The sequence below is a fragment of the Bos grunniens genome, chromosome 3 (genome assembly GCF_055505025.1).
Source record: "Bos grunniens cultivar Pamir isolate PY7600 chromosome 3, Bosgru_T2T1.0, whole genome shotgun sequence".
Classification (NCBI taxonomy): Eukaryota; Metazoa; Chordata; class Mammalia; order Artiodactyla; family Bovidae; genus Bos; species Bos grunniens.
In genome coordinates this window covers 105,735,620-105,938,857 of record NC_141167.1, presented here as the reverse complement: position 1 = coordinate 105,938,857, position 203,238 = coordinate 105,735,620, and the positions used below count along the sequence as shown (strand labels likewise).

The 203,238-nt window shown below is 48.8% G+C and overlaps 1 protein-coding gene and 1 long non-coding RNA gene across 12 annotated transcripts; one reads left to right on the top strand and one right to left on the bottom strand.

The window, feature by feature from the left end:
• Positions 1-18,363: 18,363 nt before the first annotated feature.
• Positions 18,364-193,261, top strand: KCNN3 (potassium calcium-activated channel subfamily N member 3). Of its 11 annotated transcripts, XM_086393030.1 has the most exons (10): positions 18,364-20,764; positions 64,008-64,103; positions 76,517-79,496; positions 119,757-120,175; positions 159,906-160,047; positions 167,719-167,829; positions 177,054-177,181; positions 177,883-177,952; positions 184,621-184,866; positions 185,114-193,261. In XM_086393030.1, exons 4-10 carry the CDS (start codon positions 119,799-119,801, stop codon positions 185,144-185,146), a joined length of 1,107 nt encoding a protein of 368 aa, XP_086249156.1. In that variant the 5' UTR covers positions 18,364-20,764; positions 64,008-64,103; positions 76,517-79,496; positions 119,757-119,798; the 3' UTR covers positions 185,147-193,261. The 11 variants fall into 11 exon arrangements, with proteins under 11 accessions (XP_086249156.1, XP_086249146.1, XP_086249155.1 ...); XM_086393020.1 differs by lacking the exon at positions 76,517-79,496 and having other exon boundaries at positions 18,364-19,596; XM_086393029.1 differs by having other exon boundaries at positions 184,621-193,261.
• Positions 137,350-158,440, bottom strand: LOC147376613 (uncharacterized). The gene is made up of 4 exons (XR_015161082.1): positions 141,098-158,440; positions 139,719-139,882; positions 139,403-139,612; positions 137,350-139,240 (listed from the first exon to the last, which is right to left on the bottom strand). It is a non-coding gene; the product is annotated as an uncharacterized LOC147376613 (long non-coding RNA).
• Positions 193,262-203,238: the final 9,977 nt, after the last annotated feature.

The following is a 203,238-nucleotide window of genomic DNA, read 5'->3' as shown; positions in this document are numbered from 1 at the left end:
AGGATCAGAAGCAGGAACTGAGGACAGCTCCCAGCATCTGGAGGGGCGTGTGGGTGGTGGTGACGGGGCTGTCTCTGCCTGAGATGAGGAATACGGGACAAGGGGATGGTTTTGGGATTGCAAAACAGGAGCCAGTTTGGGACAAAAGGGTGAGTTCCTTAAGGATGGACTCATCTATTGTTCACCTTGAATTCTCGGTATTAGGCTTAGCAGGGGCCCGAAGACTGTACGTGGAGTGAACAGCAGAACAGCCGCTCTCAGGCCTGCTGACCTGCTTTGTCGGTTGAACGGCCAGCAGACAAGTGCTGCTCCTTGGATGACGGGGAAAGCCCTGTTATGTTCTTTCCCACCCAGCAGGTTATCTGCCCAAACAGACTGCTCCGGTGGTTACCCCAGATGAGAGCGGAGAGGCTCACGTGGGTGGGAGCGGGTGGGTGTGTGGGTGTGAGAACACGTGAGGGACACCGGGCGCCGGGGGAGCTTTGTACTCAGCATCTCATCACCATTCGTTCCCTTTGCTGCTCAGCTGGGGGTAGGGTCCGGCTGCCGCAGGGCGGCACTGCGGACCACGGACTTGGAACACTTCCCTGCTGCTAACACGTACCAGTCCCAGATTTCCCCAGAGGCTTGGGGCTCTGTTTTGCAGTCAGGGAGTATAACACACAGGAGGCTGAGATGCTGCCAAGGCATCTAAGCACAGTTCATCCACCCCCACCCCCATCTATGCACCATTCATGCATTCATTCATTTGCCCACTGTGTGCCAGGATCTGGGCTCCAGGTACATCATGGCAACCTGGCCCCAGCCCCCTGAGCTCATACACTTCACCTGCAAGCACACACCAGTGGTGCCACCATCACCACAGCCACCTTTAGGGTCAGTTAGCAGCTTCCAGAGCACATTGTCCTTGCTTCCATCTAAGCTGGCTGACATACAGCACTTCCGGAATCCATCGATGATGCTGTTATTAGAAGCTTTACCTCTAACCACACATACGTGCTTGCTGGAGGTTCAGAGCAGTGATGCTGATAATGGTCAGAAACTGACAAGCACCCCAAAATAGTGAATGACTGAGCAAACTATAGACATAAGATGGGAGAGGAAGACTAACAAAAACACCGAGTAGGTAGGATTACGGAGAAGGCAATGGCAAGCCACTCCAGTACTCTTGCCTAGAAAATCCCATGGACGGAGGAGCCTGGTAGGCTGCATTCCATGGGGTCAGTTGTGACTGAGCGACTTCACTTTCACTTTTCACTTTCATGCATTGGAGAAGGAAATGGCAACCCACTCCAGTGTTCTTGCCTGGAGAATCCCAGGGATGGGGGAGCCTGGTGGGCTGCCGTCTATGGGGTCGCACAGAGTTGGACACGACTGAAGTGACTTAGCAGCAGCAGCAGCAGGTAGGATTATACTTATTTGTAGTACGATGGAATTTAATGTGTTGGTGAGATTTCCTTTTATGAAATAAACAGAACAGAAAGTCAGATACATACTAATTACAACTACTCTAAAACCTATGTACATACACCACGATCTCAATTTTATAAGGAAAACAGTCCATCGCAGAAGACTGGGATATGCCAAACATCAACAATGCCTGATTCAGATAGAGAGTATATACATGATTTTTTTGGCTTCTTTATTGTCTTCTATTCTTTCTAAACCTTTCATGATGAGGAAGCCTTTCCTATGAAAATTCAGAAAAGAAAATAAATGAAAACACTGGAACCTTCCTGTGTCTACACATTTACATAGATTAGTGATCTACTCCCAGGGATGTAAGAAGAGCTTGAATCTTAGGTGATTCCTAGATTCTATTGTTCATGTTTGTGATAAAACTGATATTTGAGAGCTGGACTCGGTGGGTGCTAAGTGCTCTTTGGCTCCAGTGTTCTGGGATTCAGTTTGATTCCACACAAGTTGAGCAGCTCACCATCTAGTCAGGGAAGCAGACTTATTTATTTATTCATTCATTAAGTCAACAAATATTTATGGCATTTCTGCTATGTTTGTGGCATTGCCCAGTTACTGGGGAACATAAATACATAATTACAATGCCATGTGAGAAGTGCCTCAAGAGAATTCCTTTTCAGAGTGTTGGGGGGCACATAGCAGGGGATGCAGCTGACCCTTTGGGGGGTGTGAAGGGTCATGGAAGGAGGCTCATCTGAATAGGGTCTTGAGGGGTGAATAAGAGTTCTTTAGGCAGCAACTAGAGGGAAACAGAGCTTTTGCTAAGTTGACAGTTATTCCTGGAGAGGGTATGTGGGAAGATGGAATACACAGATTGTTTATAGACGCTTGTCCTCATCCCATCCACGGAAACCAGGATAAGAAGTGAGTTCAGATGTCGGAGCTCACAAAGTGAGAGTAACTCTTGTGAGTCCCGGCTGTGTCCTCTTCCACCTTTGAACTAGGAGTCAGGCGTATTCAAGGCCTCTTTGAGTAATGACCCCTTGACCCTTCAGTACAGCCTCGTTCAGGAACTGGAAACATCTGGATCCTGCTGGCTGGAAAAACACTGTGTGACCCCCGGATTTCTGTCCTCGTGCAGAAAGCAAAGCCAGCTATAAGAAGATTACCTAGGGCTGGAAATTCCAACCAGTAAACAAGAATCCTTGAAAAAGTGATCATTGGACATCTCCTGTCTGCCTAGTTCTGTGGCTTGTCTTTCTTCCCTTCTTTTCCCGGTTTCTCATCTCCTTTTCCTCCTTTCTCTCCCCTTTGTCACATCTACTTTCCTCCCTTTCTCTTTTCCATCTCTCTTTAGTCTCTTGTTCTCACTCTCTGCTTCCTGTTTCTCCGAGTGTTTTTGTCTCTCTTGCTTTGCATATTTTCTCTTTCTCTTTTCCCTTATCTCTTGCCTGTCTTCAGGTCAGGGTTTTCTGACCTGAAAGGGGTTTTCTCCATTGAAAGGGGCCCTGGCCTGCCTTTGAGGGGCTTTGGAGAGGGCAGAGTTGATGGGCTACTCTGAGTTTGTTTGGCCTTCTTAGACAAGCATCTCTCTTTAAGGAGTCTGAATTTAGAGCATGACCACATAAAGAGCCCTTTAATTCTGGCTCTCATATATCCCTACTTGAGCTGAGACATTTCCAGACAGATAATCATCAGGCTTCCTACAGGAAATTAAAGACCTTGATGCTGCGTAGCTGCTTGCCTCACCTGTGTGGCCTGTTAAGTTTCACAAAAGGCTTTGCTTCCCTGTTATGTGACAGAACACATCTCTGATAAGATTTCTTTTCCAAATCTCTCTAATGAAGGCGGTTGTGTGTGTCTTCTAGATAAGCAAGCTCACAATAAGGCCAGTGGTTTTCATTTTGGTGCAAGCTGGTGCCTCAACCCTTTTTATCGGCGTTACAGGGATGCTGAGTTGGTGCATGTCCTCAGGTCCACACTCAATGCAAGCATCCTTTTAATGACGTACATTTGGATCTTTGGCTGGCTTGCAGATACAGTACTTGACTCACGTCTTTCATGAATTCCCACTTTGTCCACACCCTCTGGTCAGCACCTTCCTTACAGGACAACAGGTCCCAATCTAGACAGCATGGTAATCCCACTCCCATGGGATTTCTCAGTGATTGGCTTAGGTCTGAGCATGCAACCCATTTTTAACCAGTGAGAAGTGAAGGAAGACCTAGGGACTGCTGGGACAGTTTTTCTCATGATTAAAAAGAGGTCCAAGGGGCTTCCCTGCTGTTCCCCTTTCCTAGTGGTCTCTGCTAAAACTCCTGGCTCCTAATGCAGGGGGCTCAGGTTCGATCCCTGGTCAGGAAACTAGATCCTACATGCTGCAACTGAGAATTCACACGCTGCAACAAAAGTCGAAGATACTGCATGCTGCAACTGAGCCCTGAAGCAGCCAAGGAAATAAATAAATATTAAAAAAAAAAAGAGAGAGAGATCCAAGACAAGAGTGCTTCCTTTACTTGTCTTTGCGCTTTGAAGTGTAATGGTGGGACGCCTGGAGGGGCTGCAGCCATCGTGTGACCATGAGGGAGTGGCCAACATGCAGAAGACAGAGCAGAAAGTCAGAAAGAACATGTTCATGGTGACATGCACCATCAAATTAATGGCCCTTGAAACTGTCCTACCTTTGGAATTAGTGTGTGGGATACTAAATGTCCTTTTTTTTTTTTTTTGCCATGTGGCTTGTAGGACCTTAGTTCCCCAAGGAGGGACTGAATCTGGGCCATAGCAGTGAAACTGCCGAGTCCTAACCCCTCGGACAACCAGGGAACTCCCTAAATGTCTTTGTAAACTCTCTTGAGTTAGGGTTTCTTTACTGGCAACTGAAAGTATCTTAGCAAATACAGACAGGGAGGTCCAAGACGGGCCCACTGTGTCTTGTGAGGGAAGCGTGAGTTCGCTGAGAGAGGGATGGGGTGGGGAAATGAGCCTTGGGGTGAGCCTTGAGGCCCGCTGGCTCTGCGCTAGAGCACCAGCTTTGTTGCTCCTGCTTCTGACAAGTCACGGGCAAATCACTTAACCTCTCTGAGTTGTAGTTTCCTTGGCTCAGAATGAGTATTGAGTCCCACGTGGATGCTCAGTAATTGTCACTTCTCTTCCCACTAGGTATGTTTCTCTTCCAGTTATTTTTAAAGGGACCAGGAGGGGCCAGGCGCAGAGAGTTATTTCATGGCATTTCAGTGCTAGGGGGAGTTCATACAGAGACCATTCTGAGTCCTTTCCCGCAGTTGCTCCAAGTACAAATCACATCTCTAATGCCAGCAAGAACGCTGAGGGGGAGGCAAATACACCCAATTCTCAATTCTCCATGGTGATGAGGGACGTGGATAATTGAAAACAGCAGATAATCCCCGAACCTGCTTTGAGTCACTGACTTCCACCACCTCCCCCACCATCACTTTTTCGGTACAGCTGACAAACTGCCGCAAGGATGCCCGTCTCTGCTCTCCTCTGGTGCATCACTCGGCAAAGCCGCTTCAGTACAGTCAAGGCCAGGGCGATGGGAGAAGCAAGGGGACTGACACCTCCCCCGCCCTCCGCCCCAGCCAAGAACAACTCAGAAGCTGCGTGACTAAGCTCGCCTTGGAGTTGGGCTCTGTCTACACTTGGGCTAGTTTCTCCAAGCTCCTCCAGGTGGAAATGAGCCCCATAGATGCAGGTTCTTCACCTCTGATGGGCCCTGTTCAGGCCAGACAGGGCAAAACTACACGTATGCTCAGAGATCCTCCCCTTACGTCATCATTTCTTAGGGCCAAGGGTGACTTTCCCCCTCCCGAACAATGGCATGAACTAAAATGAATTAGATGCATTGAATTTAGAGCTTTTGGATTTTTCAAGAAAAATTTTGGCTGTGTTGGGTCTTAGCTGTGGCACGTGGGATCTTTCAGTGCAGCACGAGGGCTCTCTAGTTGTGGAGCACAGGCTTAACTGCCCCGAGGTCTTCCCTGGTGGCTCAGATGGTAAAGAATCCGCCTGCAATGCAGAAGACCCCGGGGTCCATCCCTGGGTCGGGAAGATCCCCTGGAGAAGGGAATACTCCCTAGAGAGGAGCCTACAGTTGCAAGGAGTTGGACACAACTGAGCGATAAAGCACACAGATGGGATATGAAACATTAAGTGTAATTGCAAAGTCACTCATTTCCCGTCTTCCACTACATGTAAGATATTCATTCCCTGACTAGGGATCGAACCCACATCTCCGGCATTGGAAGGTGGATTCCTAACCACTGGACCGCCAGGGAAGTTCCCTAGAGCTTTTGGATTCTTTAGCCAGGTGACAGAACCCTTTTATTTACCAAAGCCTCCTTTCTGTCAGTGAAACACCTTCATATGAAAAGGATGAAAAGTGAGGCAAGAAAGATGAACATTTGAGTACCTATCACATGCTATCTCTGTGCTAAGCACTTTGCATCTTTTACTTCATGGGGAGACCAGATCTTTCCAGTGAAAACTTGTCTAGCCTGAAGTAGGAGATACTGGCTGCTTGCTTGTCTCTGGTAACCTATTCTGGAAAATTCCTGCTTTGGTACCAATAACACAAAAATAAATCTTCTCCAGTCCTAGACCTGGGGTTCAGGTCTCTCAGGCTCTCTTGCAATCTTGTTCTTCTTCTCTATTCTAAAAATTTGATCGGACGAGATCTGTGGGTCTAAAAGAACTGGGCAAACTGAAATTTCTTGGTTGGGGGGCGGGTGCTAGCCTTCTTGGCTTTTATTGGGAGATGCAGAAGTGCCCCATTGGCCAGAATCAAGGTTCAGAGCACAGGAAGCAGCTATGATAAGATCTAGGGGGCCTTCAGGGCAGGCTCTCATCCCTCTTTCTCATCTTTCCCTTCTATGGCCCTTCTGGGTGGTTTAGAAGCTCTCTAATGGAAGTAACAAGAAGTAAGTAGGAAGCCACTGGCCTTTCTCACCCTCTGCGGCTCACATCTGCCAGTTCCTGGAGCCACCAGGAGGCTTAATCACTAGGTTTGCAGGAGGAAAAAGCTATTATGCTAAGAAAGACGATTAGTGCTCACCAGGCCTCCCCGGGGCTCCCACCATGGGCAACAGGGATTGCCAGAGATGGTGTTTGTCATAAAATCAGTGCTGGGAACATAGTTTCAGAGCAATCAGAGGAGGCAAGGTTTCCTAAATTGTGGGAAAAACTCCCCAGTTAGAATAATGGATTATTTTTGGCACATACTCTTTCTGAGAGGGCTTCCCCAGAGGCTCAGCAGTAAAGAATCCACCTGCAGTACAGGAGACATAGGAGACAATGGGTTTGATTCCTGGGTCAGGAAGATCCCCTGGAGGAGGAAATGGCAACCTGCTGCAGTATACTTGCCTAGAGAATCCTGTGGACAGAGGAGCCTGGTGGGCTGCAGTCCCTAGGGTCACAAAGAGTCGAACACAACGGAGGGACTGAGCAGCAGCAGCAGCAGCTTTCTGAGACGCACAGCCTCGTCTCATTTCCTTTCTGTGTGTGCCTTTCAAACACCAGATGGGAAAACAGCCAGGATGAGCGTGCCGGGCCTTTAGAGTCTGCAACTCAGTTATTTGATCTTGGGCAGGTCCCCTAGGCCTCTTGTTTCTCTTTGTTTTACAAGTTTTATTTATTTTTGGCTGCACTGGGTCTTCGTTGCTGCTCGTGGACTTTCCCTGGTTGCGGCGAGCAGGGGCCGCTCTCTAGTTGCTGTGCTCGGACCCCTCACGGCGGAGGCTTCTCTTGCAGAGCACAGGCTCTAGATCTGTGGGCTCAGTAGATGTGGTGCACGGGCTTTGTTGCCCCAAGGCATGTGGGATCTTAGTTCCTGGAGGGATCAAAACGGTGTCCCCTGCATTGCCAGGCAGATTCTTAACCACGGGGGCACCGTCTTGTTATCTGTATGATGGGGATGACAGGAACTGCCTAACAGAGGATCACCAGCTCAGTGAGAAGTGGGTTGCACAATGCCTGGGGCTTGGTGAAAGTGAAAGTATTAGTTGCTCAGTCACGTAGGACTCTTTGTGACCCCATGGATTGTAGCCCACCAGGCTCCTCTGCTCATGGAATTCTCCAGGCAAGAATACTGTAGTGGGTAGCCATTTCTTCTCTAGGGGATCTTCCTCATCCAGGTCTCCCGCATTGCAGGCAGAATCTTTACCACCTGAGCTACCAGGCTTGGTAGGTGCCCCCAAACTGTTGTTAGAATTGGTTTCTGAACTATGGCTCAGGCCTGGTATTGTGGCAATGGAAGGAGTATCCTTGTGCAGCCCACATGCCCTTTCTCCCCATCCAAACGATGGGCGGCCTGGAAATTCAGAAATAAATTGTTCTCTCTTCTCTTGACCCTCCTGAGAGTCAACCGAGCCCATTATCAGGAAGAGAAGATTTCCAAGGTGGAGGGCAGAGGCCAGGACTGAAATGACTAGGCTGGCAGCCCACCTGATCTCATGGGGGTGTCCTATATGAGGTCTCCCCCCTTCTTTGGTGTCTTTCCTTTTATTAGAAAAACCTACCAGAGGCTCTGGAGCAGAAAGCGGAGTCCAGGCTGGGTTGTGGTTCCCAGCAGTGGAGACTTTGTCACAGTACCAAGTGTCCAGCCAGCGGTGCTTGGGCCTCCGCCTGTCTGGCACTGTAGACCCTCAGCATTCTAGCTCCAGCGTCTGTGAGAAGGGTTATCTTTGAGTGACCCTTGCTCCAGGATGGGGGGTTATTTGTGGTTCTCCCGAGGTGTCGGATGGAGTTCCACTTGTCATGAAGTCAGCATTGGAGAGAGTCACTGCTGGTATGTGAGCCCAGCTGGTTGTCCTGCATCCATTTTCTGGGGTGACCTCGTGCTCTTGTTTTCAAGGTAAGTCTTGGAATTTCCATTACAGGTCTGGAGGATAAACAGCTTTTCTGTTCTGCTTCATTGTATTTAATGGCTGAAATTGAAAATGAGAGAAATAGTGTAAATGTGGGGATTTGGAAAAGTTTTTGATCCTTCCCTTAATCAATCTTTTTCAACCTTTAAAAAAATATATATGTATAGACACATATGTATGTGTATGTATGTGTGTAGATCTCTATCTGTATCGTCTTTATCTATCTCAAGGATCTTTGGGGGTAGAGATGGGGCTTCCCTGGTTCATTCACAGGCTTCTTCCAGGATATGGGAAGGGTTTTTTTTTAGTGGTGTTCAGGGCACAGCTTCTTCACTCTCCTCTTTCTCCCATTAGAGTGGTATTATTTGCATATCTGAGGTTGCTGATATTTCTCCTGGCAATCTTGATACCACTCTAATGGCAGAAAGCCAAGAGGAACTAAAGAACCTCTTGATGAGGGTGAAAGAGGAGAGTGAAAAAGCTGGCTTAAAACTCAACATTCAGAAACTAAGATCATGGCATCCAGTTCCATCACTTCATGGCAAATAGAAGGGGAAAAAGTGGAAGCAGTGACAGATTTTATTTTCTTGGGTTCCCAAATCACTGTGGACGGTGACTGCAGCCATGACATTAAAAGACACTTGCTCTTTGGGAGGAAAGCTATGACAAATATAGACAATGTATTAAAAAAAGCAGAGGCATCACTTTGCTGAAAAAGGTCCTTATAGTAAAACTATGTTTTTTTTTCCCAGTGGTCAAGTATGGATGTGAGATTTGGATCATAAAGAAGGCTAAGCACCGAAGAATTGATACTTTCAAATTGTGGTGCTGGAGAAGATTCTTGAGAATCCCTTGGAGAGCAACACCAAACCAGTCAACCCTAAAGGAAATCAGTACTGATATTCATCTAAAGGACTGAGGCTGAAGCTGAAGCTCCAATACTTTGGCCACTCAATGAGAAGAAATGACAGATTGGGAAAGACCCTAATACTGGAAAAGCTTGAAGGCAGGAGGAAAAGGGGACGACAGAGGATGATGGCTGGATAGCATCACTGACTCAGTGGACATGAATTTGAGCAAACTCTGGAAAAAAGTGAAGGACAGGGAAGCCTGGTGTGCTGCAGTCCATGGGCTCACAAAGAGTCAGACACAACTTATTGACTGAACAACAATCTTGATTCCAGCTTGTGATTCATTCACCCCAGCATTTTGCATGATGTACTCTGCATGTAAGTTAAATAAGCAAGGTGACAATATACAGCCTTGTCGTACTCCTTTCCCAATCTGGAACCAGTCAGTTGTTCCCTGTCCCCTTCTTTAAAGGTTCCTTGTGGCCACTGGGGGCGCTGGAGGATGAAACTGGCTGTCCTTCCAACCAAAAGCATGTGGCTTTTGGTTGAAAACAGAAAGGATGTTCCACTTTGAACTCTGCTGTTCAGTTGGACCTGAGTCCATAGCTGTATGTAATCTCGCTCATGGTCTTGGTGACCTGGTCTGATGTGTAGATGGGCAGCCGTGGGATGGACACGGGTAGCGGAGACAATGTTCTGATGTCATGGTGGAGAGTCCAACGCCGGAAAAGAGCACTAGTCTCAGGATGGGGACAGTAATAGCAGCGGTGGTATCCTGATCTCTCAGAGGGCATGTTCACAGAGGTGATATGCTCTGGTTCTCACGGCAGGGACAGGATTTGAGGTGACAGTGCTCCTGTCACCTGGTGGGATCCTAATGGGTGGGTGGCAGTGCAAGCTCTGTTCCCATGGTGGGGAAACTAGTATGGTGATGATGCTTTGATCTCTTGGGGAGGATAAATGAAGGGGGTTATGTGGCAGGAGGGAGTTGGGATGCCTCTGCCTACAGGGCAGCAGGGGGCCCAGGAGTTGAGCTCAGAGAAGCTCCTGGACTCATGTTTGTTCTTATGTAAGAGCAAGAAGCCTGTCAAGGTCTTTCCTGCAGACACTGCTCACGCACACAGCTGTGGGGCCTCGCCTCTCCCCCTCTTCCTTTCAGAATCCTGCTTGAGAGACGCTGGCCACAGTGATTAAGTGTCTGATTTGATGGGGATCCTGTTAAGACACTAATGCTTTTCTAATTCTGGCTAAATCGACATTGGTTTTGTCGATCTACCTACAAAGGTTGAGCTTATTGCTTCCAATTTCAAGTGATTTCCATCTTGTCACTGCGTCCTTCCCCCTTAGCCTGTCTAATCCCTGGGTTCTTCCAGCTGCCTGGTACCTCCTGCGAGGCTTCCTCCTGCCTCTGAGGCTTGGCAATTAGAAACAGACTCCAGCAGGGAGGGCGGCTACGGGATTATTATTGAGGAGGGAGAGCCTGAGCGCAGTGTCCATAGCAACCCTCCCGTTTTCACCTTTACGGGGAGAGGAGGAAGGCAAGGGAAGGCAGGGAGGCAGCGAGATGCCTGCCCTTTTGCATTATTCATATCAAAGTGCTGGGTGCAGAAGGCCTTGGCTGTTGACTTTGCCCTGCACAGGTGGTGCGGGGAGAGGGGACTTTTCCCCATCTAGTCACAGCGACTTGGAGTGGAGCTTGGGTATGGGGTGGAGTCAGTAAGAAAGCCGGCTTCCCAGGTGGCGCTAGTGGTAAAGAACCTGCTTTAACAACGCAAAAGATGCAGGTTCAAGCTCTGTGGTTCCTTCCAGCCCTCTCAGTCAGCGATTTTATGCTGGCTTCCTTAGGAAGATAATAGTGGTAATATATTCTTTTCCGATGATGAAACAGCTTGAGGAACCTGCCAAATAGGAGCTACTTCTTCAAAACGTTCACAGAGGTGAATCTTGGCACTGAATGTAGTTCCTGGGTCTCCAAGGAAGGAGGCAGAAGGTTAAGGGCGTGGTTCTGTTTGGGGATCTCCCTCCAGGCTTCCCAAGGGGCCTGGAGTGCAGTGCTATGTGTACATGCCACCAGCAGAGGTCTCCACACTCCTCACAAACCCGCCACTGGTTTCCGTGCCCCAGGTGGGTGACGGGTGAGCATAGGCTGTGGCCTCAATCTCAAAGCCAGAGCTGGGCTGGGAGCCACCACGACCTTCCTGCTTGAGCCACCACTGGTCAACTGGAGTTTGGGGAAGGGCTGATGTCATCGGTTGGCTCAGAAGCCTGGGGTCCAAGTCACTAGCCAGCCTCTGGGGACCTGTTCTCCACTCTCGACCCGAACTGTAGGAGGGCCATTCATCCAAGGCTACAGAGTGCCTGGGGCCCTGGGCTGCTCTGGTTCTTGGCCTTCTCTTTGGCAGCTCAGGTGCCAGTTCTGGGTTTGGGAAACTGTTAGAGGTAATTTTTTTTCTCCTCTGACCTTTTGGGACTGAGACCAGGAAATGGACTTAATCAGTAAATCTTAATTGAGAGCATGCGCTGTGCTAGGTACGGGGGATTCAGCAGTGGATAAAATAGACAGAAATTCCACCCGCAGGAAGCTGAATGTCTAGTCGGGGACAGCGGGGAGGATGCCATCACCTACACTGCAGTGTGGGGCTGGGAGTGGACACACCTACCCCTCCACTGACTTAGCCCTCAGTAGACTGGCCTTTGGACCTGCCCTGACTCTAGGGATGAGGCTCAGATGCTGAACCTTGGCCAAATGGGTCTCCATGGGCTCCACCCCAGCCACCAAAGTCAACCAAGGCCCTTGCACTTTCCCAGTCGACCTATGTATCACTTTACAGTTTGCAAAGTGTGTGCCCTTATCCTAGCTCCCTGTGAGCCTGGCCAGGCAGCATGGTGATGAGACGCTGGTGCCCTGTACCCTTATCTCATGCATTCTTTCCAGAGATCATATCAGCACGTTTTGTTTGACCTCTGTGCATGCCAAGTTGCTTCAGTTGTGTCTGACTCTGACTGTAGCCCGCCAGGTTCCTCTGTCCATGGGATTCTCCAGGCAAGAAGACTGGAGGGGGTTGCCATGCCCTCCTCCAGGGAATCTTCCCAACCCAGGGATCAACCCGTGTCTCTTATGTCTCCTGCATTGGCAGGCGGGTCCTTCACCACTAGCACCTCCTGGGAAGCCCCAGAGACCTTTAACTCCTCTAAAAAATGGACCCATCCAGACTGACTCATCTGGCTGGAACAGCGAGTTCTCACACCAAAGCCATGGAGAAAGGGTCAGGAGAGCATTTAAAAATGCGTCTTGATTTTCACAAGACGACTGTGGAGGGAGGCATGACTGGGTCCAGCTTTATGGGCTCAGAGTGGTGCCGTGTGGTCACCGGCAGGAAGACGGTGGCTCTAAAGCAGACAGATTGGAGTCCCAGCCTGAGGCTCCTCCGGCTCCGCCGCCTGCCTGCTCACTCTGTCTTCTCTTCCCATCCAGAACCAGCCCCGCCGGCCACACGGTTTTTGGAGCAGAATCGTCACCCTTCCTTCACCCTTCTCTGTGAAGCTGCTTTTATGAAACTTCCCCAGGTCCTTTTGGCAGAGGGGGTTTCACGGAGAACCTGGTTAGAAGTGGAGGGCGGGAGGAATTGTCCTCTGGAAGGGGACGAAGCCCGGTGGCGGTGACTGAGTGGAGAGGTGACTTGCAAGTGGATGGTCTAGTTTGGCTCAAGGCATGACCTCTTGCCTTCTTTGACAACAAGCGCAAGCCAGTTGACTTCCCTGGAACTTAACTCAGTTTCCCCATCTGTAGAACGGGGCTACTAATTGAACCCCACTGACTTATGGGGACCACACAAGCACAGAGCAGGCTTTCAGTGAACGCACCAGGGCATGAGATGTTAAGCCGTACATCTCTTTTGTAGCGAGATCCATGCAAAGCACGGAAGTTTCAATTTTTCTTCAGCAAAGCAGGATCCTGGAGGAGATGGTATATGCTGTCGTAGATGGCTAAGAGCGGCTGGTGGGTGCCCTGGAAGCAGGTAGGGTGTGCTGTGGTCTTGCCTCACTCTTTCTGCCATGGCTTGGGGGAGGCTGAGCAGGCTTGAGTTAGGAGAGCCCTTGTCCTGGGTCTGGATGTTCAGGGACTCAGAGAAAAGCACGGATGAGGGATCTACACCTACAGATGGGACCTCACAGTGGCCAGGGGTGCAGGTAAGAGGTAAGCACTGTTTCCAGGGTCACAGTGCCCTGGACTCTCACTCAGGCATCAGTTCACTCACTCACCTCCCAGTTCAACACACAGTCTGGGTGCGAGGTGCAGTGCGGTGTGGTGTTGTGTGTGTGTTTTACAATTCACACTACAGGCTCCTGTCACCGAGCTGCTTGTGGGTGTAAATTAAAAACAGGGGAGGAAAGACATGCATACAGAGGACTCCAATACAAGGCAAGGGGTGAAAAATATCCCCAGAGAGATACAAATAAAGTGCTAAGGGAATTCAGGAGAGGGAGATGGTGTCAAACTGGGGGGGAGAAGCTGAGGAGGGGGTGTCTGGGAAGGCTTTGGGTGGAGGCAGCACTGTGCTTTCCTTAAATTCCAGTGGGATTGGACACTGAGTGGGCTGGAGCGGCCTTCCAGGAAGCACGAATGGGGAGCGTGAAAGAGCATGAGTCTGGGGTCAGAAGGATCCAGGTTCAAATCCATGACTAACTTACGAACTTGAGCGAGTCACTTCAGCCTTTCTGCATTTTAGTTTATGGGGGTGAGAGTGTAAAGGCTGGAGCGATAAACCCTTCCTGGCTTACTTTCCAGGGCTGCCAGGAAGTGCAAATGGAGTACTTTATGTGAAAGCAGTTGGAAAACTATAAAGTGCTATGAAAACGCAGGGGCTGTTTTTATTTTTAAAGCATTAATTGATTCAGCAACAAAACTCCTAGGTAAGAACACAGTAATGACTGAACCTGGATGGGCTAGACAGCAGTTCAGCTCAAAGCTGTCTCTAACCCAATCATCCAGGGTCTGAGGAAGTGTGGTTGATCTTTGTACTTTCATCCCTGGAAGGTTACGGTTAGCCCTTAACCACCACAAACTTTCTCAAAAATCCCACCATTGTCTGTTGTTGTAGATCATCTGAACTCCATCCATCCACCTATTTGTCTGTTCAGCCAGCCAGCCAATTTGCCAATCTATCCATTCACCCATTCACCTATCCATCCATCCATCCATACAACAAACCTATAATGAGGACATCCATGGCCAGATACCCTGCTCAGTGTTGGGGATACAGAAAAAAATTAGACCCCTTCTCTGGGCTCAAGAACTCTACAGCTTAGTGGGAAAGACAGCCATATAAATCGTATATCATTACTCTTTCTAAACCCATTTTCAGTCAGTTCTACATTTTTTGGGGTAACAAATTCCAGAGACCACGGATTATAGGATTTTAAGGCTGAGTGATCTTTGAACTCTCTTTTATCACACTCATTTTACTGATGGGGAAATTGTGATTATTGTTTGTTGTAGAAAGCAATATGACTTCCTCTTATTTGCCTCCAAATGACTTCTCCAAGCTTTCAAGTTCAGTTCAGTTCAGTGAATCTTTATTAAACATCTATTGTGTGCCAGGCTCTGGGCAAGAGCTGCAGGTGTGGCAGTGAAGAAGATGCTGTTCCTGCCCTCAGGGATGCACAGTCTAGGGACAAAGGGACATGCAGAGAGATAATAGCTCTAGGGCTTGACAAAGACAGGGATAGAGGTGGGCACAGGCACTGAACACACAGGAGAAGGGTCCCTGCTCTGAATATGAGGAGCTTGGGAGAGGCTTCTCAGAAAGATGTCCTGTGAGCCATGTCTTGAAGGGCAAAAAGCAATGTGTTAGATGAAGATGTCCTGGAAAGGCATGCTGGGCAGAAGGCACAGCGTGGGCAAAGGCATGGAGGCTTATTGGAGGAGCTCCCCTGGAGTAGGAAATGGCATTCCACTCCGATTTTCTTGCCTACAAAATCCCGTGGACAGAGGAGCCTAGCAGACTAGAGTGCATAGGGGTGCAGAGAGTTGTACACGACTGAGTGACTGACTATAGACTGGAGGAACCATATATGGTGTTGGGACTTAAGGAGGGAAGTGGTGCAGGAGGGAAGTGGTGCAGGATGAATGTGGAGAGGAGGGCAGGGGGAAATGGCAGCACACCCGAGGTGGAGCTGCTATGGCCAAAGGCCACCTCTGCCTTACTGGGTTTGGTGAGCATGCCCTTGTTTACTTTCTCTGTCCTCTCTGGGCTAAGAAACTCCAACACATTCCCTTGGCCTTCCTCTTTACAGTCTTGGTCACTCAGTTGTGCCCAGCTCTTTGTGACCCATTGGACTGTAGACCACCAGGTTCCTCTGTCCATGGGATTTCTCAGGCAAGAATACCAGAGTGGGTTGTCATTTCCTTCTCCAGGGGATCTTCCTGACCCAGGAATGGAACCAGTGTCTCCTGCATTGCAGGTGGATTCTTTACCTGCTAAGCTGTCGGGGAAGCCCCTTTCAGTCTTAAGAGGCCTAATTCGTGTGAAGGACGAGCCTGTCCTTCAAGGTGTGGGTTTGGATGTTCAGGAAAAGTCAGCCTTGATTTGCAAGATTTGCCAATTACTATGGTGTAAACACTTCCAACAGCAAGGATTTCAAGCTATCAATGCAACATCACTGGTCATGGAGTTGGGAAGAGAAATACACTGTTGGGTTTTATAAGCCAGTACCAGCCAGCTGCAGCACAGCTTCTGGGCTGCATGTGTGGTCTGAAGAGGTAGCCTACTCCTACTGACTTGCATGATATAGGGACCCTATCACTCCCATTTTATAGACAGGGATCAGAAGGTGGTTGTCCTGCCTGTGATCACACAGCCACTGGCTGACAGAGAGGGGCAGCCTGGGCAGCCTGACTCCAGAGCCTGAGCTCTAACCATGATATTGTTCTCTTCCCATTCCAACAGGGTGGCTGTATCGAAGTGCGTGAGCTGCATCAGTGGCATTAGCCTTCAAGTTCCGGCCCATTTCCAGATGAATCTCCAGTTGACATTTGGCTCTGTATAGTCAGTTCTCCCATCTGCCAGGTGTTTCTCACCCCCATCCATGCTAGAAGGACATACTCTAACAGTCCCCATTCGATCCACATGGCACAGCCAGGGGACCTGGAAGCAGGAGGGGATCCAGAAAGGTCAACTGAGACAGAAGACAGATCATGGTGGTGGAGTGGGCACAGACATGCCTAGGCCTGGAGTCTGTCCCTAAAAACTGGTTTTTCACAGCCCAGATGCTGTGTCTAGCACTGAGAAGCAATAGTAACAGCACATCTCTGCTACTCACAACTCAGTAATGGTAATTTGTTATGAAATCATTAAGCCTAAGTATATGATCTGGAGCCTTGAACAAAACAGGTGGCTCTGTTTGGGGATGGAAGGAGGGAAACCAAGAAGACAGAGGGAAAGGAGAGGGCAGGCTGGGCATGCTGGAGGGAGGGAGGTGTGGGAGGGGTACTGGTGGGCTGGCATGGTTGTGGGAAAACACATGAGACCCCAGGCTTGTGTCTGAGCCTGTGTTACGACTTGCAGTGGCAGGGGCGGGGCAGTGTTACCATGTCATCAATAATAATAACACTTACCAAGGTATTGTCTGTAGTTGTAATTATTGAGGTTTCAGGGGTTGTGGCTTACAAGTAACGCTTGTCAATTGTTAGGGCTGATAGGGGATTGGAGAGGTGAGAACTGGCATAGGAAGGGTACTCCGGGCTCTTTTGATGGGAGCTCTGCCCCTTCCTGACCTGGCTACTTGCCGCTCACCATTCAGAACTGCTTTAAAACCTCACTGTGTGTGTGCACGTTTATGGACCACTGAGTGCACACCTATGTATATATGTGCACCTGCATATGTGTATCTGTGTGTGTGTATGTGTGCATGGCTCTCCTACTCTTCCCCCTTCCTACCAGGAAAGCAGCTAGACAGAGGCCAAGGGGTGATGGGGAACCAAGAGCCAGGTAGGACGACATCGCCTTCCTAAAACCCCAGGTGTGCCTGGGGAATCCCAGGCCTCCTCTTCACTGATCTCTAAGTCAGTTGCAGTTAGAAATGGAAATGAATTCAGCAGGGTCCCATTTCTTTGGAACTCCCTTTGCACACAGTGGGAGCTTAATAAATACTTGATGATGGTTCTGAACCTGGGAAGCCAGCAGCTGTTCCCAGCTCTGACTCTCAGAGCTCCATGGAACAGATCAGGTGGGGAGCAACCACGGGGGTCTTCAGTCTTCCTGCCAGACCCTCCCGTGACTCCAGGTCCAGCGGCAGCCATCGTCCATTTCACACATCCTGCTTTGGGGAGGCCAGTTCTTCCTCCACAACTTCTATCTGGCTCTTTCCCACTCGTTATTTGAGCCACATTTATGGAGCCACCACTTTGCACTGAGCATCACAGTAGAAAGGCATCCTGGGAGATGGTATAGGGGCTGTGGGTTCAGACTGACCTGGGTTCAGATTCTACTACTCTTAATTACAAACGGGGTAACATCTGGCAAGTTACTTATCTGTGCTTGAGTGGTTTTTTTAAACAACGATTTTCATCTGCAGAAGGAGAATAATGACATCATTTTCATAGGGTTGTTGTGAGGCTTAGAAATAACAGATGCTCCTGCACACATATTGCAGGCAGTTCAGTGTCTACCTGGGGTCAGGAGGATGTGACCTTTGCTTCTGTGACCTTGAAGTTGTTACTCAATGTCTCTGAACATCAGTTTGTGAAATGGAAACTTCCCGCCTCCTTGGTATTTGGAGGCTGTAGCTGGATAATAGGTGTGAAATAAGCTATCGTAGACCCCGACCATTAATAACTTCCTGTTTCTTGCCGCCGCATCAGGGTGCACAGTTGCCCTCCGTACGAGGACCTCTGCTCCTCTTCGCCACCACCCCGCGTGCGCATACATCCCGTATCGCCATGGGCTGACGGGTTTCTGCCATACCTGTCAGAGGAAAAGAGGGCAGCCGCTCAGCTCCCGGGTGGGGAGCCGAAACTACAGTTCCCAGCCCTCGCTGCGCCACCGCCGGGGCTGGGAACGCAGCGCGGCAGGCCCCTCCTCTGGGGAGGAGCCTATGCGGGGGGCGGAGTTAGGAGGTGGTTGGAGAGTTAAGCCAAGCCAATGAGACCAGCTGCTAATAAGTGGGCTTGGCTTACCCTATAACAGTGGCAGGAGGAGGAGAGCAAAGCTATTGAGCCAGCGAGGAGTGAAGCTGAGCCTGGCCTCACACGCTCCTAGAGGACCACCTCCTGAGACAGAGTTCTTTTTCCCCCTTCTTCTTCTTTCTCCAAGCTCCCCTCCTGCCCTCCCTCCCTGCCCAGTACCATGCATTCTTGAGTGGCAGCGTCTGGACTCCAGGCAGCCCCAGAGAACCGGAGCAAGCCAAAGAGAGAGGACTGGAGCCAAGACACTCTGGTGGGGGAGCTTGGATGCCTGGCTTTCTTTGAGGACATCTTTGGAACGAGGGTGGCTTTGGGGTGGGGGGTTGTGCTGCAGGCAATCCAGCCCGGCCCCAAGATGGACACTTCTGGGCACTTCCATGACTCTGGGGTGGGGGACCTGGATGAAGACCCCAAGTGCCCCTGTCCATCCTCCGGGGATGAGCAGCAGCAGCAGCAGCAGCAGCCGCCGCCACCACCGCCAGCACCACCAGCAGCCCCCCAGCAGCCCCCAGGACCCCCGTTGCAGCCTCAGCCTCCGCAGCTTCAGCAGCAGCAGCAGCAGCAGCAGCCACAGCATCCCCTATCTCAGCTCACCCAACTCCAGAGCCAGCCTGTCCATCCCGGCCTGCTACACTCCTCTCCCACTGCTTTCAGGGGCCCCCCTTCATCCAACTCCACCGCCATCCTCCACCCTTCCTCCAGGCAAGGCAGCCAGCTCAATCTCAATGACCACTTGCTTGGCCACTCTCCAAGTTCCACAGCCACAAGTGGGCCTGGTGGAGGCGGCAGGCACCGGCAGGCCAGCCCCCTGGTGCACCGGCGGGACAGCAACCCCTTCACGGAGATCGCCATGAGTTCCTGCAAGTACAGCGGGGGGGTCATGAAGCCCCTTAGCCGCCTCAGCGCCTCCCGGAGGAACCTCATTGAGGCTGAGCCCGAGGGCCAACCCCTCCAGCTCTTCAGCCCCAGCAACCCCCCGGAGATCATCATCTCCTCCCGGGAGGACAACCATGCCCACCAGACCTTGCTCCATCACCCCAATGCCACCCACAACCACCAGCATGCCGGTACCACCGCCAGCAGCGCCACCTTCCCCAAAGCCAACAAGCGGAAAAACCAAAACATTGGCTATAAGCTGGGACACAGGAGGGCCCTGTTTGAAAAGAGGAAGCGACTGAGTGACTATGCTCTGATTTTTGGGATGTTTGGAATTGTTGTTATGGTGATAGAGACCGAGCTCTCTTGGGGTTTGTACTCAAAGGTAGGGGCTGCAGTTTCTCTTTATACCTTTGAACAAAAGGAATATGTAGGTAGCAAAAGAGAGAGAGAGTGGGGGAGAGAGAGAGAGATTGGGGGAGAGAGAGAGAGATGGTGGTGGTGGGGAGAGGCGTTTGCTCAATTATATCGAACACTTAACTTCCCATGGTTTTCCTGCTTAATCCCGGGAGAATTCATTCCTTGCTTCCCTTGGAGGGGGGACATCCCCACACACTGTGTCTAATTTGCAGACTCTGTGTTAGGGAGGATTAAAGAATCCCTTCTGAGAAATCATCTTTCCTCCTGGCTCACTCGTACTAAAGCATAACCCAGCAGCTTAACGCACCAATTAATTACACTCTGCCTTGATGTGCTTGCCAGTTCCTGTGACTTCCCTCCTCTCCTCCCCTCCCTGCTCCACTCCATTTTCCTGAGGATAAAAAAGAAATAAATGTCTGGGTGGGGGGTGGGGATTCCATGCCAGTCCCTTCTCTGTCTTCTCCCTCTCTTCCTAAGTTTCCATTTCCCTCCTCCTCCCTGAGAGACTTAGGGCAAAATAGAAAAGCACCGGTGATTTGGCGTCTCCTGTGTGTGTGTTGGGGAGGGGGGGCATGGGGTAAAAATATAGGGGGAGGAAATCAGCGGTCCTTTCCCTCAGGAAAGAGGACTCAGAATAAACCTGCTGCTGCCTCGTAAACACCCCCTGATAAAAATGGCTACAGGTGTTACCCGGGCAGAGCAGATGGGCGCCGCCTTGGCATCAGCGGCGGCGTTGGGGGGGGGGGGAGTGCCTCTCCTTGGGATGGAATGACAGGGTTTCCCGGGCGTCCCCGAGAGCCCGCGCCCCCGGCTCAGCCCCAGTTCTCCCCTCCCACCCCAACTCCTTCTTCTCGGGGATAAATAAGGATGAGTGTGTGCGCGTGTGAGTGCGCGCCCCGATGGAGAACGGCGGCGGCGGCGGCGGCACGGGCTTTATCGAGGGAGCTGGCCCCGCTGCTCCAGCCTCTGTCCAGTCCCCATGAGGAGGAGGGGGCTTCCCTCCCCTAGCGGGCTTGGAAATCGCGTCCTCCAAGGGAGTGGGGCTTGAGGAAGGTGGATTTCTGTCAAAGCTCTGCTTGCTGGGAGCCCTCCTGCTGCGAGCTTGAAGGCTTGGAGACCTGGGGAGTCATTGGGCAAGTGGATTTTTTTCCCCCACTCTACCTTCACCCGCAGTTTACTTGTTGGTGTGTGTGTGTGTGTGTGTGCGCGCGTGCATGCTTGCTTGTTGCTTGGATTTCTCTACTTATTTGTCATTTTGGGCAGGGGGTGGCTAGGCTGGCCAGCGGGTAGCTGGGAGGGGCTCAGCTGTTGGGGGTTTCAAATAGAGCTTGTTTCAGGCTGGGCACAGCTGCTGCGAGACTGTCACATTCCTTGTTGAAATCCAGCCACAAAAACCTGGGAGGTGCTGATCGGATTTCCCCCATTCCCAGCCTCTCGCTGTCTGAGCAGGGGATGGGCAGATCGGCCTGCTCTAGAAAGGGGTGGGGCAGACCTGTCAGATGGCCTGAAGAGCCAGAATGAAGACTTCCAGGTGGAAGGTCCTGGCTGCTCAGAGGGCATTGCCCCAGCTCTGGGCAGCTCCCGGAAGTCGCCTTCATCTCTGGAGGTCTAGGATTTGAGCCCCTCAGTGAGCTGGAGCGAGCGGGGTTTCCCCTGGAATCGCAGCTTACTTAGTCATTCCCTGTAATGAGCCTCTGAGTCTGCAGGTCTTTCTGCTTGCTGCTTTCTCCCTCTGGGCGCTCCAGGAGAGGGGGCCACTGGCCTCGGCAGGCCTGACAGCCACTCTGGGCACAACCCCGGCCCCCTCCAGGCTCCCCCTGGGGACCAGGAGCCCTTGCTGGGGGAAACTGATGCAGGCCCAAGTGCTGAGGGGTGGGGAGAAGGGGCAAGACCAGTACCCTCTCTTTTAGTGAACCCTTGAGCTCTTAGGGGAATGGCTCTTCCTTGAGACAGCTCCCAGTGTGGGATCTGTCTGTGCACATTTGTCTTGATGGGGTGGGAGGGTTGCTGCTGGAGCAGGTGGCTCCCTGCTAGAGTATTCAGGGAATGGGGCTTTCCCAGAGCCCGAGAAAGCAGACTCTGGAGCAAAGGAAAGTTGAGGGGATCCAAGGGGCTGGGCTTTGCCTAATTTGAAGTTGATGACCCTCTGGCTGATGGATGCATGGAGGGCAGCAGCAACCCAGAAAGTCTTGCTTGCCTCAGCTAATGAAGTGGCCACTTCCTGTGCACCTTGGGGTTGGTCTTGGTGTGCTGAGCAGGGCTCACTTTCACCTGCTTACCAGCCCTCCCATCCTCTATCCACCAGGCACTGAGTCATTATGGAACAAGTATTTTCTGGGTGTCTGTGTCAGGCCTTATGGGCCTAGGACGGGGTTAGGGCAGCTATTGTCTCTCCTCTCCTGGAGGCAAATAGGGTTGTTTCAAAGAAGCAGAGCAGAGTCTGAGTCCCAGCTCTGCCATCTCCAGTGTGTGATCCTGGACAATCCATGTAGCTTCTTCGAGCCTGTCTCCCCAGCTGTCAAGTGGGGAGAGTGGGGTGGTCCAGGTAGGACCTATTGTTATTGTTATTGATGATAGGAGGAAAAAAGATGTCTTTTTCCTCTGTTATCTAGCTCTGGCTTTGGAATTAGTTGGGGCCTTGATAGGCTTGGAACCAAGACTTGTCAGTGGAGTGAGAAGTTGTCTTGAAGGCGAGAACTTCGGAGAATGGGCTGGATCTTCTGATTCACATACATGCATGTTAAGTCGCTTCGGTCGTGTCTGACTCTTGTGGCACTATGAACTGTAGCCCACCTACATCCTCTGTCCATGGGATTCTCCAGGCAAGAATACTGGAGTGGGTTGCAAGAATACTTGTTCTCTTCCAGGGGATCTTCCTGACTGAGGGATCAAACCCTTGTGTCTTATGTCTCCTGCATTGGCAGACAGGTTCTTTACCACTAGTGCAACCGGGGAAGCCTGGAAACCACCTATAACATGGGTCTGTTGCAGGGGAGGTGAACCTTTGTTCCCCAGCCTTGCAGAGAAAACAGATTCTGTTGTGATGAGAGGGTTTAGGTCAGAATGAAGAATCACCAGCTGGGGGAATTCAGAGACAGTCAGTGACCCTAGGGATGGATGGCTGACAGCCTCTTTTGCTGGAGAACTCTGGGTCTGGTTGGTTTGCTGACTGGTGTGGAAGCAGGAGGATGGACAGATTGGATTATTCTGTCCTGATGGTTACAGTTCCCACTCAAAGGCCCTAGGGAGAGGGACACACTTTCTTTTCCCTAAGTGATGAAGATTACTAACCTTGTGTTTGAGCTGCCGCTTTCTGTAGTTTTCTGCTCTTTTTCATGGGGCTGTGGCCTTCCTGTTTGCCTGTCTCTGTCTGCTGTTACTGGGGGAGGAATTCACCACAGAGGCCTGGCTCTCTTAGAAGAAACAGCGTGACCCCGAGCATAGTCAGTTCATGCTAAAGGGTGACAGCCCAAGGAAGTAAAAGAAGTCAGGATGGAATGGTCCTTGGCCTCCTTCTCACAAGCCACAGGTGATGATGGGAAAGGAAGATGGGCTGAGGTAACAGGAGAGCTGTTTGTGATCACACCCAGGCCATGGCTCCTGATGGTTATTCCCGAGCCAAATGAGGGTGAGGTGTTTTCTTTACACGTGGATTCACCCTTGAGGACTTAGCCCACGGCAGGACGAGGTCTAGATATCCTGTTGAGGAAGGAGTCTTAGTATACTGCATTAGTGCTGGTCAGGGTTAAGGAATGAGGATGTGGGGATCCTTCTTGGCATGCGTTATTTTCCTCCAGAGCCAGTCTGAGCCACACCTGCTCCGGCATCATACACTGACTGCTGTGCTCTTTCAGGGAGAGCTGGGGGCTTGGTGGCTGCCCCCTCCCCACCTTGCCATCCTGCTGGTGCCTGAGCTGGTGCTTCCGTCCAGCGGGGGAGTCATCATTGGCCTTGTGTCTCAGGGACCTCCAGTGTTGGGCGGTGGGGTCAGCCCCGGGGAGGCTGGAAAATGCTGGGGCAGCAGAGTGGCTGTTTTGCACAACCTCAAACCACTTCCCCACCCCCGGCCTCACAATCCAAATTTCACCTCACAGGCAGAGCCCATCCCCTATCCTCTCGTGCCCTGCTCCCACCCTCCCCACCAGCTTCCTGCCTCTCTGCTCTTCCTCTCCCCTGGGGGCCTTGTTGCTGGGGTCACCCAGGCCACGGGTGGAGGCGTGGGTATGCTGGGCTTCCCCGGGCTGCCCTATCTACTCTCATGCGTGGCTTCCTTTCTTCAGGCCGCCTTGTGGGAGGCCAGCCTGAGAAAGGCAGGCTTCTCTGCACATCCTGGGGAGCTTGGTCCTTCCAAGAGAGTGGGGTCCTTTAGGGCCCACTGGTAGCTCTTTGGTGACCTCACAGAGGTCTGCCCCCAGCCTCCAGCTGGAATAATTGAGTGGGTTCACTGGTCCCAGCTCTTCTGTTCTCCTGCCCTCCCTGTCATGGAGGGCTTGTTTGCAGACCAGCAGCTGATGCTGGGTTCTGGGTGAATGAATGGTCTACACCTCCTGCCAGACCCAGGAGCCGCTCTGGGATAGGAGGGTGACTGTGGGGCGATGTCCAGTGTTTGGGAGCAGATGCCGCAGGGTACTCATGTCTGTGGTTTCCAGCATGTTGGGAAGGTAGGAAAAGGTCAGATTCCTCTCCCTGGAGCCTCCCTATGGGACAGGGAGCAGAAGGCAGGAGACTTTTTTTTTTTTAATTATTTATTTGGCTGCGCCGGGTCTTAGTTGCAGCATGTGGGATCCAGTTCCCCGACCAGGGATTGAACCTGTGCCCTCTCCATCGGTAGCACAGAGTCTTAGCCACTGGACCACCAGGGAAGTCCCAGGAGACTCTATAAGCGATTGGCTGGAAGCAGGCACCGGGGAGCCAGCCACCGAGGCCTGAGGCATATGTTTTACGATCACAGGTCACACCCAGTGTCTTGGCCCAAGGAGGTCAAGAGAGACTCTGGGAGTGTGAAAGCCAGCCTGTTCTCCCACCCAGGGTGGTGGTGACGCTATTTATAACCTTGGTGGACAGTCTGCAGACGAGTCAAACGTTTGCAACCCACAGAAGGGACAGCTAACTTTTATATATGCTTCTCCTTTGCATGTCATGACACTATTTATAACTGTCCCGGGGGAAAGACTTCATAACACATCCGGACTTCCTTTCCCCACAGGCAGCGCTCCCTGCTGCTCTGGCCCTGGCATCATCGCTGGGGCATTTATCGGCTGCATGGGCTCATTATAAGCCTGGTGCGTGGCCTTGTATTTCCCTTACTGAGCTTGCAGGAAGGGGGATTTGTGGGGCCAGGGTCCACAAAGATCTGCTCTAAAGCATAGAAGGTAAAGAAAAACAAAATGAAAAGAAATTGGAGTAACCTCTGTTGAAGCTGAGGCCCGGATGGAGATGTAAAATCAGAACTGAGAGCTTTGGCTTTGTTGCAGTTATTTGTAAAGCACATTTGGGGGAGAAAATGAGTATGTGAGAGGGAGAGAGAGGGAGCGAGAAGGAGAGAGAGAGAAGGGGTGGTGAGGGGCGGCTGTGTACTGATTAAATACTGCCTTCCTCAGCTCAGTGGCAGGCGGACCAGCACGTTCATTCATTCGTAGCTGTTTTTCTTCTCATTCTTTCAAAACCCCAAAGGGAGAGAGAGAAAGAAGAAAGCCTCCTAGTCTTCTTTAAATAATGAGGGTGGGGAATTCTAAGACTGCACTGTTCTTAGGAGCTTTGGGGAGGAAAATTCTCATGCCTTTTTTTCTGGTGAGGAAAGTCCGGAGGAGGCTGTTGGGTTTTGGGGTGCCCCTCCTCCCCTGTCATTCTACCCCCAGGAGCTCAGCTGGGATCCAAGAGAGCAAGGATGGAAGGGGGAGCTGGGGGCAGGGACCACCCTGCTTCATCTCTGGGGCTGGCCCTGCAGGGGCCATGAGTGCTGGGTGACAGGAGCAGGGAGGCAGGGAGCATCCGTGCCACACTGGGTCACCTTCCACCGGAGAGTCCTGGAGGTAGGGGGTGGTCGCAGCCCCCTTCGTAGGTGACGTCACGGGGCCAAGCTGACGCTGCTGGTGGGTAGCAGCACTGGATTAAGAACCCAGGGCTGTTAGAGTCCCAAGTTGAGGTCTTTCTGCTTGCCTGCCTGCTGCTGGAGAAATTGCTTATCATTCTTAAGAGACAAACCAAGGTTTATGGGCCTGAGAGCTGTGATGCAAAATGTGGGAATGGGAGGTTTTACCAAGGGGCGAGAAGGGGCTTGGTAGAAGGCGGGTACCAGTGCAGGTACCCAGAGGACACAGTGTGGGCAAGGGGGCAGGGACCCACAGGGCAAGGGGGCGGGGCCCTGGAGGCAGCCTCAGTCCAGGGTGACATGTGGACAGGTCCATGGTCTTTCCTCTGCTGCCTCCTCACTCGGAGGCCTGGTAATACTGCTCTGGGGAGATGCTGGCAAAGCTGAGAGGGCAGAGGGTGTGGGGATTACAGGAAGAATAGGAGTGTATCCTGCTGAGGCCTGGACCGGGTGGGCTCCTGCTGCGGCCCTGCAGAGCTCGCCCTCCACCCTCTGAGAGTCAGCAGGACGCTGCCGAGCAGGGCTCCCTGGCCTCCGGGCCCTCCTCTGTGCCCCCCGTCGCCTTCCTTCGCTCTTCTCCAGCTCTGACTTCAGGGCTCCTCGTTGGGGTGACCCGTGCGGGCTCAGCATCTTGCGTCTCACGAGGGATTTCCATGTTCGTTCCTCAGGATCCCCTCCTCAGCCCTGGGAGTCATTACAGTCTGCAGTAGCTCACAGATGAGCAAACTGAGCTGTGGGGGGTTAAGCGGCTAACTCCTGCTGCCCGTTGAGGAGAGAGGGGTCTAGAATGAAAGCTCAGGTCCCCAGTATCCTACTCACCTCTCTGTTCCAAACCCCACCACAGACCTCTTCTGGGGATTTGAGTGAGGGAAACTTCAAGGGCTTCCCCATCCCTGCTTCTAGAACTTTCTTCTGCCTCTGTGAGTCCCAGTTTCCTACTTCTTATTTAGCTCTCGTCAGCAGCAGTTAGTGTTCAAGGAAGGCCTGTCTCTGCTTTAAAGGAGCCCTGTAGAGGTCCCTCTACCTCTTGCTTCTGGTGTGGCCTTTGTCCAGTCCTGTCACCTCTCTGGGTCTCTGATTTTCCAGCTTAAAAATGAGGGCTGAACTCGGATGCTGAGCTCCTTTCCTGCTCCAAAACTTTCCGATTCCACTGAACATACATTTGTCCCGGCATTATCACCAAGATGCCAAGCCATAGTCTTCCAGCTCCTGTCCTCAAGGGGTGCTGGGCCTGCACCCAGCTGTGATCCACCCAGGCTGGGCTGTGGTTTCTGCCAGTGGTGTTGGGAGTGCTGAGGAAAGAGGCAGTCATTCAAGATGTTGGGGGGCTCCCTGTAGGAGGTGGGATGTCCCCTGAAGGGTTAGACAGACCAAGATGGCAGGGTCGCAGACAGCGGGCCTTTCTGAGAGTGAGAACGTTGGCAGCCAGGGTAGAGGGTGCAGAGTGGGGAGGGGGAAGAGCAGGGGCAGCATGGAGTTATCCCCCATGTGCTGTCCACAGGGGCAGGTAGGGAGGAAAGGAAAATCTGGGATTTAGTATCTAGTTGATAACTATAATTGCCAGGGGCTCGAGTGCAGAATACCCGCAGCTCTTCGTAGAGGTGATACTGATTGGCAGAGGCGGCCTGGCATGGCAGTTGTGGCTGTGGGCTCTGGGCTCGCATCTAGACTCAGCAACCCCCTAGTGGTGGGTCCTCAGGGAGTTTCCTGAACCTGGGGCCGGTTTCGCAGACGTTCAGAGAGAACCATGCCTGCCTATAGCATACATGGAACCCAGGTCAGAGCTGGGCATACACTAAGCCCCGACGTCCATCAGTGGTTGCTTTTGTGAGAGCGGTGTTTAGAAGATGCTCCTGTTATCCCAGAGTCCCCACCACCCCGAGAGCCATGGGGGAGATGGGGACGTGGGGGCACATGTCACCCTCCACACAGGTGGCTGTAGAAAGGGGCTCTGGAAGGGGTGAACACATGTGGAAATGCTGCCTTCTCCTGAAGTCAAACGGCTTCACCTTGCGTCCTGTTTCTGACTGGATCCCTGTGGGTAAGTCTGTAGAAGAGGGAAGCAGGCTGTCCCCTGGAAGGTGGGGCTGCGGCTGTGGCCCGGCTTGGGCTTTTGGAGCCTTCTACCCTCATGGGACCTAGTTACTCTACACTCAGCGTCAGCAGTCTGTGGCCTGGGCACAACTCGATGGGTGTGGACCTGCAAACCGGACAGGTGGAGAGAGATCAAAAATAAGCCCAGGGAGCCAGGCCAGAGGCTGAGAGGCCTGGAGGAAGGTCAGGGGGACACACGATGACCAGGCAGAATGAGGCTGAGAGCATGGGGTGACAGGGAGAGGGCCAGCCAGGAAGCCTTCCTGGGATAGAGCTGGGCAAGAAAAGAAAGGCTTGCCTGATGTGTCTTCAAGGGAACATAGCTTTTTTTCCTTCAACACTTGCAATGGGGTACCTTCTTGAATTCAAAAGGTCATAGGGGCTTGTGAATCAATCTCCCTAAAAAAAGTTCTCTCTACCCTTTCTGCTCTGCATGTGTGCTAAATCACTTCAGTCATGTCTGACTCTTTACGACTATGGACTGTAGCCCCCTAGGGTTCTCTGTCCATGGGATTCTCTAGGCAAGAATACTGGAGTGGGTTGCCATGCCTTCCTCCAGAGGATCTTCCCGAACCAGGGATCAAACCTGCGTCTCTTACGTCTCCTGCATTGGGAGGTGGGTTCTTTACCACTAGCGCCACCTGGGAAGCCCCCTTTCTGCTTTGGCAGGTGGTAACTCTCCCACCCAGGCGTCAAGGAGCAGAAAGAGCAGCTGGGTCGGGGAGGGATGTACCAGGGGATTGGGGCTCGCCCCACATGGAAGCCATTTTTTTTTCAATAGGCCTGGTCGCAAGGTAACCAGAGTTGTATTCTGAGCAGAGCCGTGTTAACACTAAATGAACAACATGCAAATGATGTGTGAAATAATATGCAAATTGGCATCTGTTATTTTTGAGGCAGCGTGTTGGGCATTTTTCTTAAAGGACAGGCATTGTGCTCAGTGTCAAGTGAACAGGAAACTGTCTTATGGGACGCTCCCCAAGTAGCTGAATGGGCTGGTACCTGCCCCTCAGGGTTCATGAGCACCAGACCGGTCAGCCAGCATCTTCAGGAATCATTGGTGTTTAGCTTGAGCTGATACATGGAAAAGCCCAGGAAGCTGGCGGTCTTGGCCAGGGCCCCCTGGCAGACAAGGAAGGGGAGGAGGCAGGTGATCTGGCTGATCGTGGGCAGCTGGGGAGAGACTGAACTGGGGGCTAATGCTGGCCCAGTTCCTTGCTGCTCCCAGTTCCTTGTTGGCCATAAGGTCAGTGACTCAAAGTCTCTGAGCCTCAGTTTCCCCATCTGTAAATGGAGAGAGTGGCGTTCGCCAGCCCAGTGAGAACTAAATGTGATAATGGTTGGGTCAGTGGCCAGCCCAGTGGCTGGCACACCCCGAGCTGCCAACAAATGGCAGTTCTTCCTAGCGCCTCTGCCTGAGTTGGCACCTGCCTGCATCCTCGCAAGGTTCCACCAGCAGGGATTTTTGCACAGCCTTTTCTCCCTTTTAAGAAGATTTCCGATTTTAACAAATTGGGGCTTAGCCATTTTCTTTCTCTTCTGGCTTCCATCGGGGAGGATGTTGGCTTGCTCAGCCGGTCCCCAAATAGCTCCCACAAGTGGGGATGCCCAGAGCCATGGACAGAGGTGATGTCACCTTCCTCCAGGACGAGGGCTTCGGCTGGGCCTGTTGCTGTAGGTTGAGTTACTGCCTGTGGAGGGGCTCAGAGCTGGATGGCATTGACGGGTTGACCCGGAGAGGCCTCCTCTGAGGACAGCCGCTGGCGTATCTGAGCTGGTATGGTACCATAGCTCCCTCAAGGGCCAAGCTCCACGGACCCACCAGGTGTGCCAGCCTGCGTGCCATGGCCCCTGTACAGGCCTCCCACCTCTGTGAGGAAAGGGCAGAGACCATCTTCCTCTTTACAGGACCCCAAGGCCCAGAGAAGTCATGTAACTTGTCCGAGGCCACTCAGCATTGTGAGTGGAATCCAGGAGTTCTGCGGTTTAGTCCCACTGAACTCCTGCTGTATGGCAGGTCCTGTTCTAGTTTCCAGGAGAGCAAAGGTCTATGCCCTTAAGGATGCAAATCAGTTACAGGGGTGACTCCTCAATGAAACGTGTTGCTGTCTGCATTCTCTTTCTAGAAGGGTTCAGACTTTCAACACAGACCTGGATTCAAATCCTGGTCATGTGCTATTGAACTGTGTGACCTTGAGCAGTGGTCTCTTTATCTGGAAAGAGGGGTTATAATTCCTTTTGCTGAGGGTGGAGGTGGAGGATTCAACTTGGCACAGACCTGGCTACCGGGGGCTCTTTTGTCCACACTGCTCCATGGCCAGCTTTGCCATGTTGTTTCTTTTGAGAGTTCAGGGGCCATGGGATTGTAGAAACCCTTTAGAGTTGGGCCCATGACTCCCTACCCTTCCTGCTCTGGGCTGGACTGAGCATTCAGCTCTGTCAAGACGCTCTCCCCTGCTCCTGAGGGGCTAATGATGCTGAGCTGGGTGGGAGGACATTTTGGTACAAGACTGTGTGCCAGCGATGGAGAGATCCCTCAAGAGTGAAATGAAATTGATGTGAGTGGAGAGCAAGTCCAGGATGGAGTTTGAGTCATGAGGGTTTCCTCGAGGGTGGAGGGGACCATCTATAATGCATCTGTTCTCAGCAGCTCAGCAGAATGCCCCGCTCTTACAAAATGGAAACTTCTTTCCCCTTTCATAAAAAAGACTCCAAAGCAGCGCTCTTAGTCAGGAGTGTAAAAAGGAGCAGATGGAGGAGGAGAGGACGATGAACATACATCAGGGCCTACTCATCTGATCCTCACAACAATCCCTGTTTTACAGATGACTGACCCAAGGCCCAGAGAGGTTGGTGACTTGCTCAGGATCTTACAGCCAGGAAGTGGTGGTCTTGGAGCTCGAACCCCAAAGCAGCAAAATGCATGCCTTGTGTGGCAGACATGTTTTTGCAGATCACCTCCTGGCCTGGGGCTCCTTCAAGCCAAAAAGCCGTTCTTGTTCTGTCCTCCCTTGCCCACTGTCACTGTCTCTCCAGCCTCCTCGGAGCCTCAGTGGATGATTTGGGCTCTGGAGGAAGGGGTGGAGGGGAGGAGAGAGAAGGGGAGGATGTCAGCTTGGACACAGGGGTCTATTGAACCTTTAAGAGGCCTAGGCACATTGACAGGGAAGACTGGGCTCTGGGGCTGAGGACAGCCTCTGCGGGCTCTGGAGGGGTCAGCCGAGCAGTCAATAGTCGTGCCTTGGTGTTCTTGTAGCAGCTCTGCAGCTTCCTGGCTGTGCGACCTAGGTGACAAAGTTGACCTCTGTGAACCTCAGTCTTCAGATCTGTGAATAGGGATGATGATGTGGGCCATGAGGAGCCAATGAAATGAGACCCAGTGCCGAACTCATGGTAAAGGGCTGAGGCAATGCCAGCTGGTTTTTATCATTAATTTTCTCATTGTACAACCTGAAAACTCCAAACACAGCCTTAGTCTCCAAAACCCAGAGGACTAGATAGAGTCCCCAGCCTTGTGACCCTTCCTGGCTGGACCTTCTGGCCTGGCCTGGCCAGCAGGCATCTCCCTGGGCCCATTCCATGAACAGTCCAGTGACCCCTGCCCCCCACCCCATCTCCCCCACCGTTGGTCCCGCTCCCAGTTTATCCCAGGACCACCCCAGCCCCAGCGTCACAGGCCCTTGGTCTTTTGTGAGTAACTTGACTCATGAGGGTTGACAGGTGCCAGGCTGGCTCTGGGAGTTCAGCACTTAAGACATGGAGCTCCAGGCTAGTGGGGGAAGCAGATGGTGAGCAAGCCATGACAGGTATGGCGGGAGTTTTGTAGGAGACAAGGCCACACACATTTGAGTCCTCGATTTGACCCATAAAGCTGAGACTGAGTCTCCCATTCCTTCTGCCTGTTCCCCTTCCCTCTCTTCCCGCAGGTCCATCTCACCTCACTTCTCCCATCTTCGCTTGTATCTGGCTCCCAGTCACCCCCTGCCTTCTCTCTGTGGCAGCATAGCCTGGTGTTAGGAGAGCAGGCTTTCACATGACAGATCTGCGTTTGAACTTCCTACTGCCTGTGTGGCTTTGGGCAAGTTGATCCAGTGCTTTGATTCTCTCTCCTTGGAGGTTCAGCTTAACCCTATTTCTGGGGGCAGTTGTGAGGATTCAATGAGGCACCACTGTATGTAAAGCATGTGACATGGATTTTGGTCCTTGCTGAGCATCAGTGAAGACTGTGGGTGAAGAGAAAGGTCCTGGACTAGGAGGGAAAAAACTTAAAACTTGGTTTCTGGGCCTCTGTTTTGTCATCTGGAAAATGGGAGAAGTGAGGTTGATGATAATTTTTCATTTGGCCACTTAAGGGAGGAGGATCATGAGGACCAGATGGAATTAAGGAGTGAAGGGGAAGAAAGCTGTGATGCCCTGAGTGGAGTGGTGCTTGGCTGCTCACGGGTGTGTTTTAGGGGTGGGGGAGGTGTGCTGGGGAGGTTTTATCTGCCTACCGAGGAGTGAAAACCTGCGAAGGCATTGTGGCTAAGTGGATTTTCTCACTATCAGGAGACAGCTGAGAGACAGACCCTTCTGGCTAGCCTCCCTGCCTGCTGCCTCCTCCCTGCAGGCCAGCCCTTGGCATGAGGCCTGTTCGGCTCCTGAACCCTCCTAGCAGCAGGGATTTAATTACTATAATGTAAGTAGCCGTGGCTCAAGGCCTTCTGGCGGTGGGGAAACAGATTTGTCTTCTCACTGGGAGAATAAAAATCGATAGGAAGGAAAGGCAGTGTACCTTTCTCTGGAGTGTGGGGCTGATGGGCGGCTTTCTTGGAGGTGTGGGGAGAGCGGCCTGCACAGCAGTGGGCAGGAGACACAAGGTCCAGTTCAAGGATCTTTGCTTCTGGCTTTTGTCTTCAGTGTGTGACTCATCTGAGCTGCCTCTGTTTCCCCAGTCACATGTCAAGCACCTCCTACGTGCCTTGCACCGCCCTTTAGAAATTTCTAGCCGAGTAGGGAGCCCAGGGAGAAAAATAAATAACTTTATTCATTCAGTAAATAGTTATTGAACACTTTAATAATTGTGCCAGGGTTGTTCTAGGTACCACAGCTATAGTAGAAAGAGGCCAAGGAGATAAAAACCCTGGCCTCTGGAACTGACAATACACTATATGTTAATTATACTTTATGTTAGATGGCAATAAATGATGTGAAGAAAAAGAAAGCTGAGATGGTAGGGCTGGGCGTTCTGAACGACTTGTAATCTTAAATACATTGGACGGTCTCACTGAGAAGGTGACAATTGATGGGAGATCTTTAGAAGGTGAGGGAGAGAGCCCTGGGGGAATAGGAAAGAGCAGTTTGAAGGCACTGGGTCAGCAGTCTGCCTGACATGGTCTGAGCAGCTCTGACCAGTACTAATATAGTACAAGCCACATCTGGAGTTTCAGATTGTCCAGTCGCTATATTAGAGCATGGAAAAAGAGAAAGGTGAAATTAATGCTAATGGTATTTTCTGTTTATCCCAATGTAGTAAGAAGTGTTACCATTTCAATGTGTCATCAATGCAAAAGATGACTGAGATAGTTTAGATTCTGTTCTTCCTGCTAAGTCTCTGAAATCTGGAGTGTGGTGTATCTTACAGCACATTTCAACTGGACATGAAATTTTCACTGGAAATACCTGATCTGTATTCAGAGTTCATAAAATTTACAGTTAGAAAAGTAGACTCACAGACTCAGATTGCAGCGAATATATTTAAAAGTTTTCCAATAAATGAATAGAGTGTCATTTTTAAAATATGTTATTGAAAATGAAATACAGTAAATTCTTCTGCACTCACCACACTGCAGGCTTGCAGTGGACACGTGCCCAGTTGCTGCTGTGTTAGACAGTGTGGGTCTTGTGCAGCGAGGCTGAGCTGGGGAGTGATGGGGACGTGGAAGAAGCTTGAAGGGAGTGAGGCCAGAGAGGAGGCGGGTCTGACTGCAGGGCTTTGCAGGCCATGGTGAGGAGTTTGACTTCCACCCTGGGTTAAATGGGGGCAGATGGAGGGCTTTGAGTGGAGAAGTAACGGACTCTGACTTACATTTAATAGGGTGGCTCTGACTGCAGTGATGGGAACAGATGGCGGGGGGCAAAGGTACCCAGTTAAGCTGCAGTCACAGTCCAGATGAGGGGTGGTGGTGCTTCAGAACCAGGCGGTAGCAGTGAGATGGTGAGAAGTGGTTAACTCCTTGGCATTTTTGGAAGGAAGCCTTTCCTGATGAACTGGATGCAGGGGTATGATAGAGGGGGAGGTGGTGGAGAAAGGGAAGGTCAAGGATGAGGCCAAGATTTTGGCCCAAGACTCAACAGACACAAATTTGAGCCAACTCCAGGAGATGGTGGAGGACAGAGCAGACTTTCATGCTGCAGTCCATGGGGTCGCAAAGAGTCGGACATGACTTTTAGCAACTGAACAGCAATACATAAGGATGGAATTTCCATTAATCAGAATGGAGAAGACTGTGAGAGAAGCAGTTTGGGGGAGAAGATGGGAGGTGGGGATTGGACTTGTTAGATTTGAGATGTATCAGTTTCAATATACTGTGGCTAGCATGGGCCCTGAGGTTGTGGGAGGTCGGAGGCCTGGAGCAGGAAAGTCTTCTGCTGCACCATGACAGATGACTCCCCTCCCATTCCCAGGGGCAGTTTGTGGCACAGCTGCATTTTAAAAACATTCAAATAAATTCTCCATGCCTCCAGCACCATCAATGCTAACTTCCTGAAGGTCACTGGAAGTTGCTAGGGTCTTCTGAGTCAGAGTCGTATTTCAAGGTCACATCTCCCTGCTCCTGGCTGATCCCAGAACAGTGTGATGAATAAAAAAGAGTCATACACGGTCAAGAGCTCTCCCAGCATGCTGGGAAGGCCAATTTTATGGGAAGTTACTAAAACAATACAAGACTCTGAAGCCACGCATTCCTAATTTCCCAGCACTTTAACTCTGCAGGAATGTGGGGGAAGGGATCAACCAGGGGTGGAGAGGAATGACACTCCAGGTCTCTCAGCCAGGGAGGAGGAGGAGGGGCCTGGCCTCTGGGGACCCCCAGCCTCGCGTTCACCAGCCGTGCCGCTGAGTGCCAAGGGCTCTTAGGGACCATGCCAGTGCGGTCACACCTGTTGCGTTTCCAGCTGGGAGGAGAGTTGGGAAAGGGGGCGAGAGTGACTTGCAGGGGCTTCTCCCAATCCTTCTGGTGTCCAGCCCTGCACCTGGGCCTGGAGAGTGAGGGTCCTGGGACCTGTGGACAGAGGCCACTCCATTCTGGCAGCCTAGGCCTGCGGGGCCTGGGTCTTATGACTTGGGTCCAAATCCAGAGACTGACCGTTATTCGGTGAAACTTCAGTGACTCGATCTTTGAGTCCATTAGTGCATCTGTTGAATGGGGATGATGATGCCTGCCTGGGCAGTTTTGTGAAGTGGTGTTAATGAATGACTTTAGTGCTGAGATGTGACACTTAGTAAATATTGACACTTAGTAAATGTTGATTCTCCTCTTCCTTCCAGGGATGTAAGAATTGCCTGTGGAGGGGCCAGCTCTGTGCTTGGAATGGAGGGAGGTGGTGCAGAGGGTCGTGGTGCTGGACTGAGGATGCCCAGTTAGCACTGAGAGTGAGTGAAAGAGAAGGAAGCGCCTGTCTGAATGGGAGAGAGTGAGGACGAGGAGCGGGGCGCCTCCTCCCTCCATGAGGTTGGGACCTCACTCTGTGCCTTTGGCTCGAAGCTGCTGAGTGGGGTGGCTTTGCTCCCCAGAGGAATATTTGGCCACGTCTGCAGACGTTTTTGGTCATCATGACAAGGGGAAGGCTGTTACAGACGTCTCATGGGTAGAGGCCAGGGATGCTGGTAAACATCCTACAACACCCAGGGCAGTCCCCGCAAGAATTACCCGGCCCCAGTGTCAGGAGCAACGGGGCGGGGAACCCCTGCTGCAGATGACTCATTCGCACAGGCTTCTTGTGAGGAGGCATGAGCAAATGGATGAGACTGCTTTATCAGCTGGAGCCTGCCACTCCAGCCCCTCCCTCCCCACACCCTTTTCTCAGGGGCAGCCCTGTGTCGTGCAGGACTCTGGACTGGGACTCGGAAGACCTGAGTTCAAGGCCTGACTCGGTGGCGTGTGTCCTTCTGTTTGGTCTCTGTGTCCTTCGCCCTTGCAAGCCTCACGTATAATCAGGACGGCGGGGGGTGGAGGCGGGTGTCTCCACAACGGGGGGCTGTGGGGTGGACCCCGTGGGAGCCTGTATGGGGAAGGCGCTCCATCAGCTGGGCTGTGCTGGCAAACGAGGGCACCGGGATTGGAACCTTTCCCCATTTGCCTTTCCGTGAGTGGGCCTTGAGGAGAGGGGAGTCCAGGAGCGCCTCTCTGCCCCTACAGGGCCACGTGGCTGTTCCCGCAAGGCCCGCTCCATCTTGCTTCTTGATTTGTGTGTTCCCGAACAGGTGGAGGAATTGGGAAGATGGAATCTGCAGGGAGATGCAGGGTTATTGTCTCTGTGCCGTGTGAGTGGGAGACAGAGCCGCTTGAGTGGCAGATTCCCTGGCAGGGGAGAGTCAGCTGAGTGTGCCAGCCTGGGCATGGCTAGAATCCCTTTGGGGTGAGTGGGCCAGGATCCCCTGGTAGCCCCCTTGGAAGACTGTTCTGAGCTCAAGACTGACCGCAGGGGAAGACAGGCCCTGCTGACCGGGAGGGTCCACATTGATGAGTGGACTCTCTGAGGGTGTTCTGACAGACTTTCCCCGAGGCCCGTTCTGTGCCAAGCATAGGCCCCAGAAATGCTGGGGGACAAAGAGATGGACAGAACGTGCTTGCGGCGGGTGGCTGGATGGCCAGGCTGCCACTACTCTGAGGAGCGGCAGACTGTGACAAGGGCTCTGATGAGCTGGGGCTTTACATTGAGGGCACACCAGGAGCCCCTCACATCTGGGGGTGTCTTAGAGGAAGTGGGGGTGCACGCTTCATACGTAGGGAGGGCTTCATGAGGCAAAAGGGAAAGAGCGTTCCGAGCTGGTGTGGGCAGAGGCCCAAAGTGGGAGAGTGCCCGGTGTTCTCAGCGAGGGACAAAGGAGGTTGGTTTTCCTGGAAGTGCTGGGAAGAGAGCACTGGAGAGGGGCGTGGAAGCTGCCGATGGGGCTCACACACCAGGCCGAGCACCAGGCCGAAGAGGCTGCACTTCTCTCTGAAGACACGGGGAGCCATGGAAGGGGTCTGAGCAGAGAGGGGGCATGATCAAGCCCCAGGAGAGGATGGGTTGTTTCTAAAAGGAGGAAGCTTGAAACTGGGAGGCTGGTTAGAAGGTTATTGCAGTAGTTCTACAGAAGAGGAGGTGAGGGCTTGAACCAGGCTGAAGGCAAAGATGGGGAGGAGGCAGGGCTTTATAGAGGCCGAGGGTGTTCACAGAGTATCCTTAATGTCAGTCGCTCAGTCGTGTCCAACTCTCTGGAACCCCCCAGACTGTAGCCCCCCAGGCTCCTCTGTCCATGGGATTCTCCAGGCAAGAATGCTGGAGTGGGTTGCCATTTCTTCTCCAAGGGATCTTCCCAACCCAGGGATTGAACCCAGGTTGCCCTCCTTGCAGGCAGATTCTTACCGTCTGAGCCACCAGGGCAGCTTCGCATTTCTCCACCCTGGATGTTGTGTGTGAGGGTCACGGTACCGCTCTGCTCAAAACCAGTGCCTTCTTGGAGGATGGGAAGCCGTGAGCCTTGAAGCAGAGTGCCAGTCCCAGGGGGCAGGGTGGCACAATGCCCACACCAGCCACCCTGGCTGGGGGGGCTTTCCTTCTGGAACCCGCAGGGCTCAGCCCTGGCCTCCTGCCAAGCCCAAGGGAGATGGAACACACCCTCTTCCTGCTCGTTTTCAAAGACGGGAGGAATCACGGCAGCGGGCTGCGGCCAGCTCTGCTTGGGCTCACATCACAGCGCGGGTGCTGACAGGCTGTGCTCGTGGGCAAGCTGCCCGGTCTCCCTGAACCTCAGCCCGTGCAAGTGTGAAATGGGGGTCACGGTTCTCAGCCCCCGGGGTGTTGTGAGAGAGGATTAATAACGACGCAGGTGTAAAGTTCTTAGTACATGGCCACGATTTCAATTTACAAGACACGATGACAGACTGTGACGGGGCGGGGAGAGCAGGGCCCTGTGGCCTGTGATGGAGATGGAGTCCTGGGAAGTGGTTGACATGGTGAGTTCTGTCTTGAGGGTGTCGCCTTTGGAGGGTTGGTCCGGGGGCATCCCAAGAGGGTATCCTGCAGGAATTGTGTGATGCTGGGGGTCTTCCAACAGGAACCACCCTTACTAGTTGGCTTGGAATCAGCTTTTCAGAACCTCAGTGTCATTGTAGGTGGTCCCAGTAGGAGGCTCAGGAGCTGGGTCAGCCTGGCCTCAGTCCTCAGCGCCTCCCTCCCAGAGACTGGCTCCACCTCTGCCCAGGGTCCTGCTGGGTCTTGGCCCAGCGCAGGCTCCAGAGAGGAGGAGCCCTGCGTTTGGGATCAGTGATCTGATACCTGCCCCGGCTTTGCCCCTTCCCTGTCAGGGTGATCTGGGCAGGAGTGTGGGCTCTCAGCGTGGGGGGTCAGCATCCTCATCCATGATGTGGGGGTGATTGTGGGAGGATCCATGAACTGAGGTCTGGGGAAACCTTCCGAGGTGCCTGGCTCATTGGAGCTCTCAGCAAACATTTGGTGAACGAATGAAGGCAAGCCTGTGCAGGAGGCAGGAAGGGATGTTGAGGGGTGGCCCTGAGGAGAGGCCAGGGAGTAGGGTGGATATCGAGGGGGTGGGCTCGATCCCAGCTCAACTCCTGGCTTTGCCACTTGCTTCCGGGATGTCTTTCTCATTACTGCCATGTGTGGGTGGTAGGGACAGGAGGTTGGGCTTGGGGGCCACCCTCTGCCCACCTCACCACGTGGCGATGGATCTATAGGGATAAATGGCACCAAGGAAGCATGTAGATTACCCAGGAGCGTGCATTCCTCCTTCAGGAAGCATGGTAGGCAGTTAGGGCAAAGTTGCCCCCAAAGCGTGCTCCCCAAATGCCTTTATTTCCCCAGCTGCGGCAGTGCAGAGAGCAGGCGGCCTTCTGAAGGTGAGTGTTCTTGCTGCCCCGGCTGCAGGTCATGGATTCCTCTTCTGAAATGTGAGCCAGCTCTGTAGACACTGGCTGCAGCCACCTTAGGACAGTGGCGGACCACGGCCTGGGAGGGACTGTGGGAGAGCCATCTGCTCCTGTGCCCACGATGAGGGGGTATGCTGTGTGGAGAATGTAAAAAAATAAGAATAAATAAAACCAACTAGAAGTCATTTTATTACCACCGCGCGTGTGCTCTTAATAAGGTTGGTGATCAGCTCCTCCCCCGCTAGGGCCAGAGGCTGTTCCCCGCTTCCCCCCGCCACCCCCCTGGGACGCCCTGCCTAGTGGTCCTCCAGAAAAGAGCCTCAGAGCTGTGAGTGGCAGGAGAGGAGCTCACGGAGCCCTGGCGAGGAAGCAGAGGTGATCTGGGGAGTAAGGCGTTTATGGTGGCAGTGGCAGCGTGGATTTGGGGCCCAGGAGACCTCGCCAGGAAGTGAGAGGAGAAGCGGGTGGGGAGATGTGGGCAGTGGAGGTGCCCACTGTGAGCTCAGGCTGGGGAGGCATTGTCCAGGCCCTTTGGTTGTGGGCACGGAGAGGATGTGTTCCATCTCCCTCGGGCCCAGCAGGAGGCCAGCGCTGAGCCCCGTGGGCTCCAGAAGGAAAGGCTCCCAGCCAGGGCGGCTGGTGCTAGCTGGTGTGGGTGCTGTGCCATCCCGCTCTGTGGGACTGGCGAGCTGCTGCCCGTCCTCCAAGGAGGGACTGGTCCTTTAACTGGGGAGGGGAGGAGTCGGAGCTGCCCTGGGGGCTGGGGGAGCTGGAGGGGTTTGGAGAAGGCAGGAGACACACTGGGATTCATGGTTCTCCACCTGGCAGAACAAGGATGTGCATGAGAGTCAAAAATGAGCACTTCTAGGGTTTAATGACCATGACTGAACAGGTTTCCTTGCAGGGTTGAGGGAGGGGCCCATGGGGAAGGATGGTGGGAGCATCTCTCCAGACTGCGGAGGCTCAGTGGATGTTCAAGGGGGGAAAGCTTGTTCCTGGGGCTGGCTGAGGCACAGGGTGTATGAGATTGAGGTCTGGCAGGGCTTGGCTGCCTTTCTCCCTGAACCCCTTCTGAGAGATCGGCAAGGCCCCGGTCTGTTTTGGAACCAGATACTTCCGGCCCCTGCTGCATCTGAAGCAGATGTGTGTTCCTCCAGATGGGCCTCTGTGGTCCTGAGTTGGTGGGGCCCCTGCAGTGAGGAGAGCAGAGACCTTTGGGACTTGGGGTCATGAGGGTCCCTCTTTTGGATCTGCTTCCCAAAGCAGGTGCCTCTGGTTCCAGCTGGAGCCTGTTTGGAAGCCGTGAGTGGACTGACGTGTGGCTCTCTGGGGCTTGTGGGGCTGAGCAACCAAGCTAAGCCTAGCCCACAGGCATTTCCCAGAAACTCACGGCACCATCACAGTGTTGCCTGGGTGTTGAGGAGTTGGCAGGAGGTAGTGTAGGCACAGCAAACAGGTGTAATCTGGGTGTTGCCTCTGAACAGTTGGTCCCGGATGCCAGAAGGGCTGTGTTGAGGAGGATCCTGAGGTGCAGTCTGAGCTTGGTGGGAAGAGTCCGGTGATTGATTCATGATGTCTATACCGGGCAAGGAAGGATGACAAGGTGGCAAATGGTAAGGTATTTGCCCTCCCTGGTATGGTGGAAAGACAGCCTATGTTTGATTTTAGGTGAGTAACTTTTACCTCTCTGGGTCCTTCGTCTCTGAAATGGGAGTGAAATGTGGCACTTCCAACCTGACACACGTATTGTGGGGACTGAGTGAGAGAGTGGAGTGCGGGTACTGCATGAAATATAAGACAGCGACGCAGGTGCAGAGTGGGGGTTTTGTTGTTATTGAGTCACCCGGGACTCCCAAATGACCTAATAACAGTAGTGTCTGCAGTCACTGGACCAGAGCACGTCATGGTCTGTGCAAGAGCCGTGGCTGATAGGACAGGTGATCTGTACAGCACCTGGCACCCACGCCTTTCATCCCCTCTGGGTCAAAGTGTCAACAACGTGTTTGCTCATGTGTCCAGTTGGGGGTCACTCATTTCTCTCACTGATCCTCTCCCCAGCTTAAGGTTTAGAGACTGTTTTCATGTTTAGTAAGAAAAGGAGAGAAAAATATCTCTCCCCTTGACTCTCACACTCCATTAAAGATGGCAAAATTGCTTTATAAAGTCTGAAAGCCTGACAAGAGCACATACTAATAACGCAGGAATTATGCAAATCTGTGTAGTCACTTGATTTGCATAATGGAGGGGCTGGAGGAGGGGTGGGGAGGCGAGAGGGTGGGGTGAAGGCACCAGCGAGATCTGTGTGTAGCGGGGGACACCATTCTCTCCTCCTTCCCCAGAGGGTGACTGTTCCTCAGCCTTCCCCTGCTGGCCCTGCGTCTGTCGCTCTCCCGCCTGGCTGCACAGCCGTCCCTCCCCTTCGCAGGGGTGTCACCGAGGCAGGGGCACACCGCCCTGTGCTCCCCTCTCATGTGGAACTGGCTTCATTAAATCTCACAGCAGCCCCTCCGTGTACAGACAGCTTTCCCCGGGAAGTCCCCCGGGTCATTATTTCTCCAAACTGTTCTGTCTCTCAGAGGTCATGGACTTCGTTAAGTGCCGTCTGGAATTGTAACCGCTGCCAAGTGCCTTTTTTTCCGGCTCTCTGGGAAGTGAGGGTGAGGAGGCGTCTGGAGAGGAGAGCTCACCTGGCCTCCTTGTTTTCTGATCATTGCTTGGAAGGGTTTGGTCCCCTGGCTGTCAAGCGGGCTCCATCTTCTGCTTTTCCCTCCGCCCGCCCCGAGCCCTTGCTAATCTTTGACTTCAGCTTTGATGAGGGCTGAGGTTGGGGCTGGGGGAACTGGAGGCCTGGCTCCTGTGGGTGCTGCCTTGGGAAGCCTGGGCAGCTGGGGCTGCCCAGACTGAAAGGGTGTAGGCACCAGCTGCGGAGGTGGAAAGGTGGGAGGGGCCGGGCTGTTGGCTTTTCCAGAAAGCACAGACACTTCCTGTTCTGGGTAAGGGGGATGTTCTGCGTGGTGGCTGCAGGGACCAGCCCTGGTTGAGGAAGGGGCAGGTGTATCTAGCTTTTGAAAAGGCTGAGCAGCCTGTGAAGGCTCCCAAAAAGGCTGGTGTTCAGCTCAGTTCAGCATACTTATTAGGTGTCTAGCTCTGTAGGCCAGGACTTGTGTTAAGTACTAGAACCATGGAGATAAAACAAGTACTTGCAGTTCTTACTGAGCAGATGAAGAAGCAGATCAACCCCTTGTTTTCGGGTCTGAGGACTTCCCAGGTCTCCCCTCACCTACTGGCTCCACGGGGCTCCCACCCTTTCCTGGCTGCGCGTGCCCTGCTCAGCATCCGCCGTCCTGTGTGATACACACACACATGTACACCCTTGCCATTTTCCCCTCTCACCTGGCCATCCTCTTGGGATGCTCTTAGGCCAGGGCTTTGTTCTGGAGAGAGTCTAAGTGGAATTGTCAGCTGAAGAAGAAGCAGAACGTGCTAATCACATTACTCCCTGAGAGGTCCCTCACACACACTCAGCCCGCTCTCTCCAGCCCCGCCTGCCCCTGGTATCTTTGCCGAGGGCTGGGGGATACTCTTGAGCAGGAGAGCAGGACATGGTAGGTAGATCTGAAAGACTTGCTGCAGGAAGTCTGGACTCCGTGTTGGATCACAGGGGTGTGAGCTGGAATCCTGACTCCGTCACCTATAAGCTATATGATAAATTTTTTTGAGTGTCAATTTACCTCATTAAGAAGATGGGGGTTTCTGAACCATTTGGTTCAGAAAGGGAATTGATATTTTTGAGTGTCAATTTCCCTTGTTAAGAAATTAGGGGCTTCTGAACCAACAACATTCTGTTCAGCAATTATTCTTCAATTAAAACATTAATTTAAAATTAAAAAAAAGAAAATGGAGGTAATAGTACCTTCATGGTTCCTAAACTTTGCTGCATTTTGGAGTCACCTGGGGATCTTTGTCGTCGTTTAGTGACTACGTCATATCTAACTCTTGCGACCCCATGGATTGTAGCCCGCCAGGCTCCTCTGTCCATGGGATTTCCCAGGCGAGAATACTGTTTCCTTCTCTAGAGGGTCTTCCTGACCCAGGGATCAAACCTGTGTCTCTGGCATCTCAGGTGGATTTTTGCCACTGACCACCAGGGAAACCCTTGGGGATCTTTAAATAATGCTATATGCTTTGCCGCTCAGTCGTGTCTGACTCTTAGTGACCCCATGGACTGTAGCTCACCATATCTGATTTCCAGCTTTTGACCTTCTGATTTTGTTGGTTTGGGGTGTCACCAACTACTGCTTTTGAAAATCAGTAGTTTCAAAAACTCCCCAGTTGATACTGGGCTGCAAAGTTGGAAACCACTCCTCGTAGAGAGGAGGATTAAAAGAGGTGATGAAAACACATGGGAAAGACTTGATAAATGGAGGTGATTATTTTTTAATTCCATCTCCTGCCTCTTACTCCATTTACCGTGGGATCTAAGGGAGAAGGAGGGTTCTCATTTCTACTCCATACTGAGTCTGCCCTGAGCGCTGGCCCTGCATGGCTGGCAGTGGCCCTTGGTTACTAGAAAAGCCCGTCCCTTCCCCCCGTCACTGTCTCTGCAGCCCTGGGGCAGACCCCTGTCTCCCCCACAGTCTCCAGGCAGTTCGTGATCAGACTAGGATGCCTGAGAGGGGATCCAGAAGGAGCTGGGGGTTGATAGTACCTGACCCGGCCTCCATGAACCTCCCTGGTGACTTAGGGGATGGAAAGGCTGGTCCCCACACAGGCCTCTGGGAGACAGAGGCCCAGGAAGCTGGCACGTGGGACACTTAAATCTGAATGTGGTGGTCTGCTGTGGGTGGGGGTGGGCTCAGGGGAGGGTGTCGGTGGGGACAGGGTCGGGGAGAGGCCTCTTCCTCGATCCCCTGACTCTGCCCCTGGGCACATTTGGAGGCTCAGCAGACCTGAGGTGGAGGCTGTGAAGGAAGACACATTTCCCTGGATTCCTCAGCTATTCTGACAGGAAGTTGTGCATCACCGGGGCTGACAGGAAGGAAATGGCTCTGCTATTTGGAGAGAAATAGAGAATTCTGACTGGGGCTGAGGAAAAAGGTGTTTGCTTGTAGAAGCCGTTTTTGTTCCAATATAGGAACTATTTTCTCCCCTCAGGCAATGGCTCCCTGTTTATTTTCCTCTAAATGACAAAGATTGAGTTTAGCTAATGAGAAGCTGAGACAGGGAAGTGAGAAGGGGTCCTGTGAAATTTCAGGAGGTGGCGAGCCTTCGCAGGACGTGCGCCCTTCTGCTTTTAATCAGCGTTTCTTACCCGGCTTCCTGCTTCGGAGCTGCAAGGCAACGAAGCATTTTGTGATCACACACACACCACTCTCTCCTCCATCCACAAACCGTACCTTGGCACACGGCTTTGATTTCTATTTCTTTTTACCACCCACAAAAAACACAGTGAGTCTTTTAATAGCACACGGCCTTTTGGATCGCTAACCAATCGGTCGCCAAATCTGTCCAAAGTGCGCTCAGAATAGACGCTTTTAATAAAAGAGATTCTCTTTAAGCCAGGGTAAACCTGTGAAATTTGTACATTTCTTTGAGAGCATCTCTACAAATTTTACAATATTGAAATTGCCACCCTGCGACCTTTTGGAAAGTACTAGATAAATTACAAGAGACAAATAGACCAGAAGAAGAAGTACAATTTCCAGCGCCTTGCCTACCAGGTTCCCAGGTGGAGTCTTAGAAATCCCTGGCTCCCTGGGCACCCTTCCCTCTGGCTTGTGGTGGCCTCTGCCTGCCCGCCTCTCTCCCTGCCCACCTGGATGTCCTTGGAGACATTTGCAGCTATTAAGGCAGCTCTGGTATGTGGCTCCCGGCACCTTGTCCCATCTGTGTTTGCCTTTGCGCTCCACCATTCAAAATGCTTCCACTGGCGACCAGAGCCCCCTGAGATGCTCTTTGGGGAGACTAGGGGCTGCTTTGAAAGGCTCAGATGTTCTCCTGGCTGGGTGTGCCCCAGCCACGTGGGAGGTGAGAACCGGGCTGCTGTTCAAGCCTGGCCACCCTCCCTGTGGAGCAGTCTCTGTGTCCGGCTCAGCCCTGGGGTCACCTGAGTGTGGACTGTCCACTCTGTGGATTTCCCTGCCCCTGGTCCCAGGTCAGGTCCCCACTGTCATCTCTCCACATTGGGCACCTTCCTTCCCTACCAGTTGGTGGTGCTCAGGAGATGTAAACCAGGTGTAGTATGCCGTTCATGCTCTGGGTAGGGACAATAGAATTTGGGAGGCAAATGGTTTATCAAGCCACATCACTTAGAGCCCCTGAGGGGTCTTCTGGGGACTCACTGCTCCTTTGGGCTCTGGGATCCATTCCACCTGCAGGGCAGGTACCCAGAGATTTGCAGCCAGGATGGGGGCGGTGCCACACAGCTGGGTCCTGCTGCCAGGGGCTGCTAATTGCATAGTCCTTGACGGCAGTGGCCGTGTGTTGACGTGCTCAGTTCATGGATAAGTGAACTCAGCAACCGGGCAGTTGCTTTGCCATTGCTCTTCAGTGACTTTTGTTCGCATCAGCTGGAAGCATCACTTGGGGCCCCTGGATCTCAGCGGCTGTGTTCCCCACAGAGATACAATCTCACATGACTTTTGGTTGTGGTGAGACCCCACCACCCTCCCACATGGGGAGAAAGGGAGATCAGAGAGAAAGCTGGGGGTTAATGAGTATTCTGAGTGCGGCTGGCCCTTCTGGAAGTTAAGTAGCTTCACAAGGAGCATAAACAAGGCGCTGTCAATGCTGCCCAGGGGTTCACTCACGCCTTAATTTGATAGTTAATTCTGCAAACATTAATGGAGCTTTTCTCACATACTGGGCACTATGCTAGGTGCTGGGGGTCGGGGAGAAACTAGAGGATGAAAAAGACTTGGTTCCCACTCACAGCGCTCACAGCCTGGTAAGCAGATACTTAGTGCACTTAGATTGTCTCCCAGAGAGGCCTGATGTCCAGCAGAGAACACAGAAGAGGCGGTGGCTCAGGAGAGTGGGGCAGTGAGTGGGAGTAGTGAGCGCGCCCTTGGGTCTGGGTTGACGAGGAATGAGACAGGCTGAGAGAGGAAGAGTCACTCCTGGTCCAGGAAGCGTGTGCAAAGGCCCAGAGATGTGAGAGTGCAGAACATTTTGAAGTGTAACTCGAGATTCAGTGTGGCTGGTGTCTCTGGTGTGATGGGACGGAGAGGTAGGCAATGATCAGATAGTCCAGGTGCCTTGCTTAAGGGGTTCATCTCTATCCTAGAGCCTGTGGGGAGCCACAGAAGGGATTTAGGCAGACGTGTGATCCAATTTGTGTGTTTTTAAAAAATGTCCTTCTTTTAAAAAAATTTTTATTATTGAAGTATAGTTGATGTATAATGTTATGTAAGTTACAGGTGTGCAATAGAGTGATTCACAATTTTTAAAGGTTATGCCTCAGTTATAGTTATTATAACTATTGGCTATATCCTCCACTTTGTACAATGTATCTTTGTAGCTTATTTTATACATAGCAGCTTGTAACTTAATCCTCTTTCCCCATACTGCCCTTCCCTTTTCCCTCTCTCCACTGGTTACCACTAGTTTGTTCTCTATATTTGTGAATCTGCTTCTTTTATGCTGTATTCACTAGTTGTACTTTTTTAGATTCCACATGTAAGTGATATTATACAGTACTTGTTTTTTTCTGTCTGACTGATTTCACTGAGCATAATATCCTCCAAGTCCATCCATATTGCTGCAGATGGTGAAGTCTCACTTTTTTATGGCTGAGTAGTTGGAGAAGGCAATGGCACCCCACTCCAGTTCTCTTGCCTGGAGAACCCCATAGACGGAGGAGCCTGGTGGGCTGCAGTCCATGGGGTCACTAGGAGTCGGACACAACTGAGTGACTTCACTTTGACTTTTCATTTTCATGCATTGCAGAAGGAAAAGGCAACCCACTCCAGTGTTCTTGCCTGGAGAATCTCAGGGACAAGGGAGCCTGGTGGGCTGCTGTCTATAGGGTCGCACAGAGTCAGACACGACTGAAGCGACTTAGCAGTAGCAGCAGCAGCAGCATTCCATTATATATTTGTACCACATGTTCTTTATCCATTCATCTGATGATGGACACTTAGGTTGCTACCATATCTTGGCTATTGTAAATAATGCTGCTGTGAACATTGGTTGCATGTGTCTTTCTGAATTAGTGTTTTTTTCAGACATACGCTCAGGAGTGGAGTTGCTGGGTCATATAGTAGTTCTATTTTTAGTTTTTTAACAAAACTTCTTCATACTGTTCTTCACAGTGGCTGTACCAATTCACTTTCCTGCCAACAGTGTACAGAGTTTCCCTTTTCTCCACATCCTCACCAACATTTGTTATTTGCAGACCTTCTGCCATTCTGACAAGTATGAGGTGAAAATCTCATTGTGGTTTTGATTTGCTTTTCCCTGATGATTAGGGATGTCGGGCATCTTTTCATGTATCTGTTGGCCATCTGCATTTCCTCTTTGGAAAACCATCTACTCAGTTCTGCCCATTTTTTGATAGAATTGTTTTTTTGATGTTAAGTTGTATGAACTGTTTCTATATGTTGTATTTTAACTCTTTATCAGTCATATCATTTGAAATATTTTCTCCCATTCAGCACAATTTGTGTTTTATATTAACTGCTGTGGAATCTATATGGTGTAGCAAAAGGAGCCCTGGAGTAGGGAGTCTAGGGAGCTAAACTCTAGTTCTCGACCTAGCAGCTGATTGACCTCAGCCAGGTCTGGCCTCAGCGTTCTGGTTTGTAAGATATTGTTGTTGTTCAGTCACTCAGTCGTGTCTGACTCTTTGTGACCCCATGGACTGCAGCACACCAGGCTTCCCTGTCCTTCACTATCTCCCAGAGCTTGCTCAAACTCGTGTCCGTTGAGTTGGTGATGCCATCCAGCCATCTCATCCTCTGTCGCCACCTTCTCCTCCTGCCCTCCATCTTTCCCAACATCAGGGTCTTTTCCAGTGAGTCAGCTCTTCACATCAAGAGAAGACGCCAAGACCTGTCTGAACCCTGACGTTCTCTGCACCCAAGACCTTGTCTCGTTTTGGTGCTCGCACCTTCTGTTCTGGGCTTGTCCATCCAGCTCTGGCCGCCTGACCCATGTCTCCTGGCTGTCCCACCATGCTCAGCAGCTGGTGGCAGCTGGAGGGAGAGGGGCGAGTTCTTCAGGAAGAACATGTCCTCCTGACCCCCAGAGCTCACTGGCCGCCTGGCCTTTTCCACCCCTGCAGGAGCAGCTTCTCTCCCCCCGCCCTAGCCCACCTGGCTCCCCATGGCTCACAGTCCTGGGCCCAGCTGGGTTTCCTCAATGAAGCAATTCATTCCCCTGGGCCTAACCATCCCCCCTCCTCCCTCCTAACCTTCCCCTCCCGCCCCCCACCTCCCGCCGCCCGTCCACCTGGCCCTAAGTGACAAGAGGCAGCTGATTCAGAGTCCCCGCCCGGAAGCCAGGACATCTGCGTGGAGAGATGTCAGTGCCTTTGGCCTGTGTAATCTTTTCCCTTTGCTCTGACGGAGGTTTTAAAAGCTTAGCAAGTCATCAACCTCAGTGGTTGTCTGGGAGCACCAGCATTCGATCTTCCTGGCTAGGGACCCCTGAGCCACTTCTGCGCTGGAAAGACAGGTTTTCCTCACAAGCATCATTTGTTCCACTACGTTTGCAGGGTTATTACTCCTGGTCCTAGAACTTCTCCAGGGTGAGGAGCTGGAAGAGCTTGGCTGGGGCTTCTGTTTTCTTAGGTCTCTGATCACAGCTGTTACATTTAAAGGTTTAAACCATGGGTTCTAAACAAATAAATATCTGTTTAGTTAGTGGAATGAGGAAATTAAAAGTGAGTCAGATTCCACCCCCCCGCCCCCCATTTCTAAGTGCTATTTACTACCTGAATGATCAGACCTGCAATGGCATCATTTTGCTTGATTCTGCTAGGGAATTTGACATGGTCTTTCATTCATTCTAGTCATTCATTCACTCATTTGAGTATTTATTGAGCATCCATTACTATGTGCCAGGCCCTGTGTGAAGTAATGAGGACAGAGAGACAAATAGGACCCAGGCCCTGCCATGAAGCAGCCCAGAGTCTGGAGTGACCATTCAGTGAGAGCCTGGGGGCTCCAGCACAGTGAGTTCCATGCAGACCTAGAACTCTAGCCGACAGTCTTAAACCCTGTTTCTGGAAAACAGGGAAATAGAAATAGTGCAAGAGGAAAGAAATGTGAGTGAGGAGAGTGAGATGAGGGCAGAAGAAATGGAGAGATGGAAGAAAGGAAGCAGCAGACTTTGCCATGAGAGATGCTGCAGACAGCCCTCCAGTTCCTTGAGGCAGCTCATGGCCATGGGCAGCAAGAACCCAGCAAGGGGCAACCGCCCCCACCCCGCCCCCTCTCAGCTCAGCGCTGGCAAGCTGGGTCACAGGCAGGGATTTCCAGCTTGGGGCCTCAGTTCCCCTATCTGTAAAACGGGGCTTTGCACTGGGGTGGGGGGGTCTTAGAGATCATTGAACTAGCATGCTGTAACCAGTGCAGGGCAGAGTAGATTCCGGCAGGAGCCCAAATACACACCCTGGAAGTAGAAGGCAGTGTTTGTCTGGCTTCTCCCATCTCAACACTGAGATGCCCTTAGGTGTCTGAGGCCTGTGGGCGTCCTGCCATTCCCGTACTAGCAAGAGGTATCTTCCAGCAACTCCACCCGCTGCCTAGTGGAAGAAGGAAGGTTCTGGGTCTCCGTGTTTGGATATTTTTCTGATGTGGACATTTTTTTCTTGGCATTTCTTTTTCTTTCTGATGGTAAGGTCACTTGAATTGCTTCAGGTACAGTGTGAGTCTGCAGAGTGGGCCTGCAGCATGTGACTCGTTGGACAGGCTTCTTGGCAGGCCTGCTCCAGCTGCCTGCAGAGGCTGTCCCGAACGCCTCAGCGTGAGGCCAGGTCAGACTACTGAAGCCCAGGGGTCACATTCTGGAGGGCTCCAGTGCAGGTCACGCTCATTGATTGCTAAACAAAACAATGTTTTGGCAACACAAGGTTATTAGTAGGAGAATTGGGCTTCCTAGCTGGGTGACCTTGGGTAATTGCTTAAATACTCTGAGCCTCAGTTTTCCCATCTGTGAGATGGGAGTGACTGTCCGTATCTCCCGGAGATCCAATAGGAAACTGCAAGAACGTGCTTTGTAAATGGAGAAGCCCTAAACTGACACCCATGACACTATGATTCAATAGCAAATATATTCTGATATTCAGCCTTCTCCATGGTTGTAGCCTCTTCTGTGCTGGTAATTCAAGCCACAGAGGGTTAAGGCAGCTAGGCACATGATTGAGATTGGCCATAATTGATAGAATAGACCTGAAAGGAGTGACATATAATTGCAATTAATCCATGCACTGTGACACTGACACTGCCCTGCTGAAAACTATCTACGAATAATTGCTTTTATCTAGAAAAATGATGCCTGTCTATGAGCCTGGGAGCAGGGACCCTGGCCAAGGGTCTGCTAACAGCAGCACTGAGCCCAACCGCTGCCACTGGACAAGGTGGGTGGGGGAGCTGGGAGACATGGAAGCAGGACAGCAGGGAGGGGCCCCCAATTCTCTGAGACCCTGTGGCAGCAAGTGCTACGTATGTAATCGTGCGATTCACTAAATAGGGATGTTTTTGAGAGCAAGACATTAATAATTGCTATTCCTATCCATAACTATTCCAGACAATAGGCATAAACCGGCCTCCCCAGAGAAAACCTGCATATATATATATATATATATGGCCCCTGTGTGTGCAGACAGTTTCAAGCTTCGGGGAACTCTTAGGTGGCAGAGCATTTCCACAATCACGATTTGGTCTTCACAATAACTGTGGAAGGAAGAAAGGATTTTTTACTCATTTGATGGATATCAAAGATAGAATGAACGCACTTGAATATTCTCGCCTGGAAAATCCCACGGACAGAGGTGCCTTGTGGACGGACAGAGGTGCCTGGTTCCTGGGGTCGCAGAGAGTTGGACATGACTGTGAGTGAGCACAAAGATAGTGCTGGAGCTAAAGCAGTCCAGTTGGGATCTTTGGCCTGGCCTGCCCGGTGGCTGAGCGCATGCGGGTAGAGGACAGCTGGCCAGGATCAGGAAGCTTTGGGGCTGGGGAGACACATGGTGCTCAGACGGAGAGACCTTGCAGCTTGGGCTTCAGAAGAGTAGAGTGACCACACCCATGGGGCGTGCAGGGCACTGATGCCAACAGGGACTTTGCTCAGGTCTTCTCCAGTCCTGAGCTCAGAATCAGAAGACTCCGCCCCTCACTAATCACACGATCTCAGATATTTGTGAGATCGCTGTGGACCCCAGTTTCCTCCTTTCTCAAATGGGGACAATAATTCCTTGTCATAAGGATTAAGTGGGACCCTGTATGAAAACGTGTGGCCTCGGAGACTGACATGCCATCGGTACTCAGTGAATCCTTGCGGAGTTAGAATCTGGAGAGAATTCCCAGCAGCAGTACCCTTTACAGCAGCAGTCCCCAACCTTTTCAGCACCAGGGACCAGTTTGACGGAAGACAGTTTCTTCCAGGGACCAGGGGTCGGGGGATGGTTTCAGGATGATTCAAGCACGTTACGTGTACTGTGCACTTGACCTCTATTATTACATCAGCTCCACCTCAGGTCACCAGGCAGTAGATCCTGGAGGTGGGGGACTCCTGCTTTAGGGCACCATCGGGATCCTTCTACCTTGAATCAGTTCTGACTTGGACCAGGTAGAGTGGATGTACTCCAGCCTTGAAATCAGGGCTGCTTCAAGCTTTTGCAGGGAGGAGGTGGATAAGAGAAGTACAGAGGGGAATTGAGAGCTTCCTGACTCCCCTAAGCTCTGACTATCTCCTGTATCCACTGTGTGGGGCGGGGGCTCATCCAGAGAAGCTTCAGGGCCTTGTGGTTCCCTGGAAGTTCTGAACACACAAGCAGCCCATGTTGGCTGGCTGCCTTGGCCATTTAGGCTCAAGGATAAGCTTGCTCGGACATGAGTAGGAGTTACGGCTCCTAGGGTGCCCTGTTGCTGGAATTGATGGCAGCTCAGAGCCAAAGGTAGGCAGGTTGGCAACAGTTTGGTGCCGGTGAGCTAGTGAGTGTGATAAAAATGCCACATCCGGCCTATTAATAGCCCGTGTTTGGTCTCCACCACTTCTATCAACATCGTCCATCACATCCAAACAATTGAAAAGCCTGTGCCAAGCGCCTAGGAGTTAACAACTCATGGCTGTGCTGAATTTCTGAAAAACAGTATTTCCACTTCTTATGCAGCTCTGAAATGCCAATTGTTCCATGCCAACTGGTTATTTTTCCAGACCATTTCCCTTTATTTATGTTTAAGCTTTTCGAGTTTTAAGCAAGAAGATAGAGAACCTGGACTAGGTGATTATTATTTCTCCTGATTTGCCCTTGAATGAGCCATAGAAGAAATAAATGTCCCTTCCCCAAACATGAGCTGAGTATGTGCAGAGGGGTGGGAGAGGAATCAGAGAGGGGTCCCACCCCTTGCAGGGGTGTGTGGCTGATGGGCAAGCAGGATGGGGATGTGGCAAAAATACCAGCCCAGCCCTCAGAAGACTTAGGGCAAGATAAGCCTTTTCTGTTACCTGGTGTGGGGCCTTGACTGGGGACAGAGCCCCTCGCTGGACCCCCATTTCCTTGCCTATAAAGTGGGGCAGTTAGATTAGACAGCTGAGGGGGCCCCTTCCCGCTGAGTCTGTGCGTTGAGTGGAGGACTTGCTGTCTCACGTTTATTGGCAAGAGCTTGGGTGTGGAAGTGGAAGGAGGATGACGCTGTCCTTGGGCTGCTGCTCCGGGAAGCCTGGAAATGTGGCAGGGGAAACACGGGACAAGGCTGCTCCTTATCCGGGAAGCTCCAGCCTTCAGCGATGTCTGTGCAGCCTGCCAGGCGGTTGTTTTTCTCACCATATGTGATTTCTGGGCATCTTAAAAATTTCACTTGGCCCAAACATTGCCAGGCTCAGGGGTTGACTGTGCCGCGTGTGGGGATGGAAGTGGGCTTGCATCTGGGTACCAGGCTGGGAGTGGGCAGAGAATTGTGCTGCGGAAGCCTCTGATGAAGTTGGAAGGTGTCGGTGGGATCATGGTGTTGCTTCTGCTACTGCAGCAGCCTCTGGTTGCAGACAGAGGCAGGGGCTGAAGGGTGAAAAGAAGGAAGAGAACTGTCGGGGGTGATGAGGCTGAAAGATGAGGGTTGGGGTAAGTCTGTGGCTACAGGTGGTAGGAATTCTTATTTTAAAGACTACCCATCTGAAGAGGCGCTTACCCAGCTCATTGGGTAAACTGGTTGACCACAGCTCTTGCAGAGGCTCCAGGAGTCTGGTGCATGTCCTGGGGCTGGATGGGGAGAGAGAAGCCCAGGCCTGGGTCAGACCTGGCCTGGTCTGGTTTGGTTCTTGCTGGGAACCCAGTATGTACTCACAAGCTTCTGCAGAGCAAAGTGATTCCTGTTATTTTCTTGGTTTGGGGGCCACATAGGTTTTAATAAGAGGGAAAAAAAATTACTTCAAAGCAAGCCATCCAGAAAGCAGTTGTCTCCAACATTCTAGAACATTAAGAAAAGGGGTCTCCTGCCACCTGGAGGAACTGTGGGGATGATGGTCTCGGTGAAGGCGGCACTGGATACTTGCAAGGAGAAGCCCTCTCACAGTGATGGCAAACCAAGCAGGCTTCTGGTAGGGCTCTGCCACGGCTGCGGGAGTGAAGTGGTTGAAGTGGTTCTCTGTAGTGGGGGACTCCCAGCTGCCAGGATGCATGTTGGGACTAGGACAAGAGGCCTTCGGTGTGTGCTTCTCCCGAGATGAAGGCGGGGATCGGGGCCTTCAGAATGAGATGCGTAGTGACAGGTGTGCGTTCATCAAAGCTGGAGAAGGTTGTATGGGGCTTTGTGACACCATAAGAGTGATGTAATTGCTGACTGGCCAAGAGCACTCAGATTCCACAAGCAGAGGAGGATGAAAGGTAATCAGGAGCAGATTGTTTATGGGAGAAGGAAATAAAGTGGCTAGGTGAGAGGTTTGGAGGTGACTTCCAGGGTAGGAATCTAGGCTTTTGGAAGACAGATAAGTTTAGAGCTCTTATATCTTCAGAGATGGGGGAGGGTGGCAGGGATAGCTACCTTGTGAGCCTAAGCCTGGGCGTCCCCAAACCAGCTTCTAAGCTTTCCTTCAACACAGGCTGGTGTTTGATGGGGCTGAGCTGACCTCACTGGGCCTCAGTGTCCTCATGTAAAATGAAGGTGGGGACAAGTTGATTTCCAGGGGTGCCTCCAGGTCTGGTACTTGTATTTTTATTGGTATTTGCCTTGGGGAGGGGCTCGCTTATTGAGGACTTTTGCATAGGCACAGATGATACCAAGATCAGAGTGAGGCTTTACAGAGGCATTTGTTTGTTTAGCTTTATTGGGGGCTAAGAACCTGAGAAAGCTGAAGCCAGGTCTGTGAAAAAGTCAGAGCCTTTCCGACAGAATAGGCTGCCTTGATAGGACGTGAGTTCCCCATTCCTGGAGGCAATCAAGCAGAGACTGAATGACTATATGCCAGGAATCTTACAGAGATTCATGAGCTGTTTAGGAGAGTCATGAGCCATTTAACTAGATGGCTTTTACATTTCCTTTTAACTCTAAGGAATGCCATTGCTTATGCATATGATTGTTCAACAGCATTTCCTCAAGACAGTGATGGCAGCCCCAGCCTTCTGGGCTTCTTTCTTGTGCCCCTAGAGGAGCAGTTCTCATCTCCGGCCTGCACATTTGAATCACTGAAATGTTCTTGGAAATATCAGTGTCTAGGCCTCACCTGCAGAGATTTGATTTAACTGTTCTGGGGTGGAGATCAAGGTCCCTCCATGCTGTTGGTGCCTGGTGGGCACCCTTCCCCCCTGCTTTCTCCCTGATGGGAGGAGGAGACTCAATGCCACCCCCTACTCCTGGTTTCATTCTGCCTTGATATTGAACTCAAAAGTCTAACCTTTCGACATTCATTCACCCAACAAACTTTTGTAAAGTGCTTACTTCCTGTTGGAAGTCCTAATGGGTCCGTTCTTGACTACTTCAGGAGCAACCAGCCACAGACTGCCCTAAGAGAGACCTCATGATGTATATTCAATGTCCCACGCTTAGCACAGGGCCTGGCACATGGCAAGTATGTAATAAAAATTTTGATTGAATTGCATGGAATCTTTGCCAATATTGTAAGTGGAGCAGGAAGATAAATTATAAGCAGGCACGCAGTAGCGAATTCACCATAGGCCAGTTCCCCTCTGCTCAGACCTTGTAAAGGAAACCATCTCCTTAATTGGAATTATGTTTGTGGCCCTAGGGATGACCCATCTGACTTGATATTTTGGTAGTGTGGTCTTCCAAATGACCTTTTTGTCCTCTCTCGGGGCATTGCACGGCAGGAGAGCCGAGGCTGGTTTCCTCTTAATTGGTGTCCCGGTCATTGTGCTGGCTTCAGTAACCATTACCAAACCACCGTCTGCTCAGACCCGATGCCCTTGTATTAGCTGCACCGTGTCCCTCAGCCATTGGGTTTCATTTCCTTCTGGGAGTGACAGCTTAGAGGGCCGCAGAGAAATGCCCCAGGCCAACCTGACTTTATGAGTTTTATTTTGAGACCTTTGGGGTCCTTCTTTGCACAAGTGTTTTCTACCTGACCTCCCCACTGCAGGCCTGGTCTGGGCTGCACTTACAATGATGATGCAGACCCGCAGACCTGACCTCAGGTTGCTCATACTCTGTCATGGTAGTAAGTGACCGAGGTTTAATGGTGACATGACTGGGGCCTCCTCAGAGAGCCATGAGGTGGGGGATTAGTCCCCCCTGGGAAGGCTGGGCTGGAAAGCGTGATGTTCTGATGATGGGTGGGCACCCTATATGTCATAAGACTGGGTGGAGAGAGCCCAGAACCTGAGGTCTGGCTTCTGCCTGGGTTAGAATCTGATCTCCACTTCATCCTCACTTGGGGATGGTGAGCAAGCCACAGAGCCTCCCTGGGATTGTCCTGAGATCTAAAGCCATCACACCAGTGCCTGGCCATGCTAAGCACACAGCAGATGCTGGCTGTTATTTTATCTTTTTATATGTAAATAGTTAATTACAGAATGATGTTCAATTGTATGGAGATACCAGTTTGTTTATGCATCTCTGATTGATAGACATCTGAAATGTTCTCTGATTGATAGACATTTGAAATGTTCCAGTTTGAGGCCATTATGCTTTTTATTTATTTGTGTTTCGGCTGTTCTGTCGGGCATATGGGACCCTGATCAAGAATGGAACCGGTGCCCCCTGCAGTGGAAGCATGGTCTTAACCACTGGACCACCAGGGAAATCCTATGGCTGTTATTTTGATTGTTTATTAGTTGTCATGTATGTGGAAGCTCAGGATGGAAGTGTCTACCTGCTTGACACGTTTAAAAATTTTCCCCCCTTCCTTCAAATATTTAAGTTTCGACTAATACTTATTGACCTACTGTGTGTAGGACAATGCCCGAGGCACCAGGATGTAGAAGTGGACAAATGAGATTGAAAAATACTGCCCTTCTGGGGCTTCCTTCTCGGTGGTGAGCGACAGCCCCTGGGGCCTGGTAAAGGCACACGCGCACCTCCGCAGAGGGCTCAGGAAGGTGGGAAGGTGCCTGCAGCTTGGTCTCCGCTACCCAGGCTGATGCCTAGCCCTGGTGGGCATCCAGCGGGAGACGGTCTCTTGCTCTCCTCGTCTGCACAGAGAGCCTGCATGCTCAGAAGAAAGCATCTTTGGGGAGAAGGCACTCTCTGAAGCCTCCTTTGGTCTCTGGTTACTCTGTAAGCCTCAGCTCACATTCAGGATGTAAGGAGCCACTTGTACGTTTTCTCTCTCAGCATGGGCCTTCTGCCCATTTCTTCCAGGCCCTACGCACCTGCCCTTCATCTGCCAGGTTGGATTCAGGCTCAGCAGCCCGGGGGTGAATGGGGTTTTGCAAGTACCCAGCACAGGGCCTGGGCATAGTTAAGTGCTCAATAAATATTTATACTGTGAATGGATGAGTGTATGAATGTTTGCCCCACTGCAGACCACCAAAGCTGTCTTTCTGAAATGTCTGGGGGGCATCTTTGTATATTGTTGCAAACCTCAAATGCTGATGATATTGGAGGGGAATTCTGCAGCCCCTCCCTGACCCACAACTGAGACACAGCTGACTTTCCCCGCATTGACATCTGTGTAGCGAGAGAAATGGTGCTTGGCTACAAGAGAATGTGAGCTTTTCTTTCTGTGAAGAAAGAATGAGTTTTTTTCATATGCATTATTTTACTGTATTCTCCAATACTAATGAGAGTTGATCCTGTTAGATCTGGCTTGCAGAGAAGGAAACAGAGGTGCAGAGAGGTTAAGTGACTGGTCCAGTGGCCCATAGCTAGTGAGCAGCAGAGATATGACTTGAATTCTGGCTTTTTGCTTTCAAATTCCATGTTATTTAGAAAAAGACAATGGTAATTTTCTTTGTTAGCCATCTTGTTCTATTTGAGGAGAAGTTGGCATGAGTGAGTTTTGTTGCTGACTGTTTCACAGTCACAATTTTATCATGTATAGAAATGCTTGAGAAAAGGGGAAGAAAGGAAAAACTGTTGGGAGTGTCCCTGTGACCTGTGTATGTTTCACGGCCAGTGTATGGCCAGTGCCATCAGCCAGTCGTCTTCAGGGACTATTTGGTCCAAGAGTCTCATTTTACTGGGGAGTATTGAGGTCTAGAAGAGTGATGCAGCCTGTCCAAAGCCAGGCATTTATCACGGAGGTAGCTGAGACCTCCTGGGTCCTCTGATGGCAAGCCCAGGGCCCAGCTCAAGACTTCTTGGTTATGAGACACCCTGGGTTCTTGACACTTCTCTCTTCTCAGGCTTGTCAGAGACCCAAGTGCCCTCCGAGGCTCCCAGGGTCCACCTCCCATACCATCATGCATCTTTGCCTGTTTTCCTTATTCTAAAATTATACAGCCAAGGATGCAGAGTGTCTGAGTAATTCCACTCTGTGCCATGAGTGACCAAAATCAGATTCTGGTGGGATCCAGGCTGGGCAGTTACTCTGCAGATGCCAGGAAGAGCCAGGGATGTATTTAAATCAGGCAGCTTAACCCGGGATGATGAGCCTGAGCTAAGAGATGAGCATCAGAGTGAAAGGTGATGAGGGTGAATGAAAATAAGAGATCATGAGAAAGAGGCAGGATAAGAGCAGAGGAAGGAGGAAGTCAGGGGCTTGATTCTGGTAAGAAAGCACCAGGTTAAGGAAAGAAGCCGAGTCTCAGCAGAGAACATCAACCGAGAATACAGTCTTCCCGGCCAGTGGATGAGGGGCTGGATTTTAATTTGCATAGCATTAATTAGCAAGAGTGTCCAATTAGGACAACCATTATAGAGCCACAGTATTAAGCTGATGCTGAAATGTCAATCAGTTTTGGAGCCTCTCCATGAAATTGAAGGAAAAGTTGACCTTATTAAGCAGAAAAGAATTCGAAATCAATTATTTCCCAAATCGAATGCATAAAACATAGATCTTAATTCAGGAGATACAGACTTTAGATGGTATCACCTCTTCCCCTTTGAGGATTCCAGCCAGTGACAGAGATCATGAATGGGGCTCGTATGTACACATGCATACTCATTCTTGGGGGAAGGCACCTCCCCATTTTTTACCTGATATGTTTCACTTGTTTTCAGTGCCCCTCTAGGACTCTGCTTGCAAGTATGGTTTTCTGTTATTTTCAAATGTTCCAACAATAAAACACATTTAGGACTTCAAAGTCTCTGGGAAGGTCTACCATAATCATTACAATTCTGGCTTGTCTTTGGAAGTTACAAGGCAGGTGGGGAGAGCAGTTTATACGGCTGGCTCAGAAGCCAGGAACACACTCCATCACACTCCACACAGCCTCAGGGGAGGAAGGGCTGGAGCGGTTCTGAGAAGGCTCACTGCAGAAACTGGAGGCTGGAAAAGTCTGACCAGCAGGGCAGGTGGGATGTTGATGTATGGGCAGAGCACGGGACCTGAAAGCAGATTATCTGGAATAAGTCCTGCCTCCATTTTTTGGCCACATCCTTGTATAAATTAGGTGACTTCTCAAAGTCTCAGTTTCCTCCTCTGTAAAAGGGGGTTGACGATGCTCACCTTGCATGGCAGGCCCCTAGAGCAGTGCTTTACAACAGATTGTTGTCATCAGTGAGAAGTCGTAGATCTGTGAAGGGCTGGTTCTTGTCTTGGAGCAGAACAGGGACCACATGATGCGGGCATCTTGTAGGAATGTGGTTCGCCCTCCTTCCCTGCTAGGAATCCCCTCTATAGCACCCCGATGGCTGTAGCCAGCCTCTGCTAGGATGACACAAACTCAGCACCTCACATGGGAGTCTAGTTCATTTTGAAGGCACAGGGCGGGGGGTGGGGGGGAGCATGGTATATAGAAAAATCTGATGTATAGCTAAAATCTGGGCTAGTTGTATGGCCTTGGAGAAGTCACATTGTCTCTATGACCTCAGTTTAAAAAACTTATTTATTTATATTTTTGGTTATGTTAGGTCTTTGTTGCTGCGTGTGGGATTTCTCTAGTGGTAGAGAGCAGAGTCTCCTCTTTGTTGCGATCCTGGGGCTTCTCATTGCCGTGGCCTCTACAATTGCAGAGCCTGGGCTCTAGGCATGTGGGCTTCAGTAGTTGTGGTGTATAGGCTCAGTAGTTGTGGCGCATGGGCTTAGTTGCTCCACGGCATGTAGAAGCTTCCTGCACCAGGAATCCAAACTATGTCCCCTGCACTGGCAGGCAGATTCATATCCATTGCACCATCAGGGAAGTCCGTCAGTTTTCTTTTTAATCAGTAAAATGGAGACATTATGACCTCATCTGTAGGGTGAGGATGCAAAGTAATTTGTGTAGAAGGCATAGTCTGGGACCTGGTATGTAGTTGACACTTAATAAACATTAGGTCAAAATAAAAGCACTATTATTAAGCTTCAAGAAGCACTCATTAAGTACCTGTTGTACTCAGAGCATCAGAGGTAATACAGTTGAGTACCCTGACACTTAATAGAATCATACTATGTATTTTCTCATTTTTACATTAAAAATAATTGGAAATATATATATATAGTTTTGGGGTCCAGATTGATCACTTGGTATTGAATCATGAGCCTTTCCTGATGTCTTCAAATATTCTTTTTTTTTCTTCTTCTTCTTCAAATATTCTTGACAGAAGTGGCTTTGAGTGACAACATAGTGTTCCATCACTGGCTAGACTCCCATTTGCTTACCCACTCTAATATTTGGGAGCATTTAGGAATAATGGCTTTGAAAAAACTCTCATCTGTTGAGATATGACTCGTAAGCATTCTTGTGTATTAAGGATTGTTACTCTATTGTTTAAAAGTTCTGAGTTGCAGGGGAGAAGGGTTGATCGGTTGGGGTGATCACAGGGCTTGTGTATGTATGTACACACACCTGTTCGGCTCCCCACTCACTGCCATCCAAGGGCCAAAGGGACTCATAGGGCTGGGAGGGAGTGCTGTGATCAACTCAACCCAGTCCCGCAGGCCCTCAAGCCCTACAGGTGCTTGGATTTGCTTCCAGAGTTATTTCGCTTCCGTGAGAGGAATCTTCCACATGCCCAGCATAAGCTGCCAGGCCTGAGCTACTGGAAGGGGGCCTTCTAGCTCCCTGTCCATGGACTTTGATTTAGTTTTTGGCCCCTTTTTTATCTCTTTATGGCGTGCGGCAGCTAGCCAGCCCTCATGGCTGCCATCATCCGAAGAACCATGTCAGTTTCAAGCTTAGTTGGAGATCAGACAGCAAAGAAAAGATAATTCAGCATTTTAACAAATAGAAAACATTTCTAGTCCAGCTTACTTCTTTGACATATTTTTGGCTATTAAAAATGGTTGACGGTTTATTTTTTATTGACATGTGCTGGAGACTGCAAGGAAATCTGTAAAGTAGCGAGCATTCCCGCTGATCGAGTACACATTCGTCTCCCCATGGGGCTGGAGCTGGCCAACAAGGTTTCACTGGCCAAAACCAAGAAGAGGGTGGAGTTGCCTTTTACGTAAAGGCTTTGAGTTTTAGAGCAAAAGGAAGAGGCTTGAAGGAGAGGAGACAGCATCTGGCCCCTTTCCCTTTATTTCTTCCTCTAAAAATGATGGAAATAGAGTTGGATTCTGATTTCAGTTCATTTCTGCCAAAAGAAATTAATTAGAGTTTGAAATACGCAGCTGGTCCCAAATCCTTCCCTGGGGAGGCGTGATGCTCCCCAGATGTCTTCAGACCCCTTTGAGAAGAAAGTGATGGTCATTTCTGGCTCGAAAGCATTATGATCTGTTCCCAGTTGATTTCTGAAGGGGAAGTGGCCTTATCCTCAAAGTCTGAGTGTCCCTGAATTCACCACCTGCTCTTCAGCCCCGCTAGGTCTTGTGGTTCGGATGGTGTTTCAGGCACCCAATAGTGCTTTCAAAGATCGGAACCTTCCCAAGGGCTGAAACTGTGTTCTGTTTTGTCCTGGGCCCTTAATTGGAGCAGCATAGTACTCCTCGAGACATTTCTGTGCGTGTGTGCCGAGTAAATGATTCCAGGCTGCTCTTCATTAAGTGTAGAACATACAAGAGGCTAAATGAAACGTGGCTTATAATTAGACCATCATCTAGGAAGAGCAAAATGGACATCTTTCCCTGCAGCTGGATGGTCCTACATAGTATAGAAAGTTGGGTTCTGTATATAAGCCAGTTTGGAAGCTTCTGGTAGGCAGAGGATCTCTGTAAATATCCTGTAGTGTCTACCACACTGTTGGACACCTAGGAGATGCTCAAGAAATGAGAAGAGGTTGAAATCGTCATGAAAGAAAGAAAGAATGAGCTCCTGCATGGGTTCTCCCTTGGGTTCCCAGCACTAAGTGGGCACTAACTGTATCACACAGATGAAGGGTAGATTGGCAGACACCAGGGAGAGCTGCTGTCTTTCCATCTCAGCCTGCAAAGGGGATTGAGAACACAAACCTGGGCATCTGGGAACCCTGGGCTCAAATCCAAGCCCTCCACTGATTCCGTGGCTGCCCCATATTGGATCCCTTGCCCTCTAATGCTGGAGATCTCAGGTACCCCTCCCTCTGTCTCCAAAAGCTTGCTTTCTTGGACAGTGATGTCTCCCCCCTCTCTACTGGAGGTTGCACGTGGTGATTAATTATATCCCACCTTTGGGACCTGGAGGAGGAAATGGGGACTCACTCCAGTATTCTTGCCTGGAGAATCCCATGGACTGAGGAGCCTGGTGGGCTATATAGTCCATAGAGTTGCAAAGAATCGGACATGACTGAAGTGACTTAGCATGCACTCACGCACCTTTGAGACACCTTGCATTATTATCTTGGCATTTGGGTCTGTGTAAATGGACACTTCTCACATTTTTCCTCTGTTTCCCACCGAAGAGCGGGCTGAGGACTTGCGGGCAGTGAGTCAGAGGCCTTGGCTTTGGGCCCTGGCCCGAGCCACTCACCCCTCTGAGCCTTCACCTGTGGTATCTATAAAGTTGGGTGAAAGGCCTGGGGCTGTCTTGAGAATGGCTGAGAACAAGGTATGAAACCACCTTGTAAACAGTAAGTTGCTTTGTAGACACCAGGCATTTTATGATTCTGGAGCACAGGGACTGTTTGTGGTGTGGCAGGCGTCTCTCAGGATGCATGGGGCTACAACACCGTGCTTGGAAGTACTGCCGGCTCTCTGCTGCCTTTGTTCAGGGCTGTGTTCCCGCCTTCCTCCGGGACTGGGAGCCGCCTCTGCTCCCTGGCTTCCAAATGCCCAGGCGGTACCAGCCCTGCAGAGAAGGTGAGGGAAATGACGGTAGCCATCCCTCACAGGGCCGGGTACTGGGCTAGGCACCTTACATATTGTTAGTTGCTCAGTTGTGTCTGACTCTGCGACCCCATGGATTTGCAGCATGCCAGGCTTCCCTGTCTTTCACCATCTCCTGGAGTTTGCTCGAGCTCATGTCCATTGAGTCGGTGATGCCATCCAACCATCTCATCCTCTGTCATCCCCTTCTCCTTCTGCCTTCAATCTTATAGACTGCCTTTATCTTTCACAGCAGCCCTGAGAGGTAGGTACTGCTATTATCCCCATCTGATGCCAGAAGCCACTGAGTGCAGAGATAGAGTGAGCGGCCTGAGATCACATGGCTAGTAAGTGGCTGTATCAGGGGTTGGATGCAGTGGGCTGGTCTGGAGCTCTTGCTGCTAACCATGTGGGTCCCGTAAGCGGCCCTGGGGCTGGAGGACTGCAGCAGAGGCCAAATGACCCACCCTGCCTCCCCCAGCCTCAGCTGAAGGGACCCTCAGGGCCCTTTTCCTGCCCAGGAACTTTGCTGTTCTGTGCTCGGCCCCCTTCCTTCTCCAGGAATTCCTCCATTGCCCTTGCTTCCTTCCGTGCCCTTGGCCTAAAATGGGAGAGCCACCACCAGGACATTCTCATTCATTCCCGAAAGAACTCTGCATTGTCAGGATGGAGGGGACCTTGGAATCCTCTGGTTCAGGTTTGTTAAGAGGAAAGAAAGGCCGAAGCTGGCACAGTATTGATGCCCAAACCAGATAATAGCAGCACAGAAAAGAATTATGTTCATATGACTTATGAGTATGGAGGCAAAAATTCTAAACAACACATCAGCAAACTGGATCTAGCCATGTATAACAAACATAATACATCACGCCCAAGCAGGGTTCATCCCAGGAATGCAAATACGATTTAACCCTAGAAAACAGAGGCTCAGAGGCAGCTGCGGAGACTGAGCCAGCCCAGGGCCCAGCCCAAGGTGCTTTCGGGGATCTGGCTACCTTTGTGCTGTATTCTGCTCCTGGGAGGTGCTGGTGACAGTCTTTCCTTTGCTGTCGCTGCCCCTCACCCCTTAACGTAGCCTCAGAGTGAAATGTTCTGTCCTGGATCTTTTCTAATCCTCTCTTTCCGTTTCTTCTGCAGGATTCCATGTTTTCACTGGCCCTGAAATGCCTTATCAGTCTGTCTACCATCATCCTTTTGGGTTTGATCATCGCCTATCACACACGTGAAGTCCAGGTAGGTGCCCTTGCCCACATCCCTTCATGCAGGGCCGTTCCTCTCCCCCAGGCTGAGCCCACCCCTCGCCCCCTCAGGAACTAGTTGGGGGATCTCACCAGACAGTATCCGAGACTGTGGCTCTTCTCTTTCGTTTTGGGCCCTCACGGGAGAGGTAACCGTGACACTGCTCTGGGGCTTTAGAACCATGGTGATTATCCCAGAGGCAAACATGGCTTCATGTTTTGGGGACAGTCCTGCTCAGAGTCTTCATTTTGCACTGTTTTACTGTAGGACTGACTTTGCTCTTTCTATCTCTTGCTGGATCTTTTCTGAGTGTGAGCCACTCAATCTCCCAAGTGAAGCAGACCTTCCTCCTGTGCCCTTGCATGCATGTGCCTGCGTGCGCGCGCACACACACACACACACACACACACACTGCACTAGATAATACTAGGAGTCTGATGGTGTGTTTACCACTTCCTGGACTGTGCCAGGAAGGAGTCGTTTTCTAGAAAGAATAGAATCTGCTGTGGTCGAGGAGGCCTCTGTTTCTTGCTGCCCAGGAGTCACTTGGCACCCAGAGAAATATTGGCCTGGCGTCTGGGGTGTACTCCAGTTTGGCCGCTATAAGGAGGATGGTTTGACCTGGGCTGGGAAGGGCAGGCAGGAGTGAGCAGGTTGGAGGCATCTTCTCCTGACAATGGGTCTCCTGTGTCACCTGGCCCTTGGGCTGACCTGCTGTGCTGGGGCCCTGGAGGGTTCTATGGTATCCAGATGTTTTTTCTCACTTGCATGCACATCTGAATATAACCCTGTTCTTTGGCTGGAAGAGCACAGATAGATCTACATCTGGGCAGCAGGCGAGAAATTGACAAAGACCAGAACTCAGAGTTGGGAAAGCTGGGGCTGAGACTCAGCCATGACCTCTTCTCACAGCAGGTCTCTGGCCAGCCCTGTGACCTCTCTGGACTGGAACGTGTGAACTTTTCTGTCTGGAACATGGGGCTTTTCATTCCACTGTTTACAGGTTGTTGTGAGGATGAATGGGTAGTGTGAGAGGGCTCTGTGAACTGTAAAACACTTCAAATATCGTATCTCTTGTCACCCAGCATTTCTGGGCTGAGTGGCCGCACAGGCAGAGATGGGTGAGCATCTTCTGCTCCTGGGAGGGTGGTCTGCTCTCCCATTGCGTTCTGGGGGCCACTGCAGCCAGCCTGGGGGAGGGAGCCTTGGCTGCAGGCCACCTCGGCTCCACTCTGTTGATGACCAGAGGACACTCATTGAGAAGGTGGGGACTCTTTAGTCTCCGGAGGGGTCACAGGTGCAGGGACAGAGCTTGTGCTGTGAAGGCTAAGAGTCCCAGACACCACCAAACATGTTCCTTTGTGGGGCCGACCTGGACAACATGGTGGGCTTTAACCCCAGGAAGGAGCCAGGAGTACAGGCAGGAGAAATGGGCAGGAATGGGAGACGGGACCGGGAGTCGCAGTCGGGGCTCCCAGCCAGGTTCACCCCACCCCAAACCAGCTGTGGGACCCAGGTATTTCCTTAGTTCCTCTGAGCCCCTGCACCCTCATCAGGAGGCATCGTACTACACTATATCACCTTGATGAAAGTGAAGGAGGAGAGTGAAAAAGTTGGCTTAAAGCTCAACATTCAGAATACTAAGATCATGGCATCTGTCCCATCACTTCATGGGAAATAGATGGGGAAACAGTGGAAACAGTATCAGACTTTATTTTTTTGGGCTCCAAAATCACTGCAGATGGTGATTGCAGCCATGAAATTAAAAGACGCTTACTCCTTGGAAGGAAAGTTATGACCAACCTAGATAGCATATTCAAAAGCAGAGACATTACTTTGCCAACAAAGGTCCGTCTAGTCAAGGCTATGGTTTTTCCAGTGGTCATGTATGGATGTGAGAGTTGGACTGTGAAGAAAGCTGAGCGCCGAAGAATTGATGCTTTTGAACTGTGGTGTTGGAGAAGATTCTTGAGAGTCCCTCGGACTGAAAGGAGATCCAACCAGTCCATTCTGAAGGAGATCAGTCCTGGGTGTTCATTGAAAGGACTGATGTTGAAGCTGAAACTCTAATACTTTGCGAACTCATGCGAAGTTCGCAACTCCAACTCATGCGAAGAGTTGACTCACTGGAAAAGACTCTGATGCTGGGAGGGATTGGGGGCAGGAGGAGAAGGGGACAACAGAGGATGAGATGGCTGGATGGCATCACCGACTCGATGGACTTGGGTTTGGGTAGACTCCGGGAGTTGGTGATGGACAGGGAGGCCTGGCGTGGTGCGATTCATGGGGTCGCAAAGAATCGGACACGACTGAGCGACTGAACTGAATTGATACCACCTTGACCTGTGCAGAGGGGTCACACAGGCCAGAGAAAAAGGCAGAGTAGTGAAGCTCAGCTGTGATCCAGGCTTGGGGAAGAGGGAAAGGAGCTGGTCCAAGCCTGACGCCTGGGTCCACTCGGCTTGGCTGCTGCTATTTCTACTCCAGGCCTTGGAATTGGAAGAGCCAGGTGTCCCTTCTCTGATTCTTTTGGGGTCCTGCCCTGCTGGATCCCAGGGCTGGCAGCCTTAGCTCTCAGACCTGACCCCACCCAACTGCAGTTGTGACCTCGTTCTTTCCAGGTGGTGGGGCTGGCACCTAGCTGGGCACACTTTGTCCTTTCTCACCTCACAGCTAGTCTCTGCTTCGCCCTCATTATGGGCACCAGAGGATGCTATGTCAGTTACTTGTCTTGGCCTGACACTCACAGTTCAGAGCAACGAAGTGAAGTCAGTGAAGGCATTGAATCCTGGCTCAGACACTTCAGTCTGAATGCCCTTGGGCCAAGAACAACTTATAACAACTTCTCTGGGCCTTGGTTTCCCCATGTGAAGTGTGGAAGTCATACCATCCACCTTGCTGAACTTGTAAGAGGGTGGGTCCATTTCCTGTGACCTCTGTCCCACTGCTTCCAGCTGGGCCTCATCTCACAAGCTGTGCCCACCAGGCAGTCACTGTCAGGACCACCCGGTACTGGAAAGTGGTTGGACTTCTCTCTACCCTGCCTGCATGCTCAGCTCCCACCACCCAGTCCGTCATCCTACCTGGCCCACCAACATGTTCGTTGTCACCAGAACGTGGCTCCCTCTGTGCCACTTACCTGTCCAGTGAAGTTCTTTCTTCTGGAAAGTTCTAATGGGACCTTCTTTGGCCAGAGGGAATCTGGAATGGTTTGGGCCCAGACAGCAGAGCCTTCATACGTACTTACCTGACCATACTGTAGTTTTCTGTGCCGGTCCTTTTCCCCAGCCTCAGGGACAATGATGTTGTGAATCTTTGTATTTCCAGGGACCCACAGTGTGTGACAGGGAGCTGGTTTTCTGCAGGGGATGTTTGGAATGAAAGGGTGCTGGATTTGAGATGTCTGATTTCCAAAGTCATTTTGACCATTTCTTAGCCCTGTGGTCTTGGGCCTCAGTTTCCACATCTGTTCATTGAAGAGCCTAAGCCCGCCACACCCCATTCTGTAATTCTCTGACTGAGGTCTGGTGCTAGCCAGCTAGGGAACCTGCTTCCTGAGAGTGAGTGGAGGGAGGGTAATCCCAGGCATGATTGCTTATCCAGAGGGGCTGCTTGGATAACCTCTTCTGTAGGGAGAGCCCAGCCGCCGCTCATCTGTTGGGAAGCCCGGCAGGGACAGGGTAGGGTGAGGTCAGGGGCTTGTGTCAACGATATGCTTGCCACTTCCTTATCCACACCAGTTGCTGGCCACTTGGCTCAATTATAGCAGGAACCGGATGGCCGTGTTTCCACCTCCCCCCAGCCCTGCCCCAGCTGCTCACACCCAGGCCCCTGGCCCCCGCCCAGCACACACAGGAGGCCAGGAGTGCTTTCTGGAATATGATTCCTCTTTGTTATATGGACAACTTGCATTTCTGAGAAAGAAGAATTCTGAAACATTATTGGGAACCTCTCAACCAAACTCTGGCTTCAAGTCCTGCCCTGAGGCTTAGAAGCTTCTTGGAGGCGATGGAGTGTATCCCCCACCAGTGCAGGAGGCCCCCCTCTGTGGGCCGGCCTGTCCCAGGGCGTCACGGCCTCTTGGGGGAGGCTGTCCCTGACTGGGCATCGTGAGTTTTAGAAAGTCTGCCCCTCCAACTGAGAAGAAACGGGCCTCTCTGGAATGTCCACTCAGCCCGGCTCTGTTCTGGGACAGGGAAAAAAGGTCCCTAAGCTTCCCACGAGGCAGCGCCCGTCATCTGAGGATGATATCTTGGAGCCCAGAGGCTCAAAGACCCAGGCATCTGTTCTCCTTAGGCTAATGTGTCCCGAAAAGAAATGAAAAGCCAAATACTTTGGGTTTTGTGTTGTGTATCAAAACTTTGAAAACTGAACTCTCCTGTGGGGAGTCCATGTATTCCTGTGGTTTGGTGATCACCAGCACCTCCCAGATTGGCTGCCAGCCTCCTCTCCCCGCATTGCACAATCACACTTTAGGGGCCATTGACATGTCCCTGACTCGACCTGTTATAAAGCACTGAACTCCTCTCTGCCTCCCTTTCTCTCTCTTTCTTTTTTCTTTCATTTGAAGTATAGTTGATTTCCAATATTGTGTTAATTTCCGCAAAGTGATTCAGTTATATATATATATATATTCTTTTTAAGATTCTTTTCCTTTGTGATTTATTACAGGAAATTGAATACATTTCCCTATATAGCTATATAGTAGGTCTTTATTATCTATTTTATTGTGGGTGGTGTGTATCTGTTAATTCCAAACTCCTAATTTATTCCCCCTTTGATAAGCATAAGTTTGTTTTCTATGTCTGTGAGTCTGTTTCTGCTTTGTAAATAAGTTCTTCTTCTTTTTTACTGTGCTCGGGCATGTTCAACTGTTTGTGACCCCACTGACTATAACCTGCTAGGCTCCTCTGTGCAGGGGGAGGTTTTCCAGGCAAGAACGCTGGCGTGGGTTGCCATTTCCTACTCCGTGGGATCTTCCTGACCCAGGGATGGAAGCTGCGTCTCTTGCATCTCCTGCATTGGCAGGCGGCTTCTTTACCACTAGCCTCCCGTAAGTTCGTGTCGTATTTTAGATTCGGCGTGTAAATGATATCATATTTTATTTGTCTTTCTCTTTCTGACTTACTTCATATGATAATCTCTAGGTCCATTTATGTTGCTGCAATGGCATTATTTCATTCTTTTTAATGGCGAATTAGTATTCCCTCGTGTATACACATAATACAATATCTTCTTTATCCATTCACTTGTTAACGGACACTTAGGTTGCTTCCATGTCTTGGCTATTTTAAATAGTGCCACTATGAACATTGGGGTGCACATATCTTTTTGAATTAGTTTTCATCTTTTCTGGATAGATGCCCAGGAGTAGAATTGCTGGATCATATGGCAACTCTATTTTTAGTTTTCGGAGGAACCTCCTTTCTGTTTTCCATAGTGGCTGCACCAATTTACATTCCCACCAACAGTGTGGGAGGCTTCCCTTTTCTCCACACTGTCTCCAGCATTTATTATTTGTAGACTTTTCGATGATGGCCATTCTGACTAGTGAAACACCGAATGCTTTATCGCTCCCCTGGACCCTCCCTCCTCTCCCCTTCTTATCCATCTAGCTCGTTCATTCATGCAGTGTGTACCTAACGAGGGCCTACTCTGTGCAGACCCTGAGACAGGCACCCAGTCCTCTGTGCTGGAAACCTTGAAATCACTTTTGCTTCTGCAAGGAGTTGTCACTGTGGCCCTAATTAATGTCTTTAGTGACATCCTGAAAGGCAGGATAGCAGGAGGCTGAGAACACAGATTTTTTAGTAGTTCAACGTGGGTTCTGGAAAATGATACTAACAATACCCACCACAGGGTTGTTGTACAGATCAAATTAGATAATATGTGCAAAACAGCTTAGCTTCAGTGAGGATGCGTTTGTGTGCTGACAGCAAGGAAAGGATATCCCAGGCAGAGGTCTCAAAATATACAGAGGCTCTGAGACGGGAAACTGCAGAGTACAGTCAGAATGCCTCGAGGACAACATCCTGGGCAGAGGGCGGGTCCACTCTGGAGCATGGCAGGACCAGCGGGAACTCATCTGTCTTGCTGAAGGGCTTTAGAAGTGTCCTGTGGACAGCAGGGAGAACCATGGAAGGGGTTTAAGTTAGGGAGACAGATGATCAGATTTGCATTTTTGCTGCAGCATGGCAAATGTTGCAAGGGCCAATTTCAGAGGTAGAGAGCCTAATTGGAAGCATGTTTCCATGGTCGAAATGAGGGATGGTGACACCCTGAATCAGGGAAAGACCAGAGCTGGGACAGGAGAGACTGTGCCTAAGAGATGTCGAGCAAGTAGAATTGATCAGACTTGGTCACCTGTTAGGTTGGAGGTACTGTCTGTGGGAAATGAGGAGCCCAGCCGTTGCTTGGGTAACTCAGTGGCTGGCAGTGCCATTCATTATGGTTGAAACCACAGAAGGAGGTTGAGGTGGGAAATGACGACCAGGTTAGTTTGGACATGTCCAAGTTCAGGTTGGGGGGAGGGTGGGCATCCAGCTGCCTCCAGGATAGTGATAAAGAGGATAGGCCTGGTGGGAAGGGGGCAGTGGGATGAGAGGAGGAAGGGGACAGACCCCCAGAAGGACATCATCGAGTGAGAAGTGGGAGGAGGCAGATAGACCCACAAAGGAGAAGAAAAGAGTTAGGGAGGTCAGAGGAGACCCCAGGGGAGGGAGTTAGGAAGCCGGGACAGGGAAGGAAGTGCCAGTTCTGTCACAAGGGGCCAAGGAGTCGGACTACACTGGCCCTTTGCATTTGGCTGTGGGTAGGTCATTGTGCCCTTTATCAGCCCTGTCACTGGGAGTGGCAGTCACGGGGCGGTGGAAGGGGAACGGAGGACCAAGTCGGAGGTGAGAAAGTGGAGACTGCATACTGGTCAGTCTTCTGAGAAGTTTGGCTGTGAATCAAGGAAGGCAGAGTGGCCACTGGGGAGGACGCAGTGAGGAGGGAGAGCTGTTGGTCTGCATGTGTGACCTGGAGAGACGGCGCTGTCTGTCAGCTCTGCAGGAAGGAGCCAGTGGAGAGGGAGGAAATACCCAGCAGCCAGCTTCTGGTCTGGGTGCCCCAGGGAGGAAGTGCCCTGGCTTAGGGCCTGGGGGGGCGGGTGGAAAGTGAAGGTACGTCTACATCTGGAGATGTGGAGCCGAGCTTTGGTGTCCTCAAGGAAGCCATAGGGGCGGGAAGCTGCAGGACAGTGCCTGGCACATAGCGGGGCTCAGATAACGTCTGTCAAACTAAAATGGGGAGACTGCTGTGAACCTAGCCTGGGACATAGGCAGTGGCAGATTTCCCATCATCCAGTGTGGACGGGAACTTGAGAGATCATTAATTTCAGTCTGTGATTACTGGCCATATTCAATGTGAAAAGCATCAATCAGATCACAATCTGCTGTTGGCCTCCAGAGCCTTCTAGTCCACTTCAGATCTGACAGAAACAGAATAGTGACAAGATACTTCAACCTCATGCATCTGAAACACAGGAGACCAATAAAAGGAGACTTTAAGTTATGTGTAAATGTGGATATTTTTATGAAGTAGCCGTAGAATTCTCAGCTTACAGGGAGATTACTTCAGATTGTAAGACATATGAAATTATATTCAAGAGACAGCTCATGTTACGGAAAGGCTCACATGCCCTGGCACGATGGTCCCGTAGGTTGGAGTACCCTCCCGGGCACGTGAAACCTGCTGTCACAGGGACGTGGGCCTCTGGAACACAGGAGGTGTCACTGGTTCACATGCTTTGGGCCTGTGTGTGCTCAATCACTCAGTCACGTCCGACTCTGTGACTCCACGGACTGTAGCCCACCAGGCTCCTCTGTCCATGGGATTTTCCAGGCAAGAATACTGGAGCTGATTGCTATTTCCTTCTCCAGGGGATCTTCCCGACCCAGGGATTGAACCTGAATCTCCTGTGAATCCTGTATGGTCAGGCAGATTCTTTACCGCTGAGTCACTGGGAATTCTGATGCTTTAGGGGTCCACTGCTAAATGAGTTAGTAGGAAAAAAAAATAAATAAATAAATGAGTTAGTAGGAGTGTCTTCCCTTCAGGGAATGGACTGAAGGTTCAGGCTGAGTCTTGCTCTATTCCCTTACTCTCCCTTCTCCTTCTAGAAGAAACTGGGCTCAAGTCACATTCTGTCTGTTAGGTGAGGACTACTGTATGTCAGACATGGAGGATCCAGAACTAATTGAGACCTGGTCCCTGCCTTTGGAAGCTGCTTGTCCTAGACCTCGATCCACTGGGACCCAGGCTGATAAGCTTTGAGGTGTGAGGTGTGTGTGTGTGAAACATTAGGTGGCCACAGAGAGCTGGGAACCTCTCACAGGGAGATGACATTTTAACCAAGCAGTGTATTCACCAGGAGCAGAGTCCTGTGCATGTTTGGGATGAAACTGGCCTGGAGCGTTTCAGGGGCATTAAAGAGGAGAGAAAGGAACGTCTGTCTGTCTTCCAGGGGAGAAGGGAGCTGCCTCACCCTGGTGGGGCTGGGATCTCTGTCCTTGCGAGCCCCTGATAGACATTTCCTAATGGTGTCTCTAGCTGGTTGACTGATGGGTTTGAATGGCCTTCACTGGGGATCGTGGATGGGCCAGTGGCCAAGGTCCTCCTTTAGAGCTGAACAGATAGATTGGGGACCCCTGAGATCCTGAAGCCCCTGGATAGCCCCTCAGCCTGCTTGGTCCGAGGACATGAGCTCCTTCAGAACCTTAGGACTTGACTGGAATGTTCTGGATAGTGGCTTCCTCTGCCGAGCTCATGTCCATTTCTTGCCCTGTGCCAACAAACACTCCCCGGACAGATGGCCGCACACGAGGGAGACTGGAAACGGGGAATGTGTCCAGAGGACGGTGCCGGGCCTCCCAACGACCTGCCTGCACCTGGATGGCTGAAAGGGAAGGAGGAAAGAGGGGCCAGTGCTGCTCAGTCCGAATACCACGAGGCCTTGTCAGACTACCCTTCAAAGACAGAAAGCTGAGAGGATGACGCATCGGCAGCCCCCTAGGTGACGACGGCGTCACCTCTCATCTTGTCTAGTGCTGCGTATTTTTTGGAGCGTTGTCAGGTATATTGTCAGACCTCTTGCCTGCCTGACTTTACCCCTTTGACTTTTAGGTTTTTACCTCCTCCAGGAAGCTTTCTGGCCGCCCCCACTCCCTGGGCAAGGTGCCCCTTCTAGAAGTTGGCTGTGTTCTGACCTGGACACTGTTTCTCACCTGTGTCTGCTCTGGCCACAGGTCCATGGAGGTGGGGACTGACTCGGACTCTCTGCTCTGTGCCACAGCCAAGAGCAGCCAGCACACGGCAGGGATTCGATAACTGGAACCAAATGAATGAACAACAAGCCCAGGGGTCAGACGGGTAGATTGATTCTTTCCTCGGTCCATAGAAGACCAAACGGAGTCTCTTTAAGACTGACAGACTGGCCTGAAGTCCCTGGCTTGTGCATCATAAGGGGTCCAGGGTCTTGGCAGGCTGCCCTCTGTGAGCTGGGCTGGCCAGGCCCACTGTGATCCTCTGCATCGCCGTCTTGTCCCTTCTTGTCCCCTCTCATCACAGGCCTTGGTCCCAGAGCCTCTTCACACTCAGATCTGCAGCTGGCCATGGATTGCCATGGTTACCACTCCAGCCTTGGCAGTCTCTGTGTGACATTTTGGTTTTATTTGCTAAATATTTGAACACTTGGCTTTAACCCTTTCTGTCCCAGAGAGGGCTTTCCTGCCATGTTGCCCTTCCTTAGGGGTGGTGGTCTCCTGCTGCCATCTCGGGGCCCTTCAGAGCCCAAGGGCGGCATGCCTAGGGAGCAGCAGGCTGTTTCTCAGCTGCCTGTGTTGACTTTCTGTTTTGGCAGTTGGAAATGTCATCCTGTGTCATGCTTCTTGACAGGGCGTCTGTTAACAGGTGTGAAAACCATTGCCCTGGGCATGTTCAGACTTGCCCCAGCCTCGAGGGCCAGTCCCAGACTTCCGGAGTCAGCTGCCTGCAGCTCCATTGACTTCCAGGCAGTCACCTCTTGCCAAGTCCTCCAGAAGCTTCCTCAGCTCCAGGACTCCAGGATGTCAGAGGTGTCCTCTTCCCTTGACCTTGGCAGGGGGACAGAAGGGAAACTGGTTTTGGAAGGAGTCACTGTTTGTAAATGGGGAGGTGGTGTCACCTCACCTCCCACTCCTCTTCCCCTGCTGGTTCAAGATGAGGTGGTGCCTGGGAGGCTGAATCCACCCAGCTGTGCGTTACCTTGGAAACCACACACCTAGCCTTGGGAAACGAGGAGGGCCGAGGCATACTTCTCAAGAAGCTTCCGCTATAATTCAGGGATACAAGAGATCATTGTCCCAACACAGACAGCTAATGAGTGACCGGAGTGGGAAAAGTAGCCCAAGTGCCTGCCCCATCCAAGGCACTTCCTCCCAACAAGCCTCTGCCCTCTTTGCACGGTGCGAGGGGCCTGGTCTGTCTGGGGTACTGATCACAGTGTGAGCTTGGGTAGGCCACTTCTCTCTCTACCTGAGTTTTGTCACCTGTAAAGTAGGCAGATTAGATCAGACGATCTCTGGGGCCTCTGATTGTATCCAGTATTCCATGTTGGAAGGATGCTCATGATAAGGAGAGAAAAATGTAGACAGAGTGGGTATGAATGTTTTTTAAAAAAATGTTTATCTTTATTTATTTATTTGGCTGCACCAGGTCTTAGCTGTGGAATGGGAGGTCTTTGGTCTTCACTGCCACACGCAAGCTCTTAATTGTGGCGTGCAGAATCTAGTTTCCCCCGCTAGGGATTGAGTCTGGGTCCCCTGCATTGGGAGCCCAGAGTCTTAGCCACTGGACCACCAGGGAACTCCCTGAATGATTTTTGATAGCAAGAACGGATGAAGTTTGCATTCAGGAGGCCCTTGTGTGGGACTGTCCAAGCAACCTGTCCCTTCTCCTAACTGCCTCCCTTTTCTGTCCGCAAAGGGAGCTGGCTATCCCCTTAGTATAGCCTTGAACTTGAAATAGCAAACAATCAAAAGGACAGTTCCTTGGCTCCAACATACTTAAGTTTAAAGGTGACTCCTCTTAAGTCTCTTACAAATATAATCTGGTCAGACATCTTAAAGCTTTTAGGATAATTAAAGTCAGTGACCAAATTCCCTTCCTCAGCACTCAGTTCCAACCTCCTTTCCATGAATACAAACTCCCACTTCTTCAAAGTCACTGGGGAGCACATGTTCAACTTAATAGAATATTCTGTTTCCCTGTGAGTGCAGATGTGCACTGTCCATGACTTTTTCAGTTAATTCATTCTGTTTTGTATTGTTCTTTTCAAAATATTTTTGTATGTATTTGACTGTGCTGGGTCTTAGTTGCAGCATGCAGGATCCTTTAGTTGTGGCACATGGGATCCAGTTCCCTCACCAGGGATAGAACCCTGGGCCCACTGTACTGGGAGCGTGGAGTCTTAGCCGCTGGACCATGCTGCTTTTGTACTGTGGTCGGTACTGTTTTCAGATGATGATCTCTTCATCCCTGCTCTACATTAGGGATGGGCGTCAGATCCCCTGTGCCATGTTCTGGACCCTGCAGGCTAGGGAACCCCACTGCCTGGGGATGTGTGTTTGGAAAGCACCACAGGGTCCCAGGGCTTCCTCCCGATTAGGACACGTCTTGCTTGGTTATGAACTCCACGAGGGCCATGCTTCCTCATAACTGTCTCAGTGGCTGTCCCTGCTGTGCTTGTAAGGGGGGCTGTATGTAGTAGGACTGCAGTGATTCTAAATCTGAGCTAAAGATAATCGACTCTCTGAGGGTTTGGGAAATTGGAAGGCATGGTAGAATTTTTACTGTTTGGAGACTTCATTGCATTATATGACCAAGAAAATGCTGATAATTCTAGTCTCTCTGTTCAGCAGGAACCTGGTAAAATGACATCTTTTTGTTTTTAAGAGAATGGATGGCAAAATCACCACAGCTCAAATTCTCCCAAACCTAATAATTGGAAAAGAGATGAAATGTGCCGAGTTTATCTTGGAATTAAAGAATTCAATACGATTCAATCCAGCAGAATTCCATTTCCTCTGAACACATCACTGGTACAAAGCTGGTGGCTGTGTGGGAGGGACCCTGGGCCCCGGTTGTAACTTTGTCACTAATTTTTTTTTAATTGTTGTAAATGGATATGTAAAACTTACCATGTTAGCCATTTCTAAGTGTACAGTTCAGTCAGTGGGAGTAAGTTCAGGTATATTGTTGCGTAGCCATCACCACCGTGCATCTTCAGAACTGACTTTGTCAGTTTTTTTTAAGATTTTTTTTTTTTTTTTACATAGACCATTTTTAAAGTCTTTATCGAATTTGTTAAACTTTTTTTTCTGTTTTAGGTTTTGGTTTGTTGGCCATGAGGCACGTGGGATCTTAGCTCTCAGACGAGGGTTTGAACCTGTACCCGTTGCATTGGAAGGCAAAGTCTTGACCACTGGCCTACTACGGAAGTCCTGACTTTGTCACCTTTATGTAACCTTCAGGCACCCGATGGCTCATGGGTGTGTGGGCTCCCCCTCTGAGTCTGGGGGCTTTTTTCACACATGCATCTCCTACCAGCATACCCCCCTCACTGTGTCAGTCCCTGAAATTACCTTCACCCCGTCTTGACACCCTTATATCACATGCCCAGGTTCTGCTTCCAAGTTTAGATTTGAAAAAAGGTTTGTAAGCCCACAAAAGACAAGAAGGCGAAGGCTCTGTTTGTTGATCTCTTATGTGCCAGAAATTGTGTCCTGTATGATCCCAGTGGATCCTCAGGTCAGTCCTGTGAAGTGAATTCTGTTATTATCCCTGCTTTACAGATAGGACAACTGAGGTCTAGGAAGGTAAGTGACATGGCCAAAGTCATGTGGCTGCTGAGAGGCAGAGCTGACTCGAGTGGACTATCTCCAGGCCCGTTAAGCTCTTGTTAGGTGAGAGCTCCATCCTCGGTCTGTCTCTCCTGCCCCTAGTTCCTGCAGGATAAGAAGGCAGCTTGAAATTTGGGCTCACCCACTGGGGACTCCTCTCCAGAAAAGGGCAAGAGCAGACATGACAAAGCCCAGGGCAGAACAACAACCCAGACGCTATTGGTTCAACCCTGCGGCAGCACCCCAGGCCCTTAGCCCCAGTTCCAGGAGGGAGCCCCAGCCTCTGCTCTGCCCTATGGTGGCCCCTCTGCCTGTTAGAAACCTTTTCCCTTGGCAGGGAAATTTGGGGGAGAATGGATACATCTATGAGGCTTCCCAGATGGCGTTAGTGGTAAATAACCTGCCTGCCAGTGCAGGAGACATAAGACCTGGGTTTGATCCCTGGGATGGGAAGATCCCCTGGAGGAGGGCTTGGCAACCCACCCCAGTATTCTTGCCTGGAGAATCCCATGGACAGAGGAGCCTGGCGGGCTACAGTCCATAGGGTTGCAAAGAGCCCGACACAACTGAAGCAACTTTGCATGCACACACAGACACATGTATATGTAAGGCAAGTCCCTTCACTGTTCATCTAAAACTATACCCCAATACCAAATAAAGGTTAAAGAAAGAAAGAAATCCCTTCCTTACGCTAATTGCCCTCTTGTCCTCCCCTTGGGTCCCAGGCCTACCCCAGGGATGAGGTCCAGCACCCTCAGGGAGCTAGGGGCTGCCAATTCTAAGTGGCTTTCCATCAAGACTGGATGATCCTTTGGTTTCCCTGCTTTCCCTCCTGATCCCTGCTTGGCTAGAGCCTTCTTTGAAGCTCTGGCTGCCTGGCTGGGTGCCCTATTGGGTCTTGCTCTTTTTTGTCCTCCTCCAACCCCCAACCCTCTAAGAGACTGGCTCCTACTTCTCTGCTAGCCGCTTGGCCCTCAGGGCTTCCTTGATGGCTCAGCTGGTAAAGAATCTGCCTTCAATGTGGGAGATCTGGGATTGATCTCTGGGTTGGGAAGCTCTCCTGGAGAAGGGGATGGCTACCTACTCCAGTGTTCTGGCCTGGAGAATTCCATGGACTGTATACTCCATGGGGTCCGCAAAGAGTCAGACACTACTGAGTGACTTTCACTTTCACTTTCTGGCCCTCAGGACTAGTCAGCGCCTATCTGGGCTGCGCCTGGCCTTCCCTTTGGACACGGCGCCTTTGGCTGCCAGTGTCCTGGGTGCATCAGGCGTCAGCAGCCTGCTCAGTTTCCCCAGCCCTCCTTCCTCCTCCTTCCAACTGTCCCTGTGGTAAGGGGTCAACAGTTTCACACTGAAGCCCCCTTGGATTGGACACAGGACTTCCCATTGTCTTCTGCTGCCTATATGAGACATTCCCTGCTTCCCTGGCAGTCATCAGAGCCCTGTCTCCATCCTGCCCACTGCTCTGCGCAGTGCCCTCCCTCTGCACCTGCCTGGGGGTGTGAGCTGCTCAGGACAGAGGACCGCCGCTCATTCCATTTCTACAGCCAAGGACAGCTAGTGCCCCGACTCGGACGGTAACCCCTTAGCCCACGTTGAATGGAATGTTTGCTAAAACCCTCTGTCCTCTACACAGAGCTGCCAAGCCAAGCTGCAGGCCTCCACCCCCTTGTCCCCAAGCTCCCACCCTTGCTTGTCTAGTTGGCTTTTGGGGACGAGAGTGGCGCCTGTCGTTTGCATCTGTGCCTTTTCCCCACGTTCATTTGGTTTAGCCCTTCACTCTAGTCTATCTGGGTCTTTTAGCATCTTGCTCAGCAGCCTGTGTTTGGGGCTCTCCTGGCTTCATGTCTTCTCACATTTGATAAGCTTGACTGTGACAGCTTCATGCAAGCCATTGATACAAATGTGGCACCAGAAATGGAATCTGGGGAAGTAAACTTCCTTTTGTTGAGTTAAAGGCAGGAGATGTAGAGAAGAAGAAATTCAAGGCTTTGCAGATCTTTCTCATTCTAAACATTTCGTGGCCTCCCCCTCGGCTGTGGCTTTATGCGCCCTCCTACCCACCTTCCCTCACGAGCCCAGCCGTGTGTGCACACCACGTCAGCGCTCACTGAGCGGTGGTCCGGTGTGGGACAGGAGTCGTGAGCTGCCCAGTGGACCCCGTCTCTGTGCTCCTCACCATCTGTGAATGAAAGGGTGAGGTAGGTGTTTGGCCACTGGCAGGATTGGGTCGTCACAACGCTGTCCCAGCAGCCTGCGTCATAGGAGAGTGCTGCCCGGACTCCAACATTCCTGAAGCCACTCTCGGCTGCAGCAGCTGGACTTGGCCGTGACTGCTGACCAGTGGCTGTGTTGGCCGCAGGCACAACCAGAGATCAGCGAGCAGCCACGGTGGAGCCACCCGCCAGGTGCAGAGTGGCCGCGGCCTCTGAGCTCAACACCCCTCGGCTGCTCCGTGGGGGAGGTGGGTGAGCCCCTGACGCTGGTCCTCTGTGTGTGCCCACGCACCCTGCCTCTCGCAACCCTCAGGTCCTCTGTTTGTGTAAGCAGGGTGGGGAGCTACGCGCTCTCCAAGGCGCCTCTCGGCTCTCGCTTGTGCCTCTTGCCAGAATGTACTAGAATCCTTGTTGATTTGAGATCAGAGAGAAATGACCACTTTCGGGTGTGTGTGTGTGGAATGAGGGGGAGTAGGGGGAGGGCAGGGCCATATTTGCCTTCCTGCTGCTGTTAGAAATAGCAACCGCTCTCCGCCTCCCCTGAGGACTGGACAAAAGGTGATTAATTTATCTGACACAGAGCTATTGAAGGTCTGTTATGAGCCTGGCACCACGTGGACGGCAAGGCCCCTGCCCTAAGCAGGCGTGTGATCCAATGGGTAGATAAGCAGTCAGATACTCACCGCCTGGGGTGCCAAGCGCTGGGGGCTGAGCTGCGAGTTCGGGTGTGGGTACACCAGGGCCTTCCCCGGGGGTGGAAATGAGGCCGCTGCCTCTGGGGACTTTGAGTTGGGCCTTGAAGGCTGGGTGCAGTTTCTGCAGATGTGGGCGGGGTAAGGTGCTTGAGGGAAAGAGACCTGCTGGAGAAGATGAGGAGGTGGGTGGGGGGAAACTCAGGGCTTCTAGGAAAGGGGAGGGATACATCTGGCCATAAAGGCAGTGGTTGGAAGCGAGAACAAATGGAAAGGCTGAGGGGCTTCCCTGGAGGCTCAGGGGTGAAGGGTCCACCTGCCAGTGCAGGAGATGCGGGTTTGATCGCTGGGCCGGGAAGACCCTACATGCCTCTGAGCCCGTGTGCCACAGCTCCTGAGCCTGTCTTCTGGAGCCCGGGAGCTGCAACTACTCAGTCTGCACGCCACAACTACTGAAGCCCGAGCACGCCAGAACCAGTGCTCCGCAAAAAGAGTGGTCACCGCAATGAGAAGCCTTTGCGTTTCAGCCAGAGTGGCCACTGCTTGCTGCAACTAGAGAAAAGCCTGCACAGCAATGAAGAAAAAATAAATAAGATTATTAAGAAAAAAAAAAAAGGCTGGACCCAGAACCAGGCAAGCAAGATCAGGAGAGATGGGGCATCCTTGTCTACAGAGGCACCAGTCCTTAACTGTTTATCAGAAAGGGCTCACAGATCTGGTGGGGGGCTGGGGAAGGAAGCCAGACAATTGATCCCCAAGTTGCATCAGCAAAGCATTTTATGTAAGATTGAGAAAGCATCAGTAGTCAGCGTTAAGACCAGAGGTGGGGGTGGGGATGGGAGGACTGGTGGAGGGGGGACTAGTGGAGATTTTGGTGGAAAGCCACCCCCCCACCCCTTCTGCAAGCTTAAGCACCTGCTCTGACTTTAAAGCACACCACTGAGCTTGAGGAAACGATGAAGAGCTCCTTCCTTGGGGGATCTTTAGACATACAGATGACAGCTACCTGGTAAGCTCTTGTTCGAGATGGAGAGGAATGGAAAAATACCCCTCCAGAACCTGGGGTTCTGTGATCTCATTGACAGAACACGACCCCACCAGGAGCCAGGGCCTCTTGGGGAGCCCGGTTTGTCTTGTTCTGTCAGATCTTTTTAGATGCTTAACTGCACTGATGAGATTTACAAGAACCTCAGGATTTTACAGTTTCGCTCTTATTGTTCCCTAATCCAGCCTCTACCTAAATATACACAGCTCCCCAGCAGCCTCCCTCAGGCAGGGAGTTCTCGGCCTTCCTCTGCCTGCGGCATTGGGGAGGGGGTGTGGCGGGAACGGCCACCCTCCTGGAGTGTTGGCAGGGCGGGCTCCTGTCCCCAAGGCCCAACTTGTCACCTGCAGGAGCAGTGATATCACCTGAGGCTGATGTGGGAGCGTCTCAGTTTGTAGTGAGTTTGAAAAGTCCGAACGCCAGGGAAATGGAGGAGGAGACATGCTGCCTGAGGCTCAAAAAGGAGCCACTGACTTCAGACAGGCACCTCTCCTGCCCCTGTTGGCTTATCCTGGAAGAGCCTGTCACAGTCACCCTGCGTCTGTGCCATTTATTCCCCCTCTTCTCAGTGTCTTTTCAAACCTCTTATCAGCATCATCTAGGCCTGCCTCATTCCACCTTCTCTTCCGTCTTCTCTGCTCTCCTTTCTTGCTCGTTTCAACCTTTGCTGCCCTTTGTATCTACACGTGGGATGCCTGTCACTGTGGGCTGGCCTCATGGATGTGTGTGGCTTTCAGAATGAGTGGACGGGGCTGAATTGACAGCCGATACTGCCTGGCTCTGGAAAAAGAGAGGAGGACAATGAGGGACAGGATCTCTTCTAGCCGAGAACATTCTGATCTGGGTGTCGTTTCAGGATAAATTTAGTTCCCAGGGCTGGTGCAACATTCTAATTTGGTGGGAGTCCTTGGGCGCCCATGGTGGGGAGGGAATGGGCCTCTTCTCACGGGTCTGGTCCATTTCAGGGGGCCACGTGAAATCCAGGTTTGTGATCATTATGTAGAATTGCAATTGTGGCCATGCCACGCTAACACGAGATTGGTTCATCTGGGGTGAAATTTCTTTGAAGCGCCTTCTAGTTTGTGGTTTCTGGAGCGTCTACATTTTCATGGCTGGCCCACTTCAGGGTGTGGATACCGATCAACAGTGTGCACTGGTTGTGTTCTCATGCTCCCTGGATTAAATCAATAATGACTAAAGTATTAATTGGACCTTTATGAAAGGAAAATGAGATATGGTACAGAGTGGAGACTTCTAGAGTTGGAATCAAAAGTTTGAATCTCATGATGTTCTGATGCTAGCTCTGATGCTAATGGGTGACCTCAGGTGACGTACTGAACTGCCCCAGTACGTTTTCTCCTCTGTGGGATGAGATCATAGTGGCCACAAGGAGGGTAGTGAGCATCAGCTACAAGAATTGGGGAAAGGGCCCATGCGAGCCTGGCTCAAACAAGGGGCTTGACAGAGATTTAATTTTAGACCCTGCCTGTCAAACTCAACCCTCTGCTCTTGGCCTGGTGGTCCAGCTCTTGCCTGCTGTTGGCAACTGTTGAGGTGCTGGACACCTTTAGTCCTTTAGAGTAAGTCTCTGAGGCCCTTGCTGACCATTCCCATGATGCTTTCTTAGCTGGTGGTCAGGAAGACTCCCTGGGGGCCTCTCTTCGCCAGCCTCTCCCCTTCTCCCCTCCCTCGCCCCATTTCCTGTTGATTCTCAAGAACAGAGTCAGGAAGCAAAACACTGGTCCGTGCTGTGTTAATGGGCACTACAGGCCTCCGGGGAGCCTCTTGCTCTGTCCAAGAAAGACAGGCTGGTTCCTACCAGTGTGGGCCCAAGGTCACAGAGCCTCCTACTGACAGCCAGGGACTGAAGCCACTCAGCCATCTCAGGAGCTGGGAGTGGATCCAGGGATGATGGGTAGAGAGTGGGCAGCCCTGTGACAGGTGCATGGAATGCAGGAGGTAGCAACTCCCTGATAGGATGGTGATGGTTAAAGTGATCATGCACGCATGCAAGCATGCTCGGTCGTGTCCAACTCTTTGCAGCCCCATGGACTGTAGCCCGCCAGGCTCCTCTGTCCATGGAAGTTTCCAGGCAAGAATATTGGAGTGGCTTGCCATTTCCTACTCCAGGGGATCTTCCCCACCCAGGAATCGAACTCTTGTCTCCTGTGTCTCCTGCATTGGCAAACGGATTCTTACTACTGAGCCACCTGGGCTGCCCATAAAAGTGATCATAGCAACTAAAAATTACAAAGTGCTAAGAGTCGGGCTACAAGTTTTTCAGCATTTATCTTATTTAAATCCTCATATTCTTCCCAGTTTACTCCCATTCATCCTGTATTAGTTTCTGATTGCTGCTGTAACAAATTACCACAAACTTAGTGGCGTAAAACAGCACCAATTTATCATCTTATAGTGCTGGAGTCTAAAATGAGTCTTATTAAGCTAAAATCAAGGTGTCAGCAAATCTGCATTTCCCAGAGGCTCTGGGGAGAACTCATTTCCTGTCTTTTCCAGCTTCTAGAAGCTGTCTGCCCTTCCATCTTCAAAGCCAGCAACAACTGACCAAGGTTTTCTCACATGGCATCGCTCTAACACTGACTCTTCTGGTCTCCCTCTTTCACTTTTAAGGACCCTTCTGATGACACTGTATCCACCCGGATAATCCAGGATAATCTCCATATTTAAAGTCAAGTGATTAGCCATCCTAATCCATCTGCTTCCCTAATTCTGCTTTGCCGTGTACCGTACTCACAGGTTCTGGCGTTCAGGATGTGGACATTTGGGGGAGACACTCTGCCTGCCACAATCCCCTATTTGTAGATGAGGAAACTGAGGCTTGGCTGTTACATAACATTCCCAAAGTCATGCAGCCAGGAAGTGGCAAGGTTGGAATTTGAGTTGGAGCTGCATGATCTAAAACCTGTTTTCATTTTAAAGGGCTCCCGAGGAAAACAGAGAGAACACACATCCCCAGAATGGCCCCAAACAGTCAACCACAGTGAGGGACAGGCAGATGGAAGGAACATGCCCAGTTCAAAGCCCCCAACATGTTTTTAGCTCAGGATGGAAGAACAGACTGCTCTGTGAATAACACTGCATAAACGGAACCAGCGGTCCTCAAACTTGGCTGAGTGTTGGAATCACCCAGGGAACTTTAAAACAATACTGGTGCCTTAGTCCCACCCCCAGAGATTGGGATTTAATGCTCTGGGGAGGCACTGAGTGTAGGGGTTTTTCCAAGCTCCCCAGGTGATTCTAGAACACAACAGGGTGTGGGAATCATTGCTTTGGGCTACTTCACCATGCCCTCCATAATTATGTCAGTCTTTTGTGACCACGCCCAGGGCACACCCCTCCCACCCCAGCACTTTGCTCTGGGGCCCTTGCCCAGAATAGCCACGTCTCCCTTATTTCTTCCTGGCAGCCTCCCTTGCACCCTGGCTATGTATAAAGCTACATATTCTGTGCACAGAGGAGCTTCCGCTTGGGAACAAGGAATACTTTCCTTCTGCGTCTCTTGTATGGCTCTTGTATGGCTCTGCGTCTCCTTCTGTATGGCTGTCTGCAGAATTGAATTTTATTAATTTCCCCATTGCACATGTTATACTTCTCTAAAGGGTCCCTCCAAGAAAATACAATAAACTGTTTCTTAGGGAGTCTGCATCTGTTCAATTTGAGAGGTGGGGATTAGAGATCAGACTCTGAAACCAGGCTTCCCTGGTGGCTCAGATGGTAAAGTGCCTGTCTGCAATGCGGAAGACCTGGGTTCGATCCCTGGGTTGGGAAGATCCCCAGGAGAAGGAAATGGTAGCCCACTCCAGTACTCTTGCCTGGAAATCCCATGGACAGAGGAGCCTGGTAGGCTACAGTCCCATGGGGTTGCTTAAGAGTCAGACATGACTGAGAGACTTCACTTTCACTTTTAAACCAGACTGCCTGGGTTCAAATCCCAGCCCTGCCAGTTCCTGCTGTGAACTTGGAGTGAGTTATTCTGTCTCTCTTTGCCTCAATTTCCTCTGTTTAAAAAAATAAGGATAACAATAGTACTTATCTATACCTGGGATTGGAGTGCAAATTAATGGTTTTATCTATATAAAAGCGATTAGCAAGAAGGGGGTCGGGCACGTAGGAAGACTGTATAAGTATTTGCTAGTATTACTACCCCTGATCCTTCTGTTACTACTATTCTCTTAACCTGGCTCTGTGGGATTCAGTTACAGTCAACAAACACTGATGACCTCGTCTGTGCCAGGACAGGAAAGAAGAAGTATTCCTGACCCTCAAATAGTTCCTGGTCTTGGGAGGGAGTGAGGAGAAGGAGTCAAACAGGTGGGCAACTCGTTGTAATTCAGTGTGAAAAGTTTGAACCAAATTGCTAAGGGATGATAAAAACAGGGATGTCCCTGATATGGGGATTCAATGGGGGCCACAGATGGGAAGGTGTGTTGTGAATTCTAAGCACTGAAACATCTCCATGGGCTTTTGTCCCTACCAGCTACACTTGCAGAGTTGTGGTCTGTAACAACTTTCTGTGAACTGTTTTGTGAATAGTCAATTCAAATAAATCATGCTAGTGCTTGCTGCTGCTGCTGCTAAGTCGATTCAGTCGTGTCCGACTCCGTGCGACCCCGGAGACAGCAACCCACCAGGCTCCCCCATCCCTGGGATTCTCCAGGCAAGAACACTGGAGTGGGTTGCCATTTCCTTCTCCAATGCATGAAAGTGAAAAGTGAAAGTGAAGTCGTTCAGTCGTGTCCGACTCTTCGCGACCCCATGGACTCTGCAGCCCACCAGGCTCCTCCGTCCATGGGATTTGCCAGGCAAGAGTGCTGGAGTGAATGCATTAATATGTCCCAATTCCTGCTGAGGATGCCCCTTGACAGGAGAACCTGCCCCTGAAGGAAGGGTTACCATCCCAGGTTGCAAGTGGTGGTCCAAGGAGGGTTGTCATGCAAGGGGTTGGGGGTGGGGAGGGGGTGTGGGGGTAAGGGTGGGGAGGGCAATAGCAGAAATTAATGTGGAGTTCAGAATTGCTTGGAAAACCCTGGACTTGGACCTTAACACCCCCAAGGAGAGGGACAGCAAGTGCCCAGCTGGGAAGCTGGGTTAGTGGGGAAGGAGAGGGTAAAGTCGGGCTCTTTAGAGAGGAGCCCTCCCATCCCTTCGGAGCCAAGTGGCAGGTGGCTCCACCCACACCCTCTCCTGGCTCAGGGCCCCCTTGCTGGGTGCTGGCCCTTGTTGCTGGCAGGGAGCTGCAGCACATCTGCCAGCTGTGGGAACAGCTGTGCATGGACAAGGGTCCGAGTTGTCCCCAGCATGTTCCCATCCCCGCCTGGGTGAACAAACATGCTTAGAAACAGGACTCAACACTCCTTGGGTTCGAGCTGTAAAATAGGCACTCAGAGGCCTGTCTGCCTGTTGAGGACAGTGGGGTGAATGCTTGATAGGCTTGTGAGTTTTCTGGTTTTGAAAAAAAGTCACTTGTCTTGGGCAGACAGATGTTCATGAGTATGTTTATGGGGGCTTTACCCGAGCCAATCATGATACTAGATCCTTACCAAAATGACAGGCATCAATTCGGACCCACAACTCAGGATGTTACTGTCAGAAAATTTCGACCCCACCTCTGTTGGGGCAGCCTGCTCCACACTGCCGACCTTTAACCTTTCAGCTGCAGCCCTGGTGTGACTTGTGGCAAAATGTTTGCAGTAGTCTGGGGTGCTCTCCTAATCCACCCGTGTGCCTTACAGTTGTCAGATGTGTCCCTTGTTTCTTGGCCACTGGAGTCTATAGGAATCTGTGTAGGGAAGAAGAGCCCTCGGGCTCATTGGTGGGGAGACCCAGGGGGATTTCAGAGCCACTTCCCAGGGCCTGGCCAGGGCCCAAAGCCCAGTGCAGTACAGCCAGGCAGAGGCCATGAGACAGGAGGGCTCCACCCCAGCAAGAGGCATTTCACGCCCTTGGTGAGACGGGACAGAGGGCAGAGTCGTGACTCATCTTGTGCAACATGATAAGGACCCTCACAAAGACAGGCAGTCTCTCCCTCCCATCCGGTCAGAGCGAATACTTGAAGAGGTTAGAGAATAAGGCCGTGGAAGAAGCCTCCAAGTGACCCCAGAAGACACTGGTGGGGCTGCTGGGATGGTCATGGTGCCCATGTGAACCTGAGGCAGCAGATGGGGCCGTGCAGGCCAATACAGGTTTCCTGGGGTTGAGTCTGATAACCTAGCAGTGGCTGGAGTGTTGCAACAGATGGATCCTATTTTTTTCTGTAATATTCTAAATATTTTGTTTTGCCCCATCTTCTAGGGTTATGAATGGTAGTATGCACTGGTAGTCTTCCTAAAACCTGCCTCTGAACAGATCCTCCTCTCTTCACACATTCTTACCCTTTGGTGACTTCTAGATGAATCTGAACCCCTAAACCTGGGTCTCAAGGCCCCAGTGTGGCTGGGCTCCCTGCTGCCTGGGTCCTGCCCCAGGCTGGCTGCCCGTGGTACTGAACGCGGCTCAGATCTCAGCTGCCCCCATCCCTGCATTTATGCAGACGCTGCTCCTTCCTGGCTGGAGAATGAACTCCTGGCATGGAGCAGTGTCCTGTGCTTCTCCGTGCAGGTTTGGGTGAGCACTGCCTGTTCACACGGACCAGATCAGGATACGCATCGATGGTCAGTGCCTCTCCTGCTGAGACACAAGTGGGTCTGGTATGGACCCGGCTCTGCCTCTTATTAGCTACATAGTCTTGGGCTGGAGGTTTAGCTCTCTGCCTCAATTTCCTCGTCTACAGGCAGAACCGTATTATTATCTTCCTTAAGGGGCTGCTGTGACCATCAGATGAAGTAATGCACAGAAAGTCCTTGGCAGAGTGTCTGGTACAGGGTACAAGTCCAGTGTGGTTGACTGCTATTAGTTTTGTTGCTATTTTAACTTCAGCCTTCCTGCAGGGTGAGCCTCTGGTAACAGTAGGTGCTAATAATTGGAGGATTAATGAACAAGTGAGTGAATGTTGAGCTATGTTCTTATTTTTTGAAAAATGTTATTTATTTATTAGTTTTGGCTGCGCTGGGTCTTTGTTGCTACGCACAGGCTTTCTCTAGTTGCGGTGAGCGGGGGTTACGCTCTAATTGCAGTGCGCCGGCTTCTCACTGCGGTGGCTTTTCTTGTTGCAAAGCGTGGGCTCTAGGTTCACAGGCATCAGTAGTTGCAGCGCACAGGCATGTGGGATCTTCCTGGACCAGGGATCGAACCTGTGTCCCCTGCATTGGCAGGTAGATTCTCAACCACTGGGCCACCAGGGAAGTCCCGAGCTCTGTTCTTATTCCCCTGCTCTTGGGGCTGTAGCTCCCTCCCGTTTTGGTGCCCATGTGCCCTCCCCTTGCACCCAGCCATCATGAGCATTCTCAGAGCACCCGGGTGCTGATGGAAGCAAACGGAGAACTAGAGGTCAAGTTCTTCCCACTTGGATTGCACATCCCCTTGGGGTGTCAGCTCTTCAGTCTCTTCTCAGGGACCTTTTCCAGGTCCGGCAGCTGTTGGCTTTGAGATGCCAACTCTGCAAGCAGCTGTACCTTCACCATCGTTCCTTGTCCTCCCCTTGGATTTTTTGCTCTCACTTTAGCAGGCAAGTGCACTTAAAAATAAGTGGCGAGAGCTACGTTTGTTTGAAGTGTAAGATATGCCACTCTCAGAAAGAGATTTTGTTCTTGCTGTATAAAAGATAAGAAATAGCTATCTAGTTAAGGAACTTTTGGGGCCAGTTCTTCTTTCGGGGGGTGGGAACGAGCGTCCTTTGTCCTTTTGGCATGGGCTCCCAGGAAGAATGAGTGTACCCGCTTCAGAGCTGTCAGCGCAGCCACACGGTGCTCGGCTTTTCTCATTGATCTATTTCCCTCCAGTGAATGGGTTTTACAGAAGCAGCAGAGAGATTTTCCCCTAATGATTGTGGATAGAAAAGAATAAAAAGTGACTCTGGGGGTATCTTGGGACCTTAACTGTCATTGCATGCTGATACTTCATTTCAGAATGTAAAGGGCCTTCTCCCATTTTGCCAAGATAAATGGTTCTCTTTGGTCAGGGATAGCGAGCAAAGAAGCAGGGCTTTCCAGGTAAAGTTGAAGGGCTTCCTCTGTGAGGGGTGAGGGTCTTCCCCGCCCCTTCTCCTGGTATCCCCCAGAATCTCAAATAAAGGACGCTGGAGGCTGGAATCCAGTGACCAGGTTGGGCCCAGGACAGCTCTGTGGATAGTATTTTTTGAAAAATGATTTTATTATTTATTTATTTTTGGCCGTGCTGGGTCTTTGTTGCTGCAAGGGCTTTTCTCTGGTTGTGGTTCGTGGGGTTCTCATTGCGGTGGCTTCTCTTGTCGCGGGGCACAGGCTCTAGGGCATAGGGGCTTCAGTAGTTGTGGTGTGTGGGCTCCGTAGTTGCAGTTCCCAGGCTCTAGAGCACAGGCTCAATTTTGCGGTGCACGTTCCGAGGCATGTGGGATCTTCCCAGATCAGGGATTTAACCCATGTCTCCTGGCAGGTGGATTCTTTACCACTGAGCCACCAGAGAAGCCTGAGTCTTTTTTAAAAAATTAATTAATTTGGTTGCGTCTGGTTCTTAGGCCGGGTAGTTGTGGCATGGGCTTAGTTGCCCTGAGGCACGTGGGATCTTAGTTCCCCGACCAGGAATCAAACCTGTGTCCCAGCGTTGTGAGGCGGATTCTTAACCACTAGACCACCAGGGAAGTTCCAATAGAATCTTACTCTGTTTCTTCCTCACAGGTGTCTCTTGGTGAAGCCTGGAGTCTAGGGGAGGAATAATTGCTTACAGGGCCCTTGGGAAGGGCCCTTCTCAGACTGACTGGCATTGCAGTTGGTGTCCAGGAAGGAGGCTCCAGGCTTGGTCTGCCCAGGGCTGGGTGATGTCTGCTTTCCCCATGAGTCCCGTGTCCCAGTTAGTTATAACAAGGCCAGCTCTGGAGCTCTGCCCCGGGCAGAACAGTCCGCAGCCCTGAGTGCTCATCTCCTGGGTCAGGGTTTGGGTCCGCTGAGCCAACTCTGACTTCCTTGTCTGTGTCCTGTATTAGAGCAGCAGCTCTGTAAGGACAGGGAGTTGAGCTGTGCTGCACCAACACCACAAAGGGCCCTGCGCTAGAGGGAATTCCAGTAATACCCACCTGTGGTTGAATGGATGGACAAATAAGAGAGCTGACAGCTTTTTCTCTGGCAGGGGAGATGGTCACTCATGATTCCAGGCAGTGGTATGATCTGCTCTGGGCAGGGTCAGGGGACAGGGAAGGGGAAAAGGCCCTCCTTTCATTTCGAGTGAGCTGTTTATATGGTCCGTTCTGTACAAACACAACCAATGAAGCCGTCCAAAATAGGAGGATGACAACGATGACTTTGACCCATCTAGTGAAGTCAAGGTCCCTTACATTACTCTGCAAAGCTGTTTCCCACATAGAGTTCACATGCCTAGACTGGCATTTAGCCTCTGTTTACAGATGAGGCAGCTAAAGGGCCAACATGTCAAGGAATGTGCCCAGGACTGTCCGGACTGTAAAAGCAGGACTACCATCTCCTGATCTGGGGTGCCGAGCCCTGGGTACCCCAGCACTCAAACCCATTTTACATCCTGCTGCAGAAGTAATTTCATGACCCTTCCCAGGTCCTGCATTCTGCCTGATCCATTGAGGGGTGAGGGCACCAGGCCGACTGGAAACTCCAGGTCAGGACCCACTCATTGTCCTCCACAAGTCTCCCCGCTCCCGGGGCACTTGTATGTTTCAGAGGGAAGCAGTGGAGGCTCTCGTTGCCCTCAGTAGGATCCAAGCCCTTCCACCTGCCACTCTTTACAGCATTTACAGCTGAATTCCTACATGACCCTATGCAGGGAGGGGGACATGACCCAGGACAGCATCACTTTATGAGTTTGGAATATGTGGGTTCCAAAAGCAGGTCAACCTGTTAATAGTCTCTAGAGACCCTGGCTGCACTGTCTGGATGGTTCACAGGGGTTGTCCTCAGAAGCCCCCAGCCAGCACACAGTAAATGCCTGACACTAATGTGTATTCACTCCTTGGGTGACCATGATCTTGAACCTTTGACCTAATCCCAGAGATTGACCTGATCTGTTTGGTGTCAGTGCTGGCTGAGACTGGAGAGCACTCACCTCTTTTCATCTCAGTTTGATCATATTCTAAGTACTGTATTGGGATGAATCGTTGTATACAGTATGCTCTGGATATGTGTATGTGATTTGTCGTTATTCAGTTGCCAAGTCATGTCCAACTCTTCGCAACCCCTTGCCAGGCTTCCCTCTCATGTGTATGTGATTAATAGTATATTAATACAACAAATGTCAGTGTCATATAATTAAATGTTAATTTATCCCAGTAATCTCACCAGGGTATGGCGAGGTGGTGAGGCTGGATGCCTAGAGAGACCAGGATGGGAATTTTATCTCCACCTCTTCTTAGCTTTGTGACCTCAGACGAGTACATTGCCTCTCTAAGCCCCAGGCTCCTCATCTGCAAAGTGGGTACGGTATCAGTTCCTGCTCGTTGAGTTTTCGTGGGGATAAACCTGGGGAGTGCTTGTGATGTGCTTAGCGCTGCGTCTACTTCAGCCTTAGGAAATGCCCTGTAAGTGTTAGCACTTTTCAGCGCTCTTATTATTCCATCAGTGTGAACAATGCTTCCTCTAGAGGCTGCTCTTGAATTAGTGCTATCTTCTTGCCATAAATTATACTGGGGGTATATCCCGAGTAACAGTCACAGAAAAGAGGACCAAGGTTTAAACTCCACCAGGTTCTTCAGTGTGGGATACTTGGAATCAGAAAGCTTAACTTTGTTACTTTCTGCTTCCCAGGGGGTGTTACTAGCATGCTCTCCTGGTCTGTGAGTGGGGATAATGGTATCAGTTCGTCCTGTGGTGAGGACCAGAGAAGCTAGCGATGCCAAAGCCCCTGGCTTAGGGTCTGGTGCATTTCCATGCCTGGCTGCCTTCCTTCCTATGTTTTCAAACCAGGCCTGAGACCAAGAGATGAGTCTTGGTGAGTCCTCTGGGCCTGATGCTTGGCAGCAAAGGAGTGGGCTTAGGGTGGCTGTTGGCTGGTGCCAATGCTCATTTCTACCTAGGAATTGCCCCTGGGCCTCTCAGGGTCGTTTTGTGTGGCATTTGTAGAGCTGAGGGTCCAGTGATGGAGCTGGCTCTTCCCTGGTCCTTTTCAGTTCAGAGCCCATGTGGAGAATCAGAGACAGCTAGGACTGGGCATGCTGGAGAGGGCCTTAGTGAACATCTTTAGACCATCATTTCCTCATCAGACAGAGGAAGAATCTGAGGGCCTAGAGGCAAAGAGACTCACCTCTTCCTCACAGCAAGTTGCAGAGATTTGTTCTGGGTCACAGGTGGGCTCACAGCTCCATGCCTCTGAGCTTTCCAGGTGTCTGGGTCACGCTGACCACTATTCCTCGAACATCTACCATGGGCCAGGCACCATGTCCCCCAGTTAAACTCATTTACCCAAAAGTTAAAGAATGTCTACATTTTTCCAGGCATGGGGGATATCATGAGTGATAAAATGAATGAGACAGGTACAGTCCCCACCCTCATAGAACTTCCAGTCTAGTGGGCAGGAGCAGGGTCAGGCAATCACAGATGAGGCCTCAGATAGGTGAGTGTGAATGCAGGTGAGTGCCACGCACAAAACGGGCAATGATGGAGAATGATGCAAAGGGACATTACTTATTGTTGGGGTTTCAAGAAAGACTTCTTTGAGATGATGATTTGGTGCTGTTTCTGTTGTATTTGATTTATTTGAACAGAAATATGATTTATTTCTGTTCATATCATCTCTTTTCTGTTTGCGCTACAATATTATCTCCCTAGGAAAGCGAGGCTTAGATGGATTAATGAACTTACCCAGGATGATACACCTGGTCAGTGGAGGAGCCAGAATTTGAATCCTACTCTGCCAGACTCCAGAGTCCAAGTTCTTTCCACCATCTGTGCTAGTCTCCAGGAATTAGGATAACCCTGCCCTACAAGTTCTTAGAAATATGAAGATCATCGATATGAGCATTAAACCCCTCACCCTGCCAAGGCCAGGCCCTCTCTGCCTCCTGTTCCAGGTGAAGGATGAGGTAGACTATCCGGGTGGCCTTTCCAAGGACTGGCCTCATTGAAGTGATATGACACTGTCCCTGGGCCAGCCTTTTTAGGTCACAATTTGTCCCAGGCTCTTTATGAAGTCAGGCATAGCATTCCTTGGTTCCACAGGCAAACCAGGCTGATGCACTTGTGTCCCAGCTCCCAAATGCCTTTTTCATTTCCCCGTTACTGATTGTTTCAATTCCACCAGCCTCGCTGGAAAAAAACGCTTTCATTCATCACAAAAGCAAACCACACAGTCAAAAGCCACATCCTGTCCCCTGGGCAAGGCTCTTTTCCTGCCGCATGATTGACAAGTACCCAGCAGCACTCCGCACACCTGTGATTGCTGTGCACTTCAACCACTGGGGCCGTGATGCTGGGCTGGGGACGGTGGGGGCGCTAGGTCCTCCCCTAGTGCTCCTGGCTTCAGACAATTCTGAGCCTGCGCTTTATGGCCATAATCGGTGCTTGAATCATGACTTGTCTCCCAAACTGCAACTGGCTCAGAACAATCCATGCACCTAAATCTTTCATTCAGTTAAAAATTACATTGAGACATCTATGTCTGCATGAAAGTTTATCTGTCTATCATCTATTTAACTATTCATCCATCCATCCATGCATGGTCGGGTGTCAACTGTATGTCAGGCACTGCGCTAGGCTGATGGGAAATACAGAAATGTGTGATTTGCCAACTCTGTGGACTGTAATTCAAGGAAGACAGACTAATAACTAAGAGCTGTGCAGACTAGGGAAAGGGCAAAGGAATCAGATATGGAGTGGAGACCAAGATAAGGCTGGGCTTTCATGAGTTTATGATCTCTTTCTCTGTCTTTGCTGTTTATTGTCTGAGATAAAATGCTGTTTTAAAAAAAAGAAAAAACTTTTAATTTTGTGTTGAGGTATAACTGATTAACAATGTTGAGAGAGTCTCAGGTGAACAGCAAAGGAACTCATCAATACATATACATGTATCCATTCTCCCCCAAACTCCCCTCCCATCCAGGCTGGCACATAACTTTGAGCAAGTGTTCCACATGTTGTACAGGGTCCTTGTTGGTTATCCAGATAAAATGCCTTTTGGTTGCACTGTTCACTGTCTCCACTCATCTCCCCACACTGGTCTCTGGTGGAGTGTTAGGGCAGCCTCCACTAGTACCCCTGTCTCCTTGCCCGCCCTCCCTCACCCCTCCCCACCCACATTGCTGCTGAGGAATCCTGTAGCCACGTCTGACCTTGCCCTTGTCTGAACGCCTTCAGAAGCTCCTCGCTGTCCTTTGAGTGCAGTCTAGACTCCCCGGCCTGGCATACAGGGTGCTCTGGGAGTGGCCCTGTCCTCTCTGCGGCCACGTCTGTGCCATTTCTTCCTCAGATGCTGTGCCAGTTCCCCTGGGTTGTTCTGTACCCAACTCTTCCGCATCTCTGGGCCTTTGCACGTGCCACCCCTCCTCCTGAGGGCCCTTCTCTACCTTGGCTGATAGGGGAATATCTACTCGTCTCTGTAGCCTGAGCTGCCCCAGGCTGGGGGGGCCTCCCTGACCTCCCTGATAGGAGCTGCTGTGCCCCTTTCAGTGACCCTTTCTCAACCCCAGGCACACAGACCTCTCTTATTGTGCCTCTTGTGCCAACTAGTCCTCTATTTTTAAAATTATTTACTTTTGGCTGTGTCAGGTCTTAGTGACAGCACGTGGGACCTTTTTGCAACATGCAGGATTTTTCACTGCAGTCTTCTCTCTAGTTGCAGGACGAGGGCTCAGTAGTTGCCGTGCATAGACTTAGCTGCCCCACGGCATGTGGGATCTTAGTTCCTAGATCAGGGGTCGAACTGGAGTCCCCTACATTGCAAGGCGTATTCTTAACCGCTGGACCATCAGGGAAGTCCCCACCCAGTCCTCTGGTTACATGACGGTCTCTCTTAGTGAGTTCTTAAGAGTATCCGGGCCCAGCTGCTCTGAGTTCTCTAGGCCTTATACAGTGTCTGACAGAAGACATGTCTCATGAAGTGTTTGGTAAATGAGTGAATTACCTACAGTTTCCCCTGACCTGTCAGATGTGAACTGGAGAGGTCACCATCAAAGAAGCCTTCTCTTCAGGCTGCGGTCAGCAGGCAGGGACCTATCTCTGTCCCAGCAGAGGCACCTCTGCTGTCTGCTCTATTTTGTCCTCCTATGTTTAACAAATGCTTTCTTTCAGGTGGCCAGCCTACTAAGGGTGGCCGGGTTCTTTCCTCAGAAGCCAGTCAAAGGAGGACGTGGCTCTCGGACCACAGCCTAGTGCTGGAACTTCCATTTTTTGTTTGACTAATAGCTGCACAGGTAGCCTGAGACCACAAAGACTGGGACCTGGGCATTGCAGGTCCCCTGTTATCTAGGATGCCATTTTCTCACAAGACTCCATTAGCAGTATTTTAGAGAACATTCTTGGAGAAGGCAATGGCACCCCACTCCAGTACTCTTGCCTGGAAAATCCCATGGATGGAGGGGCCTGGTAGGCTGCAGTCCATAGGGTCGCCAAAAGTCGGACACGACTGAGTGACTTCACTTTCACTTTTCACTTTCATGCATTGGAGAAGGAAATGGCAACCCACTCCAGTGTTCTTGCCTGGAGAATCCCAAGGATGGCGGAGCCTGGTGGGCTGCTGTCTATGGGGTCACACAGAGTCGGACACGACTGAAGTGACTTAGCAGCAGCAGCAGCAGAGAACATTCTGGAAAAATGTGAATGACCAAAGGTGACACCTGCCTCAGTAACTTAGATATAGGCTTATGGAAATATCTAGCTGTGGAAAGTCCAGCCACGACCACTAACTGGGAAGAAATGGCCTCCTTTATTCCACAGAGTACTTGGCCTCACAGACTGGGCAGGGAACAGCTGTCTAGCAAGTCAATGAACAAGCCCGCCTGCCTCCTCAGAGCAGAGCTGGCCAGCACGTGACAGGCATGCCACTGGGATCCCATCTACACCCAGGGCAGACATGATTAATGGATCCCAGGACCCTTTCTAGATGAGCTCAAATGTCTGCCCAGAGTTCTTCTCACTGAGCACTCCAGGCAGGCATCTCCAGTCTTCGGGAGCTGGCCTGAGAAAAGAGCCTCACCCTCTCTGCACTGTGCTTCCTGCCTCCTGCTGCTCCCTAACACTTGATGGCCAGGTTCCCGTGTACGGTGCTCCTGTGACTCTGCGATTCAACCATGGACCATGTGCCTGTCCTTACTGGGCCTAACAATTGTTTCTTCTCCACACTCCAAGTCTTTTCTCCTCTTAGAGAGTCTCTGACCTTGTCAAGAGGACCCAGTTCCTCCCCCTAAAAACTGGTCTTTCAGGAAAGGCCTGTGGAACCACTTACATGGAGGACCAAAGAGAGTCTCTTCCACCTGGTGTGAGCTCTCTTAAGGTATACTTCAGTTTTTCATCCTTCAAGTGTTTATTGAATACCTAGTATCAATAAATGGGGTAAACAATGGAGATAGAAACAAGTATGACCTCTGCCCTCAGGCAGCTTACAGTCTTATAACAGATCAGACTTTAGTAAGACAGTTGCACAAAGAAGTAAAATTGCAGCTATAGTAAGAGTTGAGTGCCTAGGACTGACTCAGTCGATGGGAGGATGAATAGGTTCTAACTTGGCAGAGAGAAGAAAAGAGCATTCCATGCGAAGGGAACAGCATTGCCCAAAGGTCCTATGCCGGGTAGAAGAACAGCATGAACTCCTGAAAGATGACTTGAAGTGGAGACAGCAAGGGGCCTGAAATGCAAAGAGATTTGCATTTGCAAATGGTTGAAGTAGAGACAGCAAGGTGGTTGAAGTGGAGTGAAGTGCAGATGGGGGTTGTGGAGGAGGGACCCAATCCCTTGGGTCCTGCAGGCCCTGAGAAGATGACTTGTCTTCATTTCACACAATAGGAAACTGGTGGGCGGAACCACTGGCTCTGTGTCTTTAGCGCCTGGGACAGTGCCATGCACTAGTCTGAGGAATGGATAGATCCCGTCAGTGAGGGATGAAGGGATCCACGGGTGGAAGGATTGAGCATGGTGAGGGCATGAGGGATGCCCTGTGGGGTACTCACAAACCCTGGAATCCATGCATCCACACATTACCCTCCCCCCACCTCAATGCTGATCCTGGGGGTCTGGTGTAGGCTAGGCTTTTAGCTTTTAACTTCTGGTCTTTGGCATCTCTTGACCAAGTCAGCTAAGTTACTACTCTGCCATTCTCATAGGTCACCGTAGGCATTTTGTGTTCTATTTCTGCCTTTTAACAAAACAGTTGAATAATAGTCCCTGGAAAATCCCATGGACAGAGGAGCCTGGTAGGCTGCAGTCCATGGGGTCTCACAGAGTTGGACACGACTGAAGCGACGCAGCAGCAGCAGCAGCATCCAGAATAAGTTAATATTGATTTGTTGTTTTCCTTTTTATTAAAAGTATTATTAATGATCTATTGAGAATTTGAGGCTTACAGTAATAACCATCATTAATGATAGTTCTTTTATGTGGTCTTTAACTTGCAAATAGGGTTCCCAAGCTTGGTGGCTTTCGTAGGCTGGATTGGGATCTGCCCCCTTAATCTCCCAACCATGCTCCCCATCCTCCCCCTTTGCTTTAATGTACAGAGAGGGAAATCCAGGTGCAAGCTTTTTTCATGTTAGTCTCTCTCCGAGGACATGTGCCCGAGAAACAGGGCCAGTGTTTCTGGCCCTGAGCCTTGGCCATGGGCAGGAAGAACCAGGCAGTTGCAAATTCAACACACCCCTCCCTTTGCAACTTGCCAACTTTTCGCTCACTGGTTTGCATGTCTGACACCTCACTTGGCACATGATTTATTACAGCTTTTAAATATCCCTTTCTTTCTGGATTGAACTGTCGATATCCATTTGGAATGGGAAGGCTGGCTTCTAAGTGTTTGTGGTGAGAATGTTTCTGGATGTGATGGTTTTAAGTTAGGGGCTTCCTGTTCTTAGTGCTGAACCAAGGATCATGGCCCAGGAACCACTCTTGATCTGGCTGGAAATCAAGGAGATGGGGAGGGACACCCCAGCAGCCTCCTGAGACCTGGCTAAAGGAGGGAGCACACGCAGAGAAAACCCTTTAGTCTTGCCAATACCTTTGAGGATAGAAAAACATCACACATCTACCTGGATCTCAGACAGGGGAAGATAGTTCCATCTCAACAGACTGGAAAGAGCTGCAGAATCCACACAGGACTTTCTCTCCTGGATGGATAGGTTGGATTCCATTTTGAAAGCACTTCCCTGGGGAGGGAGGGGAGGTTTTCTCTAACATAATGTCTGTCTCTCTTCTTCTGCAAGGTTTGACAGTCTCCCTAACCAAATTTCCTCTTGCTAGAGTTAAAGCCTCTTAGGGACCAGTTAAACTGGAGTAAAGGATGGCTATAACAAGCAAATTCCTTTTCCTTTTAGAGAGGACTCTGTCTCGTGGATATTACCTGAAGAAACTCATCAGTTTGTTATTACAATACCATTCTGGAATTATAACTGGGAAGGGCTGCAGAAATCCCTGTGAAAATCTTCCATGCTCTGTGTGGCGAGGGCAAGCCCTACCGGTTTCCTGTGGAACATTCTGGTCCCTATTGTTACCCTGTATTTATAGATCAGGCTCCACTAAGAGCCCATCGCCTTCTGTCGCTGGTTGAAAGGCTGTTTAATACAATCCCAACTCAAGGAGGAGGATTTTCCGTGGTTGTAGGAACTTGGCAGAGAGAGGGACACAGAGGGAGCAGAGCACCCTGGGGTGCTGCATGAGTCACCTGACCTCTGCAAAGGGACACCCATTAGCAACATCAGGGCCTTTTGTTTCCTTTCAAGATTCCCACAATGAGTGCCACCCATTTTTACCACAACGGTGGCCAGATTTATTCTCCAGCTCATCTGCCTCCACCCACTCTCAGTTCTGAAGCCTCAATGGTTTCACCCTCCACTGATCATGACACAGGTGCCATGCGCTATTCTGGCTTGGATTTTCTTGCAATCACGTTGTTTTCTGTGTTGTCCCTCTAGCTCAGTGGAAGGATGCTTTTACGAACCAGATATCATCAGCAGGTTGGCAGGTGAGGTGATTTCTGAGGGGCTGGCAGGATGCCCCAAAGGGGTGCAGGTCAGCTCTTGGAGTTTGGTTCTTACCCCTGAATTTATGCAAACAGTAGAGAAGTTTTTTTTAAAAAATCCTCAATATCTTACCCATTCATTTGGCAGCAGAGGGATATAACAGTCAAAAAGCCTGGATACTTTAAGCCAAGGGAGCGGCATGGAGTCACTCTCGAGTTAGAGGGGGCTCAACTTATTTGTAACATTGACATCAGAGCCCCTGGATCCCTTTTGAGATTCCTTTCAAATGGGTGAGAGACCCTCAGTCTTCACCACAATGCATCTGGGTTTATGCTCATCCTATCTGCCTCCATTCATTCCCAATTCTCAGGGCTTTTACTGCTTTTGTTTTTAACCAAGCTTGGGGTAGTTGTTTAACCATCATTGTGGGGCTTCTGGAAATACCAGCTCACAGCTGGGGAGGGTAGTAGCATCATCCACTCAACCCACAGGCAGTCTTGTGTTGAGCCCATTCTGTGCACAGATATGATCCCTACCCTGCAAGGACTCTCAGCTTAGAGGAAGGATCATTAAAAAAAAAAATTAGTAAAGTACACATGGGCTTCCCAGGTGGCTCAGGGGTAAGGAATCTGCCTGCCAATGCAGAAGACTCGGGTTGACTCCCTGGGTGGGGAAGATTGCTTAGAGAAGGAAATGACAACCCACTCCAGTAGTCTTGCCTGGGAAATCCCATGGACAGAGGAGCCTGGCGGGCTATAGTTCATGGGATCGCCAAAAGTTGGACACAACTTAGCAGCTAAACAAATAAAAAAATACACATGGCTTAAAGTCTGCCATCCCACCACTTCTAAGAGAACAGTTCAGTAGTGTTTTAAGTGCATTCGCATTGGTGTGCCGCCAGCCTCCTGAGTGCTCTTCGTCTTGCAGAACGGAAACTCTGTACCCACTGAACAGGACCTCCCCCCTCCACCACTAGCCCCTGGAAACCACCATCCTACTTTTAGTCTGTATGAATTTCACTATTCTGGAATTGTACAGTATTTATCTTTTTACAACTGGCTTATTTCACTTAGCATAATGTCCTCAAATTGCATCCATGTTGTAGCATATATCAAAATTTCCTTCCTTTTCAAGGCTGAATAATATTCCACTGTATAATATGTTGCTTGTCTATAGACAGTCTTGGTTATGATGAACAATGCTGCTACGAACATGGGTGTGCAAATACTTCTGTGAGACCTTGCTTTGAAGAGCAAGCATTCTTAACCTGGAGCTCATAAACTCCCAGAGACTATCTGCAAAATTTGATGTGTAAATGCATCTTGTTCTGGGAAAGGCAACTCCATAGCTGTCATCAGGTTTACAGTGGGGTTAAGATGTCAAAAGGGTTCAATCTAGAAGGGAACAAGAGCACCCCCTGCTTCAAAAACCCCTGAGCTCACAATATACCAGATCACTTTGCCACTCACCTGAAATCACTTTACTCTACACCTGAATCACTTTACTATACGTCTGCGGAGAAGGCAATGGCACCCCACTCCAGTACTCTTGCCTGGACAATCCCATGGACGGAGGAGCCTGGTAGGCTGCAGTTCATGGGGTCGCAAAGAGTTGGACACGACTGAGCAACTTCACTTTCACTTTTCACTTTCATGCATTGGAGAAGGAAATGGCAACCCACTCCAGTGTTCTTGCCTGGAGAATCCCAGGGACAGGGGAGCCTGGTGGGCTGCCGTCTATGCACAGAGTCAAACACGACTGAAGTGACTTAGCGTAGCGTAGCGTATACGTCTGAATTTCTTTGCTATACACATGAAACTAATACAATATTATAAACCAAATATACTTCAATAAAAATACATATTAAAAAAAGCTTTAAAAATCCCCTGTGCTCTCTAGAAGTAGGTACAAGAGTGCAGGAGTGAGTCGTCCACATCTAGCATGTGCTGTGCCATTTCCTACCTGAGCGAACCTTGGCAGCTCATTTGACTTCTTGGAGCCTAGTCTTAGAATCTGTAAAAGAGGAATAATGATAACAGCCTCCAGAAATTGTTAGATAGTTAGATGAACACAGTGCAGCAGTTACAAGCATGGAGTGATAGGCTGAGTTGTTGTTGTGGAGTCTCTACATCGTGTCAGACTCTCTGTGACCCCATGGACTGCAGCACACCAGGCTCCCCTGTCCTCCACTATCTCCCAGTGTTTGCTCAAACTCACGTCCATTGAGTCACTGATGCTATGTAACCGTCTCTTCCTCTGCTGCCCCCTTCTCCTTTTGCCTTCAGTCTTTCCCAGCATCGGGGTCTTTTCCAATGAGTTGGCTCTTTGCATCAGGTGGCCAAAGTGTTGGAGCTTCAGCTTCCGCAGCAGTCCTTCTGTTAGGTAGTTAGAATAGGAAAAAGGAGTCCAGAATGGCGGTGGCTAAAAGGCAGGGAAGGGAAAAGCCCACAGAAATAGAACAAAGGAAGGTCTGGAGACTGTGGTGAGGCCCTCAGGTAAAACAAACAGCACTCCTGGCTAGCCCAGTTTACACAGGGCAGGCCCAGGGGGAGGAGAAAAAACATATAAAAAGAGGAGCCAAAGTTGGGCTGGGGGACCTCTCTTCTCTTTGAGTGTTTTGCGTCAGCATGCCCTCAACCTCGAGTATGTATTTTCCTTTACTTTCAAAATAAAACTGAGCTGTAACATGGAGCTGTAACACTGGTCAGTCCAAGGACTGTAACACTGGTCTGTCGCTTCAAATTTTTTTGTGACGAGACAGATCCGAGGAAGTGACAACCTCCCCTGACACTTTCAGTGAATATTCAGGCTTGATTTCCTTTAGGATTGACTGGTTTGATCTCTTTTAGGACTGACTGGTTTGATCTCCTTGATAGGTTGAATAATGGTTCCCTAAAATATCCAGGCCATAGTCCCTGGAATCGGTGTTTTTTTGCCATGTATTACCTTACATGGCAAAAGGGACTTTGCAGATGTGATCAAATTTGGGATCTTAAGATGAGGCGATAACCCCAGATTTTCTTTTGGAATACTAAATATATATAAAATCACAAGTGTCTTTATAAAAGAGAGGCAGAGGGAAATTTGACTACAGAAGAGGAAGTGACAACTGAAGCCAGAGATTGCAGACCTGGAGGGAAGAATCTGTGAGATGCAAAGAAATGGGCTCTCCCCTAGGGCCCCCAAAAGGAGCCAGCCTTGCTCAATGACCTTGACTTTCATCCACTGAGACTGATTTCAGACTTCTGGCTTCCAGAACTGGAAGAGAATAAATTTGTGTTGTTTTAAAGTCACTAACTTTGTGGTAATTTGTTACAGTGGCAATAAAAACTAGTATGTATGGACTCTGGAGCCAGACTGTGTGAGTCCCTCCAAGCTTCACCATTTCCCAGCTATGTGACCTTAGGCTGATCTCTTTGATTTCGGATGGTAGCTTGCAAAACCTTAGTTCCCTGGGAGGAAACTGAACTCCTGTCACCTGGGTAGCAACAAGGAATTCTGTCTTCTAGACCATGGGGGCTGTTGACTAGAATCTAAATCCCCAGTCCTTGTCTACCTTGAAAGGAAGAATAAGACAAGAAGAATGTATAGGGGAAAGAAAAGCCTATATTAGGAAAGCAGAGTATATACAGAAAGACCATGAGGGAACTCAAAGAGAGAGTCATCAGAGTCACCCCTTTGGGAAGTTTAAATCCTTTATAAGGGGCAGTCTTCCAGGTGTTTGTCTTCTCCTTGGCCAATGGTCTTCTGTTGACCCCATGGCTACTCTGGTTCAGGATACTCCCTAGGTGTACACACACCCCTCCATCAAGATGGGTTTCATTCCAATGAGATCTGGGAGGGACAGTGGCAAGACTTACTATGGTTTGGCATGCCCTGCCTTTTTGACCCTGTGAAATCTATTTGTGCATGTATAGTGTCTCCCTTGCCCTAAGGATGGGAAATATGTGACCTCTTGATCTCTTAACAGAGTTTAGCCCTTCTCTGTTCCTGCCATAAAAGTGTCCAGTGTCCGGTTATCCACCCTATTCCTGTTGTTGTTTCTTATATCGAAGTGCAGATCTCAAAATGTAGACAGCAGTCTGGTCATAAATATGTAGCCCGGAGCCCATCTGTCTCTTGCCTCAGGAAATGTAGACAGGGGGCTGGTAGTAAATGTCCAGCCTGGAGCCCATCTTTTTCTCGCCCCCGGAAGTGTGAACAGGAGGCCAGTTGTAAATGTCTAGCCTGGAGCCCATCTATTTCCCTCCTCAACTTAATCTCATCAGGCCTCAACTTCCTCATCTTTGCATGGGGATAATAATAGGGCTCACCACATAGGGTTGTTATGAGGCTAAAGGAAGTCAATACTGTATAGCATTGAGAACAGTGCTTGGAGCCTGGTAAGTAACGTACATGCATTTGTTAAATAAAATACCTACAAAGCCTGTAGGTGCCCCTGGCTGACAGGTCATCTGACAGTGCCGACTGACACCGGTTTGGCGGGTTTGGTGTGCTCTGCAGAGCCCATTGAAGAAAACCAGGGAGTGTGTGGTGCCTTTCAGAAAGACCATCAGCCGTTTTGGTTCACGGACAGCATGGATGCCTGCAGGGTGAACGAGAGTTCTCTGCTATAGTGACGGCCCCACCCACTGTCTTCCTTGAAGCATTAATAGTTGTTCCTCTAATAGCTGGTCAAATAAGTTGGAGAAACAGCATTTCAAGGCTGACTGGCTTTCCTTTCTTTGGAAATTCTTGAACATTTAATATTCAGATGAACCCAGTGAATCTCCATGAGGCATTTCCCAAACATGGGCCACTGGACCCCTTTTCATGGCACTTCCTACAGAACTAGGGTCTTACAGAACTCATTTCAGATCAAGTCTAGAAGCCTGGGGCTGCCATAGAAGGTGAGAGAGCGGAGGACAGACAACCTGAGATGGAGTATCAGGTCCTATTTGCCTGACCTCAGAACAATCTAGAAAATATAGGTGCTGCTGTAGCTGTACAGACATACACCAGATGTCAGAAAGTATTACAGACAGACCCACTCCTGTCACTTTCAGGGCCTGGGGCTAGCCTTGAATGGGGGCACCCATTCACCTAGCACCCCATCCCTAGCATGTCCCCTCCCCCTACTCCCTGGACTCATCAGTACCCTAAGGACTCATGTAGACGCCTTAGCACTCAGGTCCAGGCTCCATCCCACCCCGCTCTCAACTGCCCCTTGGCTACCTCTCAGGCCTCAGGCCACATCTATAAGCAGCTGTGGCCTGCCTGCCAGAGGGCAGACGGGGAAAGAGGCAGTGGGGGCCCTAGAAGCCAGCTCAGAGAGAGAATTCAGATGCCTGGACATCTGAAGTGTGGTTGACAAGGTGGGGGTAGATGGGGCACTTGGCATCTGTGGGTTCCTGTCTCCGTGGGATGCGGTGTGACCAGAGGAGGCATGAGCTATGCCCTCTCTTTGGGGTGGCCTGGAGCAGGAGCCAGCGGAAGTCTAGGTACAAGGCGACAGGTGTGGGCACCGACATGGCAGTGTCACAAGGTCTGAGCTGCAGGTAGGGCTCTTCCTCTGCTCCAGTCACCAAGCTGAGCCCCTCCATAGCCTTGTCCTTGGTGATGTCTGGTGACTTCTGAGCTCCCAGCTGGGCAGACACTTGCATCCTAATCTGTGCTGTAACCCAGGGGGCCCATCTCTGCACCTGGCACCCTGTGGGCACATCCCCAGTGACTCTGCCACGAGCAGTCACCCATGGCCCCTACCCGCCATAAGTGGAGGAAAAACAGTGTAGCTCAATTTACGCTATGAATTGTGGGCGGAGGGCCACTTCTTCTCACAGGAAGCCCGGGCCTCTGCCCACGGTGGGCGCTCAGGGCAGGCTGCTGACTAACAAGGCTTTCAAGGCCTGCAATGTTAACGTGCCTAAGAGGTGGGCCTTGAGATAAGTGCCTTTGCTAATTTTTGTACATGAGAAATATTTTTCACAGGGTGGTTTAGTCAGAAGAGCTATGGAACAGGTAATGAAATTGGCCTTGTATTAACACTGTTCAGTAGGTCTTGTTCACAGTGTCCTAGTAGGGTGGGAGGTTCCTAGGGGCCTCGAAGCTCTATGCGGAAAATTACAAAGCAGCCAAGGCTCAGGGATTGTTGTCCCTCCAAGAATGGCCATGCTTAAAACATCCCTACTAGGCTCAACTAGTGGCTTCCCCCAGGCCAGTTCTTTTTAAGAAAACACTTTATTGGGTTTTCAAAATTACCAAAGCTTGTTTTAACACAGAAGAATGTTATAATTATTAAAGGGAAAAAAGATCAATAGTTTCCCTGACTCCCACCCCCTTACCTCCTCGGAGGTGCTGGCGTTAACAATTAGGCAATTAATTAGTGGGCTTTTACCATGTTTTCGTGTGTGTCTCCATATACAAAAATATATCAATATGTATAAAAGAATAGAATATAGGGGGATTTTTGTTTTCATATGTTGGTGTTCGCTTTTTTTTTTTAAAAAGAGGAATCACATTCACCCATTATGCTGCAATTTTCTCTTTTGACTTAATATCACAAATGTTTTCTAAGTCCATACAAATAGATCTACTTCATTAAAAAAAAAAAAAAAAAAACAGCTACATAATGTTCCACAGTGTGAGTATAATAATTCATTCAGCTGTTTCTCTGTTGTGTATTCAGGCCGTTTCCAGGTTTGGTTTTTAATTATTAGTAGGTCTAATAGCAGTTCTTATTAGCAGTTTTCTTATAAATATTCTTTAGTTTCTCTATCTTGCACATATGTTGCAAAAGACTATTTTACCATGGGAGAATTATAGAAATGGTGGACAGTGAAAATGGTTTTCTTTACCATCACACTGATAAGAGCTTTGAAACCTTAACTTGTCACACTTTCAGAGTATTTGCCCCCAATCACACTTTCATTTGGACAGCCTGCATCTCCTGAGCTCTGTGCGTGGCCCGGGGGTGGCGCAGTGCCCAAGAAGACAGTCTGTCCTCAAAGAGCCATGTGTCGGTATAAGTGCAGTGTAGACAGGCAGATAGACCAGAGCATCTGTGATGCAGCTCGCCGGGAGGGCTAGAGGATTAACAGAAGACACTGTGGGCTCTGGGTTCAAATCCTGCCACTACCACTCACTTGATATTGTGGTCTTGGGGAAGTTGGCTCATCTGTAAACCAGGGAAGATAGTAGGACTTTCTTATTTATTTATGGTGGCCCTGGGTCTTTGTTGCTGTGCTCGGGCTTTCTCTGCTTGCAGTGAGCCGGGGCTACTCTCTAGTTGCGGTGCATGGACTTACTGCAGTGGCTTCTCTGATCGCAAAGCACAGGCTCTAGGCATGCTGGTTTCAGTAGATGCCCCACAGCAAGTGAAATCTTCTAGGACCAGGGATTGAAGCCATGTCTCCTGCATTGGCAGGCAGATTCTTAACCACTGGACCAGTGGGGAAGTCTCAGACTTTTCTCATGGGGCTGTAGTGAAGACAAAGAGGGTTAATGTAAAGAAAAGTACTTTGGACCAAGCCAGCAAGTCAGAAGCTCTGAGGGGCTGCAGTTGCTGTTTGCAGCAGCCTGCCTCTCTGTGGGGAGACTGGGAAAGCTCCTGTGAGGGTGGACATTTCAGTTGATTTTGGAGATGAGCTGAAGGGTATTTTTGTCTGTTGGGGAAAACAAGCACTCCCCACCCACCACTAACACCTGGTCCTGACCTGGTTCTTCTGCACCCCAGGTGGTTGAAAGATTCAGAAACCTCTTCATTTTTAGTTTCAAAAACACCCTCTGGGCCAGGGTTAGAGAGTTTAATCCCCAGTGGTAAACAAGTTTGTGTTACAATGGAGCTGGGTCTGGCAGCCCCAGTGATCATGCCGTTACCCCGAAAACATTCAGCAGGATCGATTCATGTGTCAAAACGAAATGGAAACTTATCAGAAACTTCCTGTTGAGAAAACGATTCTTCTTACCCCAGACTTAGCAGATATTCAGAAACCTTCTAACTCCCCAATCTGCTAAGGCAGGTAGAGACCCAGAAATACCCTCCAGCCTGGTCTGAGTGGGCAAGTACCTGGGGCTGGCCCCCCTCACATAGCCCAGAACCAGGATATAGTGGTTAAGATTACAGCCTTTGGAACCTGTCTTCCTGGCTCTAGAGCCTATGTATGCATGCTCTTTATTAACTGTATGCGTGCATGCTCAGTTGCTTAGGTTGTATCCAACTCTTTGCAGACCCTGTGGACTGTAGCCTGCTGGGCTCCTCGGTCCTCTTGCCGGGGGATTTCCAGGCAAGAATACTGAGTGGGTTGCCATGCTCTCCTCCAGGGGATCTTCCCCACCCAGAGAGCGAACCCACATCTCCTGTGTCTCCTACATTGCAGGCAGATTCTTTACCCACTGAACCACCCTGGGCTCCTTGGTCCTCTTGCTGGGGGATTTCCAGGCAAGAATACTGAGTGGGTTGCCATGCTCTCCTCCAGGGGATCTTCCCCACCCAGAGAGCGAACCCACATCTCCTGTGTCTCCTACATTGCAGGCAGATTCTTTACCCACTGAACCACCCTGGGCTCCTTGGTCCTCTTGCTGGGGGATTTCCAGGCAAGAATACTGAGTGGGTTGCCATGCTCTCCTCCAGGGGATCTTCCCCACCCAGAGAGTGAACCCACATCTCCTGTGTCTCCTACATTGCAGGCAGATTCTTTACCCACTGAATCACCCAGGAAGCCCCTATTAACTGTTTGGCCTTCAACAAATTAGTTAATCTCTTTTAGCCTCAATTTCCCTTTCTGTGTAATCGGAATAGTAATACCTATCCCAGAGCCCTAACAAAGACTCAGGCATGATCTGAGTGAGATCGTGCCTGTAAAACATACAGCATAGGGCCTGGTACACAATGAGGCTGCAAGATCTGATGTCTGGTATTATGGTTGTCGACGGAGATGGCCACCCTGCCTCTCTCCACCTCCCCTGAAATTGGGGCTAGCATGCCAGACCTTCTGACCATCCTTCCCAGATGCTATTTGAGAACTGGTTCTGTGATGGCATAGGGCACATGGACTGGGAGATTCCCAAGGGATGCACCTAACGCTGCCTGGGGTTGGGAAGAGGCCAGCTAAGATGTGTGGAAAAGAGAGATGCTTGATCTGGGCTTTCGAGAATGAGAAGGAAGGAGTTCTTTGGCGATCCAGTGAAGACTCTGTGCTCCCAATACCAGGGGCCTGGATTCTATCCCTGGTCAGGGAACTAGATCCCACATGCTGTAACTAACAGTTCGCATTCCACGACTGAAGACTCCACATGCTGCAACTAAAAAAAAAAAAAGCTCCTGCACGGGTCACAGTGAAGATTGGAGATCCCACGTGTGGCAACTAAGACCCGGTGCAGCCAAATAAATATTTTTTTAAGTTATATTTTAAAAAGAATGAGAAGGAGCTCCCTAGTGAAGAGGTTGAGAAGAAGGAACAGCTTGTACAGAACTTCCAGGAACAGAAGTTTGAAGATCATGAGTAACTTGGTTTGGCTGGAATGAGATGCTGGGTTTGTGGGGGGCAACAGCTGGGACCATGTGGGGAAGGGCCCTTTTGCCAAGTACAACTGGGAGGTTGAACTTGATTCTGAATACTCTGGGGAGCCATTGAAAGACTCCAAGAAGAGAAATAACACACTTTGGTTTGCATTTTAAACCATTTGCTCTGGTAGTAGGGTGGAGGATGGATGGGGTAGGCCATGGTCAATCTAACCCAAGCATTATCTAGGGTCATATTGTCCTTACTGCTTCTAATTGAATTGGACATGAACTCCCACCCCAAACAAGGAGGGGACCAGTGTTTCTCCACAGGTCTCTGGGGATTCTTGGGAACTTTCATTTCTCTTACCAGCTCCTTTGATGCCACACTCCTGGCTTCTGCTGAATTTTTCAGTTCCATCCTGCACATAGTGACCCCTGTAGGCACTGAGTCACCTCCTGGTCGGTCCCTTCATTCCTACAGGACCCATGATCAAGGTCAGATGTCTCTTTGGGTAGGGGGGAAGGGGGAGGGTCTGATGCTGCTGGTGGCACAAACACCATGGCATTGAACTTTGCATAGTGTTGTATTGGGAAGTCTCATGACTGTTCCTGCTTCAGGGGGGAGTGGTCAGCGGCAGCTGCTGCTCAGCACGTTCTGCTCTCCCTGCTGGGCTCAGGACTGGCTGCAAGGAAATGAACACAATTGTCTTACTTCCACAGAGACCAGTGTGGACTGCTAATCACAGTGTGGGTTTCCCAAGGTGGTGCAGACCTAGCCTGTTTTCATTGTGTATTGATCCTGTGGTCAGTGAAGGTTCTTGTGAGAAATGACTATTTCAAACAGTGAGCCTGAGTTTTCTTTAGAATAAAATCAACTAAAGCCCAAACTGCTAGTCTCCAACACAGAGGGTCCTGCTTGGTGGATGGGCAGGTGAAAGGCACATGGAATGCAGGGCCCTGGGCAGTTGATTTAACCTTACCGGGTTAGTCTCTCCATCTGTAAAATGGGCATGATATTACTTCTTTACAGAAAGATCGTGAAGTTGCAATGAGGTAGTGTGTGCAAAATCACTTGACTTGTCCTGTGGTTGGGCTTTAGGGTAATTTGGACACATGAGGACACTACTGTGAACTGAATTGTGTCCCCCCAAAATGCATATGTTGAAGCCGTAACCCCCAATGTAACTATATTTGGGGAAAGGGTCTTCAGGAGGAATAACAGTAGCCTGATCATATAGGACTGTGGCCTTATAAGAAGGAGATCTCTCTCTTGCACACACTCTCTCTGCCATGTGAGAACACAATGAGAAGGAGACTGTCTACAAGCCAGGAAGAGAGCCCTCACCAGAACCCAGCTATGCTGACTACTTGGATCTCAGACTTCCGGCCCCCAGAACTATGAGAAATGGACAGTTCTGTTGCTTAAGCCATCCAGTCTGTGGCACTTTATTATGGCGGCCCAAGCTGACTGGATGAAAGAAGACTGAAACAACTCAGTGGATCTGGGGAAAATTCCATGCCTGTGCATCTATCATCTCTTGCAGTAGACCCAAAGCACCTTGATATCCAGTATCACACGTTATTCCTCATTGTAACTGGAGGCCAACTGGTCCAGCCAAAGGTTTTCCAACTGAAGTGTTCTATGGAGGGGTGTCGGCCACCACACAGAGCTAGGTGGAGGAAGAGGTGAATGAGTTGGCTTTGAATGCTCTTTCCTACCCTTTCAGCCAGAAGAGTTGTGAGTTTATCTGTTTCCCATATTGGGCTTTTATGAAAAATCTTATTAGAAAAAAGCAGCTCCACAGCTAGGAGAAGAGGGGAAACCACAAATTGGATCCAACCCTTCATGTTACAGATGAAGAATTTGAGGACCAGAGAGGGAAAGGGCCTTGCCCATGCACAGATGGTCAGTGGCAGAACACTGTATCCCCAGTGGTGCTATGGTCAGGTACCATTCTTGTTAACAGTTCTTGTTATGTGAGTGAAAAACACTGGCTTTCTCAAACGCTATAATTTGGCTTTCACTGTCTAAGAAATGGGGATAAGAAAGGGCTTATAGGGGACTTCTCTGGTGGCTTAGTGGTTAAGAATCCACCTTGCATGCAGGGGATGCAAGTTCGGTCCCTGGTTGGGGAACCAAGATCCCACATGCATGCATGCTGAGTCGCTTCAGTCACATCCAAGTCTTTGTGACTGTATGGATTATAGCCTGTCAGGCTCCTCTGTCCATAGGATTCTCCAGGCAAGAATACTGGAGTGGGTTACCATGCCCTCCTCCAGGGAATCTTCCTGACCCATGTCTTCTGTGTCTCCTGCCTTGCAGGCTGATTCTTTACCACTAGACCCACCTGGGAAGCCTAAGATTCCACATGTGGTAGAGAAAGTAAGCCTGTGCGCCACAATTAGAGAGTCTGTGAAGTGAAAAGTGAAAGTCATTCAGTCGTGTCTGACTCTTTGCAACCACATGAACTGTAGCCCGCCAGGCTCCTCTGTCCATGGGATTCTCCAGGCCACAATACTGGAGTGGGTAGTTGTTCCCTTCTCCAGGGGATCTTCCCAACCCAGGGATTGAACCCAGGTATCCTGCATTGCAGGCGGATTCTTTACTGTCTGAGCCACCAGGAAAGTCCAAAAACACTAGAGTGGGTAGCCTATCCCTTTTCCAGGGGATCTTTCTGACCCAGGAATCGAACCAGGATCTCCCACATTGCAGGTGGATTCTTCAGTGCACCACAACAAAAGATCCCACGTGACACAAGATCCTGTGTGCCTCAACTAGGACCCAGTACAGCTGAATAAATAAAGATTTACAAAAGACAAGTATAATTACCAAAAAAAGAAGAAAAAGGCTCAAAAGTCCCTGTGGGGTCTCATGCCCACTGCAGGAGGCCAATGGTGAACTCTGCCAGGGACATGCAAGAGAACTCTGGCCAGGCCATAGAGTCACCAAAGGACATTACACATGAGCCAGTAAGTCACAGCAGTTTCTGAGGGAGAAGGTTTCTTCTTAGAAAGACACAGAGCTGGTGAGCATGGACCCTGACCCTCTGAGAGTCTTGGTGGTAGAATGATGGACTTTTGTGACAGGCCCCTCACTTGCTGACTTCTTTTCTACCTTCCCTTCTTTTCCTTCCTCCTTTTCTTCAGCCACTAAATTTATGTTAACCATTACTGCAAACCCAGGCGTTCATTTCATCACTGGCAATCAGTTCTTGTCCTTGGGGAAACCTAATTAGGTATTACAGGACTTTTGATGTCGTTTCCATGGAAACCTCCATAGTAATGGTGTACATGCAGAATATATGCTCCAGGGAGTTTGGAAAAAATACATATATATTATTACTGGTTTTTAAGAAAATCTTTAATTTTTTTCCTCTTGCTTTTTTCCTGCATATATATATTTTAAATCATGGAAATTTTCCCTGGAGTTTTTCTCCCACAGAGAAAACAGTAGAGAACACAAAGGGCCTTTCCCATCTTCTCTCCTTTAATTAAAAAAAACTGATAGTTGTACAAGAATGAAAGTTTTTTGGATCGGTCAGAAAATGTCTAAGCAGGATCTCCCCTAACAGCTGAGAACATTTTGAGAAAAAATATTGCTTAAATAACTTGAAAGGCTTCAAGTCTTTCAAAATAGAATGGGGAAACGAGCAAATTCAGTGAATCTATTCCAGACGTATTTACACTAAAAAAATAAAAGGCGGGTTCCCTGGTGCAGTCTCCTCTGTTAGGTTGATAGTGGGGGCTTCAGGACAGTCTCCTTGTCTCCCCGTCAAGACAGCCTGTTCCCAGCCCTGCAGCTAACACACGATGGGCTCCAGAGCTTGTACGTGAACCGACCTCTCCAGAGGTGACCAGATGGCCCTTCAGGGTTGACTCCCATGGGGAGCTAGTGAATCACATGATTGCTCTGTGAGAAACTCCAGTGAGGGAAGTGTGCAGACCTGGTCCAACTGAGGTGGGGATGCAGATGGAAGGTGAAGAGAGAGAGAGAGCTTGTTAAGCACTCTCATGCCACAGCTAAATTCAAAGGTTCTGGAGAACCCGTCAATTACTGAACTGTTTTCTTTGAAACCTCTAATTGACCACTCAAGGATGGAATATCCACAATGACCTCTTTGGTAGCTGCCAGCTGATCAATTTACCCCCCAAATTTGCCAAGAAGATTCACTGCTCCTAAGAGTCCCTGCAGTTTTTCTCTTCCACACCTGATAAATTCTGTTTTGCTTTTGTTCCTTGATTCAGTCTACCAGTTGACTTCCACACGTATGAGAAACATGTTGCATGCAAAATAACTCAAATGCTTGCAAATTAATTTTTTAAATGCTTTGAGTTTTCTTTGATATATGAAATATGTGTCCCCTATGTGGTGTAGGGGTCAGGGAAGCTGGCATGGCCCTTGATCATGATCCCCTCTTCATCCAGTTGCCCAGTTATTGAGATAGACTGGCCAGCCCTGTCTGATTAACCATGCTGGCTGGGAGGGTGGGAGTGGAAGTTCCTTCTACGGGCTGTGGCCTGAGAAGCTGAAAGGGAAATGTTAGACATGGCAGGCACATCACCCAACGTGTAACATGTGTGTTAAGTGAAGGCGTGAGTTAGATTTGTTTATGTATTGGTTTTGTTGCATGACAAAGCACACCCCATATTAATGACTTAATAATCATTTAGCTCACGTTGGTGTGGGTCAGCAGTCGGGGCAGGGCTCAGCATGGTAGTTCTTCTGCTGGTCTCACCTGGGGTGAGCTTCTGTCATGCAGCTTGTCGAGGAAAGCCTCACTCTTACGTCTGGCAGCTGTGTTGGCATAGGTTGGAGTGACAGGGAATGTGGGGCCCAGTATTACAGCAAGCCCTGCTGCACTGACCTCCTTCAAAGGTCACATTCTGTGTCGTATTCTCTAAGACCCCGCTGGCCAAAGGAAGGCAAATGGCCAGCTTCAGATTCAAGGGCTTGAGAAACGGACTGTACTTCTTGCTGGAAAGCGAAGCAAAGTCACACACGAAGAAGCAGACGAAAGGAATGGGAGGAATCAGTGGTATTGTGTTAGCACAACACCAGGTTTGTCTGATACAGGCCTTCGAAGCACTACTAAATCCCTGTCTTGCCCAAGAAGCTTTCCATGACGGTCCCTTATCGTGTCTCTTGTATGCTGGAGTTAACTGAGATCATGAGCTGATTCATGGGAATGTGTCTGATTCATATTTATATCACCACAGTTTTCTCACCTAGTTGATTCTAAAAAGAATCTTAAAAGAATTGAGGTATAACTGACAAATAAAATTGTATATATTTAAAGTGTACAATGAGATGATTTGATATAGGTATACATTGTGAAATGATTACCACAGTCAAGTTAATTAACATCTACTACCTCACATTGTTACCTTTTTTTTTTTTTTAAAGAACACTTAAGACCTGTTCTCTTAGCAAATTTCAAGTACTAGTTGGTTCTTCCTAATTATTTTATTGGATTGAGGTGAGTTGAATTGAATTGGTTCTCCTTTCTAATTACAAGCTCCTTGAAGGCAAGTTTGGAATTGCTCTGTCACATAAAATCTCCCTCCCATAGCTCTTGGAATTACACCAACTGGCTGAAAAATCCCACAGGCTCTTAGAACCAGTTAAGTGGCAGAGGATCAAGTCTGGAGCCAGCTCTGTTCAGGATAGTATCTGGTGTAAGAGCAGCACTTGCAGATGACCCCAGGTCCTGGCACCAAAGCATTCCGTTTTCAGGCTGGCCAAACCCCAAAGGAGTGGAATCACTGTTGGCGGCTAAGCAGGCAGTAAGACTCAGCAGTTTGGAGAACGTGGCATTCCTTCCCCACTCAGGAGAAACCTGGGCAAGGTCAGGAAGGAAGAGTGTTTGTCACAAAGCTGAGTCTTCTGCTCTATGACAGCTCAGAGCAGACTTTCCCCCGCTCCCCACAGGGCCCCGTGGCACCCCATGCCAGATCCTGTCCATGTCACATCAGAACTCTTCCAGAACTTATCAGGGCGACCGTCAGACTACTTTAGAACTAGATCTGGGTGACTGAGACCTAACGAGAGGGGAGGACAGTCCTGTGCCAGAGTCACCTTCCCCTCTCTGGGCCAGCACTGCTCCAGTACTTTCTAAGGCTTGGAGATCACCTGGGACCCTTTATTCCAGATTGGACCACCCCCTGGGAATAGGAGGGTGTCCTTCTCATGGCATAGGATAACTCGTCAGGTACTCCATTAGTCACAGGCTTAGCAATGAGTTTTCTACATGAGTTTCCTTTCTGGGTGGTTAACAAGGCCACTGTCCACCTGTCCTTTTCTTCACGTGACATAATCATTCACTCACACACCTCTTTATTCAGTAAAATTCTATTGACTGTACCAGGACCATCCTGGCCCTTGGAGAAAGTTGAGATGAGCCAGGCATGAGTCCTGTCCCCAGGGAGCTCACATGCCTCGAGACCACACACGAGGTCTGCATAGAACAAGGGCTCTGAATAGAGCACAGAAGGACTTCCCCGGTGGTCCAGTGGTGAAGAGTCTGCCTGCCAATGCAGGGGACACGGGTTCGATCCCTCGCCTGGGAAGATTTCCACACGCTGCAGAGCCACAAAACCCACGTGCCACAACTAACTGCAGCCAGCGTGCCCAGAGCCTGTGCCCTGAAACAAGAGAAGCCACCACAATAAGCCTGCACGCCACAATGAGAGTAGCCCTCACGTGCTGCAACTAGGGAAAAGCCTGTGTGACGACCCAGCACAGCCAAGAATAAATAATACATTTTAAAAAAACAGGGCACAGAATAAGGGATCTTCAGAGTGGAAGGCACTTCAGGGCTCATCCAACCTATCCACCTATTCCTCAGAGGAGGAAATCAAACCCAAGATGGAGGAGTCTAAGCATCCAGGGTCACACAGCCAACAGGAATTATTCATTCACTACACAAGAATTTACCCAACACCTATTGTGCTAAGAGCTGGGCTGGCACCAGAGATTCCACAGCAAACAAGGCAGCTATGACCCCCCCATCCCTTTTTGGGTCACAATTCGGGTTACATTTTGGGATCACCCAAGGAAACTTAAGAAAATTCCCAATGCCAGAGCCTCATGCCTAGAGTTTCAGATTTACTTGGTCTAGGGTGGGCCAGAATGTGGGTCTTTTAAATAAGCTTTCCAAGTGATTCTTGCAGACAGATCAAGAAACACTGCTCTGGGCGGTGGGTGGAGAGGTGGGAAAGAGATAGATAAAAACCAAGCTGTTGTTCAATAGCTAAGTTGCATCCAACTTTTTGCGACCCCGTGCACTACAGCATTCTAGGCTCCCCTGTCCTTCACTGTCTCTTGGAGTTTGCTCAGATTCCTGTCCATTAAGTTGGTGATGCTATCTAACCATCTTATCCTCTGCTGCCCCCTTCTCCTTTTGCCCTCAATCTTTCCCAGCATGAGGGTCTTTTCTAATGAGTTGGCTCTTGGCATCAGGTGGCCCAAGTATTGGAGCTTCAGCTTCAGTCCTTCCAATGAATACTCAGGGTTCCAAGTAAAGATGAATACGTAACTGAGACTTGTGACTTGTAAGGAATGAACAGGATGCTGAGTGAGGATGTGGCAGGATAGGGTACTGTTATCTGCTTGAGTCTGAAAGGAGGGAGGCTACACTTACAGAGCTGTGGTTCCAGGGGTCAGATGGGAGCAGGAACAAGGGTGTCCTCCTATGGGACAGCAAAGGAATCTTCTGGGCTGTACTGCCCACCCTGCTGACTGACAGACCCCTGCACTGGAGCCCTGTCTAGCAGAGGCTCTTGGTCTTCAGCCTGGACTATATCCCCATGGGCCCCCATACATACTGTCTCTCAGTGCCTCACAAGGATTAATAATCCCTCACATTTTGAGAGTACAGGTATCCCTTGATATCCACAGGGGATTGGTTCCAGTAAACTCTGTGGACACCAAAATCTGAGGAGCAAGCTCAGTAAACTCTGTAGACACCAAAATCCAAGTCCCTTATATAAAATGGTATAGAACCCTCAGCCCTCTGCATCCACAATTCCTCATCTGTGGATATCGATGGCCGACTGTAGTTCGTAAAGAACGTTCTCTTGTATTATCTGTATTACTGGATCCTAATGCTAATCCCAAGAGATGGACAGGGTCAAGGTTAATAGTCTTATGACAGAGTAGTGGAAATAGGCATAGAGAAGTGAGGGGCTTGCCTACGATCACACAGCTAGTGTCTGGATGTGTGAGACTTCAGTCCAGCTCACCAGCCTCCAACTCCACTACTGCATGTTGTCCCCCTCCCCAACCTTGTGCCAGGAAACTGTAGCAGAAGCAGGTCATGTGGGAGGCAGGTGGGGACACCACCCTGGTGCCAGCCCCTTCTCATCAAGCCGGGCAGAACTGCCGACCTGCTGCCACTTGAACATGCCGTACACTCTCATTCTTCATCAGGGAATCCAAGGAACCTGCGACTCTGCCCAGAGTGAACCCCGTTACTATAGTAACCTGATGCCATTCTTTCTTATAGGGCGGATGGTTTTCATTTTGTATTTGAAGAGTTTGGCCAGGCAGTCACGTTGCCATAGCTCAGCCTGTCGGTGGCAGTTAGGAGCAGAGGGAACCCTTTGAGCAGCCTCTAGGTCCCCCTAACTGATGGTGGAAACCTGTGTCTGGAAAAACCCCAGCTCAGCTGCCCTGGGGAAGGAGGGGGAGTCTCAGCTGGTGCTGGGCTGGTCCTCTCTCCCGTTCAGAGATCATGCCTTTCCAATTACAGCTGCCTGGGCTGAGGTTGGCCCCTCAGCCCCTTGCTTCCATAGTACCTTCTGTTAATAGTTCCCCTCCATGGCCTCATCTCAGGAGCCATGCTCAGAGCTGTTTCACTGCATCTCGAATGCCCAGCCCCCAGCAGATAGAGGGCCTCCAGCGTGTGTTTGTTGAATGCATGAATGAATGACCTTTTGTAGTTTATGAAGCCCTTTTATACCCATTATCTCCTCTATTCCACATCATAGTTGTATGAGATCCCAGGGCAGGAGGCAGGGCAAACTGTGGTCCAGCAAGGTGAGAGCGCATCTTGCACAGGCTGCCTCCCCTCCGTGAGCTCTCCTGCAGCTGCACCTGCCTCTTCACAGCCGGCTGAGTAGCCCAGTGCTTGCTCCTTGTGGCAGGGAAGATGGCACAGGCAGACCCTAAAAGCAGGGCAGCCAGGAGACCCCTTACCCAAGTCATATGACTACACTGATTCACCTTGAATTTGTGTCACAGATCCCTTGATGGGCCCTTTTTACCCTCAGAGGTCCCAGGCACGGGTGTCACGGTTTTCTTTCCTGCATCCTCGGTTATTAGGATGGCCTGTCAGGGTGGCAGTGAAGGAAGAAGAGAAAAGTGCGTGGTGACTAACTTCAAAATACAGCAGTTTTTTAAAAAATCACCACCACCACCAACAAAAGACAGCAGAAGTCTCCTTTGGCCCCAGCTGTAGAGGAAACAGCAGGACAGACAGAGGAAAGGGCCTCTACATCCCTAAACAACCTGTGAAGTGGAGCAAAGAGATGGGGGTTGGTGAGGAAGTCTCAGCTCAGCCTTTGACCAGCACGCTGACCCAACCTCTCTGTTACTCCCGTCATGCTGAAGGTTAAATCAAACTTTTCCAGGTTAAATCAAACTTCTGCCTCCCAACCCTGGCCCCAACATTCATTTCTTTCTAAGGCAGCTGAATTTCTTTCTGGCCACGAATCTTTCCCACGAGGGCTGCTCCTCTGGCCAGGCTATACCAGTGCATGTGGAGCCGGGCTCGTGCTAAGCTGGGGGACCCTGCCCCTGCCCCCTACATTATGGTCCAACCCAAGCAGCCATGCAAAGAATTGCTCTGCGCGGCCCTGGAGCCGGCAATGTGTGGGGCTGTGTGACGGGCAAACCAGGACAGAGCAAGCTGGAGAGGCAAGGGCCCAGCACAGAGAGGGCATGGCATGGCATAAACACTTCCATCACTTCTCAGAACTGAGGTACATGCCTGTCCAGGAGGCCCCCATGTCCAACACAGGCCCCTGGTCTCAGGCCTCACCCTCTAAGAATCAGGACCTTCGAATGTCCAAATTGGATCTCAGAGCCTCTCATTTTGCAGCGGAGACTGGGGCCATGGAGGGGAAGGACATGAGGCCCCCTTGCATGGGGAACTCCACAGTGAGACCTCCTTGAGAATAAGCCAGGGCTTTCCTGGTGTGTGAACCAGCGCTGAGCCCAGGCTGGACACACAGCAGGCGCTCAGTGAAAGCTTGTTTCAGCTGCTTTGACCGTCTTCCCTGGTACAACAGCGAGAATCTCAGTGTTGTGGAAAGAAGGTGCGGGCTGAAAGGGAGCTTAGACATCCCTGAGCCCAACCCTCATTTCCAGAAAGAGACCCCATGGATTAATAATGCTAAAAATAGCAATAACTAATACTTACAGAGCTGGTGCTAGGCAGGATTCCCCACACTTCATATATACTAGCCCATTGCAGCTTCATGGCCACCTCTATGCAGCAGATATTACTCTCACTGTCCCCAGAGGAGGGAACTGAGGCACAGAGAGGCTCAGTAACTGGCTCGAGGTCACAGAGCTAGTTAGTGTAGGGATCAGGATCCAGATCCAGGCAGTTTGGCTCCAGGGCCCTCAGCACTAACACCCCGGCAGCGACTGAGAGCAGCGTGCCACCAGCAGACACTGTTCTCCCTGTGGGGAGAGGAGTCTGTGCTAGCCCCCATGAGTTCACTCACTGAGGAAACAGAACCTTTTCATCTCCACATCCCCCTCAGGGCTCAGCTCAGGGCCTGGCAGGGGCCCAGGGACCTGTGTTCAATATAGTGAGCTGTGCATCTTCTTAGTCATGGCAAAGCCGGTTTAGGGGCCCCTCAGAGCTGGAAGAAACCTTGGGGAGCAATTTACAGAAACAGAGGCCCAGAGATTGATGTGTCTTAGCCAGGTCTCCTGACTCCCCGTCCAGGGCTGTCTTCACCCAAGTGAGGTCTCCAAAGAGGTTCCCCGGGGTGCATCAGCTGCCCCGTCCTCCTTCACCCCCACTGTGTGCTTTCCTCCGGGCTGTGCTCACAGGCTTTCTGCTCCCACAGCTCTTCGTGATTGACAATGGTGCAGATGACTGGCGGATAGCCATGACCTATGAGCGCATCCTCTACATCAGCCTGGAGATGCTGGTGTGTGCCATCCACCCCATTCCTGGCGAGTACAAGTTCTTCTGGACGGCACGCCTGGCCTTCTCCTACACGCCCTCGCGGGCGGAGGCCGACGTGGACATCATCCTGTCCATCCCCATGTTCCTGCGCCTGTACCTGATCGCCCGCGTCATGCTACTGCATAGCAAGCTCTTCACCGACGCCTCGTCCCGAAGCATTGGGGCCCTCAACAAGATCAATTTCAACACGCGCTTCGTCATGAAGACCCTCATGACCATCTGCCCAGGCACTGTGCTGCTAGTGTTCAGCATCTCACTGTGGATCATTGCTGCCTGGACCGTCCGTGTCTGTGAAAGGTATTCCGTGGGTCTAGTTCTGCACTCACCTGGGGCCTCCCAGCACACTGCTTATGCTAGGATGAGGGCAGGGGGAGGGGCAGGGAGGCCCAGATGTATGTGGTCTGATGGAAGAAGCAGGCATGTTATCCAAACACCTCAGGCGAAAATGGGAAAGGGGAGGACCAAGTTGGGGCTGAATATGAGCTGCAGCGTTGAAACACTGGAACCAAGGTAAGCTGAGAAAAATGCATATATAATCTGCCTCATTTCTTGTTCTTTGTAAACCAATATATCTCAAAGCATCCTGGGTATATCGTTACCCCTTTTGCATGTATAACTTTATAATTTCTGTGTTAACTCTCCCTCTTGGAGTTAAAGAATGCTCGCTAGCATTTTAAAGGCTCTGAGAAGTCCTGCAGTAATGAAACTAGTTTAATTTTGTCAACTCCAGATTTTCTCAAGCATATTCACCCATAAGTCCTTTTCCTTGTACATTACTATTGATGCCTCACTACTCAAAAATTTGGTCCACAGACCCATCAGCATCACTGGGAACTTGTTAAAAAGAAGAATCTCAGGCCTCACACCAGAACTACTGAATAGAATTTTCACTTTAACAAATTCGTTTGTGATTTGTATGCTCCTTGACATTTAAGAAGTACTGCACAACCCACTCCAGTCTCTTGCCTGGAAAATCCCATGGACGGAGGAGCCTGGTAGGCTGCAGTCCATGGGGTCGCACAGAGTTGGACACGACTGAAGCGACTTAGCAGCAGCAGCAGCAGCAGCACTGATGAACTGTACTTTGGGAACCATTGTTTAGGAGGCTGGTGGCGGGGCCATGACTCAGAAGTGACTGGTAGGAGAGGAGGGGGTCGTGGCCTAATAGAGATTGGGGGCTCTAGGGCATCATGCCAGTGCCTCAGAACTGCCATCGTTGAGGCTCAAGATTCGTCCATGGCTACCCCCTTCCACAGCCATTGCCAAGCTGCCCTTTCTGGCTCCTCTCCCTTTCAAGCTGGTTCTGGACATTCATTTTTCTCTGATTTTGTATGTGGAGTCTGAACATGAAGGTTAAAAACCTGGATTCTGCCCCTATGTAGCCATGAGAGCTTGAGCAAGTCACTTCACATGTCTGAGCCTCGGTGTCCTCATTTTAAAATAAGGATCACTTGAGATAGAAGGGAAGATCTATATTCACTTGAGAGAGGTAATTTTTAGTACGCTGGGAGGGCTGGTCATGCATCCTGTGTAATTTACTCAGATCCTGTAGTCATCCTTCATTCATCATCACTTAAAATTGTATTATCGAATATTCCATGCACCAGAGAAAACACGCAAGAGCATTCTGGAGGAGAGTTGGTCTAAAAACATCTCAGGTATGCACTGAACCACATTTCCCACCTATTTTGAAAATATTCTGTATGCAGACAGTTCCTTCAGATGTTTGGTCAGCAGACACACAGTCAAACAAAGAGCCCATTCTGCTGCAGCCGGACAGGGACCCCTCCATACGGCAGGGTCAGTTTCTTAGAGCCAGTACCAAGCTGGGACACATTTCTTACATATAAAGCCCGAAGGACACACAATACCCATGTATTCAGAACCCCATCATTACTCAACAGCTGACATTATAACATCTGTTCTAAGTAGGACCATACCTCGCCAGGCTTCATGAACCTTCTCTGGTAAGCAGACACTCTTTCTACAATGGAGAAAGCATATGTTTGGGTTCCAAGCCCAAAGTCCTGTTAGTTGAGCAATATGGTGCCAGTCACTTTACCTCTCTGGGCCTCAGGTTTCTCATCTGCAAGCTGGAATTAATAATACCAACTTTTTAGGATTTGTTGTTGGAGCCAGATAACACATGTGAAATGTATACCATAATAGTGATAGTAACAATTAATAACAGAGATCTCTTGATAACTCTTGGGAATCTTGTGGCTGCTTTTTAATAATTAGAACAAGCCTACTATAGGTTGACCTATGCTCTTCTTGTTTTCCTTTGTAATTGATCAAAGCTGAGTCTTCCAGCAACAATAATAATCGAATTTACATAGCCCTTTAAGGTGTTTGAAATCTTCCATGTTCTCAAAATGATCCTGTTTGGTGTGTATCATCACCTCATTGTCTCAGATGAGCAAATGTGGAACGAAGTACCAGCAAGTGAGTTCCATTGTTTATTGAACCTGTCAGAAGTATGGGTGATGATTTTTTATTAGAAGGTAAGCCTGCTTCAAAATGTGTAGCTTGCAAAGTACTCTGTTACGCTGAATGACCCTCCATGGCCTCCACGCTGGGACTGGGTTGACCTGGCCCCATCAGCCCGTGGGCCTCTGTCTGCAGAGATGACTGACATGCCCAGCTGAAGCCCAAGGCAAAGGCACAGAGGAGCAATGAGCAAATCAAAGGTTCTCCTAAAGTTTCCCCTTCTCTGTGAAAAGGCCCTTTGACCAGGAGGCATCTGCTTAGATCTCACATGAGGTATATTAAAACACATGTTGCTGTCACCCCTGTTTCTTGGGCACTTTCCCTGTGCCAGTTCTGTGTGAACTAATTCACCGGCAGCTCCATTTGCCCTCACAGGGGGCCTGTGAGAGTGCACTGTGGCTGTCCTCATTTTAGAGTGGAGGAAACTGATGTCAAGTGACTGGCCTGAGGAGCCAGGACACACGGAGCCAGAATTTGAACTTGCTTCTGACTCTGAACTTTATATTTGTCTCACCAGCCCAGGCCAAATGCTGCACTTACAAGGAAACTGTGGCCTAAACTCTCCTGGCGACGTTCCCGCTCCGAGCGCCTTAAAGCCACTGAGACTGATGCTTACATCCCAGTCTGGCTGTTTGGCCTGCCTCCGATGTCTGTGCTCTTAACCATTTTGTCACCCTGTTCTCAGGGCCACCTTCATGTTAATTTCCAACTTATCCGAGTGTAGGTAGTGGATGCTGTGGCGGGCCACCCAGGGGTCCCCTCCCCACCCAGGCTCTCATTCCCTCAGCTGGGGTTTTTGGCCATGGCAGAATTGCTCTGGATGAAGGGAGCTGCCTTAGCCAGGGTCAGGCCTCCTGCCCAGGGCAGCAAGCATCCAGCAACTTGTCAGTGTAGGAGTTTAAAGGCCCAGCCCCTCCGTCCCCTGCTGGATAGCTCTGCAGGGCCTTCCCGGTTTCCGGACTCCTGTGGGATCATGGGATACTGGACCCTCTCCCCGTCCCCTGTCCTCCAGGCCCCACTCACCTTGATCCTGAACGCGGGCCCAGCAAACCTTCCACGTTCACATCTCAGCGGCTTTCCTAGGCATCTGACCTATGGAACTGTGAAAGCAAACACGAATAAGTATATTTTTTCCTAATCAGGCAAAGCACTGCTGTTACAAAGACCAAGCAATTTCTTTTAGAACCAAGCCCAAATGAGCATTTTCTTTCCTCAATGTCAAATAATAAGCAAGACTGGCAGAGACAGGAATTAGTCAGCCAGAGACTGGACAGAAACTGGAGGCAGGGGCTGCTGTGGAGGCCCGGAGCCTCGGCCAGGGTGGGAGGACAGTGTGGGCAAGATGGTCTCGATTGCTCTCAGCCTGATGGAATGACAATTCTGTCACCTGAGACAGCAGAGAGGGTAAAGGACTTGCCCAAGGTCACATAGCAGCGTGACAGGTTCTCGAAAAAACTCTCCTCTGCTGATACCCCGAGCGGGGCTTGTTCACATTCCAGGTGGGTTTCATCAGCCCGGATGCATCTCTAGCTGTGTACATACACTTCTGAAGTTGCTATGGAAATCCCTCCTCAGCAAGCCTCATTTGAAAAGACATTTCTCATAGCTGGGGTTGGCTTTTATGTGACAATAAAGGTTTTTCACATTTCCTCCTCCCAAGGAGGGAGAGGGAATTGGTAATTACCCAGAACAGCCTGCTATCAGGAGGGCAGTGCCTGGTTGCTGGGAGGGCAGCGTCAACAGCAGGCTTGTTTTCCCTGGACCCCGCCGAGGCATTACATCATGGGTTCTAAGCCCTGACAGTTGTGGCACTCGGCATTCTCTGGGATTCTCCTGGCCGTGTGCCTGCCTCCCACAGGCCTCCCAGAGCCCATCCGAGGAACCTCCTCATTAAGCACTGTCACACGCTGAGCTGCCTAGCTGGTGGAGAGACCGTCGGAGGCCCCAGGCCTAAAGGCCACCAGGAGGGGCAGGGGGCTTCCTTTTCAGGGGGCACACCCCAAAAGAAGTCTACCAGCTCACATATGGGTGCTTATCTTCCTAGGAGAAGCAACAGGGTCTCCCATGACACTGACAGAGTGAGCCGAGGCTTGTGATCCCTAGCCAGGCTTTGTAAATGACCTCCTAGCCTCCTGGATGGAATCCCTTTGGTCTCCTCTCTCCTGAGGCCCCAGGCTGTGTCAGTATCTCAGGGCTTCCAGCCTATCCACAGGTCCTTGGTGATGATGGTGTGAATTTCCAGCTATGTCTGCACATTGGTATTTTTATGAGAAATTTAATTTTGGAGACCTGGCTGCTAGAACAGGAGAAATACCATGAATGGCCATTCTTTCTCTCATTAAAACAGAGCCACCCCTCCCATCACAAGGAAGATAAGAAGAGGCTTCCAAGCTATAGAACAATTTATAATAAATATCCATAGAGCAGAGGGAGGGTAATGCTCAGAAAAATTGCACTATCAGGGGTCCATGATTTAGATGTTGCAAACCACTGGTTTGGAGAGTGAGAAGACTAGTTAGTAAGGATAGGAAATTATCTGCCACATTGGACGAAGCCTGCTAGACCCAAAACCCTGCCCTCCAGCTGGAGAAAGGGGAAATCAGCCTCCTTTAGGGTAGAGGAGCAGCCCGGGGCCATCCTGCTGCTGGTGCCAAGTCTGGATAGATCACTCCTCATTCAAAGTTGGATTCCTGGCAATGGGCAGTGGAGTGGGGAGGAGTAAGGAGGGGAAGGAAGGTAGGGAGAAGGGAAGGGAGAAGGGAAGGGGAATCTATAGGAGGCCTTTGAAGCAAATCTGCAGCATTAAGAAAGAGGAAAATAATTCTCAAGATGCAAAAGACTGCTTATGAGGAACAAAAAGCAACATTTGAAGATTCTTGGGTATCCCTTATAGCCTGCAAGAAGGTGATCATCATAGAGAAGAGTGGGCAGACAGGAAATGAAAATTTATCGAGTTCACATAAGCCTAGAGTTCACATAAGCCTAGAGTTCACATAAGCCTAGAGTTCACAGAGAAGGACAACTGTTTTAGCAAAAAGAAAATCTACATCATGCCGCTGAGTTTTTTTTTTAATGCAGAATGTGAAGGACAAAGTTAAAGGTTCTCTCTGAATGTAGAAGACAAGAACAAAGAGATGAGAGAAGAGGGTGAACAGGACAGAATTAGAAGCTGCAGAGTCAAGGCTGAATCCTAGCACTCGAGTTATTTTGGAGGAAGAAACCATAATAAATTAGATAAAAGAATAATCAAGGACATACATGAAGAAAACTTTTCCAGAATTGGCTGGCCAGAGGGGTGGTGAGGAGGTTAAGATTAGTCAGATCAAAAACGTTCCTGTTTTCCAGCTAGAATAGGGGAAAAAATTTTTTTTTCTGGAAAATTTACTGAATCGTAGGGTTAAACATAAGGAAATCAACCCTGAATATTCATTGGAGGGACTGATGCTGAAGCTGAAGTTCCAATACTTTGGCCACCTGACGCAAAGAACTGATTCAGTGGAAAAGACCCTGATGCTGGGAAAGATTGAGGGCAGGAGAAGGGGACGACAGAGGATGAGATAGTTGGGTAGCACCACCGACTCAATGGACATGAACTTGAGGAAAGTCCAGGAGATAGTGAAGGACAGGGAAGTCTGGTGTGCTGTAGTCGAGGAGGTCCCAAAGAGTCGGACGCAACTTCGCGACTGAACAACAGCAAGGTTAAGCGATCCGAGGTGTACATTGGCAACACAGAGCAGACTTTTCCTTAGGAACCCTAAATTCTAGGAGACATTGGGGCATTAGTGTCATTTACATGAGGGAACACAAGGGTCATTCTTGGAGTTTTGTGGGCTGAGACGGTTACAACCTACATTTGTGGGGAGCTTGGATATTAGTTGACCCGGGGTGAATCGTATTTAGGATCTTAACAATGGAACAGTATGAAAGAAAGACAGGAGGACATGTCTGAAGCCAGGTAAACATGTGATCCGACTGCATTTAAACATGACCGTGCAACCAAAGTCTGATGTCAAAAAAGAGTAGATTCTGGAAAGAGTAAATGTATGCAATAAAATAATTCAATCATAGTGAGAGGGTTGCTAACCCACAGATTAAAAAGGTGAGAGAAGTCTAGAAAGGATTAATAAATACATGCTAAATTCATCATCTTAAGTAGAACATAATTTTAAAAGCCTTATCTCTCAATTTTAATAATTAGAGAAATATAGTTTAAATCATTTTTAAAGCTAAAAGTAAGCACAGGTAGAATTTTATAAGTCTAATGATGATAACAATAGTGTCAGCCAGGTATTGTTTCCCTTCATCCAGACCACAGCTCCATGAGGCATGGGGACTGTTGTTATCTTCATCCTGCATGGGAGGAAATTGAGGCACAGGGAAGTTACAGTTTTGCAATGTGCCTTGGGTCATGGAACAAGGGGTCTGCAGACCTGAGACCCCCCCAACCTCCTGTCTGAGAATCTCGCTTTTTCCTACCCGGAGAAGGTGCATTTTCCACATTCCTGGATGAGAAACACAAACATCATCAGAGACAGAAAAATAAAGGAACCAGGAAGGAAAAATTGAAAAGCAGAAAGCATGAAAAAAGATGAGAGGAAACCAAACTTAAAATGTGTCACAATCAACAGACTTGAATTTACCTCCCCAATTAGAAGACAGTGTCGCTTACTAGATAGGATTTAAAAGCAGAACTTAATGTTATGCTGTTTACAAAAGAGGTACCTTAAATAGAAAGGTCCAGAAAAATAAATGAATAGCAAAGATGTATTAGGTGAGTACAAACCAAAGGGCAATTGAGTAGAAATCTTCATTTTAAACCAAGTTGAATTCAAAGCCAAAATCATTAAATGGTCCAAAGGAACCATTTAATCTGGATAAATGCATTATACACAGTAATACTGTGAACTTTTTATGAATAGAGAATCTGAGTTTTTAATGTTTTAATTGACTGATAAATTTTGAACTTTGTAGCCTATAAACAAATAATACATTTTTAAAGCATCCATTGAACACATTTACAAAAATCGATCAACTTCTTGGCCACACATTTCAAAACATCAGAAAAAAAATTTCAGGCACATTCTCTAACTTCAAGGCCATAAAACTTCAACTAAAAGGACACTTTGGGGCAGCGGGGTTTTGAAAGCAATCTCCTCAATTACAACTTGTTCAAAGGAGAATTATTCAAAACTACCATTGAAGACTATTTTAAAAATTACAACTCTATAAATCAAAACTCAGGATGTACCCAAAGTTGTGCTCAGATGAAAAATATCCTTAAAGTTTTACACTGAGAAAAAGAAGCATGAAAATAAATTGAATTCATTAGGAGAACAAAAAGGCTCAGGAGAACGAATTAGTTTTATAACAAAGACAGGAATTAATTAATTTAAAAACAGAATTAGTAAATCTCAAAGGGATCAATGTTTAGCAAGTCTAATCAAGAAAAAAAGAAAACACAAAAATATAAATTTTAAAGCAGAATACCTACTGATTCTGAGGATAATTTAACAAATAAAAGAGAATAGCTTAACTTTTTTTGAAAGCAAAGACCTTTGAGAAAGACCTTCTCCACCAGATATCATTAATAAAATGTATTATAAAACTAAGATAATTAAGTCTCTTTGGCATTGCTGAAAAATCAGTAATGACAGATCAATGAAACCTAAGGGAAACCTTAAAAATAAATCCTAGTATGTGAGAAAATATTTGAGGGAAAAAACCAATTAGGAAGCAATATATTATACCATACATGTTAATGGAAGGATTGGATGCTTAGATTAAAAATCAAATTAGAATCCCACCTCTCACCAAAATAAATTCCAGGTGGATCAAAGAGTCAGATACAAAAAGAAACCATGAACAAACTCCAGAAAACAAAGTGAATATTCAATCAATCCTGAGATGGGAGAGAATTGTTAAGCATAAAATCTTAGGAGAAAAGAAATGTGAAGGAAAACACTGGAGTATCTGATTACATTCTACATACAATTTTGGATTTCTGTTCTTCAAAAAAAATAAACTTATTTAAAAGGCAAATGTTACACTAGGAAAAATATTGGCAGCAAACATGCAAGAGGTAAATATCTCTATTGTGCAAAGCAATCCTAGTTACCAATCAGAAAAACTCATCTTCTCAGTTAAAAAAAAAAAAAAAGCTAAAAATAAAAACACAGCCACAAAGAAAGAAATACAAATAGCCAATAAAATGAAAAACACAGCCTCTCAAATCAAAGAACTGCAAATTGAAACTACAAGGAGAATTGCTTTTTCTCCTCTGGAACTGACAAAATTTTAAATAAATATAATTCAATCCTGAAGAAAGTTGTTATTGGTGGTGGTGGAGTGGGTGGGTTGTTTCTCTCATACTGATGGCAAGAAGGAAAATTAGCACTGCCTTTCTGGAAAACAATTTAGCAGTATGTCAAGGGAGCCTTTACAAGTTCATAACTTTAACCCAGGAATTCTCCTTCTAGGAAGCTATTCTAATGAAACAATCAATTTATGTCAAGGTCCTTCATATGCATTCTACAATAGTGGAGAATCAGAAACCAAGTAAGTGTCCAGGATTTAAACAGTTAAATAAATCATAGCACATCCATATGATGGGTAATCAAGCAACAATTTTTTTTTAAACCCATCCTTTGAAGACTATAATAAAGTAGGAAAAAGTCATGATGTAATATTTTTTGAAAGGATCACACAAAAGTATTATATAGGATGTTACCAATTAAAAATAGATATCTAACACGCATAGAAAATGCTTGGAAAATACATATATTGTTTTCTGTGGGATGTTACATGTGATTTTTTTGGTTACATTTTACTTGCAGTGAGAATGCATGACAATATGTGTGTGTGTGTGTTTTCATGTAAAGAGGGATCATTTTGTTTTTCCTCCCTCCACAAAGCCCCTCTTCTCATCTTCCACAGACACTCACATTTTCTATCAACAGGGCTTCAAAGTAAAGTTGAATGGCTCACTCATTTTTTACATGTAATTTTCTCAGAAAAGCACAATAAAAGTTCCTTCCTAAAGGGTTCCCCTTCAGATTTAGCAGGCGCTGGCCTCAGTGGGCGTAAGCCTAGGCTGGGGTCCTCCCTCCCCCAGGCAGGCGTGACACTTAGAGCCCCTCTGTGGCCGTGGGATGATTACGGGAGGACCTAGAACCAGTGTCCAAGCAGGTGGAGTTCTGCTTGTTAGGTGTGATCCGACGCCCGGCTGGCATTAGCTCTTCAGCACCGGCTCTGGGTGGGTCAGGCTCTGGGGGCCCAGCGATGACGCGGGAGCGCCCCATCCAGTCGAGAGAAACTGCCAGCCCGCAGGTGCTTCCTGTAAGGTCAAGGCCTTTGGAGCAGGCTGGTGCAGGGGGCGCGCGGTGGGCGGGGTCTCAGGGCAGGGGCGGGCTTCGGGGAGGAGCCAGAGTTCAGGTTCAACCCTGCTGTGGCGCCCGCGCCCAGAGACGCAAGAATACACTTGAGGACTGGTCCTCTGTCCCAGCGCTGCCCCTCACTTCTGCTTCTTGCCGAGCCCCATTCTTATTTCACGCGCATGGTTTGCATTGATCCTTACTCACTCACAGACCACTTGCTCTTTCTCTGTTATTTCTGATTCAAAACTTCTTTCCTCTTTCTTCTTGGAAGTTTTTTTGTGCTCTTTCGTAATTTGGCATGGCAATTGTTAATTTGTGACTGGTTTATTTGTACTTTTATTTACATTAAATAACATTCACAAATTATAAGTAACGAATGACACCTCTTAGAAAGGGGAATCAAGAAATGAGGAAAATGCCCCCCCAAAATTAGCATTCTGAAGCACTAAGTTTGGGACATTGTGGGTGCAAAGTGAACTCTGTTGTACAGAGAAACCATTCTATTTTAACAGTCAAGTCAATCTCCAAATTCCTCCTCCCTCTGTTACGCTAAACACTAGGTTTCCCTAAACTCTCTCTCGCTGGGAGGTGCTGTGCTCAGTTGCTTCAGTTGTGTCTGAATCTGCGATCCTATGGGCTGTAGTCCACCCGACTCCTCTGTCCATGGGCTTCTCCAGGCAAGAATACTGGAGTGGGTTGCCATGCCCTCCTCCAAGGGATCTTCCCCACCCAGGGATTGAACCAACATCTTCTTCATCTCCTGCGTTGCAGGCGGATTCTTTACTGCTGAGCCACTGGGGAAGCCTGGTGCTAAGAGGTGGCCAGTGCCTTTTTGCCTCCAGGATTTTTGCCTTAGGGTAGATCCACATGCGGACAGGGCTCTTTCTCCAGCTGGAAAGAATCATTCAACCTTTCTCAACCAGGATCTGAGAATTAAGCCCTACAGAAAAGACCTGGAATGACCATCTTTCCGATACCACCCGGAATGGTACACAGTTAGTTACCATCCTTGATGTATAAGAGGGAAGTTGCTTGTTTTTTATCATAGATGCCTAAGGGGACCCAGGCTTCTCTTCCCCAGGACCAAATGAAAAACGCTGCAACACTAGGAGGAGACAATGCCAAAAATCTTACAGGGGTGGGAATCCTTGGAGGGAGCCAAGGTGAGGAAAAGGGAGGGGTTCCTGTAAGCTGCGTCAGCCACATCTATTTGTGGGCTGACATTTGTCAAGACAGGAAAGCTACATTCTGTCAATTTTTCCATTTTTCAACTTTGGGGTGGTTTTGTTTGCCCCTGGCGATCCCATGGTGCCCTGCATTTCAGTGCAGGCCCCCACCAGCAAGGGATGGGACCCTCATCCCACAGACCTTCTCCATGTGTTCAGTGGCCTGGCACATGTCATGCGCACTCCTTGCCACCCTGGGCTTTCCTCCCCCCTCCACTGTGGGCATCGCTGCCGCCGCCCAGGCTAGTGTGAAACCCTGCACTCCTGCTCTCATAGCATAGCTGCTGGGGGATTTTTTTTCATAAGATATTCTCCTTCCACTTAATTAGAGTCTCCTCCATCCCCTGAGACTTGGCTCCAGCCTCCCAGAGGCTGAGCTGGAAGGGAATATGGGTGAGATAGGACTTCCCTGGTGGCTCAGACGGTAAAGTGTCTATTTACAATGCAGGAGACCTGGGTTCGATCCCTGGGTCGGGAAGATTCCCTGGAGAAGGAAATGGCAACCCACTCCAGTACTCTTGCTAGAAAATCCCATGGATGGAGGAGCCTGGTGTCCATGGGGTCACAAAGAGTCGGACACGACTGAGAGACTTCACTTTCTTTCTTTCTTTCTATGCTACACTCCAAGTGGCACCTCATTGAGCATCCCCAGCCCCACTCTACCTCCCACCCCACTTGGATGCCTACTTCCCGGCTCTGTGTGCTGCCCAAGAGTTTCCCTGGCAACCACCATCCCCTGGTGGCTTGGGAATAGTGGCCCTGGGAACCCACCAACCCTACCACACCTGGTTCTTTTGTTTTCCCAAGAAGTTCATGGGATCTGCCTGCCAATAAAGCCCCCAGACAGGCACGGACATGCTGAGAAGGGCCAGATGGGCTCAACACCCCCACAATAGAGGGGGCACAGAGTCTAGTGAGTAAACCTCCTTTTGAAAATGTTAAACATGTTTCAGCTGAGCCAATACATGCAGTGACACAGTGGTGACGGTGCTCAGAGGCTGGGTACAGCCTGAACTCAGGGTTAAAAGACAGTTTGGCTTCTGGTTCCACCATAGACCTTGGACATTGTACATGTACTTAATCTCTCTAGAGTCATGCTGCTTCTACTGACCATGCTCTGGGACAGGGAACTCATCACTCTAAAAGACCATTCATTCAACAAACTCATGGTTGCTGGGGCAGGGGGAAGGATGAGGGGGAAGAGATAGTTAGGGAGCTTGGGATGGACATGTACACACTGCTCTATTTACAATGGATAACCAACAAGGTCCTACTGTCTTGCAGGGAACTCTGCTCAATGTTATGTAGCAGCCTGGATGAGAGGGAGTTTGGAGGAGAATGGATACATGTATATGTATCCACCTGAAACTATCACAACATTGTCAATTGGCTATATTCCAATAAAAAATAAAAGTTAAAAAAAAATAATGATTCAACCCAATCTGCAGACAACTCTGACTTAGAACTATCTTCCTAATCTTTGTTCAAATTAAATTCCTTGTAGTTTCTGACCTGGGTCCTAACACTGTCTTCTGTAGCCACACAAAAATTCAAGCAACATAGGCTAGTGGTTAAACCATTGCCTTCTAGGCAGATACAGGCTTGGGGTCTTGCTCCACCTCTTAAGCACCCTGACCTTGGGCAAGCTAGCCTCAGGACATCCAGGAAATGGGATAATTCACAAAAAGCCCTTAGCACAAAGCGAAGCATTTAGCACATGCGGAGGACCCAGTGAAGCAGGCTTGTCTTCCCTCTTCCACCGTGCCTGTGTGTGTTTAGTTGCTTTGGTCGTGTCTGACTCTATATGACCCCATGGACTGTAGCCCTCCAGGATCCTCTGTCTCTAACATTCTCCAGGCAAGAATACTGGAGTGGGTTGCCTATGCCCTCCTCCAGGGGAATCTTCCCCACCCAGGGATCGAAACTGAGTCTCCTTTCTCTCTTGCATTGCAGGCAGATTCTTTACCGCTGAGCCACTGGGGAAGCCCCTTAAATATTTGAGAATTCAGGTTTCATCTTCTTCAATCTAAAGGTCTCTGATCCTTCAACACAGGACTCTGTCCCGATCAGACTCCACTCTCTTGCTTACCCTCCTCCTTGTTCATCAATGTCTCCACCAGTTGGAGGTCCCAGACTGAACACTGTGCCCCAAGGATTAGGCAACCTCTCATTTTCTCACCATTAGTTTTTAATGCAGCTTGAGAGTGGCCCATAGCAAGGGCAAGCATCTCCCAGAACAAGCAAAATGACCTGGAATTAGGGAGTGAGAGTCAGGGCACGTCTCTGTTTAGGTATAGCACTTTGGACAATCCTATCCTCTAGCCCCACAGCCTATTTTGTTAATATTCCCTGAATTCAACTGCACGGGTCCTTCCTAATCTGTGCCTGGTGACCAGCACCCCCACACCACTCGGCCCGCCACCTGACTGAGCCACAGCTGAGTTCAGGCCAGGGGCTGTTAAGCCAAGTGGGGAACCAGGTAGGACTCCTAAGTGTCAAGAGGCTCATGTCCTGTTTCCAGGACATGACTCGTTTATTCCCATCCTTCAGATCTCAGCTGAAATATAACTTCTCTGGAGAGACCTTCCAAGCAGGACCCACCTGAGTAGGTTTCCTCTCCAACCCCATTACTTTAAAAAAAATCATTGCAACCTTGTTTCTTTCAACACCTCAACAGTAAGTGCCATGTGCCGTAGATTTGTAAGTATATGCCTGGGCTCGAGTTGTTATTGGTCTCCATGGACATCCCTAGCAAGGTGCTGGGGATCTGGCCTGGGAGCCCATTTCTCTGCCTTCGTTTTCCTGCTGATAAAAGCAGTGGTTTATCAGACCCATGCAGATCTTGAAACAGAGAATGCCCAAATGTTGAGCTCACTCCCTCCACCCTCTGCTCTCTGGACCATTTCATACTGGTCTTCCCCACTCCCTTCTTTCTTCCATCAGATCTGCTTCCTAAATGACATTCTCCACCCCAGAGAATGCATCTACTTTCTCAAGAATGCATCCTCACCTCCTAAGTCTAAACATTGAGCCAAGTCTGTCCCCTGAGCTGTAAGGTTCAATTATGAATCACTTGCTGAGTAACAATAACATTAATGGTTATTGAGCCCTACAGTTCACCAGGCATTGTGTTAGCCATTAAATATACCTTAGATAGTAAAACACACATATAATCCCTCATGGGATTTATAGTCTACCAGGGAAGACTGTGTAGAACAATAACAACTCAAGACACATGTATGTACTTTCAGATCTATGGTACATACTGTTGAAGGTGTTAAGATAAACAAGGTTGCAATGATTTTTAAGTAATGGGGTTGGAGAGGAATCCTACTCAGCTGGGACCTGCTTGGAAGGTCTCTCCACAGAGAAGTTATGTTTCAGCTAAGATCTGAAGGATGGGAAGGAACGAGTTATTTACAGACCAAGGGGTTGAGCTTTTCAAGAAGAGGGAACAGCATGTACAAAGATCCTGAGCTGGCAAAGAGCATGGTTGTGGAGTGGCTGGAAGGAGAGTGATATGGATGGGCATGTGACTGTGCAAGGCCTGAGCTGCAGAGGGGACTCCAGGGGCCATGTTAAGGGGTCAAAGGCAAGTGCAGTGAGAGGCCTCTGAAAGTTTTATGTCAGAAAGTAATACGACCTCGTTCATTCTAAGACTATCACTCTGCATCTTGTGGAGAATAAATTGGAAATGGGCAAGAAAACTACTAGGAGGATGAGTTAGAAGGCCATTGCACAGACCAGGCAAAAGAAAATGGTGACTTACAAGGGTGGTGGCGGCAGAGTGGAGTCCTTGAGTGCCTCCTGTGTGCCCGACCAAGACTGAGTGTCCCGAGTATTAAGCCTCTTTCAGAGTCATCGTTGTTGCTGTTTAGTCACTAAGTTGCATCCGACTCTTTGCAACTCCCTACTGCAGCACACAGGCTTCCCAGTCCTTCACCATCTCCCAGAGCTTGCTCAAACTCATGTCCATTGAGTCGGTGATGCCAGCCAACCATCTCATCCTCTGTCACCCCCTTCTCCTCCTGCCTTCGATCTTTCCCAGCATCAGGGTCTTTTCTAGTGAGTCAGTTCTTCACATCAGGTGGCCACAGTATTGGAGCTGCAGCTCCAGCATCAGTCTCTCCAAATTCATCCCTCTGCCCCTCATTTCCCTCTGCTTTTCTGTTTCTATCTTCTTTTTCTTAAGAACCTTTCCAGTTAGTACTAGTTTTGGGCTGCAAATCACAGGGAATCCAAACAAACAGCAGCTTGAACAAAATAGAAGTTTCTGTCTTATGCGAAAGAATACTGGGAAAGGGTCAGTAAGAAGCAGGGGTGGCGCTTCATGGCGTTAGGAACCCAGGCTGCTTCCGCCTCGTCCTGCCAGCCTTGGTATATGGCTTCTTCCTCGTAGTTCAAGAAGGCTGCCAGAGTTCTAGCTATCCCATCTACATTCTAGCCAGCAGGAGGGAGGAAGAGACAGAATAATGTGTGCTTTTTTTTCCTCTAAAGACATTTCTTAAAAGTAACACATGTCATTTCCATTCACATTCATTGGTCATTCACATGGCTAGGAAAATGTAGTCTTTATTATTGGCGGCCATTACTCATTGCTGGGCTCTTTTACCAGTGAAGAAGGGGAGAAGGACTACTGGCTGGGGCATAGCTATCTTACAGGCTCAAAACTGTTCACTATCTCTGTGCCTGCCCACCCCATTCAGCCCTTATTCAGACCTTAAGCCCCATGGTTCTTACACTGTAATGTCTCTTAGACTTAGCTCTTCCTGCTGCCTCCCGGACACAGATCCCTGTCATCTTACACTGGATTGGAGACGTAGCTTCTCTGACCTCAAATTACACTATCACTAGGTACATTCTGTTTCCCCTAAAAGTCCTGCAGTTGCTCCCTTTAGAAGCTTATGTCATATTCCTTGTTTTAGAGTTCAAGGCCTTCTATAGTTGGACTTCCCTGGTGGCTCAGACGGTAAAGTGTCTGTCTACAATGTGAGAGACCTGGGTTCGATCCCTGGGTTGGGAAGATTCCCTGGAGAAGGAAATGGCAACCCACTCCAGTACTCTTGCCTTGAAAATCCCATGGACGGAGGAGCTTGGTGCAGGCTATGCTCCATGGGGTCACAAAGAGTCGGGCACGACTGAGTGACTTCATAGTTAACCTACACTAGAACCCACTTGGTTCAATTTCAGTAACATTAGCAATGATTGTAATGCGTGGGTGCTAAGTCACTTCAGTCGTGTCTGACTCTTTGCAACCCTATGGACCTAACCCTCCAGGCTCCTCTGTCCATGGGATTCTCTAGGTAAGAATACTGAAGTGGGTTGCCATTTCCTTCTCTAGGGGATCTTCCCAACCTAGGGTAGACCCGGGTCTCTTAGGTCTCCTGCGTTGGCAGGTGGGTTTTCTACCACTAGCGCCCAGGAAGCCAATGATTATAATAACACCTTATATTTCTAAATGTAAGCTTTCATTGTCTATGAAATTGAAAGCAGTGACACCTGAAGTCAGAAAACCCTGGCTCACAGCCTAACACAGAGCACCAGCTGCGTGACCTTGGGCAAGTCACGTGTGTGTGTGTGTGTGTGTGTGTGTGTGTGTGTGTGTGCACGCGCACGCTCAGTCGTGTCTGACTCTTTGGGACCCCATGGACTGTAGCCCACCAGGCTCCTCTGTCCATGGACTTTTTCAAGCAAGAATACTGGAGTGGGTTGCCTTTTCCTACTCCAGTGGATCTACCCAACCCAGGGATCAAACTCATGTCTCTTGCATTTCCTGCATTGGCAGGCAGATTCTTTACCACTAGCACCGTCTGGGAAGCCAGGCAAGTCATTTACCCTCTATTAAATAAGACAAGTGCCTATGAGTGTATATGGCTTATGGTTCTTGGGGAACACTGGATCTTTTCCTTTGCTGAATCTCATTCTTCTGATCTGTAGGTTGGAGATATAAGCCTGTCTCACCTACTTCCTATATATAAGCATGAAATCCAAATAAGAGAAGCCACAAAAAGCTGGGGAACACAAAATCCAGGACTCATGCTCTTCTGCTTCTCCCAATGACCCAGAGAAGCAAGCAGGCAGAATAGAGTCCAGAGACCCTGTTTAGTGGATTAAAACACGGCAACTCAATGAGGCTTGGTGATTTGTCCTGTCCCCGACTCATAGGGCAGAAGTGGCCTGGGACCCCGGGATCCTGACTGCCTGCTGTCACGTACTTGGGTTATTTGTTGAATTAGGGAGTCGTCTTCTGTGGTTGTGTTGGGGCCAAAGGAGAAAAAGCAAACTGTGCAAAGTGAATTAACTTTTATTTTCAGTTGGGACTCTGAGGTCAACTTATCATTTGTTTAAGGGCATGCTATCTGCTACCTAGATGGAAATTGTGATTGGTGCTGTAGAAAAACAAACAGCAACTTTTAGTGGGAAGCCACTTCCTGTTAGCAGGTACAGGTGGAAATGGCCCATCATCTTTGAATGCCGTGATGTCAGATTTTAGGGGGTGGCGCAGGCGGGGTTGGAGACTGGCTAGACGTTTTCTGAGAAAGTACATGTCAAAATTAATAAAGTAAACAGCTGTATTGTCAAACTTACAGAGTTAAGTAAATGTGAATACAGTTAACTGGGTAGTAGCTTTGTAATTATTTTGTCAAGTTTAACATATGAAATTGCTCCCACTTAGTTACCAGCATTCTTAATTTGTTTTGTTCTTGTTTATAATTTAAACTGTGGATTTTATTTAGGGAGTAAATGTGTCTTGAGGCTTTTCATTATTGCAGAAATTAGACTATATCCTCCTGAGTTTGCCAGACTGTTGCTGCGGCCAAATTAGGCAAAGCCAGAGGGCTCGTGAGACTGAGCCAGGGTCTCGGAAGTCTAGTTAAGGATGACCTCAAGCCTGAGGAAGGAGGAGAGCCGTCATTTGTTGAGTACTGGATTCTTGCATTCGTCATCCCATTTAACCATCCCAAGAATCTTTTATGGTGTTATCTCCATTGCATTGGTGGAAAAACTGAAGCCAAGGGCAGTGGGGGTAACCTACCACCATTGAGGATTATTATTAATTGTGGATAACCCACCACCATTGAGGGTGCTTATTAATTGCCTCTCACCTAGCAGATGGTAAGTGTTTAAGAGAGTGTTTTCTAGAATGCCAGCACTTGTAGGAGGTTAGGCTTTATTATTTGCTTTTTTGGCCGTGCCATACAGAATATGAGATCTTAGTTCCCTAACCAGTGACTGAACCCACCCCCAGTGCAGTGGAAGTGCTGTGTCTTAACTACTGGACTGCCAGGGAAGTCCTGGTTAGGTATTATTATTATTATTTTTTTGGTAGGCATTATTTTTGAATAAGTCAGGGACACTATCCTCTTGTACATGGCTTTTCATTCTATGCACTTTCTCCTTGTGCCCTGCACTCTGTGAGGTAGGTGGGGCAGGAGTAATTTTTCCATCTTAGAAGCGAAGAAATGGAGGCTTTGAGAGGTATGTGAGGCAAAATCTCACTGCTGGCCCAGGGATCCTGCCTGGAGAGGGAGGATCCTCTGCATGGGACACGTCCGTGCTGATGGCCCAGCATCTCCTCTGAGGTCCCCTCAGCAGCCGGGGAGCCATCCAGCCTGGGCATCCCCTAGGCTTGGCTCTCCTTGATCCACTCAGTGCTTGAGATTTCAGAGCCCAAGGTCACTTAAGCTAACAAGCGCATGACCTTGTATTTGGGTTGAGGGGATGATGATGATGCCTGTGGAGATCTTTGTTTTAGGAAATAATCATATTTCCTGGAAAGTCTGCGCAAAATCTTGCCATTGCTTGAGGGTGTTTCATAAAATCACTCATCAAAGTAGAAGCTAACAGATAAGTGTTTGCCTAAGGAATCATCATCATTATCATTACCACCATCCTCCTTATCAACAACCTCAGCTCTAATCAAGACAGATTTTACCAAAAATAAAATAAAGGAGGCCTTTTGAGGACCTGACTTGCGGAGGGCTCTCCTCCATGGCGCCTTCTCTGTCTGTCTCCCTCATTTCAGTGAGTCAGTTTTTCCTCCCCATCTGTTTGCTGTTTGGCACTTTATACAACTGTCTGGGCTCTTTCATTTTGCTTCTGCGGTTGCTCAGCTCCAACGTGTTCCCTCCTGACGCTTCCCCTTTGTTCTGGCAGGCTCCTCTCATCTGCCGGTTTCCAGCCCTATGAAGTGTCAGAGGTGGGTTGTAGTTTTCAGGCAGCATTTTGTTGCCTGGCAACATGTAACAAGCATCTTCTGTGATGGCTGCATCCTGTAAAATAGAGCCAGGGCTGGGCTGCTGGGATGGAGCAGGCTCCGGGGGCCTCTCCAGGGTAGTTGGGGAGGAGGAGAGGGGAGAAGACAGACAGGCAGGCTCAGGTGACTCTGAGTGTAACATTCTGACTCTTCTGTAACAGCGGGGGCGCCAGCTCACCCTCTCCTGTTCTGTTTCAGGAATCACAGGTGTTCAGTGGTCAGAAGTCCTGGGTAGGAGCCATCAGAGGTTCTGTTTGATTTGGTGGCCACCTGCTATGGCTGCCCGAGGGGTGGCCAGCTGTATCCGGGTGGAGGTTGCTGGATGCTTTCCACTTGAGCCAAGCTCTTAGTTCATCTTGTTCCCCATGGGATGTAAAAGGCCTCCTGTCTGTGAAGATAACTGGCTTCTATATCTGCAGTCAGCCCAGCCACACGCTCCCCAGAGACTGGGTGGAGGTTGAGTGGGGGTAGAGTGTCATCAGAGAAACACCTACCTTAGAACTGGAAAAATCCTCACGTTTTACATGAAGAAATCGAGGTCCAGAGAAGGGAAGTGACTTGTCTGGATCACACAAGTTGGAGAGCATCCAAACTCCCTGTTGAGTGGCTCTCTCCTGGGGCTGAGTGTCGGGTGAATGACAGGCTGAATGATGAGTACCTTGTGGAGGAGGAAGAGGCAGCACCGTGAGGAGAAGCCTAGTGTACTTGGGCCCTGCACGCTCCCCTCCAGCCTCCATTTCCTTATCTGGAAAGAATGATGTTTGTGGGGCTAGAGGCAGCCCCAAGTCTCAGTGACTCCCAGAGACAAAGCCTACCCAACAGGCAAAGCACCTCCTGCCCAGGTGTTTGGTAGTATGACCATGGTTGTTTTCTCCCTTCCTTAGAAAGGCCCAGAGGTTGGGAGCCCTGGGCCTCTGGTTAATGCTCCCTAGGAGAATCCCATTCTGCCAGGAAAACCCCTCAGCACAGCCACATCATGTTCCTGAGGACACCCTCAGGCCCATTTAGGAAATCTGTGTCTTTCCAAAATGGCCCCATAAGGCATCAGAGAGGTGAGCTGCAGCTGCCCACTCCTCTACCTGGCCAGCTCTCCAACCTGTGTTGGGGGTTGCAGCTGCATGGGGCTGGGGCCCCCTGCTGTCTCAATGGAGTAGATGGAGCTCCAAAGGGGGCTGCTGATGGCACATGGGATTTAATACCACCCTCTCCAGGTCCTGCAAAGAGAATAAACTCCAGGTGGGTCATCTCTCTTCTGCCTTGCTCCTTCTCTTTCTCCAGCAAGAATCTCTCAGTTCAGGAGGCAGAAAAAAGAATTTGGGATGCTCTGGGCTCTTCTTCTCCAGCTGGATCGCTTCATTCTGTTCCTGGGGCCACAGAGATGAGCAAGGAGGCTCCAGCACAGGAGCCTTTCCTTCCAGCTGCTGCTCTTGTAGACCTTGGGGGTGTGCCAGCTCTGAAGATTTAGAAGTTCCTCTAGCAAGAAAGCCCCCCATGGGGCATGGGCTGGGGTGTGCGGGTGCTTTGGGTCTCCATTCCCTTTTCCACATAAGTCCTGAGCTTCAGAACTCGACGTCTTTCTAATGTGTTCTAGGATCTTCCAGTTAATCATATGAGCCAAGGTCTGGGTGCTTTGGCTGTGGCGCTGGCAGGCCTGGACCAGCCCCTGAGAGCCTGCCCGAGACTTTGTCACTCTTCACGTGGCCAGAGCCCGCCCCCGGAAGTCCAAGGATGTGTGCCATCTGGACGCCCAAGCTTGTGGAAAGAGGTTAGAGGTTAGAGGCAGCTCCCTCCACAGCCAGGGCCCAAAGCCCCACAGCAAGGCTCCCCAGATGGGTTTGGTTGCCTCTGCCGAGTTAGAATTCTTCCCACTCACCTCCTTGGCATCCCCTCTTCTCCGTGGCAGGGGAAGCTGCCCAACTGGAGCTCCCACGGCCTGCCCTGGAATCCCCACTGCTCTGGGAAACAGTAACAAGAAAACGCCCTCCCAGGGTATTTATTCCATCCGGCTTCTCTTTGTTCTTGGTTACAGAGCAGCCCCCACCTCCCACCCACTCTAACGCTGCCCAGGTGAGACTGCAGCTCCGGGCCCTCCTCAACATTGCCTCGCCTGGGGAGCTGCCTGCCTTGAATTCTCTTGGAAGGCAGAACGGAGAGGAGAAAGAACACCCTTCTTCCCTTTGAGGCTCTAGCTGGGACCACTGCCTATGCGGCACTGCACTCCAGGGGGCGCCATTCACATTGACTGCTGTGTGAATGGCACTCCCCGCAGTTCCTGCGCTGCTGTAACAGGGCAGCCCTGGCTCTGGTTCACTCCCTCGTGAAGGTGGCTCCTTGTAATATAGATCCAGGCTCAGATACCCAAGAAAGGGCGCATCCCCAGCAATCTCTCCTATCAACCTTACTGGGCCTTCACTTCAGAGGCATGTGTGTGCTAAGTTTCTTCCGTGTCCTAAGCATCCTAGACTCTTCCATGCCAAGAGTAGTGTCCGACTCCGTGAGACCCTATGGAGTGTAGCCCACCAGACTCCTCTGTCCATGGAATTCTCCATACAAGAATTTAGAGTGGGTTGCCATGCCCTCCTCCAGGGGATCTGCCCAACCCAGGGATCGAACCTGCTTCTCGCAGGTGAGTTCTTTACCACTTAGCGCCACCTAAAGGCGTAATAGTGTCAAAGATGGGGCTGAGGAATCCGCCAGACCCAAGCTCACACTTAAATGTTTTTATTTTGTGCAAGTTCCCTCATCTGGCTGAGCCTGAGTTTCCAACTCAGGAAAACAGGCAATGACAATTGCAAACCTTGTTATTGTGAGGATTAAGTGAGATGATACACAGAAAGGTTTGGCCCACATGGTACATGGCTGTCATTTGACAAATGATGATGACTGTTACTTTTTAAAATAAGATTATATACCCAGTCCTACCCACTTCATAGAGTTAGCCCTAGAAATAAAAGATGAGAAATAGATCATCACTAAGGTCTTTGATGAAATATCTTGCAAGAATCCCAACCACTGTTATTCTTGTCTCTGTATATAAAACACTAAGATCCATGAAGCCTCTTTGCTTCCGAATGACACTCTGTGATTGATGTTGGGAAAAGGTTCAACTAGGAGAGAAAAAAACTCCCAGGTGGAAGACCATGGTCCAGGAGGGTGGAACTGAATGAAAACCAAAGACAGCAGCTGTGAGAAACCAGGGGCTCACGGAGGGGAGTGAGATGAGATCAGGTTTAAGCATCACCTCCCCGGACCGTTGTTTACCCACTGCCTCCTTCCACCGATTCTCAGAGCTTCCTCCTAGTGCCTGACCACTGGGGCTGGCTCCGGACCGTGGAAAAGGGCGAGCCCCAGGAGCAAGCACACGATTAGATCCTGCAGTGGGAGGGACAGAGAGGACCATGGGGCTAAGGGTGCGCTGCAGTGGGGGCTCGATCCAGGAAGGCTTTCCAGAGGAGGTAATTTTCTGGGCCTGAAGGTACTCCAGCCAGAGGGACCAGCACAAGCAGAGCTTAGAGGCTGGGGAGCACAGGGTAGGAGAGGAAGGAAGTAGTTGCTTGCCAGGGGATCAGTGAGGCTGCAGCTGTACTCAAGGTTAGAGTGGTGGGCAGGGGCCAGGCCAGTCTAAGGAGTTTGGATTTAATACTCTATCATAGACAACAGTAACCAACCTTACTTATTTACTTTTTTCTTTTATTCCAGTAATGCAGGAACGATGGTTTTGAGATACCCGACTTCTGCTGTGGGTGTGCCATGGGTTGTAAATCATTTCTGCCAGCCTAGCTGGAGTCCCAGCCTGTCTTTTCTGTTGGAGAAAGCAAATCAGAGTATAAGACAGCGAGAGTGATGTTATGATAGTGATAACCTTGAAACTACCTTGTAAATCCTTCTCAAATGTCAACTCTTCAACTACTGTTAATCCTGGAGAGGTTGTTGGTGTGTCAAAGTGTATCTCCACACTGAGAATGCCTGAGGTATTCTCCATACTGAGGCTGAAGAATAGCCTACCGCCCCCCATTCTAGACTAGTGGGGAGCCACTGGTGGGTTTTGAGTAGGGGAGAGTCCTTTGTCTTGGAAAGACTTCCCTGGCTCCAATGTGTGAGGGGAGCACAGGATGACTGTGAGTCAAGGAGACTAGTTGGGAGATTGCTGCCATGATGGACGTGGGACAGGATGCCACCTCTATAGCAGTGGCGGAGGTGGTGGCGGGGATGGGAGTGAGGAACAGATTTGAAAGAAGTAGAGGAGGCACTTCCCTGTTGGTGCAGTGGTTAAGACTCTGTGCTCCCAAGAGCAGGGAGCATGGGCTCCATCCCTGGTTGGGGAACTAAAATCCTGAATACTGCATGTTGTGGCCAAAAAGGAGAAAGAACTAAAGGAGCCCAAATTGACACTACAACTCACTGTATGTGGGGTGATGGTGGAAGAACTCTGCGAACACTCCAGCGTCCTGGAGTAGCCGGGCGGTGTTATTGCCCACAGATAGGAAATGCAGGAGGAAGAGGATGGATCTGGAAGGATCTGGGCACAGGGAGGGGCAGGTGATGAGCAGGGTTCAGATAAGCTGAATTAATTTACCTGCTGTCCCCTGGATATGTCCCATGTTGGAAGCTGGGTCCACGGGTTGGATGGTCAGAGGGCAGGTTTGCTTTGGTTTCAGAGGCCTAGGAGAGCTTCCTAGGTGGTGCTAGTGGTAAAGAATCCACCTGCTGGTGCAGGAGACACAGGAGATGTGGATTCGATGCCTGGGTTGGAAGATGCCCTGGAGTGGGGAATGACAACCCACTCCGGTATTTTTACCTGGGAAATTCCATGGACAGAGAAGCCCGGTGTGCTACAGTCCATGGGGTTGCACAGAGCTGGACACGACTAAGCAACTGAGCACACACACAGACACACAGAGAGGCCTGGGGGTGGCAGCTGAAACCTCCGCTGGAAGAGCAGAGGGCAGAGGTCTCCGGGCCCTGGGAGGACATGCACATGTGGTCTTATTCTGGTGCAGTCCTCCCCACTTCGTCCCAGGAGTCTGACTCTGGGGGGGCTTCCCAGAGCAGGGACTCCGAGCTGTTTTATCTCCTGATATTGGTATCTGACCACCCAGTAGGTACAGGATATAAGCTTGCTGGATAAGCAAAACCAAGCTGAGGCGAAGAAAGACTGGTGGCCCCACAGAGACTGTCAGCTCATTGGAGGCAGGAGCCCCTCCCTTTGTGGGGAGGCTCTCCTCACAGGAGAGGGTGAGGAAGAGATTGAGCCAGGGAGAGGAGCAGAGAGGGGAGAGACAGAGGGATGTGAGGGGGCTGTTTCAAAGGAGGGAGGGGAGAAAGCGGGTGAGAGAGAAGACAGACAAATAGGCAATGGAGAGGAAGACAGAGAAGGGGGAAGAAGGGAAACAAGGGCCCAGGCAGCCGGTGGCGGTGTGGCCAGTGGAGCCAGCCTGTCCATGCTGCTCTGCTCGACAAGGCCCAGCGCTGGTGCTTGGAGAGAGCACCTTTTACTCGCCCTGCCTCTCCCTCCATGTCCTCCCATCTCCTCACCTGGCACATCCCCTCCCTCCCTGCACTCCAGCCTCACCCCTGCTCATCCTGGGGGGCTCTGTGTAAAGGTTGCGACCTCAGAGGGTGTCCCCGCTTAGCGCCGCATGCTGCCTGTCAGCATGTGTCAGGCTGCGTTCTCTAGCTTTTGTGTTGCTGGGTGTCAGCCTCCTTCACTGGACTGTAAGTGCCCTGAAGTCGGTGCCAAGGCACGTAGTAAGGGCTCACCGACAGTTGTTGACCGAATGAAGTCTCCTGGTGAGCCCCAGTGCCTGCCAGATGCTGCTCAGGCTCTTATATTTGTTATCTCACCTAACCATCAGCGTGATCCCATGGGAGATGTTTTACATTTTGTTTTATGGAAGGAAAGCCCAAGGCGTGGAGAGACGAGCTCCTTACCCAGGTCATACAGAGAACAGATGGCAGGGCTGGGGTCTGAACGCTCATCCCGTCTCCTCCACGCCACCTCCAAAGAGCGTGGAAGACACGCTTCCCATGGGAACAGTGCTTCTTCCAAGCATATTGTTTTTCTCCATTTTCATGCATTTTATTAAACATTTCCAAATCAGGAAACATGGAAATATTTTTTAATAAGAAGAAAGAAAACATTGCAAATAGAGAAACTGACTCAGAAGGCTTTGCCAGATGAACCATCTGGTTTTTAATAACCATTCAAAGAGGTTGACAGTACTCCCCTTTGCGAAGAAAATGGACTGTGGAAGGAATGGCAGCTGGCCTCCCTCAAGTGCTGCAACCATTTGCAAAGTAGGGAAGTCGAACAAAACTTCTCAGCCAAACATGGGGAGGGAGAGACCCCAGGGAAGACAAACACACCCCAAGAAAAGCTGAGCTGATGTTCTTGTTCAGACTTCCCCGTAGAGAGGCTGCACCCAGATGTATGACACCAGCCAGATGTCCCGAGTCTCCCAATTTGGCGAAAGTCTCTGAAGAAAGCTACCAGAGAGACATGCAGGCCACCACCTCTGAGACAGAAAGCCATGCCCGCTATGTTCACAAAAAAACCACAAGCCGCTTCTGTTTGGTGACACTCCACAACTTGTTTGTTGGAGTTGTCTGTTTTGGTGGTGATGGTTTTCTTCCCTTTTAAAAATAACCAGAGGCTTTGCACCCATGCTGGGAGTTCTTGGGGCTGGAAATAAAAGACTGGATTTAGATTTGCCTTGGAAAGATTCAGGGCTGTCGCCTTGAATTACCTGGTGGAGGGAAACATCCTTACTTCCCTAAATTCAAAGCCAACTCTTTAAAAAATAGGGCATCGACTACAGAAATGAGACAGATGAGCGAGTGACTTCACAGATGCTTGTGTCGTCAGACACGTGGTCCAGGAGGCTGATGATTAGCCCTGGGCCTCCAGGGCCATTTATTTCATATTATAAGATGTTTAGAAGGGAAATTGTTTTTAAGAAAAGAAAAAACTTTTTTTTTGGTTTGGTCTTGATGTGAATTCACCTGTAGCTAGAATAATGGAGTAACCCTAAAGTCACCATAATAAGCCATTTACTGAGCAGCTGACTTTGAATTTCAGTGACACTCTTTCATGTACCTCAAGCATTTCTCAAATCCTCCTAAACAAAGGCTCATAAGATACTTAAAAATGGCAGTTTTCTCCCCAAGGTTGGAATCAAATGCCCTTGCATGCTGAGGGCACTTGGTAATTAGGGCTTGATTATATTGGCAACCAACATAAAGGCGGAGGTAGGGATGGGAGTAAAACCCAGGACTCCATGAAAATGTCTTCTGTTAGGTAGAACTTCTCAAGCCCCCTGATCCAAGCCGGTACTTACTCGCCAGTCCCCTGGCAAACTGTCCTGCTGGTGGGGACTAAGCAGGGGCTCCAGTGAGCTAGGACAGGCTGGCATCCACAGACACTGTCGCCACGCCCCTCCCCATGCCCTGCTCACTGCAGCCACCCTTTCTCGAATCAGAAAACAGATAGGTTTCTGGCCCAGCTTATTTACTCACTTGCTGTGAGACGTTAGGGAGGTTGCCTAGTCTCCTGATCTTCTCATTGTTTTATTATAAAATTGGAGTAACAGCTCCTACCCCACTGACCTTGTCCTGCTGGCTTGTAATTAAAACAACATAGGATCACTAATTCATTCATTCAGCAAATATTTCTTTGTCTACTTTGTAGTAGACAAAGTAGAAAAAGTCTTTTTCTTCATGAAGCTTGCATTCTTTTTTTTCTTTAAAATAAATAAATATATATATATATATTTTTTTTTTTATTTATCTGGATGTGCCAGGTCTTAGTTGCAGCATGTGGAATCTAGTTCCCTTACCAGGGATCGAACCCTGGCCTCCTGCATTGGGAACACAGCGTCTTGGCTACTGGACCATAAGGGATATCCCTGAAGCTGTTATTCTAACAGGTATCGACAGTCAATTCACACAAAAATAAGCCAAATGTATATTATGTCGGGGGTGATATTCACATGGAGAAAAGTGATGCAGGAGAGGAAGGTGGGGTGTGGTGGGGTTAGGGCAGCAGTATTTGTAATAGATTAGGCAGGGAGCACCTTCCTGAGAAGTTGACTTTGAGCAAAAGCCTGCAATTAATTGAGGTGAGAGCCTTCCAGATACAAGGAATGGCAGGGATCCAAACTCTGAGATGGAGTGAAGCTGGGCTACAGAAGGAGCTGTACAGACAGCAGACGGCAGGAACAGTGGGTGAGGGGCAGCTCCTAGGACATGGGGTCAGAGGGGTCCCAGTGCCGTGGGGGAGGGTTCTTGAGACACATGCCGACTTTGGCTTTGGTCTGAGGGACACAGGTGACATGGTCTGTCATACTGTCTTGCAAGCACCATTCTAGTTGCTGTTAGTGGGCGGGGAGTGGGGGTTGTATAGGCAGAAGCAGGGACATCAGTTAGGTGACTGCTGCAGTGGTCCAGGTGAGGAGGTAGGCCTGCACCAGATGGTGGCAGCAGCGGTGGGGGGCTGGCCGTATTCTGGACGTGACTGAAGATGAGGCAGACAGGATTTGATAGTGATAAGGGATTGACACACACATCACCAGGCAGAAGGGCTGTGGTCAGCCCACAGCAGGGGGTCAAGGATGAGTGAAAGGAGAACCTGGGAGCAATGAATGACTGTTTTCCTATGGGGCGGCGTCTGCTGCCTCTTCTCCCTCCATGTCCCCTTGGGGCTGCGCTTGTCGCGGGGACAAAACTCCAGGTGGGGATGCTCCAGGTGGGAGGCTCTCCAAGAAGCAGTCACATACCTTTATGTGTATCATATGTTCCAGTGGACAAAGCCCTTCTACATTCACTCCTCGCCACAATCTTATGAGATAGTCAGGGCAGACATTATTACACCCTGATTCCCTAAAGAAGAAACAGATTCTGAGACAGTAATTTGTTCAAGGTCACAAAGCCATTAGGGCAGGAAAGGTAGCCCTTCAGCTCCAGATGCTACATTCTTTCAGCTATGGAAAGGCCAGACTTATCACACAAGAGGGCACAATAATAGCCAACATTTTTAGTGCAGCTATGTGCCAGGCACTATTCTAATGGTTTAGAAATATCAGCTCATTTAACCCTAAAGGTAGCTCTGTGCCAGTTGGTACAAGTATTGTTATTGTTGTTCAGTTGCTAAGTCATGTCTGACTCTTTGCCACCCCATGAATTACAGCAGGCCAGGCTTTCTATCCATCACTATCTCCCTGAGTTTGCTCAAACTCATGTCCATTGAGTCAGTGATGCCATCCAACCATCTCATCCTCTGTTACCCCCTTCCCCTCTTGCCCTCAGTCTTTTCCAGCATCAGGGTCTTTTCCAATGAATCAGCTCTTTGCATCAGGTGACCAAAGTATTGGAGCTTCAGCTTCAGCATCAGTCCCTCCAATGAATATTCAGGGTTGATTTCCTTTAGGATGGACTGGTTAGATCTCCTTCCTGTCCAAGGGACTCTCAAGAGTCCTCTCCAACGCCACAGTCTGAAAGCGTCAATTCTTCTATGCTCAGCCTCCCAGATAGCTCAGTTGTTAAAGATTCCACCTGCAATGCAGGAGACCCCAGTTTGATCCCTGGGTTGGGAAAATCCACTGGAGAAGGGATAGGCTACCCACTCCAGTATTCTTGGGCTTCCCTTGTGGGTCAGCTGGTAAAGAATCCACCTCCAATGCGGGAGACCTGGGTTTGATCCCTGAGTTGGGAAGATCCCCTGGAGAAGGGAAAGGCTACCCACTCCAGTATTCTGGCCTGGAGAATTTCATGGACTGTATAGACCATGGGGTCGCAAAGAGTCGGATACGACTGAGCGACTTTTCACTTTCACTTTCAGCCTTCTTTATGGTCCAGCTATCACATCCATACATGACTGCTGGAAACACCATAGCTTTGACTATATGGACCTTTGTTGGCAAAGTGATGTCTCTGTATTTTAATACACTGTCTAGGTTTGTCACAGCTATGCTTTCAGGAAGCACGTGTCTTTTATCCCCTTTTATAGATAAGAAAAGTGAGGACAAGGTCATGCAGATACTACAGAGTAAAACCCAGACTCAAACATAGGTAATTCACCATGACACCTAACAATGGTCCACACCAGTCGTCTCCTACCAGAGATAGTGTGTGGGCAGCAAATGGAGGGTGCAGAAGCTGAGTGGTGTGGGGTTAGAGACAGAGGGCCCACATTGACTTGGATGGGTTTTGAGCTGCTTCTTTAAAGGTCACTTAGAAGGGATCAGTGAAGACATGGCAGGCAATACAGAAGCAGGAAAGGTATGAGGCGAGCTTGGAGCCCAGCAACATTGAAGAGGAGGCCAGAAGAAGCAGCCAAGAAGAATGGTCAGAACAGGAGGAAAGCAGAACAAGTCACTGAAGATGCCAAGAGAAGGGATGTTCTGAGAAGGGAAGTGCCAACAGGCTCCAAGGCCGCCAAAGGGTTGAGTCAGGTACATGTTGGGTTTTCACTGGAGAACTGAATAAGCACAGGGGCTTGGGGCTAGGGCCTAACTGTACAAAGGTGGGGAATACTAGAAGATGAAGACAAAGAATCTTGTCTTCAAGATTTGATTTGATTCCTGAAAATTTTCCAACAAGCAAACCAGATCCAGGATAAATGACTAGAGCCATCAAATCACTAAGATCCATGTGAAAAGAGCGAGGTCACAGCTACTGTCAAAAAGCTGAGTTCTTATGAATAGTGAGAACCAACCCAAGACCAGGGAACTTGGCAGCCACTTTCACAAAAGATTTTCTGCCAGAGAGAACAGCTGAAGTCACTTTAACATGTGTCACTGAATTACTAAAGCAACTTAACTTTCACAAGGGGACAGGAAAAGCAAGAAGCAGGCCATATTCATTCCACAAGTATTTACTAAGCACCTTTTACGTGTTATGCTCTGAGAAGGTACCTAGAAAAGGCTACAAAGAGCTAACTCCAGGGTTGGACAAAAAGGCCAATGGAACAGAGTAGAGAACCCAGAAATAGCTTCACTTTCACATATAATCTATATGACAGAGGTAGCATTCTCAGTGGAGAAAGGATGAACTGCTCATTAAGTGGATTTGGGATAGTCGGACATGACTGAATCAACTTAGCAGCAGCAGCAGCAGCATATAAAAAAATGAAGTTGTATCCCTATCTCACACCATACATAAAATCAATTCTAGCTGAACTGAAGACAAATATGAAAAGCAACATTTAGAAACATTTAAAAGAAAGTCTTAAAACTGCAGATAGGAAAGGATTTCTTTAACAAATTATACAAGTCACCAATTATAAATTTTTTTGTTTTTTGTTTTTTTTTTTACCAATTATAAATTAAAATGATAAATTCAGCTACAGTAAAATTTAAAACGTCTGTTCATCAAAAATACTATAAAGAAAAATAATACTATAAAGAAAGTAAAAAGACCTGGCATAAACTGGGAGAACATATTTGCAACATATAAACTGACAAAGTTTTTATCTAAAATATATAAAGAACTCTTATAATGAATTAGAAAAAAAGACAAAAATAAACCAATAGAAAAATGAAAAAAAGTCATGACTAGTACTTTACAGAAGAGGAAATATGAGTGACCAATAAACATATAAATCGACACTCAGATTTCATCAGGAAAATGTAAAGTAAAAGCATGATGCAATACCAATTTGCCCATTAGTTTGGCAAAAATTAAAGTCAGATGACAGTGTGTTGGTAAAGACATGGAGTTACAGGAACATGTGTCCACTACTGGTAGAAACCTAATTTTTACTGTGTTTTGGAAAAGAACATGACATTTTCAAATGACATTAAATATGTACAAACCAGTAAATCCACTCTTAAGTAAGTGTCCCAGAGAAACTCTTAAACAACCAGGAGCCGTGATTAAGAATGTTTGTAGCGGTATTGCCCATTAGAGGCAAACCCTGGAAACCACCCACGTGGCCATCGATAGGTGAATGGATAAGGGATGGTGTAGTAATATGATGGAACGCAGTACAGTAAGGAGAATACATTATAGTCACAAATATCAACATATATGTTGAGTGGCAAAAGGCAATTCAGAGAAAAGTTCATTGTATTAGTTATCTGCATGCATGAAATTGCTTCAGTCATGTCTGACTCTTTGCGACTCTGTGAATGGTTGCCTGCCAGGCTCCTCTGTCTGTGGGATTCTCTAGGCAAGAATACTGGAGTGGGTTGCCATGCCCTCCTCCAGGGGATTTTCCCGACCCCGGGATTGAACCTGCATCTCTTACGTCTCCTGCATGGGCAGGTGTGTTCTTTATCATTAGTGCCACCTGGAAGCCCCATTTGTTATCTACTGCTGTGTAACAAGTTGCCCTGTAACTTACCAGCTTAACACAGCAAACATTTTCACCCTCATAGTAGCTCCGTGTCAGGAATTCAGGGACGTCTTAAATGGGTACCTCCGGCTCAAGGTCTCTCATGAGATTATGGTAGTCTGTCGTCTCACCTCAAGGCTTGACTTAAGGGGTTTCTGTTTCCAAGCTCACTCATGTGGTTGTGGGCAGGCTGAGGTCCCCCACCACATGTGTGGCTTCTCCCAGGGGAGAGTATTCAAAAGAGATCAAAGTAGAGATCTCTGAGACAGAAGCCACAGTCTTCTCATAAGCAAACCTTAGACATGACAGCCGTATTCTGCCATGTTCTATTCCTTAGAAACAAGTTGCTAGGTCCAGCCCACACTTGAAAGGAGGGGATTACAAACGTGTGTGAATACCCCAGGAGAAGGAATGCTGCTGCAGCTACTGCAGTCGTGTCCGACTCTGTGAGACCCCATAGACGACAGCCCTTTAGGCTCCTCTGTCCCTGGGATTCTCCAGGCAAGAATATTGGAGTTACTGGGGGTCATTTTAGAGGTTGCCTATCCCACTCTTACAGTATGATTTCATTTTATGAAATTCAGAGATAAGCGAAACTAAATTATATATTGTTTAGGTAGGTATACATACCTAAGTAAAAGCAGTGAGGAGTTTGGGATTAACATATACACACTTCTATATATAAAATAGATAACAAGCAAGGATCTACTGTATAGCACAGGGAACTATACTAAATATTTTATAATAACCTATAAGGGAAAAGTAACTGAAAAAGAACATACATAATATGAATATATATGTATATGACTGAATCACTTTGCTGTACACGTGAAATGAACACAACATTGTAAATCTATACTTCAATTAAATTAAAAAAATTTAAAGGAAAACCACTGTAAAGAAAAGCAAGAACATGATAAATGTGAAATTCAGGATGTCGGTGATCTCTGGGGAGATTTGGGAGGCTGAAGGTGGTCAGAACGCACAAGCAGGGGCAATAGGACAGTGAGTTCCAGGATGCTTATTTTATTTTCAGACTTCATAACAATTTTATGTTATGTATATTTATGTTTTTTTTTCCTTAGGTTTAGTTTCATTTTGATATTATGGAAGTTACAGCTGCATACACTTAGACTCAGTTGTTCTGTGGTATTTGCTATCCACCACCCGTTTTTCCCATTTATGCTTCTCCAGGAGTAGCTACATTTACCTCCTTTTGCTAACTAATTGTAAAATTTACCTCCACGTTTCTTCATGACATGCTCATATTGCTGTTTTTCGGTGCTGCAGTTTCAGCATCATCTGTCCCCTTCCTTATCTTATCCTAAGATAAGGATTTAGCTCCCTTTCCTTCCCTCCATCTCTTCCTGTCACTCCAGTACTCTTGCCTGGAAAATCCCATGGACGGAGGAGCCTGGTAGGCTGCAGTCCATGGGGTCGCAAAGAGTCAGACACGACTAAGTGACTTCACTTTCACTTTTCACTTTCATGCATTGGAGAAGTAAATGGCAACCCACTCCAGTGTTCTTGCCTGGAGAATCCCAGGGATGGGGGAGCCTGGTGGGCTGCCGTCTATGGGGTCGCACGGAGTCGGACATGACTGAAGCGTCTTAGCAGCAGCAGCAGCAACTCTTCCTGTATCCCACCCCCATTCCCCTTTCATCATTATATCACTATGTTGGTTAGATCAGTAATCAGTGTTTACATTACTCAGCCAACGCTAATTTGACTCTATTCAGAGCTAAGCCTTGTAGTAAAGGACAACTTTTCCTTTCCTGCAGAACTTTTTTGTTTTTCCTGGTTAATTATCATGTTTGCTCATTTGCTTAGTTTGCTGTGTATTTATCACTAATTTTACTTGAGACTCTGGTGGTTGTTTACATTTCTTCTCAGTGTGTTCGGGCCCTGCAGGTTTTCTATCAATTACGTCTTCTTGGAGAAATACCTCCCAGAGTCATCTGAGCTGCTCCTGTCTGGACAGGTTGTTCTCCATGCCTGCGTGACCGTCACGCAGGGCCTCCAGGTACCGTCGCCCTGGGCCTGTCTCCTCTGCGGATCCCCACTTTTCTCCACCTCAGGGCTTCCTCCTGGGTTTACTCCTTTGTTTGGGTGATGCTTGCCCTCCTGTAGCTTCAGAAGAAAGGGGGCTGAGGACGCACGTCTTTGAAAGCCTTGGCTGGTTTGGAGATCATTTTCCTTCAGAATTTTGAAACCTTTATTCCATGGCCTTCTGGCTTCCAGTGTTTCTGTGAAAAAGTCCAAAGTCACTCTGACATCTGATTCTTTGTTTGACCTCTCTTTCTCTGGAAGCACCATAGCATCTTTCCTCTTCCCACTGGTGTTCTGAAATTTCACATAATGTGTCTTGCTGTGAGTCTATTTCCATCCACTATGCTGGGAACAGTGGGCCCTTGATCTAGAAACGTGTGTCCTTCAGCTCTGGGAAATCTTTTAATGATATCTTCAATGATTACTTCTTGCCCTCTTTTCCTTCTTTCACCTCCTCCTTTTTTTTTTTTTTGCCAGTTCTCTGTTTCTGAAACAGTGTTTGAATTGGTAGACTAATTCACTAATTTTCTCCTATTTTCCTCTCTTTCTCTTTTTCTGCCTTTTGGGAGACTCCCTCTATTTATCTTCCAGCCCTGTGGGAGGACTTTCTTGGTATATGCCATCCTTGTCTCATGGTTCAATATCTCATTTATCTCTCTTAAGATATTAATTACAGGATTTGTTTCAAGAGTTCTTCTCTGTTAATTGTCTGTGATCCAGAGTCCTTTTTCTTTGTTTGTTTAATTGACTGATTTGGTCTGTGTGTTTAATATTTGAGACTTTCCTCAGATGTCTGGGGATTCCTGGTTGTCCACTTATTTTTAAAAGCAGGAAACTAAAACAGAGTTGTAGAGGGATAAGCTGTGCTGTGCTTAGACACTCAGTCATGTCTGACTCTTTGCAACCCCATGGACCATAGCCCACCAGGCTCCTCTGTCCATGGGATTCTCCAGGCAAGAATACTAGAGTGGGTTCCCATGCCCTTCTCCAGGGGCTCTTCCCAACCCAGGGATCAAAACCAGATCTCCCGCATTGCAGGCAGATTCTTTACCATCTGAGCCACTGGGGAAGCCCAAGAATACTGGAGTGGGTAGCCTATCCCTCCTCCAGGGGACCTTCCCAACCCAGGAATCGAACTGAGGTCTTCTGCATTGCAGGTGGGTTCTTCACCAGCTGAGGGAAGCCCAGACGGATATGAGGAGGAAGCAAAAATAGCATCTACCATTTTTACCCAGTCATACAATCTTCCATATCTATCATTTATTTCAAAAATATTAAAAGCAAAAAAAACCATAGTCCACACTCTAATGATAAATTAATAACTATACTAACCCTAAAAACATGCCCACAGCTTTTCCTCTTTAGCTCTTAAGGAAAAACTTGGGATTTCTTTTCTCAAAAAAATTCTGTATCGCAAAAAATATGAGATTAGTACGTGAATTTGTGGCAAGTGTAAACCACTCTAAAATTGTGAGTAGATTTGGAAACAATTTCTCCCTCCTCTCCACTCCCACAGTCCTGAATCAGCCACCCGGCTCTCTCACTCATCACTTCCTGCTTGGTGAGTTGCCTGTGTGTTTTATCTCCATGACAATGCTCCAAGCCACGGGAAAGTAGGGTGCATGTCCGATTCATCCCGTATCTTCTATAGCCCCTGTCAGGAGGGAGATCTTCCAAGTTGGACAAACAATGAATGAATAACATCCTCAAGATCCCCTTTTCCTCTTCTCAGCACGCATAATTAACACCAGAGGATTTTAAATGGTGAATGAAAAAGAAACCCACAAGATCATAAGGAGAATTTAGAGAAAAATAAAGCAGGAAATCACACCTCAACTTTAAGAAGAGAGACAGATGACTGGTTGCTGTTATTTAATCCACTCTGAGGTCTAATCTCTTTACCTCGGAGTCCACCCACATGTGAGTAGGATGGGCCAAGGTCCTGAGGGCAGCCGAGCAGTTTGGGAACACAAGTTTAAGCAAGGAAAGAAGGACTTTGGAAACCTACATGCACAGCCAATAAGTCAATCAGCCAATTAAATCCACAAAGGACAGGCTGCAAATTAAGTCCAAACCCCATGGTTTGGCATTCAGGTTTCTCCATTGCCTCTCCCTGGACACCTGCAAACTCCCTGTCTGGGGCCTGCCTTCTTTAATCAGCCTTGCATGTAGCTGCTAGAATCATTCTCAGATACCAAGTGTCCCATATCCCTTCTTTGTCCTGGAAATGACAGATTTCTCTCATCCCTGCATCAGATAGTTCTCCAGCCCAAATACCAAGACATCTTCATCCTTCCCTTCATCTTCGTCCTTCCCTTCATCTTCGTCCTTCCCTTCATCTTTGTCCTTCCCTTCATCTACTTCTCTCCCTTACTGGGACCCTCCACCCACTGCACTTGTAAATTTCTGCCACCGTATTTTTCTGTACATTTTTTCCTCAGACTGGTAACACTTACCACTCTCAGCAATAACAGTAATTGCTGACATTTAGTGTGCACTTACTCTGGGCTGGGCACTGTGCTAATATTGCTGGTGGATTATTTTCCTTAATCCTCCTATCAGCAGATAAAGAAACTAGGTCACAGAGAGGTTAAGTCATTTGCCCACAGCCATTGAGCTACTTAAGGTAGAGCTGGGGCTTGAAGCCAGGCGAGCTAAGCTCAAGATCACAGGTTCACCTCCTGTCTAGGCACTGCCTTGAAGTCACCGTCCTCAGATCTGACCCCTTCCAGGAAACGTCTGATGAACTGAAGACCCTGACTTTGCAACATGTGTTTACGCGTTGCTGGCTTGTGGCATGGAGCCATCTTTAAGTCTTCACCCTTCTGTGCCCCTACATTCAATCTGTCACTGAGTCTTGCCACTTCAGTCTCCGAAGTGCATCCCTGGATGGAAGGAGTCCCCACCAACACCTCAGCACAGGCCCTGAGAGGCGGGGTTGTTGCAGGAAGGCAGACCCCTTCCAGGGCCTGAAACTGGGCTCTTGTCTAACACTCGGAAATGAATTATCCGAGACACATGTGCTGACAAAGCAAGAGATTTTATTGGGAAAGGGCACCCGGGTGGAGAGCAGTAGGGTAAGGGAACCCAGGAGAACTGCTCTGCCGCGTGGCTCGCAGTCTCGGGTTTTATGGTGATGGGATTAGTTTCCAGGTGGTCTTTGGCCAATCATTCTAATTCAGAGTCTTTCCTGGTGGTGCACGCATCGCTCAGCCAAGATGGATGCTAGCGAGAGGGATTCTGGGAAGTGGACGGACACGCGATGTTTCCTTTAGACCTTTCTCGAACTCTTCCGGTTGGTGGTGGCTTATTGGTTCCATATTCCTTATCAGGATCTCCTGTCATAAAACAACTCACGCAAATGGTTACTATGGTGCCTGGCCAGGGTGGGCGGTTTCAATCAGTGTGCTTCCCCTAACAGGGTCCCCACCGTTCTTCCCAGCCAAAGAGCAGCAGGCTGTGAGTGGAGGGGACTACATCAGCCCGAGGGCCTGGCAGAGCCCCAGGGCTCTGGGGAATGGGAAGGGAAGAGTGGCTGCCTGTCCAAGGCCATGTCAGACCTGGGATGGGACTGGAGCACCAGGGCAGGCCACACTCCATCTTGGGGATCAGATTTGGACGTCATCAGCCTATGCTACTCCAGGATAGCCAGGTGAGCAGACACAGGCCCAGCCCTGGGGAGATGAGGGCAACTGGGCAGAGTAGGCAGCCAGGGTGCCCTTAGGGTAGCAACAGAGTGTTACTGGGGAGCCAGCAGAGCAGGTAGGGGAGGGGAGGGAAAGCATCTTCTCAGCTGAGCTTTGGGAGGGGATGTCTGCTCTTCAGGCGCCCCCTGGAGTTCCGGGCATGCTCCCATGTGCACAGCTATGAAAGGCTAAAATCACCCTCCTCTGACTGCTGGCGGAGCCTCAAGTTGCAGCTGAATAGCCCCCTAATGATGTGCTTACCGGGGTCTGCTCAGGCCAGGCTCAGATGTGCGGTGAAGGCTGCCTCTTGCACCTCCATCCTGGCTTTGCCATTTGCTCCCCACCTGGCTACCCCACCCCAGGGCTGCATTTTTTAAACCTCCCGTTGACCACCCAACAGACCACTCATCCCAGTGGGCCATGTCATCTTGTCATTTGGCTGCTCAAGGACCTGGAATCATTTCCAAGGCCTCTAAGACCAAATCCAAGCCTCTTACCCTGGAATTCAAGGCCTTCCCAAATCAGACCCTTTGTCTCCACGGCTCCCTCATCACCTGCTCCTGGAGCCCAGGTGTCCTCATGTTGCTAAATCTTCCTTACCAATCCCCCATGCACACAGCAGTCGTCTCCACCTCTCTGGTGCTGAGGGAAGAGTGAAAAGAGCATGGGCTTTACTTTGGTTACGTCCTGTGTGTTTTGGGGCAAGTCGCTCAATGTCTCTGTGCTTCCAGTTGCTTACCTGTAAAAATACATTACAAGATGTTGTGAGAATTAAAGTGTTTGTATACAAAGTACTAGCCACAGGGTAGGTTGTACTGTGTGGCTCCAACTAATATAGTGCGAGTCAATAAATATACTAAGCAGCTTCAACCAAGTCTTTGCAACCTCATGGCCTGTAGCCTGCCAGGTCCCTCTGTCCACAGAATTTTCTAGGCAAGGATACTGAAATGGGTTGCCATGCCTTCCTCCAGAGGATCTTCCCGACCCTGGGACTGAACGTGCATCTCCTGCTTCTCCTGCATTGGGAGGCGGGTTCTTTACCACTAGCACCACCTGGGAAGCCCCATGAGTTAATAAATGAAATCCATATTACTGTGCCCTTGGCTTTCACCACTCACTCGCCCTCGACCTCCTTTCTCACCATCAGGCTTCTCCCGGCTTTTAGGCTCCTCTCCAGATGCATCTGTATCTGCAGCCTTTCCAGCACACCTGACTTGGGGTGGGGGTAAGGGAAAGAAGAACAACATTGGCCAGTTGCCCACTGGGCGCCAGGCCGTGTGGGGGACGTGGAGAGCGCTGACAGTAGCAGCGAATACTTTCTGAGGGTGTCCTGTACTCAGCCCTGTCCCAAGCATGCATGTAAGCCTTGTTGGTAACTCAGTTCTATGGATTAAGGCTCCTAAATGACTTTCTGCTCTATCCAGCCAGGGTGGTTTGGTCCCCCTGGCCGTATCTCATTTTTCCCATCCAGTGGCCTCCAAGAGGCTGATGGTAAGAGTTTATCCAGGAGTGATGTCCGTGTCGTTCAGGCTTATCCTGTGAGAGAACATTTTGAGAAAAACACCCACCTTCATTCATCTGCCCGGCCACCCCAGGTGCCGCCAGGCCCACCTGCTGCACTCACGCTGGGTCCTAGCTTTTCACAAAGCTATTTCCTCTGCCCAGAACACCCTTCCCCTGGTCCGCCTGGAAAACTCCAGCCTCTGACCAACCCTCCTACGTTGGGGTCAAGATCATTGTCTTTTCCCTCCTGCCCTCCGGGTGCCTTGTCCTTACTCTTCCTCAAATGTCCACATGCTTAAAATGGGCCCTTCCCCTGGGCTGAGAAGCCTAAGGGCAGAGCTGGTATCCTGTTCATCCTTCTATTTCAGTATTTGACACAGAGCCTGGCACACAGCGAGCCTTGGTGTTTGGGGATGAAGGGAGGGACGTGAGGGATGGGGTAGAATGAGTATCGGGCAGAGGGAATGGTGGGAATATGTTTCCAGCTAGTTTCTCCCAGGGCAGGACAGCCACGAGCCTCCGTCCAGCTCAGAAGAGGAGGCCATGCCCCCACGAAGACTCTGGAAACTTCCCTGGAAACAGGTTCAAAAGAACCCCAGCTGCCGCAGCCTCCCTCCAGACACCAGGGAGGTGCCAGTCTTTGGGCTCCATCAACCTTCTTACGGGAAATTGCTAAATGTGTTTGGTGATTTTTTTTGACATTTTCCCTGTTCAGGAGCTTGTGATTTCAGATTAATCACATCCACATACATTTAGACTGTCAGCTTGGAAGGGAAAAATCTAAATTTTATTACTGCATGATTTCATCCAAAGCCATTTTACCAAAAAGGACGTCTGCAATATGGCAATATGGTGCAAATCATGACAAAACATTTTACCGCCGGGACCAAGCTCGTGGGGAGGGGGGGGCGTTGAGGGGGATGGACAGAGAGCTGCAGGCAGGACCTGGGTGGGCAGAGCCTCAACAGCTTCCGTCTCCTGGAGAGCTCTGTGTGCCGCTGTCGCTGCTCTCTCTGCCTCAGCAAATTGTCCTTCTTTGTCCAGGTATGCCCAGAACCGGGAATGGCAGCTGCACTGACTAACTCCTGTCTTCCCCCCCCCTCCCCCGGCAGGTACCATGACCAGCAGGACGTAACTAGTAACTTTCTGGGTGCCATGTGGCTCATCTCTATCACATTCCTTTCCATTGGTTATGGGGACATGGTGCCCCACACGTACTGTGGGAAAGGTGTCTGTCTTCTCACGGGCATCATGGTGAGTATCTGCCGCCGCCCATTACCCTTCCCCACCCGTAGGATGCCGCTAGGAGCGATCCCTTTACGGCAGGTTCGGGGGACCTTCCTTGTCTGGGCGCGGGGCCAGCTGCTAGTTAACGGGCCAGCGTGTGTGTCTGTGTACGTAAAAAGACAGATGTGACATCTGTACAGCTTCTCGCTTTTTCATTTCCTTGTCTGAGATAGGAAGAGGTCCTGGTTCCCGAACAGTTCACGGTCTCCTCACAGACCCCTAGGAATGGGCTGATCGAAGCTGGCCATGGGTCTTACCCTCCACTCCCATCAGGGCCTGCAGTTAATTGTCCTCTTTCCTGTGCCCTGGGCCCCACAGACCTTGGCGCCACATCTCAAAGTGTAGCTAGAACTCACGGGGGCCAGTGCTCTGAGCCGACCATGAGAGACCTAGGTCCTAGCCTGGGTTGGCCACGGGTTTGGTCCCGGTTTGATGAGCTGGCCCTGGGCCAGCTCTTGGCTCCTGCATCCAAATGTTGGGGTGCTGAGCTCCGAGTGCCAGTTCCCTCCCCGTGCTGGCAGCCGGCTAGCCTGTGACAGCGTCCCCATCCCTCCCCAGATGCCCAGCAGCTGTGCTGCCTCCTTCCAAGGTGTACTTTTCCTGCCCCATCACCCTGCCATCCCTAGCCTGACACACACTCGTGCCCATCACATGGCCGCACAGTATGGAGTATGGGAGGGCAATGGGTAGGGAGTTTCAGACCAGAGTCTGAATGCCCATAGCTAGACCTCAGTGTGGACCCAGGCAGGGCACTTAGCCTGCTGGACCTCAGCATTCTCCAGTACGAAGTGCAGATGGGAGGCTGCTCCGCCCTCCTCCCTGGCTGCTGATGAGGGTAGACTGCAGTGCTTATGTTAACGCGCTCTGTCAGCAACAGGGAGCTGCACCCGCCTTCAGGGCTGGCAAGTCCTCAGCGTCCCTACCCCCACTGCTCCTTCACTGGTCGGTCGGGATGAGGGCTTCTTGCCCCTCTCCTTGCTTTCTGACCAGGACAGACAACCGGGCCCTTTGACTTCTTTGACCTCCTTCCCAGAGCAGAGTAAACACGCAGGGTCCTCTTTTCAAAAGAGGAAACTGAGGGTCAGAGAAGACGCAGGAATCTAAGGCTGTGTGTTGGAGCGGGGTGGGGAGGTGTGGGTGGAGATGGAGGGGTACAGGAGGCCCGAAGCTTATTCCTACATCTCATTGGTGGGTCACGGCAGCCCACCCCGAGGAGCCCTCTCTGCACCCCTGTCATCAAAAGCCTTCCAGGGCTCCCTCAGATCTCAGCCATCATCCCCATTTCTCCAGGAGGAAACAAAAGACCCTCCTTCTGGAAGGGAAATGACTCCATCCCACAGTGGGCAGGGGTTTAGCTCCTCACTAGCATGGAGGCCACCTGGGACTGACAGCAGCCAGTTGCTCAGAGCAGCGGAGGCCATGGGGTCAGAGGCCTGGGCTGTGGGGCAGGAGGGCTCTGGCGCTGCCGTGTCATGACTGGACACCGTCCTCTCCCTTTTTGACTGAAACCCAGGGCAGGCACTTATTAGTGGGTCCTGGGCAGGAGTTAATGACAGGCGGCTTAGCACCGGGCTTGGGATAAACCATGGGTAAGTGTAAGGGCTCAGAACAAATACCTCCCGTTGGTTGGTAGGAGTCTGCCTGGCACAGCTCCAGCTGTCACCAGGAAACCAGGGAATGAGTCTTCCTTCCAGAAAAGAATGAAATGCCGCCCGAAGACCAAAGCTTTCCTGTCTCAGAGATGCTCCTGGGGCGCCAGCTATGTGCCTCAGAACCAGCTCTCAGTCTGGCCTGCACGGAGCCCAGCTGCTGATAGGTGAACGGCCCTGCTGGGAGCCTCCGTTATTTTTAAATACTAGCCATTCTCCCTCTCAGCATGGCGCTATGCCCCGGCCAAGAAGCCAGAGCCTGGGAGCCATCATTTCCCTGGTTTCCTCACTCCCGCATCTCTGGGCTTCTGCTCTGGCAGAGCTGGGCGGTGGGCCAGCCAGACCCTGGCCCCTCCCTGCCTTCTCCTGGGGTGTGGTCTTCACACCTGCTTTTGCTCCAGGGGCTTCAGCAGCTGCTTGGAAGAAAGTGTTTGTTCCTTGAGCAGAAAGGTGTGATCAAAGTGGAGAGAATAAACGAGTGAGGAGGAACTGATACCCACCCCCTGTATTAAAAATACAGGACCTGCCTTTCATCTTCTCTTTCTGCATCAGCCCTGCTACACAGATACCTATCTATACACAGGGACAGGGAGCTTCCCTCCACTTGTGTTTTTACCCAAATTAAAATCAGCTGCCTCCCTCTGGGGTCAGGCACAGTGAGGAACCCTGGTGGCTTTTTTTTTTTTTTTTTTCTTACAAATGGGACTTTTCTAGCTGAGTCACTTCTTTCCAGGGTTTCACATGGCTGAGAATCCCTTCCTCCCATCCCCCAGTCTCCCAACACTTTGTACCTCTCCTGATTATTATTGCAAGTGCCTTTACCAAAAGGTAGGGCTTCCTGTTTGGTTACCATGGATACCATGCAGGCCAAGGCAAGGCCTAGTGGGAAGGGAAAGGAAGAATTTGTATGTGCAGGCTGTAAATAGTCTTAATCATTGTTTTCTCTTGGCAATCCCAGTAACGGTGTAATTATCAACCATTAAGCAGGGTATATAATTGTCTGAACAACTTGACATTGTTGGCACAGGCCTGGTGTGTTTGAGAGATTTCACCCACTAAGCGGATATATCAAAGTCCAGCATCTTTCCATAAAGAATTTTATGATGACAGTTACAAGGCAGAGAGAAAGCTGACAATATTTAGTACCCAGAATGGGCCTCGGAAGGCTTTCTGGTTCTGCAGGCATCTGAAAGACTTTTGGGACCCCAAGACTGATTAGTAGGAATCCCATTTCAGTATACAATTTCTAAAGCTGGACTCATTAGGAAAGACCCTGATGCAGGGAAAGATTGAAGGCAAGAGGAGAAGGGGACAACAGAGGATGAGGTGATTAGATGGCATCACTGACTCAATGGATGCGAGTTTGAGCAATCTCTGAGTGATGGTGCAGGACCCGGAAACCTGGCATGCTGCAGTTCATGGGGCTGCAAAGCATTGGACACGACTGAGCGACTGAACCACAGCAGAGCTGGACCGACTCTGTGGACCCTTCAGGAGTTAGGGACAAATGGACAAAAGATTCCAGGATATGTGCTGGGCTGAGCTTTTCCCCTAAGATTTCATGCAAGAGGCTTCTTTGAACTGCAAAAGGAAAGGGATGATGAAGTAAAAGGTGGCACAAATTGAGTCATTTGGGGAGGAGGTAAAGAAGAGGGCTCAGCAAGACATCTGCTTAATGTCAGTTTTAGAAGATGAGCTTCTCCCTGAAACACCTTGGTTTCAAACCAATTGATGTTATTTTAGTTGTTACATGGAATCTGTTGCAGAAACAGAATCCAACTGTAAATCCTCCAGGCTTCCCTCCTCCATTTGTCACTTTCATTTATGTTTTATTTTATTTTATGCTTCTTTAGTTAAGAACACCTCATACTCTTCCCCTTGGGATACTTATTTTTCGAGAGTCTAAGGTTTTCCAGCTGGAAAATGTTTCTTGGAAACAAGAAGTAGGAGGACCAGTGTGAAGGAGACTGGGCCTCTGATTTGGGTCCAAATCCATGGATGAGTTAGGCGTGTTGACCCCAGGCCAGCCACTCCTTTCTCTGTTCACTCCTGCGCTCCCGCTCACTATGTACCTTGGAAAGTACGACCTCATTAGAGGACCCTGTCCCCTCCCACCACTCTCCCATGGAAATAGTGCTGGATAGAGAAGATCCAGGGAATCCAGTTGGTGTCGACTGGGACTCAGGACTTGGCACATCTGAAGGCAAAAATCTGAGTCATGGATCTGCTCCACAGTCTGATCCAGTGCAGCTGCTTACCCTCTTCAGTCCCACTCTGTCCTCTCCTCGAATTCCCCCTCTGCCCACCAGTGATTTCTGAGGTTCTGTGTGAGGACAGCTGGGGCAGCAGGAGTGCTCACATGCCCCAACCAGCCAAGGCCTTGGCACTCTGTCTCTTAAAACCAACCCACATCCTGCCACATCACATGAGCCTTCTTAAACTGTAAACGTGGCCCTACCGGGGTGATAAACTCACCTAAGTAAAAAGGCCCGTTGTCCCCAAAAAAGCAGAAGTAATCATTGGAAGTGAAGTGAAGTGAAAGTGAAAGTCACCGCTCAGTCGTATCCGACCCTTTGTGACCCCATGGACTATATAGTCTATGGAATTCTCTAGGCCAGAATACTGGAGTGGGTAGCCTTTCCCTTCTCCAGGGGATCTTCCCAACCCAGGGATCGAACCCAGGTCTCCCGCATTGCAGGTGGATTCTTTTTTTTTTTTTTTTGGCTTAATACAACAAAGATTTATTTTTTATAATGTCTGATACAGGTTGGGGGGCCAGGCAGCTGTCCTGCATACGGTGACGCAGTGATTCCGATTCTTTACTAGCTGAGCCACAAGGGAAGCCCGAGAATACTAGAGTGAGCTATCAGGGAAGCCCGAAGTAATCATTATACCACTTAAAAGTAAAGACAGCAGGAGGTGGGAGGGGATCCTGCTGACTTTATTTCCTTCATTTCCTCTAAGGAGCCAAAGTTGGCCATTAACTTCTGACCCAAGTCTGAGGCTCCTTGTTCTTCCTGCCTTCCACCCAATTCCCATGAGCCCATCCCTCTTCCCTATTCCCTTCTATTTTCCTTCCTATTTTCACTTCTTCCTTTCCTCTTCTGCTCTCTGTCCCATGCTGTTGAGGAGGCGGCACAACTTGTTGCCTATCTCAGTCTCTGCTCCAACTCTCTCTCTCTCTACATCTTCCCTCTTCCCTTCCTTCCTTCCTTCTTCCTTCTCTCTCTGCCTTCCTCCCTCCCTCTCTTTCTTTCTCTCTCACACACACAGGAGAGGACCAGTCTGGATTTCAGCACCTCGCACCCCACTTTCTGAAGGTTGCTGGTGTCTGACCCCATCTTTGCAAGGTTGCCTGTTAATGGGAATGACCAGATTATGTTTCATTATTGGCTACTTCCCTAACCCATCCAGATGATGGATTTTTCTAAAAGAAAAGTGAAGTTGAAAGTATCCACTGCTATCTATTCGAGTTAGAATTACGGGTTAAGAACAAAGCATCCTTCTGGGAAATATCCACAAGGAAGTCTTGACCTCTTTAAGTTGAAGGAAACTGAGAAATGTCATCTAGTCCAACCTCCTGCCTCCATGCAGAAATGTGTCTTAATCATATAAGATATGTGGTTCCTTAATTAGAACACTCTAGTCGGACAGGACTGAGCGACTTCACTTTCACTTTTCGCTTTCATGCATTGGAGAAGGAAATGGCAACCCACTCCAGTGTTCTTGCCTGGAGAATCCCAGGAACGGGGGAGCCTGGTGGGCTGCCGTCTATGGGGTCTCACAGAGTCGGACACGACTGAAGCGACTTAGCAGCAGCAGCAGCTTCTCTTTAGAACCCCTCTGCATTTAGCAGGCTCGGTTGTAAGCCATGGCAGGAACCATGGAGCAATCCATCTAGCACCTGAAACTTTGGGATTGTGGGTGGTTGATTGCTTTAATGAATTTCCCCAAGTGGCATGACCAGCAAGGAGACTCCTTCAGGCTAATTCTGCCCCCAGCTCTCAGGGATGATTTAAGTAGAGTTTCCCTGGACCCAGGGAGATGAGGGAGCCTGGAGTCAGGGAAGAACCCTCTACATCTGATGTTCTGTTTTTAACACTATGATATATCCCGCTTTTTGGGCGTTTAGCCCAAAGTACTTTTGGAACTCCATACAAAAGAGTGGGATTATATACTCGGTCTGGTTGAGGGGAAATGGATCACACATCTTCCCTCTAGAAGAGCTTTTTAAGCTATTTTTTGCCTTTAGAGGCCTGGCTCAATTGATGACACCTACAGACCAGGCTGTCCAACTGCCCATACCTATCCTTTGAAAACTGGGCACAGAGTCTCCTGCAAGTCACAGATGCCAAGAAAACAGGGCTGTCCCTGAACAAGAAAGGAAAATGAGGTCAGAAAAAGGAAGGTTCATACAGACTCGGTTCTTTTCAGTTTGTTGTTCTAGAAATGGGTCGCTGACCAAACGTACCGAGAAATAGGAGATTGTTTTCATGAGAACCCTTCTAAAAAAGCTAGGGAAAAACATTGCCAACTTCAGCTTTGCCAAAACCTCACACCAGCTAGCCTTTGCCGATCTGTGGCAAAGGAAAAAAAGTGACTATGAGGGAGAGAGTAGGGGACTGATCTGTTATATGCATGTTGCCCAACTCTGATACAGATGATAGTACCTTTGAAAACAGTCTTTATGACTTCCTACACTTTATGCTAGACTGCATGAGTCCCAAAGTTCTTGATGGATTCCTTGAATCCTGGGACCTCAATTGCTAAACTGAGCTCTGTGGCACCTATAATTACTGTTTGGCATCCGGAACATCAGACTGCTGACTTTCCTGAACTCATCATCTTTCCATGAGTAGAGGTCAGGGCAGTGCAGGGCCCCATGTGCAGGAGAGAGGCAATGGTCCCCAAGAGGCATGCGCTGTCTTCCAAGAATCAGGCGAAGGCAGGGCTATCACTGCTGCCTGCAGGAGAAGCAGGGCAGGAGCGGTTCTCTCTTGCCGTCCCTGGCACCCCCCACCCTGTCCCCCAACTCAAGATGCACAGCAAAGAGGACTTCAAAGTCCTTCAGGAGAATATTAGGAGGAGTCCCTTTCTGCTCATTTCTCAGACAGTCAAGCATGTGGCCAGAGGATTAGGAGAGAGAAACTCAGTCTTCAGGAAACTGCCTCTTTTATTCACCCTCCCTGGGCTCCCCTGGAATAGACCTTCCAGAGCAGAGTAGGAACACTGCTCTGGAAAATACTGAGCGCCTTCTGCGCATTCCTTTAAAATCCCGGGTTGAGGCAGATATATTGTTGTCATCTTTAAAATCTCTGCAAGATGGTGAATTCTGGAGCCTCCTGGTGAAAGCAAGAAGGAACTGATATCTTGTGCTGAGTCATAGGCTAGAACTCCTGTGAAAAGACCCAACTGAGGAGCAAGTGCAGTCATTGAGCATATAGACTCTATCCAACTGGGGTTGCCCTGGAAAGCAGTCTCGGGGGGAGGGGAGATGCTTTGCCTCTTCATTAGATCATTTTCAGGAAAACTGTCCACCACCAGCAGATGATCCATCCAGACTGTATGGCTGGTTGTCTTTCCTCCTGCCCTCCCCAGCCCACCCTGCTCTAGACTGGCAGTGGGGCTGGGGTATGGGTGAGGAAGAGGGCGCACATGTGCTGGATTTTCTGTCTTCCCTGCTTAGCCTGGCAGGTGACCGAGCGATTGTCCGGTATTTTATATGACCCCAAGCCTCAGTCCCATCGAGTACCCTGATCCATGAGGAAGTGGCCAGCTCTAGGAAGGCTCGTGTCCCAGAGGTCAACACCTTCGTGGGTGTGGGGATCAGGGTCCTGCTGGGTTTTGTGACTTGGCCTTGACTAGCCAGAGCTCAGGCCTCCACCCCACTCCCAGAACCCCTCGGTGGGCCCGGGGCACATGGAGTCTTTCGCATGAGCCCTGCTTCATTAACGATGTGCTCTCTCCCCGGTCCTCTTGCCCCCCACAGGGTGCCGGCTGCACTGCCCTGGTGGTGGCCGTGGTGGCCCGGAAGCTGGAACTCACCAAAGCGGAGAAACACGTTCACAACTTCATGATGGACACTCAGCTCACCAAACGGGTAAAACACCACTGCCCGTGTCTTAAAGGGGGACCTAAGACCCACCTGGGAGCTGGTCAGAAAGTAGCCACAACAGGGTAGGGCTGCACCGTTCGGTGGAGGTTGAGGGAGCCCCAGACACATGCAAACGGCGGGTGCAGAGTGGCCGTATGCCTCAGCGCTGCAGGCTCCTGTCTTCTTAAATCACCGTGCATGGTTCAGGCAACCAAATAATTTCCCTGATAATTAAATCTATAGCCTACAATGATGTAACCTACTCTCTTGCCTAATGGTACCAAGTAAATCACCCAGCATGAGATGTTTTGGTTTCTGCTTAAATATTTTCATGATTCTCATTAGCAAGGGCAGTAGAAAGTCTTTAAAATGATATTGGAAATGTATCTAAATTCAACCCCTAAAAAAAAATCATTACAGACAATCACTCCTAAATAATGTTCATCAAAATATCATCATCCAATTTTTCCCTTTTGGGTTTTCCAAATAGTGTTTCTCCCTTGTGCCCTTAGGGAAGTGGGTAAGGAGGGTTAAAAACTGATTAAGCAGGAATGGGGGAGATCATTTAGCTGCTAAAAATCTGACATCCCACTGAATTGTCAGAAAAGAGAAGGCCCCTTTAGAAGAGACAGAAGCAAGCCCTCCAGGATAAGAGCAGGCCAAATGAGCAAGGCAGGAGCTGTTTATTTAATGACAGCTTTTATGGAAAATTCTTTAGAGCCTGCAGGCTGAACGAAGGTCAGGAATATGATTTCCTGCAAAAACTCTCCTCTTTCCGAAGTGAGAGAGAAGCAAAAACCTGCGCTGGGGTCTTGGCCACCCTAGCAAGTCTTTTTCATATAGGATTAAAGTGGGGCTGGGAGACCCATGAGCAGCCAGATTTTGATTGGGGTTTTTGAAAGCTGGAGAAAATATTCAGTGATGAATGTTGTGGCACAGTGAAAATGTGTTCGAAATAGAGACAAAGGCAGGAAGGGAGGGGAAAAAAAAGTGAGGGAGAGTGACAGAGGGTGAGCGTGCTCGGGAGGGAGGCAGTGTGGGAGGGGGGAGTTGCCAAGGCTTCTCCAGTTTCTCAGCAGAAGTCTTTATGGTGTTTGATTGTTTGGTCTTTGATTACATGTATTGGATTCTTTAACAAGCCTTTTTAAAGATGTTAAGAAGAAAACGTACAGGCAGATATTCTTCTGTGGTTGACATACAGATGGTTATGTATGCACATTATGGCACTGAGCTGTCCGTGGTACAAAAGAAAACACGATTTGTAGCATCAAGATGGCAGCATTGAGGGCTGTACCCGTGGTAGGCCAGCAGGGTTCCATCCAGGGCCCTGCAACCCAGCTGCTTTCCTTCAGCCCCCTACTATGCATGTAGAAGTCGGGCTAGGAATTGGGCAAATTATCAAAGTTACTGGGGAAAAAAATAATTGCTCAGTTGTGTCTGACTTTTTGCTACCCCAGGGACTGTGACCTGCCAGACTCCTCTGTCCATGGGGATTCTCCAGGCAAGCATACTGGAGTGGGTAGCTATTCCCTTCTCCAGGGGATCTTCCCGACCCAGGGATCGAACCCAGGTCTTCTGCACTGCAGGCAGATTCTTTACCGTCTGAGCCGCAAATATACTTCCCTCTATTCTCCTGGAACAATGTAGTACAGGAGTCAAGGATAAGGGTATTTGGCCCCCAAAACCTTCTCAGAAGCTGTTTCTTAGAGCACAGACATTAACAGCCTCTCTGTTTATTCTATTTGCTTTTGAAACCAAGGATATACTTTGTATTTCATGTTATTCCTTTGTCCTCTTCATTTTTCACTGTTTGAATCAGACACTAGAGGAAAATAAAGTTGAAGAAAGCCAGCTCCCTCCTATGACAAGAAAATAAACAATTTTTCTGCACCATGATTGTAGAAGATGAGGTTGTAGTAGCTAATTTCAGTCTTTCTTTCAAACATAGTCTCTAAAATCCTCTTCAAATCTACTTACTTTTTAAAAACTAGGACTGAAAACCTAATCAACAAATATTTATTGCCCATCCACGAGTACAAGGTACCTTTTTAATCGAATAACATCTCACTTGTCTGAGAACACTTAAATCTGTTGAAATGTTCCTTTAATGTCTAATATCTCTTTCCCAGAGAAACAACCAACACGAAAGGGATGGTTCTCACACAGAGAGGATTCTCAAAGCTGGCAAGACTGGAAAGGTTCTTTTATATAACCTTGATTGAAAGGACACTGGCTGTGAGCTTGGCCTGCTCTGGCTTCAGCTCCCCTTCACCTGATCTCAGAGAAGCCCACCTTCCTTCCCCTGGTGATGCCTCTCTCATCCATCCTCCGTCTTCTCCAAATGGCCCACTGTGTCCAGACGGAGTGGCTCATGGGTCAAACAGATGCTAAGCTTAGTCTACTCATAAGATCTCAGTGAATTCACAGAGAAAGATCCAATCGTGGGAGGAGCTCATTGGGGCATAATTGCAAACCTCCCAGGAGTGGACAATTAGCAGATTTAACTGATAAAAGCCATCTCTTACAAGTACACGCAGCCTTAATTCTTCAAACATCTAAGCAAAAAACGAAAAAGAGGAATTCTAACCTATTAATCATTAAAATATTCAAATTGTTCTAGTCTTTATTGGTAATAAAGGCTTCAGCCCAGCCTTTTTACCATTAGAGTCACACTATTTTTATTCATTTATTTCCCAGGGAGGCAGGGGCAGGTAGGGTGGTGGTCTGGTAGCACAGGGTCCAAACTCATTTTCTGGTTTTCGGAGTCACATGGCTTTCCTTCTCTCGCTTGTATAACTTGTCAACCCTGGCCGCAACATCATTTCTGTATTTAATGCAGTCGGATCTTCCCACATGGACTTTGCAGTGTTACTGCCATTGTTAATCTCGAATTACAATTTACTGCTAACTTCTGGGCTACTAGATAATATATATGTAAATTACACACAGAGAGACTATAAAGAAGATCCTAGATCCTCATCTTTTCTCCCACGCAACACTGCACATCCCCGTGTCTCTGTTTTATGCAATGAAACACATCCATTGCAGCTGGACACCACACCCTGTGTTCTGAGGACACCGAGATGAATAGGAGATAGTCCCTGCCCTCAGACTTACTGCCTGTCCTCTGAGAGCACCTCTCCTTTCTAAAGAGCAAGGTAGCTGCCCATGTACACACTTGGCTTAAGAGGTACCAGGAGATGTTCTGTTTGCCACGCCCACTCTCCACATCAAATCTGCAGACACCTCCATGGTGTGGTGGCACCAGCTGAGGACTGTTATCTCTTCATTCTTTCCATGAAGGGTTCCTGCCTCAAATACTTCATCCAAGTACGTTTCCCCCTGAAGTCAATGGGTAAGACAAAAACCAAACCTGTATCTTCCTAACACTAGTGTCTTCTCCTGACTTCCCTATTAATGACATCATCATTCTTCCAGTCTCCAGGTCTGAAATTTTAGCAGCATCTCTGACTCCTCTCTGCTCTGGTACCCACAGGGGTCCAAACAGCTTCGGAATCTGATTCCACCTGGCTAAATCAGCCTCTCCAGGTCCTCTGGGCACCATACTTCAAGCCACCATCTCAGCCTTGTGCCATTTCAGTTGCTTGCTACCTTCTCATCTCACCTGGATCTCCCTTGCCCAAGTCATCCTGTACTTTATCCTGGTGACTCTTCTTAGATGCTGAGACTTAGCTCTGCACATGCCACCAACCTGCTCAAAAACCTTTCTTAGCCCCCCAGAACCTACTGATCAGTGCTAAAGGAAACTTTTCTTTAATTACAAGCATGTGTCAAAGTTTTATCACAATCCTGCTGGGTAAAAAAAAAAATTTTTTCCAGCAGGCTAATTCAAAGGTTTACTCAGAGAAGGGGTCTTTTATCGGAAGAAACAATTGTAGTCATTATTATACTGGGTACAGAAAATCTGGCAAAGGACACTAGATTCCTGGCTGACAGCCGGTAGGACCCACAAGTGGATTCCCAGAACAGGTCTTAATCTTTTAAGAATTAGTCAGATAATCAATTGAGCAGTTATCAGGAATGCTAATTGTCCCCAGAAGGGAATTATAAATTATATCACCCACTAAAGTTCTGTCTCAGACAGATTGGGTACAGTTTTTCTTTAACAATAGTCATAGGAACATTGAGTTTTTGAGCTGGAAGGTTCTCAGGGATGAGCCTCTCAGGCCCAGAGATAGGCGAGGGGGCCCCCCAGCCATATGCCGTGAGCTGGGTCCCAGCCAGGGCTGCTGTTTGTTCTCAGGCTGGTAGGCAGCTCTCCAGCCATAACCCAGTGGGTTTCCCAGAACAGTTAGTTCCTTGGAATTCAGAATAGTGGTGAGGGTCCCAGGTCTGCTGGAAGAAAAAGCCAGTTTACCTCCAAACAAGCTGAGCATCACATTAATAGCATTATGGAACTAGCCTGCTGAATCCACAGATTCAGGACCGTGTTGCTCTGGGGAGAGACCAGACTCCAGCTTTGAACATGGAAGCACAGTCCTGCCTGCTCCCAGCCCCAGTGTCCTGCCAGCCACAGGAGCCCCCATTTCTTAGTGTTCCGTGAGGGCTTCTGGGCGAGGCAGACAGAGGAGCCTGAAAAGGGAATGTGGAGTAAGATGGGGAGGAAGGAGAGTGAGTGTAAGCAGGGAAAGGAAAGAGATGGCAGCCGCAGGAAGCCAGCAGGCAGTGTGGGGTGGGGTGGAGAGTCAGGGTGGCGGATGCAGAAGAGGGGATGTCCGGGCATAATGGACAACTTCAGTGGAGCATCTGAAGACAGGCCTGACCTGAGGGCTCTCAGACTGGGATGTTACCATCCATTCAGATTTATTCATCTACGTTCAACCTCTAGAACCTCTTGAAGTTGTCCAAGTCACAGCTTCTTGCCAGGCCTGATCTGCCCTCCTGCCTTCCTCCTTTCCCGCTTATCCATCTGCCAGGTGCAAACACCCTCTCCCTGGGATGGAGTGCTGGCAGCCTTGTGGGCATGCTAATATTTCTTCTCTGAGGGCCCCACCAATAGGGCTCCTGGAATTACTCTCCCAGGACTCCCTGTGGCTGCTGGAAGCATGGGGAGGCAGGCAAGAAGGGTGCTTCTCCTCCCGCCTCACACGTTCCTCCTGTAACAACCAGCCCCTCTCCCACATAACACAGAGGAGCAGATTACCCTGCAGAGAGGTGGCCAGAGCAAGTTATGGACATGTATAATACAGCCAAGAGCTCAAGGAACAGACATATGTGTTCTGTGTTTTCTTTCACTGGAGGTGGAGGAAGAAGCTGACATTTGTTGCAGGGGAAGAGCATCAGTAAGGCACCAGGTACGAAGGTGCCGGGCAGCCAGGCTCTGTGCTAAGTGTTTGAAGTGCATTCTCGTTGAATCAACCCTGCAATCCCGTTTCACAGGTCAGAACTTACATCACTCTGTAGCACCCTTCTGTGCTGCAGCTACAGGGCATGCTGGCCCCACAGGATTAGAAGCTCCCTGAGGGCAGAAAGGCTATTGGTTTGTGCCTCCCAGGATTCTTACTTCCTAGAACAGTGTGAGCCCCGTCTTTGGGGTGTGGTAAATGCTTTGGGAAGGAATGAATAAGAAAATTGAGTCTCAGAGAGCTTTCCCAACTGGTCCGAAGTGAAGGTGATCGTTTATTCATCCCCTTGTGAGGTTTTTCTGAGGGCCAGTGGAGCAACATAAACATAAAGTGTTGAGCACAGAGCCGGGCACATAGTAAGCACTCAGTGGATGTTAGCTGTCGGTGCTATATGCAGGATCTTAGTTGGACGACTTTCTTGCCCAGGCCCATGAATCTTTGAGCCCTCCCTGCAGTATATAAGTCACTGAGCCTTTTCTCTGGCCACCATCAGAGTGAAAACACACAGTTTTGGGGAGAGAATGAATGGACCCACAGAAACAATTAGCTCACGTACTACGGATTTGGGGGATGGAATAGCCAGTCTTCATGCACAAACAACCCTCTTCTAACTATTCCTGAGTCCATCAGATCATGGCCAAGCTTACCCAGACCTTCCCAGTTCCCTGACCCACCCAGTCTCACCCCCAGAGTATCTTTGGGCCCTGATGCCCCTGCCCATCAGGAGCGCTCAGTAGGTACCCAAACCCCCATCATGAAACAGTGCTTGGGAACCCTGGGAAGCTCAGGGAATCCCAGGAGGTGCACACGACCTCTGCCGCTTCCGACCTCAGTGATGCCCAAAGCAATCAGCCAGGGGAATTGGAGGGAGAACCTGGTCACAATAGCATTTACTGTCGACTCGGGAAAGCACAGTGCAGTTAAAAGCCTATTTCTTTTTCTCTTGCAGATATTGATCTACTTAGCTTTGTGCCAGGCTGTTTGCTGACAATTAATTCAGAGTCAGCACCAAGGCTCGCATTTAACATCGCTTTCCCGAATACGCGGGGGCCTCCTGTTCAAACCCATAAAGACGCTGTGACTGCTTCGCTCAGCTACCCAGGCTGTGCTGTGGGTTTAGTACCTTATATTTGGGCTGAAGTTAAGTGCAGGACCTGGACTCCCTGTGCTGTCATATGCTAAGTGAGGGCCGGGATGATTAAAAACAAATCTAATGTCCTTTCCAGTTCCTTGATCCTGGAAAACAGGAAATAATTTTGTTTGCGTAGAGATGACATCTCGTCAGGTCTTTCTTCAGACCACGTGAAAACCTAATGGTCTTTTTGGACCTGGCTCTTGTTTTGACTCTGCCATTAGCTAGCTGTGGGATTCTGATCCTCACATCCTATCTATCTCTGGAACTGCCATTTCCTCATATTCTCAGTGGGAATTTGGGCCAGATGATGATAACTAACATCTTTCCGGTACTTTACAGTTTCTATAACACTTAAATTCACATTGACTCAGTTTGCCATTTATAACTTTATGGTCTTCGTCTGTGCCTCCGTTTCTTCATCTGTAAAATGGGGATAATATGAGTACCTGCCTGAGAGGGTTGTTGTGAGATTAAATGCATTTGCACGTAAGTGCCCAGTAAATGTTCACTCTTAGCACCATCAGCACCATGGTAATTGCCTCCTAGGGGCCTCAAAACAAACCTTAAGGTAAGGATTTACTTTTCCCATCTTATGGATAATTAAGCACTTACTCCTAAACTGGCAGAACAAGGATTTACCTGCAGGTTTTCCACTTTCCAGTACTGCTGCCCCACCATCACAGAGACCGATGTCAGGGGCTCATCCACGCTGATGTTCCGTGCCTTTATTAGTGTTCCAGGGATGAGACTTGAATAAGTGGGGCTCTGCCAGTCACCCTGAATGCTGGGGCAGGCTTTTCCCTCCTATTCTTCTGGGAGGCTCTCCTAGGATGCTACATGCCTCGGAAAACTGAAGAAACCACCTGTCAAGTTGCCCTCTCCCTACAGATGGGCGGCGAGAGGAGGCCCTCCACAAAGAGGCCCTCCCTTCTATGCTTCCTCTTTTGCCAGGAGGCTGACGTCCACTCTAGCCCCTGAAGAGAACCCCCGTGATGACCCCCACCTCTTCTTCCCCCCTCCTCACCTGGACACTCACCGTTTCCAGCTTCCACTCACCACCACCTGCTTCCTCTCAGGCAAGAAAGTGCCAGAGGTGGGCAATTAAGTCATTTAAAACCATTTTCATGGGAGATTTTTACTGAGCAGAAAAGCAGTATTTATGTCACTTAGACATTTCTGAGAAGACCTAGCTGTTCTTTTAGAACATCACTTCAGCGCCAATGAAAAATATAATCCAGCCTTCGTAATAAATTTTTTAAACACACACACAAAAGTTATCAGCCTACAAAACAATGTTTCCTAAGCCTTCCCACACGTCTCAGTATTTTAACAACGTCCCATCTGTTGATGTCAGTCTGAAGAAGCAGGCCTGTACTCTCCAATTTTATTAAAATCTTTTCTGGCTAGTAACCTGATTTCTACTAGGCTGGCCTACTTACTTCCAGGCCCTGGGCCTGTGGGCCTGTGCCAGTGTGCATGGCTGATGGAAATGGGAACAGTTCATCAAAAATCTGTTTAGCGTGTGCTTAATAAGAAATGTTTCCTCTTGCTCTTGTTACTAATTGCTGAAGATGTCTGTGTTTGGATTAAAACTTTGTCCCCTGCCATCTGGATGCCATTGATATGTCTCAGTTCCATCGTGAGCTGGATGATATCAGTGGTTTCCATGTCAACAGATGACAGCGTCATATGTGGAAATGTGTGATTGCAGTACAGAGAAGGAGCCAGCCTGCGGAAGGAAGCAGCTCTGGTTTCACACCAAAATATCTTCACTGATTTGCAGACCCTTCTTGGAAATGATGTCAGTTTTATGCCAATTATATGTAAAGTTGCAGTGTAACTGATTTGGGCCATTTGGGAAAGGAAACAATGGACTTGTTGATACCTAGAGCTCCATTTGGTGGGAAAGATTTCCTCAAAGAGGCCTTGTAAAATCTGCAGCTGAAGTGAAATCAGTCAGACAGAAAAAGACAAACACCGTATGATATCACTTACACGTGGAATCTGAAAAAGACAACAAACTAGTGAATATAACAAAAAAAACGCAGACTCACAGATAAAGAGAACAAATTAGTGGTTCCCAGTGGGGAGGCAGGGGGGTGACGTAGCAGCCGGGGAGTGGGAGATGCAAACTCCTGAGTGTAAGATAGGCTCAGGGACATATAGGACAGCGTGGGGAGTGGAGCTGATGTTCTGTAATAACTGCAAGTGGAAAGTAACCTTTACATTTTTAAAAATAAATTTTAGTTACATTTTAAACGATTTTTAAAGAAATACAATCTCTAGCTGATAGGAAATCTGTTTACTCTCAGAATCCAAGAGATGTGCCGTGTGCACTAAATAAAAATCCCGTGTAGAGCATGGGACTCTGCATCCAAGGGCAGCAGTGGTACATATTTATCTATTCAAAGTGTACCCCAGGCCTCCAGGCCTCGGTAAGGCAGCCTATCTAAATATAGCAACAGCAGAGGAGAGGCAGTCCCAAAATAATTAAGAGAAAAAGGCACTCCTTAACTTCAGCCTCCAGTCTACTGTATCCAATACAGGATTAATGAGAGATGAATTTTCATCATCCTTTCTGAGAGTTCATGCTTTGATTAAGGAAAAAGATCATTGCAGACTCATTTCCTTGCCAAATCGACTCTCTCGGCAGACCGCCCCCCCAACACGTGTCATGTGAAGCTAGGAACACTCACCTGATAGTCACCTGCTTATTTGCTTTTCCTTAGATCAAGAATGCTGCAGCCAATGTCCTTCGGGAAACGTGGCTAATCTACAAACACACAAAGCTGCTAAAGAAGATTGACCACGCCAAAGTCAGGAAGCACCAGAGGAAGTTCCTGCAGGCTATCCACCAGTGAGTGTGCCCGGGCGGCCAGGCCGCCAGCTGACCAACGGAGGAGCGGCGGGCCCCATGCCCCGCCGGCGTCCGCTCACACGCTTAGAGGAGCGGGAGAGAGCTATTCTGTTCCACTTAACAAGCACAGGGGGTGGTGAACTGGATCCAGATCAGTCTGTTTATTCATTTATTGCACCCGGCCCTGCCAGACATTGGACAGGCTGCCATGGAAGGTAAAAGCTAGATAAGAGCCTCAGGGAGCTCTCACAGTGTACATATGCACACATACATCACATTACAACTGGAAGCAGAGCAAATTGTGATCAGTGCTTTCTATAAGCTAAGTACTTTAAAAAGTATAGTGGAGTTTTAAAAGTAGAGGATGAAAACGTTTAGTCTGACCTGGAAGTTTCGGGAAACCCTGAAAGGCTGAGCATAAGACCTTCAAGGTGGAAGGCACAGCCTTGATAAAGGCATGGAAGCTGGGACATGATCTGAGAGTGGTGGGCAAGCTATAGTGACTAGAGGCAAGCATCCATGGAGATGAGTTTGCTTCCTTGGGGACCTGCCAAGCCCTTGATTCTGGTCAGTTGTCACCCATGTTTAAGGTCCTGGGCTGGGTTCCAAAACCAGATGAATTGACATGGATGTGGAATCAGCTGGTGGGGTGAACCCAGCATGCACTTAAAGAGTATGGCTCTTACGACTGTTTCCCACAGACTGAGGAGCGTCAAGATGGAGCAGAGGAAGCTGAGTGACCAAGCCAACACCCTGGTGGACCTTTCCAAGGTGAGTGGAAGAATCCAAAGACCTCATAAAGGGTTCTCAGACGCTGGCCTTTCATCTGCTCAGGTGTGGCTGTGAGGAAGTGGCCATGGCTAAACTGGACAGACCAGGAAAGTTAAGGCCACTTCCTCCTTCCTTAAAAAATAATCTAGGTTCAAGTTCTTGACATTTGCAAGCTACTAGTGTGTGTTATCGGAGAAGGCAATGGCAAGCCACTCCAGTACTCTTGCCTAGAAAATCCCATGGATGGAGGAGCCTGGTAGGCTGCAGTCTATGGGGTCGCTACAAGTTGGACGCGACTTCACTTTCACTTTTCACTTTCACACAATGGAGAAGGCAATGACAACCCACTCCAGTGTTCTTGCCTGGAGAATCCCAGGGACGGCAGAGCCTGGTGGGCTGCCGTCTATGGGGTCGCACAGAGTCGGACACGACTGAAGCGACTTAGCAGCAGCAGCAGCAGTGTGTGTTACTGACTTTGAAAACCTGGCGTGTGTTCCTTCAGTTCTATAGCTTAGGTCAGGCTTTGCTGGGAATTGATGGACTGTGCTAAGAGTTGACTCATTGGAAAAGACTCTGATGCTGGGAGGGATTGGGGGCAGGAGGAGAAGGGGACGACAGAGGATGAGATGGCTGGATGGCATCACCGACTCGATGGACGTGAGTTTGAACTCCGGGAGTTGGTGATGGACAGGGAGGCCTGGCGTGCTGCGATTCATGGGGTTGCAAAGAGTCAGACACGACTGAGCGACTGATCTGAACTGTAGTCCGTTCAGTGCGTTGCTTGATTAGCTGTACACTGAGTCTGCACAGGGTGAAGCTCACTGATAAGACCAAATGGTGATGATGGCGATGCTGCTGGTCTAGGTCACACCTAGAAGGATCCTTCTGATTTGTGGTTATAATCGTAAGCTCATTTTCCTGCATCCTTCAGTCCTCACAGCTCAAGCTTTTCTGGCCCCCAGTCAGGAGCGGGGGGAGGTGCATTTCTTTCTACCTCATGAAGATGCCAAAGAAGAGAGCCCTCCTTTCAGAGCCCTACAGTCGTTCTGCATTTCTGGCCCTGAATTGCCACAAATACTGTAAAGAAACTCGCTCCTTTTGCGAATCTCTGGACTGAAAGAATCGGAGGCTGCACCGCTGGCAGAGCTGAGTGTAGGCGCCACTGAAGAAAGGACCTCCCCTCCTCAGCTCCTCCTCCTCATTGCCTCTTGATAGAAATTGTATGTCAAGCGTATAGCCCAGGGCCAGGCTGGCAGAACATTCCAGCAGATGTCAATTATCATCACGGAACACGTTCCTTGAGTAAGCAAGAGAAACTCCCTCAGGCAAATTAAACCCCCTTTGAAAAGAGGGTGTAATCAGAGAAATTGCCGGTTCCTGGGCCACGTGCAGTGCCTTGTTCAATGAAGGGATCAGGCCAGAGAAAGGATCTCCCAAGCTTGGGAGGACTTTAATCAGGGAATGTGTGGCTGGCATGGGTTGGGAGAAGCCCACAGGCCTGTTTGTCTTTGCAGGGGGTGCTGAGGTAGACTGAGGTTTCCTGTGAGCCTGGAGGAGGCAAGAATGTGAATGGAATGCCCGAATGCAGAAGGGAACCCCTCACCAGGGTCTAGCGTGCGTTGCTCAACACTCTTGGCTCTTAGTGTCAGAAACCCTTTGGAAGTAGATTTAAAAATGTAGGTGTTTAAGAATACAAGGAAGTCTCATTCCAGGCAGAACCTCAGGGCAGGCATGTGGTTAGACTTCAGGAAAGAACTAACCAGAAGTGGACCTCACCCCAGGAAATAGGTGCCCACCCTCTCTTCTCTCTCGTGTTCAAGTGCCTGCATCAGTTCTCTCTTTCTTCCTCTCCCCCATTTCCTGACAACTTTCTATGCCCCTTGTCTCCCTGGCAGGCCCCTATCCAGAGAGTCCATGTTCTAGTTCTAGCCACAGGCAAAGACAAATTGACTGGCCTCCTATTGGTCTTAATTCTAAATTCTCAGAAGGGATGAGATTGCTGGCCAATCTGGGTCACATGTTCACCCTCAGACCAATCACCTGAGGCCAGGAGGAGGGTCAGGTAAGGCAAACATGGCTGGGGAACCCATGCTGGGGGATGCAGGAATGGTCACCAAGCCCCAAGATATTTCTTTAACAAGTAGCCGTATTTCTGCCTCTGTCACCTGGTAGGACACTCTGTGGCTAGAGTTCTCCTGGAAATAGTGGACACCCTGGACTTTCAAGCCTGCATTTCTTCATTGTCAGTCACTGCCTATCACAGAGATGGGGCTCCTGCAGAGCAGACTGGGTGAAGCAAACTCCATTAATTGGAAAGAGGCTCACAGAAACTGGGTGGGAAAACTAAACCATCGATAACTGGAAAGAAAGGCTGTGGAGGAAAGGGTTAAGGGAAGGTGTCTGCTGGGCTGCAGGGGTGGTGTGAACTCTGCCACGCTTCATCTTTCCTCCCAGGAGGCTCAGCCAAGGTCCTGGCAGCAGCCTAGCATCTTTCACACTGGTCCACATTCCCCCCTGGCATCTTGTCGCCAAGCAACAAAACAGGGGAGACAATAATAACACGGTGTTCTCTCCTTTCCTCTCTGCGCTTTGTCCGCCCAGCTCACCACTTCCCACCCCTGTCCTGTGGTCCTCTTGAGATTCAGAAAAGAGCATGTGGCCTCCAAATATCACTTGCTCTACGGAAGAGCTCTCTTGTAAGGTGGCAGAGTTGGGGGGCCGGGGAGGGGTGTGTGTGCTGGGGCTCTTTATACCTAGCTTCAGTGTCTTCCATTGAGATGTAAAACTCCTTCCCCACATCTGAGGCTCAACTGATCAGATAAGGTGATATCTGTGAAAATGCTCCAAAAACTATAATGGTTCTGCACCCGGTAGTTCTGATTAGAAATCTAGATGAGGAAACCAAGATCCCAAGGAACAAAGAGACCATCCCAAGTTCGGTCTGTTGGCGAGCTGCCATGCTGGGGCTGGGACCCAGGGGCCCAGACTCAGTCCAGAGCTCGCCAGGGTGCCCCTGCAGGCAAATCCATTCGTGGTTTTGTACATTCCGGGAAGAACATGCACCTTGAGGAGCTTCTGTGAATGTTAATTAATAAAGGAAGCACTGCCACCCCTAAACACCCTCTCCTCCGAGAGGGCCACAGTAGAGTCCTGCCCTGGAGAAGTCACAGCTGCCTCATTCCTTCTGGGGCTGCAGCCAGTTTCCTGGTGGGAAGGTATCGCGTGTGCGTGCTTAGTTGCTCAGTCATGTCCGACTCTGTGCAACTCCATGGACTGTAGCCTGCCAGGCTCTTCTGTTCATGAGGTCTCCCATGCAAGAATACTGGAAGGGGTTGCCATTTCCTCCTCCAGGGGATCTTCCCGACCCAGGGCTTGAGCCCACGTCTCCTGCACCTCCTGCATTGGCAGGTGGGCTCTTTACCATGTGCCACCAGGGAAACTCTGGGAAGGTATCACTACACTCTCAATGCCCCTTCTCCTATCTCCCCTCTGGCTTCTCACATTTTGCCACCTCTAACTCTTTTTTCATTCGCCTCACTTCCTATTCCCTTGGCCCCTGCCTGCACCCATGGTTTCTGCATCTTCCTGGAGTAACTTGAAATTTCAGGTGAAATAGGATCAGAGTGTCACTGGCAAATGACCAGAGCCACAGTACCTGCAGGTGAGGCTTGGAGGGTACAAAGCAACAGCAAACCCAGCTCTGCCCTTGCAGCCACTGCTGCCGCTGCTAAGTCGCTTCAGTCGTGTCCGACTCTGTGAGACCCCATAGACGGCAGCCCACCAGGCTCCCCCGTCCCTGGGATTCTCCAGGCAAGAACACTGGAGTGGGTTGCCATTTCCTTCTCCAACGCATGAAAGTGAAAAGTGAAAGTGAAGTCGCTCAGTCGTGTCCGACTCTTAGCGACCCCATGGATTGCAGCCCACCAGGCTCCTCCGTCCACGGGATTTTCCAGGCAAGAGTACTGGAGTGGGTGCCATTGCCTTCTCTATGCAGCCACAGAAACACCCAACAATGTGTTCCTGAAGTCTCCCAAGAATCTTGCTCCCAAGTCTAATGCCACTTGTTAATTTCCAAGGAGAAATGTGACTGTCATGTTGATAAAGTCCCTACAGACCAACCCAGGAAGCCAAATTATAACCAAAAAGTTGCCTGATAAGAGTAGAGTCAGAACCATGATGGTAGTGAATGGAACAAAAGTGGTTTCATTTCAATTGAATGAATTGCATTTGCAGGATCATTAGATGTGCAGTGGGCAGGACTTTGTACTGGTGAGAGGGGGGCCAGGAGAGGACGGTGCCCGGGTTTCAGGTGGGAACAGCGTGAGTGAACGGCCTCTCCTAGGGGTAAGGAGCACTGGCAGAGAACAGAGGTAGAACGGAAGATGGCGCACTTGGAGTGAGTTGCATTTGTTTAGTATTCCGCTGACCTGGTTTATACTTCAGGCCCAGAAGACGAGTTTATTACTCTCAAGTTGTATTTTATTTGCAGTTCCCTGGAGGTACTCCATGTCTGCTCTCCTGCTCTCACAACCTCGTTCAGGGTTCATTCACAAAAACTTCCTGAGCACCTGCTCTCCAGAGGTGGGCCCTGGGCTGGGCCCCCACGGGACTCTTCTCTCCTTTCCTTCAGCCACTCAGGTCTCAGCAGGAAACACTGGGAAATCTTCTAGTTATATGGAAATAAGTTGTGGTACAAGAGGTCTTCTCCCATCAGTTAAACTTTTACATTGGCTGAAGAATGGAAGGGCAGAGGTTTCCCCCTGAGACAGCACTTCATTCATTCACTAGTTCTACCAACAGCTTTTGGTGCTGACCATGTGCAACAGATCCCCTTGCTAGGCACATCTATGAATATTTATTCTTCAAAAAATGTTAGCTGAGCATCTCTTATGTGCCAGATACTATTTTAAGTCCTTGGGACACGTCAGTGAACACAATAGGCAAAGGTCCCCGCCCTGGAGGGGATTTCATTCTAGTGGGAGAGGGCAGACAATATGCAAAAGAAACAGCAGATAGTTAGTGTATTAGAAGACAACATCAAAGAAAGGAAAGCATTGAGCAGGGTTAGCGGGTCAGGAGTGGAGTGGGGACAAGGTGCCTTATTAACAGGGGCGTGGGGGAGGGGAGGGGATTTTTTTTTTAATTGGAGTCTACTTGCTTTACAATGTTGTGTTAATTTCTGTTGTATAGCAACGTGAATCAGTCATATGCATACATATATCCCCTCCCTTTAGAGCCTCCCCCCTGCCCCCATCCCACCCCTCTGCTGCTGCTGCGTTGCTTCAGTCGTGTCCGACCCTGTGCGACCCCATAGACGGCAGCCCACCAGGCTTCCCCATCCCTGGGATTCTCCAGGCAAGAACACTGGAGTGGGTTGCCATTTCCTTCTCCAATGCATGAAAGTGGAAAGTGAAAGTGAAGCCGCTCAATCGTGTCCGACTCTCAACGACCCCATGGACTGCAGCCTACCAGGCTCCTCCGTCCATGGGATTTTCCAGGCAAGAGTACTGGAGTGGGGTGCCATTGCCTTCTCCATCCCACCCCTCTAGGTTATCACAAAGCACCGCTATGAGCTCTGTATGCTATACAGAGCTTCCCACTAGTATCTGCTTTAAACATGGAAGTATATATATGTCAGTGCTACTCTCTCAATTTGTCCCACCCTTTCCTCCTGTGGGGAGGTGATTTTTAAGGGAGGTTTAGAGGAGGTGAGGCTGTCGGCCATGGGATGTGTATGGGGTGAGTACTGGTGATGGGCGGGTCCCAGGACACTGGGAGATGGCACGAGAGCAGGATGTTTACTGGGGGGCAGTGTCAGGACCATACCTGTCAGAGAGAGAGGCGGGTAGAACGTGGCAGAAAGAAAGTCTGAGCCATGATACGATAGACAAAGTCTTCGACTGGCCCACGGCAGTTCCCAAGGTGGACTGGCCCTTCAGAGGTGTCCCAAATTGAGGCAATGTCTGTTCTTGACCAGGCAGGAGAGGCGCTATAATCTCTGCAAGGCGGCTCCCTTTCACTGCAACTCAGGCCAGAGTGAGTTTCTTCAGATAATCGTACATTCTGGCGGCGGTGTTGAAAGTGAGCAGGGGGCGGAGCAATGACTTCATTACTATGTGTAGTTATTATTAACTTCTATTTTGTAAGGAAACCAAGGTTCAGAGTGTTTAAGGGACCTGAGGGAGGGTGCACTGTTAGTGAGCAGCATACATGTACTTGAACCCTGGCCTACCGATGATGAGTCTGTTGCATTGTCCACTCCCTGCCTCAGAGCCCTCTCTTTTTAATCAGTAGGTGTCATTGCTGTATTAGCTGAGAGGTTGGATGCAGTTAGAAACGGAGGACACATTAGGGACTTGTTCTATTTCAGAAGTGCTGCTGCTTTTCCATCCTACCTATTTTCTAATATATTTTTAAAGGTAATATGCATTCTTTTTGTAATAAAACAATAACAACATAAAAATCACTGTGCCAGGAGCCTCCATGTCTTTAAGAAAGTAAACGGCTTCTCCATCCTTGGCCAGAGCAGACACAGCCGATGTGGAAGCTGGTCCCTGGAGAGTGGTCTTTCCATTGTCATCTGGCAGAGCATCTCATTTTTCTCATCACAGATTCCCTGTGATGACCTGTTGTCTTCCCACCTCTCACCTCTCCATCTCCCCAAACAGATGCAGAATGTCATGTATGACTTGATCACAGAACTCAATGATCGGAGCGAAGACCTGGAGAAACAGATTGGCAGCCTGGAGTCTAAGCTGGAGCACCTCACCGCCAGCTTCAATTCCCTGCCCCTGCTCATCGCCGACACTTTGCGCCAGCAGCAGCAGCAGCTCCTGTCTGCCCTCATGGAGGCCCGGGGCGTCAGCGTGGCGGTGGGCACCACCCACACCCCACTCTCCGACAGCCCGATCGGGGTCAGCTCCACCTCCTTCCCGACCCCATACACAAGTTCAAGCAGTTGCTAAATAAAACTCCCCACTCCAGAAGCATTACCCATAGGTCTTAAGATGCAAATCAACTCTCTCCTGGTCACTTTGCCATCAAGGAACATTTCAGACCAGGGATCGTAAAGAAGAGACACCGAGCTAATTAACTAACTCATGTTCATTCAGCGTGCTTGGTTTGATATGCCTTGAAACCAGAAATCTAATCTCTGTTTAGGTGCCTCTACTTGGGAGCAGGAAGAGGAGATGACAGGAAGCGACGCCTCTGGCAGGGCCCTTGCTGCAGAGTTGGTGGAGAACAGAAATCCACGTTCAATCTCAGGTCTTCACGTGGGGAGGGGTGGGGGGTCAGATGCACTGAAGTAGCCAACAGTGAAGCCAGCCTGGAGGTGGGTCCCGCTGGGGGGAGGGTGTGGTATCAGGCTTGGGAGTTGGGTTCCTCACCCCTGGGGTCCTCCAGCCCACTGCTTTCCTTTCCTTTTGTCTAAGGAAGCCCCCAGAGGACAAAAGTAAGAGAGAGCTGTCCACAGCTTGCCAAAATAGATGTTCTTTCCTCCCATCCCTTACACAGTCATAAAATTTAGACTGAAAGAAAATTTGATGAATAAAAAGCCAGACTCTCCATTCAATATTAATACTCATATAAACCCATGTATTTGCAAGCGTGTGCATGCACACACACACACACACACACACACACACATCCCACATTCAACCCAGGTCTTCTCTTGTTTGCACTTGACCCAAGTAAAGAGGGACCTGGTACCTTACTCTGCACACAATAGGCACTCTCTAAATGCACGTTGAGTTGGTCTGAATCTGGATGTGGGTGCTGTCAGTTCAGTGGGTTTGCCAGCGTTGCCACATTCTGAGCCTCACTGAAGACGCAGGTCCCTTCAAATACAAAACAGGGCACACCATGCTTGCTTTGAGACGAATGACAAGCCAAAATTGGCATTCTGGAGAGATAAGCAGCCTTCTAAAAATAACAGCTTCTGCAGAGTTTTTATCTCGTATCCAAACAAGCAGTGTTCCACGGGAGTGCATGATCAGGTGTGTGGATATGAGGGCAGGGGAAGAGGATCTGTGCACGCATGCACACACATGTGTGAATAGGTGCAACTCCAGGACACCTTCATGAATAGAAGTATTGTCTGGGGGTTTGTTCAGTGATGTTTATCCAGTAACAGTTTTCCAGCCCCCGATGTTAAGAGCACAAAGGTGTCAAGGGCCTCACATGAGAGCTTGGAGGAGAAGTGAGGATGAGTGACCCAGGTGGTCCCTTCTATGTGACCTAAAACCACACCAAAGTGGAAGGTTCTGAAGATAAAGGGAGCCCTTAGGGAACACTGTGGGTAAGATAAGGTGCCATAGATTTGTCAGTAGCCTATTCCTATTGTGCCACGTTTATCTCGGTGCAAAAATTATTGTAATACTTCTCCAACTTCAAGAGGCTCCAGAAACATCCAGATCCAGTGTATGACAGGCATTGTGAGGACAGGGCATCCGGATGCAAGATATTTTTCTCATACCATCATGTAACTATACATAATGCTTGTGATGTGAAAACCATCCAACTAGTCATCACATTTCTCATTCCAAGGTCTCTGACTTCTGCTTGTGGGGACTTAAATGATACTGTAGGGAACATTTCATCTGTTTAGGGTAAAATGAAGGATGTCATCTGTGGTGTGGATGATGGTCCTGTGGGGCATCCCAGGACAGCATCACCTTTCTGAGAGCAGAGTCTAGCTGTGTACAGCTCTGGGCCTGGTCTTCTAAGGACAAGAGAATAATCAGACAGCAAAAGGTAGACAACCTAGGAAGGCCACTCTTTCAAGAAGACCTGGTCTCTTGTTAAATTTCTTCTTTTATCTTTTTGTATTGCTATTGCTCTTCCCTCGATGGCCTCACTTTTATCTCAATAACTCCTTTGAGCATTTTCCTTGGTGGTTCTGTATACCATAGATGCCACACTTACTGCTGGCTTTTCTTTTTACTTGTTATTTTTACCTATCGATTATCTAAAAGATCCGTATCCTTTTTTATGTCCCAAGAATGGTGCTCCTGTTTTCAGTGACAGCTGAAAGTGTAAACAGACAGATAAGCAGAAGAAATAACCATGTGTTTTCTTTGTGGCATTAGTTCATTTCACAGGTCAACCTGAGCGTGCCAATTGCGATCATCTAAACTGCAGCCCTCAACTCTTAATTCCTACTCACTCTTCCCATTCCCCAGGTAGCCCCATGATGTGTGTGTGTGTGTGTGCACACGTGCACATGTAGGGATTTAATTTGAATTTCAAACAAATGGCATGCAAGATTCCACCGCTACGCCTCCTGCCAAAAAGTATGTGCAGACTGTCACTGACCCATTGTTGTCCGTGGGTGGCTCTTCTTTAACCCATCACTAATGCTGTTCACTTGGGTAAATCCTAATGACCAAGCTAGCAACACTAGCAAAGAGAGTGTCTGGAGATACTTTCAGCAACAGCAGTCACTGGTATCCTAGAAACACACAGGTGTTTGTAGTGTGACTAGACCTATTGGTAGTGCAATAGCTAAGTAAGGTTTTTCTCCTTGGGAAAAGAGTATTTACTCTTCAAAAAAAGAAAATGATCTAATTCGCATTTTGACCCTCCAGTGGTAAATGGGACGCTGCTCCTCTGCACTATTTCAGCTTTAGGTGGGGAAGTTACCTATTCTCCTGCAAGTACAATCAACCTTTGATGACTTAGGTATTGATTATCCAGGATGTCACCCACCCGTTTCCTTCCTACAGCCCTTCTTTTGGCTAAGTCCACTGAGCCTCAGCATCACAGTCAGATGGGAAAGGGGGCCGGCTGGGTTTTCGTGTTACACCTTCTTGTCCTGTAATTTCAAGTTTGGTGGTAGAGGAGATTTAATTACCTACTCAAGAGTTGGCTATATGAAAAAAAAACAATTAATTATGGTAACCTCACTCCAGTACTGAACTGATTGAGTTCTTCCCCCTTCTGGAAGTCAGACCCAGTGGCCAACCCCTCCTATAATCTTTCTGTTAACTCAATGTCAGATCAAAGTATACTCTGATATTCCCTAAAATATCTAGACACTTGAATTAAAAATATAGAGCCACCCTCTCATTGCTTAAGCCATATTATAGCTTCATGTACTGTAAAGGCAGGGATGTATATGATTACTTAAGACCACTAATCTCAGTGGGATTTCAGGACAGAACATCAGTTGGTAAGTTATACCAGACTAGGGGCTCACCCCTCCTTAGATTGAAGTCCAAATAAAAATCTGCATCATTGGATCAAAGGCCACATATGTGTGATCATCATCAATAAATGATCATAAAGTGTGTATGAACTGCTCTTGCCATCCTCATAATATGTAACTTCATGACATCATATCTCTAGAAAGGTATAATACAATGCAAAAGAGCAAGAGGGGTAAGGCCTTGAATCACCACTAACTTCTGACCTCAGCAAGTACCAGTGGTGTAACAATAATCTCGTAAGTGAGAAGGTATAGAAAATGTATTCACAAGTAAATTCTAAAGTGTGGAGCAAGTGCAAACTGTTGTTGTATATTAAAGGCTGGGAAGAAACAATATTGAAGAAATAATGATTTTAATACATTTAGGGCTTTCCCCTTTGATATTTTATAATTTCTTATAAATAAATCATGATGGAAGAGAATAAATCTAGAGACACAGAATCAGAATAAATAAAAATCTAACACTGGATCCACATCTTTGGCCAATGAATATAACCACCTCAGACCTCAATTTCTCTATACTTAAAATGAAGACAACAATTAATATTCTTAAGTGTGAAGTATTCAATAGATTTTAAAATGGAATCACTATTGTCAACAACACCAGCCCAAACCAACTCTGTCTAGTCCACACTTTGGTGTTGCCTCAGAATGTACTCAGTAGTTACCAAAAAGTAATTCTTACATATTGACCTATGTGAAATTAGCAGGGAGAGAAGCATGGGATTAGCACATAGTCCCAAGACCTCTCTCCTCCTTCAGAGTGCACCTCATCAAACAATGCACCCCAAATTAAGAATCAGTGTTTCATTCCAGAACCCATGATGTTGCTACCATCACAGTACCAAATTGAGATGCTATGAAGTCATTGCACTACCAGTAGGTTACTGCTCTTTTAAAGTTACTGCTTTTAAATCGTAAAATATATCCCCTGTTCTGCAGTCATCCCACTTCCCTAGATGTTGCTTAGAAGCAGATGAAGGCTCGGACGTCATCATTTTGCTGCCCCTATTGACTCTGCACGCATTCAATTTCAGTACCTTAGACAGCTACCTGATGGCTTCCTGGTAGGCGGGAGCAGCCTCTTCCCTTCCCATCCTTCCGCTGCAGTCGGTCGGCTTAATGACACCCTGGACAGCATCCCTTCCTTCTCTACTGCCGCCAAAGTAAACGTTGTGGGAACGGGATCACTGATACCACTCAGAAAGGAATGTTACAGGGATAGCAATATTAAGTGTCTGCCTCTGGTAGTAGAATATAGGTGAGTTGCTCTTCATCCTGAAAGCTTGTGCCAAGCTGCATGAATAGAAATTAACACTAAACTCCTGTCAGACAAGTAATATGTAGATTTTTCCTAAAATAGACTGAAGCTTATTAAAAAGTTCTCAGTGGAATGGTATAGAAATATATACAGATAGATAAAGAAAAAAAAATAACTGTGATCTTTTTCCTTACGCCATTACTGGAAATGCCCAAATATGAACTGGAGTTCCCTCTGAACAAAACCATTATCAAATCGTCAACGTATGACCTCCAAATCTAGGTGCCGAGTGCCCTGCCACAGTTGTTTACACACCTGAGGAACGTGTTCTGGAAGCTGTACTCTTGGGCTTGGACCATGTGTTGAAACAAAACAGACGTTGTGACCAACCAAGCTGATGGAGGAAAAGCACAAAATCCAATACCAACCTATAGTTCAGATCCCAAAGAGATGCTGAATTTATAGCCAAAAAATTTTTTTTGACAAATCAAATGTCAATCTGATCGGAACAGCCAACATCAAAGTTCACAGAAGAAGGACAGGGAATAAACAACATTCTCTAGCTGTATCATATTGTCTCAGTTTTTGAACCTCAGCCAGGACTGATCTACCTTCATCAGACACACTTTTTAATGGCGCAACAACTCAGTATTGGTCCCAGACTCTCCATTCTGCACTGACCAGAAGAGAACAACAAGAGGGAGCAGCAGGATGTCAATGGAGGAAATATATCCATGGCGAACTCAGAGACTGATGTGTTTATATTCAGAATCAGATGAGCTTCAATATGAATTTGCATCTTGCCTCTGTACTGCTTGCTATTTTTTAATGATAGGAGAAAGTATAACAGTTTATTTTAAATATGAAATATATTGCTATATTATAAAATATATTGTAACTTTCAATTAACATTTTGTATCAAATTAGTCTTTAGCAGGTACAGTGTCAACCTGCCCTCCCAACGACTGTTTCTGGGTACACATCACTGTTGGTGACTGCCTGACACCCAGACCAAGAGTCCTCAGCCTCCTGAACTGCCATATTCTAATTCTCTGAGACCTAATAGAGATAAAAGAACGTTATACCCCACTTAGAAGACTAATTCTACCCTAAATTCTTTCAAGCCATTTCAGAAGAGATTTTAAAAGCCATCACTCCTTTAGTAGCTGTGCAAAGCCAGTTTAATTAAAGGGCAGGCTCTTTCTATCTAAATGCAAAGGCCCTGTTACATAAATGATTTATCTCAAACTCAGCCAATCCGTTTTTCCTTTGGCAATGGCAGAATGGGGCATAAGGAAGGGTCTTGTTCTCCTGTGATACAAAAGAGTCAGAATCCTAGGCATTGTAAGTTTCTCTGTGTCAGAGTATAACTGGGATTGGAATTCCATTTCCCTGGGGGCCCAGTGAGAGCCCAGCGGGCAGTTATGCTTTTCCGAGTTGGCTCCTTGAGGGAGCCAGGTTTCCACACATTTAACCACAACATGGAGGACAGCTCGTAAGGGAATGAAGGGAGGAGGCAGGACATGCAAAGAGCTGGGCTTCCTTTTCTGCTAGTTTAGCTGGGAGGAAAGAAAGAGTTTCCATCAAGATGTTTTTCTTTATTGGCAAAACTGTGACAAATTTTCTACTTCAGCAACTACGATATCGATGTCCTTCCTTCTCTGATAGAGCAGTTGAGACACATGTGTAAACTTTCTCACTTCCCTCCTTTGGCCATGGGACTATTTGTAGATGAAAACAGGATGCATTTGGTCATGGAATGAAGGTTTCCTGGAATCAGTGGCCTCCTCCCGAGGAGGACCCTTGCTTGTTGTCACATTGGTAAAATATTGCACAGGTGCACACCAAGTAGCATCAGGATAGATTCTTCAACCGAGCGTATCTCTTCCCTTCACAATCTCTGAAAATTCACACAGATGTACTGAGAGTGCAAAACAGTAGGTTTTCTCCTGGGAGAAAGGCTGGAATCCTCTCACACTTCCATTTTATTTGAGCTTAAATATAGGTAAGGCTGGGGCCTCCGTGATGTTATTCATGCCATCCGGAAGAGGAATATCTAAATGCCCAGCTTCAATCTGCTCATGTGGCTGAGAGCTAACTTGGAGACACTTTTTATTCCGTTTTTATTCATTGAGCCTTTTATTTTGTATTGGAGTAGAGCCGATTAACAATGTGGTGATAGTTTCAGATGGACAGCAAAGGGCCTCGGCCATACATATACATGTATCCCTTCTCCCCCAAACTCGCTCCCATCCAGTTTCCCACATAACATTGAGCGGAGTTCCCTGTGCTATACAGTTTATCCTTGTTAGTTATCCATGTGAAATACAGCCGTGTGTACCTGAGCACACATTGTATTTTTATTGAGCTGAATTCTCTCAGTCTCTATACTGGTCCTCAGTTACATGTTTGGCTGAGCTCCATTAAAGCCATCAGAACTCCTGGGCACCTGTTTTTAGCAAGTTACTCACTTGGTAATGGAAATTAGTTTATTCTCAATTTTATAATTGACTGATGATTGTACTGGTGGTAATTTATTTGTCTCATAATACTTTTCTGCTACTAAATAGAACTGTCTCTTTTGGCTTTTCCTTCTAGCTGTTCTCAGACGAAGACTTCTACGTTTATAGAGAGTGTTCTGATTTTTCTACTCAAAGTTATTATTCCATCTAGAATTAAGAAAACCAATACAAATTCCTGATTTGGGGAAAATGGGACCTTTGGACAGTAATTCAGGCATATAGCTATGTGCTGACAGTTGTTAAGTCAAAGTGTGGTCCACAGATCGGCAGCATTAGCATCACTTGGGAACTTGTTAGCAATGCAGAATCTCGGGCCCCATCCCAGACCTACTTAATCATATTAGGCATTTTAACAAGGTCCCCATGTGGTGTACATATTAATTGTAAGCACTGTCCTGACCACACAGCAATGGTAAATAACATTATTACTATTCAGAAAATCAAACTATTTCTTCCTTGACCCTCATGTATAGAATTCTTTGATGAAGTAAAGGTCCCATATGATGATAAAAACAAATGCACCTTAAAATTCCTCTTGAGGTCAGATAGCTCAAGTGGTATATACAAAGAAGCAGTCTTTTCCCAGTCTTATTTTAAAAATACTCGCTTCCTAGCCTTGAGCCATCTCAAAGCACTTAGCAAAAGCTGGCAGGGCCATCAGAATATCAGGTGGTTCCTCGGGTCAGGTCCCCGGGAAGGCCACCTGGCTCCCTGCTCAGCATAATGCAGAAATAGCTGCATCTGTGTTCCTCCCTTGAGAAACTCAGCATCCCATCAGTGGGAACTCTCCTCCCTAGGGGAAACTAGCAAGAGAAGTTAGTTTAACCATCTAGAAACATTCCTAATCTCTCTTTAAACCAAGTCTCTTATTCGTTACACCAACCAGACACTCTGAGGTAAGCAAGGAAAGGTGTGAACTGTGATATTGGCGCCATGAATTGATATGTACCCAGAAACAGTTATGTTCTGAATTAATGGCTTTAACCTGTTCATTGTAAAAAGTGCCTTGGACTTCAATCTAAAGAGGTCAGTATAAATATATGTGTGTGTGTGTGACATATGTAGGCAAATATTTACATATTTATACATACATAGGTGCACACACATATACCCTGCACATTCATATATAACATATACATACATATATAAGTGCTTCGTAAGATATCATATTGCTATTTGCAGCTCCATTTCTTTTGTCTCGTCCTATGCTTATTTGTTCAGTGAGACCTTTACATAGAGAGGTTCTATCCAGGACATTGATGTATTTTTTTGTTTGTTTTTTACTTTTTATTAAAAAGGTAAAGGATATAAAAAGTCAAGTGCCTGAAGGTTTTGAATGGAACTGTGGTCAACTTTCTCAGGTCGCCAAAAAGGAAACTGAATTTGCTTGCGGGAACCATTTTTCTGTTTCAGTGGCTTTGTTCTCCCTCTGCAGGACTGCCTAAGTAAAAGTGGTTACAGTGATTTTGTAATTTCATTATAATCCATTTTAACAGCAAACCTTTTGTTCACTGTAGTGCCAAGTTCTCTTCACACAGCAGCATCAGAAGGCTCTGATCCTTATGAGCTAGGCATGGTTTTGTTGTCATCTGAAAGACTAAATTGTAGGAGATGGGGTTCAAATACTGCTTGGGTTTCCCAGGTACCTCAGAGGTAAAAATTCTGCCTGCCAACCAAGGCATGGGCTCGATCCCTGGGTCAGGAAGAGCTCCTAGAGAAGGAAATGGTAACCCACTCCAGTATTCTTGCCTGGGAAGTCCCATCGACAGAGGAGCCTGGCGGGCTACAGTCCATGGGTCACAAAAAAGAGTTGGACATGACTTAGAGACTAGCCAAACAAATATTGCTTCTGTTTAGTAGCACTCACAGAAGGACAAGTAGAAATTTCTCTCCCTGAACCAGGTGAGACTCTAAGATGGCCAGCCAAGGGACCCCAGTGAATGTTCTAGAGCTCCTGCTCCCTGCCTTTCTATAATAACACAATCATCTCTATTGATCAGCCTGTCTACCAAAGGTCATCTCGTTCTATGGTGGACAGCTTTTAAGGGACCCGCCTCTCTGGTTAGAAGCTCTCCAGAGTCCCAGGCAGAGTCCCAGGCAGAGTCCCATGGTTCCCATGGCTCTGTTCATGAGCTCAAGGAAACACTTTACTTCTTCACATCAGCTAAGTCTTCTCTCCATTTCCCTGCCCAAGTGGCAATGCCCTCATGACAGCCAGGGCCAGGCCAGAGAGGCAATGCCCACTCACGGTGTCAATCAGAAGAGACACTTTGAAATAGCAGAGGGGCCCAGAAGGACAACCAGTCTCTCCAGCTGTCCCACTACTACGGCCTCATTTGTGGAACGGTCATTAAGAAGGCTTGGCAGGACTTCCCTGGTGGCTCAGTGGTAAAGAATCCGCCTTGTAGTGTGGGGGACGTGGGTTTTATCCCTGGAAGATTCCACTTGCATGTGCTGCAACTCAGACCCGATGCATGCAGTCAAGTTAATTAATTTTTTTAAAAGGCTTGGCAAACCAAGTTCCCCAAATTGAAACCCCCATACCATACTGTTCTCCCCATGAACTCTCCTGTAGTTCTAGATAAAAAAGAAGAAGAAAAAGAAAAACGCAATTTAGGTACTTTCAAAACCAGTATCTAATATTTGAGGGTTTTTTCTCAGTTAAAATATTTTCAAAAAAATCTAGCTATATTTCTGTAGCCATTCATTACTTAAAGCTCTTTCCAAAATCCCTTATTGAAGGAATGCATATACCAACCCAGTGATTACAAAACAACAATACTTCATACTTAAAAACAATAATAACTTTCATCCAAGGACCTCAAATGTCAATAATTCAGTTATCACCCTGTGAGGTAGATGACAAATATTATTCCCATTCTTCAGATGGGAAAATTGAGCTAGAGAAAAGCAAGCAGCAAATAACTTATCAAAGTCAGGAGTTAAGCTGAAAATACAACCTAAGACTTTTCAGCACATTTGGGAAAGAACGGAAATTAATGGCTCAAATTCTATTGCTGGCCACCGTTGTGAAGAAGACCAAGAATATATGTCAACCACATGCCTAGACCCAGGCTTGGAATGTAAATGGTGGGTGGGTTTGGAGGTCTGGGTGGGAGACGATATCTCTTTCTTTGTGCAAAGTGTGAGAGTTGTGCCCCTGAGGGTGAGCTGAGTCTATGGCCTTTGCCACTTCCTCTTGAACTGAAGCTGGAGAGAAGGGGCATTATAAAAATGTTCTGGTAAATGCTGATACGATGGCATTAAATAAAAACAAGAAGGGAACTGACTCAAACAGAAAACCAAAAATGCAAGCGGCTGATTTCCTTTAATTTTATCTTCTTCCTTCCCTATGTCTGCAGTTGTGAAAACAGAAGTTTTTAAAGGAGAAAATCTTAATTTAGGTTGGAAACAGAGCCCCCTGGAAAAAGTTGCCCCTTTTCTTTAATCAAGGTCAGCATTGCCTTAGTGTTGATGGCGGTGCCTGACTCAAGAGATTGGCCCTGCCAAGAAGCGAACATGAGTTTAGTATCTAACCCAGTTTTAACAACGTGGGGGAGAAAGTGAGAACTGTGCCAGAGGTAAGTGACTGTTATCAATGAGGATGCATAGACACATTGATGTGTGATCAAGTACGCTTGCAGCTATGTTCAAATAAAGGATCAGGCAGTTACACAGTACGGTGAGTCCATTTATCTGAGCAGAGGTTCTCAGTCTTGGTTTCACACTAGAAGCACCTCAGAAGCTTTTGAAAACATTCAAGCCAGTGCCCCTGAGACCTGAGATTCAGAAGGCAGAGTCTGGGGTGGTGCCCGGGGAATTTCCCTGAAGCCCCCAGGGGGTCTAAAGGGCTCTCAGAGTTGAAGGCTGATCCAGAGCTTGCTGAAATGAGACCCCCACAGGTGTCCAGCCTGGCCAGTGGCCCCCCGGGGATCACTGCAAGGAGCCCATTGGGGAGGGGGCAGAAAGGGCGAGATTTGTATTAAGATGGGAATTTGCTTGAAGCTCCATTCCTTTCAGCCTGCCCTCGTTTCTTTCCAGTTCTGGACCCATGAACCTGTGCTAATTTGCATTCAACTCAACACATATTGGCAAACAATGCTGCCAGGTTATTATTCGCTCAGTATTTCTCTGCCTGGCTGCTGCAGCCTTCTTCTTTCTCCTGACACACAGTCTGTCTGGGGCATATCTTTCTTTGGCCTTAGGTCTCTACGAGAATTCGGGGAGGGCCATCCCAACATTTTTCATTAGGCAAAAAAGATTAAACTTGAAAATAACACGTTGCCCTTGCTAGCAGATGTCTCACTAAACCTAACACAAAAACAGGGTAACCTGCTGTGTGACATTCATGGATCCTTTCCTAACTATATTTAACCATTAAATAAAATGACTCTTATCTTAAAGAAAACTTGACCCGTTATTACATTATGTATAGCTATGAAAACTGGGGGAAAGGGACCTTAGAACCCCAAAGTGGGCCCAGTTCTCAGAACGGGGCAATCCTGCTAAATACGGGGCCCTCTGAGTAAGACTGCCCCCTGCAGGTAAGACAGAAATACAGCAACCAAGGGAATAGAAAAACTACACAGGCATCCGGGAAATTTGTGTCCTCTCCCTTACCTGACACGGAGGAAATGGAGGGGCAAGAGAAGTGATTGGCTCAAAATCAGAGAACTTCTGCCTAATTGGGCAGAAACTGAACTGGAACGCTGCCACCCCATGTTGAGAATGCCTTCTGTGCCGGTGTGGAAAGCTGAGGCCTGCCCAGAGCCTCACCACATTCTTCCCAGATTCAGCCTCCTAGTCAGTTATCAATTTTGCAAATGTTAGCTAAAAATAAAATGCCCTGCTTCCCCCTACACATACATGTTCACATACACACACATACACACACACCATATTATCAGTCTCTCATTGAAAACAAAGATATGCATACTGTGACTGGCTAAATTAATTCATCATGTATTTCATATTCCAGAGACGTTGATCATTTTCAATGTTATCTGCCTTTAGTTTAGAGAATTTCGAGCTAATACTTGCAAATCTACAAGAACCCCCACTGGTTAGGAGACATTAAGTTAGATTATTAAAATGATGCAATTTTATATCCAGAATCACAGTGGATTATGCTAATGGTGGTCAAGGTTATTAATCTTTATTCCAGTCACTGCTGCAAATAGTACATGAATATTAGCCAAAATTAGCTTAATCCTTTTTTTTTGTAGTGTGAATTTGAAATTTACACTGTTTTTTTCCGGGGACAAGTCACACTTAATAGCATCTCTTAAACTGCAGTCCTGTCCCCTAGAAAACCAAAGGTGGAAAACATGAATGCGATACGTTACTGCTGCCTACAGGCCATTTCCTCTCTGCTTAGGTAAAGCTTCTTTCCAAATCTGTTCCACCTCCTACTTTGCAACACTGGGGTATCACTTAAAAGCCATCAAGTATTTCTCAAGAAAGAATACATACAGCAGTGGGGCACCCACACCCCAGTCACTCATCAAGGGAAATGTCAGGTCTTCTGTAAGAGCCTGTACACCGTGATTCAATTGCCCTTTCTTCTAACACCCTCCTCACCTCCCACCTCTTGGAATGAGAAGGTAGATACATAGCTCTGCCTGAGCACCAGAAATTAGGAATCCTAACAGATTTATACTTAAGATTTCCTAGGGAATTTTTTCCCTCAGGATGACAATGCAATGTTTACTTGACTCAGAAACTCGGGAACCTAAGATCCTGTTTGGTTTTGGTTCAGATGAGAAAATAATCATCTAGTATTGCCTGAACATCCACAAGAGGGGCTGACATCTCCAGTTCTCTTTGAGAAAAGCGTGAAAGAAAGCTACGGAGGACAGTATTCATTACCTCCAGGACATCCATTCCCTCCAATTCTCCAGCCCATGGTACTGGATTTTAATTTGGTGAATACACCCTTCCCTATCTCCACGATGCATTTGGGTAGAAGTAATTCTTTTTCCAGACCCATGGAAGACCAAGGCAGGCTAGGGCAATCAGAGGAACTCATCACCCTCCCCAAAGGATGGGCACATGGCCCAAATTAAGCCAACATGAGCAAATGACTCTCAGAGTGAGGGCTTAAGCAGAAGCTATCAGGAAAAACAAACAAACAAACAGTCTTCCCCAGGAAGGTGTGGTGTACAGATTTCGTCAGGAACTGATGCCCCCTTTTGTTTCATGAGGGAAGAGGGTGGGGTTGTCGGAAACCAACACATGGAACATGAAGCCAAAACCACAGAAAGCAGAGAGGAGAGGAAGAGAGAAATGGGGGCCTTGGAGCCACTGACTCTTCTAATTACCTGAGCTGGTAACTTTGCTTTATGATGAAGTTTTCAGGTTTATGATGAAGTTTGAGGGATTTTCAGCCACATTCAGCATAAAAAAAAAAAAAAGAGTCCTTGTGGAGAAGAACCAATCTTCAGTGCACGTCTGATTCCCCAGAGGAATAACCAGAATGAGAATTAAATGGAAATGCTTATTCAGTAATTCTGACATTTAAAAAGTTTAAAACACAAAAACTAAACAGGGTAACAAGAACATTGGAAATGCCAAAATTGACTCTAGAGTGTGTCTTGACCACCAGGGTCTAAGGGTGGGAAGAAGGAGAGAGACAGAATGAGATCCTGTTACACGAATCAGCCAGGTATTCACAGACAGCAGAGACTAAAGCAGACTGACTCTTCAGTCAGGTAGGGGAGAGGAGAGCAGTAAACGTGATCTGGGGTATCCCTTGGAAGGAAGGTAAGTATCGATAACTTCAGAGTTAGACAATTAAAATTATAATCAATTATATAGTTGAAACGGAGTCTGTAACTTCCAAATTAGTAGAGGTTGAAAAGCTGAGGGGGAAAAATCAATTCAAAAGGAGGAAAAACACAGAAACAATGGAACAAGTTGAAATTACAAGGGGCTTCCCCGGTGGTCCGGAGGCTAAGACTGCACTCCCAGTACAGGGAGCCCCGGTTCAATCCCTGGTTGGAGAACTAGCTCCCACCAGCTGCAAATAAGAGCTTGCATGTTGCAACTAAGAGGTCCTGCCTGCCACAACAAAGATCGAAGATCCCACAACTAAGACCTGGCTCCGCCAAATGGATAAATAAATACTTTTAAAAGGACAAAACAAAATGGAATGAATACATCCAACTATTTCCATAATCACGACGAAATAACAGACTAAATGCTCTAGGCAACAGAAAAGGATTGTCAGACCCAATGTTTTTAATTACCCAGATATCAATAAATGCTATTTATAAGGGATGCATCGAAAACATAAAGACAAATTGAACATACAAATTTTAAGAGCTACACCAAGTATGTTCTAACCAAAACAAAGTGGTGTAACTATATAAATATCATGGGGAAATATAATTTAATGTAAAAAGCATTGAGTTCACCAAGAAACTATAACAATTCTGAATTTATATATTTAGTCATTGGCCCCAAAATACATAAAGCAAACATTTATGGAACTAGAGCAAAACACCGACAAGCCCACAATTATAGAGAGAAAATTTAACACATCTCTCTGAGTAAGGGTAGATCAAACATGCAAAAAAACTCTGAAAGAATATTGAAAATGTGAATGACTTAATAATCATAAAATTACACCTTTTCCTAGTACATGGAACATTAATGAAAATCAACCATTTAATGAGCCATAAACACATTTTAAGGGACTGGTACCAAACAAACAGGGGCTTTCCTACTGGCTCAGCAGTAAAGAATCTGCCTTTAATGCAGGAGATACGGGTTCAATCCCTGAATCGGGAAGATCCCCCAGAGGAGGGCATGGCACCTCACTCCTGGTGAGTCCCATGGAGAGAGGAGCCTGGCAGACTGCAATCCGTAGGGTGGCAAAGACTTGAACACGACTGAGGTGGCTGAACACGCACACGTGCACCATACAAACATTCTCTGAGTACAATGTAATATATACTAAAAATCGGTAAAAATAAATAAATAAATAAATAACCAAAAGAATGTCCTTTGGAAAGTAAGAAGCATACTTATGAATAATTCATGAGTCAAAAAATAAATCATAATAGAAATTTTCAAATATGTAAAACAGAACTGTAATGAAAATACATTTCAAAATTAGTTGAGTGCCATTTTATTAAAGGCAGAATGAGCAAATAGAGACAGGAGCGGAAATTAAGTAGAAAATAAATATATATTAGATAAGACTTTTAAGAATTCAAAAGTTGATCCTGTGAAAAAACAATTAAAATTGATAAACCTCTAGCAAGATTGAACAAAAAGAGTCAGAGAAGGAAGGGAGGAGCAGGAGAGAGAGAAAAAGCAAAGCAGTCTTAGGAATGATGCTATAATCACTGAAAAGATAATAGGAGGCTATTTGGAAATAAATGGAAAAATAGATTTCTGTAAAAAAAATCTACTTACCAAACTTGACTCAAAAAAATAGTTAAAAAATAGAATCATAAAATCATTAAAAGTAAGTAAATGGTTCCATTTTTCCCACAAAGAAAATGCCCAGCCTGGATGATTTTAGTAGCAAATTCTATCTAATATTCAAGGAGCAAAATAATTCCAATCTTAATACACTTTTCCCAAAGCATAACAAAAAAAAAAGGGCTGTTTCCCAATTCATTTTATGAGGCTAGCACAGCATTGATATCAGAACCATAAGGACAGTACAGGAATGGAAAACTATAGACCAGTTTTATTTATGACTTTAGATGCAAACATCCTGAACATGTACTGGTGGCTCAGAGGTAAAGTATCTGCCTGCAATGCGGGAGTCCAGGGTTTGATCCCTGAGTCGGGAAGGTCCCCTGGAGAAGGAAATGGCAACCCACTCCAGGATCTTGCCTGGAGAATCCCATGGACGGAGGAGCCAGGTAGGCTACATAGTCCATGGGGTCGCAAAGAGTCGGACACGACTGAGCAACTTAACTAACTAGCTTTTAGATGCAAACATCCTGAACATACTATTATCAAACTAAATCTAGAAATAAATGGGGGAAAATACATCATAATTAAATTGTTTGTCCCCAAAATGTTTAATATTAGAAAAATAATGAAATTTGCCATATTAGTGGATCAAAGGATAAAGATCATTTAATTATAATAGGTTTTAAAAGAAATTAATTAGGGACTTTCCTGGTGGTCCAGTGGCCAAGACTCTACCCTTCCGACGCAGAGGGGTCCCAGGTTTGATCCTTGGTCAGGGAGCTAGATCCCACCTGCTGCAACTAAGACTTCACATGCCACAGCTAAGAGTTCGTGTTGCTTATTGTTGTTTTATTCACTAAGTTGTGTCCTACTTTTCTGAGACCCCATGGACTGTAGCCTACCAGGCTTCTCTGTCCATGAGATTTCCTGGGCAGGAATACTAGAGTGAGTTGCCAGGTCCTTCTCCAGGGGATCTTTCTGAACCTGCATCTCCTGCATATGGCAGACAGATTCTTTACCACTGAGGCACCAGGGAAGCCCTAAGGATTTGCATGCCACAACTAAAAAGATCCTGCATGCTGCTGCTAAAAGATCCCAAGGCCCCGGGCGCAGCCAAGTAAATAAATAAACATTTTAAAATAAATAGTACCTTTAAAAGAAATTAATTAATATCAACATTGGTTAATTAAAAACAAAACACTGAGAAAATTAGGCATGAGTTTGAGCAAACTCCGGGAGATAGTGAAGGACAGGGGAGCCTGGTGTGCTGTACTCCGTTGGGTCACAAAGAGTCAGACATCATTTAGCAACTGAACAGCAGCAATCACTCCATGATTCATGCCTTTGTATACCCTTCACCTCTTGAGTGTGGGTGGGACTTGTGACTTACTTGTAGCCAATAGAAGATGGCAAAGGTGATAAGATGTCCCTCCTGTGATTATGTCCACCCCATCCTAATGGACGGAGAGGTTCTCCTGCTGACTTTGAAGAGGCAGACAGACATGTTGTCAACTGCCCTTGGAAAGGCTTCTGTGGCAAGGAGCAAGTGGCCTGTCAGACCTGAGGGCAGCCAACAGCGGGTAAAAAGCCAGAACCCTCAGTCATGTAAAGGAATGAATTGTGTCAACAGTCTGAATGAGCTTTGAAAAACGATCCTGCCCTAGTTGAGCCTCCAGATGAGACTGCAGGCTAGCCAGCAGGATGATTTACCCTGTGAGACTCTGTACAAATGACCCAGCTAAGCTGGGTACCCTTGGCCCATGGAAACTGAGATAATAGATATGTGTTGTTTTGAACAAATTGTTGTACAGCAATAGAAAACTAATACAAAGGGAACTTTCTTAACCCAATAAATGATATCTACAAATGATCTCTTCCTAAAGCACACACCACACTTAATGGTGAAATCAAGATGCCTGTTATTACCACTTCTGCAGTGAAATTCCTAGCAGTGCAATATCTGTAGAAAAGAGGGAAAGGAGCAGAAAGTAAAAAAATTTTGTCATTATTTGCAGCTGATATGATTGTCTGCTTGTCTGCCCCCCAAATATCTGAAGATAAACTATTACAGATAAATTAACAAATCATTAGAGATAAGTTCATCAGACAGCATGGTTGCTGGATATAAATTCAATCAATAAAAATCAAGGTATCTTATTGATACCCTATCAATAAGAAGCTAGGAAATGAAATTTTACAAAAGCAACCATTTATAATAGCATCCAAAAATATTAAAAATCTAACAATAAACCAACAATATATATTAGAGTTTTAGAGAGACAATTATGAAACGTTATTAAAGGACAATTAAAAAAAAACTTAAATGGGAAAATATTCAAGTTCAGGATTGTAAATATGTTTATTCTCCCCCAAATTAATCTACAGGTTTTTGGGTGTGTGTGAAACATGACAAATTGAATGTTAAATTGATACAGAAACAAAGAGGTCCTGATATCTCTGAAGGAGAGCAGGTAGGAGGATTTGCCATATATCAAGAATGTTTGTCATAAAGCTCTCTTAATTAAGGTAATGTGGCCTTTCTGTAGGGAGAGAAAGACAAACAACGAAACACAACGGAGAGCTGAAAACATACATACATTTTTGGAAATCTGCTCTATTATCGAGATGGCCTTGTAAATCAGTTGGAAAAAATGGACTATTCATGGAACAGCACTGAAACAATGACTATCTAAATTCATACACAAAAATTAATTCTGTTGAAATAAAAACATAAAGAAAAATGTGACACTTTCAGAAGACAGTAGATATCACTCCTTAAGCAAGACTCCAAAAGCTCAAACCAAGAGAAAATGACTGACAAATTTGAGTATATTAAGGCTTTCTATCCCATATTTTTTTTAAA

Excerpts from the sequence above, each read along its gene's own strand:
- KCNN3 (XM_086393019.1), top strand. The coding sequence starts at position 18,691 with ATGGACACTTCTGGGCACTTCCATGACTCTGGGGTGGGGGACCTGGAT. Across the intron at positions 19,597-64,007 it reads CTTGGGGTTTGTACTCAAAG|GATTCCATGTTTTCACTGGC; the intron begins GTAGGGGCTGCA and ends TTTCTTCTGCAG. Across the intron at positions 120,176-159,905 it reads ACCGTCCGTGTCTGTGAAAG|GTACCATGACCAGCAGGACG; the intron begins GTATTCCGTGGG and ends CTCCCCCGGCAG.